Raw genomic sequence first — 288,358 nt, 5'->3', positions numbered from 1 at the left:
GACATCATAATTATGAGCAGAAGACCTCTTCAATTAAACATTTTGTTGTTGCTGAAAACCAGCAATTCTCTGTAAATCAAGACATCTGTAGGAATGCAGAAATTTCAGACACCCACCAATGGAAGAGTATGAACTTGCCAAATTCAGTGCCAAATTGTTAACACAGGACCCCTGTGAACTATTTGGCTGAATGCTTTTGAAGCAAGGCCAGATATCTTCCAGGCTCCCTAAGACAGAGCACTGAGGTCCCAGATGAAGCCAGTAGTCCTTAGTGGGATGACGGGAGTCCCAGGAGTTTTGGGCTCCAGTCATGCTCATCGTAAAGGCTGGCAGCCCAGGGTCCAGCTGAACCAAACCCTAGCCTTGGACTTGGATGCTATGCTAAAATTCTGTTTCCAAGTCTTCAGATTTTTTTTCAGATTTTTCTTTGAACAAGTGTTTCAGAAAGTCTGCTTCAATCCAGAACATACTTTTTCTCTCCAAAATATCCAGAGGATGAGAAAGTGAAGGTTTCATTTCAGCTCTAAACATAATGCAGCCATTTGCCAGAGCAGAATCCTGTATCATAGTAGTAATACTCTTCAGATCTTCATGATAAGCCTGGCAATAGAAATTTAACAGCAAAGGGATGTAATATAAAGGCAATATCTCCTCACTTGTGAGTGACTTCTGGCTTTCCCAAGTACTGGGATCCTACTCTTCAGAGGTTCAGCATAGTAAAGGCAGATGTTTGGTAGTTTTTCATGAGGGAATGGTATAAAGAGGGGAAAGAAGAGGTACAACAGACTGAACCACAATATTTAGCCTTGAGCTGTAGATCATGGTTTGAAAGGAAAGCAAATTTGATGTACTGCTTCCCACCAGGTACTGTTGCCAAAAGAAGGAAGCAGAAAGAGAAACCATGCCAGGACTTCTCTGGCTTGCTTGCCACAAGCAAAAGATCAAGCAAAGTTTTATGGAGGGTCCAAAAAGCCATTTATCTTTTTTTACATATAAGGCTCATCTGTCAGAATGAAAATGAGAACAAGAGACATGATCACACCATGAAACTGCCAAAGCAAAATCCTAAAACAAGAGTTGTTCAAGTTTTATTATTAAATGGACCACACTTCACAGAATCACAGAATCCCAAGGGTTGGAAGGGACCTCAAAAGATTATCTAGTCCAACCCCCCTGCAAGAGCAGGGTAACCTAGAACACATCACACAGGAACTTGTCCAGGCAGGCCTTGAATATCCCTAATGTAGGAGACTCCACAACCCCCCTGGGCAACCTGCTCCAGTGATCTGTCACTCTCATAGTAAAGAAATTTTTCCTGATGTTCACATGGAACCTCCTCTGCTCCAGTTTACACCCATTGCCCCTTGTTGCAAAGCTTTCAAGAACCTAGGCTAGTAGCATGTAACCTCAGATGAGAGTTTCTGATAAATTTGAAGCCTAAAGGATGCCTAAAGGATGGTCAGACCCATGTAGCCTTGACTTGGTGCTTAGTCATACTTTTCCATCCGTAATCAGAAAAGCGACAGTATATCACCTAGAATTAAAAAAAAAAAACAAACCAAAACAAACCAAAAAAAAAAGTCCAAACAAATAAAAATACACACACAAAAAAAAAAAACAAAAGACAAAGAAACCAACAAACAACTTATGAATACTTCTGCTGAGGTGTTAACTGAATGAGAGAAGGAAAGAGGCTGTAGTCTCACACTTTTTCTAGTTAGCCCTGCTTTTTGGACACTCTTGTGGTACTTACAAGACTCTCTTCCAAGTCCCATAGTCATACAGACTCCTGTTTCAGGCTCTTGCTCTGCTATATTCACCATCTAAAATGATGCAACCAACTAAAAACATTGCATAAATATCCAGCTATATTTTATCCGTAATTAAAAAAAAACAAAGTGCATCTACTCATGCGTATTTTCTAGTTTTATATTAGGCTCACAAACAGATGAGCTGCCCAATAAATTTAATCAAGGTAAAAGTAGTATAAGTTTTTTAATACAGTTATAAGATACGTGTCCTGCCACAAGGTAATTAAAGCTTAAGAAATTCATATGCCCCTGTGAAGTTATTAGAAATTGCATTAGCATGACAATGGTGTCTCACTTCTTTCCACGTCATCTAAGCATTAAAAACTGTGGGTGGAGGTGAGGTTCTATTAATAAAATAAAAGTATTTTACAAATAACTATTATTTCTATTATTACCCAGAATAACCATAACAAGCACAATGGGTTCTTATTATTCAATCAATTGAAGAGTAACAAGATAAAGGAATTAACAAGGCTAAATTACTTTTTTCATTAAGAAGAGAATCAAACTGTAGATGATGCAGGAAAGAAACAGGCAAATCTGGTGGAAGGAATTTTATGGAATTCAGAACTTGTAAGAACCTAAGCATAGTAAATGGAAGAGCTTTAGAATACTTTCAGAGGTCAGCTGAAGAGCAGGTATACACACAGGAACTGTGTATCAAAAGAGAAATTTTTCAGTGAATGAACACTGACATTTTACACCGCACTGACATCACTAGCCAGCCCCAGCTCAATAACCCCCTAGGGTTCAGCTAGGGAGCAGCCGTACCATTGTCCCTCAGCAGGCACCATGAAAATGGAAATGAACAGAGCCCATTTAATAGACACCCAGACAGCAACCATTGAAATTACCCTTTTGTGTTTCCTATAAGGAGCTACAGCTTCTTTTTTTCACTAACATTATTTTGGAAGAGCAAAATGGAGGTGGTAATCAGTGGGTGAATCTCTGGCAGCCATACCTACCAGTAGACAAACCCTTATTCTGGCTTCCTCCATATAAATGTTCCTTGCTGGAAATGATCTGTTCCTATAGATATTTATCATTTCCACGATAGGGACTAAACTCCTAATGAGATCTAACACAACATAAACAACTTCTTTCTAACTCTTCTCCTTGATCCTTCAGCTCAGATGCAAAAGATCAAGTGCTGGCATCCACTTATGCTGCAGCAAAGCATTATTGTTGAAAAGCAGTGAAACAGCCACTCAGATCTTGAGGAAAGGAAACCCCTGCTTTAGGTTTCATAATGAGTAAAACTAATGGAAGAAGATCAGACAGGTATTTGTCCATCTAGTCCTATATTATTAAATATTATGCAATATTCTAGGTATTGTGGATGCAGACTCATTTCAATTCTATCACAGAAAACCAAAATTATTCCTCCTGCTAAGATAACTATGTTGGATATTACAAAAGAAAACTATGCAAGAGACCATGTGGTTTTACCTCTCCTGCCTGAATTGAGACTTATACGAAATGACCTCGTCTTTTCAGAAAGACAGTCAGCAAGCATTTATAGGTATACAACAGAGAAAGCAAAGAGCATAATAGTTACACAGTATTTATTTGGTGCATATAAAAGCGTATAAAGGGGATTTGATGGGCAGATTTACAGGCAAGGAAGTAGCAATTCAGAAAGCTTCTTCAAATGCATTGTATAACTTCAATTATGTACGTTTCAACAGGTTTTGTTTCTGTCCCCCACCCAGTACACCCACAAGCTGATTCGTATCTCTTCCTCAGAATTCTGCAAAGCCAAAACCCTACCTTTATAAAAATAAAGAAGCCCAGGAGACAGACATAAAGTGATTCATTCAGACATAACACAAGATTGGGGTTTTAGAGGGTTGAACAAACACATCATTTTTCAATTCTGCAAGGTCCACACAAAGCACATTAACATATTATTATTTCCAGCTAATCACACTTTCTGCCAGAAGCTGGTCCCTCTGTAGGGGTATGTTGACAGGGCAGGATGCCTTGTTTAGCCCCCCACCTGTTCTCAAACTGGCTTGTTTTGTTTAGTTCCACACAGTTTGCACAGGAGCAGATGAGGCAAGGGTAAGTCCTCCTCCTTTGCAGGTACAGGAAGGACAGCAAGAGACAGTAGCATCCATAGACAATAACAGCCCTCATGCTGGTTCAGACTAAACGCCTGGCTCAAGTACATCCCTGAACTGCTACCGGAAGATCCACCAATACATCTCAAAATTCCAGTCTCCATGCTGTGTTCTGTCCTTACACTCAGTGACAACCCATGGTTAAGTTTATCAATATTTTTCATTGCTGCTCTTCACTGACGTGTTTCTGCAATCCTAGGCTCTTCCTCTGGGAAAGAGGAAAATCCACCCAGGCAGAGGGGATCCAAGGAAGTAAAGTGGGTATCCAGCTTCACAGTAGACATGGAAGAAAACAAAACAGTATGAAATCTATTTGACTGTCTTCTCAGTTCTGCCTTAGATGTGTTGGGCAACATTATCGATATGTTCAAAGCCTCAGTTTCAACTGTGATTCAAGGATATTACTACTGCCCAACACCATGCGGGTATGCAATGTTTGGTTCATTATATGTATGATACTCCAGATTTTAAAATGGAAAGCCATATACAAGTGCAACCTATTAGAGTATTACCAAAACTGAACTCAAACATCAAGGGAAATTTTTAGTGGGAGAGAAATGAAAATAATTTCTCTTTGTTCTCTAGATTCCAAGATATGAGCAACACTGTCAAATACGTCTAGAAAATAACATTCAGTGAAGAAATAAAAGCTCCCTTTTGTGAAGACTGTTTCATTATAAATTCATTTTATTCTGAGTCAGAAGACTCAAGTCTTTCCTGGGTTTTGTTTGCATGCTCTTAGAATTGTTTCCCTTGCTGTCACATTCCCTCTTGCCAACACAGTAAGAATAGAAATCCTAATGTACTGCATTAAAAACTACATAGCTTTATTAGGTTGCATAGATATTACCACAGATTTAATCTATTAAAGCCATTAGTATTTGCAAAGTATTGAGCAATTATAATTTTCTAGAGCTAAAGAACAAACAGAAACCAGTGTTAAGATGCATAAGACAAAGTAGAAGTCAGAATACTTCAGGGCTTTCCAGCATTTTCATATTTTATATTAAACAGGTTTTCTGTCTCACTCCCCTCTTCCATCCCTTTGCACTTGCCTCTCTTTTTCCAATCCCACAGTCTTTCTTCCCTTACTTCTTCTGTCACAGAGACAAGATTCAGTTACAGAGAATATAAAGAGAATTTTTTTATGGAGGACAGACAACTAGCAGGGCTCTCAGGACTGAGAGTAAGGTCGTCTCTGTCACAAAGGTGTTAGGAGGGGAGAGGATATTTGCTTTTTTGAGTTGAGCCTAGATAAACCTGGGACAGTTATCTTGCTGTAAAATGCAAGGGGCCACAGGTGCTTGCAGGTTTTACTAACAGCTAGGCAAGGTCAGCAGTATTCTGGACCCTCATGTTTCAACCTCAACTGATTCACTTCCCAGTAAAACTAAAATACCTTGGTACATCCACTGTCCTTTCATTGTATAACAGCTGTCGTACAAGATGTCCTATGTTAAAAACTGCTTTCTTGTCACCGAATACAAAGTAAATTTTTCTGCCTAGTAATAGCTTTAAAGAGGTTCTATATAGTTCTGGAAGCAGAGGGTTTGCCTACAGCATGCAGGTTGTCCTGCAGATGGTCTCAGGCAACCCCTCAGCTTGAGCTATCATAAATACTTAGGTGGATTGATGTACATCTAATAGTGGTGATTCTCTCCTTTGGCTTTTCAGAAACAAAAAAGATTCTCCACCAAAAAGCAGCAGGATCAATGTGCTTCATATTTAGTGACAGAAAAACCTCAACGGGTTCACATAGGCAGGTTGGCTACCCATCATCCCTGAGGAGGCAGCTCCTCAGCTAATGGACTCTCTTGGAAAGACTGGCCCTACTAAAATGAGTGTCAGAGCTCACATTGACATCACAGTGGCAATTTTACTTTCCCTAAATTGCCAGAAATTACAAAATTGCAGTGAATATCTTCAAGAATATGCAGTCCAGAGATTTCAAGTACTTTTGTTTAGTCATGTTATCAGTACTTGATAAAGATGCTTGGCCACAGCTTGTAAGTATTTCTGCTTTAGTGAAAAAGGAGAACACAATAAGACACGTATAATCATTAACTTCCCTGTAAAAAAGGAAAAAAGTTTTAGAATTTAAAATAATGTTTAAGTAATTTACTCTGTGTTATCATAGTCATCAGATTTTCAGGTGCTGCCTGTGCTGACAAATACATTTTCTCCTTCTGCTTTCTTCTTTTTCTCCTTTCTAACAAACTTCTGGATAAACCTGAAGTGTGACTTGGCTTAGGCCACTGTTAAGAAAAGGGGACTTGAAAAGCCAGTACCATGCAAGATCACTTTAAAAGCAGTCTTAAAAAGACTGTTGTTCTACAGCTACCTCAACTTTTTCAGAATAAAGGGTTACCTCACTTACCTTACTGCATGAGATAGAAAAGGTTGGGGTCTTTTTTTGTGAAATCCTAGAAAAAAAAATATTGTTGCTATATGCAATAGGATGGCTTCAAATGCACCTTTTTTAAAAGCAAGATGGGAGGCTGCACTAGAAGGCAGGTTTGTTTCAGCTCAGAAGTCCCTCTCCCCCTTAGTATAGATAGCCCTCAGGACAGTAGAGATTATTCCTTCTATCAGCTGGTTTGATGTAGTCTGTAAAAGTTTTTATGCTTCAGTTTAAGAAAGGGAAGGGAAAGAATGTCCATGTCCTTGAACTTATAGTTCACTGATATTCCTCAGGTGAGGAAAACTTTTAACTACCAATGATCTTACTAGCAGCTTTTGGCATTTACTAATGGGTGACAGCAGTAAGAAATTAAAAAAAAAAAAAAAAAATGGGCCTTTATCATAAGGGGAACTTTCCATTTTTTTATGCAGTGCCTTTTGGAATTTAGTTACTTGGCCAGGTTTCAGGATTAATGAACACTCATTTGTCAGGTTCAGTATGTCTATATATCGTGCAGTTTACTGAGACTGTGCAATCAAAGCTTCCCCCTTCAAGTTTGGAATGGCTCTTTAAGGACTTAAAAGAAGTTTTAGAGAGAGAATTAAATTCACAGGTGTGCCTATAAAATTAAACTGCTGCTTTTTGATAGACCCATAACTTTTCTGACATTGAGTTTCTTCAGAAAGATTACAGCCTGACCCAAACAAAGCAGTGACTGTAAAAATTGTGAAAGCTACCACAAAACAGAAGAGTGCTCTTATAAAAAATTGCATAACATTGCCAGAATCTTGTATCTAATTGTTCACATAGCCAGAAAAATGTTAATGGCACACTTCACTCAAAAATACACACCCACAAAAAAATGCAAGCTTTATTCTCCTAGCTGTCTAAACACCAAAGCACCTGGTAAACTGTGGTTGTAATCTGAACAGTTAAGTTTCCACAGAAGTAGGGAGCTTCCACCAAGCAAGTTGCAGGGGTGTCTATGCTAGCCAATGGGCAGTTGGGAGCAAAGGTATCTTTAGCTAGCACAAATGGGCTCAGAATCAGGTATTTCTTTGCTCTCTCTGCTACACTGTTAACCCAGCTGCCAACTCTGGGTGCACAGCAGGGCCCTAGGACAGAGAGTGACTCTGATGGCAGCACTAGATGCCTCCTGTGCCAGCCTGCTACCACACTCAGGTGATACCAAAACACAAGAGCAATGGCTTAATAGGACACATGCCCTTTACCAAGCTGTCCAAGTTTATAGTCTAATCTGCCAGAGTCAAATGAAAGTCATACTGGTGTATGTTAGCCTTGACCTGGGATGAAAACTGTGGTGATACAGAGAGAATTATGCACACAGTCTGCTCCTGAGTATAAACCAACATGTCCAAATATTAAAGGACTCCAGGTATCAGAAATCAAAAGCAAGGTTAAATAACAACATAGAATCATAGAATAGTTAGGGTTGGAAAGGACCTTAAGATCATCTAGTTCCAACCCCCTTGCCATGGGCAGGGACACCTCACACTAAACCATGCCACCCAAGGCTCTACCCAGCCTGGTCTTGAGCACTGACAGGGATGGAGCATTCACAGCTTCCTTGGACAACCCATTCCAGTGCCTCACCACTGTTGCAGTAAAGAATTTCTTCCTTACATCTAATCTAAACTTCCCCTGTTTAAGTTTTAACCCATTACCCATTGTCCTATCACTACAGTCTCTAATGAAGAGTCACTGTCCAGCATCCTTGTAGGCCCCCTTCTGATACTGGAAGGCTGCTATGAGGTCTCCACGCAGCCTTCTCTTCTCCAGGCTGAACAGCCCCAACTTTCTCAGCCTGTCTTCATACAGGAGGTGCTCCAGTCCCCTGATCATCCTTGTGGCCCTCCTCTGGACTTGTTCCAACAGTTCCATGTCCTTTTTATGTTGAGGACACCAGAACTGCACACAATTCTCCAGGTGAGGTGTCACAGGTACTCAGAGAAAACTGAAATAATTTCTGAGTCAAATCCCCTCCTTTTTTATCTCATTGTCACTTATTGCAGAAAGCTGTACATTAAAACATATTTGCATGCTCACTATCAGTTATTATGCCTCAGCTGAAGATCCAAACTGATACAACAGAGCTGGCAAAATAGACTACTGGGCCAATTCTCATCCTACCCCATCCAGATTAGCTTCACTGTTTGTGATTGGTCTGTGTCTGAAGCCAGAATGCAGACATGGCACCATCTTCTTCCTCTCATACTGAGTGATTTCCTATGCAGTGGTTTTCAGAGAGGAAAAGTTGGGTAAAAGCTGTCAGATGAGGCAGACAAAACAATTCCACAGAAAGCGAAACTACAAAACCCAAAGGTGACTGATATTTTGACACAGCAGTGATTTGGATGACTGCAAGGCTGTTTCAGGCTGGCCTGTCTCAGCTGTCATGCAGATTGGTGAACTCCTCCTCGCCTCTTCAAAGCAAAGCAACCTAGACCCAGCAGTGCTGTCAGCCCATGCCATGATGCTGCAGCGCAGCCCCCAGATCTGGCACGAGTTTGCTTTCTTCCAGAAGACCTTTACTCATCCTGCAGGTGTCTGTCACCCATGGCCCAACCAGCACTGAGTTTCTGGCAGGACTACACCCAGCTGCCTCCTTCCACCAGGAGGAGGAAGGAGCTTCCCCAGGCACTCATTACTCCATGAGATTAATGGACCGCAGTGTGAGACGGATGCTGTACCTTTGGGCTGGCTTGGCTACCAACCCTTTGCTGTGGTGTTCACTCATGTTAGCTGCTTTTCCTCCCATCTTTAGAGATGTCAGTGTTGTTTGGGCTTTACTGGACAATGTTGGTGCCTGCTTAAAACAGCTTTGAGCTCTCTTATGCAGGTGGAGAGGTGTCTTTTTAGAAAGCAAATGCATGTTGGTTGCACCAGTGAGAAGGCCACTGCACCAGATCAAACTACTTCTCCTGCTGCAAATAGCACTGCCAGGAGATGCTGTGCTGGGGCTGCTGCCTGATGACACCCCTAAGTAAGTATTAGCATCAGTAGTTACTCTCCGATTCCAGCCAAGCAAAGTCTAGGCAAAGTAGTGGTGAGGCACTGGCACAGGTTGCCCAGAGAAGCTGTGGCTGCCCCATCCATGGCAGTGTTCAAGGCCAGGCTGGATGGGGCTTAGAGCAACCTTGGTCTAGTGGAAGGTATCCCTGTCCATGGCAGGGGTGTTGGAACTACCCCATAAGTAGCTGGAACTAAAGGTCCCTTCCAACTCTAACTGTTCTATGATGCTATGAAACTCTTTCCACTTATTTAAATATTTGTTCAGGCCTGTATTGGTATATTCCTGAAAGACCAAGCTTGGGGCTGCTATGTCTTTTTCACACAGATTTCTCACAAAGTGATTTGGGAAGGGTCTCTGGGATCTTTGGGCCATAGCATCAGCACTGTAGTGAGGTTCCCAATGTGCTCACACCTCTCACTAGTACTGCTGTACATCAAAGCAGGCACCACAGCACCAATTGTGTGTGGTTCTTAAGCAGCAAGGAATGGTTAGGCTTTTGTGTCTACTGGTTTGTTTCTAATAATAATAAAAAAAGAAATTCTGGAAAAAAATGCACGATGTAGGAGCTCTGATCTGGGACTGAATCCAGCACTGGCTATAGAGGACACAAGTCATGAGGGATGTGTCATGCTAGTAGCTTGCAGCTAATGGGCTGGCAGAGGCTGGAAGCTGTGCTGGCTTATTGCCCAGGGCCCATGGAACTGCTCAGGTAACAGCCTCCAACATCTTGGCCAGCGGACCTTGACAGTTTCTTCATCCAGAGGTAATTAGCTGAGGTTTCCACAGTGCATCAGCTCCATTCAGAGGTACAGTCACCCTCCCCCTCCTACCTCAGCTGTTTAACATCTTTCTTGGATCACAAAACCACCAGTGTCAGTGCCCTAGGTTAATGCCTATTGCAAATTTCTAAAGGGTAGTAACTGCCTCTCCGCATCAGGCACAAGCAAGCAATAAGCGCTGACGAAATCAGAGTAGGCAAGAGTGTCTGACTGTCCTCTGGGCAAAAGGATGTCAAAAAACCCATTCACAAGGAAAACATCATGAGAGTGACAACTGACAGCTTGTCCAACCAGCTTATGTCAGAACCAAATTCAGCAGAAAGGCTCCAACACAGTGTAAAATGCTCATTCATTACAGCCTGGCATTAGCAAACAGGAAGCTCTGATTCCCAGCCCAACTTGAGCCAGAAGGGGGTAGTGAAAAGGTTAAAAATTATAAAGGAGGAATGGAAAATAGCAGAACAATTGCTGGAGATTCTGCTTGCTTTGCTCTGAGTAACAAGAGTGTCTCACAAAAATAAGAAAAGCAGTATTTAACTCCACTATGAGAACCTCCTGCAGCAGGCTAGAAAACAATACTTTTTGATGAAGCTGAGGTTGAAGATGCAGCCAAGCCATGCTGCATTGAACAACAGCTGGCAGACAAGGAAGTAGCAAGGAAGACAAGGAGGTGTGGTGGCCTCTGACTTTCTGGAGCCCTAGCTGACATGGCCAGGTACCACTTACAGCTGAGCCAGCAGCTCTGTATGCACAGTGTCTAACACCAACATCCAACATCTGGATCCTGCAAGAAACTGTAACACCTGTCTGTCACCATAACCCTTTGTTATTTCTAGAAAAACAGCACATTTTAGGCATAGAATAGAGACAGCTGTAAGCGCAAATCTCCTTATTATGGAGAATGTTCCTGATCATTAGGTAGTTCCTATTGCCTTAAGGAGACCCAGGAGCCTAGATGAGACTGTTCAACAGAGGAAAAATTTACCAGTTGCAGAACAGAGATGGCAGAAGCCAGGCCAGACAGAAACCCACATCCTCTCTTTCCCTTCACAATTTACCTACTATGGATGAAACACAATACCTTTTCGTCCTTAGCTTGTCTTTCACTGCCTCTGCTGCAAATATTTTGTGCACCTAAGTTGTTTGTACAGTCCTAAATGTTGATTGCTAATTTCTTCATTAAAGTGCCTGGCATAACAACAATTCTTGGTACACAGAGAAACATTAAGTTCCTAATATTCCCATTTTTCTGTTCCTTATGTTTCAGTTTGCAGAGTTTGCCTACATTTTCCATTCCAAGTTCAATGAAAATAAACTGTTGCCTTGTACAGAAAATGTTTGTTGGTTCTTCCAGTAGGCAGAATCTGTAATTCACCTGTTAACAGAAGATGGTGTGCTGCATTTATCTCCTTAGCTGCAAGAAACATTTGACAATAATGTGGGAAGCTTTCAAAGTTTAACTAGGGTGAAGAATGCAAGAAAAAGCAGCATAGGTCACAAGCTGCCTCACAAATTATTATGCCTATGCTTTTAATGGCTCTACTCGAGCAAATGCAATATACCACAAGAAAAACAAAATAGCTTTTTCCAAGGTGCACAAAATTGATACAATCATAAAAAAAAATTTCAGCAAGAATTTCCCATGTATTCTTTATGAGATTTTATGGCTCCACTTCTCTCCTCTCTTTCTATTTCTTCCCTGGCTTCTGGCTTTCCTGCAAAGGTAAACTGCAACACCTCTGCATCAAAAACATGATCAGCTTCTGCTCTCTCTTCTTAAGCTCAGGAGCTGGCTAAGTTCCTGAGAGGCAAAAACCAGCCAAGAATCCACTGTTTTAACTCTAGCTGCAAAAAAGTCCACACCTGGACACAGACATCTTGAAAAATCCATAGGGTAATGAGATCTTAAGGCTATGAAGTTTTCTCAGGGATCATTTCTAAGAGGTGGAAAACTGCACATGACAAATAGCAGGGGTTTGCTGGGTTTTGTATAAATCAGTTTCCTGTCACAGGTTTTCCTATGTTTTTTAGTATTTTTAAACTACCAGGAGTAAAGCTGGCAGATCCTAGTTTGCAGTTTCTTGGTTTTTGGAACTAAGATTTTGCTGTCAGCTGACAGCTGATTTACTGACATTGCCTTCATATATCTCACTGGGGTGAATAAACCAAAACAAATGATTCTTTACTACAGGAATTAATTGAATTTCTTCCGAGCACCAACAGCTTTCCTCTTCCTTGAGATTTTGGAGATGACTTCTTGTAATTGCAAACCTAATGCTGACTTTGTGGCCCATATGGATTGCATCAAACATCACACAGTCAAATCAATCAACAATGTTATCTTTTAGTATTTCTTGCTGTTTAAGCAGATAAATGAGAACAGACACTATTAAGTCAATACATCAGTACTTTGGTTAAACAAGCAATTAAAAGATAATCCCAGGTATTTGGGATCCCCAAATAACATATTTGGTAAGAGATGTGAATCTTTGGGGTCTAAATGTCTTAGAAACTGCAAAATACATGCCAAATCAATGGAATTTATGGATCACATTTTTTGGTGGCTGGGAAAATAAATGAAGGAATGCAGGAATAGCTTTAAAAAGGCGGAGCAAGTGGATAATGGAAAATGTGAATCATGAAAATGAATTCTGTTTATCTGTTTTTAAAGAACACACTCTAAATGAGGAAAAGAAAGCAAGGAAGGTAGTGTTGGAAGATCTCAGCACGCTGGGAGATGTTGCTGTGGGTGGTGTGCTTTCAAGTGCATTGAATGTTGTACATAAATTGATTGAGACCAGATGTAATCTGTGCTTTTGATATGGTGTTACTGATTTGTTTTTGTATATGAGGTTTAAATTAAATTCAGTGTTGATTTCCTAGATCTAAAAGTATAAAATAGCAGGCCTTCTACATAAGCAGCTTTCAGCACTTACAAAGCATAGTGGTTTTGTGTTGCCATGAGAAAGACACTGACATACCCTGTTATTCATGTTGTATTTTTTAAGGGTGACAGCTTTGCTGGAAAGCAATTTCAAGGCAGTTCCAACATTACTTCTATCAACTCTCACCTTATTTTAAAAATTGCTTCTTACATTGAGGACTTTTTTTCTTTTAATAAAATTATGATTCTCCCTTAAGTGTTGTTTGAGGTACAAGTCTCAGAACAACTCAGACAGAGTTCAGCTCCTTGCTAATGAGTTGATATTGAGCTGACTATGAGCTTGCAATGTATCAACCGCTCATCATTAAATCATTCCCAAAATGAACATTAATGAACTTCACCTACTCCAGCAATGCAAGGATTTCCAATTCACTGCAAAGTAACTTGAATTCAGACTACGCTGCTGACTTCATTGAATTGATGCATAATGAGCTGCCATAAAAACAATGAGGTTTTGCATGCACATATTGGACATTCTCATACATATTAATTTGATCACACAATGTATTGCAGCTACTGCAGTGAACTGTGGGGAAATGAACAGTCCTAATATCCTGCTTTAAACTGCCAGCTCCTTGTGGGAAGAAAATACTTCTCTTTAAAAATCAAATAAACACGTGCTTTCAATGCTGAAATTTTGTATTCTGTTAAATTTTTCCACGGGAACAGTGAAAAAAAAAAAAAAAAATGAATGTAGTTCATGTTAATCTAATTTTGCCATTCCCTTTTTCTTTCTCAGAGATATTTAAATGGGGGGTTAAAATACCAAAGCTTCAGTACCCACATGTTTCTGGAGGAGTCTGGCATCATGTCACACTTTCATTTGGAAAGAAGCCTCTGTGTGAAGGGCTCACTTTTTGTCACTGAAAGAGTTCTATGTAGATTAACACAGCTTGCAAAATGATTGTCCAGAAATGGTTATTACGTCTTATACCTACATGTTGAAACGTAGTTCAGAAAAGAATTACAAAATTGATTCAAAGTCTCAAATGCACATTTTACAGTGAAAGATTCAGAGGACAGTGTACTCAAAGACAAGGCTAAGAAGATATTTCAACATAACTGCAACTGTGGAGATAAGAGGCACCTCAGTCTAGTACATTAAAGTACTGATATGCATAATTGCAGCAAGAACCAGTTTGGTTTTTATTTCTTGGAAGTCGCTGCCCAGGATGAGTTTAGCATTGTAAACAACATTATTTCAGAAGACCTGTAGCCATCCCTGCTCTCGTGGGCAGCAGCCTCTGGGAAGGGGGTCAGTGAGCAGTTGGGGAACAGTCGCTCTGGTGATCTCTTCTAAGCCCAATGTTGAATGGATGTTAACATCTTTAGATAATGAGATACAAAGCACCAGGGAGCTGAAATTAGAAATGTTCAAACATAACATGAAACGCGTGCTTTTGAGACAGAAGAGATAACTATTTGAACAGCTTCCTGTGGGATACAGTAGATTTCTCATCTGATGTGTTTAGAACAAAACTGGATAACTACTAAAGCTTATGCTCAAATAGAAGATAGGGACTTTATGAAGACATCAGTGGATTGAATTCCATTCCTTGCTCTATTTAGGAGGTCAGCATAGGCCTTTCTGACCTCTAATTACAAGAGCTTGAGAGGCCTTAACAGAAGAATCAGTTGAAACTCATACTCAAGCTACAAATTCCCACTATTAGGACAAGGAAGATGCTCAAACCACTGCTTTGCTACAGAAGCATTTGGTCAGAAGCAGCACTGGGCTAAAGTGTCTTCCATTTGCTGGTGAAGAAGAAGTTGTCATAGTCCTTTCCAAAAAGCATTTCAGACTTCAGAAATCACTCCCTGCTTCTTCCCTCACATTTGGTTAATATCAACTTGAACAAGATTTTCTCCCTTCCATGTTGAAAGCACCTTTCTTTCCTCAAGCCTTCAATGGGAGAGGAAAAGAATAGGGCTGGGAACATGATGTAGCTGAGATTTGTGTCTGCAATGGAAGAATTTTTCTCAATATCCTCATTCAGAGAAAATTGCTGGGTTTGTTTTTGTTGCTGCCGTTGTTTTGAACTTTTAAAGCATTTCAAGAGACCCTTGAGATTTATGGAAAGGCACTTTTCAAAGTTGTTTTTTTTTTAAGTTTAGAAGAATATTTCCTTTATAAAAAGGCAAATAAAACAAATGTGGCATAACAGAAATTTAAAAGACATCCTACAATCTTTGAAGAAGCAGCAGAGTTAACCAGATGGGTTCTGGAAAGAGCTAAATGTGCATGCATGCCCACGGACACACACGCAGAACTTCCTTAATGACTGAGAATGATTAAGCACACCCTAACATTAAAATGTATAATCTGATACACCATTCAAATACCATCTCCATTTACTGTGTTTCCTAATTTTAGGACATGTAACTATATTTAGTTTTACACGTAAATACATAATTAATTATTAAAAGCAACAATGCTGCTATCCGGGAACCATATACCTAAAGAAGTTCTCAGATGTACTTGTACTGCCCACTCACTTAACTCAGCCATTTGTGGTAGCTGGCTATTCTCTCTGGGCTCCAAATATATCCTTTGTCATTCCTCTGCACTGGTTTTGTAATGAACAAAAGCATCTTCAGTCCTTATGAAAGGATCCTAGAGAAATTGCGTGGTTAATCTTACCAGCCAACTTGCACATACAAACAAAAGAAATAGATACCTCTCCTCAAAAGCCTAAGGTCTAGTTTTTGATGAAAGGGTGGCAGATTCACAGAGCATCCTCTGAGATGCCCCTAATTGTGCACTTTCCTAAACATCTTCTGTACCTCTGTTCTGAAAATTAGATCTCTCTAAAATGTTTTCAATTGAATACCAAAATTTTAGCTTCCTTTCACAACCTTGGATTAAAACCACCACGAAAGAAGCCACCTTTCCAGCTCAAACCAGGAGAAATCCTTTTATATAACCCCCCTCCTGACATTAAAAATACATTTAGTGGAAATCAGTACTCCATTTATAAAATGTTCCTCTAAAACCACATTTTATTTTAATTTGCTTTTCACAGTATCTCTTAGCACCAAGGGACTGCTAACAACATGATGCTACCCATGAAGCACTCAGGCACTGCAGCAGCCTATTCAGATCTCCATGCAGTCCCTGTCTCACAGCACTTTAGCACAGGGTAAAAAACAGAAGTGGTAAACTCCTGGGGCACAGGAGGAACCCAAACATGCATAACAGGGTTCACCATGCACTGCTACACTTGCCCAGCTGCTAACTATGCTGTTATGGCTGTCTAGATGTTGATCTTGGCAGGGGCTGTAAATAAGGAGGTGGATACATGGCAACACATTGATCCTCAGAGGCCAACATGTCCAGGCAGTGTCAATGTGATACGAGGCTGAAGCAGAAGACAAAGATCTAAATGGGGACATATAGTTGCACTTAGCAGAGTAAAGCAGCATTTGTGGCACCCAACAGCACCAGCAGCAAAGGGAAGGAGGGCTGGAGGACTATCACCTCCCTTCTTTCTTCCCACCATATTCAGTACGAGTAGAAAAATGCCATAGATGTCCCATGGGATTGTGACGACAGCACTGTATTCTTGCACCAACAAAGGGAGGGGTTTGGCTGTATATCAGCGATTTCTTCCTAAACATGATTTTTTTTTTCATTAGCAGACCAACTGGTTTGTCTTCCTTCCAAAGAAGAAATATATGCAAAAATCCTCTCATGAAGAATGTTTACAAAGTTCTATCTAATTTTCAGAAGTCTTGGGAATTTCTTCTGAGTTAAGTTTTCACCTATGCCAGCAGCTTTAAAAATTAGGTCCTCTCTGCTGGTAGCCAGTTTTAAACATCTGAAGCTGATCTATTTATACTCCAGATTTAAATCATCAGAAGTTACAGTTGCTTAGAGTTTTCCGTTGAAATCCTCAGACAATGAGCTTTTTCTTTGGACTTGTAGCAATCACATTTCAAAGGTGCAAGCTCCCCTCCATGTCACAAGGTCAAGTCTTCTACAAAGATGGTCTTCCCCTAACAGCACACTTGGTTAGAAGAAACAAATGACACTCTTGGTGATACTGCCACTGAAGGTCACTAATCATGAAATAACCTAAAAATTGGAAAGTTTAGAGGTAAATCATTCACACAAGAGGCAACTTCTGTGAGAGAGAAATTCAACTTTTTTCTCACTTTCCTGGGACATAGTCTTGGATCAATTTTTATATTTATAGACTAAAGTATTAAGTATATCTTACTTGTCAGCTTGCAGTGGATCGTTTAAAAGAAATTTAACATTTACGGTACCTCAAACTTTGTCTTTACGGCAGTACTTCTTGTTCTTGCTATAGAAGATACTATGAACACCACAGTAAAACTCAATACCAGAGGGCACTAAAGCGCTGCTTTTCTAATGGCAGTCTCTAAACGCAGAGCTCATAAAATTGTAGTTATCTTAGTACCAGTAGTACTCAGAAGTGAGTGACAATAAGATATTCATGTTCCAGTGGTAAATCCACTAAAATCAGAGGGGTAAGAGCTAGAATTAACTTGCCGTTTGGAGGAAAAGAAAAGCACAAGGGTCTTGGATGGGAGCTCAGGACAGGGATTTCTGATTAAGCAAGAAAACCTGAAGAAGTGGTGGTCTTCCCAAAGGGCTCCCTGAAGATGTCATTTGGGATGCTGCTGAAGCTGTTCTCAGCAAAGGGTTCATGAGCATTGCCTGCAGAGCCAGAGGGAGGAGTAGGAGGAGGTCTGGGGGGGGTTGCTAAGAAAAGTGGAAGTCGCAGCTCAACCAGCAGAAGTGAAATGGGAGAGGGGAAAAACATTAGGAAGGGGATCTGATTGTCCTTTTTACTGGCCGCAAAGAGCCAAAAGCTGGGAGGAAGTTTCACCAGAAAGTTGTAAGATTTCAAGAAATAAAGTCCCAGGGGAATAACTGTAACACTGCTGAGAGTTCATCAGTGTAAATCCTGCCTTACATGGTTTGTCCTCACTTTTACTAACATGTAAACCCAACAAAACTGCTTACAACTGATTAATCTCTTCACTGCTGTCCTGGAGAGACCAGGAAATGAAGACAAATGGAGCTGAACCACCCATCTCCTTCATAGACTCTGGCCAAGCTGTCTGAAGAACTGCATTAAAAATATGTAGAAATAACATTTCAACCGGTGCCAGAGGGAGTTCAGCTCCCATCCTGACGATTTATAAACATGTATTCCCGAACACCAATCTTCATCAAGTAATGACAGCATCCCAGCTGCTCTTCCATATTTATAAATTATTTCCAGTTTAGGAAAGGGTCTCCATCTTTGTCTAACACTGCCCATAATAATTTTTGGAATTAGACTGGACAAACTAGCTACTAATAATCATAGTATCCTTCATCTTGGAAGGGACCATAAAGGGTCTCTGTTCCAAACTTCTGCTCAAAGCAGGGACAGCTCTGAGATCAGACCGTGGTGTTCAAGGCTTTCTCCAGCTGGGTCTTGAAGATCTTCAAGGATGGAAACTGCGCAGCTTCTCTGGACAACCTGCTCTGTTGCTTGCCTTATACCATCTGAACCTCTCATTGCAATTAATGCCTATTTGCCCTTGTCCACCCTGCTGTGAGGAACTTAGCTCCATCTTGTTGATAACCTCCCTGTGGTTACAGGAAAATGAAAAGTAAAAAGCATGTTTCTATATACAAAGCATTGTATGTCAATGTTTAATGTTTGACTAGATCCAAATCAAAGAGTAGGAAGTCTAAAATATAAAATTTTAGAAATCATAATCTGGATGGAAATTTCACAAACTCTTTGTGGTACAACCTGTGTCATCAAGAACCAGGTACAAAATGCTCTCCTACCTGGCTTGTTATGTGTAATTAAGAAAGTGATATGAAACTATAGCTTCCACAAGAAATGTTTTTGATTTCATGTGCAAGACACCTCATTCACATGAGAGTAAACCAGGAGTAGTCCCATTTAAAATTTGCCAAGTCACATAATTTCAGGCTAACCTGGCATACCAGTTGACAGCAAACTCAAAACAGAGCAGTAGAACACCTTTCCAGGAAATAAAAAAAAAAACAACAACCTCCTGAAAAAAAACTGGCTTCTTCCTGAAGGTTTCATTTGCTTATTTTATCTGGAATACTCTAGCCATTCCCTTATCCATGTTCCTCTAATCAGTCTATATGGTACCACTTTTCTGCTGGCAAAGCAGAGAGACAGCTGTGACGCCAATATGCCTGAAGCTTGCCTCAGGCATATCTCTGCCAGTTTAAAACCTTTACCACCTTCCTGAGTTAGACTAGCTCAGCAGAGAAGTAGTGATCCAAAAAGCACAACTTATGGACTTGTGCCCTTGACAGAGAAGCCTGAAATTCCCAAGTCTTGTCTTCAAGAGCATTCTATGATTATATATATATATATATATATATTACATATTAATTATATACATAAAGCCTTAAATGAAAATTGCTATATACTTTATTCAGGAATTTGAAATTTTCTACACAAAATGGTTTCCCCTTGTTATTCTTCTCAAAGTAGCTTTGCAGTAAAAGTTTTAAACCATTTATCCTCTAAAATCCACTTTTCCTCACTTAGGGAGTCATTCAGTGTCACTAGTAGGTTTTCTAAACAAAAACATGCTAAATCAGACTGTGGAGCAGCATTTAATAATCAGATCATATTTAATGTTTGCAGGACAGATCTGAGTCCAAGAACTATGGAATATGTAATTTGTGCTGCAGCAGCAAAGAAGCAGAAGAAAATCAGATGGGTGCTGTTGGCACACTAACATCTTGTCAAGTGCATCTTAGGTGTGGTTAAATGGATCCAATGGCATAGGTACCTTGGTTGATGGGTTCTCTGTCAATGAAAATACAAAGCATCCCATTAAATACCACCTTCATGATTGAGATGTAGAGTCTGATGGTCTTTATGTCTGTGAGAAGAGGGAACAAAGTGACTCCTGACATTGGAGGCCCAGGAAAAGAACAGTTGCAATCTTCTTGTTGAAATAAGGTCACAAATATCTCCTTTCTCACTCCTCTTTGGGTAGGTGGTGTCCCACATGGCAGTTAAGAGCACGTGTACACATCCATGCTCCCTAGGTCTGAGTTAGAAGCCCTGGAGATGCCACAGAGGATGCACTATACTGAATGAGCATTCCCTGTATGTAGATAAACCCAAGGCACATCCTCTGCACTGCTAAGTGGATGTCCCTCAAGCTCCGTGAGGCTAACACTGCCCTGCAGCTGCCACAGTGTGAATCCACCCCCTTTTTGTACTGTGTTCCAGCAGCTGCCTTTCCTTGGGTTTGGATTGGAGGCTGGAGGCTGGAGGCAGGAGGAGGGAGACTTTCAATCCCCATCCCAATGCCTTCTATTTTTTAAGTTTTCCAGCTGTAAAGTTACAAGGTATATTGCAGATGACCGTGCATGTAAAGAAATTAAGTTGTCTCCAGCACTTGCTCAAAGGATAGACAAGGAAGGGAAACTGACTCAAAACTGCCAGATAGTAACTGATTTACAGGGTGCTGGGGAGGGCCCACCAGTGCCAAATGACTGCAGAAGACGCTCTTGGAGCCAGACAAAATTTATGGGACCTCTATGCAAAACAATCACTCTGATGGTCGTTTTTGTAAAAGGAGCACATTTGAGCCTAATCAATATGGAAGACTCTAAAGAACATATCTCACCATCTCTAACCACTGGTAACACGGAACTATTTAGTTGTTGGTAAGCAAGATCTTCTTCTAGAAGTTTATCATATACCCATGCCAATCATCTCGTCTACCCTCCTAAAAGTTTTCATGATGACACCAGAGTCAAGAGGACACAATGCATGCTCATCCTACGCTATTTCAAGGCACTCTTCTTGCTTTAAGCAATTTCAGCCAATGGTTTAAATCAAAACTTTGTCTTGTCTTCAAGCATCTTAAGGGTCTATGGAAGATGTTGCAGGGTTCTCATTTCCACTGCAATATGATAAATACTGCTACCACTATAGGCACCATTCTCAGCTGCCTCAAATGCACTGGCCTTGCCTGTCCAAACTGCCTTGGAACTTGTCATTCCAAACTTCTTCCTCACAGAAAACATGATCAATGGCAAGAAAGCTTGTACTGGCCTGCATCAAGAGTCAGCCTCTGTGCATTCAGAGCGCAAGTAGCTGCCATTTTGTAGCTTGACCTGTTTGAGCAAAAGCTGAAGATTGTACCCTGAAACTTCAGTGCTGTTGACACCTGAGCCACTTTGATGGAAGACAGCTTAGCTAGACTGCTCTTGCTGCAGTCACCCCTGCAACTCTGCCATTGTGCAAGCGTACCCAAAGGCTGCTGAGGCCTTGCACATTCTAAAATTCCTTAAAACTCATTTTGACAGGAAAATAGCTCCTGTCCAGAGGGTTCTGGTTGCGAAACACGTCTACCTTCCAGACCAATAACTTGAGTGTGTTGCAGAAGCCTGTTATGACTTTGCAGCACATTTTCTATCTTCCCCTTCCTCCTCCTCTCTCCCAAGAAAGAGCAGGACCTCCTCAGTGGCACAGTCAGGAGGTCCTTGCCAGGGAGGAAACAGAATTAAAAGAACTAGAGAAATTTTCCTACAAAAATCAGCACAGCATCATACCGTATCATTTATGTGAGACTTTTCCATGGGTGGCTATGGCCTTCTCCCTCTACACAGGATGGCAGTGAGCACACCCTGTAAATATGAGGTACCCAAAGAATAAAGTCATGTTTTATTTAGAAACAGCCTGTCCCCGCTCTGCCAGCCTTTTCTAGTTCTTTCCGTATTGCTTCATGATCCCAAATATTTATCTGCTTCCTCTTTTCATCATTGATAAAATTGTTTTAGTCGCACAAGCAATTTAAGAAGCATTCCATGATCCTGGCACCAAGAATAAGAGAAAAGCCTGTAGCTTTGGCATATAAGAATAGATACATAGTGTCTGAAGGGAATAAAACACAGGTCCACATACAAGCCTAGGAAATAAATTTCCTATCAGGAAGAATTTATTCCCACTTTTAGTTGGACTATATAAAATTATACCAGCTCAGAATGCCCAGCAAGTGATAAAGTGATTATTCCATCTTCTGCTACACCTCCCCATTTAGTCCCTGTGGAACATAATTAATGTACAGTTTACACTTCCCTCACAAAAATTAATAAACACCATAAAGAAAACCTTAACATCACAGTGCCCAGCACCACCTCACTTGGACACCTCCCAGGATTCAATATTTTGCTGCAAATCACCACCATTTATTTAGACCCTTTCCACGCATAAGACAAGGCTTATATCCAAGTTGCTAAGAAGTAATTGTTCAGGGTGGGAGGCATTATATCAAATTCTTTAATAATATTGAGAAATAGTTGTATTTCTGTTGTGCCATCAATACCATTGGCTACAAATTCAGTATTTTTTTTAAAATACATGTCAATTTGGTATGTCAGAGATTATTTTATGCATGTATAAAGGTGTTATTGCTCATCAATTCTGATCCCTAGACATTTGCTTCATTACTTTTTATTAATGAAAAATGGACTTAGGCGCAGTTCCCATGACAGCTTCCCAAGATCTCACATTTGCACTTTCATCATTTTCAAAAATTACAAAATACCACATCCTCATTTCAGTCTCCACCTCAGATTTCTACAGCTACAGCACTCATTTTCAGCTATTTGAAAAGAGTTTACATATTCATGGGCTAATTTCAGGAACATCTCAGAAAAGCTATTAGAGCAATTTACCATGTACTACAGTTTCAAACACTAATGATGCAGCATTAAACTCTTATAGCCAAAACTCTAAGAATGAATTCTAGGAAGTGTTATATATAATATTTCATCTATTTAGCTTTGATGTGATATCCAATTGGTATTAAAAAACTTAGTTACAAAAAAATTAATAATGATAAAAAGAAATTAGGTGTTAAAGTATAGCCCTGAAAGAGTAAACCTAAATTTAATCCTTCAAGTTCAGCCTTTCATTTTATTACTGTTTCATTTTGATGTCTCAGACCTGGAATTGCATTAAAACTTAGAAGTCAGGTACATGGGCAGTGTGTTTGGATTTCTTTGGGGTTAATTTCTTTTGAGAAGTATGGTTTTGTGGCTGGATTTTTTTCTTTGTAATCTGAGATTGAGGACACTTACGGAGTAAAGTGAGCTTTTCTTTCAGCACAGACAAAAATTGGGTGCTGGTATTATTTATGTTTTAATCTATCCACAATACCCTAGCCTTCCTGAGAAAATATATGTCTTTAAATATATTCACAACTTGTGAAAAGAAAAGAAATAAATAAGGATTTACTCATTTATCACTACCAACTTTGCCAATATGCCCATTAGGACCTTCCTGGATCCTTTATATTTGTTAGCATTTAGCTGATCCACACCCCTATTAATCATTAATAGTTGCCATTCTTTCCTTCTAGCAAAAAACAGTCCTACTGGATATGATTGTTAAGGATCCTTTTTCTCCCATCAAGTTTTCACCCTTATTTGGCAATGTGCTTACATTGTATTTTCTTTCCTGACAAGCACTTACCAAATAGTACTGTGAGGTCCTATTCTTGCAGTTTTTCAGTCTCAAATGCACAAGGAAAACAATTCCTTTAAGTTCTACCTAGACTTTGACAATGAAACTTTGCCCATTCCATTTCTCAAATATCATGAGAAATAAAACTACAATCTGTCACATAAATTAGGCCTTTGCCTATACCTGCCCATTGTCCTGTTTTCGTTTGGCTTGTATAGATGCAATTGATTGGAAATTACTACTCCCTTGTTGTAAGGACTAATCAATAGTCTGCTGAAGTCTCAGCTGCTGAGCCTTTAATGCTCATCACTGAAAGATCTAGCTCATTATCTCTTAGCTATATTGGATGCTTAGCTATGTAGCCTTTGCAGGCCTAACAAGAGTAAAAAACAGTTAAGACTTATTTCTGTCATAAAGTCGAAGATCTGACTGAATGCACACAACTAACAGTCATGCTGAGGAAGAAATACACCACCATTTCCCAGCTGCTTTTCTGAGTAGACCCACACTGTAAAATACATCTATCCATCCATCAACCTTCATATTTCAGAGTTTAGTGAAACAGCTGAGCTTGGTTTTGCTTGTGTTTTTGTTAAGAAGCAAACAGCAAACATTTAACTTTTAATATTTGTAAATGTAAACCAAAAAAATCACAAAACCCTAAAAACTAGAACACTTATTCCAGTTTTCCCAAACACAACACCACATAATTTTCCATAAAACTTAGCCTAAATATCAAGCAGCTTGAAATAAATCAGCTACAACTATTTTTCTGGCCATTTTAACAACTATGCTTGCAGGTACAGATTGAAAAGAGATCAGTTTAAACACAGCAGTACTCGATTTGTCAGGATCATAAAAATAATTTCATGACCCATTGCTAACAGTGAGGAGAAGGCAATAGTTTCCCTTCAGGAGGCTGATGGGCATGGAGCATTCCCTCTCATTGCTGCCTTTTCCAAACCTCCCTTCCTCAGAGGGAAAGTCAGGGAGGGAAGTCTGTAGGAGACTGTTTTCTGTGTGAACTGGTTGAAAGCTCCAACAGTTTAGCACAGTAAATATTTTTTCTTCCACTTTCCTTAGTGGCAGAAATCAATACAGTTGACTAATAGCAAGTCCCTCCTTCTTCCAAATGTTCTAACATAGGAATTTCAGGGAATTAAAATAACCTTCAAAATGCCTCTTCTTTGTTTCTTGTGTTTGATTTATCTTTACAAGAAATTAACACGGTTCATGTCACTGTTCTTGTTTTTGTAAGGGATTGGCAACCTCTCTCTTTCTGCCTGCAGGCCTTGGAATAAATGCAATCTGCAGTCTCTGTAAAACCATTAGTAAATGTTTGTGTATTAGAAGAGCAACTCCCAAAAGAAATGCAGACATGCACATACCAAAATAAGAGGCTTGAAAGGCCACAAGCTCCTGTAAAGCTATCTAAAGTAACTTAAGGTAGGCAAGTCTCAAAACATCATACAAGTTTAGACTTTTTAATCCTCCTCTCATAAAAGTGCCAGACTAAATACAAAGTTCTGTTTTTCTTAGAAAGGGGTGTTTTCTTCAAAACAGGCAGAGAGCCCAGCTTTAGTTGCTTGCTTTCTGAGATTCCTGTCAGCGCATAAAATGTAGGTAGTATACATCATCCTTTCTGCTAAAATGAAAAGAAAAACTTCCCTGATTGGTGGCTGAAGTTAATGGGGATTGATAAATTACTTTCCATCCCAGTGGACATGAATTCTCCAAAGTTTTAGATTTTGATTGAACAAGAAATTACTTCTGCAACTCAGTCAGCAGGATCAAAAGTAACTGTGGGGTTTTAATCTTATCAGAATGTGACAAAAATCAGAAAATTCATAGCTTTTTGACTGCAATATGTGAATGCACAAGTCACAAGCACCCTGTTTAGAGACCCCTAATTTATGAGTGCCACTTTAGCATTCACAGCACTCATTTAAAATTTCAGAATCCTTGGGATGCTGGGAGGCAGCTCCACAAGTACTACCAGCAGCATTGTCTGGAGGGCCTGGAGGAAGGGATGATGCAGACAAGCCGTGTTTTCACACTTGCCTGGGTGCACCTTGCTCTCAAAGGCACCCAGAGCCCTCAGACAGTTAGTTAAAATGCCATGCCAAGCACAAAACCACTGGCTAGAGCTGGGACTTTTCTCCTTTTTATGTCTCTCTATTTGGAAACTTCAGCTTACAAATAATCTTTTAGAGGAATTCATTTCTCATGTGTTTGCTCTACCTCAGGAGGTCGGGTGGAGGACCAATGGGGCTGTGTTTGCTGCTGCAGGTCTGCATTCTCACACAAGCCCAGGATTAGCAAGCTGATACAAATGAAGTGTTATTAGAAAGGACATTTTCCAAGTGGCGCCTGAGATAGCTATGAGAGAAACTGCCCTCTCCACTGGAGGCATTTGTCCTTCAAACAGTTAGAGTGAGTGGTGTGGAGGCTGTGTGTCCTGTCACAGCCAATCTCCCCCAGATATAAATAGCAGCCTCAGCAAGACATGTCCTCAGTCAGCCAAGAGATTGCAGCCATTCATCCCTGCTGGGGCCAGCGCTGGGTTGCTCTAGGCTTTTCTCACCTCCAGGCTACATGCGGCAGCACTGGTGGGTGATATGATATGCAGCAAATCCTGACAAATATAGTGAACTGCCTGCCTTAGACAAGTACTCTGCCCTTGCCTCTGCCCCATCCTCCCTTCTGCCACAGTCTCTGCTGCGAGGTCTTGGTGCTCCCCACACATCCCACTTTTCTCCATGGACCAAAGTCTTTGCCCTGCAGAAGACTTGACCAGCACAGACCAGCAGCATGGCCTGGCTGGGTTTCTCCTGGAGCGAGGCTCATGCTGGGAATGATCTAATTTAGGAACGCGGCACAGAGTTCAGATGCGTATCCAGAGTTTAAGGAGCAGATGAATATTTTATTCTGTGAAATTTGGCGAGGTCTTACGGTCCTTATTCAGGCAAAACTACAGCTGGCTTTAATGGGAGTTCTGAGAGAGAAGAGAAAAAACCAACAGAACACCTTAACCCCTGCAAAATTTAGCTGAAATTCTCATGAGATTTGTTCAGGCTCCAAGAAAAATTTCAACACACATTTACTCTTCTGCTTCCAGTCACAACCTGAATCCTCAAATGTCGAAATAAGTGCCAATGAAAAAGATATGAGAAAATCTTAAGAGATAAAGAAAACAGAACAAGAAGTCAATCACTGGACAAGAAGGACAAAACCTCATTTTATTCCTGGATTTGTAAGGAACAATGAAAGCATGGTCTGTCATCCTTCACCAAGGGATGCATATTTTAAATGCCTATGATATTGCATATGTGCAATGCCACATATGCAAAAAATTCTTTCTTTTGACTGTGTAAAGACCCTGTCTGAAATGCATTAAACCAGCAACAGCTGCCAGTGATGTACATCTACCTATGCATGACACAGAGAGAGTGATGCTGTAGTGCACATGTACTCTGTTATTTGTGGAGGCTCTGTGTGAGGAAGCCAGTCATTTTCTCTCTGACAATAACAAGCTCGATAGCCATCTAATCGTGTATGGTAGGAGTGTAACTGCCTACTTTCCACTATAGCCACAAGACACCATTTTATTTCTGGCTCATCTAGCTGTTCAGTCTGTTGTGTCCCTGAGGATAATTAGTCCTCAACTCAGGGAAACTATTTATCTTACACCAGGGATATTCTATCAAATACCTCTTCACACAAAAACTCATTTAAAAGGATAAAAAATACTCCCTGAGGATTTGAATACATTTTCAGTCTTCTAGTCAGTTCCAGCAGGTGACATATCTGAAATCACAGAGCCTCCCTTTGGTAACTCTGTGGGAGACAATTAGCATCATTTTGAACTGGGGAAGCTGCATCATGACAGCCTCTGAGGAGCAAGTTCTGTTTGCTGTAAACAAATCTGATTTACTCAGTTTTGCATCCCTACAAATATTATACAACAGCCATAGAGAAAGTTGTTTCACAGGGCAAGCCTCCATTGTCACTGAAAACAGGCATTGTTTTTTTCTCCCCAGGAGAGGAAAAATAAACATGACAGTTTGCAGCTACCACAGGTAGTGCCTGCAAACTAAACTCTCTTAACAGAAATTCCCCCCAAGGCTCCTTTAAATATTCCATGACTAACTAGGCACAAATGCATCTCCCAAAGGATCAAAGTACATTCTTCTTTCACTCGACAAAAGGCACTGAGTGCTCACTATCTGTTTGCTCTTAGTCCTTTTGCATCACTGAAAGAAATATTCTTTGCACTTTTCTTCTGATGCAGTAACTGTCCATGCCACCAGGGCTTTGCCTTGGCCAGATATGCCCATAGTGGTCTTTTGGGGAGGACAAGCATCTTGTTCGCACCCCATTAAAAAAAGGAGTTCAGCTTTCACAACAGTTTGGCAAGTCTCTGACTCTGTAACTAGAGGTTTGCTGGCCCAGGAAAAAGAAAAAAACCCAAATTAATTGGACTAGGAATTTAAAGCAGATGAACCCATTTATAGGTAAGTCCTAGGTATGTACTATAGCTTAACTAGTAATGCAGGCATGCCCTGATCCCCATATTTGGAGAAATAAAGTACCTTTAATGCATTTTAAAATTAAAGGAGTTAAAGGACTAGAGCACCTACATCTGCCTGGGTCTTCTCCTGTGTGCAGACACAGCCCTCATGCACTGAAGTCTGCGGAATGAGAAATTCAAGCAAAGCCCTTCATGAATCTTGGTGGAAGACTATCTCCTCTGCAGTGCGCACAAAGGGCACTTGATCCTTATGAGCAACACAAGGTAAATCTGAAAGCCTTGCATTGTGTCACAGTTCTGCCCTTACTGAGGAAAAATTCTCCAGTTAAGGACTGAATAATGGTGTGAAGCTAAGACATGTTCTTACCAATCCATCAGGCTAACTGGCTTAGATATGCTGCCGGGATAATAAATGCTATTGAGTCCTCATTAACATGTCCTTTATTAAAACCTGTATGGAGAGGGCAAAAATAAAAATTACAATGCATAAAACTGACACCTGACATGGACATTATGGTGCAGGCAGTGTAACATGCTGGCTCCATGGGAGTTTGCCCTTGGCTTTCCCGGGGGAGCTATATTTCCAAATTTAAGCAGCAAGTCAAGTGCAGGACCTCATATCCCAGCCTGCTAAGATGTTAAGCAGAGGGCTGTGACCAGCTAGAAAATAAAGTGATTTTAGTATTCATGTTGACCTAACATGGGTAGATCTGGATGTATATTGCCTAGGTTGAGAGCCCTCTAGGTTGTCTATACTAAATACCCATTAATCTCCATTAATTCCAAAATATTATTTTTTTTTTTTTTTTGCAAAGCTGGTCAATAAAGTTCTTGCCCTCTCTCCAGTCTCAGGCACTAATACCTGCTTCTCCCTGTCTCCTGTCTGGGAAGTCATGGCTTAAGAAAGTCATTGAACAAACACAGAAAACAACAAAACACAGCATGGAAATTTGGAAAGGGCTGTTTGTATTGTTCTACCCTTACAAAACATTTATTCACCTTAGGCAGGGTGAAAGCTTGTCTCCCTCTATGCATGTACAGCAAGGAGTACATACTTCTTTTGAAATGGACCTTCACCCTATCTGAAGTCCTGTTTTGGTTTTGCTTCCTTCTTCAACAAGTAAAAACTCCCACAGGTATCAGCTCTCATTAAGGGTTGGATAAGGAGATGGGGCCAGGATGCACTCTTAGCAACATGTTACTACTGATCTGCTTTCCAGAAAGCCCCACAAACAGCAGAACTGGTGTGGCTGAGAGGAAGGAAAAACTGCAGATGGAGCTGTGGGAAGGGGAAGACAAGACTGGAGAGACTGTGACACAAAACCCAGCTCCTAGGTCCCAGAGCACCTGGGAACAGTGTCACTGTCCCTCAATTTCACCATATTTCCTTGCTGTAAAAGGCCTTTCCCAACTGAAACCACATTGACAGGGCTTCATTAACTGAGGTCTGTGAAGCACTTTAATGAAGACAAATGCTGTGTTAAGTTGCCAAGTATTATACTTCCATGCATGTTAAGCTATTAACAACAAAGACAGGGAGCTAGGAAGATCTGGCAGAAGCATGCTGAACTTATCATGCTGTGGTAGACCAAAGTGAAGTAGACACACTCTACAAGGCATGTCTCCATAGCAGCAAGATCAAGATTGCATTAATTGTCATATTTATCTAGACTTCACCATGACCTTAATCATTGTGAGGGAGAAACAGACCCATAAGAAAAAAAAGTCTTGAACAACTATATTATATTAAACCCCTTAACAATATTGAATCCTCTGATGCTAAAGTTTTTCTACAGTTTATTTAATTATCTTTAACCTCCTGGGGATCTAAGATCAGGAAAAAAAGTGGATAAAGTATCTGTGCTTTCTGTCCTTCTGCAGCATGCACGTGACTATAAGGACAAATATTGTCAGATGCACTTGACAGCTGTAAAAGCAATGGATTTTAGCTGATTTTATTCTTCAGTAATTCCTAGATAAGGAAAGATTCAGCTGTCCTTGGGTCACAGGCAAGGAAGAAATGATGCTCCCAGAAATTCCCCCAAGATGAATTTTGCTAAATACCACCTTCATAACTGACGTCAACAGACATGACAAAGCAAATGAAGAGGACTTCTTAAAACAAAACATGCGGGCACAGGGCAGATGAGTAATGGGGCTAGATGAGGTATGCGATCGGGTTTTGCACAAATGAGGTTTGTGTTTGGAAGCTGTCAGAGGTATGAGACATGGTCTCAGGCAGGGATTTGGGAAGGAGTGGAAACTAGCGAATGATATTTATTTTGTTTTAAAATACTCCAGAAAGCTCATTTGAAGCCCTGCATCATCTAAGGCCACGCCCTTCTGGAAGACAGGTCATATGTAGTTACATAAAATAATGATGTATTTTACTATATAGCTGAGGATTTGCTTTTAAGCACGTACATTATAGTCATCCCACTGCTAAAGTCTTTACATTGACCTATCTTGACCCATGTACACACACCTTTTGAAATGTATATCACACTCTTCAGATCACAGCAACCATAAAATTTGTTGCCACAATTCCTCCAGGCTCACAGATCATTACTGGCAATGAAGACTTTTCAAAGATAAACAAGGTGAAAGCTCTGCTGATTGAACACAGGGATAAGAGCTTGTAACGTGTTTCATAATAGTTTTAAAAAACAAACAAATGCATGACTGTATCCATGAGCATGTGCCTAAAGCAAAGTATATTCAAGGAAAAGCTGGTGAATAAGAAAATTATGCTTTTCGCATTTTTTCTAACTTAATTAAAGTTTAAATTTCCCCTTCAGTTTTCATGACGAGAATATATTTTTAATTACTGCATGTGACCTCTTTCATATTTTAGCCTGAGCATGAAATATTTGGATCAATGAAAAGTAATTTAAAGCAACTTGAATGAATACATGCCTATCTGACAGAGGAAGAATGTGAAACTTGCACTCAAATTTCAGTAGCTCTTGAGCCTACTATCTCATGTGGAAGTTCCAGAGCATTTAGGATACCTCAGGGAAGGACCTGTACTTCCATGAGAAGCAGAGCTCTGCCCTCTAACTGGTAATACACAGAGTCACACCCATGCATTTTCCTGAAGGTTTTTTCGCTTCTGTAGTCCTCTTTCCCTTTACTTATCACAGAATCATAGAATGGTTAGAAAGAATTGGGTTAGAAAGGACCTTAAGATCATCTAGTTCCAACCTCCCTGCCATGGACAGGGACACCACACACTCAACCATGTCACACAAGACTCTGCTTTTCATAGCTCTGGGGAGCTAAGGTCCAATACATGTGGGAATTCAAGGATCTGTGCTCCACAGGACCTTCTCCACTGCAGGACTTTCTACCAGCTTTTGTGGGAGTTTTTCTTTCTCCTTATCCTAATCTGTACTCATTGCAATAAAAAAAGTCATACATAAATAAACTAAAAAATAAGCCTATTCATCCACCTAAGAAAGAGTGGTGTGGACTCTTGAGAGCTGCTGCTTGGATAAATAAGGTTACATTTAGCAAAAGAAAGAGAAAAGACATTTGACAATGTCCAGATATCTTGGTTCAAGAAAACACATAAAGGTAGAGTAGTTTATCAAGAGTGCACCTCACTCCCCAGCCACAGAACAGCCTTTTGCCTCCTTTCATTCTGCGCTGAAGTGTACTCACCTGGTTAGGATTACATGACCTCAGGTAATGAAAGTTTAATATAAAAGTCAAAAACATGTCTCAGATTAGTATTGTGAAAATACATTCTTTTACTGGAGAACAGCACATTTTTAATGCAAATAATAGTAAATCAGAGTTGGGCGAACATTTCACACCAAGAGTGGAAAATGCAAAACTGCCAAATGACAACTGCAAAATCAGCATATAAGTATCCAGGGTAAGATGCAGTCAAAAATATTCTGATTATGAGTCCTTAGAAAATTTATTTAGCATCATTATCAAGAATAACCTAGTTTTCATGGCATGATGGAGCAGAGGGTGGGGAAAGACATGATCACACCAAGCTGGGCAACCTTCATCTGTTAGTCATCACAGAATTGTTCAGAATTGGTTCATTAGACAAATTAAGTCTTTGTAATCAATACTGTGCAGTGAATTTGTGCCTTTCTTGCAGATTTAAAATTTTGTTAGGATTTCATTTAAAAAAGGACAAAGTGCTTCCCTCTGCCATGCTCAACTCATTAGTCTTATCTAGGAATATAATTGTGACTTTGTAATCTCTAAATGAGACCCATATGGAAGTATAGAGGTTACTCAGAAACACAAAGGAAAAAGAAAAAAACACTGTTTCCCAGATCTTGGTAGAAGAATCTCATTAAATAGAGGGAGAAGAATAAGTAATCCTAGGACAGAAGCTATTTAATTAGATACAAACATGTCTGCAATTTTCTGTTATGAAGTATTGTTGAAGGCAGAAGACATACTGCTTTTTTAAGTCACATATATATACATATGCTCATTTATATATGCATTTGTATCAGCCAGTACTGTTGTCCAGTTCTGGACTCCCCAGTAGAAAAGAAACATGGAGCTCCTGCAGCAAGTCCATCAAAGGGCTATTAGAATGATCAAGGGTCTGGAGCATCAATCTTATGAGAAAATGATGAGGGAGATGAGCCTGATCAGCCTAGAGAAGGCTCATGGGGAAACTGGTCAATGTATATAGGTATCTGAAGGGATGGTGTCAAGGGGATGGAGCCGGACGCTTCTTGGTGGTGCCAGGCGACAGGACAAGAGGCAACAGGCATAAAATAAACTACAGGAAATTTCTTTACTGGGAGGGAGACTGAGCTTTGGAACAGGCTGTCCAGAGAGACTGGAGTCTCCTTTTCTGGAAATATCCAACAGCCATCTGGACACAGTCCTGAGTAGCGTGCTTTAGGTGACCCTGCTCAAGCAGGGAGGCTTGACTAGGTGTCTTCTAATGCCTCTGATTCCAGACTCAACCATTCTGTGACCCTGTGATTATTAAGGTAGTCTTTAATAAGCCCCATGACCATCCCTCACTGTCACCCCTCATACTTCCTCCTGGTCCTTCCTCTTCTGTGGCCCCTGACTCAGTGTTGCTTGCACAGCTGGTTTTGTGAGGCCATGTGCCAATCCAATCAAAATAATTCTCATTGTATGCTAGGTTAACAGCAGTACAAAAACAAACTGATTTTTAGCCTGAGTAGTCCCTGGGTTGCACTGGCTTGCACCTGCACAAAGGCGGGGGAGAGAGATGTTTAATATAATACTCCCATTAAAATAAATGCCTGTGACACTATGTTGTTATGCACACAAGAATGGGTCTTCTAAGACTCCAATAACACACAGTTGCACACAAAGGCAGGAGCAACTTTTGTAACATGGCAGCTAGACATATGAGGCTCACTGATACCTTTGCACCATTATCACTGAAAAGGTTAAAAGTAACATCCCTAGGATGCTATGAGAAATTCTCAGACCACTCATAGTACAAAAATGCCTTGGCTATCTATAACGAGATCATGGACTCATACGGGTTTGTCATATAAAACCCATCTCCCAGAGAAACTGAACCCAGTCAAAAAGTTTCCTAAAATATCCTCAATCTCCAAATAGCCTACCTGCAGAGAAAGGCTTCTACTGCACTTTTCACTAAGGACAGAAGGGATCCTCTTGACTGATTTCCTCTTCACGCTGAAGGAAAGGTCAGTGTCTGGTAATACAACTCTTCTGTTTGCCACACCTACAAAAAAGATGCAGTCCTGCTGAGTTCATTTTTTTTTAACAATTAACACGTGGTCAGCACACATGCAAATGCGGTAATTGAGCTGTTCTGGGGCAGAGGTATAAATAGGATGAAATATTTAGACTGATACGTCAATATTCCCAATAAGACTTAAACTGAGAATCCAATTTGATGGGTTTAGAAAAGCCAGGATTATTTATTTTTAGTGAATAAATCTTAGTATTGGGATTCGGGTGATTCATCCTGATCCTAGTTCTGTCACTGATTCAGAATGGGAGTTTGGGCAAGCCACTTTATTCTTTTTATTTTGCATCAGAAATGACAAACACTATTCCTTTCTACAGAACACTTAATGATGTCCCCAGAAAACACACCAATATTTTTACCTCTCTCATGTGCATGATATAGACTGTGATACAAACGACAGCCAAAGGGGTTTGACAGTTGCCTCTATGGATCAGAGGTAGCTTGGTGGGAAGAGGACAAATGATTTCAGAAGAAGTCTATTAAAGTGTCCTCACAAGGGTATTAGTCACACTGATGACTCAGGGAAGGTAACTCTTATTAAAGCTATTGGCAACCAAACAAAATGTGAGTAAGGCCAGTTTCTGAGCACTTTAGCACATAGCACTGCTAATGACTTTTATATTAAAAGCTACTACTTAGCTGGAAGCAAGGCATTGGAAGTGTCATCAGAAAGTTTTCTAGCATTGTGTTGGCAACACAATGGCTATGTTATGTTACATACAAATCATTTGATGTAGTTTTAACTACCTTTTTTAACGGCTGAGACACCTCTCCAGATATCAAGATAATAAAAGTTACATGGTGTAATTTCACAATTGACAGGTCTGTAGAATACAACTGTCAATGAGGTGGTTTTAGTTCAAAGTAATACAGTTGCTGTCTTGGACAGATTAGTCTCAGTCTCTGCAGAAAATCATGAAACTTGTAACTATATACTCCAGGCAGTCTTATCTAAAACCAGATACCTACTCTTCATCTATTCCCCTTCTCTTTTGGCCTGTTACCCTTGCAGCAAGTCTATGCTCTTCCTGGCAATAACTAAAACATCTAAACAAAAAAAGAACTCATGAAGAGCAGCACACCTGACATTGATGGATCTCATTAATGCTCCTTTCATGAAGGACAGCTTTATCTGCTTAACTGAATAAAATTTACCAGGTGCCTTGCATAAAGCCATTTCATCATTTGAGGTCAGATCTTCCTCACCTCTTTTCTGCCCTCTTTAGAGCAGGAGTGGGAGGAGGTCAAGGAGAGAGGACTTGAAGAAGTAACAAGAAGGAAAAGGCAAAATAGCACCAGTACACAAATTTTCCAGGATTTCTTTTAATCCTTGACATAAGGTTGTAGGCTCTGTGCTTGTATAGGATTGTGTCAGTTTGATGGTGTCCTGGCAATGGACAGTAGTAACAGGTCCACACTTAATTCTTTCAGACTTGTCAGAAACGCCAACTATTCTACTAGGAAGCTCTGCTGATAACTGGGAGCTGTGGCAGCATGGAGAGTACTACCACAGTGACTCACTGATGGCCCAAAGAGATCTGGATTGTACAGTAGCAAGGAGTAGTGACTATTGTGTACACTCCACAATGCAAGACCAGTATGGAGCAGTTCGGGAAACAGTGGTCAGACAGAGGTAAAAACCACTGGCTGCCAGAACCAGTTTATCTAATTTAAAGGAGTTATGGATATATCATTTTAATGCCTTACTTTTGTAAGCTGCAAAGTGTGCCAAGACATCAATGGGCTGGGCAAATTTAACCAGTGCAAGAAAGAAGGAGGTGTAATTTCAAGATATTGCTGACACCATCATTAAGATAATATAAATGCTGTTTCAATTCATTTTGAAGCCATTGTGCATGAAGTGAAAAATTGACAAGCATACTGAAGTTATTGTGAAGAGTGAAATGTATTGGTGGCCATCAGTGAACTCCAGCCCTTATGGAATATTGGACATGTGTCAGGATGTATGAGAACCATGATTGTAGTGTATTCCAGACAGGTTGGCCCAGAAAAAATGCCTGAGCACACTGGAGGATTATCCCTGAAAGGTGGCAGTACAGAGATGCTCTCAGCTAATAGATGAGTCCCCATAAAGAGGTGGAACAAGCTTGGATGAAAGCTGTAATCTCATGGCTGAATGCATGACCAAAGAGACACTAGTTCCAAGTATAGGTAGCTGTCAGAAAAGGAAGTCACTGGTCATTGCTTGTAAGCATGGCTTGTAGGACAGAAGCAAGAAATTTTATCCTGTGGCACTGCCCATGGGCAAGAGAGGTAAGCTACAGGAGACATCAGGGCCTCAAGTGTTTTCCAAGTACTTTCAGTAATACAGTGACTGTGGTCAGACAGATCTCTGCTATACCTGTGTACTGCACTGTGGTGTTCCCAAGAGGTCAAGCTGAAGCCCAAAGGTCTCTCAGTCAAGGTGTGGGGCAGCTGTGTACTGAGGCAGGGGATCCTCATCCACACAAAGGTGCAATTCCATAGGGGTAAGTGCAAAATCCTGCCCTTATGTAGGAGTAGGTGGTGGGGTTAGCAGGGCAGCAGCTTTGCAGGAAGGAGAAGGCTCAGTGGTAAAACAGCTCTTGGGTATGGCTCAGGACACAACATGATGCTACTTGGGTGAAAGTAGAATGTCATTGTGGGATGAGCAGAGAGTCTGTGTTAGTAGGAAGTGAGAAATGATCCATCCCCTCTCCACAGTAGCACCCCAGGCATGATGTCATCTCCAAAGAAACAGTGGGTCCACTTTCCTGTCTCAATAAAGGGAGTGCCAATCCAAGGGAGTTGAAAGTTTGAGAGGGTGAACAGTCAGAGGTCTAGAGATCATAGTGAGAAGAGAGAGGAGGAAGGTGGTTGTTTAGTGTAGGGAAGAGAGGACCAAGGAAAGACATGATCTAAAAGCCTGCTTCAAAGAAAAGGCAAATAAATGTTCTTCAGCTCTATTGAGAGTAGGATAAGAAATACTGAGCTTAGGACTCAGCAAGAGCAACTTAATTTAGATATTAGGAAAACTTTCTAATGATAAAGACAGTTAAGCACTGGAATTAGTTATCTAGCAAGGCTGCAGGCTCCGTGTCATGGGAGGAAATTTAAGGCCAGCTTGGACAAACAAACAACACAGGAATCTGTCTCGGAAAGGGGGGTGAGCCAGATTATATTAACAGGCCCCTTCCAGACCTACTTTTCTCTGATTCTCTGTCCTAGCCATAAAATCCAGCTGTGACTCTCTGGAGTAGCCTGTGTTAAGTACAGCATGGTTTAAATGTTTCTTGAATGAGTTTTCTGAAAACAAAACAATTACAACAATAAAGAAATCCTAGTCCTGAAAGCTCTTATGACTTTGTCTTCAGTCTGACAGTAATTGACCCATTTTTTAAAACTGGCTCCTGGAGTCAAGCAGATTCATGGAAGCTTAGCTTAAATAAGCAAAAAGCTGTCTAAATTTATGGTGCAGGAAAAAATGAAATAAAACAGATAAAAAGCATGACAGGGAAGTACTTCCAGCAGTTATAAATCCACAAGGGTGGTAAAATAGCTTAAAAAATAAAAAAAAAAAAGGTTGATTTAAAAAAAATTATATCTTATGATTGGGACTGACTTATTTTTTAGTGTTCATTAATGTTTTAGTCTAGGTCTGAAATCAGCAAAAAAGGAAATTGTGTCACTGAAGAAAAGGCTCAGAAACCAAAAGTCCTTCCCACTAATGGCATAGAGATACCCCCTTTCCCTCCCAATAAAAACAGCAAGTGACAAAAAACCAACAAACCAACCAACCAATGAAACAAAACCAAAAGCCAATAATATTTTGTTCTCACAAGAAATGCAGTTAAGAAAGTGGAACGTCTTGCCACAGGATGCTGCTGTGTGTGTGCCTGACGATGCTGTGAGTGTGCCTACATGTGCGAGCCTTCAGTGTGGGAACCCTAAAAGCCACAAATTGTTGGTGACTGGGGGAATATTTGGGAGCAATTAACACCATGCATTTCCTCTTCTTTCATGGCACATTCCCCCTCCCCACCAGAGAGCTCTTATGGGTCACTGTTGAAAACAGGCTACCAGGCCAGACCTTTAATCTCACCACAGAAAGATGGTTTCATGTTCTTTTACTCTTTCATTGTGTTCCTGAAGAGCTGAGGCATACTGGCAGGGCTGCATGAGGAAATTTTACGTCAGTTCTCTGAATTGCAGACTTCTTTTTCCAAGGCTGTCAATCACACTCTGCCAATAAATAAAAACTTTTAAAATAAATAATACCCACAAATAAAACTGATAGTGAAGAATTAGTTGAGTGCAAGAATATAATATTTAGCATAAGAATCAGTGCAGTGTGAGTTTTCATCTGACCCGTCATCACTCTGCAATCTTTGTCATTATCATAAATCAAAAAGGATTGTTTGGTTTAAATCTCTTGCTGCTTAAAGATGAATCACCTTTGATTTCCAGAGTTTTGCTTACGGCAAAAAGAGGAAAAAAAAAACCTTTCAAAACTGTACAACAGTAAAAATTTCTGGTCTCAATTTGCATAAAACCCCTCAAAACTCAGCTGTAAAACTTAATCTAGCAAGCAACATAAAATGGAACAGAATTGTGATTTAGGAGGGAAAAATATTTCTCCATCTGCAGAGCTATTAATCTACAGCTTGGTCCAGAGAGTTCATATACAGCAGTCTGTGAAGAGGGACCCCAAGCTCTAATGGCTTGAAGAAGATAGGCCCTCAAATATTTAATCTAACTACAGGTGCATATCTAAGCTTCTGTGTAACATCTGTCCCTGCGGATAAGAAACCACTAAGCATCCTGCACTGGATTCTGCAGACACCAGCTAAGTAGCTTAAAGCATATCCTGTATACTGATGACTACTGTGCAAATCACCCAAGCCACCCCAATAGGTTTGCCCGGTGAGCTATTCCATTTGAGATCAGAGTCCTCCTGTCCATCCCACCACCCTGACATCACTCCCCATGCCCAGAAGTGCAATTAGATTCTTCCTACTTTTTCCAAAGTCAAGAAAAATAGGGTCATTTAAAAAGTCGGTTGAATAAACTGATGAGCCGAATGGGCTGGAACAGCAAAACAGATCACAACTTGGTGTAAATCATCCCCAGGAGGGAGACACAGAAAAAATATGCTGCGTGCAATTGTATCTAGGTTTGTTCTGTGAAGAAAATTCTCATAAGAAAAGAAACAACCAAAATAAAACAGGCTTCATTCTTTATGTCTCCCATTAGCTAGAACCCTCATGGCAATTCCCATCAATTTAACTTTTGGATGTCTGGATACTAGCCAGGGAGCACTCAGCTTCCATATGCTCAGCAAAGAGAACAACAACAACTATGCAATGCTGTTGTCAGGCAAGGCAGGTAAATCACTGCATATTTCTTCATAAGGCGAATTTTCTGAACCTTGCCACTCACCTTCAAGAAACTGAAATTAGCAGAGGCTGGTAATGAGCCCTGCATGTCCCACAAGGAACCCTCAATCTCAGAACCTGCCTGACAGAGCTGGCTGTGTCTGGCCATTCAGCCACATTTTTTGACCCTCCTTTATGCCTGTGTGGAGAAGTGGAAATGGTTTCCTGCACAGAATCTAGAATTTTGGGAGTATATCTAGAATTGGGAGGCAGTATAATCCGAAAGAAGGGGAAACGGAGGAAGACTGGAGTTGGGTTCACATGTGTTTGAATCTCAGCTCTGTTGCTGTCTTCAGGGAATTCAGCTCATCTCAGCAACACTTTCCTCTTTCCCTGTAAAACAGAGACCTTATACACAACTGTGGGGAAAGTGCACAATTTGTTAAACATATGAACTAAAAAGGCAATTCATCTTGTTAATTTTAGCTATCTGTAAGTTAGCATCTGGTCTATCTAGGTTGCTTCTATAGCCCATGGACAGACAGAAATTGCATACATAACCATCTTTTCCTCCACTGACTGTAGAAGGAGGCCAGACGCTGGGCTACATTTAGGCAACATAAATCCCATCTTCAATGTCCAGGGTCATAGTAAAGGCCAGGAGTCTTCTGTTTTTGACATACCCAGATTCCACTATTAGAAAGCTGAAGGATGCATTCATGGTGAGTAGGCTTCTGAATTCTTCTCTTCAGAAACTGTGTAAGTTCAGAAGCTCTCTTTTCTTTTACTTAGCCCTTCATTATCTGAGACATTAGGAAAACATCACTCCCTGGCTTTGATCTGTCACTGCTATTAGGTTGCCAGCTTGCTCCCTTCTGGCAGTACGTCAGCCACTATGTAGTACACAGGCGGGATTTTTTTTTGTCTGTGAGCATCCCTTGTCTCAAGTCCAAATGAGATTATTGTGATAACATGCCCATATACTTTAATGAATATTTCTGACACTGTATAGGCAACCAGTACAGACCCCAATGCTCACAATCTTTAACTAGAAGTTAGATGTGTCCTTTGGAAGAGCAATGAGGGAGAGGGAAGGAGTGCAGTGGGATTTATAAACCCACAGTCTCTCCTTAGACCTCCAAATTCTACGCATGTACAGTGATATTGCAAAACACCCTCAAATCTAATATATAAGCCAAACAGACATTAATAAAGGAGGGCTTGTGGTCACTACTGCCTGATGTTGAATTCACTTGCAAGTCACAAGGAACTTGCACTGAGTTTTGAAGTCAGACCCATGCAATCACAGGACTGTATTCTTAGTGGTATCTTTCCCTTCAAGCTGAAAGTTCTCTTCATCATATGGAATAATAGTCCGTACTTCAAAATACAGCCACTGGTGAATCTGTGCTGCCTTTTGCCCTCCAAGTCCCTTGGCTAAGCTAAAATTTTCTCATGTATTATATCACTTCTATTAGCGGTAATAAACAACCATTTCCATAGCAATTTCCATAATCAAAGGTTCTCCACTCAAAAGCTCCTCTGGAACTATCAGCTGACTTTGCAAGGAGGAAACCAAGGCAAAAGAATTATGCAAAATGCTCAAAGCCACAAAGTGAGTCAGACTCCAAGGAAAAAAAAAAAAAAACAAAAACAAGAAAAAGGGAAAAAAAAATCCCTTTAGTTCTTCTATCTGTACTTATGCCCCAAGGCAATCCCTGTCTTTCACAGCTAGGGACCAATTCAGATAACATTTACACAAAGATAATTCCACTGACACGTTCAGAGTTAGCCCTGATTTACTGCACCATCTGCGAGATCAGCATGCTGCGCAAGACACTCTTATGACTGGAAAATACTTTGCTGACAAAGAAAATATATATACGTTTTCCTTCCTGCTCTCTGTACTAATCTTTAACGGCCACCTTTCTTCAAATGCTTCAGTCAATTTTTGACCAAAGCAAGAATTTTTTCAAATTTAAATAGCCTTGTTAATTGGGTTGAGTGTGATGCATCATGCTGCTCCTTTGGCAAACAGTCTGACCTTCTTGAGACACTTGTCCTAGTACTTCTCTTTTCCATTTGATTGTGTTTTCTGCTTCTTGGTAATACAGCCATCATCTATATTTTGTCATTTGCATTACATCTCCCATCTTCTCAGCAATAATAATAGCTTGTCTGTGGAAAAAAACCTCCAAACAAAACTGTATCTTCTACCCACTCGTTTGATTACAGGAAAGCCCCCAGTTATACCTGGAGAATTTTAACAAAGCACTGATGTCTCACTGAATCATCAAGTATTGCTCCTCTCTGAAAGGTATGTATAAACAACACTGTCTGGCACCTGTGCTCATGCAGAAACAATACACTGAGACTGAAATAAAATGTTTGCTAACACACAAATAAAAAGAAGTGGTCTGTAACCAGGGTATTTCAAGTGTTTCTCCATCCTGCCTTTCTTAAGGTATACTTGCAAAGTCATTGAAAGAAAGACTGATTAACCTTATTAACAAGTGTGAAATGAAACCACCAATATTAAATCACTGCAGTGATTAAATCACTCCAGTGCGAAAGATTTGGTTATGCAGGGGAGCCCACTAGTAGTTTAGGTGAATTTCCCATATCACTGATTGCCAAAACTTCTGAACCATTGTTACCTCTTCTCCACTTTGGCACAGGAGCCCATCTGGGATGTACCTATCTCTGACCCTTCCCATGTTGCAAATTCTAATGTAAATAGAGAAAAAGTCCAAAGTTCATCTGCTTTGTTGCAAGCAACAACAAGCTGTGTCCTTCTTCCCCTACTATTCAGAGAACAAAGGGAGTAAAATATTAGCAACTTCACTCTTTCTTTCCCTCGAGCTCCTGAGGTAACTTTGCAACAGAGAAAAGCCTCTGCATCCTGCTCAGGCTGCTGCCTAGGCCCCTGCTGTGTGAGGACCAGGCTTGTATGCTCCTCTGAGGGCCATGCAGCAACAGCAGTTGTGTTGGGGCTGCTAGTGCTGCCAACAGAGTCAGCACAGGTGTTGTCACAGCGACCAAAACATCTGGGTCCAGGACCCAAAGCATCTGTGTTGTCTTTCTGGTTACTGACATCAGTATCCAAGTTAAATTAAAAATACATGGCCATGGGTATTTGTAGGTACAACACATGTAATTTGTTCTCATGAGCACGTATCCTGTGAAACACTGGAAAAATACTAATTCTCATTTCAGATCTTATCACTAAAAGGCTCAGAAATACATAATCTGGATGATAATTTTAGGGCAGTTGCTCAGATTTCTGTGCTGTTGAACTGGTAGCGAAAACTGGTTTCTGAAAAGTGCAATACCTTATACTACTAAGGCAATTATGTTCCAGAGAAACTTCAGGTACATTTTGTGCTGCCTCTCCTTCTGCCTTGAATGCAGCTTCTATTGGACCAGGCTGGAAAACAAACTTCTTCCCTCGGTCTGTCTGGGCAATTTATTAGTACTTGATGGTACCTGTTTTTTTTTCTATGTATGAAATTACCATCAGTGATAAAGCTGGCGTACAAGAAAAGATTAAACAGTGGCTCCTTAGCTAAGGAGTTCCTTAGCTTGAAAAAGGAGATATGTGACTGAAAAAAATCATGCAGGATGTCAAGAATGATTATCAGAAGTGCTTTTAAAAACTCAGTGGGGAATATTACTTACCATTCTTCACAGTGCAGAATTGTGGGGGTTGTCACAAATATCATCAGGCTGCAGGGTAAAAAGGAGAAAAAGAAGTACATTTTCACATAGCACCAGGTTAAACTGTGGAACTCATTTCCACTGGACAGTGTAAATACCAAAACCATAAGCAGACTCGTGCTAATTTTAAAAATGTATAGGAAAGAGCCACTAATTGAGGCTAAATTAGAGGACCTAACCTGAAGTCCAAGAAATACATAAACTTGACTGTTACCCCAGGGTATCCTGGGAAAAGGACAGACACAGCCACTGAGCAGACATCCACCTGCGTCTGCTAACAACATATATATCCTTTTCATTGGATGTGGTTGGTGTGAACTGGCTGGGACCAAAGATGGATGGCAGAAGAGGAGGAAAGCCCTGACTACGTCTCCTTTCAGCTCTGGGTGTATTAATGCTTGTTCAGGTAAGGAGCTAGCAATCTGAGAAAATGATTAATGGGCATAAATACCCAAATCTAAATTCTGCTTTAGCAATCCTGACTAATTTGCCCACCAGGAAAACAGGAACTGCAAAAACTTTCTTCTCAGAAGTGTTTTGCGGACTAACCACATGAAGTCCCTGAAGTGTTTCTAATTCTAGCAGCGGTATCACCAAGCCACTTAACACGTTCATTCCACCTTTAGCCTGTGCCTTCAGAACAGCAGCTATTAACAGTAACTTTGTAGATGCCACTCTTGGCCAGGATCCTAAAACACCCTTGCTCTTTATCAGCTCACAGACGTAAGAGGTGGCAAGGGACCTATTTCCATCAGTGATGTCCCATTTATCTCAAAATGGAGAAAGTAGATTTTTGTCTTGGAATTGGGAGAGGGGGGAGAGAGGGAAAAAAGATGAAAAGACAAGAAATACTTACCACACATATGACAGGTTTTTGTAGGTGGAAAAAAACATAAACTCCTTGGGGTCAGTCATAAAGAAAATCTGGAACCTTACCAAAGTATTATCCCTGATTAGTGCCACTAGTTGAATCAAGCTGTGTTTTCATGTGGAGAATGCTAGAAAGACACAGTGCTCATCTCCTGCCTCTGTCTCCTCTCCCTGCTGCTCACCACCAGGCTGGTCACACTGCAGAAAGCAGCTGAAATTATCCTCCAGCACACGCAGCTCTCCTGAACCCCAGCCTGCAGGCACACCAGCTCTGGCAAATTCTACATGTGTCTGTATATTCCTTTAGATACACGTGGTCCTTAGGTCAGTGTCAGCTTCAGACAGCTGCTTCAGAAGTTTGCATCAGGTAACCCATTCACTGCTTAGGGAGAATCCAGGAGTACAAGGGCATAACCAGTTTTGTCAAGAATACCAATACATGCCATGCTAGCTGCATGATCCCCTTATGCCCTAGGCCTGGCATGAGCGTCCTGGTCTTGGCGCTCATAGTCTCTGGAGCACAAGACAGGGGGGCTGCTCCAGGTTCCTCCAGACCAATCCCCTGTAGTCAAGGCAATCATGTAACAGTTACTCAGTGCTACAGACACAAACCCTTGCTGCCTATCCAGCGCTGCAAACCCTGCCACAGGGAGAAGAAAGGGAAGAGCAAAGCTCCAAAAGCTACGAAATCTCTTGCACATCCTACGCGTTGTGCTAATGCAGGTAGAGGGAAAAGCCAAGGTCAACACTGCCTCCATCCACAACTGAGGCACATCCTTTCCCCTGATGTTTAGCTGCTGTTTGGCATTCTTGCCACTAACGGATTATAATGCAGCGTAGGACCTAAATATTTGTCCTGAAGGTTCCTCCGTATCACTGGCTGCAAAACCAGGTCCTTTTTTGCCTGACCCCACAGAACACAAAATGCAGCTGTGCAAGGCATTATGGTTAGTAACGTTTAGTTTGGGAACCATTTTATGGAAAATGCCTTCTTTATGATAGGTGTTGCACAAAAGGAGGTGAATCTCTTCTAGGCAAGGACAACAATATCATTTAGAACAGCATTTTTTTGTCTATTTACCACATCTCCATCAGACTTTTGCTGTCCAGGATAATATGGTTTTTCCTCTTATGAATGAGTTTAGCCTTTGCAGACATGTAATTAGAAGGCCAGATTGACCTTAAACAGGGTACATAAATTAAGAAGTATGTTACAATGTTCTGCTTGTCTCTGGTATGCCACACATTAGTTGACATTTACTTTCAACTTTTAAGTGGCTATGACTGCAGAGTACTCAGAAATCTGTGTTAATTGGATGCAGGGCCCTGCAATCTGCCCACCTAGAGACCTGGTCTTTGGAATTGAGATCATAGAATCATAGAATGGTTTGGGTTGGAAAGGACCTTAAAGATCATTTTGGTTTCAAACCCCTTGTACTCACATGGTCTTCATTCAGCGCAAGACAAAGGTGGAGCACTCAAGACAGTCTCACTGCCCAAAGCTGGAAAGGAGGCAAGTCACCATATATGTCTCCTGGCTGTATTTGTTAATTTGCATTCTTCTTTTTCCTATACCAGCCATCCCACTGGGTTTACAGTTGGCGTGCAAGCCAAGCTCCCCAGTAGCCCAAACTGGGTTATTATGTTCTTCAATGTACAAAGGTGGGTGCCTTTTCCACTCTTCAGTAAGAAGTACAAGGGCTGGAAAAACTGGCAGCAGACCATACATGCTCCCCCCTGCCAAACCCAGCAATCCTGCAAATGACATTTGCTGTCTCACATGGACTCAGGATGTTAACTGAACTGACAAGGACTAACACAGCAAAGAGAGGAAAGAAAGAAAACTCCTGCTTTTCCAGTCCAGTGGCTGCAAATAAAGTTACTCTTAGGAGTCTCTCAAGCACAGCATACAGAGGGGTTTGAAAATCTGGGGGCTCCTGATGAAAGTGTTATGTTATTTTCAGTGCCACAGCCAGGCAGGGATTGTGTTTCAGTCTTCTGAGAACAGGGAGATAGTTTCCATGTCTACTTATGCTGTTTCTTAAGGCTCTCAGAGTAACTTCACTGCACAGAATCACTGAAGATAAACAAAGTGGGCAAAGGAGGACTGATGTTGCCTAAGAAGGTTTCCATCATCATCTGGATGATTCACCCTTTCATACATAAAGTCCTAAAGAGAACACATCCTATCTTTTCCACAAGAAACAGAGATATTCTATTTAAACTGTAAAGCCTGGCTTTCTGTTTAACACTGTGAAAATAGGCATATAGCAGATGACTGCTGTTAGCATGACATACAGTAATGAATCAGTTAGCAAAGAAATTTCAGTGGAAGTGTTGATTCATGACATGAAAACAGGAACTGGGTTTTTTACAGCATCTTCCTGACATACCAGCTCCATTCAAAGCTGTTCTCATAGCACCACTTTTCCACCTCAGGTTTCAGCAGTTGGTTGAACACAGCATCCCTTTGCAGATTTCAGGGGAATAACACCATATAAGTAACTTTGGGTGTTGGAAGCCCTTGAAATTGAAGAACTTGTGCTCAGAAAGAGTTTGCTCCACATTCTTTCCTTTTTACTGAAGATTGGATGTGCAAATCCATCATGTCTCCACTTGACTCTGCACTGTGGAGACACACACTGTGACACAGAGGGATTTTGGCAGTAGAAAAATAGTCTCCAAAAACACTTCACTGAGCCTTGAAACATGCCAAAATATACCAGGCGCTATGGATGGAAACCTGCCAGGACATTTCTTGGTTAGAGGGAGGCTCATCTGCCCAAGAGGGTGAAGGAGAGCTGTTCTCCAATGACCCACTCCCACCCTTCTCAAAAACACATGCCATGGACACACAGCAGATGTCAGTCATGGCAGAGCAGCAGGAATTGCTGTCCCTCATCATATCCACACCACCCACAATTTCTCCAGGTGCCCAGTTCCTGTGTGGTATGAGCATTTGAGCTGGGGTGGCCCATCAAGGCTGACAGCACTGCAAAGCATTGCTAGTGCTCAGCTCTGAGCAGAGCTAAAGGGCATCCCACAGTGTCTGTGGCAGAAGACTGTGGGCCTTTTTAGTTTCTGTGATGATGTGCAATTGTGGTGGGTTTTCTCTCACACTGCCTAATCTCTATACCTGCTCTGGAGAGACCTTAGAGCAGCTTTCCAGTACCTACAGGGGGCCTACAAGAAAAATGGAGAGGGCCTTTTTACAAGGACATATGGTGATAGGACAAGGGGGATTGGTTTTAAACTGAAAGAGGGGAGTTGTAGATTAGATATATATTTACTATAGGGGTGAGGCACTTGAACAGGCTTCTCAGAGAAGTTGTGGATGCGTCATCCCTGGAAATGGTCTAGTGGAAGGTGTCCCTGCCCACAGCAGGAGGATTGGAACTAAATGATCCTTAAGGTTACTCCCAACCCAAACTATTCTATAATTCTTGGTATTTAGCAGATAACTTCCCTTCCTTATTAGAAAGATCAAATGTGTATTTGAGAGATTTCATTTTTTAAATGTCACCATTTCAGTTTACTAGACTTCTTGCTGTGCTTAACACAAACAGTGGGTATTTAAAGTAACAACAAATAAGCCGTTAGCTGGGAGCACTCAGCAGCAGGCAGGACCTACCCCAGGACAGCCTTTACTGGTGCTGCCAGGACAGAGGGATTCCAGGGATGGGCCATTGGCCCCCTTCCTGAGCACCCCTGCTCCTGCCTGACTCCAAATCTGCAGGCTGACAGGGAAAAACACCAGTACCTCTTTGGAAAAGCCATTTCCCAGCTCCAGCAGGATCAGCCTAATTCTCCACAGTGGTCCCTGGCTGCACTTTCTCCCTGACAGCATTTTGCTGAGGACATGGGGGAGTCAGATTCACCAATCAGTGGATGCGGGGATATGCCGTCACTTCAGCTCCTGCGTACCACTGGCACCAGCCTCTGCGGGATAAAATATGCACATGATGCTCTGTGCACAGAAACAAAGGCAATCCCCTGCTGCTCTTCAATGAGACATCTGCAAAAATTACCCGGGGTGGGGAGGTGCCTGATTTCTGCTTTCATAATTCTGTCAGTAACAGGTCAGAAAAACAAAACAGCAGCCCATCTAAAGAACGGTTTGGATGGGGGAGGAGACTGTGGGCAAAAGTCCCCCCTGGAGTCAGAAGAGAGGATTTCAGTGGAAGTGTGCAGTTGGATGCTCAGCAGTGCAGAGGATAGGGAGCACTGGTGGCACAGCTGACCCCCTTCTAAAAGCGACAATGGCACATTGGAGGACAGCTGCAAGAGTGATAAAGGACCTGGGTTTGAGCCACAAAGCTCTGATCCAGGTTGCCTCTGGGTCTTGGCTCTGTGTCCAGTTTCTCTGACAATATCAGCATTTTAAGAGTTAGACTGAGTCACCTGCCAGTCTGGATGCTGGTACCTACAGGGGGCACAGTCCTGACATCAGGGTGTCACAGCCATGCAGCCTTACAGCCAAACTAAATCTCCCTTTGTTCAATTTTTGGTGAGAGTGTTTTTATCGCTTTCAGAAACAGGGACCCCTAATTTCTCCAGCAAGCCCCAAGGAGGAATGGTAGGTGCTGGCTATCACCTTCAAAAACCTTGGCTTACACCTTCAGCAAGCACTGGTAGTGAAGAGGTTAAGAATTAGTGAGCCTAAAAGCCTGCTTTTTGAGGGGTGGGTTTGGGGCCACCTGAATTAAGGAAGCAGCTTTAACAATGTAAGAAAAGGAAGTGCTGGTCATTGGTTTGTTTGTTTATTGTTTCAGCAGTTTGTACCGTGTGTGTCTCCTGCTATCTTCATTCCTCAGTCTCCCAGCCGGTTAATTATCCGGGGGAAGCAGCGCTTCCTGCCAGCGACCTCCTGGGTCCCCTCCCATTGTTCCCGGCACTGACACACAGTCCTGGAGACAGCAGAAAGGGCTGCTCATGCCTCAGTCAGTGAGAAACACTCCAGAGGCTGCAGTTAGTTAATAAAACAGATGGGTTTATTGGCATCGGCAAATTTCAATGCTACCGATGCGTTTAATAGGGCTCATCCAAAGAATATCCCAATAAAAATAAAACAAAGAGTTTGGGGGCAGGTGGATAGACATAGGAGAGACAAGAAGATGGTCAATACCTCCATCATCTCCAGCAGGCCTGCAACTTCTCCACAACCTTCAGGTCTCATCAATGGGGTCACTCAACAGCTCTTTCTCTGCTAGGACTTATAAATCAGCTTGAGAAGAGATCCCTGCCTCTATAGGCCAGGCTCAGCTGGCCTGAATCTCATCGAATCCTTGTGCTAAATGAGGTCTTTAAGTTCCCTTATAAGGACATCTGAATAATTCTCAAAAGCCTGGTGATCTCCCTTTACTTAGTACAGGGGCTTACATGGAAATGAGGATGACTCCAAGCCCCTAATACTGCAAAACCATTTTCTTCTAAAGCCCCAAGTGCCTTATGTCCCCGCCGAGTTTCTTTTCTGTGCTTCTGTAATGATCAGGCAACAGCACGTTACAGAAGGAATGCGTTTCTCCTCTAATGCTGTACGGACACTCCAGTATTTATTTTTTTTAGAAGAACACTTTGTACAATCCCTAAGTGGGGCCTGCAGCAATGCAAACAACAACAAACAGCAATGGGCTCGAGCTGTAGAGCTGGGATCCAGATGTGCATCTCAACTTGAGGAAAGTTTGAGGGTACTTAAACTGGGTGTCGGTTAATCTCCCTGGAAAATCAAAAATGAAGTGAGAGAAAGGGAGAAAACATAAGCAAAATGCAATTAACAAAACATAGAGGGGCTTCCCTGCATCTCTGGGTGTTTGATAACTCCAGTCTTTGGAAAGATGTGACTCCATCGCTTGAGGAGTTAGGAACTGTGATTAGCCAAGTTTTTGCTCACTGACATTGGCAAAAGTAAAGGAACCTGTTTCAAAGAACTGCTTTAAAACGTATTTCCACTTTGACTCTACAGATATAAAAGGGAAAAGAGGGCTTTGCTCTAAGTCACATAGTTTTGTTAATTTTCTCCACATACTTTCACTTTTACATGGGTGTTGTCCTATGTAAGTCCAGTGCCCAAATGCATCTTAGAAATTGTGCCCCATTTGGGCCATCTTATGGCATTTAGGAGTCAAAATTCACTTGTCTAAAGTTTGAGAGGAAAACCAAAACACAAATCCTGAGGTTTCTGTTTGGAGGGAGATGCCATTTCCAGCTGATTCTTCCCCTTTGGGACAGGAAGCGGCCAGAGGAGTGCTGTCACCACTGGAAGTTTTCTTTCATGAGGAAATATTATTTACACATGCCACATCCAAAAGACAACAGCAGCAAAGAGGACCGTCAATTGATCCTGCTTTAAATAGCTAATTTTCTAAGGCAGGGAGGAGCGTTTTCATGGCCATTTCCTTAACAAGATGTTCCACTCACTTCTGGCCCAGCGGCACAGCATCTTGATATTGCTTTCCCTTCCCTTCCCTTCCCTTCCTTTCTTTTCCCTTCCCAACCCTTCCCATCTCGCCTTCTGTCAACAAACATGTAAGAAAAGAATTTCACCATGTCAGGAATTTAAGGCTTTTGAGATGGAGCGCACACACTTGACACTGCCCAGCCTCAGGACAGAGCTGAGTTGTTAGCCAGATGGGAGGTCAGTCATGATTTCTTACAGATGTTTGGGATCAAATCATAGCGCTTAAAAGAATAAAAAAAATAATAAAACAAAACAAACAAAAAAAAAAGGAAAGAAATCTCCAGACTGTGCAGAGCCATGATAAATAATTTAGAGAGTGGTTAGACAAATCATGTGAAAGCTCTGAGACTGGATCTTTTGGCTCCCTGATGGGGATACATTTAAATTAAACAGCCAGTAAATAATGAGCCAAAGATCATCATGCCACTGAATAACAAAAGCAGTTAAAGAGCTGGATTGAAAAGATGAGTGGATATTGAGTGCCTGCCATCATTTCCCACTTCCGTCTTTCAGTGATGAGAAAGAAAAGGGAAAATAGTAAAGAATGAGCAGGTTCCTGACATTGTTCATATCCTCTTTCCTGGTGAAGAAGCCATCAGAGATGAAGAAGAAGCAGAAGGAAAGCAGAAATTACTCTTTCTCCTCCTCACCCTCCACTCCCCAGGAGAAAAAGAGAGTAAAACAGCCACAGACAGGAAAAAATTCCTCAGGGAATTTACTCTTGTCTGTCAGAGTAAAACCTGAGAGAGCTGAGGGATAGCAGAGGAATGCTCCCCTCCCCACTTATGTACTTTGCCTTGTTTCTGTTAGTCTGCAATATTTAATATTTTCAATAATTACAAACAGCCCTGACACCAACTCTTTCAAATGTATTGTGGCCACTGAACAACTTAGAGAGCTCTTTCTCCTGCAGAGTTCTTCTGGGGCAGAGATAAAGGCACTGCCACTTTTCAAATATTCCCAAATCCAGACCGGAGGAAGAAGCAGCTACTCATTTTCCAAAGGACTAAGAAAAGGGAGTGCACTGATTTATGTAGAGTGAATTAAAAGCTGAAAGCAACCTGGATTTAATGAATGGGAAGGCTAATCAACAAACACTCTTGACTCAGTATTTCCTAGCTTGGCAAAATCCCTAACACTGCTATTAAAACCTAAGGACAGATTATCATAGTCAGACACAGGCTGCCTCTTGAGAGATGCATTTCTACTGTGCACCATGGAGCAAGCCTCCTGCTAAAATCAGCAGGAACTGCGCATGGTTAAGGACACTGGATCAGGCTCCATGTGTAAGAAGTTTCCTGCTGCCACTGCAACGCTGGAGGGTAGGTGATGCTCAATAACCAGGAAAATCTCTCTCTATATAACTATATAAAAGCTACTGAGTGATGGCTGAACACAAGGGCTCATGCTTGGGACACCAGCTGCTTCCTGATGACTGCAGCTAATTTTGGCAGTGGGGCAGGACTGTGATGCCTATGCAGCTTGAGGCAAGATATAGATTATAAACATTGTTTCCCTGAGATCTTGCTTTGAGTTGCTCAATTATTTTCAAAGGCAGCACAAATTAATCCTCCACCCACTCTCCTCTGAGGTTAGATCCAGTCATATTTAACATAAAGACAACAAACAGTCTTCGGACTGGAGACCAGGGTCCAGGCTTCTTCTCTCCCTTCCTCCAAGACTGTTTCCTTAACAGTAGATCTAGGCTGGGGCCTTCCCCAAGCCAAAGTGCAATAACTAGACTTTTTTCGCAATGCCCATTGGCAATGTACGTGTGCCACCCAGGACTGAGCTGGGTTAATTAAGAAATTCTCCTGGACTGCCTGTTGCACCAGGTAAGCAGCCAGCAAATAAAGAACAGCAACAACCATTCAACCCCTGCCAGCTCACATGCCCCCAACTTTGATTGTTTGTGATTGCTTTGGGCTGAGAAAGAGAACATATCACATCTCTGCCAATGGTGGGTCTAAGTTATTTGCAGATAGAAAGCTGCACATTTTCTCCTTCGATAACAAGTAGTAACACAAGCAGAAGCTGCCAAGCCTTGTTTCCTATGGGTGGTGCCCCTAGCTGAGCTCCCATGTGGAGTCTCTAGGAAAGGGTGATCTTGTAGCCCAACCTCCTCCACAGTGGGAGCAGGAGAAAGAGCTTGCACTGACGATTTCCTCCGAGCTTGTAGGATTTACTGTCTGTGAGCGCTGTACCTCTCTACCTCGCCAGGCTGAAATTAGCTCATGGGGACAATTTGGAAAGGGTCTGGCACATCTACCCACACACACACACATAGCGATCACACAAGCCTTGTTTCATGGGAAACCAGGTCTGCATTAAACAATTTTGCTGAGATTAATTTCAAGACTAGAGGATTCAAACCACAGACTTTGGCAAGAATTAGAGAGGCTGGATATTCAGCACGATTGGTGTTTCATTAACAGCTGTCCTCCCAGTGGTGCTTTCCCAGTTTATGGACAAGGAAACTGAGGCATGGCTTTTCCAAGAGAAATTGTTGGATGTTGGTCACAACCCAAATTAAAACCACTGCAAGTGTGCTCCTGCTCCGGGGCGTGAGGCACAGCTAGCCAGCAGGGTGAAGGGCCCCCTTACCAACCATCAGACCATGACATGGGGTGATGATAGTGCAGGGCACTGGTGCATGGGGGCTGTCAGTGGGAAGCCTTCTGCCTGCACAACCTCTCTCCTCGGCCCAGATGAGCTGCGTGGCCTGTGCAAATGCTGAAACAATTGTTTTTGCAGTGTCAGAGTTAGTTATGTCTGAAAGGGTACCCACCAGCACAGCAAGAAGTGTCATTAGGCTGCTGGCTGGGCACTGGAAGATGGATGTGTTGCTCACTTTTTTGCAGGCAGTTAACAGCACAGCTATTTGGTTACATGAATTTACAAGCTTAGCTGCTGAATGAAGGAGACCACAGGTTAACAGCAAGGGGTGAAGGTGCTTGTAAAGGTGCAAGCTGAGCCCTGAACCAAGGTGATTACAGCTCACTGGGAGCCTCTGAAACCCATTAGTGCCATAGCAAGGAGCTGTCAAGACCCACAGATGAGCAGTTAAGTCTGCAAGCTCGGAGGTGACTACGTGAAGGGAAGGGAATTTGCTTTGCTCTCACACAGTCTCTCCCTCTTCTCTCTCCCGCACCAAACAGCCACCTGCAAACCAGCCCTGAGCTTCCTCTGGCAGGGACAAGGAACTCCCAGCCCATCCTCCTTTTGAAAGCCACACTCCTACCTCCACCCCTGTGCCTCCCCAGCTCCATGGGCAGCATCCCCATTCTTTGCCAGCGCCTCGCAGGAACCATCTCACCAGAAAGTACTGCTGATCCCCAATCTGGACCAAGCTTCGAGGTGTGCAAAACCCCTCCACACTTCAGAAAGGAACAGAAAATGGTTTTCCTTAATAGGCCTCTTATTTCCTTGTGCTGTCCTCTCCCCCCAAAATAAATAAAAGTACTTCAAGGTGTCAGACAAGCTGTCGCACTTTAATTTCTCCCTTTGGCAAGCCTAGCCACTAATTCAGTCTTGTTATGGTTTTCCCACTAGAGACAAAATATATACTGAGCTTTGAAAATCCATTGTGTAGCAGCAATTGTTGCTGTAAGCCAGTGGCTGTTTTGCTTTGTTCAGCACTGTGTGCTTGTGTCTCCTGTGAGATATTGTTTTGTTAAGGCCTGCTATTGATTAATAGGGAGAGGAACTGAATTCCAAATGAGAGTGGCTGAAATGTTCCAAAATGCTGCATAAAAAAATGTGAAAGTTTAAAATCATCTTAAAGACAGGTAGCTCTGCTAAACCAGATTCATTTTTCCCTCAAGCTGTACCCACTGCAGTATCTCATGTCAGGGCAGTCTTGAAGTTCAGGCTAGGACAAGGGCCACATCCTCACCCACATCTTTGGGGCTGATGGATGTTGCTGAGCAATATGGGGGCTGTGTCAAGGATGACATCAAGCTCTGGGGCACTCTACAGGGAGCAGCTCTGGGCATTTGTCCTGTCTCCTAATACTGCCTCAGAGACACCACAATCCCCGGTGAGTATACAGAAATAAGTATGTAGGCATAAAGGTGTGCCAGGCTCCTACAGCTTCATCTTCTGCCCTATACAAAGAGATTGATTATTCCCTTGTTGAGCATCAAATAGCCTGTTTTGGTCTACAACAGAGGATTTTTGTCACTGTAACAACTACCAAGCTGCATCAGAGTAACATGACAGGGGGTGCTCCAGCAGAGCAGGGCAGGAGCTGAACCCACCTGGCTGCTGCTCCACCACAAGCAATGGGGAGGGAGGGCAGGAGTCCTACGGGGTGCCAGATGGCAGCCCCATCATCAAGTCAGACCTGCTCTTCTGCATTGCCAGCACCACACAGCACATGCTGCTACCCATGCCAAGCCACAGGCTACTGCCCAACATGTCTTGGATCCTCTTGGTGGCACCAGCTGGATTCTGAGCTGCAGCACCAGAGGCTTGTGGTGGTTGCACAGTCTCCTGCTCCAGGCACTTGTCTGTGTATTGTTTTAGCTCTGTTGTGCAGAAGCCACAGGAATGAGGAGATGCTGGGACACTGGTTTTCATCTGTCTGGGCAAAACTTATTTCACTGACCTTTGAAGTAGTTTATGGGGTGGAGCTGAAGAGAGAAAGGACAGATTTCTAAAACCTCTTCCACCAGTTTCAGCATTTGCACTAGAATAATAATTGCAGGGTTGTGACATCTTTGATGCAACCTGCTAGGGGTAGTGGATCTACCACTTGGGAAAACCTGGTGTCATTTAATAAGAGAGCGCTTCAAGAGTGTACTGCAGGAGTTAGTCTGAGAGATTTTGATAAGGAATGGTGGAATTCCTCTAGGATTTTCTGACCATCCCATAGAAATAATAGCATGGAACACATATCAGCTTTGCTGTAGGATTTAATAGAAAACAGAGGTTTTCATAAGACCTGACATGCAGCCTGCTGCTGGCAGTCTTCAATAACAAAAAGTCTGCTTGCGCCACTGTGCTAGAGGCGACTTACCAGAAGATACAAGAGCAGAAGCAGACAGGAGGAGCCAGGTCCCTCTTCGCACATGCTGCTGGAGGAATAACTGCAATTAAATGCAACAGAAAAGCACAAGGGACCACGGGTTGTGTCTCCACCACTGATTCCTACCCACTTTACCTTAGAGCCAATTAGCCTTTGCCTTCAAGAGTTTCAGCTCATTTTGCACATTACCATGTCAACATTTAAGTATGAATGATGGTCGTATCACATCTGTAAGAACTCATCTTGGACTCAAGAGTTCTCAATAAGCACTAAGCCCAACACTAAAATCCCTATTAGAGGAATATGGAGCTAAAATACAGCTCTAAAGCAGGTGGTCTGGAAGATGTGCTTCCTGAGGTGAAATCCTGGCAGTGCTCTTGCCACAAGCAGCACCTTTCCAAGCTAGCTATGCTCAGTAGTGCAGCTCTCCCAGAGCAGCCGCTCCCAAAGGACACAAACTGTGTGCTGAGTAGTACTGTTGTACTCACAGCATCAAATAGAATTGTGCTTAGCAAAAAGAGAGTAATGGTTACAAAATGTAGGCACACTTGTTCAAAACATTGTTATCAGAGAGTTTTCTGGAAAGGCAGCTGTGCTTGGCAGGAACGGTCCTGTGTTTCAGCTGAAGGAGCACCGGCAGCAATGCCCCCCACTGTGATGTGCAGCAGTGTTTGTGGAAATAAGGATACAGGGTGGATCAAGAGCATACACAGATTACAGCAGCCTCCACCCGTGCATACATCCCTGGCCCCAGCCCAGGTCGCCACATAATCCTGTGCTGGACGGTGATCAAAGGGTTCAGCGTTAGCTGAGAAGGTCACACAGGGAGGAGGGAGAGCGGCAATCCCCAGCCTCCAGCCCACTCTTTGTTCAGATCACTCACGAGTTTCCTAGTTGTGTTTGAACTCCCATCTCAAACACTGCTAGTGGTTTTGGGGAGATGAGCAATCAACCTTGACTTCACATTAACTTCATCTGAACCACATTTGGGTCATTTCCAGGTAAGCATTTTAAAGCTTTTTGTTCAAGAGAGGGTGTCGACAGGAAGGGAAAAAGAAAGAGACTGCAAACATGGAGGAGGGAATTAGATTTGAAAGAGCCCTTTGGAGTTATTTCAATTAATCTGGGTACCAGAGACTGCTGGAGAAAGGCTCCTCTTAGAGCTACTGAAGTAGAACAGAGCATTTCAGGGTCTCACTTTCACACTGAAATAGCAGCAGCACAGGGAAAGAGCTTTTCCTCCCAATTCATTTATCTTCACGAATAGGGCTGCTCTCAACACTCACAGCAGCAGCTCACCTCTGACAGGTTTTAGAAACATGTGCCTGTGGCCTGGCAGAGGGGATGCACGCAGGCACAGCACCAGAGCCCTCAGACATGGTGGTTTGAGAAGTGGAAACAAACATTTAACTGTGGCACTAGTGACAAATGGGGGCCTGCTGGTCATTCCTCACCTTGCTGGTTGTTGATGCTAGCTGGGTGGTCAATGCTCTGAAGCACAGAATATGAAACAGCAGTTGATTTAGAGGATCCATTTGTACTAGGCAGAGCTTTCTTGATGAAGAAGCCAACTTGCACCTAAAGGCTTCACAATGCATCAGCAGCAGGACTAGGAGAATTTCATGTAGGCAACCCCTCAGTTATGAATTTCCATGCATTGCTCAATCTTCATAAGACCAAGAAGATCCCTCAAAACAATCAGGCCAAGACCCAGAGAAGTGCACTCACTGGTTTGCTTGCAAAGACTCTTGTCATTTCTGTCTCAGGTAATTCAGTCTTTTTAGCAGGAGAAGCTGAGTGACTGTGTACATTGGCCTAAGTGTGTCCTGCAACATTTATTCCCAAGAGCAACACAAAGCAGAGTAGAGGAGCAAGGCTGGCTAGGCTGCACAGCATACCATAAGGGAGGTTGTAAAGGTAATGTGCCTGGACCTATCTATTTTTGTTGCGAGTTAACAGGCCAGATTTCTCAAGCAGAAGCCCCTAATTGACAAGAGTGTGTCCTGAAGGGTGGAAACAGATTGATGGCTGACACTGAATAAAAGCCTATTTCCTTTTGGTTCACAGCAGTTTGGCACTGTTGTTGATACCACAAGTGTCTGAGCCCAGTATCAGTGCATATGTAGCAGAGAGAATATTTGTTGGAAGCAGAGCCTAAATTATTCATGAGGGCTTTACAATCTTGAATCCTTTAATTCCTTCATGTCTCCAGTACAAAATAAAACACCAATGTTCCCTGCTTATAGATTTTGTAAAGCAAAATTGGCCAGCAAAGCCTGACAGGTGAAACAAAAAAATTGTTAAACATCAGTTACCGTACCTTCCCTGCTGAAATTAGTAGAGCTGATGCTTGAAACAAAATCTGAGACAGAACTCTCAAGGAAGCAGTGAACAAGTTTGTTTGCAGGTCGTTTGTAATCACCCATTCCAGCAATATTTGCATCTTCCTCCAAAAACTCATTGTGACTACAAGGCAGGACTCAAGGCTAGATGGGCTACAGGTTGGATCCAGGTACGTGGCAGTTCTCACCAATGCATGTTTGTTTTCCCGTTATTCCTTTCAGTAGTGGGAATCTGACTTAAATCCTTGTTGCCACTAGAAAAAGGAAAGGAAACCAGAGTCCTATAAATTGCTGTTAAGACTCCAAGTCCAGTATCAAAGCACTTCATAATTACTAGTCAAGTGCATGTCCTGTGGCCAATGACTTTCCATCAGGAGCTCAGAGATATTATTAAATGTTAGAACAAGCTTTCTCATAGGCAGGAAAATTCATCGATGGGCTACTGGAGTCATACTTTGTCTTCTCAAAGGGTCCTCTGGGAGCTTTCAGCTGGACAATATCTCTCAACACATAACGGAGAAATCCTAGTTTGGACAGAAATGCCTTCCACCTGAAAACTTCTGTCTCATTTTTCTTCAGAAGGCTATGGGCTACAGGGGGAAAATAAGTCCTTTGTCAAGGGCAAAATCCAGGTCTTTCAACCAGGGCTGCACCTTCCCAGCAATTTTCACATGTTACTTCTCATTCTTCCCTATGGAAGACCCTCTGCCCGTTCCCAAAGGGCGACTAGCTGCCTAATACAGGAGAGCCACCAAAATGCACTGTATGCAAAGTTGCCCAATACACAGAGGAAACAAAGGGAAGAAGGAAAAATTTCTCCACTGCCAAGCGATCTTACGTGTTGCTTATAACAACGGGGAGCAAACAATATTCAGGCAGAAAGATGATTTTTCAAGCTGACAGAACTGATTCCAAGCATAGAGCCTAGCGGAACCCCAGTCCAAGCACACAGCGAGTGCTCACGAGACCCTTTTCACTTACAGTAGAATAGATGAGGCCAGACATTCTGGCAGCCTCACAAAGGCACAATGAGTGTGAGCCCTCTCTCCCCATATGCATATAAACACACACACTCTACAATCTTTCACTGCAACGTGCCAAAGCAAACACCAAATCGACTGGAGTATCTCGGAGAGATGGCAGAAGCTCACAAATATTTTCCATGCGATCCCCTGGAACAATCCAGCACTTTCATTAGCACAAAGGTGAAAATATGCATAGTGCAGAAAAGAGTGATTAATTTTAGAAAGAAACATACATAAACAGAAGCGGGTCTCAATTTGGCCAGGATTCACTCTGATCCCAGCAGAAGCCATGCCAAGTTTGAGCACTAGTGTGCAAGGTCAGGCCCACCTCATGCAACACATCATGCTTTGCTTCCAGGTAGCTGACAGTTGCAACTCCTCAAAATCCTGTCCTCCTTGACACAAACTGATTTACTTGAAAATGGGTGTTGCATTCACATCCTTCTGCTCCAACACAATCTCTGGTTATGAAACAACAATGAGGTTGAGGCAATCAGATAGAGGATGGCAAGCCAGGCTAGCCAGTCTTAGTGCACTTACAGGCACCAGTACCCAAAAGCCACAAGGTCCCATTCTGAACGGCTCAGGAGACACTGATCTTCCTATAGGCCTATGATGAATCTCAGTGTCCAGTAACATGTGTGATGTGGTCAATAAACAAATTGCTAGATTACAACTGAAATGATGGCAAAACAGCATAAGTGCTGTGCCTAAGTGTTTAGTGGGATTTCATTGTCTTGTGTAGCTTATTTTTTGCCATAAACTTGGCTTGAAATCAAATTGTCATCTTCAACTTGCAATTTGTGGAGCCATGAAGTTGGCCATAGTCTGAAAAGTGTCTTTTTGAAACCCAGAACCAGCTGAAGCACTTCTTGCTTTTGTTTCTACTGTTGCACTATACTTCAGTTGCACCCAGATGAATTTTCACAGAACCATGAGAACAGGTAAAAACAAACAAACAAACAAACAAAAAACTTTCAGCCTGAACTGGTTCCCCTGATGATTTGCCATGTAGTCATACCAGACTTTTGCTGGCACTACTGAATTAACAACACAGGAATGCAAGGGAAATGCTCCTTGAATTGCATCCTAAGGGAAGCAAAGCTCTTGTCAGTAGAGCGCTATGCTCCCCTTTCCAACGGGAAACATCTGTCAGCTAGGTCAGCTAGGACAGTTTCAACTGTCCAACCCATTCAGCTCACAAACTAGTGATGTTCAAGCTAAGTCAAGGACTTGAACTGCTGTTAGGTTTCCCTGCCAGGTATCTCTTCTCCAAGCTGAACAGGCCCAGGTCCCACAGCCTCCCCTCACAGGAAAGTGTTCCAGGTCTAGCCATCCATGAAGGACCTCAAGATTTCCCTACTGAAATTTTAATTATTGGTCTAAAATCTCACTTAAAAACCTGCATTCACAAGACTCACAAGACTCTCGCATCAGTATAAAGTGAAACTCAGGATAAGTTTCCCAGATGACTTGTGACTCTCATATGAAACCACTATAAAGATTTAACGGTTGTTGCAACGTAATAGGAATCTTATGCAACAAAGATAGCTACATCAAGCTTAGCCTCCAGCACAGTAGGGTCATGTATAGGGTTTCACATGAAGGTCATGAAAAGCTTACAATGTTTGAAAGTTTCAAAAGAGATAGCAAAACAAAAACAAGGACATCTTGCATTTGCCTGCTAGCTCAAAGTGATCTGACTTGTGTGCATGGGATTCATTCACCAAAATCAAATCTTGCAACAGCATACATTTGGAGGTCCCTCCACACAGCATGGACCAGGCTGAAGGCAGAAGTGGAAGCAAGACAGACTGAGGAATAGAAGGTGGCAGGAGGTCTGCTCTTCCACCCTTGCTTTACCAAAATTTGTTCAAAAAGTTAGCTCAAAGGAGTTCATCTGGTAACTGTTGACCAGCAAACCACGGAGAGATTCAGTTCGAGTCACCTTCTCCCAGAAGGAAATAAAATATAGAAGAGCAACGTCAATTTTAACTTAATACAGGTAGAAAGCACAAATGATTATTTCTTAATGCCATTCAATTTATCTATGCCTAGTGTCCTAACTAATTTACCACTTTGTAAGCTCCATTTACTTTTGGTATTTCTCCCCAAGTGAATACTAAAGATCAGATGAGTTATTTAAGTTTTAGGTTTTATTTTCTGATTTTGAGAGACAATTCAACTATGGACCACATAAGTTCATATTTCTCTATATTCAGTGAAGGAAGACTGAAGAAACCACTGAGAGCACTGACACAAGACACCCTCAACAAAAGTTAGCCTTTGCAAATAATATTCTTTCCAGGCTTAAGTACTGTATCTTACTTGTTACAAATATAGCAAAAGCAAGGTTTAATAAACTTATCCATTAATTCATCTATTCATTTATTAATATTTAATAAAAGGATCTATTATTTTCATGTTACATTTCCTAAGGGGAAATGGAAGACTTTCCATTTTTATTTTTTAATTGCAAGATAGATAAATTTTAAACCTAAGATTATTTCATGCAGCTCCTTCATTTTCAGAATTCCTTATTACATCTGTGTTGCTTGGAAGCTATGTAATAAGTACAGATCATTGAACACCTGAAAAAGGGAGAAATAATAAACTCAGAAAAGCCCATATCTGAAAGTAATCATGAAATTGTTCTTACACAATTTCAAAAGATTCAAAAAGTATGCAACAAAATAAGGAAAGGGGCAGATACAGAGATGACAAGAATCGTCAGAGGAATGGATCAGCTTCAGAAAAGGGGACACTAAGTAAGCCTTGGAAAAGGAGGAGAGAACAAAGCAGAATGAGGCAGACATCTCTGCTTATGAAATAGAAAAAGAGAACAGCTATTAGCCATTGTTTTTCTTAACCCAAGGGTAAGAAGGTACTAAAAGAAGTCATCAAGATGAAAGGTGGAAAATGAGCAAAAAAAGTACTATTTTACAAAGCCATGTGACAGCACTGTACAAAGCACCACCACAAGATGTTGTGAAGCCTTAGACCGTCCAAAGGTTCAAGAAATCATTAAACAAAGTTAATGCAGAAAGGTTCCTTCAGGGCTGTTATACAGACATATCTCACATATCTCACAGCTCAGAACATCCGAAGCTGTGTAGGATGTAAGGATCAAAGAGGGCTATGATGTGGTCATCATTATTGTACACTAGCCCTGTTTCCTATACTCCTTTCCTGAGGGCTTGCTGTTGGCCACAGTTAGGTAAGGAAAGAGAAGCCTTGGGGGAGCTGAAAGGCCCTGTTCTTGCATTTTGCCTTCAAGATTAGTCTGCTTGAGCCAGGACACTCTGTCACTTACCTGAGCTTTGGAGGTGACAGCATCAGGCAGACTGAGAAGAAGAACCACAATACCTCTAAATGCGTCCAAGAAAAATGATCCCTCTTCATTATGCTATAGCTTGTCATACAATAGCAATAATCACAATTGGTTTGTAATACACTCAGAGCAGCTTTGGAGATTGATTAAATGCTTCAGCTTCCCTTCAGGTTTAATCAAACCCAGTAGCTGTTTATCACCCAGAATACTTTCGATCAATAGAGCTTATGCCTTACTTATACCTTTAAAAATAGCATGCTCCGTACTAGCTCCCTTGAATCTGCAAGTAGTAATTACAAGAAGTGATTGTACTCCATAGAGTCAAAAGTTACAAAATGGATAAAATCTCTGCAGTCACTAGTGTAACACACTTTTGAAACACAGCCTTTCCTAGTTGTAGATTTATCCCAAGTTCTTTTATAAAGGAGGGACTGCAAAAGCTGTGAGCAAAATTCTGCTCAGACCCCGCCATCAGCTTGAACATAAGGACCAAAAGACAAAGGAGGACACCTGCCCATCAACCACATAACTGTCCTCCAGGAACCCAGCAGCTGAGGAAAATCCCAGGGAAGGTTACCAGAAAGTCCTAAACACAAATGAGAATACCTCAATTTAGATGCTAGTGCAACAACTGAAAGCATCAGTTTTAATGATTCCATGAGGTACACTTCTGCCTTGTGACTGTGCTCAGCCAGCAATTTCAGAAGCATATTTTGATTACATAAAAATAAGTAAAAATAACACCGAAGACAGCGTGAAAACTTCTGACTGACTTCCACAAGCCTAGGACCTCACACTCCCTATTAATCATAGTGAGTTAAGTGAATGAAAGTTTAACTCCAGGCATAAAATCATCAAATCCAGAAGAAACATACTGGAAAAGTCCATTTCATCATGCTGCCAGACAAGACAAGACAAACTTTTGGCTGGTGCCTTGAGAAGACAAATATTTGGACAGGAAAAGAAAGAGCGGGTAAAGTCATTGCTTCTAAAATGATATGTTATGGAAAATCATTGCATCACTTTTAGTAGCAGTTCACAGCTAGTCATTAATTTTGCAAAATTACAGCAGCTGCTACTCTCTGAGGTCTTCTGGAGCAGCAGAGTGTCTTGCCTGCTCATAACAGGACAAAAAGCAACGCCCTAGAGTACAGCTACAGAAAAATAGTGTTTATGTGGAAGGTGACAAGATTTGGTTCATTCTATACACAGCCAGGACCTGTATTTGAAAGAGACAGCATTAGGACTGGCTTTTCCACTCACACATGCACAGCAATACAAGTCTTTTCCCCAGTAGGGAAGACACTGTAATATTGTATTAATGTCAGGTTGTGTCAACAAATACATAGCACACCAGGATTTAGGAACCCTTTATGTGGGCTAGCCCTCAAAACCTCATCTGATCCCAGCACAGAAAAGGGAGAGGAGTGAGAAAATTGACAAACTAAACTACTTTAAAACGCACCTCAAAATATGACACATACCACATTTGCTTTGTTAGAGATTGAGGCATATTAAGTTAATGATCAATAAAATCCAACTAAGGTGGGGGGGGGACACACACGACATTCTGAGTGCTTAGAAGGCCCCAGACTTCCAGTCAGGCAGGCAATGGAAGGAGAAAGTGAATAAAATGAGATGAAGGCAGCCTGCCGTTATCACTGCCATTCAGAAGAGGAGGAATGTGGGATAATCTAGAGCTTTTCCACTTTATTTAGTTTTACTGGGTTTCTCAGACTTGTCTGGGATTTCAGATGTTAAAAAAAAGGAGGGAGATGAGTTAAGTCTGACTCTTCAAGTTATTTTATTAACCCAGCAAACACTTCACGCGTTTCAATTTCTGCCACTCTGTGTCTCTTTTCACACTGCTAGCCACTTGAAAGCATCTTGCAGGGGAGAAGCTACCAGAGAAAATAGTTTTGGATGTTCCTTGTTTATTATATGCAGATCAAGCATTTCTTATTAACTCAGTTTCTGTTCTTCCCTCATAGGTAGCAATGCTGTGATATTATTTGCAAGCAGCCAAGGTAATTACCATCCAGCAGGGTCCAATTGTTTTCAATTAAAAGCTTGACTGAAGTCTTTAGTTTTTAATACCATTGTGACCATCTGCTTTCACTGAAGTTCATCAGCAAAGGCACAGGTCTCATTCTAATGCTGCTTAATTATATGGAGGAACATGGGGGTTTTTTGGTCAGAGATTCATTTTTCCCAGCTGAAGAAAAGAAATGGGCAGCAAAGGGGCTCCCTGGCTTTGCTAATAGCCTGCAGTAAGATGGAGCACCCAGGAAGATCATTACCTTTCTGTGAGATCCAGCTGTTATCGCACTGACAAGAAGATCCAGAGGATCAACAGGAGAAAGCAGTTAGCCTCAGCCACCCTCCTCTCCATTCAGTCACTTGCCTCCTTCTTCTTCCAGCAAATCTGAAAAGGCCACAGGGAAGAGGAGTTCATCTGAAAACAGGCATCACAGTCCTCCCCTGCTGATTATACTTTCAGACTCTGTTCCAGGCCAGGAACGCAGGCAGGCTCTCCTGTCTGGGCATCGCTCCCTCCTCCTTGCATGTGTGGTGAACCTCTTGCAGTCCTGTAACATCTCGGATCTGAGTATCTCCAAATCCCTTACAGGCATTCATTAAGCCCTGCACAATCCTCAGGAGAAGTAAGTAAATATAATTTTCCAGATGGGGAAATAGGGTGGCAAGAGGTTAAGTGACTAGCCTGAGGCCAAACAATAAATAAGCGGCAGAATCAGCATGAGGATCTGCAAAGTCCCAGGTTTCCAGCGCTAAGCTCCAGAAAAGGAGAAACAACACCCCAACCCCCAAATCCTCAGGACTCTGAACTCGTTTACTGCAGCTCTGCTTCATTTGTGCCACTGCTAATAAGCATGACTTAACATTTCCAACTGTACTGTGCAGAGAAAGACATAATGCAGGAACTGCTGCTCAAGGCAGGGAAGCACATTTGATATTGCTTCATACTACTGAGCCAGGCAGGCACACATCTTCCTTACAAGTGCCTGCTGCCATTTCTGTTACACATGGCTATTTCCAAGGATCAGCCCCCCAAGAGGCAGGTACTTTGCCAAGTACCAGTTAAAGAAGAAGAATATATGGTATAACACTGTCAAAGCTGAGGAGATTCACTGCTCTAGTGGCAGTCTGAATCCCTAAAACAAGAAGCTGGAGACCTTTCCGTCTTCTTGGCTAGTCATGTAGGTACACTCGTCTCCCAGGTAAATCCCAGTAGCATTCATCCAACACTTAAGCCCTGCTCATCACTAATCTTTGGAGAAAGTTGAGTTTCAACCTTACACCTAGGGAGGCTGCTCTCCTCGGCACATGTCTTCACTCTCTAACAAGGTGTGTTAGACCCACATAACACTCCCTCCCAAAGGCCAACAATCCTGCTTCAAAATGGTACATCACACACGAGCACTAAACATATTAAAGACTGTTGTACAGCCAAGCCAAGCCTGAGCCTTTCATGCTATATTGAGACTTCTACAGCTCCTCTGCAAAAGCATTGCAACTGGAACCTGAGGCTTGGGAGAAAATTACTTCAGGAAATGGTGTAAATGACTTCAGTATTTTGAAAGTCTTCAGGTGTTGCTCTTCAACTACCTTCAGCTATTGAAAAATGTAATGCAGTCTGTTCCCATACAGGGTTCTTTTAAAGCTGTGTGTAGTATGTGTCCTAAATACATAATTACACACCAGAGTATAATGGATCATTTGGGCTTATTTTGTAACCAATATGCATTCAAATTCTGAAGGAATATGTAGCAACAAACATGCAGCACACACTCTGGAAGATAGTTTTCTTACATTCTTGCTCCTAAGAAGCTCCCAGAGGCCTATTCCTGCCAGAGAAACAGACAAGAAAAAGTGAGAAGAAATAAACCCTCTCCTTAAGAATTACCTTGAAGAAAACATAATGATCCTGTTAAGAAAATAGTCCAGTAAACGCATTCTTGGCATAACTGTCCTGTGAACTGGATGGCCTAGGAAACTGGTAATAAGATTTTGTATCTTTTCTTCCTGCATTTGAAACTAATCTGCGCTCATAGCCAGTCAGCATAGCTATTCCAGAGAGCTTTTCAGTGACCTATGCAAAATGATTTGGCAGTGTCCTTTCGGGCAGCTCTTGCAGCGCTATGTGTGCACTGCAAGAATTACAGAGAAATTTCTGCCCATTTCCTAAGTACTCTCTATAATCCCCTGAAATCCAGTGAAAAGTCCTACAGTGACAGGAGCAATAATGCATCAGTGCATGCAAGTGAAAGATTTAAACAGCACTCTGCTGACGGGAGTCACCTGAGGTTGATCTCTAAAAGTATTTCAGACAACCACTCCTACTTCAGTTATTAGTAGTTCAACATACTGCTTTATTCACTAGTTCTAGCCAAAAATACTTGGACTCTTCTTTCTTTTGTAACCCCATTGTTGCAAATTTAACAATGTTGTGTAAATTTTGCAAGACAGGAGCTGCTTTTTGAAAGAAGTGCATAACCAGTGGTAGTGCCTTTCCTTACATCTTCTCAGAAAGCTTCCAACACTATGAAGAGCACTAGATCCATCAGGCTTAATTGGGAGCATTTAAAATTGAGATGCTGAAATCAGGTACCATCTGCATCAGGAACCAGGGACTTCCAAAGGGCACCTATGATCTATATCTCCTTTCAGAAGCATTTCTCTTTCTCCACCAACTACAGAACGCAATTTAGCACAAACAGGCTCCTAATTCAGGCACCTGAGTTAATTGCTTAAAGAAAAATAAGAATTAATCAATTCTGCCTCTTTGAAACAACTACCTGTTAGCTATATTTAAGGACAGGAGCTACTGGATGTCAGATGTTCCCTGTTTTAAAGCTGAAAGGGAGAGAAATACCTTGCTTTCTACTTTATGGTCATTGTGCATGTAAGTAGGTGAGGCAAAGGAAGAAGAGAGATATCGTGAGTCTGCATGCCAGTGAGTAAAGCCAGTGGTGTAGTCTGTGAAAATCCATTTGGACAAAGGGGCAGGGGAATATAGGTCAAGGCAAATATCAGAGTCCTTGTGTGAATAACAGGGACTTGTTCTGCTTTGGTATCTGGCAATGACCCTATGGCATCCTTCAAAGCAATAAATAAATTAAACTACACTGTCATTGCAGGGAGGTTTTGACCATGTTTGTAGAGGGGAGTGAAACAAGTATGGAAGGCAGCCCAAGTTTAGCAAAGACAGGAGGAAGAACCTAATGTCTGAAAGGGGCCTGCAGGGATGCTGGAGAAAGACTCTTTATCAGGGACTGTAGTGGTAGGACAAGGGGTAATGGGCTAAAACTTAAACAGGGGAAGTCAAGGTTAGATATGAAAATGAAGTTCTTTACTGTGAGGGTGGTGAGGCACTGGAATGGGTTGCCCAAAGAAGTGGTAAATGCCCCATCCCTGGCAGTGTTCAAAGCCAGGTTGAACAGAGCCTTGGGTGGCATGGTCTAGTGTGAGGCATCCCTGCCCAAGGCAGGGAGGTTGGAACTAGATGACCTTAAGGTCCTTTCCAACCCTGACCATTCTATCATAACTGCATTCTAGCTAAATATGAGACCACATTATCAAATCTTATATGCAAAGCAGACAGCTCTTCCCACTTACTCTCTCTTTATGAACCTGTAGCCTATGCACCTATACTGTACAGAAATGTGCTTTTCTGCCCACATGGCAGGCCCATGCACCAGCAAGCAAACAAGGCCTTCACATAAACACCCATGATGTATAGCTATAGGTTTCTCATTTGGTTTCTGAAAGTGCAAATAAGTCTGCAAGAGGCTGACATGGAAAGACAGTATTTGAAAGGAAAGTAATAATTTCTTCTTTACCAGATGAGATAATTCCATTTTTCCTACTATTCTTCAATCTGACTAAAATTAAAAAAAATCCAAAGTTTATTTCTCTTTGTCATTGTTCTTTTGATTAATTCAATAAAAACTTTATAGAATTTTTAAGTGAAAGTATATGGAAAATTACCCACAGCCCTGGGATTTGTCCATCGGGTCTGAGCACATCATTACTGGAGCTCCAAAGCAAGGAAAGCTTCATTCATTTGCCTTCTTCCAAATAGCACTTTCACCAAATCCCAATGGGATCTGAAATTTCAATGTATGTATTTGAGGTCAAAGAGCTGCAATATTAATTAATGTTGAGATTTTACCATACTTTTTCAGACCTGAGGAAAAATGAGATTTCCAAGTGCATCTGCATCATAACAACTCTATTGTAACTCATAATCCTTTCTTTTTAGATCTGAACATTGCAGCTCAAGTCTGAGACAGCTGAGCCTAATGAGATGGATCGGTGGGAAAGGACCCTTCGGCCTCAAGACACGAGAGGCATGCCGCACCAGTCAGTGCTAAGGGGAGGCTGATTACTCTTTCAGGTTTTTCTGAATGATCTCTATGTTTTGGTTTCCTGACTTCTTTTATCTCTTCTCCCTAAGTCAGCACCCACCACACTTTTTTAGAAACATGTATTCTGCAGCAAAATGCTTCAGACCCAGCTGAGGGTGAGGGAAAAGAAAACCAGTATCTCACACTTTGTACATTTTCTTCTGCGTGAAAGAAAAAGCTCTCTCATTTTTTTCACCGTTCTTATCTCTTCTTAAAACACCCAGACAGCTTAAAAACATAGCTGCATATATCAAGAATATATGTGAAGAACAATATTGTCAGAGGATCACTCTGAAAACTTGTATTTCAGCGAGCTTTGTGCCATTTCCTGAACAACACCCTCAGATCTCATGTACTGCCTTATAATTACAAAAAATATAACTTGGTATAGCATGCACTATGTCAGGTTTGATTATGCCAGCAGAGAAAGACACGGGATACAGAGAGAGAATAAAGAAAGAATGATGGCTGTCTACTGGCTTATCAATTTACATCTCTCTACAGTAAATCTTAAGTCCTTTGTGCTGTCAGTCATGCACTCCTACGACAGTGATTGCTGGAATATGAAAATCACAGCTTTGAGATCCATTTGTACATTCACATATTTGCACCGCCTTTCTGGGCTTATTGTTTCAGTGGCTGCAGCATCGCCTATCAGCATGGGCCCCATGATTTGAGGCTTGATGTTTCCCTCTGCTATGCAGCTTATGTGTAACAGTTCATACCAACACCCTCTTAATCACCCTCTCCAGTTCAAATTAGGAAGGAAAACGGAAAATGTCCTCAGGAAACTGTAAAGGTAACAAATGATCCTGTGCTAGATGACATATTTCAGGCCAATAAATCCCAATAATAATTTGTGATTGTGGCTAAAAATAACACACCTCCTCATCGAATATTTACTGTGACATAAATAGCCACCTAGCCAACATCATGCTTTTGAACAAATTAACAGCAACTGCATATTTTCAGCTGAAATGACACACTGGAAATTAATTAAGACAAAATGACATGAACAAAAACCACCTTACTGATGCTGTTGCCTCTGCAGCAACTGTCAGCAGCAAAGAGCAGCTTCCTACAAATTTCAGAGGCATGGTGCTCAGAAAACAAAAATCATACAGGCACAACACGCGGTCATGTACACATATACACTAAAACTAAATTTCCTATGAGCTGAGCAGTAATTCAGGGCTTCACCCTTCCCAAGTTCCCTATTGTCATGACCCACAGCCAGGAGTGGATCAGCAAGGTTTCTTGCAGTTGTAAAATACAAGCATTCATAGAAAAACTTCCCAAGCTTTCTATACAGCCAGTGAGGGCAAACACTCCACCATGTGAAATTTCCCACAGGACCACAGGTAGCCAGTAAGGAGAAGAATCAGAAACCATCCTTGCCCTAAGAACTGCCCTCAGCTATTCCTTTAACATGGAGTAAGCATTAAAATCTGTAGCTGAGTACTAACCCACATCTGAATACTTGAATATAATTTGCCTCTAATGGGTTAAGAATTTTGATGCAAGGAAAACAAAAGCTACTCGGAAATATAGCAGGGTAATAAATTATTGCTGATTTCCTCAACTTACATAAGTTGATCAGAATCCCTTACAAAACTATCCAAGCAGTGTTTCTGTCTTTAAATTCTCTGCATTAAAAAAAGAGAAAACTGTCATATTCATGCACTTGGCTTTTGAGCTGCATTCCGTAAGGCAAGTACAATTCTTCCAGATCAGCAAATCTGTACAATATGGCAGTGTTTGGTTCCCACACTGAATAAAACATGGTCTGTCCTATCCAAACCATTTATCAGACTCAGCATTATTTTCTCACTATAAACATTCCTAATAGCTTTGGACCATTTTCGTCATGAAGTAACAAGAGCACGAAATCACTAGTGTGTTTAAAATAAACACCTACATTATGTTTTGGGTTGGGTTTTTTCCTCATTTTAAGGCTCAGGTCTCCTAATGCTCAGTACTCTATGGGGCTTCTGCCACAGAAGGTTATGTCCTCCTTGCCATCTTGTAAAATCATCAAATTGATGCATCTGGGATGAAGAGGCATTACAAGCGAGTAAATGACAACTGAAAGAGCAGAAGACAAACTTTTTCATAACTTACCCTTAATTTTCACTAGAAAAGATACTTGAGACTTGGAGTTTGATTCGAACGAGTAAGGATCCTTATTCAGGGAACAAGGTTAGCAGCAACAAATATAATTTTGCAGCATTTGTTACTGGTAATAAAATAACCCAAAATAATATTTTCTATTTTTGAAGCTACTTAGACATCCATGATACCTCCACTCAAAGCCAGTCTCCCTTATGGTAAGACCATCACCTTCTGCACCATCAGGAGTAATAGCTCTGGGATTAACCTAAGGCCCACAAAGCTGGTAGTCTGTTACTGACAGTGGCTGAGTGACGATGTCCAGGAAGCAGTAAAAGAGCTTCACTGAGCCACAGTCATAGATGTGCATTTCTCTTCCATATCCGTGTGCAATGTGAACTAGCCTGAATTTACATTTTAAGCTGCTGCCTGCTAAAACTGCCTTGGTAAGTCAAAGACAGAGCCCAAAACATAGTGCAGCAACTGTCCAGTCCTGAGTTTTAACTAACAGGTCTCGACAATCTTGCCAAAACACTGAAATTGTATCCGTGAGCATAACACTAGAAAATCCATTAAAACACTACTCAGTATTTCACCCACTCTGTGTTTTTTCACCTTTGAGACACATTTTTGCATGAGTATTTGAATGACAGCCCTAGCAGCAGCCTATCACCCCACAATAATAAAGGATTAGTTACCTCCATCATCAGCACTCTATTATTATTTGTATCATCAAATGCCTGCTCTTTTCTTGTCAGCTATAAAAGCCTAGGAACACAGAAAAGAAGACACTATGCAACAATTCAACAAGTCTTCTAGCCTGCACCTGCTTTTAATTAGTTACTCTCAAATCAGACCTGCAGAGCCAGGAGCTGCAAGTGAGAGCACCGCTGACTGCTGGCCCGGCTGGGCTGCCGGCATAATTAATTGCATTCTTACCATGGCTCTGTCCTCTGCGCCAACAAAAGCCAATCATCTGCTGGGAAAGTCTGAGCTGATGTTTCTCCGCCATTTGAGCCAGGGCATAGGACACTTCAATAACCGCATCTCCCAGCTTCGTATTACTGCCTGCCTCCCAAAATGACACGCTGACCACCTCAGTGCCACTGCAGACTACACAGAGGCAGGGGGTGAGAAGGTATAAAGGAAAAGAAAAAAGATGTGAAAAGCTGAACTAGAGAACTGCTGACCACAGAAACCACCACTCAGCAGCTGTCCAAAAAACAAAGGCTTGCTCGGACAGAGGTTTGGCAAAATGACAGCTATAATAACCTGGCTGTGTTGGCATTCCTCTAGCCCTCAATGTTACAGCATTCATGTAAGCTTCAAGCTATTCGTATACATTAATTACTGTAACCCCAAAGCACTCTTTGGGAAAGAGGGAAGTTCATTATTGCTATTTAACACGTGACAAAGAGAGTGGCTAAGGATCTTCTCCAAAGTTTCCACAGGAACCAGCAGAAAAGCAAGGTCCACTGTACCTTGGCATGGCTGCTGTTTTCAGCACAAGAACATCCCTTTTTGCCAGGAGCTCAGGCAACCACAGGCTATACCTCACCAGAGGGCTGGCAAGTGGCAGACAGACTGTTTGTTTGCAAAGGGAGAAGAGGGACTCAACCAACAACAATCTTTGAAGCTTTTGAAACACACAGTTTCGAAATTATGGGCTTTCTTTTTAAATCTTTTTATTTCACTTTTTGAGAGGAGCCTGGTACATCTCTTTTTAAAATTAATGACATATACTTGATCAAAAATGCTAAAATGCTAGTTCCAGCAAATTACACAGATAATTAAGCCTAATTTCAATAATGCTCTGAAATACTATTAATAAATCTTTGGGCTCTTGCAGTCCTTGAATATACACAAGCTACTTCATGAACACCAAATTCCACACTCACAGCTCCTTTTCTGTCGAGCTTTGGCAACCCCAAGCTGAATTCTGCTGCCAGTTATATCCCTGTAAGTCTGGAGCAATTGCCTGTCCTCGGTGGCATAACTCAAGATTACAGCTGTGTAAACGAGTGCAGAATGTTGCTTGAAACGTTGTAAATCTGACCTTCAGCTTGCTTCCATGAAAGAGGAAAACCCAGGAACTTGTTTTCACATCCAGTAAGCTTCTTGAAAAACGACCCTGCATAAATATTATTGTTTCAGTCATACATATAGCAGTACTAAAATGGAGCTAAAACTGACCAGTGTCTAGGTCTACCAGGAGGGGGCAAGATGCAGAGTGTTATATTTATGAGCTGTCCCAAGCAATGCTTGCTTTCAAGCACTGACATGCACTTTGACCCCCTACTATGGCACATCAAGACCTTCACCTTATTCTTGGTTAATAGGTTGGTGTTTGACCTCGAGATACTGCAGATTTTATCGCTGGCAGCACTTGAATGTTGATCACCTGACTTCCCAACCCACATAGCTGGATCTATTCTTCTGGGGGAGCCCCACACACCACCAGAGAGAGTGAGACCTCTATGGACCTGAGCAGCACCATTGCTCCTGCTGAGCTGTTAGCATACTGATGCCCCAAAAACCTGATCCAAGCCATCTGGGGCCACCTCTTCACATGGATATGGACAGATTCAGTCCTAGTGCCGCCCTATGCAATGAGCACTTATGTCTGTACTCTCAAAATTCCCACATGCAGAGAGGGGCCAGGGAAGTGAAATCTGCCTCTTTGCCACCATTCCTCATGATAAGCAGGCCAAGCAAATAAGAAAAACATTCTCACAGCTCTGAGTACTTTCCTAGTCTCCTTTTAGTCACCATTCCTCTGAAGTCTTTCTGTACAAGACTTGTTAAACAAAGAGCATTGTATAACGCACTTATCAAACTGCGTTAGAAGGAAGAATATCACAAAAAACAGTCTTCTAAACACAACATCAAAAAGAAAAGAGAATATGATAATTTCAGTGTCTTTTGTTTGTAGGAGCACAAGTTAAATAATTCATGATTGTTCTAAACAACTGGCTTTGGAGAAAACATGATTTGCCAAAAGTGCAGTACAATCCTTGCAGGGTTGCCACTTGCAGTTGGAAAGTATATCTTTGTTATTACTTATAGACACAAATGAAGCATTAGCTAGATTCAGACCAGAAAAAAACACCGAAATGCTACACAATAAACGTTCCTATACATGTTGATTTTGACCATCAGGCTAGCCAAACCTCTTTCCCCTGTCCTGATATGTCCACATCATAACATTCAGAAATCTTTATCACACCGCCAAGTAGAACAGATAACTGGCCTATACATTCAGGACTTTTATCTGCCCAAAGAATAAAATGATGGCTCTGTATTACAGCACACAGCTGGACAGAGATAGACAAAGATGCACATATCTGTAGTAGCAAGGATATTTATCAATGGAAGAAAAGCCTGCAGAGGATATGCCAGCATTTTATTCTTGCTTCTATGCAGCTTCTAGACTGCATTACCAATCTCTGGCATTACCCCAAATTAAAAGCCACTGCGTTTATGCAAAATACTTTTAAACAAGCAGCATCTCTTGTCTTCATTTCTACCTTTCATCTAATTTGATGCATTACCATAAATAAATGAAAGAGCCATGAATCTCATAAAAATGTGAAGGGAGACTGGATCCAAGTATGACGGCCTGTAATTCACCTGCCACTGGGGGCTGCTTTTAAAGAATGGACCAAATTCACTTAGTGCCGATTGATATTTTAACCACTTTAAATATTTTAAAATAACATTTCTTTTGTTCATTGTACATTAAGGAGTGAATTTCTATTTTAATTCCTGAACTGAAAAAGCAATAGAGCAGTGTGTAAAAGCCATTTCACATACATGTCAACACAAACATATGCCTGGAGATAGAAGAAGGGCAATATTCTTGACTAACGCCAACAGACCCCTAGGAAACTCTGGCAGGTCAGTTAAGGACCTATATGGGTGGTAAGATGGAATTTCTCTTTACTTAACAATGAAAACAGTTTCCCTTATCAAATGTTCTTAGTGCCTAGTTTGTTTTGGAAACTCTGTGGGATCTGCATTTCCTTCTGCAAAAGGGGGTTGTGAAATCAGAAAAAAATCCCCCATGGGTATTTAAACTAAAAGAAATAACCAAATTACCTAGATTTAATGTATTTTTTTTTTCCTCCCCTGCTTTCCACAGGCTTATCACTTCTTCAGAGTTTTTCTTGAGCTAAATGTCACTGCAAACTGAAGTGCTGGTGCAGAATAATAAATTTCATCCAAGGCCTTTTAAGTTACAGGTGATTTAATATAGTAACTGTGGACAAGCCGGACCCCATTGTGCTCCCACTAATGTCAATGAGTATTTGTTGCCCATGAGTTCAGAAATGGATACCATCCCTGGCTGTGACAGATTGCTCCTAATCTAAATTTGTCACACTCTGCCACTGTCTGTACCTCATTTTCTGGGTGCCCATCTTCAGGAATCCAAAGATTAATTTGCAGACCAGGCAGATGCTATTGGAAGTGGAGGGAAAACCATCTTCACTTTGTGCACAGACACTTGCATTTGGATACAGTTGCTGTCCTTCAGGCACAGCCCTTGCGAAGGACTCTTCCCTGCTTCCATCCTAAATACAGGTGCAAAGGGGAGAGCTTATCCGGTTATTGCTTTGTTTCTGCAGCAGAGTGGTAATAACTCAGGGAAGCTCAGAACATAAAAAATGGAAACAAGAACTGGGAATTTATGCCCAGAATGGAGGGGGGAAGAAAAAGGTGGCAAAATAAAGAAAAAAAAAGCCATTTTGCAGTATTCCTGGCAGAAATCTGGATGCAAAGACACTTTAGGTCTCCTTTAGGTCAGGATGTGTATGTGTTTGTAAAGAAGCCCCTCCTGTGTTAAAAACAAGCAAACATCCCATACACACACCCCCAAACAAACTACAAACCAACCATTTTCTCCTTTCAGCAAAAACTATCAGCGGCCTCTTGTATCTGGCTAACTTTCAAGGTGGAAAAGACTAACACCACAAAGCTCAAAGAAATTTCAACAAAAGCAAGGTCCTCCAGTACCCTGCAGGGACTTGCTCAATTAGTTGAGCCCCTTTTCTTGATTTTAACTCTCTACATCTAAGTTTTTCAGGAAACAAAAAGATATGAGCACTTCAGCGCACCCAGTCAGCTGTGAATATGCACAGGATGAAGATGCTCTGCTGAGAATGCCCCAGAGAGAAAAGGACTGATCTTCTTCAGAGTCCAGGAAACCCAAACTCCCCTACTGAACAGCAAGAGTGCAAAAGAAGAGATAAAATAAACCCATGCCAACCACAAAAGATATTTATTCACTCGGGAAATATCAGCCATCCATAGCCCAATGTTTCACTTCACAATTCTGATACGTTTCAATAAATTTTTTTTTCTAGGCTACATAATATACTATTCATTAAATGCATGCATAATATTAGTCTTAAAAGACTGAACAGTTTCCCTTGCCAGCTTTTCCATACCAGATTTTCCCATGTTTATAATGCCTATCTCTGTTGCTGCAAGATAGACCTATACAAACAAAAATCAATCCCTGCTTGACTGCACAGGGAAACACTGACCCTGAGTAACCATCACGTGCAAATGGTGTGGACAGCCTAAATCTCAAAGCTTTAACCTGTTCAACTCTCAGGATTTTTGTAACAGGACTTTGATTTTTTCCAACAGGTTTGTTCTCCTGGGGTCTCCACTTGACTATCGGAGGACAGGAGTTGCTGGCTGAACATGAGGAGAGCCTGTGGCGTAGCAGGTCAGTAAAATACACATTCTGCAAACCCTCAGATGTGTGTTTAAGCATACAAATAGCAGGTGAAACTTGGTCCCAATGACATCAATGGCAATTTTAGTATCAACATCAATGGAGGGAAGTTTTATCCAGTGAGATTAATTTATGAGATTAATGTAAAAGACCAGGGCCCAGATTTTCTTTATTCATCAGAAATGAATAATACTGAGTTTGGAGTAACACCAGATAACCAAATTACAATTGCAAATAAACACATTATGATAGACTGCAGCAGTGTAAGTGAAAAATATTATTCACCTTCCAGGAGAAAAGAAATAGTTTTTAAATGAACCTTTAATTTAATCTATCCTTTAGAATATTAGCTTAAGGGAAAAAAAATTATTACCCTTTAGGAAATATGGTCATAATGGAGGCTTCCCAGGTAGCTCTCATGGAAACATTCAAAATAGATGTGAGCACACATTATAGGTTTCCATAAATGTCAACGTTTATTTCTGGTAAATATTGTCTCTTGCTTTATCTCTGCCAGTGGTATCCCCTCAGACCAATAAATGCATGCAGAAGTCCATACCTACTTATTACCTCATTGGATTAGAAATGATTACAAGTGACTGTTGCATACTGGATAGAGCCTCCAAACTCTTCCCCCATGGGACATCAAGCTCACTCTGCTTCATGACCCCCAGGAGGCATTTTCCTTCTCAAAGACAGTACTGGTGTTTATAGCGAACCAGGAAGGTCTGCCCCTCCCTGCTCTCAGATCAAAGTGACCACCAAGCATTTGTTAATGATGAGTTGTCTCACAGCTAGAAGGGCCATCTTAACATTCTACTCTGCCTTGCTACATACATCTCCCTGGTTGGCATGCAGTAATCACATATACTAATCATAGAGACCAGAGGAACTAGATGATTATCAAGGTCCCTTCGAACCCAAACCATTCTGTGATTTAATGATAAGTTAACATATTTTCTTCAGGATTCCTCTAGGAGAGATTCCATGCCCATTTCCCAAATGAGAAACAGTACATATGTACCAATACCGGCCTATAAGCAGGCCTTTGTTACCAATGTGGCAAATGGCAATCACAGCCAAAAAAGAGGAGCCATCTGGATAAAAGACTCTGCTAAAAAGGAAAGGACAAAATTTACCCTGGGACTGCACTAAGCATACAGTCCTGCAAAGCAGACAGTCCGAGAGCAGGGAAGCGGAGTGTAATACAAAGCAATTCACTGATTTCCCAAAGACAACGCTACTGGCTGCAGGCGGCTCACAGCCAAGACAAATAGAGATGCGCTGATTGTACATCTGCCCACAGGCTAATTTTGTTGTGGGAGAAGGGAACTTCAGAAACCTTGAGCTATTTTCCATTGCAGGAAGCCTTGGTGATGATGGTGCAGTACAAATTGTCCATTCTTTCCTTGGGAGTGAATTGTCCCTGGGTTGCACCAGGTATGAAGTCTGCTGGCACAAGGTCCCTTTGAACCAAGACTGAGGATGTGAGGGGAGCAGGAGAGAAAGATGAAAGCAATAACAATTTCATAAGAATGTGGAGAAAGGCCTTTAACCTTTTGCTAAAGGCAGAAAAAAGTAACAAAATCCACTGGACATGAACTCCAGTGCCCCTGAGTGAAAGCTTACCCCTACCTCAGGAGAATGAGAAATCAAGCTATAGAACAGTAGCTGTGATAACACGTAGCAGTCTCTGTGATTTTCTGTTTTATTGACCACAAGCAAGGAACACTCAAGAGAATCCAGGGAAAACACTTTTTGTGCTACTGGTGAAAAACAAATACTTGTTATGTGGCAAAGAAGTAATCTGGAAACAAGAGAGAGACTAGGAAGCCCTGTGGTAACTAAGCCTAAATAGCAAATGCAGGGAAATGTCTGGGAACCTTGCTTCTGTACAAGTAACAGTATGTTCAGTGCTCCTGAAGCTGCTCTCAAAACATGCTCAGACAACGTGCTTGCACTGTTTCAAGTTCATGCTGAAGACGATTAATTTAAATAGACGGAGAAGGCCAAACGGATGGCTTGACCTTGGAACTTGGCCTGGAAGGTATTCTTAGTCTCAGCAAGAAAAGTGCTGTTCATTTTGCATAGCAAAGCCTGAGAAGAGGACATAAGAAACCCAGGGATGTGCTAGTGACCTACTTGTGTCTTCTGTTCACTTAAAGCCACCTCAGGCTTCAAACTGACTCTTCTCCATTTGCCACAAACATTCCCCAAGCCCCAGAGGAGCATGAAATCTGATCCAGCACTTTTCCCAACATGTTGCTGCACAGACCAAGAAGTCAGGAATGATGGAACAAGCTCCAGGTCAAACTTTCCCAGGTTTGTGGGAGGCTAAGGATAGACCTTGCAGTACATATAGCCTTCCACTGGGAACTAGCCATCCTGCCCTAAGACCCTTTCTCATTCAGTAAAGGACAAATGCAGCAAGGAGAACCTGCCCTAAGAGGCAGATAAACCTGCTCACTTCTTTCCACAGGTAGATGGAGCATTCTGAAGCGCAGCTCCTATGTCAGCAATAATGGCTGGTTTGTCTTAAAAGCTGGAAGTAGCTATCACTTGAATTGCTGTTACTGGAGCTATTGTGACTGTGGGTGTTGACATGGGTATGGAAGATACCAATGGACAATGATCCCTCTCGCCTTTCTGTGCTGACTTACCCTGCTGAGTAACATGTTTCAGTCTATGAATTGGAGCCTCAACTGAGTCACTAATATAGTACAGTTCATCACATTTAGATAGCACTTTCAAATCATTCTCAAGCCCATATAAAGTCTTCAGACTTGAACTTTGTGGTGTTTGTGTTTATAAGTAGTGACTTAAATGTTGGACCCTGTCTCTTGTGTTGCCAACCCACCTGCTTTCTAGCAAAGATTCAGGGAAAATCCCCAGGGCTATCTGCACCTGGATATCATCCAGGCTGTCCAAAGCAACATGTGGAAGAACCACGAGGCACCCCAGTGTTCTGCAACACACCAGCTGTAGTAAGAAGCCAGAGCAGACTCTCAGGTGTAGGGATGCAATGCAGCACTGGTGGCTGTGATGTGGCAGCTCTCACATGGGCTACCTTATTCCCTCTTTGCTCCCCACGGACCTGCTGCTAGGAGCCACACTTTCCAGGAGTGACACGGTCCTTCCCATCTTCTGGAGACCCACCTCCTCTCCGGGCTGCTTCTGTCATCCCGTTCTCCAGGCACCAGCATCAGATCCTACACCTGAGGCGACCCCTGAGGACACACACCTGCACCACAGTGGATGGCTTGAGACAAAAACCACTGCAGTGGGAGATCAGTCAGCTCACATCCATCCTAGCGAGAGCCCTGTCACCTGCTGACAAGTGACACACCAGAAAACACAGAAAACTTCTCTGCTGCCTTCCCCATTCCAATCTAGCATAAATCATATCAAAAGGCAGAAGAAGAAGCCGCTAGTTAGCTTTTTCCCTTCACTCACTCACCTGTCCCTCTGCCTGTGTCCCCTTGCCAGGATGAGAAACAGAGGCTCCGGAAGGCCCAGAGTGATGTCCCTCAGGTAGTCCAGCCTGGTTGGAAGCAGAAGGTCCTCATGCATGTGGCATGAAACCTAATTTTGTAAGAGCTCATCTTGGAAGTGCAAAGAGCTCAAGACTTGGTTTGAATTTGGCAGCTCCCCTCCAAGCTGCCCCCTATTTCCTTGGCACAAGAGAGAGCTTGGGACATGTCCCAGCTGGACTCTGGCATCCAGTCTCCTCTCTGTGAGGCTCCAAAAACAAAGGGACAGAGCCTATAAACTGCAGAAGGCCCCTTCCTGAAGTCACTAAGAGACAAAAGCAAAGTAAAAATCAATTCATTGAAAATACAAGGCCAAACACGATTCTTAGCATTTCCATACCCAGTACTGTGCAATATGCCTTCTGCAACTGCTTTTTAACCACGTCTCTGCTGATCCTGCCTTGTGCCCACTCTGGCTTCTACTTAACTTTCCACAACAGACCATACTCACAGCTTTTGGCACAAGAAAACAAATAGATTTCTTCCTTTTTATTTATGCATGTCATTAACATTAAACACATGATGCTGCAATGACAATGGAATTGATGGCTTAATGGGATGAATTTTAATTCAAGTAATATTTCCATTAATCTAAAAGCTCTCCCTTAAAAGTCTGTAGAATTTATTTATTGGAAAAATTCCAGCATAATTCTACTGAAAAGTCTCCTCTGAATGATAATATGTCAGACTTTTAAGGGTCTCTTCTGGCAGGTTTTCTTTTCGCCTTTGAATGTTACTGACACAAGAATACATTTCTCATGAGCCTTCTGTGTAAGGAGAAAAAAAAAAAAGGGAAAAAAGAAATAAGGACTGCTGCAGAAATCACAGTAGGTGCAAAGCACCACATCAGGTCTGTCCCCTTGGCTGGAGGAGTGCATCCCAGATTTGTTACTGGTTTATTTTAGGTTGTGGAAAATGCAGAGGATTAAAAAGGCAGAGGGAAGCAGATGCCATGCAGAGAGAGGCAGCTAAAAGCCAATCTCCATCTAAGAGCACAGAGGCACTGCACCCAGCACAAGAATGTGTTTTGAGGCAAAGCTAAGCTGTGGCAGCTGGGGCTGGGACAGAGAGGTGCAGCTGCGCAAGAGGATGCGAATGAGCAGGTGGCATTCCTGATCTCAGAAAACAGCAAAATCCACCATGCAAACCAAATAAATGCTGGCCTCACACCCTCCATGTTTTTACTTATTGGCTTCAGATCACAGAGGAATGGGATGGTGCTGGTGATGCCTCCAAGCCTCCAGGTTTGCCCCTTCCCAGCTACACGCAAAAGGCACTGATTGTGTCTCCTCTAAGCATGTGCTGTCAAGGGTCCACCTGCACACATCTGCATATGCTCTTCTCTGTGACAGCAAACCCAGGTATTCTGTCCAGACATGTTTCAGGGAGAAGAGGAAAGACCAGAGACACATGACAGTTGTTATCATATTGCTTCATATTCTGCTGGACAGCACATGCAATCCCCAGCAACTCCAGTTAGGCAATGGGAAGTGCCTGAACAGGACAGCATGGTGCAGTGCTCAGTATATCACAGGTCCATCCAAGGACATTTGCCCAGCCTTCACCTCCTCCAGCCTGGGGATGAGGTGGTTGTGCAAACACCAGGGAGGTGCAGGTGGGTGAAGATGACTACCCATCTCCCAAATGACAGACAGCTCCTCACCAGACACGTACCACAGAGTCCTTTGAGTCAGCACAAACCTGAGAGGCTCACTCAGGAGAGGGCTTCCCTCCTCCCCTCTCCTGCCTGCCAAAACTGGCCACCCCCAAGGCACAACCAGGACTGTGTGTGCATGAAAACAAGGCACAGCAACCCAGCACCACCCCAGGGCCACGCCAGCATAGCCAGATCCTCCTCCCTGCTGCTTTGAAGGGTTCTGATCTGGGCTGAGCACACTGAGAAGCCACCTTATTTGCTCTGGCTGGTACAGGTGTGTATCCTCACAACACAGCGGGTTCTCTCCTTGGCTGCACAGGGGTTAGGTACAGGGCAGCGCTGTGCTGAGACTCCAGAAGACATGAAGATATTCAGAGCAGCACTGGTGGGCACTGCTGCTCTTCCTCTTCCCCATTACAGGCCCAGGTTAAGCAGCAGGAGCAAGGTCTGGGTCAGGACACAGCATCTCTTTCCCCTCCACCACCAAAACACCCTTGGTTACGTCAAACAACCCTCTGCTTTCACCAGCAACTTATTTGGTTTAATTTAGGGTAGTTGTCAATAAGAGCTCAGAAATGAATCACATGAAGCAGCAACACCTCAGCACAGCAGAATACACTTAGGTTTTGGAAATGCTTTCGGCCCATGAGAGCTTGTCACCACCAATGGGTTGTACCTCTAAGACAGGCTGCTTTCTTGAGCAGGGAAGGTGGAGCTGCTCCAGCAGCAGGTGTCCAGCAGCTGGAAGACTTTCCACCCAACTATCTAACTCAGCAGTGGGAACACCACTCCAAGCAGCTCCATACAGGACCAAACAAATCCCACTTCTCTTCCTTGCCAACAGGAAATTTCTTATGGAAGGCGGTACCGCACAGTTTCACAGCACTCACACACAGATGTGAGCGGAAAAGAGTGTGTTCCCTTCCAACCACAGCCCTGTTGAGGTCTGTCTTTCTTCACAGTTAGGGAGGGTCAGGAAGGGCAACCAGCCCTTCATGTGTGGCCTGGTCCTGGTCAGCATCTTTCACTTCTTATCACACAGCCATGCCTCCCATCTGTACTGGCTCTAGATATCTCTCTCCCCTCCTTCCTCCACAGACTGATTTTGTGATAAATTCAAGGGAAGACAGTGAAAAATACATTAATATTAGCTCCTACCTGGACAATATAAAATGTTCCCACTGCTTGCCACCCAAAGACCTGAGTAAATCTACCCACCATCTACTACATGCAGCATACTGATGTTGACTATCTCCTTACAGTCTTGTGCAGGAAAATACATTGTTAAAACACAGCAATTCTAAGTACCTGACACAGAATGCACTGAAGATAGTCAGTCTCGTTAGCAGCCATTTGGTTAGTTCATGAAGCATCTAGAGATTTACAAGGATTTTGCCCTCACAGGCCTTGCTCTTCTCATGTATTGCCTTCTTTCTTTCTTTTTCCCTTATCCTCCCCTCCACTCCTAGCACCTCCCCACACCCACTCTACCTTAAGCCGTGATTTGTTTGGTTAGGCACAGGGCTGACTGGCAGCTCTTATAATTGGGAGCCATTCACACCTCTGTAGCTGGTTCAGCCAATATCATTGAAGCCCTTAGTGGCTCTTTTTCCCCAGCTGGGAAGCAGTTATGCTTATCTACTTTGGGGAAGGCATTATTTCTACTTAATATACTGCAGAATAGCATGGGGTATTGTTAAATTGGAAATCTGAGGTGAGAGAGTGTCCGCAGACTGCTTTGCACAGGCACACACAGCTACAGGAGAGACATCTAGGATATGCATCCCCCAGGGCTGAACTAAAAAAAGCAGCATCAAGATAACATCTGGAGGAGCCCATCCATCTCCCTCCTAGCAGGGTGTTAAGCAGCTACACTAACAGCAGTTGACAGTGGGAAAGTTAATAGGTGCATGCATTAGCCTACATAAGCGTGTTTAAGGTAGGAGGGCTAAGAAAAAATCCAATGGGTTAAGTTTTTAGGCCTTCTGCTTCAGAGGTCATGAAATCAGCTCCAAGGACTTGAGCTCTGTCTTGGGATGGCAGTAACCAACTTCACATCATCATATGTTTTACCTCAGCCTCATCAGTGCAAATCTCTGTGTGTACGTACATGTGTCTGTATAGGCTGCTCAAACTAATGTGGTGTTTTTCACTTCTTCCTACTACCTCCATAAACCAGATCTATTACTGTATTATACAAAGAGAGGTTTGTTTCTTTAGACTCAGATTTTTTCAAGTTTAGTGTACTCCTGCTGTGCTCACTGGTCTAGGCAAGAGTCAGCATGCCTTTCACTATGGCTTGGCACGAGTCCGGTGCAAGCCACCTAATACATCTGTGCTGTAGCACCAAAAGGTTATGGTGAAGTCTTATTTTCTCGGCATAAGCAATAGACACTACTGTTGGGCCTAACACCAGATGCAGAGCCTTGAATTAAATATTTCATGATAAACAAGAAACCTGTGTAAACACTGAGTATAGATATATAATTGATGATGGGTGCACTTGGGACTGCAGCAAGATCGACAGCACTTGGCTTTAGACACAGTATGCAAAGGTGTTCTCTCTCCATGTCTGACCCCTGACATGTCCTCCAGGGCAAGCTCGTTCAGCTCAGCTGTATCTAGGAGCCCGAGATGCTCGAGAGAGAGCAAGCCATATGGGCTGGGAAGAGGGAGAGGGAAAGGGCATGAAGCCAGGCTTGGTGTGTGGAATATCTCTCCCATAAAAGCTTGCAAGACCTTTAAGGATCATTGTAATGGCTTTTGGTTGTTGTAGGTGTAGGGATCATTTTTTAAAACAAAGAGATAACAGTTGGTTCATTTCTTTCATTTTGGAAAAGGGCAGCTCCTAAGCCCTTATCGTTAAGAAATAAGAGCAGTGTTACACATTCAAATAATTTATGTGAGGATCCTGCCGTTTGTTATGGGAACAGCAAGTACAGCTGCAAGTCCATTATCGTCCCTCCTTGCCTCTGCATGCACAGCATGAGCAAGTGAGAAAGATTAGGGGTAAAAGCAGTGGAGCTTACAAAATCATATACAAATATTCAGTACTTAAAACCCCTTCTAAGGATTCCTACACCAAAGTGAGGCTCTGATTTGGTCAGCAGCCAGACAAGGACCCACTGATTTTTCTTCAATTTACTCCAAATCTCATAAAATAGCAACCTCTATTCACAATCCTACGGGTGAGGAACAAGCAACCCAGAGCCACCACAGTGCTCTTCCAATGCCCCAATGAGCTGTAGTGACAGGAGGTGGGTGACAGACCTGATACAGGTAAGTTACCAGAGCTGGAAGGAGTTTATGGGCACTTGGCTGTGTAAAATCATGCCAGTTTTAGCTGCCTTTTTACTTAAAAAAAAATCACAGTGCAATGGCATTACATTCTGGTCTTGTTTTCAAACCCACGCTTCCTCTGACCTCCGCTCTCCATATCTTCACCCTCCCACTCACAGCTAATCTCTCCCTGCCTCCCCTTGCTCCTCTGTTGTTCCTGCAGACAACACGTTTATGTTGCAGCGAGTCTGCAGCAGACGACAGACCATTCCTCATAATAAACCACTCCTGGCTGCACAGTCAGGCTGGGCCACACTGCGTGAGCAGTCACAAGTTTATGGGTTTTGAAAAGAAGGAGCTTTGCACTCAAGGTAAAAACCACATCTCCTGTAACAAAATCCTGTGACAGGGAAGGCACAGCCAGGTGGAGGGTGAGAAGAGCGGGGACAGGGAGGTTTTGGTGCACCCCTCCATGGTGTCCCATGGTGAGCTCTCAGCAGCGAGCCTATTGTGGATTGCAAAAAAAGAAAGCTACCAAAAGGCAGCAAGGAACAGCAAGGCACCTGCTGGATTTACTTAGTGAAAGTCTTTAAACAAAGGGAAGGTTTCTGAGGAGCAATAGAAATCAAAACCACCATTGAAGCAGCTTCCTGAGAGCATGGCTTAGCTGTTCAGGCACATCCCTCTGCTCAGCTCTTCTGCCTGTGGATGCAATTAGGCACCGGTGCAAATGGAGGGCCCTGGAAAGAAGAGCAATTCTGCTGTGTCTGTTAAAAAAGAGCTCTGTTTCCCATCACAGCGACCTGCCAGGGCAGCGGCTGATGCCAGGACAGGTTTCAGGAGCAGTTTCCCAGGGAAGGTGTCCACCAGGAAGAGGTGGTTAGCTCTTAGCTCCTGCGCAGAAGGTAACAGCTCGGGGAGGGCTGACCCCATGCCCGGCTGCATCTGCCACCCCACAGATGGGGCAGTGCTCCCAGCATGGGGTCAGGGTCTAGCATGCCTGAATTTCTGGAAGGGCAGCAACTTGCTCCAGTTGCAGGGCTGTCTGTGACCAAGGGGTGAGGAGGGCTGGATGTCCCCTACAACCACTGCAGCTAAAGTTGCCGTCAGAGCAGGCAGCACCTTGACATAACTCCTGGCAATGCGGTTTTAGCATGAGCAAAAGTTGGAGTACTGTAGTGTGTTCAGTTCTGGGCTCTTCAGTACTATGACGACAAGGAGCTACCAGAGAGGGTCCAGCAGAGAGCCACAAAGGTGACTGGGGGACTGGAGCATCTCTCTTACAAGGAAAGACTGCAGGAGCTGGGCCTGTTTAGTCGATAGAGAAGACTGAGAGGAGATCTTATTAATGCATATAAATATCTCAAAAGCAGGTGACAGGACTGCTGGACTCTTTTCAGTGGTGCCCAGTGACAGGACAAGGAACAAAGGCCATAAACTAAAACATGAGAAGTTTCACCTCAACATGAGGAAGAACTTTTTTATGTTGTGGGTGGCAGAGCACTGGAAAAGGCTGCCCAGGGAGGTTGTGGAGTCTCCCTCTCTAGAGACATTCCAAACCTGCCTGGACACGTTCCTATGTAACCTGCTCTAGGTGGCCCTACCTTGGCAGGGGGGTTGGACTCAATGATTTCAGGGGTCCCTTCCAACCCCAACCATTTTGTGATTCTGTGAAAAGGGGCAGGGAGATGAGGAGATGACTACATAAAGCAGCAGGATCCTGAGCTGATGAGCTGCCAGGGAATAAATAGGGCTCCTCAAGCGGAGGACCACCTGTACTATAGACTCACTGGTTTTGGAAAGAGCAGAGCATTGAAGGAAACCCCCTTCAGGAAGAATGCATGAGCAGCGGAGGAGCACCTTGTCAGGGGAGAAGAGGAGGAATAAGGAGAAATTGCTGTAATTGTTCAGCCTAATTACAGTCGTGTCCTCCTCAGCCTCTCTAGCGACATTCCTGTGCCTATGGTGTCTTCCTCCCCCTTCAGATGGAAACAGATTTATTGGCTCAGCTGACATTATTCATTTCACCAGAAGTTTGAGAAGGAGCCACTTGTAAAAGTCTGTGTAAAACAACAAAAGAAAAATGGCAGAGGGACAGGGCTGATTGGTATTGACAGTTACAGATGTCTTTATCTGTCTGAAACAGGAGAACTACATGGAGTACACCAGCCACCTGTACCAGCAACAGGGAAAGAAAGAAAAGGGTAAAAAAAAAAGCATATTTAAAGCTCAAACAGGCCCTTAGGCTTGCAGAAATCTACATGTCACTGTATCTGAGCTGAACTGCTTGCTGCAGGCCCCTGCAGCCACCGCTGTGCCAGAACAGGCCTGTTGTGAGAGGCCAACGCAGCTACCACACAGAGCCTGGAGTACAGCATGGTAACTTCTAAAGAAATCATGATGTGGTAGGAAGCACCAAAGCTGTGGGAACAGCAATTTTGCTCTCTTTTGGCTCTTTTACTGGAGCCTCAGATGCTTTGGACAGTGATCAATGAGGAGAAAACAGCAGCATTTTCCATCTGTATTTGCTAAACAGACACTTTGGTATGAGCAGCTGCTGCAACCAGGGCATCCCACTGGCATCTTCTGCCCACGAGTCCATAGCTGGAGCAAGATGACTCCTGCTACTGAGGCTTGGAAATGCATTGCTTTATAGACTAAGAAGTTTGGTACCAGAGAGAGAAGAATCAAAACAATGGTCCCAGCAAACACTGCTTTTAGTATCAAAACTGGTGTCAAAGCACTAAGTGGAGTCTGCCAAAGAGCACAGCCAAATTGCTAAAGCAGTGTGGCACTGAGGAGTTGCAGCCTCCAGAACAGCTCTGGCACTCCAGCATGTAGCCGGATTCAAGGCCAGCCACCGGGAGGGTCCAAATTCCCTGGCTCTGGGGCCAAATGAGACACATCTCAAACCACCGCTACCAAGGCTTTCTGGAACAAAAGAGCCAGTGCAGAGGAGAGAAATAATCACCCCACAGGAGTGAGCAGTGAATGAAGACTGAACCAGAGGTCAAACTATGGACATGAGCCTTTGGGAGAAGAGGCATCAGGAGATAGGGGAGCTCAGAGACATAGAATCATAGAAGAGTTAGGGTTGGAAAGGACCTTAAGATCATCTAGTTCCAACCCCCCTGCCATGGGCAGGGACACCTCACACTAAACCATGCCACTCAAGGCTCTGTCCAACCTGGCCTTGAACACCACCAGGGATGGAGCATTCACAGCTTCCCTGAGCAACCCATTCCGGTGCCTCACCACCTTTACAGTAAAGAACTTCTTCCTTATATCCAATCTAAACTTCCCCTGTTTAAGTTTTAACCTGTTACCCCATGTACATGGTTGAACCTCGTTTCCTGAATGGGTCTGGCAGAGGCACCACCCAGCAGCATGGATGGTACTGGCTACCCTATAGCTGAAGGAATGGCCTGATTTCAAGCAGTGGTGAGTACCTACCAGGTTCTCATTGAAAATTCAGTCTGTATTTCAGGCCTAAAAAATCCTCACCTTAAGCAGCTCCATGGAGCTACTTCTTCAGCAGTCACAGCTCAAGGTCCATGTGCAAACACATGCCTGGAGTACATCCTCATGCTCAGCCTCTCCTGTGCCAGGGAAGCACAATCCCTGCACATCACTCTCCCTGCTACATCCCTCTTAATCTTGACTTCCTCTGACACCGCAGGAAGCGCTGGGAAGCCACTGGGGATGGTGGGGGAAGCTGTGCTCAGAGCCCTGTTTCTGAGCACAAGCATACCCACTGGGACCAGCTGCTTTAATTCACCTTCCTGCTGCTGCTTCACATGCACTGGCAATACTAGTGGTGTCAAGGGCATGATGGCAGGGACAGGTCTTAAGCGAACGGCAGAAGAGGAGGAGGAGAACTGACCTTTCAGTAACACAGACGGGGTGAAAGTGTGAATGTAAAATCAAAAATCCCCATGTTGGTGTGAAATCATTCCTCTCGCAAACAAACACCAAACCTGATCACCAGAGTGCTGCAACTGCTGCTGAAGACTTTAATCTCTTTTGGCAATGCTTGTGCCTAAAGCCATGGTGAAGATAGTGCTTGCAACACAGAAAGATGTGCCTAAGCCCCTGCTCCATTGCTCAGCGCCACTGTGTACCTGATGGTGCCATTGCCATGTGCTAAATCTGGCCTTCTCATTCTCCAGAATGAGGGAGGTGTAGGTGCTTGGCATGTGTTACCTGCATTACCAAAAAGACCCTGTAAATACTCCCTCAGCCTCTCTACTGCAGTGTTCAGCTCTTGCAGACTATACTCATGCCTTCCCAGGTCTTAATCACACCAAGGATGGGGAGCCCCTCCATGGCCCCTCCATGGCTCATTATCCTGGCTCTTCATCAACCCAGACCTCCTCTTTCTCTTTACTCCATAGTTCCCACGGATGGGGTGATCTCTGACCTAAACCTATCAACTGATTCATTATCCTGGCAGCCGTGAGCAGGAAACTCAGAAGCTTTAGTACCGTTGCTATGCACACAAATCCAGCTGTTCTGTATCTCCTATGCTTTTTACCTCTCAATCCCTTATGCAGAATTTAATTCACACAATTTGGCACTTGTTGTCAGAGATGTGTGTCCAAAACACCATGAAGGTGCCTCTCAAACTTCTACATAATTCCCCAGTTTCTCTGACTCCTGTAATTGAATGGATGGGAACATCAACAGAATTTTGTATCACATATAGAGAACACAAGACTTAAAATTAAACCTGAGTGACCTCTGAGGGCTCAAGGCCATAGACTCAGTAAAATGCATGGCAGAGAAGAACACCAACACATTTGTTTTCATGAACTTTTTTTTCAGCCAGTCTTATAATTTACAAGCCAGGCTGATCTGACTTCCAATTTTGGAACATTTGGACTTGGCAGCAAAAGATGCCCCATGCGTGTTTGTACCTCGCTGTCTCTGAAAAGGTCACCACCACTCGTTAAGTGGTGTTTCATTGCTTTTGCGGATAAAGCATTCACACAGCTGGACAAGGGATGCACAGTGGAGCTGCAGTGTGTACTATGTTTTATGGATTAGGATGCTGTTTCACTGAGGGACTGACCCAAATAGGCAGCTTGGTTTCCTTCTGTCTTTGTAATTTCCTGAGATCCTGTGATGTCAGAGAAAGTTTATGCAAAGAAAAAGTTACAATACTCAGTATATTCATGTATCCACCACATAGTAGAGATGTAAATGTGAGATTTATTTCTCCAAAACCCACTTTCACCTCTCTGTTGTAGTCAGTAACATCTTTTTTTCACAGTTCACATGAATTTCATACTGAGCTAGAGAGTTCACCAAATGAACAGATTATGTTTCAATTTACTTTGGGGATTAAAATCCCTATTTACTGTTTGTTTGTTTCTAAAATTACAGAACCTGTAGATGGGCAAACCTGCAAAAGAAAAATACCAGAAAAAAACTCATACACGTATATTAAAACATCAAAACTGTCTATAAAATGAAAGGCTTCTCTTTGCTCTTCTTAGAAAAACAAACCAACCAACCACATGTATTTGAAATCATGAACATAAAAAGAAGGATTTGTTTCTATTATTGTACCAAGCAGGGAACAACACATACTACTGAAAGGTTCACAGCTATGCAGCAATGAAGGGGTTTACATCAGAAACACTGCAAAAAACAGTCACGGAGCTGTACAAATACAGAGTGATTTGCTATCCCTCAGTCATCCAAGTTAATGATGCTGCCATGTCACAGCTGCATGCCCATGCAGGGTGGGTCTCCAGCACTTCTGTTTTGCACCCGTGGAGCTGACTCAGCCTTCAGACAGATGCCAGGACCAGTGCCTTTTCTTGGGGAGGTGGGAATGGGGCAAAAAAATGGGATGGGGGTCAAAGGGGGACCTTGGTACAGCTCTGATGGCTGGAGAGGTAAGAGGGGAAGGGTGAAGCAGGTTAAGTGCGAGAACCACTGGAAATGACAAGTCCTCCCTCTTCCAGCAGGAGCCACTTCCCTGCATCCTGCCTGCCCTCCCTCAACAGCTCTACCCAGCTTAGCTTCTCCGAGCTGTGGAACGGGCATTCTATGATGAGAATCATAGATGAGACAGTGGCTGTTTTTATGCTAGAGGTTTGCCTTGCCTGTGCCTGAAACCAGCCCCATGTGCTGGACTTCATGGTTTGTTATAGCAGCATGACTTTGTTTAAAGCAGATATCCGAGCTTAAGACCTGATGGTTGTTGAAGTTGCCTGCATGGACCAGAGACAGCCAAAAAAACAGTGTGTTAGTTTTGTAATAATGACCCTTATCATCCAGCAATTAATAAAAGCTGTGCCTATTAACATGCATTTGATGTTTGTACTGAATCATACATCTGTATGTTTGTTTAAGCCAACTGAGACCGAGACAACTCCATCACCGTCACGCTGGTTTGAGCAGGTACAGCTTTTGGAAATCCTTCCTCTCCTGGAACTACATCACCCATTTTCCTGCCTCCTCCGTGGTTCCTGTGCCCAACAGCAGAGCAGGATTTGGAAAAGGAGCTGCTGTCATAGCTCAGGACCCTGCTACGGCAGGTGAGCTTAGGACTCACCTCACAGAACCTGGCTTCCCATTGCATGCATTGCACCAATCTACAGCTGCAAGCTCAACAAAATCAAAGCAGCGTAAGGCTAGCGTCATGCTGCAATGAACCAGACCATTGATATTCAGGTAAAAGTTTCAGAGTGACAAATACTGTTTTTTCTCCTGTAAGGGTTTCAGCTAAGAAAGGCTTTTCTTCATGAGATTCGGAGAGGCTTTCTCCTCTAATTCCCTGAAGAAAACCAAAAAGCAGAAAGCGAAACCGGCATTGCATTGCTATATTGGCTGATGGGTACAAAATCTTCTGACAAGTCGTTTGCTCAGCCCTGATTGGAAAATATCTTTAATTAAAACACCACATCAGAATCCTGAACCAATTTCATCCCAGCTCTGCTAAGTGCTTTGTACAAAACATTAACTCTAAAATCTCATTACACATTAGCAATCCCTGTGAAAAACATAAATGATAATTTAGCTCTAATGCATTCTGGAGCAAGCCATTTTTAAGAGAGGCACATGATATCAGCTTGCTAGGAGAAGGGGAAGAGTTGGATTTGTCTGTCTCTTTATTTTTAAACAAATGGCTGTAGCTGGTTCAGCAATGGGCTATACAAATCATTGTAGTGTGTAGATCTGACAGTACACAGCAGCTGTTTAGCCCAAATCTGGGCTGGGTTTTGAAATCCCACCAGCAGTGCCAAGTTCCCGGGTATTTAAGCAGTCAAAGGAAAACAGGGATGGGGAAGGCGGGGGTATTTGTTGATTTTACAGCACAGTGGGGAGAGAAATATATCCAGAGACAGGAGGTAATCTGAGCTTGATGAAAAACACAGGCAGAGTCAGAGATGGGGAATGAGGAGATGGGACTGACAACCATCAGTCACTGCAGCTGGCTTCGGAAGCAAGAAGTATGAGTGTAAAAAGGGCAAGACTTGCAGTGGTGGGGTGATCCCTATCACTGGTGGAGATTTTGCATCACTAAACATTACACAACACAGCCAGAACAAGAGGAGACACTGCAGTGGACAATAGCTATATGAAGTACAAGAACTGTCTTAACCAGTACTTCTAGGCCGGAGGGATGGCCGTGGAACTCCTGCTATATGCACTGTTTATTGTCAGAAAGATGTAAAAGATCTCTTCTTTGATTAACAACAACACCCTCTATCTCTCCCCAGTCTGGAAAATGACCTTTCTAAACTCCTCAGGCTGCACATGGATCAATTTTTCTGTGTGCAAGTGGGCATGTGGGCATTTAACTTTGTGAAGCTGGGAAAATTATGGCTATTTACTATGGGATTATAAAGCATGTACGTGATGAATTATAAAAACAGGCAAAACCCAACAAGCCTATCTTGCCCCACATTTCCAAGTACCTCCTACCAGATTTGATCATTTCCTTGAAACCTAGAGCTGGAAGCAGATTTTTTTACTGGCTGACATGAGGTCAGTGAAGTTTTCAGTGAAGGGAGGGCTTTTCCCTCATCTGCACTTTGTGGTTGTACTGGAAATCAGATCATTTCTGATCAACTTTTGTTTGGGGAGATGGGAGGGAGAAAAAGACTACATGCATCCATTCTCTAGTCAGAGCTGAGACATATCCCTGTGGCTCTGTGGATGTGATGTTTTAGGTGGAGACAGACTTGCATCTGGAAGGAAAAAGATGCGAACCAAAAAACCCTTAAATTTGACATTGCTTTCCTGTAAAAACACATGAAAACATGTATGTTTGCTCCAGCAAGGAACAACCCCCCTTAAAAGCTGTTGTAAGATGGATGCATTTTCAACCAGCTCTTCTTTCAGCAGCAGCTGTGCTTTAACTCTGCCTCACAGAAGTCGAGATGCTTACCACTGGCTTCAATGAGTGCCAAAGCACGTTAGCTCCACATGCTTTTGAAACCTCCTTCTCTTATGGTAGAAGAAAGAAAATGACCACATTAGATTAAAGAAAAGAACTTCATTTTTCCTTGCAACTAAAATGTCATTCTGTGATTTTCCATATTTCCAGTCCTGGGGGCACTACCTGGTACTGACAAAGCCACACAGCTCTGTATGGGGAAAGCTGTTCCTTGCCTTCTCCCTGAGCTCTGAAGTGGGTGGAAAGTCCACCAGTCTCATACAGAGATCTGCTAGAGAGAAGTGCATAGCATTTTAGTTACACCTCCGTTTCCAAAACATCTGAAAACTGTGACACATAACAGACAATGAAGCTCTGCGTGAGAGGTAGGAAAAATGAGAAGCCCCATAGGAGGTTTTTGTGAAAAGGCAATGAACATTTCTGTAGGGAGGCTGATGGCTGTCAGATGGTGGGGGGATGGCTGGTGGCTGCAAGGCCAACTGTTCCTTGATTTTTACTACTTAATAATAGTAGCTTGAGGTTGCTTCTCTCTCTCTGTGTCTTAGTCTGCAGTGAAGATCAATGTCCCAAAATCGTTCAGCTTCTTTAGAAGACCTTTCCTTGCAAGGTTCTGCCTTTCCACCCTGGCCACCCAATGGATCCACTGGTTCTCAGGAAAGCCTTTCTGATACATACTTTCCCATTAGTTACCTCTTCAACTGCTAGCTCTTACAAATTCAAAGGGGCAAGAGACTACCATTTTACTTTCTGTATCTAATTCTCCTTCCTCTTATCTTTGTTCAGATTGGACTTCTCCTTTCTGAAAAAGACAAAAGATGGGCTTAAATCAGGTGTTGGACCTTGCCACGTTATTATGTTGGGCTCTCCTCCTTGCCTTGCTAGTTATTGCTGCAAAAGCCTCCTCTGTCTTGCATTCAGATCAGATGACTTGAAGCCTTCCTGGTGGGCCCACAGATCTTCATTTCATCACTTTAAATAAAGATTTCCTGAATTATCTTGTTTCTTCTATAGGATTTGTCTTCAAACCACCCTGCCATAGCGCCAGATTTCAGATTGGTTTCCCTTCCTCTCCCCTTGCCACACATGCCTCAGACACTGAGTGCTTTTATCATACACTTTCAGTAACAAGTAGCATGATGTGAAGGTAGCCCTACTGCTACCTAACTGCACCTATGTTAGGGAGCCATCCCATTTCTGTCCTCTGGGCTGAGAACAGTGCGCCACGTTTCAAACACAGTTCAGTCAAAAAACGCTGCATGTTGCCCATGGAAGGGGTGGAGATTAATTTGAGCTGATACTCATCTTTCCTTCTCTGCATGCCCTTTGGCTAATCGCTAAGTCATGTTTGCTGGCTCTGCAGAAGCAACTCCATTTTGGAGGGGACCAGCTTGATAAACACCATAGGGTGGGAACAGGAGCTGTGATTAAATTTGTGTTTGGCAGTGACAATCAGCATTATCAAGTGATGCTTCATTAGTCATGTGAAGAACTGGACAATGCTGTTGCTTTATTTTACAGCCTTCTGCCTCAGTTACAAATTCATACCCTGACCTTGGTCCATATAGCTCCAGTCATAACACTGTCCTTCTGCAGTCTATCTAACAAAAAGTCATTAAGGTCTTTGATGACTTTTGATGTGTTTCACAGCTCTGCTTACATCCCTGCACAGCTGTGTACCACACCTGCCCTTGTTCAAAGGCACCAACTCATCCAACGTAGCTTTAAAAAATGAAAGAAAATAAAAAGACTCAAAGTGCCCCACTCTTTAGTTCAGCTTATCCTGGAAAAAGTCACTGTTTGCGTACTTTGTGCCGGTCACATGCTCAAAAACTGCATTTGGTTCACATCAAGAAGAACTTACTTCTCAACACTGCTCCAGGAGAAAGCATAAGGTTCACTTTCCGTGGAACACATTGCATTGCTCCAAAAATAGTCTGATACTTCTTCAGCTTATTTAAGAACAATTGAGCTACCTATTCGAGAGAAAATCTATAGCTACAGGCAGGAACCGTGCTGGAGCAAGGCAAAAGACAAACTTGCTCCTGAGCTGCAGCATGGTGCGAAGCAGCAGGAGGAAGGGGCAGGAGAAATTAATCAGGATGGGAAGCCTGAAGGTTGCAAGGAAACTGACACAGCGAAGGACAAGAGAGAAGCATGGACAGGCCTTGCATATGCTCTCACAACCATGGACCACATATGTCTGGATGTGAACCAATTAGATGGGTGGGTCAAATACAAATAAGCCTGCATTTGTGAGAGATGAGGTAAGTCTAAACTGGCAGTGACACCACAAAGATTAGAAAATGACTATTTCAGACCTGCAGCTCTTCATGCAGCAGACTGGTTCACCTGCAGTCTGTCTGTGGTGGCAAGAAGGCTCCTCAGTGCTCCTACTGCCTTCTTCCAGCAAGGGCCCGAATGTTGTTTACTTGGCTTTTGTACACTTTCCTCTGGGGGTTTCCATGCCATGACCTGCCCCATTAGGCTGCAGCTTCTCCACTCAGCTGGGGCCTGGGGAAGGGAAGCATGAAGCAGAGGCACATCAAAGCTTGCTGGTTCAGACACTGCCTGGGGCCAGCCTGGACATGCCACTGCCCAGCCACTTGGGCAGCCTTTTCCCTCCTATTGAATGAAGAAGACATGAAAGCATCAATCTTCACAGGATAACCATTGCCCAGGTGGAAAACACCCTCTTGGAACTTCTGCTCTTGATTCTTCTCTCCCCTCCTTTGCTCAACCAGATGATATTCTCTGACAGCAACATTTCTGTAAGGAGTTTCTGGTAGGACACCCACAAGTGCTGCTGGAAGTGGTTGGGATGTGAGGTGTGGGAAGTGGTAGGACTGATCTGCTCTCAGATACAGATCAGTGCTCCCCTTCAGAAGGGGCCTGTGGAGGTCTTTCTTCAATGCTGCAGCCCTTTAAGTATCTATGGCATCCTCTTCATAGTCACCTGTTGTTGGTCATACAAGGGGGAAGAAATTCCCTACCCTATCACACAGGCTATACCTGTCCTAAGTGGTGATCATGATGTCCTTTTCAGTAACCTGCATTCGCAGTGATTTATGACTGACTATAAATATGCCACCCATGCCTGGTGCCACCAGAACTCTCCCAGGAAAGCCCCTTGCTGTGGTGTCTCTGCCTGATGTTGACCCTGTAAGGAAGGCTAGGATAAAAGCAAGCTGTGCTGTGCACTCTGCTTCATGAAAGGCATTCGAAGGCACAGAGTGCAGCCATCCCTGTGGAGCAGCTAGGCTGGCCTACAGCAGAGCAGCCAGGGTGGCCCACTGGCCATGCTGGCAAGCCCTGTAATGGGTTTTGCTCCAGCATCATCCTACACAGGACAGTAAGGGGTCAGCCACGACCACCCAAACAAATGCAGATTGACTGCATCGGCTGAGGGGCTGACAAACATAAGGAGGAACGGGGTGTGCAGCAGCTCCTGGTGGGATCAGAAGCAGCGCTGCTTTCACACAGGTTTTGCTTAGCATAAAGGCTCCTCTGATGTTTCATGACTATCAAAGGCTTTGAAATTCACAGGAATTTCAAGGAAGGCAGAAGTTCATCTGAAATGAGAGAAAGATTATATTTTCCCTCCCACCCTATTTCCAACTTCCCGAGAATTTTCCTTTGAAGACTCCACTACTCCGAGAAATGTCTTCGTGATGTTTTTTTAAGCCATTTCCTATACAGGATCATCACTGCGCAGCACAAGCAAACGGCAGAGGTTCAGAAAGCGAAGTGTGGGGGTGAGAAGAGAGGGTGTTGGTGAGCTTCAGTTTCTCAACAAAACCACATCATCCCACCATATAGTAGTGTTCCTGGGAGGCAAGTATACCAGATGTCTGATACTGGAGATAGAGCTGACCCTTTTCGAGGGGCAAAACAAGGACTGAGCAGCGCCTTACAGCCTCATGGCTGATTAGAGCAAGAATACAGATTTGGGCTAAGGGAGAAATTCCACTTTTTCAAACTTTTTCCTAAGGGAAAAGGGTCTCACAGCAAGGCATTTTGCTTTCCAGCCCCTGGAAGGGGACTCCTTTAACCAGTCTGCTCTGATATCTGGCCACCAGGGAATAGAGAAGCATGAGGCAGACTGCAGAAACTATGAGATGAAACTGCTCCTTTCCCTCTGATAAAAGGGAGCTAGTGTTGAACCTTTTACTCAGATTATGGTAGATCTGAATTCGTTTCCCCTTGAGCAGCAGCTACAGAGACGGGGCAGCTTGATTAAGTTTCACATTCTTATGTAAAATGACTTAACTGGGTAGATAAAACAATATATTTGTGAAGCCTCACATGTTTTCCTGAGACTTGATCTCAATAAAGTCTTATGAATGCCTTGCTGATTGTTTAATGAGTTATTTTTCTCCCCCTCAGACTGTTAATACTAAATTGTAAGTAGAAGGAATGTACAGACTGCTTGAAATAATTCCTCTGACATGAGTTCTGCTGCAGAGCTTGCACTGCTTTGCCTCCTCTGAGGCAAGTGCTTTAGATGAGAATTTTGGGGCAGAGGAGTTTCCCCTGTTCTTGTGAGGCAGGAAATCCCTAGGGACCTGAAGGGCAATGAATGAGCTGTGTTGGGGAAGGTCAGCTTCACAAATACATGTATTTGTAAATATGGATTCAGTGGGAACCAGATAGCTTTGTGCACATTGTTGCATACCTCCCAGATGGACCTTCACTCTGCAAAGCAGAGCCAGGAGGGAAAGAGAAATTTCTTAGACAGGAGGGATAATCTTGTTTCAAGGCTGTGGACAGGACTAGGATCTTGCTGTCTACCTCACTAGCCATGGGGTTCAAGAGAGGTTCAGCACGAGTCTCATTCACCTCACATTGGTTTTGCTCTCTGAAGGGCTGATGTCCAGCCAAGCCAACTACATGGGGAGCTTGGGCAGGACACAGAATTGGAGAACAATTCCCCCTATTTGTATTTCCATGTCCTTCAGCTCATGAAGGAGGGAGCAGAGCTGAGAAGCCCAGACCAGGACTAGACAGGCACCCCACTGCTGGTGCCAACAATACCCACTCATATAGGAGTGTTATGTGGATGGATCTCTATTAAAAAAGCTCTTAACTGTAAGGGGGTGTGGGGGTGGGGGTGGGGGTGTTAATACCCATGAGCTATAAGAACTTGAAGTTCTTAACACCTGAAACTCTTTTCAGTATAATCCAGAGATTACAAAAGTCTGTCCCTTAGCACAGCTCACCATAGAGGTTTCACAGATCATTTCTCTTGCAGGGTTAAAATAACAGCCCACATTATATGCACAGGCATGTAAGCAGATCAAACTCAGCTACCCCAGTTACTCTGAAGCACTACGTTCACAGAGGCAAAACCAACAGCATCAAAATAGAAGGACTGAGCAGCAGAAGAGAGTAAATGAAAGATGGCATGAAAGACATGGACCGTTAGAATGTCAGCTGCATTTATAAATTTCCCTTATTAGCCTTCACCTTCATCCTTGCATTTTCCAGATGAAAGTGCTTTCACTTTAAATAGCACTGTGAAGCTGCTGAAAACATCGAGTGGCGCAGTTTCCTGCATGCAGCCAAGCCACACCATGCCTTGCATTCAAACCAGACGCAAAATGGCTTTCATAATCCCCAGCATGTTGGTACCACAGGTGGAGCTTAAAACCAAGTGAAGACATTGAGGATATCCATTCACTCAGGGGAGAGAAGGTGGCAGGGCAGAGCAGCCTTTGAAGTGGTGAGATGGGCACTGTCCCACTACGGCGTGGGCAGGGTGGAGAGAAGGAAAGACAGAGAGGGCTAGCATGCCTTGTGCCGTCCCCAGCAACACAAGGCCACTTGTCCAGAGACAATCCCACGTGCTTCCTCTGCTGAGTTGCTGCACATCGGCCCAATCGGCTCCAGCTGGCCATTTCTGTGGGCAAGACAAGAGTTATCTGCAGCTGAAGCCCTGGTGATGAGGGGTACAAAAGGGTTATTCAAGTAAAACTCAATTCTGCAGCTTTAGAGGGAAGTGCCAAATATAGAAAAACCATGGAAAGCTTCCTAATTACTTATGCTGAGTGCTGGATCATACATGGATACTACAAAAGCATTCCTTCCATTAATAACATTTGCATTAAAACCACTGTCCCAGGGTCCCCTCTGCCCAAAAGGCAGCCCTGAGGCACACCAAGGCTGCAGGCTGACTTGGAGCCTCAAATGAAGAACAATGAGATGGGCAGATGAGCACTTTCGGTATTGCTCATTAGAGTGACTCACAGCTTAGTTAGACCAAGATTACTCACTGCTCCCTTCAGCTGATCAGAATCCTCTCTTTCCAAAACCAGAACTAGCAATTGCAAGCAATGTAAGTCATCCTGTGCTGAAACACTGCAGTGGCACAGAAGGGCCGGGAGGGATGCTCTGGCTTCTCTGCTCCGTCCGCTTTCTCTACAGCTCCCACAGTATTAACCAGCTGGTGGCACATCGGTTTCCCAAGACCACAGCATGAGGGGCTCCCACTCCCTGCACAGGGCACAGCGAAGTCACCGGTGGTCCCAGGTCTGGAGGCTGTGAGGTTTTAAGCCACTGGATAACATTGCTTCATGACTGCCATTTGTGTGAGCCAAGCTGCTGGTCGGCCTTTCTCAAAGGACCCAGTAGTCACTAAGGTGATTTCAGGAGAAAAAATATCTCAGAAAAGTGTGAAAGACAAATAATGAAGAGCGAGCCTGGGCAGCTGGAAAGCAGAGGCAAAAGGCAAGGGGCGGAAAAACAGAAATGACACCCAGTCTGAAAAGTGGTGGCTGACAGACTTCTTTGCCCTTAAAGACATGTAGGTACCTAACTGCTGACCGGCATCAAGGGTAAGGTAGATAGATATGTTTGTTCCTTTAAAACTCACGGTGTGGATTTCTCCCAGGCTGGCATCTGATCCTCAGAAATGACACACGAACGGCAGAGCCCCAGAAAGTTCTTCTGTTTCATCCCAGGTATTACAAAGTGGGATATGACAAACATCTGAGGTACCCCTGTTCTTTTTGTCTGCTCTGATAATGAATATTTTGATGTCAGCTACTGTCCCCCACCTCCTTATCTACATGAAACCACTATTTTAAAAGCATTGGGTTTGGTGCTGCATTGCTGACTCCTGCGCTTGGGCAAACTTGCATCAGAAATCAGAAACCACTTGTGGTCAGCATTTAATAACCTTGTATTAAACTGTGTGGTCATTATTGCCCTTGTGTTACGCTATGCTCTTGGCAGTCACTACAAGCTCTTGTAAAAATACCTACTCACGTCTATACTTTCATCATGCTGCTTTACTAAAATAACTCCTGTATGGAATATGCTCTTCCATGATTAGTTCTCTCTCCCCAGCCATATTGCTCGTACAGCTGCTTCTCCTTTGGTTGTCAGACCCTCATGGCACCAAATCACCGACCTCTCCTATGTTTGGCAGGGATCTAGGAAGCATATCCGTATTTCCCCACAATAGTAACATCATTATTTTTAGTATTTGGGATGTTAGAGAATAGACAGAGAACAGAAAGGAGATTCTATCAAAAATACATGCTCCAGTTCTTAAAAAATGTCATGTTTCAGGCATTAATTCAGCCTCTAGTTATTAGGGGCAAGGCTAAGATAACCCTGTAACTAACAAACACTACAGCTTCTGGTTGAAAGATCTTTGGCCTTCCTGTAACAAATCACAATAAAACGTCTGGTGGTTGAAGTTGTAGCTTATTTATAAGGATGCCTTAAAGCAAAATCTGTAGGAGAGGAAGAGGAGGGGAGAAAACATCTGACCAGAAATTGTATTTAATCTATGGCGGAGCAGGTGATGACTTAGGAGATCCATTAATCCTGTTTTCACAGCCATGAAAATAACACCGAACACTGTAGTTCTGCATTCAGGCCACCAAAAGAGAACACTCATGAAGCGAGCAGGTGGGGCTGATTTAATGCAAGGAGGAAACGTCTCTGAAGTTATCCATTTTCCTTTCAAAAAGATTCTTGCAGCGGGCAGGGATCAAGTAATTACTTTGCCCCTGTTCACAAGGTATCTCAGAATAGCAACAGACCACACACCCAGGAGATGATTAAAGGAAGTCAGGGGTCAGGAACACAGAAAAGCTTGTGATACAGAAGAGGAGATTTACATGTCCATTAATATTTCATGACTTACCAGACATGTGGCTCAGAACAAGTATCTGCACAATAAAGTGGAATTGTCTGCCATCAGGTTGCATATTTTAAGAAATATCTGAGTCATAAAGGTATTATTTACATGCCTTTAACCATGATCAGAATGCAAAACTCTCCAGATCCTTGTACCTGTCACAGGGGAAACTGGAAGAACTGTCTGAGAGCTTAGCAGGATTTAAGTGGGGCCTCTGCCCTGGGCTAGACCTCTGCACAGAATGAGTTTCAGCCTAAAACCAAAGCATAAGTAGTATTTTTCTTCCTGCAGGCCTATTTGGTCTGGTACAAAGGAAAGAGCTACCACATTGTTAGTATGTCTCTTCAGCCATTATTCCAACCTATGAAGCAAAAGTGCTATTTATACGCAAGTTTATAGGCAGAAGACCTTGTATTCTCCACCATTATACCCATTATAGACACATCAAAGCTGATAATTAAATTTTGGAGAAAAAACCTCCCATAAATGACTCCTTTCCTCCTAATAAAAAGAGCAAAAAGGGCCAAGGATCAAGCAGAAGTATTTCATTCCAGGATCTTGGCAATTGTGCTTCATGAGATTTTATTCTGAGTGAACAGAGTTCACTGTGGCAACACAAACAGGTCCTTTCCTCAAACACAATCAAAGCTGAGAATTTTCCCTGCCTGCACATGCCTGTATGTGGCTGGAATAAGCAACTGGAGCAAGTGGTTCGGCTGATTCACCGGCAGAACCAGACTCTCCTGCTGCTGCGAGCCACTGATATAACTTTGTTCCTGCCTTTGCAATCCAGATCTCCCTTTCCCAATCCATCAGCAATGAGGCTCTTGACTTGAAAGGAACATTGAGAGCTAAAGAAACATTGCTAAATTGCCCCAAGGAGCTCCTCGACGGAACAAGGCATGTTGCCATTGCTGGTCCGAGCAGCAGCTACTTTCATTCTCTTAGTGTTCTGTGTGTGAATGAAGAAAAAGGAGAGGGAAAAGGAGAAGTTGTAGAAAGAAATAAAAACCAGATGGCACTGGAATTGCACCCAGTGTTTTACTGACAAGATATACAAGTCCTTCCTTGAGAATTTATAGCTGAAATGAGTCTAATAGCACAGGGCCTCATGGCCCTGTCTGTGTGCACCACAAATTACTCACATGAGCAGCCTGACTGACACCGTCTGAAGAATTCTTCAACATACACAGTCTGGCTCACAGTGATTAGTGACAGCAAACTGCAAGGGGAAAAAGGATGACAAAGGAGAAATTGCTCTAAAGCAACATTATTTACTGTTTCCCTCCCTCCTAAAAAGAGCCGGAAGTGTAACTATTTCATCCATTGGTTTCACTTCTGTTTTAAAACAGGCACTTGCCAGAATGGAAATCATTTATTTCAAGGTTTCCTCCCACAGGGAAGTCTGAAGACAAGCCCAGAGCAGCTGAGAGTCCTGCTTCATTAATGTAATTTATTATTATCACTGTGATGTACATGGCAACTAAGAAAATGCAGTTGTTTACTGCACCAAGATAAAACCTTTGAAGTGTCTGTACTGAAAAGCTAAATCCCCACTTCTCCACCTCCCACTATACTGAGGCTGGCTAAAAGTGTGTTTGCCAGCTGACTTGCAGTGGAGTGTGACCAAGGATAAATCAGCTAATACTGGGCCTTTTCTGGGACTGGTGGTATGAGATGATTCTGTTTTATACCTACCTGCTAACACTGGCTCTTGCTTGAGAAACCCAAAGCTCCATCTCACAAACCACATTTATCTCTTTCTTTCAGAAGCAAGTAGAAAGATCATTGCAAAACTGGCATCCCAAATGTAACCATTCACAGCTACAAGCCTGAGGCTGCAAACACTGTTGATCTTGCATCAAAGGTAATCATTTTAAGGCATTTCAGTTTCAAACATCATACAGTAGCCTGACAGTTAAAACAATCAGAACCTCACATACTTGCAGAGGAGATCTGGTGTTTGTATGCTAACTTTTGCACTAAGGACGAACCATATTAACAAAACCAAAGGCAACATCCACCTGGATGTGGATTAAAAAAAAAGCCTCTGATTTTTAAGTTCAACTCTCAAATTGAGATGGCGTATGTCACAAGCATCCTCTCCTACATCCAATAACACTCACGCACCCTTGTTTAAGAGTAACGCTGAATGCCACCTCACTGCACCTCTTTTCAGCCCCTTGAATTTACTGTGTATTATAAAAGACCTACATTTGTAAAGGGCATAGTGTGTTAAACCATCACTGTATTGTAATGGTATCAGGATTGCTATTGTCAAAATATCAAAGCTGTTCTACCTCAGCACACAAAAATCAGAGAGAATATCTGTGTGCTAGACTCTCCAGTAGGCTCTGTGAATGCCGAATTGTTCTTGGAGTAGGCATTTTCCCAAAAGGCAGCAGAAAATTTAAACAAGGTTGGTTTTTCGAAGCCTGACGATACTAACAATCCAGTAAGTAAAAAGCGGTGTGCTAACATACTCTAGTACTATCACCATGCCCGTCTCCCGTGTTGTACTGGGAAATTCTGACTTCTACCAAGCAGATTTGCAATACAATCCCATTTTGCCTGCCCTGGATCCCAAGTGTAATTAGGATTCCCTGCTTCTACATTCCATTGGCAAAGACAAAGCAGTGCTGCTCCCTGCAGCTGCATCTCTGTCTCTTCCCCTCTCCTTAGACAGGTCGACTGTGAAAAACTGGGATGCAGCTCAGTCCATCCACGATGAGAATGCAGGATGGAGACAGTTATGAACACAGGTCAAACCAAAGCAAGAGACAGCCATCTCTGGTACTACTGGTACCCACTGAGGTAATCTGGTCTAAGACTAGGACTCAGCCAGCCTACAAGATTCTGTAATCTTTTGATATCATGGGTTTGACTAAGAAGTCAAGGTATTTTGTTTTGCTTACATGCTTTATTTTTAAGTACATTCCAGATTGTAAGACACTTGGACACTCTGATGATACTAAAGAGCACTCAGCATTGTATTATCTGAGCACTCCAGAGTCTTGAATGCCATCATCCAGAGCTGATGCTCTGCTGGGGTACTCCTGTTAACCTCATTTCTCTGACGGGGAACTGAGGTACTAAGATTCAGAACAAGAGCAATGAAAGTACTTGAGTGAAACGGTACTGAGTTTCTTTATGGATAACTGGGGAATGCAAAAGGCTAAGTTAGGACCATATGCATTGTGCACACAAAAATGAGACACATACCCAGCTGAGCTGCTGGGCTAACTATAGGTGTGGTTGAAAGATAGGGATTTATTAACAGTACTTTTCCCCCTGCACTTAAGGTAGGTATGTTGTTTCTGGGTACTGAGGACTTTCTTTTTTGTTGATGTTGTTGCTAAAACCAGACAGAAGGTAAGGAGATGGTGTTTTCTCTATGAAATAACATAAAAAGACACTTTTGATGAAAACCTATGTAATCATACTCCATATTTTGACACCTGAATAAGGCCTAATTCCCACTTCAGGTGAGTGTTTTTTCGTGAATTTAGCTATAAGGGTGCTGTCAAAATTGCACAAATCAGCAGCAATAAAAGGAACATCTCAAACCCAGGTGTTCCAAGTGTTACATTTGTGCCCTTCACCATGGAGACATTTCTCTTCCATCTGCTTGAATGGAGTCATGTATATTTAAAACAGCCTTTCTAAATAACGTCACACTTGCACGTCTTGGATTTAGACCTGAAGTCTTGCTTGTAGTCTTTCTATACCAAGAATGAACTGTGCCACCTCCTAATGTCTATAAAATTTAGGACAGTGCAGAAGGGGGCAGGGCAGAACCTTAGAAGAAAAGAACATGAAATTCAAATTAAGCTGAAGAAGTGAAATATTTCCAACAGAGAAATTAACAAATTTGCTTAAGATAACAGGGAGATATGGCAAACCAGCTCTTCAAGGACAGAGAGCATTTTTTTTCACTCTAAAATTCCAGCCTACATTCTCTGATGAACATCTTGTCAGCATAGCACAGGCTTCTTGTCAGTGCTGCTCGTTTCGGTTTGTCTTCCTCCTGGCTCATATAAAGTCCAAAGTAATTTTATTCACCTGTCCAGACCAGGATTCAAAGCTCTGACATTACTGTTATTCCTTATCTTCTTCCAGTGCAGATAGGTAAGCATTTCCTACTTTCTCTCAGAAACAAAGCTGAAGATCTGCTTCATTCATTGACTTTCAGGGAAAAAAGAAAAATCAAAATCTTCTCTTCACTAAAGTGATACGGGAAAAATCACACAAGAGCATGCAAGTGGTGGCCTCATCCCCTGCTCTGCAGTGCTGGATCCACCCTTTATGAATGATCCAGAGACATACTTGAATAGTACGCATGTGAGGATCTCGAGATTGCATCCATCTTAAAAACAAGGCATGGATTTTGCCATGCAATTAACATCCAAAAATCTCAGAATTAGTAACAGATGTTTAAACTTTTGGTGATTAGCAGGTAGAATAACAAACTATGCTTCCTGCATGCTTCCTGCATCACTATTTTACCATGTATTACCTAAAATCTGAAGCCAAGACCTAAAAACCTCCCTTTGAAAAACATTGTGCTCCATGTAAAAGCATGAATGTATGAGGGCTTTGCAGTATCTTGCCATTTTACTTCCTCTGAACTGTACAAGGTCCCATGAAAACCACCCCGCATGGAAGCCACAGTTGAAGCAAATAACAAGTTAAATATTACACTATTACCCTGTGCATTTCTAATACATGTAATACAGTGAGACTCCAAAATAGTGATCCTAGTATCTTTATCATACACTGTTTCCCATAATACTCTTTTTCATTTAACCTGCCTTTTTACTGCAGCAATTTCAGTTTAAAAATACCCCTTTAAAACACTGCCCTGCAAGGTAGAGACTGATACATTTTTCATGATATTAAAAAGATCTGGATATAAAAGATGGGTTTCATTTTTGTTATTTAAGACTATGAAAGCAGGCCAGAACTAACACTGGGACTGAAGAAGAAGTAATTACAAGAAGAAGTAATTCAGCAAGAAGACCCGGGGTCTTCCCAGCTTCAGGCAGTGAAAGTACCACCTGCTTCAGAAAGGCCACCCTTAGGGAACTGAAAATCCACATAATTCATTCTGAAAGGCTCCCACTAACACAAGTAACTTCTCTACTTAGCCTCTTGTCTTCATAAGCGATTTACAAGTATCCAAGATTGAGAGAAAGCACCTTCACTTAAGCGATGAGCTGCTGAAATGATGCCATGTTGAGAGGCGTGCCATTATTTGGTGTTTTATTCTTGAACCTCGCTACTGAATTTATTCAGTTTACTATTCAAAGCAGTCAATCTTGTTTGTTGCTGAAGATGAAAACACTTTGAAAATGCAGTGACAGAAATTAAAAAAGGCAAATATATGCTATGCTATTCTGTAACAAAGACTTTAAAATGCCTAGTTTGGGGAGTTACTGGTTACTTTTTTAAAGTAATAAAATAATAATTTTTAAGAGTTCAACTCAACAGGAGCTGTTAGTTGTCTAATTTTATCTGTTTGAGAACTCAATAGGGACAGAAAAACCAGTCTGCTTATGTTGGTAGACCTGAATGTCAAAAACAGTAATTTCAGACACTGAGTTTTGCACTCTTTGGTACAAATGCTCCCCATTATTTTGACACAGATAATGGTTAAGTTTGTATTTCCTCAAGGGAACTACAGTAACCGTAGTAAAAACATTCAGGAAACATCTCATCCTCCACTTACACAGAAAGCATTGGTAGAACAGTAGCAAAATCTATCAACAGAAACTTTCCCATCATTAGATTCCACTTCTAGCTTTATTTTGTAGACCGATACATGCAGTTCCTAGCATGAACAGGATCATAAACAGGTATTACTGACTTAGTGCAAGAGACAAGGAATTACAACTCTGTTTTCCAGGGATATAGATGCGTTTGCACAGCCAGACAGCACAGAAAGTGAGGCTGTGCCCACACTTCAAGCCAGGACTGCAGTGCACAGGCATGCTTGTATTGCCATCCAAAGTAACCGCAACAATGTCCAGGGCTGCTTTACCTCCTGGAGTGGCGCATGCTAAATAGCATCTCTACATTGTGTGAACTAGTGAGATTAAAGCTAGCTCAGATATAACTATATGCTGTCACTTGTTTTGAGATTCATCATGGAAGCTATTTTGTAATGCTAACTATGCAAATTTTATTTCCTTTCTGGAGGAGCACAGGAGAGGATGTGTGCCTAAAAATGTTGGTATTCAGCTTCCTCTCCCCTATTCTACCAGACTCCTGAAGATGCCATATTTCATCTTATCCACTGTACACTTACATCTGAAGCAAATCATTTTTCATTTGAACAGTGTAAAGCCGAAAGACTTCATAGGCAAAGAATATCCTGGTAAAGAAATTGTGTTAAACTATCATCACATAAATATTACTGAAATTGTTAAAACACCACAATCTATTTCTTCTCCAGAGTGTTTCTCACTTGATTCATACTAGATAATAGTGTCAGATTTGTTATCATTTTCTATAGCAACCAGAACCCCCCCCAACAAGTATGCTAGCTTTACTACAAAGTAGTACTCCTCCTCCTTATTTGCTCTATACAGTTGTAGCATTGATTACAGAAATACAGTAACATAAAAGTCACTTGGCTGTCTTTCAGAAATTGATAGAATCAGTGCATCCACAAATCTACATTCAAAATGTGATCTGCACATTTCTGGTATATAATGCATACTTGCCTTATTTACAGTTACAGACAACAACAGCATATGCAATAAGAAACTGTTGAGCAAAAAATACCTTGGTAATCAGATGTCCATGAAATTTAAGCCTCTTCAACAATTAACATCCTTTGCAACACTGCTAAAAGCATCAATGAAAATTGAAGTGTGAAAAATGTACATTCTTTATTCTGCTGCTTGGATACAGAATAAAATTTAACTTTTCAGAAAATAGAACTATAGCTACAGCTTTGAGAGCTGTCAGTTTGCTTTTGAGGATAAAGTACATGCACTTTTTCCAGTTACTTTATTGCACATAATGTACAGTCATAAATGGTGTTTTATTTACATGTTTTGGCAATATCCATGTTTGTCTTCCCCCTTCAGAATACATTATTTTGCACAAACAAAACCTTAAGTGTTTCACACAAACTGCCATAATACAAGTCAAAGCATATATGTATATACGTTGTTTGATGTTGCCGTTTTCTCAGTTAATTCTTCTAACATCTCAGTTAATCTTTGCCTTGGGAATCAGATTCCTCCCAGTTAGTCTGCTGTCAAAGACGGACATCTGAACTGCTGGCACCAAGAAGTTAGCACCGCGACCTGCTGTGCCCAACACCCATCTCCTACACAGAACCATACCACCTGCAATTAGTGTGCAGGCACATAGAAGGAAGAGCACTGTACTTTTGTTAACCAGTTTGATTCAACATTGATTACCATGTGTTAATGCTACGGTTCATGTGTTATTTGGACACTATTCCATTAATAGCGTTTTAAAAAAATGTATCAAATCTATTAAAAACATAATAGAGATTTCAAAAACAATTACGTACTTCCAGACCTAGGAATGCGTTACTCAGATTCCATTCTGTACAATGTGCCATTTATGACGGCTGCTATTTTTACCAAGACACAAAAAATCAGGTTTCGTGTACTTTTGTTTCCCCCAAATTAAAGCGATTTCTTAATGGATGACAACACACTTCCATGTTTCCCTGCATTTTCAGGGCAGAAAGCTTTTTAGTGGTCCCCCTCAGAGTACAATCTAGGAGTAAGCCATTCGTTACATATGGATTTGGGATTACTTTTTAAAGGTATGTTCAAATAAAGTATCAATGTTGTCAGTATACATTTAAAACATTCCAAAGATGCCCCTGAAGACTCTTTATATTCTGGATTGATAGCACAAAAACCCACCCAACAAACTCTTGGAGAAACCAAATTTGTTGTACTTTGCTACAACAGTTCACTTTAAAGATGTGAATAGCACTGCTCAAATTGTACTTTGAAAGGCTCTGGGATATTTTTGTTTATATTCTGACCTACTGAAAAAAATAACAGATTTACCTTAAGATAAATACCACTTGATTGGATCAAACAGCAATTCTCCAATTGACTTGAATGTATAATCTTTCAAATGTTAGGACAATTTAACCCCAGAATAATAATATAGGACAACCTGGCTTCAGTGATGTACCAATACTGAAGTCATCAATTCAGCTCTAAAAATAACTCATTTCTTTACTATAAGCAGACAAAGTATAAAACAGTTAAATTTTCAGACAGTCACGTAAACTGAGAAATACATCTGGCGGACAACAATAGCTAATATAAAATTTTGACTTTAGAGTTTTCCTTTTTTGCTGTCATTCAGCTTATCAGTACTTCAAAACTTACAGCAACCTTCACTACTGCATATAATGAAAAATGAGATGAAAATGCACTGTGGACAAAGTATGACAGTATTTCATATCTAATAAAAATACAAAACAATAAAAATATTACAGAAACACAGTAGTTTTGGGAACAGAAGTATTCTTCAACATAAAATACTAATCTTTTGTCCCATCTGAATATTTTCACCTGAACTCGAGGAGAGCACTTTACCAAGTTTAGATGTGTGCCTCTGACAAAATTCTTAAGGAACATATATTTTTGACTCTGAAAGGACACTTGTGCCATTATACAACCAAAAGGTCCTGATGTTATCTGCACTAAATGTCTAAATTTATCCTCTCCCTGTGGCTGACTTTTAGGATAGCAAGGTATTCATGATCTGTTAAATTAAGAAAGATTACTGTACAAATAAAACTACATGCCATTAGAAAACTAACACCTTCATCAAAGCTAGACTGTTCTTCTCTATAAACATGCATTCTATTTGAATTCCTACCATGAGAACTTTTTAAAATAAAAGTTTTATATCACATGGATTTGAAGATATGTAATTTCAAACATAAATTAAAGAAGATATTTGAACAGATGAAAAGACTCATCTGATTTTTTACGATCAACAAGAGACTTAAGCTTTCACAAAAACTGTTGATATTTGAAGAGTTACCTACACTGAGGATCTCCCTTGACATTAGCTGCAATCACTGTCCAGTTAAGATTACAAATCTGGGAGAAAAACCTGGGGATATGTAAAGGAGCCTCAGGCAGCAGAAGCTTTCAGAGAGAAATGTTTCTGTAAAAATATTTGCATAGATGTACATTCAAAACAGCATTTTCTCCATTTCAATTCCCTGCATTCATGTTGCTACAGTCATCCACAGGGATAAAGATGACATAGACAGCCCTAGAATCTGAAATGGCTGTTGCTTGGTAATATAGTGAAAGGTGTATTTTTGTACTTTCTGCAGTCATTAGGAAATGATCTGGTTTGACCTTTGGCTTACAGAAATTGTACTCCCCTGAGCTACGCAATACTGACAGACTATAGCAGAAGTACAAACAAAAGTTCAAAACCGTGTGGCAGGAAGAAAATAAGGCACCTGTGGCATGGAAAACCTCCAGATTTCAATGTACAGTAATTCTATCTAGAAGTATTTTGTGCTTAGAAACGTCGCATGATGCAACAGTGAACCAGGTGCCAAACCCAACAAATCACAAATTACTACGAGAGTAACTGCAACCTCTGAATGGTTCAACAAAGAATCAAACTGGTTTCTGTACACCATCACAATTTACCAATATACAGGCATCTTTGCTCTTTTGCTGTGAGCCGACAGTAATTATTTTAGAGAGAGAAAAAGAAAGTGTGGAATTAGTAATGCAGATGCTGAAAGGCAAGTGGCAAGACTCTACAAGAAGAATGCCTCAAAAATGCTACTTTGTTCCCTTTTCTACTGGCACCTATTCCCCAAGGTAAAAGGCCAGAATGACCAAAGCCAACTTAATAGTAGTGTGCAGAATGTCAAGCCGACAAACAACATAAAAACAAGTCACGTTGTGTTATCTGTGGTCACGTTCTTCAGGGTTAGTCCAGTAACTCAAGACTTTACATTCTTCCGTCTTTATTTGTTTACTTTAATTAAACATGTAATGGTTAATAAACAGACATAGTCCAGAGTTAGTAGGTTGGTATTATAACATTTATTAAAATAATGCTATGGGTTAATAGAAACAGCAAAGAACCAAAGAATTTAAATGCAAGCTATGTAAAAACCCAACTAAAACCCAAATATGTCTAATGTATTCATCCAGTAGCTAACTAAAAGCCCAAGAAAGACAACACTCCCAATATAATAAAGTACTGCAAAACAATTGGCAATTTTTCAGTTATCAAAATTGTGGGTTTTGCATTTTGTATCCTTTTTTCTCAATCAGGAAAAAAATTCTTTTGAATGTTATATAACATACATATAAAACAAGATAGAAAAATACATTATAAACTTGTAACAATGGCTGTAAATACATTATCTTACATGTTTCTCATAGGCAATAGGTTGGTTATGGTACATACATTGCATGAAACTACTAAGATAATAAAGAATAGACAAATACATGTCATCTGTACGGTTACATACAAGCGACACTCCCATCTACCCACTCTAAAAAAATTACATAATACTGTCAGAAAGAAGTCTTAAAACTACTTATTTTAATAAAGAAAAAGTAATTAAAGAATGATAATACTGAGAACCAAGGCATTCAGAGATTTCAAAGTCATGCTTTTTTTAAGTTCATCCAAAATTTTGTCAACTAAATTTTCAGAAGTTTGTTCAGAGCAAACATTACTTTCACATGTCACACATCTATTTCATACACTTCCCCTCTGCCCCAGTAAAAGACCTTTGATAAACATCTAAAATGTCCAGGTTTTATCATAGCTGAGATGAAACTGGATCAAATACTGGTATTGTTTTAGCAAATCTCTCTTCAAATGTTTGAGTGTCGCAAGTTTATTCAACCAACCAACCAAAATAAAATCAAAATGGCACAGCATATACTGTAAATAAGATCAACACAACTGTATGTGTAACAGGAAGACAAAGCCAGTGGCACAATAAACAAAAAGCTAGCTGAATACCAAGGATGAATGTCTATTGCATAGTAAATAAACTGATAATTATTTCCAGGTGAGACAAGATGTAAGATGAGGTCACCATGCAGGTGCTTAAAAATGTAAGCCCTCTTAGCTTACTATTGACCTTTCATTTGGAAGCTGTGAAGATCTGCAGGAGGAGAATAAGTTGACAAGAGGGGAATAAAGTTATCACCTGATATTTGCCAAGCTTAGTACTGAGCCCCACACAAAGTAATACTTAATGTTGTCAGAATTAAATACTGTGAGTTCAACAGCTTCAGCTCTTGCAATTGCTCAGCTGTATGAATCTTGTGGAAATAAGGGTTAAAAATAAAGTACAGCTGGACTTCAAACAACTAACTGATGTCTTTCTCCTGCTTATCTTACGAGGAAAAGCCAGTGGGCAAATCTAACAATAATTACGGAAGAACTGAAATAACTAACTTGCATGCTGTTTCTCACTGCAGGAGCTGCTTGTGAAAACCAGGGACATACTCAGACTATCACTGAAAACCAGCTAAGCACTTTCGATTTCATTACCCACAGAACATCAGTTTTCTGGGTGATGCCACAGCCTACTATATTTGATGTGTATTTATTCCAACTGAAAGCAAAAATACTCATCTCCATCCTTGAACAAAAACGACATACTTCCAGCTCTAAAAACTTTTGTCAGCTAATAGCCTCATTTAGCATGAGACAGCGTATCACAGAACCCTTTGGTTTACATTGCACAAGTATGGCATTTACTATGATTTAAAAAGCAGAGTGGTTGAAATACCAATGGGCTGGTTTGGTAAAACCTTTAACAAATATTTTATGAAATGAGATTTTGGCAAAGTCACGTCACACTAGTTATGGCAAAAATCAGGTAATTAATATGGTCAACTCATCATTTGTCTTCCCTCACAGCTTCTTTCACATACTGGGCGACTGAGTGGCATGCAGTAACTTGTCTGAGGGAGAAGCTGATTATACAAGACATTTGACTAAATGACCATGAAGAAAATAAGGCACTTCCTTTTCTTTAGACTTATTCCAATACTTAAAAAATAAAAAAGAAAGACTAAAAGGCTCTTTTGGTCTTTTGTTTCTTGACAACCACCAGAAAAAATCATTTAATGAAATAAAGGGTTTCTTTGTTCTTTTTTTCTTTTTTTTATAACACTTGAAAGTATAAAATGCTACATTTCAAAAAATATATCTTTTTTTTTCTGCACCAGCACCCTTGTATAGTAAAAGTATCTACTTTTTTGTTCATTTTGTTTCAATGCACTACACTTTATCTACAATTTCATTACATGTATACAGCAAATAGGCAAGCATGGCTTTTACATCCTTAATGAAATTTTTTCTATACAGGGAGGTTTTAAAAAAAATATTTGAACAGTTTGCCCAGTAATGTGACACATAATGCATGTACCTTGTTCTCATGTAATCTTCCGAGGAGATTAAAATATGGTTAAAGTAATTTAACGCAGATTTTGTTTTAATAGCGTTGCTGTTTTGTTCTCTGCATTAACGTAGCTCTAAAAAATCATCGTCATCTGCATTTCATGGCACACTTTCCTTTAAAATGTCCAATTTGGCAGGCAATAGAAAAAAAGGCTGCAACATCTGCCCTTTGAGGGCACCGGTAGTGACTAAACAGCGTATCAAATTTTGAATACTTTTTGGAATCCCTTCCCCAATGACATCCCTGACCAAAGGTTCATGCATGATGCATCATCACACAGTACATTCAGAGAGAGCTTTGACTTCCTTATTTTAGTTTTTCTTTTTTTTTTATTATTTTTTTTTCTGAGAAGAAAAATATTCCTAGAAGTCTCTCACAGTAACTGCCTCTGTCATCGGGTAGTTAAGGGACATCTGTCTCCATCTCGTGCGAGGCCTCCTTACCGTTCGCCTGGGGCAGGACACTAGAGGATGATCAGTGCGGAGGGATGAGTTGGACCTTATTGCTTTACTACTATTCAGTGCAGGTTCTAGAACCACTTTCACCCAAACAGGAGAACAACAAAAAGCGGAGTTGGAGGACAACAATTTCTTTGTCTGCTTTGTTAGATGGTAAGACGAACGGACAAGTGCCCCAGCTCGCTGCACTGAAGACAGGCAAGCAAAGGCGTTTACCAGTTAACTGATCAGCAGGCAGGCATGGTCAGGTCATCATTGGGTGAAGAGTTCAGAGGTCAGAAGGTCATAGGTTAGTTGCCGGTGGCGGCTGGGTGGTTAGAAACAAAAAAAAAACAAAACAAAAAAGAAAGAAAAGATAGAGAAGAGATTAGTTCCAGCTAGTGACGGCTTAATGACAACATGAAAACTAATCACAACTAATAAAAACCAAGCATGTTTAATTCTGACATACTGATTGACACCATCTACAGAATGCAATAAAATCATGACAGCCCTCCATCATGATTTGGACACGTGAAGGAGAAGCCCGCTCCCACAAAACCGGTTAACAGGAGAAATAGAGATAAAATACAACTATCGACTAATGGTTAGTAGCAGTCGATGAAGGAAATTGGAAAACAAAAAACAATGAACAGTTTTGGAACTGGGTAGAAGATTTCTGGAACAACAGTCAGTGCACAGCATCAGTATCTGACTGCTATTAAGCATTAGTATCTCCCCAGGTGCAAGCATTAAAGCAACTATTAATGATGGATGTGATTATTAATAACTGGTTGTTAAAAGAATGGAGTCATCTAAGGAATTCTGGACTTAGAGAAACAATTTGGATCAACAAACTATGGGCCAAACAAAGGGTTTTTGTTCAATAAATTTTTTATTGCCTTTCATTTATTCTATTTACAAACAACATGGAATTTCTTGGCCTCATGATACAAAGCAATACTAAACTGTAGTCTAGCAACGTAGGCATCATCGTGGGAACCAGGAAAACGCTCAGCCTTCTACTTTAGCCAGCATTTTCCCGTTCAAAATACTATTTTACACATATAGGACACTTATAAAATGCACTTGCATGTAAACACTGTAAAAGTCCTGCCATTTTAAAGTCTATACTTAAAAGCTCTAAGTACATCAAAAAATAGAGAAAATATCTAATTGGTACTAATAAGGCATTTTAAAACTACAAACAGCTCTCTTTATTCATTTTCAAAGCTAATACTCTGCAAATACAATAGAATCTGACATTTCATATACATTCCTGCTTTATATTTTTATATTTTAAAAGAAGCCACCTGTAAATACTATTTTCTCTTAAAAACAAAAACCAAAACAAAAAAAACAAAACAAAACAAAAAAACCCAAAACCACAAACAAATTACAGTAAAACATAAAAAAGTTCTCAAGTGGAAAGTTATCATTCCAAATGTTCTGGAGCTGTTCCTTCTTTAATCATTCTCTCACATTCCCCTTCACCAAACTTGGTCCACTTAACAGTAGTATGATTTTTTTTTTTTTATTTTTTTTTAAGACTCATTCAACAGCTTAATTATAGCTAAAATAAATTCTGAGGTTGATATAAGTTTTTGTACTGTTGCCATTTTGACTAAGGCAGAGGAGATGAAAGTGAGAAAGGTATTCAGTGCAAAGTCAGATTTGTGCCATTACATAAAATGAAGTCCAGTAGGTGTAATATTCACAGATAGCATTGATTTAGCGATCCTTCTTGTGGGCTAATTTACTTTCACATGATAAAAATGGCCTATCATTTAAGATACAGTTCATAACGCTACAAAAAAATTACTACTGTAACATAAATGAGACCATATGCTCCCTGATTTTTTTCAGAATCATGCTAAGTGGGATTCCTTTAAATTAAAACGGCTCTTTCAAAAATAAGCAAAAATAAAAATAAATATCTTATGTGGCACAATCTCACCACTTTACAGGTATACTAGAAACAGACTCTTAAAGCATTTTGATACTGATTACAATTTTGATTAAATGGTATTAAGATTTATATATAAATTATGTGAAAGTTGGTTTGGATAAAACATTCAAGAAAACTCTTAGCATTAATATTTCTTGTGGAGTTTATAATCAAAGCAAGCTACCTTTTAAAAATACCAGTACACCTGTGATACATCCTCTGCCAAGTCTCTGGCCTTCTACAGTACACACAGGTTTCTCAACTGTGCAACACCATTTACAGTTTATTACAATTAAATCAGTCAGTCTCTCTGTTACATGCATCAAATTCAACTTTGTATTATTTATAAACTGGGGAGTTAAAATGAGCTATTTTTTTTAACCCTTCACCAATTCTAAATGCTTAGTTGTAAGAGTAAAACATTTACACATTTGGGGATTCTTGCTTTAAATGCAGTGCTTATCTATTAAAAAAAAAACCAAACCCTATGCAAACAATAAAACCTACTTAAAAAGTGAATGCAGTAGTACTACAAAGTCATCTGAAAGTGGACTTAGAATTTAAAAACCCAAAAATGAAAACAACTTTAGACCCAATGAATGTGAATATAGATTTAGTGATATTTAACTATATTAAAAAAAAACAACTTCTGTATTGAAGAAAGAAAGAAAAAAAAAAGTATTTCGGTTTGCTGACATTGTTTTTCATGGCTACAGCTATAGAAGTATATTGGTGACAGTACTACCAAATAGGTGGATATTGTAAATACTGATAGTATTTTAATTCTACAACATAATTTTAGCACATTAAAAGAAACTGTTTCATTGCTGAAGTTCTCTTCAAAACCATCATGAAATTTAAATCTGTGCACTGAAATCTATGATGTCAAATTCAAAATACAATGAAGTACAGTTGCAAAATTAATTTTGTGTAAATTTCTTAATACACACTGGGATTATTTAGACAAGACTTCAAAATAACATTCTCCTGAAATATCAGCATGGTTTTCATGCTAAAGGAGAGGTATGCATGACTTACTCAACAGGAGATAAGCCATGTGTATTTATCTACCTAAGACAGTGAGCTTGCAATATTGAGAGATGAACACTATCATCAGAAATTGGCTGTATTTTAAAAGGTGAAGTGATAACAATAACTGTTGTCAATTACTTGTTAGTGATTTAGATGAAACATCTAGGCTCTTCGCAAAATATTTAAAATCAAAGACAACCAAATCCCTACTATCCATTACTCTTGACAGAGATAGGTTTTAACCTTTTTTTCTATTTAATTCCCCGTCCCTCTTTTTTCTTTTGGTAAACATGGGCCATGATTATACCCTGTTGCCCACTGAAAAGTTCTCAAGAAATGAGAAAAAGCCAATGGGCTGTAAATAGTGTGCAGTGATATAAAAGAAGAAGCAGTTTTCCAGAAAACTTAAGTAGTGTATTGTTCTCAGCTTTACACTTTCTGTAAAGCCTAAGATCATATGCACAAATATAGCAACTATCCATTAGGGCCCTTCTTACTGTATTGCCTGAAGTCTGTATTGTTTCTGTAGTTAATTTATGGAAGGTTGTGAGAAGAGTAGTCAATGTTAGGAGATGTCAGACCTGTCACCAGGATTTGGCTTTTGCATATTACAGTATCATGGAAGCCTGCACAAGACTGATTTTGATGAGAGCAGAATAATAATACTTGGCATGTAACGCTTTGCATCCTCAAAGCCCTGTACAAAAAAAACAAGAACCCCCACAACACCCCTGTGAGGTAGGGAAGTATTATTATCCTTGTTTCACAGATGGGAAAACATACACAGAGAGATTAAATGACTTGCTGAAACCCACAGTGAGTCAGCAGCAGGGATGAGATGAGAATTCATCCCACACACTGCTTCCTAAGCAATGTCAATAAACCGAAAATATCACTTTTCTCAATAAGCTTAAATACTTCATTCAGGGGTCCAAAGGCATTACACTTGAGGAACAGGAGAAAAATGAAGATTTACTTTCCATTCAAGGGTTAAAGAGAGATGCCCAAATATTGGATGTCATCTCACCGACAGGACTTCAAAAGTTGCTTCTCCTTCAGGTTACACATTTTAGCAGCAAAAGGCAAATACCAAGAAATAGATTTTGGCAAAAAAAACAAAACACACTCCCTTCCTCCACCCTTAGTAATTCAAACTCAAACAACTTTTGAAGTATTATCTTCACAGCCCTTACCTTTCTGAATTCAGTCAGGTATCTGAGAACATGCATCCTCCTCATAATATACAGTACAGTGGCTCAAAAGTTTATTGGAAAAAAAGGAATCTAAATCTTCAAATTTCTCCAGACACAGACAGGAGGCATTTATTCCTTTACTTCTTTCTCATTAAGCAACCATCCATTCATTTTATTTTGCAACACCAATCTGATATTTCCACACCAATTAAAAGAGCAAATTGGGGGAAGAAAGGGGAAACACGGCCAAATTAATTACTGTAGTACTGAATTCATAGCATTTTCTGATACAGATGGATCTTAAATAGTTTTTAAAAGGGAATCAGTTATATAATTTATATTAAATGTATCACAAAGCTTATCTACTTAATTGAGCTGGGAAAGCCAAGTTTACAAAATGTTTTTAAAACCACAAGCATTCCCAAAGCTTTAAATTATGAACTGTTCATGTTTTGGGGAAAAATAATGAATGGGTGAAAACCAGATATTTGGTTAACCAGCTGTGGTGTTGCAAATCTCATGTACACTCAAAGCACTTCTTACAAACAAGAACTGCAGAACTAAACTAACCTCGGTCTGCGGTCACAATCCTTTGGTAAGGATGGACACGCATATCGTGCCTTCGAACTTTAGTAGCCACCGCACCTAGTTAAATTGCAATTACCAAGACAAAGTTAGAAAACATTCAAAGAAAACATTAACAGCAGGTTTATCAAAATGGATTTAAATGATCATTAACTACAAAAGTTCATTTTAAGAAAAGCAACAAGTTAAGGCACAGTAGTTTCAAATCTTAATCTTAAAAAGAAGTTTATCTGTGCAGATTAATATTGCATTTATTTTAAACATCCTGGCCTTAACCTGTTTAATCCATTCATTTACAATCCCAAAATTACAGTATTTCATGAAATCTATTAGACCCAAGCACATTTAAGCTTTACTAGTCACATATTCACTGAAGTGCCTTTCTTGCAGCAGGACTATTTTAAATAATGCCATCTTTTAATACTGACAATTACTTGCTAACCTTAAGATCACTTCCAGTTCTACCACAAAAAAGTTTTAAAGCAATTCTTCAAGCCTACAGATTGTGATTTTAAACTTTAAGTCAATAAGTATGAACTGCAATGAATTAGGTGATTAGTAAAGCAAACACTATATAGAACACTTAGCAGTCAGTATACTACTATACACTCATAAATTACAGCTACTCTGTAATAATAGGAGCTAATCCAAATTAATAGCACTATTTTATTTTAAATCTATGTGCAAAAAAGTGCAAGTAAGTCACTGACTGCTAGGCCAAGCTTTTTTCAAGGCTGCTGAAAACTAAGCATTTGTTAAAATTCAGATCTGATGAAGGATCAGTTAAGACCGTTCTTGAATTCTTAGCCTTTCGTTGGGAAAGCCATACCTGAAGATAAAAGGAAGGGAATTGAAAGTTAGTCACCAACTAAAATTTGATCCCAACACCAATATCCCCAGAATACTAATAGGGATGCATTTCTCTGCCATTTTAGAAATAATTTTGATAAGACATCTTAAAGGTCCACCACAAAAAATGGACAAAATATAATATACTAGTAATGAGAATGAGCATATTATAAAATAAAACTCAGTAAAAATTAATTTAATTCAGTTAACTCTATACAATTGCTCAGATAATAGAGCAGATGTATGAAGAGCTACCGATTTAGTGCTACTTAAGCAAAAGTGTGGTCTTCCCCCACTCTCTCCCTGCCTTTTCCTATTTTAAATACGATTATTTGGTGAGATCTGTTTTGGTCAATACACCTGTGTTCTCACAGCTAAGCCCAAAAAGAATGCAATGGTTTCAGACACCATTTTCAGAGTAATCTTCCCCACTCTTGATAAAAAATTTTGAGAGAAATAAAAAATTTCCCTGCATCATATTCAATTATTATTATGGAATAATGTATTTTTTTACTCGCTATTAACCTAATCCAGGAGAGGACTTTGCCACTAACCAGCAACTGACAGCTACTGCTATGATCCCTGTTACTGTGACCTGATCCCACGACATATTCCAAGTGGACTTGCGGACTGGGTGTAGAGGAGCTCAGGAGAATATTTACATGTTTGTAAAAAGTAAATAAATGATGACATCATCATATGCTCACCGAATTTTGGCTATGGGGTAGCTGACAACTATAAGCGGATTAAAGACAGACCTTCTGCATACATTTGTCCTACTATATTTATATTTTGTCCTATTAATATTTTAAAATATTATAATTTTTATTATTGAGTCACTAATCCTGAAAGGCAGAAGTCTGAAATACTCTTTCTTTTTTACTGTAAAAAATGTAGCATGGGAGCATGCACATATACAGGTAACTCAACAAGTTGCCACGTAAGTGAACAATTACTTTTTCAATACTTTCAACAAAATACTGACTTTGAACATTACTGTCTAGTGTTCATTAGAGATGTTTAGAATTTGTTTAAGTCAATAACTGCCACTGAACAAACTAAGATCAAAGTCCTATAAAATCAACATTATGCAGCACCAAGGTCATACACAATTCAGAACAAATGGAAGAGAAAGATTATTTAGATTGTGTAGAGGGTAGAGAAGAAAGAAACTCTTGAACTCCTTGTTTCATATTGACCAGTTAACTGCACTGCGATGGCTGCTTTATCATTCTTGCCTTCACACAGCAAGTGAATCACCTGAAATATTAGGAATGATGGACATTTCAACCCAATGTATGTAAAAAAAGCCATCAATAAAATTGCTAATTGTGTCATCCTTTATATTAATTCACTGAAATTATTTTCTGGTTACAAACTGAAAAAAGACCCCTCCAGCTTTACTGCTGAAAAGGAATAGCAAAATAGGAATTTTCTCATCCAAAGGTTACTGGACATTAAAATTTATGTTAAAGAGAGCACAAACAAATCTGGCTATTCACAAGAGCCAAATGACATATAACAGATATCAACTCCTTAGGTTTGGGTTTTTCTCCTTGTCTATCTACCATCCAGCATCATGCAAACGTTTCTTTTTCAGTAGTCTTATTAACATACTAAACAAACATTTTAAATATGTTTTGCATTAACAGTTGCACCATGTCAACAGTTTTCCTATGTAGTTTTGATATACCTGGGATAAGACTGTTGCTTCAATTTTTTTTTTTTTTGAGCCCCATAACCTCTACCTTGCAAATATCATAAAAGCATAAGCAATTTATTCTCCAGTCATCTGCATACAAAGGTCTTACCTAATACACCACTAGGTTCAATAGGATACTCAAGGATTGATGTAGCTGGTGCCAGCGTGTAGGGGTATTCATATGGTGTGTAAATTAAACCAGCTTCGGGTCCGGGTGGAACTATTGCAGCGGTGGGATGAGGAGTTCCGTTTGGCATGACAGCGGTTTGTATTTGTCTGATCAAAGGCATTATGGTAGGGCCAGCTGGCGTAGGAGTACGCAGGGCAGCTGGTGGGAGAACAGGCGCAGGCCCAGTAATAATCCTTGGAGCCTGGGCTGTTGCTGCAAGAGAAAAGGCAAGGGCTGCTACAGTAAGCAAAGAAATTCAGAGGAAAGTATGGAGATAGCAGTACAAAACGTGGAAAGAATGGGAAAAAAGGGGAAAAGTAGGAAAGAAGAAAAATAAAAGGAAATCATTAGTACATGCGCTGATCACACAGTGCCAAAGCACACCATTCAAATGCAAACAGCTTTCCATTTTCCAGTGTGATTAAGTATGAACATGCAAAATAAAAAAGCCATTATAAAACAGTGAGGTAGATTTCTCAAACAGGTTACACAGCACAAAAGCTCCATTTTGACCATATTTCTTCATTTATGCTATCAAGACTGCATGAGACTGAGATGCATGCAGGAGATACGAGGGAAATACTGTCATAATCAGAGTACAAAATTTAGTGCCACTATAGAGTCCACAGATACTCAGTTATGCAGAGCTGCCCTACGAATCTACAGTTCTTACATGTCTTAAAAGTGTATTTAAACATATACACAGTTCCAGTTTCCAGGATCAGTGAAGTTAAAGATGATCTAGAAACAAAATGCATCCCCCTCTCCTACTCTAGCATGAAAAAACAAACTCAGAAATGGTTGATTTCCTTATCAAATTCCCCAAAATAAAATACCTGCTTTGTATTAGAAGAAAACAGGCATTGGGTTCTTTGGTTTTGGTTTTGTTTTTTAAACTGTGCTAGCACATTTCACTGCATGTTATTTGAAGCCTGCTGGTACACAAGATAAACTTCTTAAACACTAACACATCAGCTGCTAACAGCCAATCTTAAAGGGTTATAATTTATAGATTTCTGTGCACTGCTGACAATCTACACTGATTCCATTAACTTATAGGTGGTCTGAAAAGAGAAATGTGGTGGTAGTTTTTCAGATTTGAGACTGTTTTGTTTAAAAAATTAAAATATTTAAAAAATCACAAGTGCTCAGACCGAATTCATAATTAAACAAAACAAACACACCCTCCAACTTTTTCACTTTCTTTCTTAAATGGAAATAAACCATTACTGCTTCTAGACCCTCAAGTTTTCAGTAAGATCAAAACACAAACAGTGAAACTATTATCAGAAAAAGTGAGTATGAGTGTGGAAATTTCTAGTTAAAAAAAAAATTAAATATATCTCAATCTTCCCACTTACACTGATAAAAATAGACCAGTGGGAATACATAAAAGAAATTGTTCCAATTAATACAAAGGTTTCTATGCAATAGTTTGCATCAATTTCAACTAATCCAAAACCATTTTACTCATAAATTTGCAATAATTTAGAGACTAAAATACAGTTAAAACTCATCTATCTTTAAACATTGCAGTATTCACTAGGGTTGAAAGATTTACCATTACCATTGTAGTGGTAAAAGCCCTTGCTTATGTCTCTTTTCAAATCTGAATAATTACACTGGTGTAAGCAGTCTCAAATTGACCTAACTGCATTCCAACCCTTAAACATATTCAACATTGAAATGGCGACTGTGTGGAGAAACAAACTTGCAAATATCAGTAGGCCCTTAGTGAAAAGACTGATTTAACTGTGCTTATATTTGACATCTGTATCGCAGCTACAGCAAAATTTACTTTGGAACAGTATCAGCAGCTACATTTTCAGGAGGAGAAATTAGATTTTCCACTAGAGAAAATAGTTTGTATCACACATAATAGGTATACACTCTCATTAGTAGGTGTATTTAATTAATTTTCAAGTGTAAACCTGTGCATACATGCATTTGCAAAAGCATTTTCACACAAATGTAATGGAAGAAACTGTAAAAATGGCTCATTACATCACTGATCCCTGTGAACTCAGCTGTGAAATCAGTTGATGAATTGCTGGAAAAACGTAACGTTGGGGGGACACATGCAAGCAAGATGAAAGGAAGGAATGTAATACAGAAAAATGTATCCACAGTATCCTGGACATCTGTAACATTTTCAAATTACATCTCTAAAGATAAAATTGAAAAGGAGTCTATTGTCCTTTATATGCATTTAAGAAAAAAAAATATTGTAAAATAGAAAAATCTGTCTTAAGGGTTGAATTTTTTTTATCTATATATTTGTAAATATTTCAACCGAGACATACTGTTAAAAGAAAGGGGAGATGATGGACTAAACAAACCCCCCCAAACTAATAGAACTTATCTCCAGAAGATCTTTTGCAACAGCTGCCTACTGTTTTGTTGGGTTTTCACTGCTTTCTACTCTCAAACACAGCTGCTACTGCACATTTGCCAAAAAGTAGCTTTAGGAATCAAAACCAAATCAAATATTACTATGGCATTGACCCTTGAAGTTTATGACATGCTTACGTGATTTGATGTTGGCATCTCTGTAGGTGCCATTCAGAATTGCAAGCTCCATCAGCTGCATCTTTTTAAGGCTGTCTTCTCCTTCTGCCTGCATGTGAAGAGACAGGAAGAAAGTCAGGCTTATTAATTTACTAGTGCACAAGATCTGAGAGACCTAAAATAAAATGCCTTCAAGTTTTAACCAAGCAAATTACCTGCTTATCGTTAGACACAAACCTGGTAAGCTTTGTCAGTTTTTCCTTAAAATTAAGTGAAAATTGCCTGTTGTCTATCATTAAGTGGTGTTGATAAATACCTTAAAAGTCTTGAAAAAGGCTCACACCATAAATTATAAAAACAGAGTTAACTGTAAGCTGTGCTTGATGGAAATTGTTTCTCAAGGTTCCAAATTTTTTTCTCAAGCTTTACTAATTGTTTTTTATGTACTCCTGAAGGGATCTTTTAAAAACTTATGTTATTGGGCTGGAGGGAGAATAGACACCATGAATTTTAAGCAACTTCAGTTTACTGTAACTTGCTCCACTCTAGTTGATACCAACTACTTAAAATAACAAACTTTGAGTAGCTTTCCAAACAGAACATCAACAACTGCTCTAAGGCAGAAATCATAATTATGGAACATGTAGATGTATTCTTGTTAGGATATAGTTACTATTTGCACAGCATACGTTATTCGTGGTTTGTCATCAATACACATTACTTCCCTGGAGTTACCTACTCCATTGCTATATAGTAAAAAAAAGCTAACTTTTTCAGTTACTAAGCAAAAATATTTCTGATTAGTACAATTTTACTTTCAAGACCAGGCATTTTCTGATCTGCCTTTCCAGAAATACTATCCTTTGTTTAGTCTGTATCCTATGAAGCAGAAAACATGATCATGATACAAGAAACCCAAGAGAGATGGTCAGCATCTAATGTTAAGTTACTAGCTTGCTTTTTATATTGAATGCCACTGCTGAAATTCTCAGTCAGATGGAAAAGAGCAGCTTCAGTGTCAGCTGCATTGCAGTCTTCCTTTGCTAAACAGGATTTCTTATATTTTTGCTTATCTCGTCTATTCACACAATGTTTTTTAGATATTTGGAACAGCATTTTCCAAGTTAATGGGAACCCAGATAATAAAATACTATGCCATCCACTCTGAAAATCTGAAAGTCTGGTTACAGAGAATTATTCACCTATATAAAACCGTAACTCTTATAGTCTGTTTGAACTAGGGCTTCCAAGAGCACAAGCGATTACCAAAAGATGACAGAATTAAAAGCCAGAAAGAATAGCAATCATCACCAATAAGCAAAAAAAAGCCCATACCTATTAAATAACTTTGCGGCCATTACAGCAATGCACTAGTGAAACTCTCTCTAGGTTAACAGGATTATTTACGTGGGGTCTTCCAAATGTATAGGGAAGTGTTTTTTCAGGCTAGTTTGTAGGATAATGCTATATACACTTTATTCCTAAATTACATGGAACCAATTTACTAAATTACAAGAAAAAAAAAAGGTTTTAAATTGTATCTAAGCAAACACAGTACTTAGTAAGAGGTATGCTCAAGGAACACCACCCCATGGAATGGAAATTTTAACATCTGATTTTTATCAACAACTTCAAATAAACATGATATGATGGATCAAGACTAAATTACTTTCAGATGGTAGAAATGAAAACTCTAATACTGAAGACTTGCATAAACACAAAGACTACACACAGTGAAAATTAATGTTGTTATTAAACATTCAGAACATACTGGAAGTTAAGATATTTTCTTTAAATAATGTGCAACAACCCAACTTAACATCAACACTGAAAAACTTAAAACACATTCAATTACCATTGTAACAAAAAAAAAATAAAAAATTGTACAGTTAAGTACTGTACCATCCAGAAAGCTCAGACTCCATAGTCATTAAAATGAGACCCTCTGGAACACAAAGTGCACTGATTACAGCATGCTTAATATGACATACTCAGAACAGGCTTATAATTCACGTGCCAAAGAAATTTTCTGGGTTTTTTTTTTTTTTTGTTTCTTTTTGTTTGCTTGTTAAGAAACTATTATACCATTGCATCTTTGCCGGTAAATTATGTAGACAATCATGACACAATAAAACCAGTTCCAAGTCTTATCTCCCCACCCAGAGGTCACAAATTCTTGTATTTTGGATATATCTCATCTAATTTATTTTAGCCATAAAGACTTTCTAACACTTTGATTCTTCTTTTCAAAATGGCTATATTTTGTTATTGGCTTTTTGCTTGGGTTCCTTTCTTTATTTATTTAATTGAAAGCATGTAATGAAAAAACTCCTCACAATGTCAGCTGCATCTCCCATATAGTTCCATTAAAGTTACTAAAATTACTCACTTCCTCCAAGTAAGAGTTCTGGTGATTGATCTGACACCATTACTGAATCTCAGTAAATGCTGAGTCTTACATTTCACTTGCTAGGACAATTTTAGTAACTCTAATCCCAGATTTTGCACCACAGTGACTATTTCCCAAATATAGCTATTTATAGGATAATAATTTTAAGATAGAAAACTTTTTTTCCCTTCTGACATCTCCAAAAGAAGGAGTTATAACAACTTAAAGGCAATAAAAGGCGAAGCAATCATTCTTACTTAGGATCTTCAATATTTCCCTATAGATCACTACACTGCCTATAAGAAAGATGTTGCAATTATCTAGGTTTTACAAAGTATATTTACAAAAATAATAATGGACTTCAGCATACAAAGCAGACCACCCTGTACTGCTCAGCAGCTGGTAAAAATTTGTTCTTTTAAACAGATTCCAAAACACAGTTTAAAACTTTTCCTTAAAGACTGTATCAGTGATAATTCACAGACATAAGATGTAGACTTGCATTACCAGATATCAGAACTGTATTTCAATTTCTGATATCCTGTTTTTCAAAGCATTTATTAGATAGAGAAAAAAACACCACAAACATGCAAAGAAAACAAACAAAAAGCTACTAACCTAACCCCCCAAAACAACAAAGAAAACTCAAATAAAACCCCCAAACCACTTACACCCCATCTTTAATACTGACCACAAGGACATCATTCCGACTCCTCCCAGAAGATGGCACTGTTTATTACACAATACTGTCTCAAGACATGGGCGCTTGGCACTACTCACAACCACCCTATTAGTACTTCTCAAACCCCTGCTATTGCCCTCACATCCTAACAGACGCTTGCCACCCTTCTTCAAGGTGTAAGTCACAGAAGTGGTCAGGACCCTTTCAGACATGCTGTCATGACCTTCATTCTCTGGCATCAAGCTCTCTGCTTGCACCTCATTCACCAATAGCCAAACCCCTCAAATTTCCAAGAGCTCAGATAGAGCAATGGGTGCCTGTTTTTGCCTGCCCTACCCTCTTGGTTGCTGATTCAAATGAGGCTCACTGATGCAATCTATCTTAGCTCCAGGCATTTCTTCAGGCACTCTGTTAAAGCAAAGAGAGGTTGCATCAGGGGTACAAAGGCAATCTCTAAAGGGACAGTATATTACCTGTACAATAACTACAACGAAGCTCAGGCATTTGTACCAAAAAGAAGCCACTTTGAGCAAACATCAATAAGGTTATTTAAAGCCAGATTTGCATTACTAAGTTGAAGCTCAAATGATTTACTCAAACCTCTCATCCTCTTAAATCTCCAATGCTTTCCTTGTATTTCTCATGTACAATGTAACACACAGATTAAGAAAAAACCCTTAAATGGTATCTTGAAACATAATTCTTTAAACGTAAGCACTTGCAACTGCTCACTGAATACAAATACTGAAAAGACACAAGCAGTAAATCCTAAAAAAGCCAACTGTGTACAGACAACAGTGGTGACTGATTTTGGAACAGAGGGCTGTATTCACAGTAGCTCAGCCCTGCCTGGGTTAGCAATAAAAAGACCTGAAGGACACCAAATGCCAGTGACCATTGCAGTAAATTGCTTTCTAATCCTTATCAGAGTAGGATTAATAGTCACACGATTCAAAATGCTAGTAACAACTACACGTTCCCCTCTATACAAAGTCTCTGGGGAAACACTTCCCAAAATAAAACCATTTAAAATGAAATACACAATGTTGACAATACTGATGCCCAGATAAAACCACAATTCCATCACCCACACTGGGCTTCAAACAAAACTAAAAAAGAGGACTGCAGTTATGTAATAAGCTGCTGTTAGTAAATGTTTGTTTCATGTCACAAAATGGGGAGCTCACATAAAGCACTCCATTTAATTTTTTAATGACTTTCTTTTCATTAACAATGTCCAAGCAATACTTCAACCTCAGACACCCCAAGCTCCTCAGAGAATTCTTCTGTTTAATGCTTCTGAAATTATTCTTAGGCACTTAAATTCCTCAGATTCACATACAGTGTTCCCTAAGAGCATCATACAATTTAACTTCTTATTTATATATAACACATACACACACGATAAATATGGTATCAGTGTGGAAGACAGCCATACAGACTCCAAACAAAATGCACTTATTGTGTAATGCCAACAAAGGACTTCTGAAGACTGGCTTCATACGTGACAGGTACGCTATTAGATTCTGTGTACAGTCAACTCTGAGAAGCCTATACCAAATTACAGTAGAGAAGGAAAGAAAGATACTACCTTAAAAGAAGGATCAAGTAGCAATGCTTGCTACAGAGCAGAGATCCACGAGGTCACATCCAGTGGAGAGAGGCAGTGCCAACAGTGCCCTGCCATACTGCTGCCGGATTGAGCTTGACCCACGTGGAAGGTGAGTGCAGCTGAATTAATTCACAAAGCAAACAATACACTCACTTGTACTATAGCAGGGACACCTTATCCTGACAAGAGCCTCACAGTCTTACCTAAGACTTAGAATGTACTCTGATTCTCATTACCACCAGCACTGGCAGGGAAGGCTGTCAGAATTTTTGTACAAACATACATACTTTCTCTGTAAAATACTCATTTTCCTTTTAAAATAACTGCTTTGGAAAAGATAAATATACTTCCCCCCCCATTCCTAATAATATAGATACACTTATTTAGGTGATGTTAGTGACTTTCACTGACAGTCTAGCTTCCGAATGTCATGTATTTTGGATGACATTTTTGTAATCCTATCACACATCCTTGCACTTCAGCTGAATTCTCATGAACTGAACTGAGCCCAACCCTAGGAAAGGCTGCAGACATTTTTATCTTCCACTAAATGTAGCCAAGTCTGCCTTTGGTTAAGGGAGCAGTCCTTTATAAACTGTTCCAGGGCTATCCTTTTAGGATAACAGCAGAAGCAACAAGTGGGAAAAGGAAATGATGGTGAAGAAAAATAATGGGTAAATCAATTGCAAATACAGAGGCTAAAAATCAGTCTTGATCTTCCCCAGCCATGTGCAAGCTGGCCTGTCCCACCAGGCAGCCACAGCAATGCAAAAGCATCAAAGAACACCACCTCTTTTCCAAGCACCTCAAACTTCTCATGCAGACTCCCTTCCTGTCTGCCTCACACCACCTCAGGTTAAACAGCAATACCCAACAGCAGCTTCACACCTTTCCTGCCATCTCTGGAGAGACCTCCTCCAGTTACCACATTTTGTTGAAGACCATATGCTTTTCTCAACATTTACTTCAGGTAGAGAATTTTTCCAATAACACACTGTATTGTCTAGTACCCGGTTAAGGCATTAAATAATGTACACACACTTGAAACGGAAGTACAGAGAACTTGGCAATTAATTATGGAAGAACACTGTACTAATGGGCAAGAGTAGATACTCGGGACTCCCCCTTGAATAGAAAAAGTCATTTACAATTGCCACATACAATCAGCATAACTTTTCTATCACTGTCTCTGCAAATATGTTAAATACAAAGACTTTCATGATTCTTTAAACTGCATAACTGTACAAGCCATGTGCAATTTACTAATTTAACACAAATTTTGGTAAAACACAATAGCAACACTGAAATATTTTACTGTTACTGATCTTATCCTTCTTGAGAAGGAGGCACTGCTGCCCCTCAGGGGGCTGTCCCCCTGCCTTTCTACAGTCCCTAGCTGCTACACAGCTGCAGCTTGGAGGCTTGTGCTGTGACACTCGCTGGACTCTCCAGGCCCTAGAACAGTTTTATCTCCCTGACACAGAAAAATGTTCCACTGCAATTCACTTGGAGATCAGTAAGTATTCCTTAACATACCATGTGCCAGTCAAACAGCCTTTCCACATGAATGCCTCCATTCAGGGACAAAACCTTTCCATTCATAATTTATAAACAAAAACCCCTCACAAACAATATCCTACAAACTCCTAGACACACACGTATTAAACCAAAAGACAGATCTCAGACATCATTACACTGCAAAACCACATTGGAATTCTTGAAACTAATGTATACACACTTAAACCTATTCTACCTTTAGAAGGTCTTTTTTCATATCTAAGTTGTTAAGAGGCTGAAGTATCTATGGCAATGAAATCCCAAGCAAGCTGACAGGTAACCAGATATAAAACACACAGAAGAGCCTTTTAAAAGAATCTGAATGTGAGTTCCTAAAATAATCACCTACTGCAAGACATCACATTTCACTTAAAGCCTTTAACTTCTGGTAACCTATTACTCAGTGTTAAAGAAAACATCCTGTCATTGCTTCCCCTCAAAAACTTTGACAAAGACTTCCAACTTTCCCATGTCCAGTACATAAATATTGATAGTTAGTTGCTGGTAAATGTATGTTACTTAGACCTTCTCATCCCACACCACTTCTGACTGTGATAGAGCAGAAAGCCTACATGCTGAGAATTTGCCAGAGGTCTTCTCTGACATCATTTGGCAGCTATTCTTGCCTCAGAGGAAACTCTTCCAAATACTCTTGAGACAAAGTAAAACAAATCACTAAGACCAGCCATATTTCTTAGAGCCCTGTATAGAGCCCATCAACAATACTGTGGCACTGAATAGGTGGCAAGCTATAGCCCAGTTATTTCTCTACTTCCTTTTCACACTGACACACACTGCTATGTCTATGAGGACAGGCAAAGATAAATTAGCATCATTATTTCTTCTGGGCAACACAGTCTGCTTATCTTCTTCAAAGTAAGCTCTCCGTTCAAACGATATGCAAAGACGACTGTGCTGTTTCACTTGACAAATTCACTGGTCATTATGTTAAAGATACACTAGGGGGAAAAGGCACCGTATCTTTTTACACTTCCCATCACCTTATCTGACATATCCCTGTTTAATCATGATACTTGGCTTACCAGTAATATTTTTGAGAGTCCTTATGCCCTCCCTCCCCCACTTTCCATTTCTGCTAGCAGAAAATACAGATAAGGTACAGAAAATCAGCACAAAGCACATTTTATAAGCCAGGCTGAAACACAGCATCAGTAGAACTTGTGGGTTTGCTTCACCATCTGGGTACTTTGTCAATATACTGGGAAGAGGGTCCACAGGGAATGACCAGGTGCATTCTGCTCGACCTCCAGAGGTTTTTATGTCTACCCAAACACTTCTTTTGGACAGACATGATGGGCTTGTATTTAAATCACAAGGGTCTGGGCTTTCAAGGAAATGAGGTCTCCATCAGTTATACTATAGACACTGAACAATACTGAATTCTAAATTCTTCTCTATGTTTAGCCAATTTTTTTTTTTTAATTATCCTTCCTCTTTCCCTCATACCTCAACCTTTTTATGGTGTTAATAAAACCAGTGACAAGAATTTCTATATCCCACACAGAACAGCTTCAGCAATTCATAAAGCTCTGAAACAGGAATGCATCTTTTGTAACACATATCTACACTGAACCCCCAAAAATCCTAAAAAACATTTATACAGTACATTCTAAAAGGTTTTCAAAAAGACAGAATTATACTGAAATAAATTCAGCTTTTATTTTGTTAGTGTAGACATTTGTTAATATCAGCATTAAGGTTCAAATGAAATACATATCAATAATGTAATCTAAAGCATTAGACCTATTTTTAGCAATGTGCAAGCTCAATTTAAAAACTTTTAGAATTAAACACTATTTTTGGTATTTCTAATTTTGGAATGCTAGACATTGAAAATGCCTTGTCACTAGTTAGTTTAATTCTGAAACCAGGAACTAAAGCATAAGTATACTGAATGAGAGACTATCAGGGAAGTTTCTGGTACGAATTTCCCATATATGGCTCCACCAGAAACATCCGGAGCTCCACTAACATCCCAGGAATCTGAACAGACCAGAAATCAGACACAGCCTATATTATGTAGGTCATTATTCCAGCTGTAGCCTTTCAAACAGACTAAACTATGCCAAAACACTTTGAGACTATGTTGACACACTCCACTTTTATCGGGACAAATACTTAAACCCATCCCGAGTTTAAAGTAAATTATAAAAATAACCAACCTGTGCTACACAACTACGTATGATCAAGGTAGTGGTTCTAATAGGTATTGAGTACAGGCAGTTCTTAGAAATATATCAATGGAATAATTAAATACTTGTAGATTGGCTGACCTAACCTGCAGTATTTATTTTAACCCTGATATCCCAGGAGGTTTATATTCAAGTTTGAATTATACGATTGGAATAGCATACAAAATAAATTCCCCTTAAGTGCAAAGACACTGAACTCAGGTAACGGTGAGGTGACCAACATGGAAGGACAGACACACAGGGAACAGCCAGGGCAACACAACAAACCCCACTAAGGGGTTTCAAAACTAGCATTGTGTTGCAAATTCTGAAGACTTCAGCGTCAGCTAATTTTGTTTCCAGCTATGCTAATGTTTTAGTACATAAAAAAAGCCTGTCATTCTCAAAATGGTACTGAAATACGACCCCATGTTTTCATATGGAAAACATGTCCATTGTGTTTTTAATTCGTTCCTACCCAGAATTATATTAAAAAAATTAAGAAATATGACAATTTGTATTAAATTTAGTAACCAAGAAAGAATGTGAGAAGTATCTCTCTACAGAGCAACAAAAGAAAACTAACTGCTGGTGATGAGGAGTACAAAGACTCTTGCTGTGAATTAGTACATCTTTCAAGTCTAACATCTCTTATGTGTCATTAAACACAAGATTCAGGGCTGCAGACTACCACAGAAGAATTCCATCTGCAGTAGTGACTTTTAAGACATTTTTATCTTCAGCTCTAGATGTTCAAAAAAAGCAATACTAATTAAAATAATTTCATGTATTACAATACAGAACAAAACATGTTATAAAATGTTCGTATTCAGGGAACAGTGGTCTTCCAATAGCTTCTTAGACTGTCACTCTCCTGTAGTCAAATTTTCGACAAGAATCATGACAGCTAAATGTGATTAAATGAATTGTTTCTGCATTTCACCTACATTCCCTTTTGTATAAAGTTTAAATAAATGGTTTTATTTTCAAAATAACAGCACTGTCTTTTTCTACACATACACAACCACTAAGGTGGAGTCACCCAATGACTTCTTAATCTAGAACTCTTTACAAAACTATCACCTAGAGAAATAAGATTTTTTTTTTTTTTTTAAAGTAAGATGACCCAAAATTCAACTGACCTGAGTTTTAAATTTCTAGTCTAACTGAGGAAACAACATTGAAAGTTAAGGACCTATGCACTCAATACATTTCAGTAATTCTCACAGCTGCTAAGAAGTGAATCAGTACTAAAAGCTCACAATTAGTTCCAGCTGCTCTCAAGGATATAAGCCACCCATAGCTCTGTTGATTATATCACATACATGTCTTACATGTGTTTTACTGGTACTCATACAAATGTTACTGTTTAAAAACCCAAGTTAAACCTTCCAAAAACACTACAGATGCCTCTCCTGTTCTTGAAATTTCAGGACTAATGAAGCCCAGGAGGAGGGGGTGGTACTATTCCAACTGGCTAGTCTTTTCTCTTTGACGGCTGGCTAAAAGCTGTTTTCACACAGCTAAAAAATACAGAGAAGTGAAAAAAACGAATTGTGAGCATTCTCTTCAGAGGACAAATATGTCAATCATATGACCTTTCATTCAAAGGCTCAAGCTGCTCAAGGCATGTGTTGCTAGGCACAAGGCTTTCTTTGCTATTTACTAAGCTTTCTTTTCAGCTTTTAGAGACTGGCCAATGCTTATATTCCAGAGACAGAAGCAAGAACCTGGCGCTGCCTGGCAGAGGCTGGCACAAAGGTCTTTTGAAGAACCTCTTCCCCAGGGAGCTACACCGCTGGGCCCACCTGACCAACTAACCACATTCCCTTATTCACAAATAAATCCGTAAACTGTGGCTATCACGTGGACAAGCAACCCTTCCTGGCCCAAGAATGAAAGATGAGAGATTCTTGCTGCAGAAGTCTGCTATTAGGAGCATGTGCTGCCAAGGAGCAGCCACATATGTGTACTGTGAGCTGTCTACCAGGTAAGAACATTGGCTATTAGAGAATTCATTTGATGATAAACTGATAAAAGGCAGCTTGGACTCCAGGTAGGCCTTAACTCATGGACATTCATGCTGTCACATAAGAGCTCAGGGAAGGCATGAAAGTTTCTCCCATCAGTTTGTATCATTTTATTTCTACATGACAAATTTAGCATTACAAAATATTTTTAAAGCTTCCTAAGTCAAAGTCTCATACACCTAGCCAAAAGACTTTTGGCATTTAGAAGTATTAAGAAAAATAAACATGCAACAGCTTTTCATTTCGTAATCAATTCCTTTAATCCTCAGCATCTTTAGCTACAAAAGATTAGTGGATCCTTAGTAAATCATTAAAAATCATGCAACATACTTCAGCTGCTTTTAACTACTCCAAAATAGTAAAAGTGATAATTTGACTTTATTTTTTCAAAGCAGTCATATAATTTTCAAGTGTAATCATCAAGATAAATTTAAACATAAGCAAGCCTTATTTTAATTATACATTATAGTTCTTGGGGAAAAAAAACAGGAACTTGGAGCTGGAGTAAGAACCATTTGTTGTGTTAAAGCAAATTAAAACAGCTTCTTGTTTCAAGATACTCACCTCTTTGGGAATTTATTACATACTTATAGGTCAGTATTTAGCATCCAGGTTTTGACCAATAAAAACAACCTATTCTGCATAGTGTAGCAAGAAATTTCTTACAATACTCAACTTCATATATGTACTTCTATATTGCTGCATGTTTTAAGGGCATATTATAAACCCATAATACTGAAATTAGGAGACATCAACAGTAACAATCATTTACTTTTGAAATTATTACAAGCACTGTAAAAAAGTCAAAACCAAAACCCCCTACATTCTGAAAAAAGGTTACTCAATTGCAATGAAAATACCTTTGCAATTGCAGATTATTTACCAATTTGTACAAGTACATGTATTTCAGCAATACATATAGAAAGCAGAGTTAGAGAAACTTTCCTAAAACTGTTGTTTAATTAGAAAAAACCCAAAACAACAAAAACCAACCCAACATAGATAAAACAAAACAGATTTCCATTAAAAAAAGAAAAAAGAAGTGTTATCTGGAGTAGAGCACACATGATTTACTCTCCCACTCCCTGCCAATGCCTGTATGAATGTATCATTTTCATATGTGGGCCATCTTTCAGAACTCTATCTCCCACAAACAATTACAGGTAATGACAGACCACATACAGAAAAGAGACTGTAGTATAACAAGTGAAATGCATTCTTCTATCCAGAAGAGACTGGGACCATGAGGTGTCTGAGTATAAATCAGAGACTCGCCAACAGAAAGGACTAGTTAACCTACAGAAAATCGCCAAAGAAATTACTGACAATTTTTTTACCTCTTGTTTCCTAAAATACTAAGTTACTAAAATCAACTAATCAGCATTTGTTTTCTATATAATAATTAAATGAAACTACATGATTAAAGCAATTAGGTTAAGTCTAATTTTCTGTCCTAGAATGAGAGGACTATGTATCAGGCTTATCTTAAATAATTAATTTCACCATCCTTTCCTGCTGCTCTACACACTAATTTAAAGAACTGCTTCCTCAGCAGAAACACAGACACTACACTTATGTAACCATTTAGCAGGACTCACAGTATAAATTTGATCAATTTTTACTGCAAGTTGAAGGCTATACTGGGACAGAAATAATCAAGACTTGTGTGCTTCTATTTGTTGCTATCTTTGCATGTTCAACAGTGTTGCATCTGAACAGCTTGCTATAGACTCTGGATCAGATCTTACACCAAAACTTCATTTAACAGTTTCTCATTTTCTAAGCAGCTGAGCACTTGAACTGTAGCTGAAACAAACTGCAATCACCAAGCCACCCTGGATCAAAATGCTGTTACGTCATGCTCACGAAATCATTCTTGATATGCAGTTTCCATCAGTTTTCAGAATGATCTTTGAGTCCTTGTTATACAAGTAAAACTCTCATCGTTAATTGTTTTTCACATATCTCTGTAAAAATGTTTGAATACTGCTCAGACACTCTGGTTCTCTAAACACTGTTCTAATCCAATCATTAAGAGAAACCAACTCTTTCCATTTAGATTTTTGAAATATGTACAATTACACTGTATTTCAGAGACTGTAGAATTATATTTTCATGTTTCAGTAGACAAGGTGCACACCCATAAATAAAAGCAGCTTACAATACATTTTCTACAAGATAAAGCACCTTAGTCTCTCTTAATCTCCTGAACTCCAGAACTTCATGAATATTTAAAACTAATACCTAAATTCACATATTCACTAACTTTATGGATTAGATGCTTATACACAGTATTTTGCATTAAACCTGTACTTTAATGGCTGTAAAAATTTTACATATATATATATATATCTAAACCCCAAAATGAACCCAACTCAAACCAAAACAGAAAAAGTACAATTAGAACTTTCAGTTACAAGATGGGGCAGAAACACTAAGACACAAATATAAAAAGTCATGCAGATTTTTCCATCCTATCTGAGAATAAGTGAAGAATATTAATTTACTCATCATCCATGGGATGACGGGAAGAGACAAATGAAGTCCTTTTCGTTCAGTCAAGGGAAATACAGACAACAAAGGTCCAAAAGGCTTGAAAAGCTATGGTATTTCTGAAGCAACTCAAATGGCAAAATGAATGGAATTTTGTTTCCAGAATGTGTAAAAATAAGCTGCTGTGTATCTGCACATGATCGCGTTCAGAAAGCTGAGACCTTAAAAACCAGAGAATGGAATGGGAATCAATCAGATGGAAAACTTACAGAGAATAATTTCAGAGGGAACATGTTCAGACAGATTTACCTAGAAAATAGAACAGCCAATACTAGAATGTAAAAAATTCAAATGCTATCTTAAGGCTTTTTCTTGGGTACAAATTAGTTCTGGACGATTAGGCTGAGGTTTTACGCTGCTGTCAAAGGAGTCAAGAATTATTTCTGAAGGTGTAAAAAGCCTCTGAGCTGGCATTCCTGTGGTACTTTAAGCCAATTTAACTGGTGGTGCTCACAATCCTACTCTTTCCTCACTGTTGTCTTCCTGTATCCATTGCTGTATCCATGACTGAGCCATGTCAACCTGCTCATCTGACAATTATTTTTTTTTTTAATCTAAATAGTTTTCTGTCAGATTACAGAAGTGAAAAAGCTCACTGCAGGCTCAAATGTATGCCAGTGTAAAGGAGGAGAGATTGAAGGGAGTTGAGATCTCCTCTGTTCAGAGCAAAGTTGACTCAGCTGCATGTAGAATTAAGAGTCTTAGTCTTGCTAATACTGGAGCCAGCAGTCTAATTTCCAAACCAGAAGCATGGATTTTTCTTTTCTAACTGGAATCTACCACCTGACAAGCAACTGAACTTTTTCATATTAAAATATATGATTTCTTTTTTCTCATTCCTGTTTATTCTACAACTGTTTGTTGTTGGTTTTCTTTTTATTTTACTCAGTTTCTGCCCATTGCTCTTTACTACAATCATTCTCCTTTCTGATTTTCTTCTCTCTTGATGCTGACCTTCAGTGGAGGAATCCCACTGTAGCTCCCTTGACCAACTGTTCTCATCACAATCCTCTACTGTTTACCTTAAACCATGTGAAGTACACTTTCTAAATTTGTAGATTTACTCATCAGAAGCAAAGGCTACAATCTCAACCATTTACTTACTACTATAAATATCTATATGCATTCATGTTTTGCAGAGACCTTTGAGCTTCTTTGGTATTTGCACTCTGCGTTCTAAAAGCGCCAGGGAAAAAAAAAATCTCTTCTAAAACATCATCATCCTAAACTGGCAATTTTTACACCTTAGACCACCAACTTTAAATCCACACTAGTTAAACAGTATATCCAGTACTTGGAAAGCTCCACCTCAACAAACTGAAAATAACGTATGATTTGATAGTGAGTACCCTACAAAAATAGATCTCCTTATTAATCCTTTTTCCTGTACCATATTCTTCCATAGAACTATCTTAAGTGAGAATTGTTGATTTTCTTCAGACAAGAACTGTATGACTTAGGATGATGCATTTTATTTTCGTGCCTTTGCATGCACTCTTAATTTTCACCTAACAGTATGTAAGAACTATTCTTACCTGGAGTTCAGATACCAGCAATATGCATGCATAGCTTCTGCTTCCAAAAGCTTACATATTAGCAACTAAGTGAAAAGAATTACTGACAGAAACAAAGTGCTGGAATCTAAAGATCAGAGGCCAATGTAACAAAGCCCCAGCAGAAGCAAAATTAAATGGAGAATGGATGAAAATACTTTGAGTTTATCAGAAAAGGGGGAGTGCCTTGAGAAGACACAGCTGCTACCCTTATTGATCTAGCAGAATGCACATTTCTCTGATTCTCTGGATTCCTGGACCAGCAGGAGCCAAAAACCCTAGAAATATAACAAATTAAACACAGAGAACAAGTACTTTGCATACCTTCCCACTTCTCTGCTATGGCAATCTTATTTTTCTGTATGCATGCCTCTGATACTTCCTCTCCGTGCTCTGGTGCTTGTGGGACATCAATCAACCAGGCAATTTACCTCTCAAAAATCACCAGAAAATTTTGTGGGTTACTTTTTAGCAAATAAAATCAGCTCATGGAAAGGCCTGACAAGTGCTGCCGCAAAATAAGTAGTCTGCATTTGAGCTCAGTGAAGCAGAGAAGCAGGAAGGGGACTTTTGCTTCTAACTGTTAAACAGGCTCATCACATCTCATGAAAACACACCATAGCTGGAACCAAATTCAGATCCCAGCAGGTACAACTCTGTCTTACTTGAGACAACATAGCAGACTCCTTGTCATACTTTTAGCTGATAAAACCATAAGGTTTCCCTGCACTGCTCATGGGGTAAAAGACCGAATATCCTTTAAAGAAAATATCCATCTTCTAGCAGATAACCTGTCTGATGCATGTCTTCATTTACTCTGGAGAAGCATGTTTCTGATGTGACTGATCAATAATTTTCAGGTTATAAAACCCTTTCATTAAAAAATTAAGTGAAAGGCAGCATTTTCACTTTTCCCCCACGTACTGCAGAACTTAAGATCATACTATGTAGCTCAGATTCAGTTATCAGTAATTATCAAATATCCCTATCCTTACATCTGACCTGGCAGAAAAAGCAGCTAAGCTGCCTGTACTCCCATTGTCATTTATTTCCATCTCAGCTGTCAATTTGAAAACTATCATACAATAAGCCCATATATTTTTACTGCCCAGTTTCTGAAAATAGCACTGATTCGCAGAACTGCAGTAAGTTACTGGTACTATGGAACTAAGTGATGCACTCAATTCAATCCAGTATCCCTAGGAGTCCTCTCCAGCACTGCCTTTTCTATACTTTGTTTTTTCCTGGTGGGTTTTTTGTTTGCTTGTTTTTAAATGCTGTTAATGTCCTCTCATCATTTAGCATCCCTCTTGTGATACAGACTGTAGAAGTATTCACAGTTCCAGTTTTGCAAACCACTTCAGAAACCCTCAATACCTGTACATTTTGCTGTCACATTCTACTAACTCATCTTAGAAAGTATGGGGGTGGGGATCAAGTCTGATGAAATCAATTTGCTGGCAATTTTAAGTACACACACTGTAGAGCACAAATAATTAATATGAGGAACCAATACTTGAAGTAATTTCAAATGCACAGCTAAAATTCCAAGTATCAGTAATAGTAAATGCTGCTCTTCATCTAATTTCTTTGGAGATAGCTCTAAAGTTTCACAGAAACAGTACCCTGAGGCTACCAAACAGTGTTTCAGCTGCATCATTAGTAACAGCTCAGGAATTTGTTAGAACTTAGCAGCTGTTCAACCACTGAATCACCAGCACAAATTTACTGTTTTCCTTTGCTAATTTACAGGATTCCTGCTAGTGATGTAAGACTGCATCAAGGATTTCTAAGCATATTTTTACTGCTTTAAACAAAAGTCTAAATTACTGCCATTACAGCAGTACTGCTCTCTTCTTAATTAGTTCCTCCACCATATTCTAATAGTTATGAGGAGTAAAAATTTGAGATACATACCAAAAAGGATCACAAGGAAACATTTAAGCCTTAAGCTATATATGCAATATAAATTATTTTGGGGAAAAATATCACATACTATTCCAAATATGCCATGTCCTTGAACATGTACTCTTTTAAATCTAGTACCCAAGTATTCGAGCACTTATAAGCTTCCATATTTCTTTCTGTAAATTCCAAATAAGCAGTGCAAAACACTGGTCATCAGATCTTACTACTACAGCTGACGATTTGAGCACAACTGAAGGTTAAACAAGCATAAGTGATGTTCAACACTTGAGACATTTGTGAAAGCACCAAGTCCATCTTCTCACATTTCAATAGCATTGGTGCTGACAAAGAAGTCAACAGGTCAAAGCCCAACTCCCTTCCGAGAGAAGGCAGGCTTGAGCTGGGAAAACATTTACATGTGACCTGAAGAAAACAGTTCGAAGGGCCATAGCACTTTATGTGTTTTCAAAAGAAACTTTCAATGCCCTCCTCCCCTTTCAGAAGCAGATTTGACAAGTGTTGTAATAAATACTACATGCACAGAGGAAAGTTGAAATCAATAGCAGGTTAATGTTTATTGAAACAATACAGAGAACCATTTTTAATAGCATTACTTCAAAATAGATCTAATCTAGCAAAGGAAATTCAATTTATGTTTAGAGCAATCAGATTTTGTTTTTTACTCCAGGGATTTGTTGCAAACTCTGTCTCTCAAAATGTGCTTACTGTACTGTATTTAGCAGAAACAGTTTAGCCTTAATAAGCTGATAGTCTGCACGGGAGCATGGATCAACTTATTCACATTAAGAATGTAAGCAGCTTTCTAACAGCCTTCTTTGCTGTTCAGCCTATGCCAGAGAAAGCAGGGATCTCTCCTCTAAAGCCCATAATTTATGAGTTTATTCAAACCCGGCAAATTGCTTTAAGTAAACGCCTCTTATATTTGAAAATTCCCATGGCAACTCATTTAGTTTGGCAGGAAGGCAGACCCAAATTCAATCCTTTTATCCTCCAGCTAAACCATTACAATGGTAATTCTGCTCTGACAATCTGAAGAGACTGCTAATTACTGTACTCCGGTCCCTAGACAGATTTCCCATTCAGATTAAAATGGCTGTTCAGGGCAGAGAACAGCAGCAACACCTTTGTGTACAGGAAGGGATGCACTCCCACATGACGGCTTTTTACAAGAGAGGCTCCCTAACTGCGAAGACAAAGAACCTTCTATGGGCTAAGTTGTGCAGAACAAACATTACAGAAGGAAAAAAAAAAACGAAGGGCCATGACAGCAAAGTAGACAACTGAACCATTAACTTCAGGGTTTTGACTACTGGAGTTACTTAGACACCTCACAAATGAAATTGATTCATCTTCTGCTATTATTATATACTGCATGTATATAATAGTCTAAACTACAGATCAAGGAACTACATAAAACACTACTGAATCTTGTATCTTGTGCCATTATACTGAAGGTGTGTAAGCACCCGTCTGTCACCAGAAAATCTTAATTTTTAAAAAGGCAACCAGGCCCTTTTACAGCATTACTTGTTTTGAGAAGGGGGAGAGAGGAAGGGTTTGTGACAATGCTTCCCCCCCCATCATCATTTTAATCAAGAAACGTGAAGGAAACTAACGACTGCTCCCTTGCTCTTCTACCCCAGTTGTTCCCTCTTTCCATTGAAATGTAAACAGCAGCTCAATGTTGAACAAAATAAACATTTGCTGTCTCTGGGCCCACATTTATTGTATTGAAAAAGCCTAAACCCTAGCCTAATTTTGTCTTTTAAAGGAATTAAGATGGTGATCTCAGGGTCCTCCTATAAAATTTATTTTCTCAGTACTCTGAAGAAGCAAAAGGTAACTTCTGCTTTTGTACAAGTGGGAAAAGGGAAGCCTGAGTATTAAAAATGTGTACAGCAGCTGAAACTCAGACAAGAAAATATCCTAGCTGAAATTAATTAAACAGGACCAACATCCTCCCTAGACTGACAACTTCCAAGTCATTTGAAGAAATGCTCTTTGAAAAATCTGAAAGATATATTGGCATCTTTTACAAGCAATCATAAAAACAAGCACTAAATCTTCTGATAAAATTTTGAGTATGCTTTCCTATAAGTACTACACCTTCTTCCCTCCCAATTGTGACAGAACTAGCTACCCCTATGACAGTGGTTTAGCACAGACACCAAAAACAGGAGTTACCAAAAGCAGCAGAGAGCAAATGTACTAAAGCGTTACAACTTACAAACTCTTATTTTTTCCAGTGTGGGCAATGATCTCTTTACCAAGAGTTCTTGCCATATACAGTGAGGTTTGTGTGCTTTTGTTTATTTTTAAATCTTCCATAGTTCCATTATAAATAACCTACAACTTCCCAGTGTTACGGGATTATCTCTTGAAAACCTGTTTTATCAATTTATCCTAGCTCCTGATGCACTGTATTAAGTAATCTGTATTAGTTTTGATCAGCCCGCATTTCAGGTTCCACTGAGTATCGTAGCTCCATCCAATGAAAAAAGTCAGCATAAGGAACACTATTTGTCTAAGTACTGCTAGGCCATTTTGGCACTGAACTTGAAGACTTCTGCAACACTTGACTTCGAGAACAACATCCATGCCAGGGAGCAGCACTTCAGAATGCCTGTGGTTGGTTTGCAGAGTTCATCACTGAAAGAAGTCACAGGTGTGTGGTTAACCCCACATGCATTTTAAAGAATCCTAAACTAACTGGTATGGCCATGGCTGCAAAATTAACTCATAACCCTTTTACCCAGTTTCAAACAAGGCTTTCTATAAATAACAATTTGTTAATTTTTTTTAGAAAAGCCTCTCTTTTGTACAAGAATAAGGCTGAGACACATTAGAAGGTATGGGGTACTGTACATTGACAGATCTGGCTTCAATAGGTCCTTTCTTCCAAGTAAGTGTAAAGTTGGGAATGCTTTGGGTACAAACCTGACTTCCCTCTTTCTCAATCCTAGATTTAATACACGACCCATTGGGAATGACTTTTGTTTACTACCTTTCACCTGTATAACCTTAAGATTAAATAATTATACTATTTATATAAGTTTATGAAGATTCTACTTTCACTCATTTATAACCCAGAGAAGAAACCCAATTATTGATATGCCTTAGTTAAACCCACATATGAAACCGACTTCTCCACTTTCACAAAAAAAAAAAAGGTTGAGGCTATTGTCATGAATGTATTGCTAAAACTTTTCTACAAGATTCAGAGATACATGAATACCAATGCTCTTCCCACTTTACCTGAAAACGCTCATGTCTACAAATCAAGGCGTTTTGTTGGGTTGGGTTTTTTGTTTGTTTTAAACTCCATCTCTTTATCAGCTTAGAGAAACAAAACACGGATGGCACAGTTATCAAGGATGCTTATAAATCACCCCATCATTTACTTAAACATATGTGCCTTTCATACAATATAGCATGCATAGGAAAACCTGTTACCAGGATATTACATCGGTTGGTCCATTCAGAAACTGTACTGAACAGTTTGGTGACCTTTCAGTTGAAGGTTTTTAACTCTTTTGCTGACTTCTAAAGACCTACTAGAGCCAAGTAATTTATTTAAATGCTGTAATTCTGGCCATTTTCCCACATTTACACTTGACTTTCTCATTTGCTTCACTTACACGTTTATTAAGCTATGCATTTAATTGACATTTCTAAAATGGAAGTCAGTCAGTCAGTAAGGAAAAAGAACCAACTGTTGAATGCCACCTTTGTTCAGTTTATGTTTTCCACTGTTGACCATGACCTGAATAGCTTCTGTTTCATCACAGTTAATACAATGTTTACATAAACAATATTTTAGATGGTCAGAATTTAAGTACTATTTTAACTTCATATGTCTACCACTGGCTTCCCACTGAGATGAACAATCTGTCATACATACTACCAGCATTTCCTCTGAAGTTTGACTGTCTCTCACACCATTCTTCATTAGAAACAGGGTTTCAGACTTACAATATGCATAGGAAACCCTAATTAAGTTTTGTTTACGCAATGCTGTCTATTCTTGTATTCATCATCACACTGCATTCAGACGTTTCAGTTTGGGGAAAAAAAAAGTATTCTCAGCTTCCACTCAGAGGCCTCCATTTACTGCCATAAGCAAAAAACCATACTTTTACAATTCAAAGTGTTTTGACATTTTCATATCAGAAAACATAGTTGCAGTGAAAGGAAGTATTTTCAAACCACAACTACCGAATTAGCCTTTAAATCCTCAGGATGCATGTATACATTTATTGCTTTTTTTTTAAAGGTAAGCACTGCAATTTTGGAACACTGAGCTGAAGTGTCACTGAAGAAATATTCAATTTAGCTGTAAATGTATAAGTTCAATAAGTATTCATCACAAAAAAGACAACTGTAATATGCCCAGCATATCTAGGACTGTATGGCAATCAAGACAAGAAAAAAAGGAATAAGTCTCCAAAAAAGCTCAAGAATGTGAGGGAAAATTGACTTGTTGCATACTCAATCAAGGAGTCACATCCATAGCACCCAAGGCTTCAACCACTAGGACTTTACAGTCCCTTTGTGGTGGGGAGCTCCACTGAACAGGCAGGTCCCCTGTGTTGACTCCAGACACTCACATACACACTTCCCCTCTGGCTTGACCCTAGGTTTCCCCGAGCAAAGCCTCAGTCAGAATTCAGTAAGTTCATTTATTTGGTACAGTGGTGAGGTACAGCTCAAGCTGGGTGCTTCTGGAGAGGGACCCTGAATGAATAAATTCCTGGGCAGTTATATCCTTACAGACTGAACTTTCTGCCCTTCACATGACACTTTGATACAATAGTAGCACTGGGGCCTGGGGTCAGCTTGTTCCCCACTGGGTCTCTTCTCTGTCTCTAGGCAGGCCATTTCTCCTCTTATTTCTAAGGTTGCAGCTTCTGCTGATAGGGGTAGTGCCCTTCCTTATCTTCTGGTACTAACTAGCTCTGGGGCCTCCTTTTACTTAAGTAGGTAAAAAGCTCAGTGTATCTATGTGCAATTTCACAGCTTGCAGCCTGTAGCTTCAGCACAGCTAGCCATTAATGCTAAGCAAGTTACATTAAGCAACTGATTTCCTTTATCTCTTTAAAAACAAAATGCAGAAGTACCAAATCAAAGCTATGTGAAAAAAAAAAAATTAAAAAAATGGTGCAGAGTCACTGAATATTTCACTGATGGGGTGACATTAATTAGACTCGATACTTTGTGAGCCACTTCAGGAAACAGACCCCAAGTCTAAAAGCTATTTCAGATAAGGTGCCCAGCACAAAATGACAGGAAGGTAGGAAACAGCAGCTACAAAGTTACAAAGTTGCACTTATATAATAACTGTTGCAGGAGAAGTTACAATGTTGGTGAGGACTGGGCTTAGGGAAAAAAATCTTTGGAAAGCAGCTGGAAAAAAGACCTTTCATATAAAACACAGGACTAGGAACAAATATCCTTTTTATTCATAAAACTGAAGTACAAAGATGAACTTTAGACCTTTTCTATAAACTACTTTTGGTCACATTGCCATTTCTTTTAGAACAAGAATACCTACAGCAAACAGCATAACTTCTCTTCCTTTCTCCAGATGAAAATATACCAGAACTAGTAAAGAACTAGATGTGCGAAAATTAAACACATTCTTAAAAGTTACACAAAACAGAAGCAAACTCAACTTTTAAAATGTTAAGCATTTAATTTCAAAACATATTGTCTGTTTTCTCTTTTCATCTAAAATGTCATAATAGCTAACATCTCATTTTCTCAAAGTATGATTTTAAATTCCACATTATCTCAATTTGTAACATTTGAGAAAGTTCAACTTTCAGTTCTAAAAAAAGATATTCTAAACTTACTGCATTTTTGTTTTAAGAACAGATTAAATTCTAACATCCTACATGTGGTGGCAAACAAGAAACCCAAAGACAATTTTATCACAAAGCATTTCAAATGAAATACACCCATATTGTTAAAAACATCTTTTAATTTTAAGCTGACTCATCTAAGAAAGCAGTCAGACCCATCTGGCCCAATTAGTGAAGCAGAGCCTATAACTTCTATTAACAGAAAAGGCAAGAAAAGTGACTGATACATCACTCCACCCGACCTCTACATGCAATTCAGTGGCTTGTAAGGATGCTAGTGAAGTCAGGACCAGTAAAACAGAATAGGTACACTCTAAAATAATGCACTGTAATCTGAGATGCAAAGAGTATTTGAATACATTAAGTATGACTGGCCAAAATTGTATATGTTGGTTTGGATTTTTTAAAGTGCTTGCTGCTGTTCTAGAAACCTGTAACATATCTTCATATGCCTGCAAAATATTCAATGCATACCTATTCTGTAGCATCAAATACTGCACATATTCCCCTACATATAATATAAGTTCTACAACCAGAACAGAAGATCAGCTCCGCTAAAGAGAAGCAACAGTGCAGAAGCCCATACAAGAAAGCAGGTCTGTTAAGTATTTTGTATGAAATTTCTCTTCAGCACATTAGGCATTGAAATTTACAAGTATATCACATGTGAGACATCAACTATGCATATTCAATATATAGTATGTTGACAAGTACTGCATACAAACTCTTCCATAGATGAATGAGTGCCACTTTCACCCTCCCTAAGGACAGCCTGACATCAAATTTCAACTATAGAAATACTGTCTGTCTTCATTTAAACCAAGTAAGAATTAGTGTCTGGTATGAATATTTTAATAAGTAGATGACTTCATTTTGATTTTGGGGTTTCTGATAATTTTCTAGGTTGAAGACCATCCTATCCTCTTATATTTTGCAGCTTATGAACAGATAGCTCCGTTTGCTTTATTGTGAAGTTAAAACACAGATTACCACATTACCACCCTTAGGTTGCTTCATCATTTGTACTATTTGTACAGTTAATCAGCCCACCTGGTCAGTGTCCAAAATCACTACATGGTTTCATACTTTGTACTAAATTTTGATCTTTTTTCTTCACTTATCCCATGAGCCACCAAACAACAACAGAAAGTATGGGTTTGCTTGTTTTGATGAAAGTATCCATTTACTAAAAATGTTCAAGACACCTTTAATTATCATCTGTGCCCCCGCTTTTAACCTTCTGGAAGCTCTTATTTTAACAGTCTAAGACTGACATGGATAACTGCCAGAAAGGTGTAACTGCAAAAAGAGATTAGCGTCTAGAAACATAATTAAGCATTATACTTAAGGAAGATCTTCAAAGGTGATATTCAACAGTTTTCCTTGCCCTGTTTAGTTTGAACCTATTTATACTTGCACACCAGGAAGGTTTCTCGTTGCTTCTTCCAGTATTTACTTACAAAGACTAATTTCTGGAGGGTAGAAAGATCTACTATGATGAAAACAGCCTTGAAAAAATATCCCCATTCACAGGAGATTACACTGGCCTAAATCCACTGCATTATAAAACACACACTGAATTAAGTGAAAACATGCACCATACCGTATGACAGCAGCAATCAGAGAAATGCCACTTACTTAAATTCACTACCACAAACACCTTTTCATGTTTTACAGTGCAGTGCATTTCATCTCAAGCTCCTGCCATACAAAGAAAATTCATATAGATTAATAAGAATTTTTAATCAAGAGCTTTGTTACAGAGATATAATTAGCAGTACTGATATTGTAATATACATTAACTATCCTTCCACAGGTTAAAGACTCAGAATAAAAAAATCTGAGAACATTTCATGGTAAAGGAATGGTTAAGCAGTCATTTTGAGGAAAAACGGCCTACTGGGAAGAAGTGAAAACACACCCAAATCCCAAATCTAACTTAACTCCTTCCCAAAGCAATGGACCTAAAAATGCTAGAGTGCAGATAAGAATACTTTCACAGATTAAAAATGTAGTTGCTAAAGCTAGGAGTCTTTTCAAGATCCATGGATAATATTCGCCACTATGTACCTGTACACAAAGCAGCAGAGATGCTGATGGCACAAACAAAGGACACTCTTGAAACCAGGAGTCTGAAATCATAGAACAAAGACTTAATCTGTTCTGTATCGGAGAGTGGCAGTCTTACTAGGGAGAGTAAGGGGTGTCTCAGAAGTAAGAAAATCCAATTGGTTTACCTAAGGAAAGACAAGGTGACCAGCAAACAACGTAGCAGAGGCTTTTGTGCAAATCAGTACACACAACTGTTGAGTGTGCACAGAAGCAATCAAAGCTACTCTTCGTATATGTCGCAGTGGCGAGTGTGAGGTCTGGATGCTAACAAAAGAGGCCTAAGCGACAGACTGCTTCACATACCATTTTATGCATCCTTCTCCCAGAACATCTTGTGGAGGAGGCTGTAGGACTCAGCAAGGATTCAGAAATACCAGTTGCTACACTTTTCTGAAAGCAATGTATTTGGAACAAGGCAGCAGAACACAGTGTAGCAAAGATTCTGGAAGGTGTTTTAGACTCTATAGAAGACCCAGGAGACCCCTTCCAAAATTCCTGCTGTGAATGTACTGAAGAACTGTGCTTGAACAAGGTGCTCATTACTGAAACAAAAGGCAATTTCTCTTGCATCATATCCTTCAGGAGTGCTCTCCAAGCAGGATGATACTTTGTCTTTAAGACATTCTTCTCCCTTAGACAACTGTGCAGAACTAAAATCTACAGGAAAGGACAGGAAAACCATGCTCTGGTTAGCATCCCTAAGATGCCACATTTCAGGTATCAAGAGGAAAGGAGGGCCCTGAACTGTAACACCAAGTACTTCTTGTAGGAAAAAGGAGAGGCAAATCATGACCATATCTTTTAATTCTTCTAGATCAAACACTGATACAAGTGTAGGAAGAGTTACCTGTATCAATCTCTCCTTTCCCCCCCAAAAAAATCAATAGAAAAATCTTTTCAACCATGCTTTCTAGATGGTACCATTGTTTGTCCCTCTTAACTGTGGACTGCATGCCACACATTCATGTTCTTTTGAGGAACTTTCATCACCAGAAGCAAAAAAATGCTCCTGACAAAGTTAAGGAAGGGTAGTCATATGCCTGACATCAAAGCCAGGAAAAGAACTAGTCTAATTAGTTGAGACTTCTAAAGTATAAAGATACGTATAGAGGAGTACTGAAAGGGTAATTAGGAACAAAAAGAGTCTCCTCTACTAAAATCCAGTAAGACATTATTTCTGTGTTTTTCAGTGCATAATTTAAGTTGTCTGGATTAATAACACATGCTAATAATATTAATGCTTTAGAGGAATATAGACATGCTTACTGTTTAATTTCTACAATTACAACACTAAAGTAAGACTTTTTTCTGAAGTTACTTAAAAAAAATAAAAAATTCTTAAGTTAACTGGAGGATGTCCTAAAGGTCTTTTAAAGACAAAATTTTATTTTTTCTTCCTTTTACATGAGCTTCCCTTGAAACACAAGCCATTTAGAGAAGTCACAAAGGAGCAACATTTACTGCTTGAATACCAGTTATGCTTCCCTGCTACTACGCTGCTTTAAACAGGATTCTATTTTGACACTTTGATGAAAGAAATTATTAAAGTAAAAATCAAAGCTTATAAAGAAACTAAACTGATATCAGAACACCAAAAGGGTAAGGTTTCCCTCCCTCCCCACATGCTAGTAAAGCCACCTCCACCAGTTCACTGAATCTATTCAGAGAAGCCATGTATTAGACCACAGGTGCTTTTTACTGAATGACATTTAATCACACATCTAGTACCCTTGGTTCACCTCAACCTTAAAATTGGGTTCCAAGGATGTGTGTGATTCACATTTGAAAGAAACTGATTAAACAGATTAAAATGCAGCAAAAAATAAATAAAACCAGCACCTAGAGAACATCTCAACTACATCACCACAGAATTTGTCTTCGCAAAGATTCCTAAAGTTTCCAGATCAACTTGAGACTTCTAGTAAAAATCAATTCCTAGATCTTAAATGTAAACCACTGATCATTACTATCATATCCAGACAATCATCCATCTTACTTTCAAGTTCCTAAAAGTAACTAGACTAGGATTTTTAGAAGAGCCTGTATACCCTCAGATGTACTGGACTCACTTAGGACCTTTTTTAAAAATCCCAGCTACAGTAAGTAGTGAAAGAAAGTATTATTTAATGATGATTAACATTTACATGTTAGGACTGCTATAAACAGATTACTTCTAGCAGCTGCAAAATATACAGAATTAAAATCATGGCATAATAAGAATACATTGCACTGTATCAGCTTTGTATCAGCTATATCAGCTTCACTTTATTTTCCAAGCACTGCAATATGATTTACAGAAGACGACGAGACGGCATTTCCCAAATGGTACTGTGAAGTCCCTTTAAGACTGTCTAGTTGAGCACAACTCCTAAGCAACTCTACAACACTGCTAATCTATTTATTTTTAAGGAAGACAAGATGTATCATTTAATACCTGATTTACTAGACCCTTAAAGCACAAAGGCTAAACAGCTGCATATATATATCTATTTATGTTTTAAAAGTTCCTCCATAAAAATATTTCAGTAATAAATAGGCTTGTGAAATAAAACAATTTCCAAAATAATTTTAAATTAATTCCAAGTTGAAATCAATGAAAAAACTATTTGATTCTATATTCTTATCACTACAACTCTCTGCATGAACACTAAGAACCCTTCAGAGTCCCCCCCACAATCTCCAGTCTTATAGTATAAAATAATCTTTGCGCATTCTTCTGTTTTCAGGACAACCTGGCAAAACTACAGACTGCTATAAAAGACTTCACGTTCCAGTAACGACCTTTCATGTAGTTTTTTTTTGTCAGTAAACATTTGCCCCTCAAAGTTTTACAAATCCGGAAGGAGCTATAACCACACTTTAAATAAATATTAACATCCTCATCTGTAAAGATTATCTTTCCTAGCATTGGGGAAAACAAGTATTTCTATGACCAGAGAAATCTCAGAGTTTTGGTGGGTTTGTTTTTTTTTTTTGTGTGTGTTTTTTTTTTTAAATGTGTGTCCTTCTTGAATCTCATTGACCTTTCAGTCTTCAAAGGTATCAGATTTCCCTGAAGCTTTGCTCACTGCCAAGTAATAAAGCATAACTTTCCAGAGTTCTTCACCATCTACTAAGACTGGAGAGCTCATACTGCAAGGATCACTAAAGGAGTCCCTTCAGAGCCTAAGCACCTTCTTTAGAAATCAATCAGCAATTTCAGGAACGACTACTGAAAGGGAAATACAGGCCTTGGTTTTGCAGGCTTGAGAAAACAACCAGTATTCTTCTCAACATTACAGCAACAGTCTAACTGTTCCAAAGGATAAGAAATATCATTAACAGAAAATCAGATCAGCACACTACTACCATACGAATTACAGAGGGTTAAAGATGTGGGAGAAACTCAGACATTCCTTTTAGTTCCCTTTGTCTTTCAGACTTTATCATCCAAGGTAAACCAAGTGGTTATTATACTCTCTCAAACAAATTCCCTGCACAGTGACATGAAGATTATTTAACACATCTTTTTTGATTGCACTGATTTTGATTATAAATTCCAACCAACTAAGCAAACAAGCTATCATTTTAAAACTTTTCTTAAAACCCCTACCAACTATAGAATCATAGAACGGTTTTGGTTGGAAGGGACCTTAAAGATCATCTAGTTCCAACCCCATGCCATGGACAGGGATATCTCCCACCAAATCAGGTTGCTCAAAGCCCCATCCAGGGATGGAGCTTCCCTGGGCAACCTGTGCCAGTGCCTCACCACCCTCATAAGTAAAGAACTTTTTCCTTATATCTAATCTGAACACATAACCTTTCGGTTTAATGACATTCTGTTTGTCCTGTCACTACATGCCCCTGAAAAAGTCCCGTTTCCAGCTTTCCTGTATGTCCCCTTTAGATACTCATTAAAAACTAAAAGCTCAGACCAGCAGATACAGAAAAATAAGGCCACTGGCTGCCTAACACAGCCAAAAGTTTTATCAAAGAACTAGAACTATTTGCACAACTTCTATCACTACGGCATTCAAGTGTCTGTGAGTACATATGACAAATCTCTACTCTTCCTTCTACTCTCATTTCACCTTTCCAGATGTATCATTTGCTTATGTTAGTGCAACTGTACCAGGATATTTACTATAGCTGCCAAGAAAGCCAGAGTAGCCAAAGTTCAAATTCTGTTTTCAAACTAGGACATAAAAGCTAGAGAGTGAAGAAATCCTGAAGAAGCTGCTTCTAAGATGAGAGCATAGTGGTGCATGTAATTACACAACTGAAAACTAGTTTTCATCAAAAATACTAAAAATGATTTTAAGACAAACAACCTCTTGCCATCCACAAATGGTGAGTTTGAGGGTTTGACCTTCAGTCTCATAAAAAGATTTGCAATGTACAGTTTCTGAAATTAGGAAAGTACCCATCAATGGCTGAATTCATTTATTTATAAACAAAGCAACTGACATTCTTAGTATCTACAGCTGTGTTTGTTCAAAAAGAAAAAGTCGCATCTTCCAGTCCGTTTATAAGAGGCTGCAATATCAAAGGACGGGGTATAGTGTTAGAGACCCCTGACTTTTTCCTAGGATGTGATGCCTGTTCATATTTCCTTCTCAACAATAACGCCAAGTGATTTGGAATTGAAAATATACTCCACTTTCCAGATACTGTGGAAATATTAAAAATTAGCTAATAACGGTAACACCGAAAATGTAGAAGGCAAGCATTTTGAAAAGAAGGCAGAGCTTTTAAAATACATGCTAAAATATGTAAGATAATAAGCAAAAAGAAAACAACCAAAAAACACACACAAAAAAACAACAAAAAAACCCAGCCCAAACCAAACAAAAATCCGAATCAAAAAAAAAAAAACCAAACCCAAACCCACAAAAACAGCCACCAAAACATGCCATTTCCTACAACACACAAAACCCTCCCCAAAACCTAGTCTTAAATGCTTCTTATTAATAATTGCTATTCCAAGCAATGCAACTTTCCAGTAATCTCTCATCTAATCTTTCATTTTCCAGGACAGTTTACCACTCAACAGTTTAATCAAAAGTGTGCTACAAATGGCCCAGTCTACGATTACGTAAGCTATCTGAAGTAGTTCACTCCCATCTCCTATATTATGTCCACCTATGTTACTCCTGATAACAGGGTGCAGAATATTCCCATATTAAAGCCTTACCTATAAACAACTTACAAAAGGAAATCTTACTAGTTCTCCACTGAAAGCTCAAGCATTTCTTTACTGGTTTAAAAAAAGAAACATTTTTCTATTGAATAGTAGTTGAAAAACTACTTTGGCACTTTTCCAAAGGTTAGAATCTTCCGTGTTCTGACATCAAAACAGCATAATGTAGAGCAACTTGTTGACTATAAGTCATCAGTCAGCATTAAACCACAGATGCTTCTATGACAAGCTTTATTTTTGTGTAATTAGCAATCTAGATTTCAAAACTAACACTGGCAGTAAAGAATGCTTTAAATAGCTGGAAAAGGGAAATGTTTACTGCACTTTACTATTACTTCACACAAAAATCTTTGCAGTTGGTAAGATCCCTCCAGAAGCCACTGCCAATATAACTTGTACATAAAATGATCTGAGCTCCTCAACATAGTCTTGTTAATATTTAGTATAAAAGTGCAGGACAACTAATTTCTACTCCTTATACTGTGTCTCCCCAGGAATCACAACTCTACAATTAGCATTTCTTCCACTTAGGTATAAGGCTGTGATTTCAAAAAAGAAAACCAGCCAAGCAAAAAACCAACTGTAATTAGTAATGAAGGACAAAAAATAATGCATGGGTAATTTGTTGCAGTTTTCTTGTAATCTTTATCAAGATGGACAAGGAGAATCAGTTTCATCAGCTATTTCTTTCCTAAGAGGACAAATACTTCAACAAGATTAATATAAAAGATCCCAGCTTACATGTTCTATAGCAGTCATCAACAGAAAAAGAACAAAGATGGGGGCAGACTATAAGAAAGGCTGGAAAAATAGCCAAGAAGCAAGAAAGCCAGTTTAAAAATGAGATGAAGAATGAAAAAAAAAAAAGTTACAGGTGCCACAGAATTAATTACCAGAATAGGTCAGTAACATTGTTTCTTCCACAGCTGTATCTACCGAAAGCCAAATAGATCAAGTACCTTTCTGGAAGACAGACAAAACCCATGTAGAACCTAATTAGAGCCCTAATCAATGTATAATCCTACTTTGGAAGGACGTGTGCCTACTGAGTTTCAGGCAACAGACTTTTGTTGTTTCTCTTTAAGAAAAGATTATTTTGTAAGTTTCTCAAGGTCTTTTTCATAAATTAAGATCTACCATTTCTCCAGTTATACATCTGTAACAACTTCAATGAATTATTGCATCTCCAATAAATATTTTGGAGAAGGAAAAGGGGAAATGAGATAGGGTATTCAGCAGCAACCATATGTAGGCAAAATCACTGATTTCCCTAGGTTCTAAAAGCCATCAAAGATGTCCAGAAGAAAATCCAGAGTACCAGATTAACAGCAACAACTGTTGGAGATGATTCTTTTTCCCATTTGTATAAGAAAAGCCTAGGGAGAAAAAGAATCGGTATGAACTGCTACCTAAGTAACAAGCTAATAAAACGAGACTGATGATACCTGATTCGAGCATATCAAAATTTGTAAAACGGTCAACTGAAATACATGAGTGCACAGATCCTCATAAGTTTGTATTTTCCCTTTATTTGACAACTTTCAGAAAATGGGAAGTTGAAAACAAATTAATAATCACAAGTGAGCACATTTTATATCTGCTTTCAAAACTGTTCTCACGAACAATATTCTGATATTACTTTTCTCCTTAGTACTACAAAGATATTTCAGGACAGTTGATGTATTTAATAGAGTTTAAACAAGGTTTTATTCAATTAAGTTGTAAATCACATCAATATCTTGTAGTAAGTATGATCTCAAAAAAATCACTTCCATCAACAGACTTTTTTTGGTGCCAATGAACCACTGGCCTACAGTTTCCACCACAGCACACAATGATGGAGAGAGCTGTTTCACACTTGCAGCTGGTCTGAAATAATTTTGCTAATTGTCAATACTAGTGTAAGATGAAAAATTTAACCCTGCAACAACCTATCAAGTACAATGCGTAAACACTTCCTATGTGAACTGATGTAAGAGATTCTTGTCCTCGTATTTAAAACTTGGACTTGCATTACAGTAAGAACTTTCAGCAGGATAAGACTGATAAAACGTATACCACAATTTACTAAAGGACTGCTCAACGTAACTAATACTTTATGCAACTTGTGAATAAGCTACTGAAATTACCAGTACTAGACAAACTGGACAGTGGGAAAGAGGAAAAAGTACACACAAGTAGGCTTTCCTCTTCTGTTTTCCACTGTCATATTCTACTACAGGGAGTGTCTGATTATTTTGTTCTCATCCTATCTGCAGGTGAACATACTCACTCGCAGTTCTACAGAAGGTTAAATTTATTTAACGGTGGTCTGTCTGCTGCTATCCCATTTTTTCCGGGCTGCGCATTCTCATTCCATCACTTCTGTCAGTGCTAAAATAAAACTGACTCCATAACAAGTCAGTTAATCCAAGGTTAAGCTCTTCACCAAATGGACTAGCTACACGGTCAGATGAAGGCCAGTACTTTCTAATGCTAAACAGGAAGCAGGAACAGCAAATCATAAAGGAATGGCAGGACTGCAGCAGCCCTTGGTTCATATTCTCATGGAAACATTAAGTCTGCTTCACACTACTAAAAATAACACACTATCACCTCTCCTCCACATCAAAAAGTTTACCACGTGTCATCTAGCAGTCACTCCCAAGAAGCCTGGCTACTTCATTTTAGTGTGAGGCATCCCCGTCCATGGCAGGCAGGTTTGAACTAGATGATCTTAAGGTCCTTTCCAACCCTAACTATTCTATGATTCTATGATTCATTACTCTATCCACAGAGCTCCCCTTTTGATCATTTACATGATGTGCACTGTGAGACACTTGCATCTGACCTGATAAAACAGATGTAACGCAGGAATTTCCTAAAAAACTTTAAGGACAGCAGTGTCCCTTTTCTGTTACTGTATCACTTATTCATTTGCTAACTTCAACTGAATAAGCAGCAAACGACGGATTGAACAGCACAACCAACACTTCAACGTGGAGACTATAGAAGGTGGCACTATATTCTCTCACTTGTGAAAGCAAAATGTAAAACCAGCACACCATGCAGGAGTGCATTAGAATTAATCAGGAAAGAAAAACTTGCATGCAGAATTTAATGTGGCTTTTTAGATGGCTAAAACAAATGAAATCATCTCCTACTATATTTCCGTTTTCAAGCTTTTGATAGTTATCGCTACAGGGTAAACTATGTACAGCATTACTACAATATCCACTTTTTTTTTTCTTAACTAAAGCACGATTAAAAATTCTTAAAGTTCTTTATACTCCATCAAGTTTTTGCTATGGAATTCACAGCACACAAAGTTCTCAAGGTAAAAATGAAGACCATATAGCCAAATTCAAAGATATTCAAGACTGAGAAGTCTAAAGTCACTATTACAGGCAAGGACCTAATGTACTAACAAAATTAAATAATCTTCTACTGAAACACTATTTCCTAGCCATCACAACCTTATAATTCTATTATTGTAGTGGCAAATGATATACACAGTTTGACAGGGAGCATCACTGACTAATACCATGTTGCAGTTGTCTTCAGACAAGATGGAGGAATCAACCAAGTAAAATTACAGCTGTCCTGATGCAGGAAGAACAATAGAAAGAACTTGAAAAACACTGATTCCAGACCAATTAGAATAATTAAGTAGAAGCCACAAATACGACCTTTTCCTCTGAAAGGAAGAATGTGAAGTCAAAGGAAAAAGGGATTAAAAGTGTATGCAGTTGATGTTATGCATCAAATATGTATGCACTGAAAATTGAATTCTGTTGTATGTACCTCATCCTATATAAAAAACAGTATGATGGTGGATTAGTAGAGAGACATCTCTGTAACTAAAAGAGCATCTAGAAAACACATTCAGCTAGATGAGAGTATTCAACACTTCTTAGAACACTTAAAAGCCTAATATATTTCTAGCAGAGGAATTCAGCCCTACTGCTTAAGACCTTAGAGAGTAATTCCAAACCCTTAATGTCACTGGAACTTAGTATCCTATACTTATTATGTACATTCTTCTACACAGGCTCCAAGTTGTTCCTTACATTCTGCAGTGCACACTCCAAAGCATCTTTTGTCTTTCCAAGAGAACTGCCTATCCTTACTGAACTCTCACAAATAACAAACTCCCAGCGATCTCACAATGAAGAAAGATCAATAACCTGTAGGATTCACTTTAGGAGGGATAAGAACGGTACACCTCAGTGAGATCCCACAAGCCTGCAGACTGCTTTATTCTTCCCACTTTTCTTCAGAGAAAAACAAGAAAGAGGCAGTACCATACTATCCTACAGGTACAGGTAATGACCAGAATCTCACTGAAATACAACAAAAGAATTAGTCCTACAGAACATTAAGTACAGCCAAAATAAATAATAAGAATTAAAAAAATCATACCAAAGAAATGTAAATTAAATACAAAATAATAATACGTATATTAAAAAAAAAAAATCTTGTTTTAGCCCTTATGGAAATGTCTTATTCAGCCAGTCGGCCTCAAGTTGTGCATTTGATTTGTAAAGAAAAACTGTTTGACTATACCACCATCTTGGTAAGAATCCAATAGCAAGGGGGAAGGGAAATTAAAAATGCACATCCACAAAGAGAAAAAAAAATCACTAATGATCCAGATTCATAAAGAAGCACATTTTACTACTGAAATAGTATCTCTTCACCCAAGTACCTCCAAAATGGAAATCTATTTAAGAAATGTGCCTATTTGTGCACTGTTGCTATAAAATGTAATTAAGACTTTTTGGAATCTTCAGTGTAAAAATAACTGATTATTCCAAGAAATTAATAACTCATTCCCATCTCTAACACTAGCTTGCTTTTCTGAAATGTATCTCAGAAAAACAAAGCATTGCCACTACAGGGCAGGCATGAGACTGCACATTTTCTCCTGTATAATCTCAAATTTTATTCAAGGTAAATGGAGCTAAAACAAAAAAATGCATTAATATAATTTATAAATCTTAATCCTCTGACATTTATTTGGAAAACAGTCATAGTTACAGGTATTCTACCATGTGAAAAGGAATCCCCAATTTTCCATTCTTACATGTTAAGAGCATCTTTGGAACCTTCCAGCATCCACAGTTTCCCCACATCTCACTGTAATTAGCTAGGATTTATTTTTCAACCCTCATGCTTAACCTGATTATTTAAAGGTTTATGGCTTCCTTCACAGCAGCTTTCAATTTGTATCCTAAACCAGAATTTTTCAACTCTCAAACTACCTGAAACCATACATTGATTAAGCAGCCATTATTTTATACTAATTGAACAGATGCAATAGATAGAACAAAAAGCAAGTCCACCTACATACTAATTCATTTGTATGTACTACATGAGTTCACCTATATATTAATTCATTAGTGGGTATTACAGACACCCGTTTCAACAAGCCATAATGCTCAGAAATGGGAGACAACAGACCTTTAACTCTTGCACATGTAATAAGCAGCACCCAAACTTCTTAAGCATATCTGATCTTTGGTAACTTTTAAAAATGTATTCTGAATAAATATGTTTATAAAGGCTGCATATGTCAGCACAAGTCTCCTCATAGCCAGCATCTATTAGCATTCACCAAAGTGCCCGAAATCATTTGGTCATTTTAATACCACCTACTATTTTTTTTTTCACAGGATAATCTCAATGTTTGCTCGCAATATGGAAACTTATTTCCACCACTGAAGAAGATGTGATTCATTTTTACCATTTTATAATGGCACAGAAGTGGTGGTAAAAATAACAAGATGCAAGCTAATTGCATGGGATACGCTCTACAGCCACCCTGAATCCCCTTGCTTTGAGTGAGAATGCAGAGCAGATCTAAAAGAAAGGTTCTCAAGGATAATTCTGGTTCCTCCAAAAGGCTTTAAGTCATCTGGCTGGGCAGAAGGCAGTTCATACATTCAGCAAATGAGAAAGATAATCAATTTTCCAGCTGCACGATGTTTATTTTTCCCCAGCATATTGACAGTATAGGCTGAAGGGCTTTGTTCTTTTTGGAAGGTGTTCAATGTAACGATCTAAGTATCATGCTCACCTCAAAGTGAAACATAAAAGCATGTCATATTTCCCCAGCCTTAAACATAAGCATCCTTACACTGAAAGGTGAGAAAGCCAGTATTTATTAACAATTCAGCATTGCCTTTTAAAGGTGATCTGCATCTCTTTCTAAAAAAGACAAAAAAAAAAACAAAACAAACACACACCCCCCACCAGGCAAAAAAAAAAAATCCCCAAAATAACATCTCTTAAAAATATATTCTGTTCTGTGGAATATTTTTATCCAGGATGAGACACGTTAAAGATAACCAGAGTATTACAAAATAATACCTAAATTTCATTTGAGGATGCTGCTCTGCAACCTCACCCCTACTGCTGCAGCATTAATTGTATTTCATAGGTAATTTCTAGAAATGGAAACAGAAGACTTGTATACAAACAACTTACTGCGGGTATCAGTAACTTTTTTACTTCTTCAACAGCCCTCTTCAGTTTTATTTCTGCTCTGTTCTGAGCATCCTCCACAGTGATAAGTACATGTAAATCTTCATTCAGGTGTTCCCAGTTGGGCTTGCCCCGGTTCTGTTCTTCCTGAAAATAAATAAAAGCTATGAAGCATATTCCATGTAAAACAACCACAAACACTGGACAAACTCAATTCTGTGAATAGTACACATTATTTTCAACAAGACGGGGAAAAGACTTCTTTGTACTGTGAAGGCTGTTTTGTTTTACATGGTTACTTAACAAGAATTTAGGCTTCAAAATATCATTTGGGGGATTTTGTTTGTGTTTTGGAACCTCATGCTTTTTTTTTTAAAGACTACAGAGAAACCAATTTAGAGTACCCTTCCCAACTGACCAAATTAACAAGTACTACAAACACAGTATTGCTTTCTTGGAAGCTTTTCAAGGGTTAAGCAGATAAAATATACTCGCAGTTAAGCAACCTAATATTTTTAAGAAAGTGGAACAGACACGGTACACAAAAACTCCGTATGAATCACTCCACAGGACTGCCAACAGAGCAATCCTTCAGTGTTAAAAACTGCTTTTGAATACTCATGAAGAAAAGGTTCAGGAATCAAATATTACAAAAGGAACAGAAACGAAAGGCAGAAAGGAGATGACAGGGCTTTAAAACTGAAGTCACAGAAAAGCATGTAACAAGATAGTCACCATTACATGGTGCCACACCATCGGTGGCATTCATAATCCCAGAGATACATCTTAGCTTGCTGCTTTCAGAAAAAAAGGGCAGGCTAAACAAAAAGGTTTTTTGGTTTGTTTTTTTTTTGTTTGTTTTTTTAATATAAACATTTCTAAACAATAGAAATAAGTAAATTTAAGTAACACATTCAAGTATCCAGTCTTACAAAAACCAGAAGAAACCTTCCAACTGTTTTTACTGAATAGAAAATAAAGCCAGCTAAATTTCCCAGAACCATAATTTAAATTTGACAATATTTAAAACGTAATAAAACAAATTAAAAAATTGAAAGGAGGAGTATAAAAACTTTAGTAAATGAGAAAGATTTATTGTAACTTTCGCATCTAAACAAAGGCCTGGACAAACAAAACACACTTACTTAAAACTCGACATCCTTGGCATAATGTAAGAGTCTCCTATTTGTAAGTAACACACTTGCGGCTTAATCACAAACCACATTTTAAAAAATATAAGGCCAGCAAAGTTAATTGCAAATGCGTCTTTTCCCCCAAATTTCACTTAAATTCTTCCAGGAAATTAAACACACAGAGGAAATCCTAGAAGACTGAATACCAACAAATACTTGCAGTACTTCATAGTTATATATACATAAGGGAGCGCTGTTCCTTAGAATGTTTTACGTTTAACTCAGTTGCTTCAAGTCTGAAATGTTTTGTGCAATATGCAAGGCTAAAAACGGAGAAAAAAATAGAACCATGAGAGATGTATGAAAAAGGTATGTAAACCCATCAATACTTTAAAGGAAATTTATTTTCACTAGTCTTCATGTAACATGTGCACATCTGCACTACACTCCATACTGTTAACTACAGTGTTTGGGCTTTTTAAAAGCTATCTTAGCCAACTTTCTAAACAATGGTGGCTGTAAAAGTATCTTTGTGAATTTCAGAAGCTGAAAGGGAGAGAGAAAAATAGCCCTCATTTATAAAACAAAACCTGATGCAAAGTGCAGCTGAGTTATAACATGTTCACTGCTGTAATTTAATCTTTGAAAGAACTATCTAACACAAGGTATTTGCAGCTTATTTCACTCAATCTTGATCAAAACTTCACTGTTACTATTTAAATAAACAATTCTATTTATTTTTTCTTTTTTTTTTTAATCCAAAGCAGAAGTGAGTTGTTTTCAGATGGTGACAAGCAATATTAATATAACATAGCACAAAGCATTACATTACAGTTACGATGCATGAGAGAAGGTTCCTAAACCAGCAGAGGGCAGAGCAAGAAACATGCCACTACCTCTTCTTGCACTGACTGATGGGGAGTTGACACTATACTGGAGTGAGAAAGGTACCAGTTACTAGCACAACTACAGTACCATCAGGGAGGAAGGAGGGGCTGAAGGTAACAGGGAAAAACGACAAGGAAAGGTGTCCCCAGGTAAAATGGCAAGGCCTGTCCTGAAAGAGAAGGAATGCCTAAAAGCAGTTTTACCTAGCATGTGATAAAATGGCATATTTATACATAGAGTGGGGAAGCATAAAGGGACTTCCTTGCACTGCATTGGTTTCTTTCATAATGAAAAGAATATGGTGCAGTCTCAAAAACTTGGATGATCTGGAGGAGTTCAAATCTGACAGCAAAATGCACAATGTTGTAGTGGATGTACGCCTGCTTTGTAACTTCTGGAACACAGAAAAATACTTTCTCTGTTATATAAATCAAAGTAGTATGCCTCTACTACCTGATATTTAAATATTTTAGATTAATGTAATATGAACTATTGGTGCTGAACTTCAAATTATTCTGTTGCAGCATGAGGATTTTTTTTTCAAAGAAAAAAAAAGCTGTACATAGGACAATAAACAGACAATACTGTAGATTTTCTTTTCCACACCCCCTAAACTACTTTTAGGTGGAACACCCTGTGCACATGGTTAATAATTGCATATATTATTAAGATCAGACCTCACAGCACATACTATCATACAAATACTTACTGCTAAGTTAACTGAATTAGTTTATCACTAGTTCTAGATATGCTTTTTCATGGTTAAGAAGTATATTAATGAAAGTCTGGTTGCTGTGGAGAGCACTATTTCTTAAGTCAAACAGTAAGACTGAAAGGAAGCTTAAGAATGCAAGTTCACACAGTATGTTTTGAAAAAAACATTAGTCAAAAAGATTCAAGAGTTTGGAATGGGCTGCTAATTTCTTCTGTTCTAGCTCAGCCCACTGGGGCTTCAAATTCCTTCATTGCTTCCATCCTGTCCCATGAGGTTGCTTGCTTAGTGGGTTAACAGTTTTCCAAGAAACACCTTTTGGTTTACCAAAAATGCAAGTTGAATGTTATACCAATATGTATATATTTGCTTGTTTCTACCAAAACTGTGGAATTCAGATCTATACTAGGTCATTTCATTCAAACAGAATGTCAGATGCAAATGTGTAACAGGGCTAGCTAGGCTCACAGAGAGAGAACTTGCAACCTCTTGCAAATTTTTTTATGTTACCTCATCCTCATATTAAATCCTGAAAGGATGGTTTGGAAAAATATTTTCCCACCCAAGTAAAATTTTAAATTAAACTAGCCCTCTGTTTAACAAGTCTTGAAAACATCCTTTCCCAACCCTGTTTTATTATAAAAAAGGCTGAATGGGTATATTGAATAGATCTGGAATTCAAGTTGGGAGGTGCCTTTCTTAAGACTTGTAAAATACGATCCAAGACTTTAATGGTTGGTTAGGAATTTCTTCTAAAATTGTTTGAGGAGAAAATGATGAAAAGACTGGCAGGAAAAAAATGACTACATGCCTTGCTGCATAACTTTGTAGAAGGAAAATACAAACTGTGGCTATCTTGAAGTGAACCACAGCTAAGACAAACCAGACAACTTCACAGAACCAGAGAATGGCTGACATAGGAAGGGACTGTGGACATATTCCATGTCCCTTTCCATGAGTTCCTGCTCAGGGCAGGGTCAACTCTGGCACACTGCCGTATTGCTGAGCGCCAAGTTTTAAGTATCTCCAAGTATGGAGACTCCACCATCCCTCTGGGTGACCTATTCAGTGTTCAAACAGTGTTTTGTCACAATAAGAAGGGTTTTCTTATGTTTAAATGGAATATCGTATTCTAGTGTGCCCACTGCCTCTTGTCCTTCAGTAGCAAATGTTGAGCAATTCAGCCTGGTTGCCAGGTCTACCTATAGAAAAATTAGGGAGTAAAACTGCAATGAGTAATGAGCAAACCCCCCATTTGTTACCACAGCAGGAATGGTATACACATAGAAAAGAGAAACAGCACCAAGAAAACCTGAATAAAAAACCAGGGAAGAAGGAATTCAATTGCATGTATTCAAAATTATATTATATACACAAGCAGCAATTTATAGCACAAAATTTTCCTGCATCCCAGAGACTGTTTATGGAAGAATTATACAGGAAAAATGAAGGCAGTGATGATGCAGGAAACGACAGAGTAAAATGATTTATACCACAACCTTGGGGAACAACAATATTAGAAAAGCTTAATTACAACCAAACTATCTTATCTGCTAAATTAAAGAACATTAAAACCAACATAACTGGCAGATGAAATTTCACTGTGCTCCTTGTTTGGCAGAAGTTTCAGTATCCTTAAGTATAGCCTAATTCTGTAAACAGATCTTGCTTTCATTCTGTTGCCTGTGCGGATACACTCATTACCCTCAGGGTGCCTATACACAATAATGGACTTGAAGAAACTGCTCAATATTTACCTTGCTATTAAGGTCAATGTAGTTTAAAATAATAATAATAATAATAAAAGGTCTTGCTACAACTACTCAAAATTTAATTGCACAAAAATAAAAGAAAAAGTAACATACTTATAGATTTATATCCCCCCCCCCCCCCCCCCAATTATTTCTTGTTTTCTTGGGAAGGGATTATGGGGAGAGTCAAAAAGCAGAAAAAGGATGCAATTGACCTGCATCTACACAGCCAAGCTTTAATATTAGAAAAGTTGTTGCATAAGGAAAAATACTTAAGTGTAGTCCCTTGCTGATTTGTGCCCTGTGCTTTCCATACACTTCACCATACCGCAGAATTTCCAAGCCAGGGTCTTACATCTCCTACACCCTAGGCCCTTTAAGGCCCATACTATTTACATCTTCATATCCTATCCCAAAGCTTCCTTCTTGATGTCTTTGCTATTGACTTAACAAGAAAAAGACAGCAGCTTACTCATTTTCTGTGACCTACACAAAGCAGATGACTGAAAACTCGGTACACCCCTTCCCTCCTCTAGAGGTATTAAGTTACTCCTCTCCTCCATCTAGGAAAATAATTTTCAAAAAGCATTAAATCCGAAGGAAAGAAGTGCCTGTCAAGCTGAACTGAAATGGTTAAAAAGATTCAAACCGTGAAAGCAGAAAATAATTTCAGAAAGCAAGCCATCACAAAATATTATCAAGAACTTAAAAAAAACCCTCAAACTTCACTTCTCACCACAAAGACCTCCACAGTATGGCCAGCTGACTAACAAACAGTTACTGTTAAAGTTGGAAAAATTCAAAAGTGGTGAAGTAGAATCCAGCCATTTCCAGCTGTCAGAATTGCCATTAAAGGAGAATGAAATAAACACCGAAAAGAAATGCTTCGCTAGTATCTGTTTATATGCAGGCAGAGATATATTACTTAAGACAAGAAAGAAAGAATGAATGCAATATGGTAAGAGTGGAAAGAAGTTTTCCACTTGGCTATTGGGGTATTTTTGGGGTTTGGCTTTTGTTAGTTGTCGTTTTGGGTTTTTTTGGGGGCGGTGTTTTTTTTTTTCCAGAAAGCTATGGCCTGTACCATTAAAACGTGCATCCTATGCGCTTTTTCCACTCTCATACAATTTCCAGTAATACTGGCCACCACAAAATGCAAACACAGCTCAGTACTACAGCAGGCGCCTTTGGAAGAAATAAAGCCACTGACTCAAGGCTGAGAATCAACCTTACTATCCTCACTCATCTTGAAGTGATAGGTTTTTATATTGTTTTCACCAACCTATTACAACAGGCTGCTCTCCCTGCTGAATGACAAAAACCACAGAATAGCTAGAGTAAAAGGAAGGGCCATTTTCAAATAAAGTTAAGTTGAACACTAAAATTAAAAGGCATCAGAATAGATTCAGTCCTTTAAACCATAAAAAGGTTTAATTCAAGTATATTCTAAGAACTTCAATTAAAATTATCCTAAGATATAAGAAACAGTATAATCACTCATAGCCACTTCCTGCAGTCAAGTGGAGGAGGTAAGATGTGCCAAGAAGAAATTCAGCTACTTAGTAAAATTATCATAATGTATTTTGTCTAATATATTGTGCTATAGGTACAACTGACAGTAATTCTAGGTGACTTTCTTTTCCACAAAGAAAACGTTCACACATATATATATATCAAAGTCTTAAAAATACAAGAGCTGTTTAAAAGCTGCATGAATTAAAAAACGTTAACATGTTGATTTAAAGCAATTTTGAAACAAAAGTTAAATTTAACAAAAAAGCAATAAATTATAAAGATCACTGTAAACAAATTCTAGTTTTTCCTCTAATTTAAGTATTTTTAAGCAATACTGTAGCTATGGAACAATGTCAGGTCTGACTTAAAGAGTCTGAAATGTTACTCAACCATTAATTATGGATTACATCCTACTTCTGTCAACAGAGTTGAACTGGTAAACCCAAGCCAGAGGAATCCAGTAAGAACGCTCTTTTCCCTAAACTAAATCATTATTCTTAGCCTTTCACAGGCCACAAGAGTTGTTCAGCTTGCGTTGTTCAATGTCAGCTTCTGGTCTCCTAACTGTTCTGTCTACTAAACTGAACTACAGAATTCCAGTTTTAAATTTTTGGCACCTCTGCTGCAGAGATAATTGAAAACATTTGGAAGACAGAGGATTTCTGTAACATATTGTGAAATGAATAAACAACTTGTAAGTCTCAGATATACAAATAACTCCACATCAGTTGATACATATTCATGAGAGCTCTAGCTCTAATGAAACAAAAATCCCTTGAATCATCTCTTACTGTTGTCTTACGGTATCCTTTTATGCCCTCTTCTTTCCCCCTCATCCCATTTTCTGCTGGGCAAGCGAGCTGAATTAGATCATAAGGGGCTACTGATGCCAGCACAAGGTGAGCTGTTAAGTGGGAAAGGTAGAGATGAGGGACCATATTTTAACACATAAATGCCACTTCAAGACTGGCTCACCATGACTCATAAAACTAAGTGAAATCTAATTATGCATGCGCTGGGGACTGAACACATAGTTCCCTTTATTATCTGACACAAAGCAACTTGCTCATCCATTTAAGAACTAGGTATTAAATGCTAGTATGGAGTAATAACTAAATACAAACATAAGAGCTTCCTCTTCCCCTTTTGCCAGTGAATTTAAGTCTTGACAGGACTGACCAGGGAAAACCAAAAAACCCTTGAAAAACAACCCCCACCCCAAACCCGTATTCACATGATATACTCCTGACATTAACATTTCAATAAAATTTGTTACTTTAGGAGAGGTCTGCAAGCAAAGTAAGTGCTTAGGTAAGCAGCAAAAATAGAGGAGTTTATCATAAGAAACTCTGAGCCAGCCCTGCAGAAAACCAGTTTGAAATGATGCACTAATTACAGTATCTGTTTGAACAACAGAAGTAATTTTATAACATGAAGCATCGGAACACACTGATTGCCCTAACCCCTGCTGATAAACTGCTTTAATTGTGCAGTTACAGTCAGGCAAATTAACATAGACTTTTGCTCCTACTGAGCTTCTAATGGTAGCAGTTCACAATCAGAAAGCTGGTGAAAAAGTAATGTAACAAAAGAAATGCTGAAGGAGTAGCACCTGGTCAGGGAAAACACTATAGCTTACTTCACATGTAGAATTTCTGACTGAAGTTTTCTCCTATAGAAGCAACAGATCAACTGCTTAAATCAAGTCACATACTTACTGTTTTTAATGCCAGCCAAGACTGTTATTTAGCATGTCTTAAATTATCCATTATTACTGCATACTAAGTCCCCTTCAAGACAATTCTGGACCAAGAAGTGCATGTTTTCCAGCTCATATTAAACTAGCCTGTAGTTCTCAAATGTTGTCAAAAGGCATTATCTAAAACATCTTTTAAGATCTGTTCTGGGAAAAGCTGATGGTACGAAACAACCTTATGTTTAGATGCACAGAAGAAGATTCTTCTGTGTAAACTTCTGTGAAATTTACCACAGACTTTGTGCTTGGGAAACTGCACACTAAGTGCCACCCCAAGTTCAGATCTGCCCTGCGGACAAAATGGGTCCTACATGCACAAACACCACACTGGATCTTTCTAAAGCTGTGGCTTCAAAGCACAACTGAGCTGATCCAACAACCACGGTCTGCTGACAGAAGAGGAAGCTCCGGTCACTGCCCAAGTCAGTGTACTCTGGACAGTGAACAGCTGCAGAGTGGAGCCAGCAGAAACTCTCCACCACAACAGATAGGTTTCGATGAAATAAGCAACAAGATTGCATCTCTCCAGGATTTTCTTCTTACCTATTTATCCCAAGTTGTGCTAGTGTGAAGAATAACAGTAATTTATATAAAAATAACAGATTTGTGGAATGAGCTCTACTGTCGAGTGCTATCAGTACACAGGAGCCTGTCAAGACTGAATATTTCACTATCTGGGGGTGAAAGTAACTAAGTATGCACTGGTATCCTCAGGGAATAAATGAGAATTTAGCAAACAAAATGCACAGCATAAAGCTGGATCATTTTAGAGATTAATGCAACTGTTAATGCCAATACTTAAAATTACTGTGAATTCTCTGACTTTGGACCACAGGTAAGAATTTTAATGTTTGAACATTAGCAGTATTCCTGAAGTAGTAAGCTGTGTATGGAAACAGTTACATCCATATCCAAGTATAATTTTATTCCCTTGTAGGGGAGGGAATAAGCAGTAAAAAGGATGAACACAAGATGGAAGGCATCATCCAAGCATAACTACAGGCTGAGAATTGATTGAGAGCAGCCCTGAGAAGGGGGATTGGAACTAGAAGATCTTTGAGGTCCTTTCAAACTCAAACCATTCTATGATTCTATGACCATCAGAGCCTGAGGCTTACTGAATTGGGAACTTAGGGGAAATACCTGAACAGTGGCTTCACATTTCTGTAGCTTACTCTGTCATTTAAAGAAAAGTGCTATCACTACTCCTCAGCTATATTTAAGGAAAAAAAAGTGTCCATTCATTGGTTTCTCAGTCTTCTAGTCTATACAGTATGGTACCTGAAAAATTTCTTCGGGCATTTAATAGCTAAAAAAACGCCATCAGAAACACACCCCCACCCCTTAAAAAAGAAACAACATCAAAACAAAACAATACAATCCACCCCCAAAACAGTTCTTGACTGCAATTTGGACTACTCTTCACATCATACTGAATTTTGAACACCGCAATCAATGAAGTATTAGTCACCACCACTTGTACAAGTAGAAAAATACAAACTTATGTTTTGGCATTCAGTGGAGAAGATGATCAGCTCATAGGCTGGTAGTATAATTTTACACTGTTTGAAACATTTTTCTTTCCTCTTTTGAAGTACTATCATGTAACTTTCATCAATAGTAACTGCCCAAGACAATGGTGGCATCTCTCTTCACTGAATTTCAACCTTTTTTATCTAATCCACCCCATTTCCCCTCTGCCTTGCTTAGATTTGACTGTTACTTTGCACAGCAAAGCTGGTCAATGCATGAACACTCCCCTCCTCAATAATTTGAGCTCAGAGTTAAAACTGATCCATTTCTGAGTTAAGCTCATCTTCAAACACCTTTGCTCTGGCTCTTCTATGATAACTCCACATATAAGTGATGCTGAACAAGCCATAAGGATCAAGAGATAATAAAATAAAAGCACATTTTTCTTCAAGTTCTATTCATTCTTTAAGCATGAATTAGCAGGAATTGTCACTCATTTATGTTAAGTCTAAAAAACAGACAAAACTACAGTAACTCATGTAAAATTTGCCACATTTCTTTATCACTAGGAATAACAGAATTAATTATTTATTTAAAAAATTCAAGACTGAATTTACAGCACTGTTAAAGAAAAGGAGGAGGAAGAAATACAAAGAGAAAAAAACTGTAATAGATAACTGACCTTTTGGAGCTCTCAGAACAAACTGAGCCGCTTACACCCTGCATTTTAATGCAAACACATCCACATTTCTACTTTCCTAATTTCAATTCTCCTACCACTTTTGGAGTCGTTACTCAGCCTCTGCTTGAAAATCCAACCATTTTGCTTTTAGTATTTCCTCAAGCATGAGGCACATATACGTACCATATGTACCCATATACACACATATGTAAGAAAAAATATTAATAGGGATTTCTCTGCAGAAATCTTGGTGAAGCTCTTGAGCATATTGTGAAGACAAATTTGAAAAATGACAATGTAGTCATGCTAGCCCTTAATTTTTTTTTAGTTACAAAGTAACTGTAAGCTTTTAAGAAAGAACTCCTCCCCATTTTCTCATGCTGTTAACATTTACAGTAATACGTCACTATTAATCTCCTTAACATCTTTTTAGAAACAACTTAACACTTAGTACGAGAAGTGAAATTTCCCTCATTCCAAATCTTTGCACAAAAGTATATGAAAACGTCACTACAGAGTACTTTTAACAGGAACTCAGACTGAACATGCTAACATAACCTCAGTGTGCCAAGAAAATTGAACAGTACCACTTCTTAACCCACAATGTAATAGACAAGTTTCAGATACTTATAAAACTCGCACAGAACTTTAAAAAAAAAAAATTCCAATGGGAAAGTCTTCCCTATTCCTCCCCTCAAAGTAAAAAAATCCAGGTTCATAGTTTTTACTTTTTGAATGCGCAAAAAAAAAGTTAAGTGACATTTTCTAAAGAATACGAGCAGTTTCCACTGGTTTTGGTTTGTTGTTTTTCTTAATCAGATGACTTGTAAACTAAAATCATTTGTATAGTAACAGGTTGTTTGTTTAGCTTTATTTTAGGACACTGTGATCTTTAGGCTTTTACTGTTTGTCAAAGCAACAAGAAACTCGTGACTCAAATCAAATACACCTAAGTAGTAGTTATGCTTCCAATAACTTCCTGAGCCATAAAGAAGCTAGCTTTGCTCACTGAGTTTTTAAAAAATTAGAAGAGCTAAACCAAACATTCATCACCTCTGTTTTTTTAGATTGGTTTGGGGCAGGCCAGGGAGGGGAAATCTTAGAAGGGAAGCAACTTTAATCAGTGACAATTTGCCAATAGTACTTTACTGCTGGCCTACAAAATATGCAGGCCATGCTCAGAAAAGCATAGCTGTCTTTAATGTCAGGGCCAGGCTGACATGGTTGCAATGCCAGAGCTTTAGCTTAAAACCTGTATCTTACACACGTATTCATAACAGAAAGAACCATTCCCAAGCAGTACAAGTTAACAATACCTGTGAGTTTCAACAAAAAACATGCACAGTCAGAATGCAAAAAACAGGGTAGACGAGTGTAGAGGTAATAAATGTTACAACAGATCTCCTGTATAAGCTGAAGTGCTTAGCAGAATCCTGACCTTAATCAAAAACAGGGTATGAGCACTGAAATGCTTACACCTAATATTTTCCTTATTGCCTCTGTCTTTTCTTATTTCCCCTATTCTGTTTCAATCCTTAGGATCAATCTGCCTTAAAAGATTTTCTCAAAGATGCATAATGAAGACCAGGTGACTAAAGCACTCCTGCTTCCTGGACATCTGCAGGGCTGGTAAGAAGATTCAAGTGCCTAGGCACTGAATAATTACATCTGAATCACCCTGTATGCCAATAAGAAAAGTAGTGCTAAACAGAAACCAAACCTTTCTTGTGTTACTTAAATTAATATTGCCAGCTTTAGACACAATGTCTGCTTATAATTAGAACACTGATCTTACCTAGTCACCTCAGAAAAAGAAACTCCCAAAGTTAGAATTGTCCTGTCTTATATAGAAGAGTTTCTTATGTAGACTGCTGTTCAACAACAGATCTAAAATGGTGACTACTCACTTCCACCAAGTGGCTCCATTTTCTTCTCCCTCCTCTTAGCTGCCTTCCCACTTAGCTATCCTTCCCACTTCTTTGGACTAGCTCTCACTAGGTCCTTCCAGAGCCAGTTTAACATGGCAGCAAACTGTCACATTAACGTACTGCCTGTTTAGCAAGCTGAACTGGCTCAGTGACAAATTCCACAGGTAGCAGCAGTCTGAGCACAAGAATGCACAGGCATATTCCCTTTGTAAGAAGCTGCCAGCTGTCAGTCACACTTTAAGCAAAGTTTGTCCCACCAAACCACTCCCACAACAGGGGGTGAGGATAAGGGAACTCCACTGACTGACTGACCTGCAATGCTGCAGACATGTTGGACACTTTGCAGTACTGCTTACATCAAATGAAATTTCGCTATCATACATAAATTGCTATTTAAATTTAAATGTTTTGAAAACTCAAGTTTCCACTCAGCTCAAGTGAGGTGTGCAAAACTCTGTAAATGTTACAACTCAGGTACTTACCTGAGAAATTAACATACTGTTCCCATGGTTTTAAGTAAGGGTGTGGCACAGAAAAAAACCCAACAACTTGTCACTCACAGCATAGTGATTAACTCCCAGAAAAAGTTTGTTTATACAAATAGGTCCTAACTAGCAACCTTCATTCTAGCACCTTCTAATTTGAATTTGCAATCTCAATGCTCTTCTTCAAACCACATAATTTCACAAGAAACATGAGCTGGGTTTCAGTGGCCCCATTTCCCTGTTCATCATAGAGCAGCACTAATACTGCCCTTTTACATAAGGCTTAAAAAAAAAAAAAGCCTTTTGTAATCTCTTCAGCATGCTTTCCAATAACGAATTATGTAATTAATATGTCACTCAGATATTCACGCTCTCTCATTTCTATACACAGGGATTTCTCCCACAGTACTAAGTTCTGGAATTTTCAGATTTACAGAAGCATTAGAAGGATGCTTTGCATTTTGGATTAAAAAGGACTCATACCAGAAATGATGCTCAAAGTTAATCCTGCAGAAAGCAGGCCTTGTGAAACTGTTATAGAAGGGCTTTGCATAGTGACCAGGTGCTGTTAAAGCAGATGACTGCCCATGGTGGCTTGTTCTGCTCTAAACAGTGGCCCCCTCTACTGCCTGTGGGTCTTTTGGAGGAGACACAAATTCATTGACTAATGTAACAAACTCATTTCCCAGACAATATTGTTACACAGATATGCTACAGGTAGAGTAAGCTCAAAGCATGTTCCCCTGTGTTGTCCTGACATGGTTAAGAGGTTCTTCACAAACCAGAAACAACAGAAAAGCTAAATTACTGGGTCACTCTAATCCATATACTATACTGATTTATTCCATAGCTAGAAAGCTCACCAGTTAATTGCAATGCTTTTATTCAGGTTGGACCTCCCTCTATTCATAAAGAGCTTCTGAGGTTTTGGGTTTTGCTGGGGTATTTTGTTGTTGCTGTTTTGTTTATTTGGGGTTGGTCGGTTGAACTTTTCCTTGAGGAATGGGCTATATGTTGTCTGGTTTAGATCTAAACTATGGCAATATTTCTTAGCAGTACAAAAATAATACAGTGGTATGTTGTTTATTCATGATTTATCCAACTTTTTCTTCAGCAGTGATCCACAATCACTAGTACAGCAGTGAGTGGAACAAAGAACAGCGTTTTATTACTGCTGAGACTGTTACATTTGATCACATTTAAAAATAATAGTCCAGCCTTATATCTTATCTTCATTTTCTTATTTTTTTGCTAAGCTACTAAAACAGGAAATTTACTCTAAAACTGTAATTATTTAATATTATGGCGATTGCACAAGCATACATTTATGTATCTTTGGGTTTTAATCATTTTACTCCTTCCGACTGAAACAGTTCAAATATTTCCATAGAATAATTAGGGTTGGAAAGGACCTTAAGATCATCTAGTTACAACCCCCCTGCCATGGGCAGGGACTCCTCACACCAGACCATGCCATCCAAGGCTTCGTCCAACCTGGCCTTGAACACCACCAGGGATCCAGCACTCACAACTTTCTCGGGAAACCCATTCCAGTGCCTCACCACCCTTACAGTAAAATAACTACTCCTTACATCCAATCTAAACTTCCCCTGTTTAAGTTTTAACCCGTTACCCCTTGTCCTGTCATTACAGTCCCTAATGAAGAGTCCCTCTCCAGCATCCCTATAGGCCCCCTTCAGATACTGGAAGGCTGCTATGAGGTCTCCACGCAGCCTTCTCTTCTCCAGGCTGAAAAGGCTCCAACTTTCTCAGCCTGTCTTCATACAGGAGGTGCTCCAGTCCCCTGATCATCCTCGTGGCCCTTCCCTGGACTTGTTCCAACAGTTCCATGTCCTTTTTATGTTGAGGACACCAGAACTGCACACAATACTCCACGTGAGGTCTCGCAAGAGCAGAATAGAGGGGCAGGATCACCTCCTTCGACCTGCTGGTCATGCTGCTTTTGATGCAGCCCAGGATACGGTTGGCTTTCTGGGCTGTGAGCGCACACTGAAGCCGGCTCATGTTCATTTTCTCATTGACCAACACCCCCAAGTCCTTCTCTGCAGGGCTGCTCTGAATCTCTTCTCTGCCCAACCTGTAGCTGTGCCTGGGATTGCTCCGACCCAGGTGTAGGACCTTGCACTTGGCATGGTTAAACTTCATGAGGTTGGCATCAAACCCACCTCACAAATGTGTCAAGGTCCCTCTGGATGGCATTCCTTCCCTCCAGCGTATCAACCGAACCACACAGCTTGGTGTCATCGGCAAACTTGCTGAGGGTGCACTCAATCCCACTGTCCATGTCACTGACAAAGATGTTGAACAGGACCGGTCCCAACACTGATCCCTGAGGTACACCACTTGTTACTGGTCTCCAGCAGGACATTGAGCCATTGACCACAACTCTTTGCGTGCAGCCATCCAGCCAGTTCTTTATCCACCGAGTTGTCCATCCATCAAATTGATGTCTCTCCAATTTAGAGACAAGGATGTCGTGTGGGACAGTGCTGAACGCTTTACACAAGTCCAGGTAGATGACATCAACTGCTCTACCCCTGTCCATCAGTTCTGTAGCCCCATCATAGAAGGCCACCAAATTGGTCAGGCAGGATTTCCCCTTAGTGAAGCCATGCTGGCTGTCACCAAGCACCTTGTTGTTTTTCATGTGCCTTAGCATGCCTTCCAGGAGAATCTGCTCCAAGATTTTGCCAGGCACAGAGGTGAGACTGACTGGTCTGTAATTCCCCGGGTCATTCATTTTCCCCTTCTTGAAAATGGGGGTTATATTCCCCTTTTTCCAGTCGTTGGGAACTTTACCTGACTGCCATGATTTTTCAAATATGAAGGACAGTGGCTTAGCAACTTCATTCGCCAGCTCCTTCAGGACCTGCGGATGGATTTCATCAGATGAAATCCATATTTATTCTGTTGCAACAATACAAAACAAATTGTATTTCTAAACATATAACCCAGACATTAGTTCAAGACAGAAGTAACATGCAAGAAAGTAAAGGAAAAATCATATTTCTACTTCAAAAATAAAACAATGTTTTGTTATAGTGAATATAGAAAGCTACCCAAGTTTGAACTGAGTACAGAACTGACAATAAGTATTAGCCAATGAATTTAAGTTAAGCCCGTGAAAGAATTCAGAACTAATGCCTCAAATAATCTCAGCAGACAAACTTTCTGTATATTTATGGCTGAAACCTTGTACACAGTCTGTAATTATATTGTTTTATTGCACCAGTTGCCTCCAATCCTTGGTACAATTATATGTGATTTGACACACCCAAGTTACCACCTAGGTAACTTAAAAGTGTCACCACTGTTACAGTCTTTAAGACTGATTTCATCCGACAGCTCTGATTATAACAACTGCAGAAGAAGGGGTATCCAGCATGTGGCATGTGTTCTCAAGGCCTGATTAAAATTTAGTAATAGCCGTGACAGTTAAAGACTCTGTAACTGAGTGCCAGCTTGGCAACAGTTATTAAATGGCTCAAGAATACTGCTGATAATGTATTAGGGATGCCTTTTCTACAGTATATAGATGACAGAGCTTCAGGCTTGGTATCCCCCTTTACCTCTCATGTGACATCAATGAGTGACAGAAGAAAGTGAAAGCTTTAATTCAAAGTCAGGTATTATGATTTTTTTGCTCTGCATACATGTATACCAGTCTTAGGAGAGAATGTCTAGACATGCATCCTTCAAGTTCACTTTCAATTAGCAGTCCTACAACTGCTGTTTAGAAGACATCATACTTTAAGAGAGACATCCGGTTTCACACTAACTTTTTGAAGCCCACAGATTTTGGAAAAATGTACAGCAATATTCAACAATGAAAAGTAATTTTTTTAAAAGATCATTGAATAGTGAATCTGACATTTTTATTTGCAAGATTTTGAGTAAAACAGTGCAAACTGAATAAAAACCACAACTAACCAAATTATCGAGCCCCACTGCAAGTCACCATAATATGAAAAATTGTGACTGACTTAATTATGCAAAATTTCAAGTTCTGCTTTTTCAACACAGTGCACAAAGAGAAGCACAGACAGATATAGTCATGTCCCAAGGCTAAACAAAGGTATTAGTGAAAGAGAGAAATATAATGAATACACACTGGACAGATTAAAAGAACCAAACAGAATGTTAGTACACTATGAAGCCACGGAAGCAAAGGAAATACTTGCTGGGTTAATCAAGTCTGAAGACATTTAAAGTAAGTAATTTTTAAGAGATTCCAGTATATTATCAGAAGAGTTACCAAAAAGAATAACTGCTTCTACTCTTCAGCAGGCAAGTTCCAAGCTTGTTTTGTTAAAAAGTCCATTACATACAGTTTGAGATTGCACAGTTATCTACTCACAAGGAAAAAAAAAAAAAAAAAACAAACAACAAACCAAAAAGTTCTACAGTTTAAATTAATATGATTTCTGAGTAACAGAAGTCAAAGATAGTAAGGCTGGGAAAAAAGGTCATTACGTGCATGCCTTTCTTATGTTCTACAGTAGTTTCATGCATCCATCTTAGAAAATAACACAGAATTATGCATGAATTGGGGATAAAAATGATTACACGCTCTGCTCACATCCTAGAGAGATGGGTGGAAGAAAGGTGTCTTCCTTCATCCTAAGTGTTTCCTACTCTTCAGGAAAGCACAAGAATAATCCCTTTGTTCAAAAGGCATTTTCAACAGATGACAAAGATTTACTGCCAACCAACAGGTGCTGACCTCCCACTTCCTGACCTGGCCACATTTTTTCCTCCCTCCTCTCCCTTCTCAAACTGGCACAGGTATTAGTTTGGGTTAGTATAGCTTATTAACTAGCAAAACTTTTTAATCCCTGGAACTATACTCTTATATTAGCTGGCCAAAATCAGGCTTCTTTCTTGTCCACACTGTAACCAACCCTCTAATATTGCGCATTCCCACCCCACCTCCCCAAAAGAGAAATTGAGAAAAACTGTCCCAAATACATGTAACCTGTCATGAAACAATTTAAATTGCCTCTTTTTGTTTACAATAAGCAAGAGGAAGGCAAAAAAAAAAAAAAAGGTACTTTTCTAAATGAAAAGGTTTGAAGAAGGTTCTTTATAAAGCATTCAAAGAAATGCAGTAACAATTAAAAGCATCAGCATGCTTCTTATTCTCCATGTTACAACTGTAGGCTGCCAACAAAAATTAAACCATGTCAAAGTATTCACTAGTACATTTTAACCTTTGCACTGTTTTATGATTAAGAATTCATCCAGATGTGTAACAAATTAACTTCACTACTTTCAAACAGGAAAAAGACACCAAAACCACAAAAAAAAACTCTAGCCCTTCCCCAAAAAACAACTCTGATATTTCAAAGAACTAAACCCAAGGTGTACAGTATCACAGCTTTGCTTCCCCAGTTCTTAGCACCCATCTAGTATCATTCATAGTTAAAAAACTCTGATATTTAAAGATGCATACATTTGAAACAAGAAAATTAAGCCCAGCAAAAAGATCAACAGTGGTGGAGAGAATGAGTATTTCAAGCCTGTACCATATTTTGTGACAAAAAAATTATCTCGGGACCCTGCATTTATCATCTGAAGATACAGAAAGCATCACCTCTACAGCATGTCAAGAAGCCACAGTCATCCAGCTCAACTAATGCAAGAACAATTACTGAACTTTGCCTAAAGCCCATACCCACACAACAGTTTAAGCTATTGTAAGTCAGCAATGCTAGTCCCACCTTGACATGCTTGTGATCCAGTCCATGGCTCTCAAAATCAAGAGGAAGTTTCCAGCTTTAGTTTCCACCTGGTTTAGCACTGAGGCAGGTCATCACGGTCATTTAAATCACCAGTGACTGTCACAAGGCAAAGAGAAAGTATGCCTAGCCAAGGCTGTGCAAGTGGTACTGAACAGCAAGTACTGACTTCAATTGTTGTAAGACCAGCTCTGGAACTACAGCCTGAGATACCTGAAGGCATCAAATTTCCAGATGATTAGTAGCAGTCAGAGACTGACTGATATTTAAAACTTCAGCAATGCAGACGGATAATTCCTCTCTGTGCCTCCAATACACCCTTCAGAAAAATGCAAAAATACTAATTTAAGAACACAAGTGATACCTTCAGGAGAAATTCAACAAGAACTCTCAGAAATGTCCCCAGCATAGAAATAATTACAGGTTTAGATCCAGTATATAAGAGGTTGTTGAGAATGCTGAAGAGCCAATTTGAACACCAGCAGTTGGAGACAGCAAATATCAGCCACACTTTTTCTTTTAAACAAAATCACTGTGATGAACAACTCCATTTACATTTTGAACATAGGTTCAAAAGACAAAAATTCAGCAACCATTATCACAAAAACCTTGCTAATATTAAAGTTGTATATTTTTACACCAGTGAAATATTGCATTGATGTGACACACCTGTCAGCAATCAATAAAAGCTCCTCACATCAGGCATACTAAGCCAACACACCATTTACGGAAGAGAGGGTTGTAATTCTTTTCCAGTCAGGATCTCCTCAAATTATAGGTGATTTGAAAAAATGCACTGGAATGTTTACAAGAAGTAAAACATTTACTTGCCTCTACCTCCAAAACTGCTGGATCATGGTTGTCTCTGCTCTTAAAGGAGACCTGAAACGCAAAAAAAAATTGGGCTTGTGCCCTATTTTGCTTCTTTAAGATGTTTAAGAGATTCATGAAGAGTTGGAATTAAGTGTTTTTATTTTATCCTGTGCTGGACACATTTTACTCCTTCCTGATTACACTTGAGATTGAAATCCCAAGAAGCCATAATATAAGACAACCTGGTTAAGGGAAAATAATGAAGGAATCAACAGATTCTATGATTTCCATGCAACTATTTATCTTGATATCCCTCCTACCTATTGAACTATTTTATACAACGCAGTAAATCCTATTTAAATGTTACAGAACAAAAGCAACTAAAAGATTTTTGAAAAGAACTGAGAATTATATCAAAGTATCCCAACTACCACTTTCAATGCTATTCTCCACAGTAACACACAGTAATCTGAAATAAATTAACCTTCTGCTGTAATTTACAAACAATGCTTAGACCATATACTCAAAGTTCTTGCTGCAAACCCGTATGGTTTCACAGGAAAAGGCACCTTCACTAAAGAGTGCTCAGAAAAAGTCAGAAAAAAGTTGCCAGTAGGAGTTTCTTCCTCTGTTAGTAAAGTAGGCTTTAACTATTTAACAAGCTACAGTAATACTCAACCGAGTAAAACTAAAGTTTTCACTGCAAGTGAAACGCCCATCAAAGCGTACACAGTATAACCTCCATAACCTCTCTGTTACACCCCTAGCCCTTACCCTGCAGGTAGGGTTAATAAGATGTAGCTCACTTTTGTCAGTAGAACATCACACTCTCATAATGGGGATGCTAAAGTCTGCAACCAGCTGCAGTAAAATTTTAGCAACTAGACTGATTTAGTAAGCAATATACAACTACTTAAACACACCAGCACTCAAGCTCTGCAAGGCAAGAAAGGGATACACTTCAGGTCCATTGTATGCAAAGTAAAAAGAAGGCATAGCTCATCATTTTTGAAGGGGTTAAAACAGGTCAACAGGATAAAATACACAAATCAGAGGACAAACAAAGCACTTACAAATATTTCACATCTGGCTTTGAGACAGCTTAGGTCTCCGATGATGACAGCATTTTTTTGTTTGGGCTTTTTTTTTTTATATATATATAGATACAAATTGGTTTAAAAGCTTTCTCTAACCTAATACAACACACCCCATAACTACCTGTTATGAGTTTTACAACACTGCCCCATCTTAGGCAGGAGATGCTACTCCAATTCTTTACTCTGAAGGTACCAAGAAATAAACCCTTAAATGTGATAATCAAATAGTGCATAAAAATGCAGCACACAAAAATTCAAAACCGTGGTTTTCCCCATTATACATACTTCATTACAGGCACTAGGAAAATAATTAAACTAAGAAATAACACTGGTTATATTCACCAAGAGTCTGAAGAGCAGTGGAATTTAACTTTGAACAAGGATGTAACTCCAGGCACAGAAATAACTAGTACACAGCTCCCAACCAAGCTTTTCATTTGTGCATTTCAAACGTTTCCCTTTGTAAGGGGATTAACTTTTCTTTTTTCCCATGGCATGTAGACAACCATACAGAGACTTCTCTCAGCTAAGTCAATGCAGGACACTGAAATCCATGCATTCTGTATGCCCTAATATCCACCTCCAAGTAATTAGGTAGCTCTTAACACTATAACCACAATAACTGCTGACATGGACAGAGCAAACAGACTGCCATTTAAAGAAGTAAAATACCTAGTTTGACACATATGAAAATTACTCTTCTCAGCTGCAGAAAGTAAGAAACTGTTTATCATCATAGAAAACATTTTTAAAAATCACAAATAAATCAGCACCTATGGATACATTTAAGGAAAAAACAAACAAGGGCATCTGCTACTGTTGTCTCTATTTTGTGGAGACAATGTCTTGTTCTCACTTTTCTCCTGATCTCCAAGATCTGATCTTGTTCCATCTTAAATTTGCCATAGAATTTCATCTTGTTGCCTATATAGCAAGATCATGCTTCACTTTCTGTTTTTCCCCTTTAAAAATCCTTTAAGACCATTTCAAATTTTTTACACAGGTGAATGTACTTCACCTCTTTTCTCAAAAGATCTCTCTATACCCTGATAAACCTATTTGAATTACAAAGTTCTGCTAAGCTAAGGCCAGTAAAGAGACAACAAAAGCTCAATACTCTAATCATTAAAACTTGCTGCTGAATACTCTTCTTGAATTCAGCATCAATGAGGCACTGGCTACTACAGAAGTACTCTACTAGCAATATGTATGACCAAGGCAATAAAACTTAATATTTAATAACATTAATAATAATAATATTAATAAGAATATAATGCCCCTACACAATTTAAATATAAATCCTCTGAGATTACATGTAGCTAAACCATACTGGAGCCCCAAAATTTCTGCTTTATCCTCACCAATAAACTATTTTCATTTTAGCATATAGGAATTTATGAAGCCCATGATGCATAAAGCTGGATATGGAGGGGGGTAGGGGATGGACACAACATGACAAACATAAAATGTAAACTATCTGTTGACTTGTTACATACCTCAGTGGTGTACACATAAACAAAAAATATATATACAGTGAGAATGAAAGTTTTTGTGATTTATATGAAGCTTTGACAAATTGTATGCTCCATTATACTATATTGAGATTTTATTGAGTACATCTTACTGTTATCCCTCTTTTTATTCCTAAGCTTAACTCCAGGTCAGTTTTTTCCAACTTCAGAGACTTTGACCAGAAGGAATCATCAGAATGATCTAATGTGGCCTCCAATACATCATATGCCATTACTTTTCATCTGAAAAAGAACTGCATTACAAATTGGTTTAGAGAATATCCAAGGTCATCATAACTTGACTCTGCTAATACACGGAATTAAAAGTTTGTTTCTAGATGGATCCTTCATATTTTCAAGAGAATTCTGAATCACTCAAAATCTGATTTAAAACAATTCTCAGCTTTGAAGCACAGACATTCCAATGGCTAAATGGTACAGTCTCCTTATGTACTTTCACCATAAATTTTGAATTTTTTTGCCTTACAGAATCACATTCTCCGAACTATCCAAATGGCTAAGAAAACGGAGTAAGGGGATAAAGAACATCAATTTAAGCACTAATCTACTTTATGTAGTTTTGCTCAGAATGACCTCAATACAGAGAGGTCATCAATACCTCAACACCAGATGTATTTGTAATCAAGTACATTGTTATGCAGCTAAATATAACTACAGTTATGCTCTATAGGTCCCCACCATAAATAAAATATTTTCGGTGTTTTAGATGCTGAGCCCACATAGGCAGGATCTGAGCATGCTCGAGTTTATGATTCATTGTGTACATCTGCAATAAAAAACAAGTTTTACGACATATCTTCAGCAGTGCTGTATTCATCAAAGAAAAAAAAGCAGGTTTAGCTGGTGTACATACATTTCAAATGACAAGTAACATCAACTTAGCTTACGGGGGGGGGGGGGAGATAAGGAGTCTGGATTTTCCTCATGTGGTACATAAACCCTGTCACTGGGATGCTTAACAAACAATTTTCTTCTGAAGGACTACTTGGAGATCTGGAAGTCAACACTCTTAGCTTCTGTATTATTTGTGCCCTAAAGCTTATTGGTAGAAAAAAAACCCTGTGTGGGTTCCCCCACTTACCAAAGCTTACCGGGATAGTCAGGCTTTGCTATTTGGACACATGTATGATTTAACAACACTTTTGTCCAACTTGAAAATGAAATTCAGGAAAAATTGTTGATGGAGTGTGTGCTGAAATTACCTAACCTGCTCATTCCAAATGGTATTGGGGGGGGGGGGGAGTGGAAGAAAGCTGGAATAAGGAATTTCCGTTCAGTCTCTGACTTAGGAACTTCACCCAAGGACACAATCAGATATACTGAAATTCCCACCAAAGTGACTACAAGTCCTAGAAGAATAAAGAACTTAGAGAGAAAGCCTGCTCACGCAAGAAGGGTCTAGGAAATGCAATAGCTAAAGGAGAAAATGTTCATTAATTTTTCCACACATCATACTGCAAGTCATTTCAACACAGAAATTCTCTCACCAAAAAGATTTTCTTGTAGAGACTGTGACAAAACCAAAGATTATTTATTCAAAACCTGAATATCACAACAGTATTTATATTTTTAATACAGAAATAGCAAATTTCTCTAAAAGAAAACACATTAAATAGCTCCTCAAAAATCTAACTGAAATGCCTAATAAACACACAAATGTTAGTAAATTATTTTCAAGTGATCCAACTCAATTAAATATAATCAGAACAATTAAATTTAAACAGAAAAATCTGACAAGCTTATGATCTTTGCTTTCTGAAAGCAAACAGTATAATATATAAACAGGATTATATGCCCTCAAATAATAAGTTCTCAACTTCACCTGAAGTTGGGATTTCATATTAAATTAGTGGAAGCTTAAGGAAGCCTCAACAAACTCGCTTCAATACTAGAAAAACTGTTACTGGACAGTGTGGGTTGCAATACCCACTTGTACAGTGAAATGACTATTCAATGGGCATGTCCGATCATAGGAAGCTATTTAATTACTGCAGAATTAATCCTGCATGGATGAGTTATAACAGTTATGCTAATACTGTATTTCAGCAGCACTGTGAGGCCATGAAATAATTCTACTAATCTAAATGCATCTCAAACTCACATTCCACTTTTTTTTTAATAATTGGAAAAAAACAGTTTAAAAATGGACAGAGATAGTTCCACTTCAAAATGCTATATCATAAAATTTAATTTTATTTGTTTTTAATACTTATCGCTGTTTACTTTATCTGAAATAAGAATTGTAAATTTGTCCCTACTCACCACACATTTATTGATTTATGAATTATCAAAAGAAAACTTAATCAATAGTCATGTGATAATTTATTGCTAATGACATGCAATTAAATAATTTCATGAAACTTGTCATTTAACAGGCACTGATAAATATTTGCTTCAAAAGAAAAGCAGATTACTTCAAAATCATGCCATTAATGATAGCTTATCAAACCAAGAATTTCTGCAATTTTCTTTCCATAAGTCATGATAATTTCATGTAATTAAAACTTTTTTTTAACCGGACTTTTCACTGCAGTTTACCTGGATCCTATAAGACTACAAAGTTCCACTACCAAATAAAAGCTAGCTTTCTGCTCCTTAACAATGACACTGTTCAGAGCTTCAACAATATGAGACCTTTCAACTTTCCCACACCTTACAAAACCTTTAAATGTAGTGTTTTATCTGCAATGATTTTGGGTTTTGTGTGTATCTAATTCTAAGGTTGTACCTAAGACTAGTCATTACTATTCAGTATGTACAATATGCCTTCTGAACAAACTTTATTAACTGTGCCTAATTATTGCAGGCAACCAACCTTACTTTCTGCATGTGACCTCTATTCACCTAACAGTTGAAGCGCTGAAGTTCTACTTGAATTACCATGCCTAGCCATATAAGCTGAGATCTTCAAAAGAATTGTGTGTTTGCACTTTAAAGCTGTTAATTACTCCTTTTCACTTACTCTTTCACATTTTTGGCCAAATTAGTCTAGCATCACACATTGAGCTTTCACCCCAGAATAAAGCTACCCGGTAAGTAATCAGAATAAAGCTGTGTTGTTGAATGCAGACCTTCAAAACTCCTTAGTAAAACAACCAAGCCATTTCTTCATTTCTTTGGATTAATGAAATAAAATGCATTTAAGTATCACTGTAGCAATTCTTTTTTCCCCTTATTTTCTACTGATATATTTTGTACATTTTCACTTTTAGAATATTCTTCAGCATTGGTACCTGAAGAAACAAAAAACAACACAGATTATGAAGTCTTTCTTTCACATTAACTTCCTTGCCTTCTCCTTGTTATTTCCATTTAGATATGCAGAAAACAGTTGCTACTTAGAGAATTCTCTCAGGCTGAAGGGCTCCCACTGAAAATACTGCATTCAGTTTTGTCAGATGCCAAAGAAATCAAAGAGGAAAATATTAAGCTGATTGCAAAATCAGATCTGAGGACATTTTTTTATAACATGAATATGAGAAGATAAGAAAATCAACTACGTTAGAAAACATACTTCCAGTACTTGGAATAGAAAAGCTCACATGATACATTTGAGTTTTAAAACCCCTCTTTTTTTGACATGCAAGCAGCGTGATAGATTTCAAAACCCAGCAAAATCAGGACCCATGAGAACAGACACTTCACACAGAGAAAATATATGGAACAGGACAGAACAAGCATCTTCCAAATTTGTGATTTCCACATTAAAGGTAAGGAGGGTTTAACTTTTACTGTAGCCATTCTTAGTAAAGTGTGAGATTTAAGAGTCAAAGAATTAAAAATAATAATTAAAAAAAAAAAAAAAAGGGGAACCCAAACCAAACCCGACCACACCAAAAAGACAAAACTCGTTTGTCTTTAGTCACTAGGTTCACAAAAAAAAACAAAACAAAAAAACCAAAACAAAACTGCCCTCAAACTGCCGGAAAAATCCTAATTTTCTTCACCTCACGTCTTTCCCACCAGATAAAGGAGGGCATTATCACTGTTTAATACAAGTTTTAATTGAGTACTGTCACTGGTGGGAAGAAAACTGCAGAACCACTACTTTCCATATCAAACAAAGCAGGTAATTAACAGCTATTCTGGCACAATCCCTTATCACCAAAATACACAACACTGTTAAGTTCTCTCAATGCCAATGCTTTGCTTCAACAAAGGAAAGCTGATGTTTCAGGGTCACATTCACTCCTTTAATACACAGGCATAAATTTACTGCTCAGTCAGACACCTATAATTAAACACAAGAAGAATATAATTCTAATATTCAGACAGGCTTGCATATGAGTGGGATATTTCCCCCTGTAAAGATGATTGCCTTACATTTTTTGGTTTCAAGTAGCTACAGTTCACTTAGTTTTGATTACACAGCAATTAGATATGCAAATACAAGAGATCTAAAAAATGCTTTTTCAAATGTCAGATTGTAAGCAATCAAGCTTATTCTTTTCTCCTGTACACACAAGCTATTCATTAAATAGCTATTGTCTTAAAAACATTCCAACAGATTGCATTTATCAGGGTTTTAGAAGCAAATATGGAAGTGCATATCACTCAGAACACAGCTCATCAGGGAACGAAAATGATCTTGCAATTAATTTAATATATACATGATAGTGGTTAACAAAGTTGGAATTAGAGATCATATTCTTTGGGCACTTTGGTACTGTTATTATCAACACCTAAGCTCACTACATCTTCAAAATAACAAAAACTCATTAGCTTAAATATTTAATGATACTGTTCTGGAAATAAAATTCACAGGAAAAAAAAAGCAGAATTACTGAGTATTTTTTCCACTGTATTCAAAAAATATATTCATATAAAGAAAGTCACTACGAAACCACATGGTTAGTATAATTTTTGCAATAGCCATTTTGACACGCACACTCCTTCATTTTGAGGACCCACAGATACGTTCTGCTACAAGTGCAGCCTTACAGTTTCACGCACCTGGATCACATCTGCTTGGTTCTTTGTGACCCATTAATAGGACATCTAGAAGCAGCCCACAGCTTCAGAGATGCACTGATCACAGGTTAAAATGATGGGAAAGGATGTTTGGTGGCAGCTCAGAAAAGCCCCCAAATGCAGAACACTAATATTACATGGCAATGATATAAAAAATTGTTACCCACATCCATGGTCTGTCACTGATCATTTGAAAGCTTGCTCTTGCAAAATTCTAAAGAACAAAGAAAGCTGGATAGGGGCAGAGATCTGTTGGTTGGTTGTTTCTCTAAATGATCACAAAATCACCTCCAAGCTATCGGGAGGGGAAAAAAGATCCCCCAAAGAAGCCTGTGTTTTCAGTGACTCAGCTAAGAGGAAATGGCACTAACAACAGAAGCTGAAACAGCTCTTTCCTAAGGCTTAGCTTTCAAGCCAGGTAACTAAAATAAATAAAACGCTTTCCTAGTTGACTCCATGATTTCCAACCACCCTTCAAGATGTTTCTTGCAGAAACACAGATCTTTTTTCAAGGTCAAGATGCCCAATGCAGAAGTCCACTTAAAAACCTGAAAAAAATCAGTTTAACTCTGAAACCCACAGCTGTAGGCCCTGAAACGTTCTGGAAACCCAGATCCAAGGAAAAATCTGCAACAGCTTTTTACAAGAACTAACATTTATGAGCTAACAGATGAGTGTGTTATTTGACATTTGAGGGTCTTCAAATTTGTTTCATTTTTTCCCCCCTTAAATGTTCAACTTCATTTTACCTTTCCCTCCTTTTGTAAAAAAGAAGCCTTATTCAACCAGCCAGTAAGGGAAAACTCATTGCCTGTCAGTTTGCTGTTGCTCCGGATGCACGTTTATATCCCTTCTGTTGCTACTTCCTTAAGGGTCACTATAAACAACTGTCTGAGCAGCGAATGTAACCTGAGTATTTGAACTCCTACCCACTACAGTCAGACTTAAAGAATGATACTGCTGACAGGAGAACCTGACCATTCCCTGCCAGTGGTGCCCCTGCAAACACTCCCTCATCTATTATGCGGTTCTACAAGGACACTAGGAAAATCTGCATCTAATACTGTGAAAGGCCAGAATCTGAGCAGTATACTCAAAACGTTAGATTCTTGACAGTTTCTGCATCTGCAAAGATTGGTAGTACAGCATTATCCAGTCAAATTTATTATACTTAACACTACAACTTTCAGAACCAGCCAATGTAAAGTGAGTTTAATAAGAACACAAGTAATAGGCCAAGTATGATTCATTTTATCCTGTTACACTTTATTCTACCTGGTTGGATATTCGCATATAAGCCATGAAACACATACTCAATTATGATGTAAATAGCAGATTTGAAACCTGCAATGAGCAAATAAAATCAGATCTCCTTAAGAGAACTGAAACAATCAATAGGAAATGTAGGTTTTGTTTCTTCAAAACATTTGCTTCTTCAGGTGTATAAAGAAAATATGGCAAATTCAAAGTTTCTGATTTTTCTTAGAAATGAAAAAGTGTTGGGTTTTTTTAAAAGGAAGATTAATTTTACTACCAAATTATTCTAAAAAGATGCACTTCAAGCTAAATGTAACTTATTTAAAAGGCTGAATAATGAAAAAATCTATTAATCAGGCTGAGAAAAAGAAGAAAGGAAAAAACAAACTGGCATTTGCAATATCCCTGTCTCCTCACCACATACTAATTTCCCGATTAGTTTCAGTATTTCAAACTGCATTAATAACAACAAAATTTATCACTTATTTTGGCTTGTAACACAGCTTATCTTAAGACCTTCTCTGATTAATGCTGTTATGAGTCAGTGTGAGTTAGCAGATAGAAGGTCTAGGTCTTTTTGTCAGTCAAAATTTAAGTGAACATTAAATTCCAGTGTTGTCAACTTGAAACATAAATGATTGTTTCAAAGTCACCTCAAAGACTACTTGGACATTTGAAGCTCATTTATGCACTAGATGGAGTCTGAATACAATATATATATTATGAACACAAAACAACCTGTGCTTTTCTCTATTAAAAAAAAAAAATCATTCTGGATCTTAAATTTGCCAACTACTAGCTTTCAGATCTTCAAATTATGTATTACAGTATGTTTTGTCAGGTCAGCAGGCTAGTTAAAATACCACCAAGACCCCAAGCAACCTAAAAAATTCCCTGAATACATACGGTTGTAAACACATGGAGCACTTGAAATCAACGGTACTGCATCTCAAGTGGCTCCCAAATAATCCTGTAGAGTGGACCAATTAAATCAGTCAGGGAGTTCACATGATTCAGGCAGTTGGCTAAATGTGGTCTGGCATTCCAATCCTTTAGCAATGTCTGATAACTAGGGAAGCATTAACCATTTCTATACAGCTGCAGGACTTAGCATTCCAGATAACCATTTCTAAAAACACTCCAAACTGTACACAAGCAGTGATAAAGTTGGTATTAATATGCAAGGGGTCCCATCTTTCAAAAGCCTTCTTCTTCCTTACGCAAGACAAACATGCTATTGCTAAAGTAAACAGCAGCTTTCTCACAGAACAGACCAGGTGCGGTCAGCACTTCTTTCCTTACACTTCCAAGTGCCACCACAGCAGAAACACTAAGGATCAATAAATTAAGCTACACAATCATACTCACGAAGTGGGGTAGGGTGAGGGGATGCAGGGTAACCATACCAAAACCCCCCAACAAATTGTTTATCTAGACCCAAAAGTCAGGTCTGTCATCCAGAGTTTAAACGTCTCTTGGATAGAATAGGAACCAGCATTTTGGAGAAACATGGGAGCCACAACACACAGAATCACCAAATCCTTTAGGCTGCAAAAGACTTTTAAGATCATCAAATCCAACTGATAACCTAACAATGCCAACTCAAACACTAAACCATGTCCCCATGATTCAGACAAGATTCATAGCATGAGATGTGTGCCCAATTGGTCAGAATAGTAGGGAAAGATTTAGAACAAGTAACAACTGCACCAGACATACTACCCACAGAAGAAATTATTACCATAATTAGCATAGTAAGAATTATACCCACACATTTAGATTATATGCACTTACTGGCCATGTGCCAGATAAAGGCATTTAATTAGCAGGCTGTTGTTTGCTTTTGAAGACAAATTCCTTCCATCCTGCATGGAAGACCACCACTATCGTACTTGGAAAATGATGCATAAAAGCCAGGACAGCTAAGTTCATAATTTCATCACCTATTTTACTTCTGTCAGGACTAAAAATAGATATCAAGAACTCTAGTGGAGATACCAATAAATCTTAATCTTCTTAATCATTCCTCATGTCACATCTGCAAATCATCTACAGAAACCTCTAGCCAAGTCTGAGGGCAATGTTGTTATCTACTCTCCACTTCTCTTCAAAAGCTACTAGATTCAGAGTTTATGTTCCATTTGCTTTAAGGCAAGTAAATATTGCAAATTCACCAATCACCGTGACTTTCAGAAAATATTTTTTGATACTTTTGCTGTTGGATTTTCCTTTCCTTTCAGATGGTCTTTCTGCATGTCAAATTATTTTTACTGTTGATTGCTTAGTAGCTTGAAAAGTCTGTCATTGATTTTCTTATGTCTCATGTTACCTTCCTTGCTTGAATTACTCAAGTCCCCCAGTTGCAACATTATTTTAACTTCAGAGTTGAGATCATTCACTACCTTCATGCAAATATATTAAGTGCTGCTAGAAACCAAAAGTCAGGTTAATGTACTTTCATGGCATCTCATCATACTTTCAGAGGGTAAAAGAAGCACCATGGAATTTCACCCTCCTTCTATTGTAATAAGCATGTGACTGTTCAGAAGGAGGTCAGCAAGTACCAAGATGGAAAAAGAAGCCAGAGAACATCTCCCTAGAGAACTAAGAGGAACCATATGTCAAAGCAAGGAAAACTACTGCGACTTATGAAACAAGGGAGAAGTTCATGAAAGAGAAAAAAAAAAGTTTCCGTAGGAGGGAGGGAAAGAACGATTTTCACAATCCTGCAAACGCTTGAGAATAAAAAAAACGAATCCTGTAGTTCTGGCTATGAAAATTAACTGCTCCATAAATTATTTTGGATTGTTCTCTACACCTCCGTGCAGTTAATTCCCCAGAAATACTAGCTTTTCAGACATGAAGTTGCATGCCCAGCAACTGTGGCAAATTCACTTCTTTGTACCACCCAGGCACCTCCTCCCTGTACTGACTCCACCTGTTCTCGTCAAGTATTTTACATAATTCTGTAACATCTTCTCACGAAACCAACCAAAAATTTGATATTTCCATTGGTTTTCTACAGCCAGAGCCCAACTTTAGCTGCCAGTTATTTCACTGTCAGGCATGCATGAGATACTGCCTGAAGTCACTCTTCTGTGATGTTACTCTCAATCTCCAAAACCAGCCTCATGTCTTCTTCAGTCCGTTAACTTTAGAGGATAAGATTTTGGTCACCTTGTAGGAATCTTGTTCTGAATTATGATACAAATTATATCCAAGAATTACTCACATTACCAAATCTGTCAAGCAAGCATGAATACTGTATGTTTTTTGTGTTCCATAGTGAGTTTGTGGCACTTAATCAAATTAGATAATACAATATGACAGTTAGTATAACTTAAGTTAAACAGTCTCCAACAGCTTGAGCGCTGGTCATTGATCAGTTAAAAACTTTACTACTGTACAAATAACGAGTTTTCTTTACCAGAAAGACAGATTTCTGTATCTGGCTTTAACAATCATTTGAGTAAGTTTTCATCCATTCATGCAGGTACTAAGAACATACTTAAAACTGAGTCATTATGAGTTTACAAGGGGTTTCTTTAAAAGATATATTCACTGTGTGCATGCACTTGAGTGAGTTCTACAGGCATCAAAATATTACCCATTTACTGCCCAAAAAGGTGTGAAAATGTGAATAATTAGCAGACAGAAACTGCTAATTATTCTCAGAAAAGGCTTATAAAAATGTGCAACTGTCAAAAAATCCCTCTCCATCTGAAACAGGATGAACTGAAAAGTAAGGATATTGTCCCACTGCATACCCATTAGCTTCTACAGAGCTATCTGGATTTTATTCATATTCTTAATATACTGTATTGTAGGCCATACCTAGCAACAATTACCGCGATTAGTAACATCTTTTAGTCCCCGTCTACGCAAGGTAAAGGCTAATGCAGTCAGCAGATCTGAGAAAAGTGGAAAATTGTCACCATCTAAAATGCAGTTTGAATGTCAAACTGCTCAGACATCTTAGGAATTAAGATTTGGGATTGTTATCATACAGTTGACTTTTCCAAGTTGAAAAGGAATTCAGTATCTTGCCTTAATGAAATACTACAGATTAGTTGTCTATATCTGGAAAACAATAAAGTAGCAAAAAAGTTAAGCGTATCTTCTAAATTTTCAATCAGTAATTTAAGTATCTGGTTTCAGCAACAGTGGTCTTATTTTATGCTTACTCTTCTGCTCCATGTAAAAGAGCTTCTTATCAGTCTCAGTCAATTGCTAAATCTGACCTTAAGAAGCCACATCCAGGATGATAAAAAGCAACCTGTACTCTGACCTCCACCCCCCCTCACCCCCCCAAAAATATGGAGAACCAAGAGCTGCCAATAACTGACACCTACTCAAGAAACACAAGAGACATGCTGCCTTCCTCCCTGAGCCAACAGGGTCTGCCTCCATTCCCACATTTAAGCAGACTCAATCTTCAGGCACTCCAGGGAAATTCCTATGAGCCTCAAACCAAGTACAGCCTTTCCCACACAGGACAAGCAGAGTTTCATGATGCTCAGTAAACATTCAACCACAACCCTGAACACAAATTACTTCTGGTAAGCAAGCTTATAATATCACAACATTAATTCCTAAGAAAGTTCTTAAAAATAAACAAAACAGCCTTATTTCAAACACGAAATCACCCAGCAACAGGCAGCCAAACAGGTTAAGATTTTAACCTAGAAAAATCTGGAAATACTTCAATGGTGCTGATAAATGAAAATCAAGGTAAAGTCTGTAAAGTCTGTTGTCCTTCAGAGTGCATCATAAAGACATGGAAGTGTCACTGAGTTTTTGGAATCTCACAAGAATCAACTCCCTCATTTTAGCAGTATCAGACGATGCTCAACACTATAACCCCTGCAAGAGAAGACTAAAGTTTTTAAAAAATCACATGACTGTACCACAAGAATGCCCATATTTTGCTAAAACAAAGTCTCACATAGTTCAGTAACTCATCTCCCAACTTTTTCCGCTGAGTAAGTATGGAAAAACTTTCAGGTTACAGTAGATTTTCGTTATTTAAACCATTCACTTCTTTTACTACTTTGCCAGATAAAGTAAAATGCAGGACCTATCTCTGCAGACAATTTTGTCAATACCTCAAAAAAACTCAGTATGAATTGTCCCCCAAGCCTTTCAAAACTTTTATTCGTATGCCAGATACAAACAGCTGTGAGCTGCAGCCTAGTCAACTTTTTTTATAATACAATTAACACTCTCTGTACTTCCCACCTAACAAAAGCCTAGGAGTAATTTTGCAGAAAGACAGTTTCTACCATGGTAGAGATTAAGACGAGTCCATTACTGTTCAACAGACACAGAATTTTAATGTACAAAACAGAGACTTGTTTATACACAGATGTTCAGGCAATGAATCAAGATACCCTTGATATATACTTTTTGCACTACACTTTATGCTACTTTTTTCCAATTTCAACATAATCTAGGTTCTCCTTCCTCCTGATCATAAATGTTGTTTTTTTTTTTTCCTCAGAGGGAACCATAACCGCGCCCCCCCCCCCCCCAAAAAAAAAAAAACAACACACAAACCAGCCAACAACAAAATGAAAACAAAGTATTACACAACTTGGTTTCTACTAGCATGGCTTTCACTATACTCCTCCAGTTCTACAGCTTCCAGTGTCTTTAAGAAAATAGTTCTTGAATGCCATTAAGTCTGTTACATCCATATGTAATTAGTTCAATAACCAGTTAAGTATTTACCAGCTTAAGTGTTCAGAACAAAATGACATATAATCCAATACTGATACCAAAGTTAATCATAGTCAAAGGCTTTAGCTACTTTTCACATCACACAGAAAAACATGAGTCTTATTACTGCTAAAATCTGCTCAAAGCTGCAACACTCTGTACTGAGCACATAAAGAAATATATCCAGTATATACTGTATTTATTTAGTATATAGCCAATAAAAAGCAAAGGTATCTAGTGAAATCAACTTACCTAAAAAATGCCATGCATCAGATACCGTGATATCAGAAAATGCCAGTGATACTTTAGAATATTTTCCAATAATTCTTAAGGCTCTAAATTTTTCTGTAGTTCAAAATAAAACCATTCTGCTCTTGAAAGTAAAAGCATCCCTCAGAATGTTAAGTGAAAAGTTTTTCACAATAAATTACTTCAACTGAGAAGTGTTTGTCAAATCATACATACAACTTAGGGAGAACATTCTTTTTTGTAAAATTTACATTCCCATACATAACTAAGCTAATTGCACCTACACTGCATTCTTCAACACAGTCATTGTGAACTGAACATTTTTTACCTAAAGATGTGTGCAGGTTAGATTTCAAACATACTCTAGGGACTCTGGACTACAAAACCCCCATGAACAGGCTTAAAAGAGTCATCCTTCACTCAGGGTAATTCAAGAAATAACATCCATTACTTTCAACATTGCTGCCTTTTGAATTTCCTCAAGTATAGTTTGTACTTGTCAGCCTTTAGCACTTAATTATGTAATTAACAAAGCAACTTGCAAAGAGGAATTCTATTATTCTTTCATGATGACTTCTTTTTCTTTTTTGTACTACTGGCTAATAATATAACCTCTTATCTTTTCATAAGGTCTTTGCTCCCAGACTACCAAGGATACAACTCAAGAGATGTCTGTTTTATAGGTAAAAAGGGAGAAACGGCTATGCTTCGGCAATTCTTTAATAAAAGTAATAATGATAAAATCCAGCTTTACAACTCCTCCTGCATTCAAAATAAGTGGTTACAAATGCAATAAAGGTTTTAAAATTGGAATGGAAAAGCCTATTTTCTGAAGTACTTGCTACTGAAAAAGAAATTACTATCTTACAAGCAACCAAAATTATTTTCATTATATCTGTGATTTACAATGAACTTTTAGGAAGGCAAAGTGGTATCACCTACCAAGTATATTCTTAAATGGACTTGGATTCTAAGCTACAGGATTTTTCTCCACCACATAAAAGCTACACGCAATTTTTCATACAGCTTAATATGGTACATTCTTCACCGTGTATTAAAATAGCAGTTGTGATATGCTGACTATGTGAGGTCAATAGTACCTTTATGTGAATATGATTTTTTTAAAGTTAGTTTTAGAATAAAAGGCCAGTTACTACACAAATTAAGTATGAAGAAAGCCTCCCAAGTTTGATGAATCCATTTGAGGAATTATCTTAATCCAGACATGCATACCAAGAACTGTGTTTAGAGGAAATGTCACTGTAGAAAATGCTAGACTCTGAAGTTAATTGTTCCGAGGGTAGTATCTTAAATGCTGCCATCTGAATGCCTTAAGTAATTTTCTGTTAAAAATTTATACCCTGAATGCAGTAGGTTCAGGAACATGCTGTACAGGTAATATCTCAGTCCTGAGCAGCCTGCTCATACAATGACTTTTGATGTATACTCACTGAAATTGCTAGCAATTACAACTGAATATAACAAAGTTGCAGCTTTCATGTGCAACAAAAGTTAACAAAACCACAATCTTTTATATCCAACATACTGAACTGCCACTCCACACTGCCTCAGCCAGTGGGGTTTCCAGTAAGTAGAAGTCAATTAATTTTAACAAATAGTACATTTATGATGGCTACTGACAAGGGATTCTGACAGTTATAGTTCTAAAAGTAAGCATCTGACCTCCAGAAACCCCATAAGCATTGTCACTTCTGACCTCTTCAGGTTTCTTTTTTTGTTAAATAGTCATTTCTAGTTGCATGCTATATAAATGGACTTAATTTTTCACTTTTACATGCCTAACATCCCAAATCATTTAAAGATCTGTTTTTTTCCTAATAGTACTGACAAATGCTTAAAACCCCATCTCTCCAACTAGTTAGATTTTTTTTTTTAACTGCTACTCCAAACCACTGATATGGTTTCTCAACACAGACATATGAAATTGTCAAAAAGCAGCAGCATGCTTGTGTGTAGATGCACAATTTTGGAAGCAACAGGCCTGAGCCATGTAATTTACTCCCAGAAGACAAGAATAAGGGCTGGTCAACTTTCCAATATGAAACACAGCACAACTCTACCATTTGCTACCATCTGCTAAATATATTCCATTTCAATGTATGTGTCAGGACCACAGCTTTTATTATTTTTTCACTTTCCATGCAATGCAAAAGTTGAGCATCTTATAATTAGTGCAGCAATAACATACTCTTCTAACAAGATGTACTGAAAAGTACGTATTATTTAATGCCAGTAACTTCCATTTATAAGCTAAACTGAATGTTTAAGATTTTCTATTGGAAATCAAAGTGTATCTAATGAATATACTCCAAGGTTTTTCAGAGACTAAAAGGCATTAAAATATTACAAATATATAATACGTCAATTCCATGCAGCATGTAAACGCAGTAAAATACCCTGATCATAAAACAGTTGATTTTTTTCACTGTAATTTTTTCCTCAAGCTTTGCACAGGTACCAAGGATAATTTTTTAATTCCTTTTTAGTCTTACTATAAACCAGAAAAAACTGGAGAGTCCAAAGAAACGGAATTATCTATCTGCTGTGACAACTCTGCACCAGCCAAAGGACTAGACTGGTACTAATCAAGAGTTTTGTCTTTTGTGAAACCTTACGTAATTTCAGCTTGTAAGGTTAACAGTGATATAGGAACAAGTAAGCTGTAGGATAGGAACCACAGATCAGTTCAAGCGACTTAATATGGAGCAAAGTGCAACAGATTTGAAGCTACTACAACAGATGAAAGCACCGAGTTCTTCAAGTTTAGAATTGCACAGCTGTCTGCTTTTCTCTTAGAATAATCTATTTTACGAAATAATTCAATTGTAATAAAATTGTAAGAAAAAGTAAGAAGATGCTTTCTCATGAAATAGAAAAGAATGTTGTCCTCTTTTCATACACTTCTGGAGAAGATTCTTGACTAAATGTAGGAAGAAGAAATGCAAAAAAAAACAATGTAGTTGCCAAGACTGCCACAAGCCAGCAGTCGGACACTGTGAGGCTGCATACACCTCTAAGTGATAGAGGGGTATAGAATACCTATAGAGCTGACTCCTTATAGGTATGTTAAAATGTCTGGTTTATGGAATTCATGTAAAACAAGGGAAATGACAAATACCAGTGTTTTTCTTACCCATCATTGGACAGTCTTCCCTTTAATTAAGCAGTATGCTTAATTGGTGTGAAAATTGCTAGTTTTCCTCATTACCTAATGAAAAGTGCATTCAGACTAAGCAAAAACAACCTTGGTTTTAATAAAGTTACACATTCATTAGCTTTTGATAAATGCCTGCAAGCCCTCTCCTCTCCCCGATAATCTCCTTCAAGCACCTCCAGGCTTTAATCACAATAGTCTCAGCAATTAAGGTTTTGATTTTGAATTTGCCTACAGTTGCCCAGAGAGATATTCTGATCACCACCTGTGTCTCAGATACGATTTGACTATTTCCTTCTGGGGGAAGTCTGTCACAAATTTTCAAGATTTGATTCCAGCTGGAATGATCTGGCTATGTGACAAAGATTTCTAATTCATTACTTCTGTTTGTAGGCTTACACAGGAGGGCAGAATTTTCTATAGATCAAATATAAATGGTTCATTTTTCCAACATGTCAGTCTATTTTCTCTTGGATTCTGCAACCACTAGCAAGGTAGGAAGAAATGTGTAGATGGACAGTTTATTCTAGGAGATGGTATTTAGTACCACACAGCTCTCACATTACAGACTTGTTTAGTAAGTAATTCCTTCCCACATCCAATAAGGTTTCTTTTACAACTATCACCTGGCAATCAGGTTTGCAGATATGAAACACAGAATACACATGCAAATTAACCTGCATTTCTTATTTTCTCCAAACTGCAAAGCAGTTCAGTAAAAAACTGGAAAAACCTTGAATACTCACTTTTCTAAATAGCATTGACTTATATGAAAAGGTTTTAAAGAACTGCTAGAGTAACCTAACCTTTCCTGAGAATACTATTACTTCGGCATTTTACACTTCAAAGTAGATTAGCATTTTGAAGTAGAACCTGCAAAGAGAGGAACCCCTTAAGAAAATAAAAAGATGGTTATCATTAAAAAGACACTAACTGCCAAGTCGGTCATCTTGCACTGCAAAACTAAGGAGTTCATCTATAATTCATCAGGAAAAGAGGCAAGCACCAATAGCAAGAAGTATACATACTCCTCAAAGTGATAAATGTCACTTGTTCTTACTTTAGTCTGTTTATGATCACTGAGTCTTGAATATAGCTTCCAAATCTTAATTTTTAGAAGAAACACCATATTGGGGAGCATTGCAAACTGCATCATCATCAATGGTTATGAAATCCTTCCTACTGCAGCAACAATTGTATAGCACCAAAAAGTTCTGGCTGAAAAAGATAAACTACTGGCTAATACCAATCATCTCAGGAGAGAAAAGAGTAATAGAAAGATTAGGAATGGATGGCATGAAAATAGGTTTTACCAAGAAAATTATTTGGTACTCAACGTGACTTTATAGCCCATATTATACTATTTGCTATTCAAATACATTATACTATTATATCATTCAAACATGCTGAACTATGTAATATTCAACAATAACAGTAGAATTATCTCATGAAATCAATGGTCAAGTACACTGTGCTCTGAAAGTATCACACAACAGACAACTCAAAAGAGGCAACGGGCATTAAAGCACTGTCTGGGTCAGTTTGTAGCTTTTCATGCATACAAAGTTCTAGCTGACCTGCCATACAGAACTCGTTCTTATCAAAGACAGCTTCACTTTTCTTACTAAACTTCAAAAAGACAGGTGACTCGTACTCAGAAGGTCTCAGCTCCTCTGTCTTCTCAAAAACAAAACTCCAGTAGCTGACATTGCCTAATGTCCTTGGAGCAGCTAAAAAATAAATAAAACTAAAGAGAGTGGTCACAGGGGGGAATCAGTCTAAAACATAACACCTTCCCAGACAGTAAACCTCCCTAAACTCTCTAGCAAGATGACTCCCCAAAGGAGGCCAGGTTCTGAAGTGCAGTAGTGGGAGGCTGCAGGCACTAAACCTAACAGCCATTTAGACACAGTCCTAGGCAACTTCTTCTAGGCAACCCTGCTTGAGGAGGGGTATTACACAAGAGAACCTCCAGAAATCCCTTCCAAATCTGACTGATTCTGTAAAAGGCATTTCATAAACTCCAAGACCTACACAAATGTTGACTAGATAAGTCAGAACATGTGGTGGTGACCAACAACACTGCAGATAATGTGCTTTTCCTAGCTGGCAGCTGAGAGTAATGAAGGATGTGGTACATGCACAGGTACTACAACTGGCTGGAGGCGCGCAAGTCCCTGGGCTGCTGGTAACATGGCAGTGGGACTTAACATAAAAAGCTTTCAAAAAACAAAGGCTGTTACAGCTCTAACAAGTGCTCTGTTAGTCACAACCTGCAAAATGGCTACCATACCCAAATGTGGAATTCATTAGGCCACACTGGTTTCTGTTCAGCCTAGTATGAACACAGACAAGGAAGAGATGGAGCATGGTGGGGGTGAGGGATGGATTATGATATGTGGGCCAAGGAACACAGCAATTTCCAGAAATCTAAAGTAATTTTCACTCTTCCAAGTGCTTTCTATTGAAGAGTCTGCAAATCAAATATTTATAGGAAAATAGGTCCCTTCAGAAGAAAAGCTGAGGCCTCAGATACAGTTTTATTCTTTCTTTTTACACTGTTGAAGCTGTTTGCAGTATAGCTATTGCTAACACAGCTAAGTGTGATTTTCCACACAGCAAAGCCAGTCTGCAAAACTTTTAAGGATGTATCAGAACATCATTGTTAATGACTATTTTAAGCATACATACATTCACTACTAACATTATCAGTTAGTGAGACATTATTTCTGGACCATTAAGCTTGGGGCCTCAGTCTATACTTACAAGTTTCCTGATGTTTTAGCCTATGAGCCTAAATGTTTTAGCTTATGAGATCTATGAACATAAATGAACCAGAACAAAAATTTTTATTCAGTTACATAATCTAACTCCTGATGGTCTACCCCAACATGGAATTACCATTCCTAAAACAAAGATGAAGCAGCAATAAACTTAAATTTTGCCCATAAATGAAGATAAGGACTGTAGTATTGATAAAAATACGTCTTTTAAAAACTATGTTTAAATAAGAAAGAGCTGAAAGAGCTCTGAAGTACTCCCTTTTTTTTTTTTTAAGGCATCAGTACTTCTCTTTGGAATTAACAGCTTGAGAATTCATTCGTTGCAAGCTAAATTTTAGTGTATTCCTGGTGGCCAAGATTTACTTTCTTACAATTAGCATCAGAAGTCATAAGGTCTAACTAATCTACCAGTCAAAAAGTGGTAGCTTTCAAGGGTAGATTGAATAGTCTTCTCTTAAAGGGAGGCACTATTTTCACTAGATCTCCTGCCCTGGGATGCTGAAATTTTAATACTCAGAAACTTTAATGTCTCCTAACATCCCCAGTTATAGGAAACCTGTGTTTCAAAATCCTCTACTAAAACCATCAATTCTACAAGTTCTATTTACCCATCTAACACTTAAAACCCCACAACAGTAGGAGTTATTTGTATGTTAAATGTGCCCCCAGCCAAGCAGTAGAAGGAATTCTGGACAAACTGTGTTCTGTTGGGGTTTCTTTTTGCCTTTTTTTTTAAGTAAACCTTCATGAATCACGTCTTTCTTTAAAACAATGTCACCCTCTTACTTCTAAAAGAACATAGGCAGCCAAGAACTCTCTAGGTTGAAACAGATCTTTGCTCAAAAGCTAGCAATCTAAACAGCCAAAATAGCTATGGGGAGAATAAGAGAAAGGGTGGCAACAGTATTTACAGCAGACTATGAAAACAAAAGGCATCAAATGGATTTTGAAAGCTACACAAACTCTGGGAAGTCTGAGATTTGTAAGTGGGTAGACATCAGCTTTCTATTTTAATTGTGATGTGCTACATATGTATCAGATGGCTGATCAGATAAGGAAAAGAAGAGGAGAACAAAGAGGAAACAAGCACACATTTCAAAAATGCAGTGGAGATGCTGATGCAACTTGAGCAGTAGTAACCAGAAATGGAGGGAAATAGCTAGAAAACAACCTGCAAAACTAAATCACTTCCAGGAGTTACCACCAGAACAACTTGACATTCAGGATGTAGTTTCCCTGTTTATACAGGATGCGCATACATACTACAGGACAGAGCAAGGAACATCCCTAATTACACTGCAACTTCACCTGAACACAAATCCAGAAACATGGTGATTCCTGGTTCACTCAGAGAATTCACTGCCAGTAATGCATTCACCATTTTCCCCAATCCACACTACTTGCACAAGACACTATTTTGGTATTTCAATACTAGAATGTTATTAACAACACTTTTAAGATTAACAATTCTTTCTTAGAAAAATGTATTTATCTTCATTTTTTTTGCTTTATTTTGTGAAACATGACACAATTAGAACTTAGTTACTGATGAAAAATACTTCCTAATTGCTAGTTAGACCCCCAATTGCACCATTATGGAGTATGCATATTCAACTTCTTTAGGGTAGACTGTGTTATTTAATAAGGCTGTAAGAAAGACTAGATAATTAAAAAACATACAGTAAGAACACAACAAATAAGAGAGACATGAGCCTACCCCTCTATCAGGAATAAAACCCCTGCATCTGAAACTACACTACCTTTCCAAAGCTTACCTTCTTTTTGTCCCTCATGGAGCCCTTCCCTCGGACCATTATCTTGCATCCTGTTTCTGCCTCAAGCTGTTTAGCTGTTAGTCCTCTGGGCCCAAGGATTCTTCCAACGAAGTTAAACTGGGGGAAAAAGAACCATAAATTATTATTCGTATAAAAGCAAGTAAACAAGATTATTTTAAAATTTAACAAGATGTATTTCTTTCTCTAAAATATCATCAAGTGTTTATCAGTTTAGAACACTAAATACCTAAGGTTACAGAATGAGGTAAGTACTATTTTCATGCATTAGATAACTAAGTGACCCTTACTTTGGGGAAAACAGGTTTCAGGTGAAGATAGATTTTTTTGAAGGTTAACATCCATTAGTCTAGGGCAGTCTATGTAGTACTAATTTCCTCCCCAGTAAGTAATTGCATCAGCTTACAGAACACGTCCCCTCACCACTAACATGACCAGACATGCTCATTACTAGGCAAACAATGTGCATCATCACATCATAGAAGCACAAATGTTCTTGCTGCATGACCAGGCATACACGAGTCTCACCACATGGAAGCTGTGTGCAAGTCCAGTCCCATAATGGCACCAGGCACTCAGGCAAGCCCCCTATGCCCACTATTCGTTTGTTCCTCACCTACACCTAAGAAGCCTACAAAAAACATTATTTTTTTTTCACCTTTCCACACTGTTCTAGTGGGCTCAATCTGGACAGCACACTGCCGGCTGGCCACCCACATCTACAGAAGCTCTTCTTTATCTACCTGTGCCATAGCACTTCCCTTAGAAAAAGACCTGAGGCCAGCTTGTTATGTATTCACATTCCTGGAAAACACTCTGTGTATGTGTGTATATATGTGTATATATAGATACATGACAAAAGCATGTGTCATTTTTGTAAGCCATATACTTTACTCAGTTGTGCATACACAGAGAGCAAGTATTTCTTGTTTAATTGGCTAACTTCAGTAACAGCAGACAGCCCCCTGCCTACGCTTAACACAGTAATACCACCATTTACCCAAACATAACAGTATTTCTTAGTTATTTTCCAGGTTTTTTACCTTTCATTATTTTCAATCACACATTCTGAAAATCATGACATAAATAAAAAATAAAAGCATTAAATGCAGGTAGCATTAAGAACATATAGCAGTACTTTGTGACAACTACGGTGCAAAGATGAAGTACCAGGCTCAAAGGACACATAAACCTAGAAGTTTCAGCATGAAGATTAAATTCAAAGAAGCTAATAAGAGGAGAGAAGCATTGGAGAAGTCTTGATATTCTAGATCCTAGTAAACAAAGCTATTTAACGGAATTATGAAGAAGTTGTTTGCTTCCATTTCCCAGCTAATCAAAACTGGTTTTGAGTACTACAATTAAACATATTTGAAATTCTTGTAGAACTGAAAAGACCAGAAATGATTTAGGAGTGAGCAGAAATTATGAACACAAAAAAATAAAAGTTTTTAAACAAAAATAATCGTGTTTCTCAATGGCTAAACTGTTCATAGGGAAGATACACTACAAAATTATTTAGCATTCCAAGCTCAAAAAACCAAAGACATACTATGAAGTCTGAATCAATTGCTGAGGTAAAAAAAATAAAGATTAAAGTCACTTGTGAAGGGACACATGAACTGTGAATCACAGGAAATTAAGGAGGACTCACTAAGACTGGATAAAACAATGAACCAGCCACAAGTGATGAAGTTCAGCTGTGAACTACTATCCAAATCTTGCATTTGTTACACATTTCATGTTTAACACCGAAATCATGCAACTATCATGATGTAAACAGAATCTTACTGCACCCTAAATCTTTAGCTAAATATCCCATTTCACTGCTAAGGCTAAAATAATATTGCAAACCTGACCTTGAACCACTCTTCTAATCAACACACAAGGCGACTATCACTACATTCTCTAACTCCCAAGAAAAACAGCATCCTCTAATATTTTATTAACTTGGATCATGATTAAAAGAATAATTCTAAGATAAGATAATTTGGATAAAAAATAAATAGAACAATTTATAATACTAACAAAAAGGCAGGAATATGTAATACTCTCAAGCTTGCAACTTTATTCATGTTGCCTTAACATTATTTAGAATTGTGGTTTCTAGTTAAGAAATTGCTGACTTAAATTGCAAAAAAACCAAAAAAAAAAAGTTAAGCCAGTTTCTTTTCTAGCTGCTCCCAAAATATTCTCCTTATAAAGAGCCTTCATAAATCTTTCGAAGGTAGATCAACCCCTTGTCTCTTCTTCCAAAACTTCACACTTTAGCCTTTCAACCTTTTTGGACAGGTATTTTTCTAAAACTCTGACTGCTCTTGTAACCTCTCAATAGCCCTCCAATTTGCTCATTTCTTAAAGCGGGATGTCTGGACAAGGCAGTACTTCAAAAGAGACCTCAACAAGGTTAAGTTACTGAGACCAATTACATCTTAAAAGCCACATTCCGATTAACACATCCCAGCTTCTTTCCCTCCCAAAATAATTTAGCTCTTGATCCAACATTCACTGACCCCAGATACTCTTTCCCATTACCTCTGCACTGCCAGTTTTCCCCAGTTTAGGATTCATATGCAACTTTTACACCTCCCTACACCACCACATTGCTCTGCATTTGCGCAATGAATTCCACATTGTTGTTGTGCAAAATTAACTCTCTTAAGAGACAGTAAATACTGGGAGACTGAACACAATGATCGTTGTTGTTGAAGGCAACAGCAACAAACATATTAGGTAAAAGTTTGCTCTAAATCCTAATTTTTGCACCTACTCTGGAACATTAATGATTACTGTGCAGCAACTGATGCTCCCAAGACCTGACAAAATTTCTATCTGGTGTTCTAACTCACAAGTCCACTGCATCAGAAATTCCCTAATAAAAGCAGCTTGGATTCCCTATGCACAAAACAACTATCTCCCAAACAGACAAGGGGCTCTTACAGTCCTTCTATATCTCACCAGAATCTACACTCAAAACAAACATAGTAAAGAAAAATAGGAACAACCTATGCTAAAGACTCAAAGCTGCTGATTAATAAGAGGTTGCAAAGAAGTGTGTATGGGAAATGCAGTGTTTGAGAAACTTTCCATGCAAGTTAAAACCCAAGGAACTTAAGGGAGTCCAGTAGTACTGCTTCATACTATTACTGTGCCTTTCATATTTTGTTTTTTCCTTTGAAACCTGAAAGTTAAGATATAGCAATATCTAATTTATTTGATTAAAAAAAAAAATAAATACCCTCTTCCCTTGATTACTGGGGAAGAAATTGAAAAAACATGATTTGATTAAAATACCCAAATCTTGTAAAAAAAAAAAAAAGAGCATAAGCACATGCATCTGGTTAAACAATTATTCTTCTCAATTAAAAACTAATTTATTCTACCATCTTATTAGCAAATGTTCCAGTGATTTGCTATACATTGAATTTGCAGAGCTAGTTACTTATCACTGGAAAAAAGCCAAAACCAAGCTATTCTTGAAGTCTATTTCAACTTAAGAAAATCAAGTCATAGAAAGCTTTTATGTTGTTCAGATACAATGCATATTTGAGTACAAGTGTTTTGCACACAGCCTAAACATTATTTTAATGAAAATCTCAGGCAAACTCCAGTAGTTCCTCATTATAACGAAAGCAAAAGATACTCTATGCTTCACACTGACTTCTTCAATTAATAATACTTTAAGACATAATAATAAATATTTAAATTCAGCAGAAGTTCTAATCACACAAAAGAGAGCCTTTTACAATGATCCACAAACTTTGTAATTTGTCTCATTTCTAGTAATCTAGCATTTGGTCTCACCTTCTGATCTCCAACTTAGAAAAAACACCTAAACTCTGTGAATGTCTTTAAAAACCCTACTAACTACTCCAAACGAGTACTTGTAACTATAGATGTCTACACTTGATGCTACTTAATTCTTAACTGCTTGCAGAATCAATTTCAGTATAGTTATGCCATACAACAAAATATATTCTGCATTCTGAGACTACCTTTACATACCATGACTTCCCCCCTTTTTAACCATAACACAGCACAAAAACTTCAGGCTTCTGCAACAGTTACAAAGCAGCTTAGCTTTCCCCCTTAGTCAGACCTTTTCCAATTACAGTATTGTATTTTATTTTACACCTAAGTATTAGACATAAGTCTGCCAGCTGTAAGTGGATTTTCAGGAACACAAAAAACATTCACCCTCCCATATGCAAATTAGCTTTTAGGTTGTATATTAATACATCAAACAAACTAAAGCATCCCAAAAAATGTGGTTCTAAATGCCCTGGCATTTTGTTTCTGAAGACATTTCCTGTTCATTTCATTTTCATACGCTTTTCTTCACCAAATAAAAGGCACCTGAAGATGAAGACTTTGTATGGTTCAGTGGTTAAAATGTCGAGGTTAAGAAGCAGCTGAAAACTGGATGTTATAATGGAGAACATCTGGCAATTTTATCTTAAGCAGCAAAGGTAACAGTCAGTTAAGCCATTTTGGAGGGAACCTTCTATGTCTTCAGATCCTACTAGTCCTATTCCAAGAACATTTGGGAAGGTTACTTAATCTGACGGAGTAACAGGCTAAAGTGCTAACTGTGGAAACAAAGCAATGAAGAGACACAAAGAAACTGCAGAGAAGAGAAAGGCATTCAAAAGAAAGTGTAATAAATATGTATGCCATTTTTTTTTGTTAAATGTTAGTACTCCTTGTGAGCAAAATTAACATTACTCCTAAGCACTAAGACATTTTTTTAAGTTACAAGTAAATTTGAGTACTTATTTTCATCCACAGTTTTGAGGAAGAAAAGCAGTTAATGCATTTAATGGAAACATTTATATGCAAAATTAAATTGGAAATACTAGTGTATAAGATAAAAGATTGCACTATGCTGACAAGACACGCGGGAGACGAGGCTCTGAACCCACCAAAAACTGTCACTGGCCCACCAAAATTAGCAAATTTGGGTTTCTGGTTTTTAATTGTTTTCTTTTTAAAGAAGCACTGGTTTATGATACTAGCAATACAGTTATTTAAAAAAAAAGTATTTCTGCATTTATTAGAAATAGTTTGAATTGCTTTAAGCTGAGTTTTAAGTAATCATAAAGATACCAGATAAACAGCCAATTAGATCTTCGAAAGCCTGTAATTTGAAATAAGAATAAAGCCACTTGAGGCAGTGGAAAGCAAAATACAGCATATTAAATCTTAAAAGGGCAATTACCATATACTTTCAGTTAGGTAGTTTATTTGATAAAGGAAACAAAACTTGTAACATAACATTACTGATAGGTAGTACATAGACATTAAGGAGAATGATGTTATTTACAATAATGTACATTAAATTTTTTTCTTTACTCAAAATAATCACAAATAAATTTGCCATCAACAGTTAACAGGAGGAACTGATTAAAGACACAGCCTTTCTGCCCACATTTATAGTCTCCATCCTCAATTTTTTCAGTCTGAATAGTTTTTTTTACTTACAACTATTGCCACTATCTCATCCAGTATAGAAGATACTGCTAGATTTTGATAGGTGGTGACTAAGGAAATTGAAAGTATCTTTTCCACAAATAGAAAACCTTGGATATATTTCATGCCTTGTTAAGTATTTCCAGTGATTCAACACCAGTCATCACAACAGACTACAGCTACACAGCTTTTGTTTAAGAGCAGTAAGAAGAACTACTACCAAATAAAAACAAGTGCATCATATACACAGCTTACTCAGTGACCACACCACAGATAAACTGAAAACAAAGGATGAGAAGTTTACGTATGCAGCCACTTGTACAAATTTAAGAAATCAAGTGGGAAAGGTATAATGTTTGAGGAATGAAAAAAATGTTGAAATTACAAAATCTTTCACTAACTGCATTAACATGCATTTTGAGGATTAAATATAACCTAGCAGAATTTGGCAAGGGCTGTGCACAGGTAAGAAAACCAGACTTACCTGATGAGATTTTACAGGGGAGAGGAGGCTGACAAAGCAGATGGCATTATCATTGCCCAATACAGTGAACCCAGATAAAAGTAACCACATACAGAAGTTAATTTTTACCTACAAACTAGCTTTAGGTAGTTGTCAAGAATGCTAGTGACAACAATGAAGTTGTTTCCTGAAGTCTCTTCCAAAAACACCTACTGCAGACAACAATGCATGAGAAACATTCCCTCCACCCCTTAATGCAACATGGTTTCTATGTGAAATAACCAAGCAAATGCCAAAGTACATATGTAGTGAATAACAGCATGACACGTATAATCTGCTTATGTCAAATATATCCACTTATATTTGCTGGGTGTATGTGACATATGCCATTGTAATCATAGAATCACAGAATCATAGAATAGTTAGTTGGAAATGACCTTAAGATCATTAAGTTCCAAACCATCTCACCCAAGGCTTCGTCCAACCTGGTCTTTAACACTGCCAGGGATGGAGCATTCACAGCTTCCCTGGGCAACCTATTCCAGTGCCTCACACCCTAACAGGAAAGAATTTCCTCCTTATATCCAATCTAAACTTCCCCTGTTTAAGTTTGAACCCGTTACCCCTTGTCCTATCACTACAGTCCCTAATGAAGAGTCCCTCCCCAGCATAGCTATAGGCCCCCTCCAGATACTGGAAGGCTGCTATGAGGTCTCCACGCAGCCTTCTCTTCTCCAGGCTGACAATATAATCAAAACTAAATGAGACCTTATGAAGCATTTAAAGTGATGAAGTTTATGAGTAAATTAGAAATGCTGTGCTGTAAGAAACACATAAATTACGAAACGAAATAGTCTCTTTGCCACTTAAAGCACAAAACCAAAACCACTGAAGTACAGGAGAACAAAACACAGAATAACAACCTTCAGAAAGTTAGGATTTGTCATATTTGCAATTATGTACTTCTCTGCTGGATAAACAAAACCAAAACCTCTAGCACACCATTTGAAATACTTTCAAGATTACGTCAAGTGTCAGAAATTTAATCCCTGGCATCTAATAAAACTGTCATTACTGCTGAAACTATTTAAAGTGGCTTGAATTCTCTGAAATTTCAGTTGTCACAAAGAAAAGAGCAAAATCTGTATCACTGATGAAAAAGTGAGATAGGAAAACATTTTTCTTCTTAGTTTAGTAAATGGCCAAACAATTTTCAGTGGATCTGTCATTCACTAAAACAAGTTCCATTTTTATTTAGTATGCTGTATACTTTTTCAGCCCGGGTTATGATAATCCCATTTCAAAGTCAAAGGCAGAGAGTAACTCATCTTGTTACAGGCAAGGATTGACATTTATTATGGGTGAAGACAGGCTTAGTCTTGTTCCAAAACTTCTGTAAATAACATTTATGCAAAAATAAAAGATACAAATGTAATTGTAATATATTACTAAACATACAGTATATTTGCAGCAGGAGAACCAAGTTAATGCTCTGGTTTAAAGACTTCATTATATAAAAATATCAGCATCCAGCGGAATATGAAAATGACACATTATCACAGAGATTTTGGGCATAACACATCTCAAAGGCTACAATGAAAAACTCACCCAGTTACGGAATGAATGAGTTCTCTCCATACAAATACCTACATCTATTGCTCTTTCACAGCTCAACATTTAACTTGGGCATTACATAATGCAGTTATTAGTGTATCAGTAATCCTGGTAACAAATTACTTCAGATGGGGGGGACGGGGGGGACGGTGTAATTAAATACTTTGAGTAGAACTTCTTAAGTCAATTACAACAGTAGAGATTCCATGCGATCTCCAAAATGCAAAAAGATCTCCAGAAAGTTTTTCAAGCTCACTAGGCAAGCACTATTTGGGGCAGGGGAAAACACCTTAATTCTCAGTTCCAAGCACTGGGGTATTTATGTTGCATGGCATGCATGAGTCAGCTCTGCTTCGTGTCGTTTAACCTTCAACTCACCTCATCTAGAAAGCCAGTAAAAAATGGCATCAGTACAATTCAGACACTGAATAGTTAACATTATGTTCTGAATTAAAATATCTTCAATGAACATGCAGTGAGACAGTTGGCTAAGCAAAACTGAGCATTACATTTAGAATGTTGGTCAGTTAGTAAACAAACCTTGCCTATACAAAGGCTGCACACAACCTTTTAATAAGAAATGTTGACACAGACACTTATCTGTGTTTTCCAGTAAAGCTTTAACAGTAAGAAAGTAAAGAATCCATGATGAACAGCAGCACCTTGCTCTCCCTGTGATGTCCTTTTGGACATCAGCAATACATGCTTTTGTGATTTCAAGGATGGATTACCACATTAAACAGTATGGTCTACCTTAAGATTTATTACTTTCTTATTAGTAAAGTTCTCTGAGTAACATTTAACAGGTGGCACAATAAGAACTTCTAGGAATTTTTAATATTAAAAACCTTTTGTATTTATAATTTTCATTTTCTAAAACTAAATTCTTTTAGTTACAAGAATGACAAGTATTAAATTTTCCAAAGGGTAACCCTGAGCCCTACTCGACTATAAAGTTATTTTTGGTAGTACCTATATTCTAGCAATGTAACATTATTTAACAAATTTGAAACTGCATCAAACAGCATTCTGGATTATTTCAAAATAATCATCACACCATGAAATTTCTTATAGAAAACTGAGGTTTTAATTGGGCAATAGATTTTAATAAATATATTGCTTGTTTCAATAAAAACTAAATTGGTTTTATGAAGCAGTAATGTACAGTTTAAACCCCAAGACAGCACAGCCATATTAAAGAACATAATAATCTTAAAATCATCCACGTATTCCATTTAAAGACACCACAATTCTGCAAGGTTAGTTTTATTGCTAGACTTGACTTGTCAATTACCAGATTATTTATATTTGTTCCCGACTGAGCACAGTATCAGTCACTAGTGATCATTCAAAAAGCTCAGAATCTTTATCTGATCACTCCAGCTGTAATCTAGACAAACAAGATTATCCATGTGACGTCAATAAAATATAGTTTTTACTCAGCAGACTGAATCCTAATGCTTAAAATGCTCCTTAAAAAAAAAGGCATTTAAAAGTATAGCTGTGATTTAGAATGAATTACTAAATCCTTTAAATCCACATTATTCACCTCTAATAACCTCTGTGCTGAAGGCTTTGAGAGCTTGTTTAACTGACAAACAGCTTTACAAACCCCATGTAAATACAATGGATCAGATCTATAAAAAAGGGGTGGGGGTGGGGAGAAGGGAAGGGTGGAAAAACAAAACCCTACACCAGAAGCTACCCTTTCAAGTCATTCTAATAATGGTGATAGAGCTTTCTTTATCAAAGAAAAAAGAAATCCCAGAGCACAGATACTTTTTTTTTTTACCAAGTAACATTCTGAAGTATACAGCCTTTTTTCTCTGAATTCTTAACTTGCATTTTATAAGAGAACCTGAGTATTCAAATTAAATATTTTGCGTTTCAATCAGACGGCCAAATTTTTTAACACAATGTTATTATAGGTAGAAATTTATCTTAACGTTTAATTTTTAGCACAGAAATTCTAATACACATGGCAGAACGTCAGCAATAGCTAAACCTAGCTAACTGAATGCATTACAACTAGGCAGAGAAGTCAACATACACTTTCATCACCTGTTTGAACTAGGTATCTGTCAGAACTTATTATCAAAATGTAGCCATAAGAATTCAAGATGAATTCCTGTACATCCAAAAATCCAAATATTCAAAATATATTTCTCTTTTTAACTAGTGTACCAATGTAATTTTCATCCAGACATGCAACCATGGAATATAACAGTCTTCCCAGAAAATTTACTTTCAGTTTCCCTGGGAGAAAGATTCCAACTGTTTTTTTTTTAAACACCATGTGTCCATGTGTTGTCAAAGGTGGGAAAGCTGAAAAAATATTTTTATATGTCAACGCAAAGAGAGTACCTTTACTCCCAAAAGCAGTTTTGCCTGATTAGCTACTGAAGAGCTAACATCATTTTTTCACAGATTTTGATGAATTTGAAGGTCCCTGTACCTAACAGCATACCAAAAATGTATTAGATTTGAAAAATTACCACATCTAACCGATATTCAATTTAGTTTTCTAAAGTTAAGAAGTACGTATTTACGCCAAGACATTTATCATTTAGTTTAAAATTAAGTGATTACTAAGGAGCTTTACTGTCCTAGGATTGTGTAAGGCATTTTTATTTTTTTCATTTTTTTCTGTAGTAAAATTATACTTTTATCGTATAATTTTGGCATTATATAATACAACCTTCAGATGGAAGCCAGAAAGTAAAAGAAACCCAGTGGAAGATGTCTTTTTTTTTGTGAAAACTAATGACACAGCACTGCCATAAAGACCTTGCATGATATTGTCAAAAGAGTGAAGGAACTTTAAAACACTGCATAAGTTGTACTTCTTAAGTTGCTTTAAATAGAAGCAGTGGAAGTTAGATAAATGGACTAGGAAGTTTGACAGAACTGATTTAAGAGTAAGTTTTAAATTACTGACCTCTAACAGGAAACTATGAAAGCTGTGAGCCTTTGTCTTTTACTGTACAGAATTAGATTATCTGGAAAAAAACTAATACCGTAAACAATCAGCACTTGCATCGGGTAGAAGGAAATGGAGGTAAGTTTATTAAATTCACTACAGTTTTGCGAATTTATTCTGATATTTTTGTGCTATGTATCACATCGGTAGTACTTGCATTGACCTAAAAAACTTACAGAAATCAAAACGGAGATCAGCAAAGGCCTGTAGCTAATTTAAAAGGTAGCCAGCACTTCATAAACGGTATCACATACCAAATGCAAGAAAATTACTATATAGCTCCACAGCTATAAATCTCACTGTAGAGGTATATAATAAACCAAATCTGACTAAACACAATACATCAAATTCCCTGAGCAAAGAAGCTCAAATCTCTCTAATCTCCTTTACTCGAGGCCTGAAAACCATCTGATGTATCATCATACTACGTACGTGCAGTTCACCTGAATTTCCTCAAATCCATTTTTCCCCTCCACGTAGAACACATACAAAGACAATAAATCCAACTCAAGTAAGACTATCTCAAACTGATAGAAACCCAGCCTGACAGTACTATTGTTACAAGCACAAGCTGCTCGGATCATGGGGAAAAAAAAAAAAAAAAATCCAGCTCTTAACATGAAGACAAATGAGCCCCGTCTGTCATTGGCGCAGTCTTCTGCAAAATGCCAGTAAGCTCCTGGGCTACACCTCCCTTCTACGAACACTCCAACAGACCTTAAGGAAGGACACATAGCAGCTCCTCCTAAAAGGAGAGTATCTGGAATTTCCCGATCTTTTCCCACTGTTTTAGATTATGCTGCTGCACAAGGAGCCTGTCCACATTTAAGAGGGGAAGAAAAAATAGCAAAAAGCCCTCTCCACTAAAGGCTTTTAGGCTGGAGTACAGTTTCCCTCTTTTTAGCCCACTGCTTCTTTTAGGAAAGGCCAGGTCCATTCCTTATCACCTGTTAAGCCCAACAGAGGACAGCCTCTAGGGTGCCATACCAACAGACACTTACTAAAGATGTGAGAGAGGACAGAAAGGCTTGTTCATTACTAGTTTACTTATTGAGGAGCCATAATTGAGATTTTGCTCTTCACTGCTCTCTGGGTCAACTGACAGCTGTAAGCCAAGAGAAAGAATCAAATCTAGGTCAAAAACTAAGTTCCTGAGAAGAAACAGCAGAAACCTTGATCAACAAGAAGCAGTAAACAGTAACAAGGCAGAACTGATCTTCCAGCTCAGGTGCTGGAGTAATTTCAAACTTGTATTCTAACAGCCTTCCCTCCGTGTTGGAGAACCGGATGTAGTTATAAAGTTATGTATAAAATATGAGGCTTTTATGCAATTTTTCCAACATTATCTTTCATTTTGTAAAGACCTCAAATATAAAATCACATTTTTAAACCACATGATACTTTTCCACATCTCTAACAAAGGAAGGATTAAGATACCACCCAAAAGCACTCATGCTTTCACCCATTACAAAAAAAAGCATTTTTTAAGTATTTTAAGTATTAAATGGTAAGATACTTAAGCATCAAAATGTTTCCAAAGAGTCCCACTAAGGAGTGAGAGAATGTCAAAAGATCATTAATGTAACATCACCAACAAACTGCTTGAATCAAAAATAAGTACTTTTTTTGGACAGCAACTTAAGTATGCATTTCTTTTCGCAATGAATGAGCCATGGAAAACTGCAAAGTTTTAGACTAATTTGATAACACTATTTATATCAAATCAAGAATTTAATGTTACTAATAAAAGCACTCTTTCAAAGTTTGCCCTTCCAAACTCTTTAACCTTCCCTGTCATTTAGGCTGACTGATAAGCCACCAGCTGTTTCTTTTTCTTCCTCGTGATACAATGCATTCTCTTCCTTTTTAAGGCTAGTATATCCAAGCAAGAAACAGCAGGACTTAAGCCAGCTGCTAGAATGTCACAAATCTATATATTTAGCTCCCATCTCATTTATTGCCATTCCTCAGCGTCAGCCATTTAACGACCCTTTTGCTCCAGACTGCTGACATTCCTCACTGAGCTGACAACACCGCAGACTGATCAGCAGCCAGGAGGTACAAGAACACACAACAACAAAGCCAGACCTCATCTGTTATTAAAGACAAAAGCCATGCCTCGTCAAACATACCCAAGGTGAAAAACGTTTTGGGTTTTAGTCACATCACTGTCATTCCCTCCATGACCCTTCCCCCCAGTTCCTGATCTCATTTTTGCTGTTTATAAATTGTGTAGTTGTTTATGCAAATACTAACTTTATAACTTTAGTGATGCAGCAATTTGTCTTTTACCATATTTAATGAGCGCTGTTCTGTCTTCATCTAACAGGACAGAAAACCTCCCATCATATTATATTTATTTGCATTATTTGCTTCATTTGTACCTTCTCAATGCTTTTCATACATACTAATACAAACAGTACATTAAAGTCATATTTGCTTTCATTTTAAGACTGTTTTATCCATTAACCCTTTTCCTGTTGCCACAGGAAATCTTAATATGTTAGTTTAGATTCCAAGTCAAATAACTATAAAATAATATCCCTCAAAATGAATTTTATGCTACATGTTCTGTTCATGTAAAAACACTAATCTAATTACGGTCATATTTTGGAAATAATTGGATTTTAAATTGCTTAGAATTATCAGTGAGTGAGAAAGCTGTAAAGATAGACAAATTAACAATTTCATGGTTTTAAAATAGGAATCTCTTTTATCATTAGAGGCCCATTCGCAATCATTTAAAGGCCCACAGTACAGTTTGATAGCTCCCTTCTTTAAATGGTCATAAAAACCTTTAAACAGTAACTGAAAGATTGTTAACAGAAAACTCTTTCAGGGAATCAGATCCAGTGACCAATCTAATGGTAGGCATGCTTAAGTGAGATAGTGAATAATCTGTTTCATCCTATTCACTAAAATGAGGTTTCCAGAACAGCGACATCAGTTTCAATAACACCAGGAGTAAAACTGTTCAATTCCATGCTCTACTTGGGAATCATGACACATTTATCTAGAGAATTAACAAGTTGTGCTGTGTGTAAATCGGTCTCCCAAAAAAATCTAATTGTAGGTTCCAGCAGTGCCCTCTAAACCTCACAGTTCACATTAAGCTCACATTCCAGTAACAAAGAATCCTCAGGATATACAGTCCATCAACTAATTTCCATAACAATACCTTTTAATTACATGTGACTACATGTGACATTACCCAAGGCACTTAAAGTTGGCAAATTTGCTGTAAACGACTTCCAATTTTCAGTAATTAAAAGTGAGAAAGATATGTTTAAATTGGAGCATTATTACAGATGGTGACACTGTTGTTACAAAAACTCTACAGAAATGGAAATTCTTATACTTAAGGGACACCATCCCCTTTTTTCCAAAATTATCTGAGAAATGAAGTCACTCTTCCTCTCAGGAAAAGGAAGGGCTGACCACGAAACAGGCTTTGAGGTTATATTTAGGTTCATGCAAAGAAGAGGTCCTCAGTAACCATTTCATCTTACTAGTTACTGCAACTTTGGACAAACTTCTGCATAACCTTTCAGGCAACAAATGTTATGCTGAATTACTCAGTGTTTTATAATAAAACAGATTTATTAGTCACCTTGAAAAGTGGGAGGAAACACGGAAATTACACACTTCTAGATCAGAAGACCCTAAAAGCTTTTTTCCTCCAGAACAGCACTCGGCCAAGCAAAAGTTTCATAAAAAACAAAAGGGTAAAGCACCACACCAAGCAACACAGCAAATAAACCCATGGTAAAGATGCATAGCATTGTTTTGTGGACAACATAAACATGCTTTGCATTCATGTGACTGTTTTTAATTACCTCAATCACTGACTAAAGCATAATTTATAATCACAATCAGTATTAGATAATTTTTGCTTTGCTCCTCTACTTTTACACACATTCAAGTACTGGTAACATAACTGCAACCTGATTCATAGAATTAAATTGTATAGTACAAAAAATTGTGGTTTCTGTGAATTCATGGGGGTGGGAGGGTAGCAAAATTCTGTGGGAGGGTATCAAAATTCTTACCTACTTTGAGACAAATCAACTTTTGAAATACTTATTTATATCTTTAAATATACTGGATCAGCTCCAAGTATTTCAGCAATCAGAAGTACAAAAACTTCATGATTTAAACAAAGGATGATAATGCTTAAACAAAGGAGCTTTGTACATTGCAACTGATTTCTATGTACATAGTTTGCACTGCATCAGGTTTATCAGGAATTCATTTACTACACTAGGTCTAGAACTTCTTGACATGAAAATACTGAAAACACATCACAAAGTAATTTTCAATTGTTTCATCAAAACAAAAGAAGTCTCCCTCCCAAAAGTTTCGAAAAAAACAGTAGGGTTATGTAATTGTTATCTACAGATCAAGCAGTAGAATGCTTTAACCGGTGTAACAGAAAAAAAGGCTACTAATTTTCAGTCTACTTGCTGTTGTCCAATTATTTCTTCTAAGAAAATCACTAACATGTTTTTCAATGTTGACCACGTTTAAAATGAAAAACTAAACAATTCCATTCAGCTTCTGAAAAGGCTGTTACAGAAGAGTTCAATACACACATACAGCTGCCAGAATCAGTAATTCTTGCAAAATTCAAGTCTAGAACTGCAAACAGGTCAGAAATGCAAAAGGTATCTCAAAGTACAACCCTCTAAATACTTAGTGCTTTATGCCTAATCCACCTTGTTTGCTTTAAATGACTTATTCAAGGTCAGGCTGGACTAAGCCTTGGGTAGTATGGTTTAGTGTGAGGTGTCCCTGCCCATGGCAGGGGGTTGGAACTCGATGATCTTAAGGTCCTTTCCAGCCCTAACTATTCTATGATTCGATGACTCCTGCTAAAAGCTTTAAATTACCAAAGCTCTACAGATAGAGCTCTGTGCTCCATCTGTAAGAAAGTAACATATAAAGAGAAAAAAAAAAACAAACAAAACCAAAAGCACCTGACACACCTTAAAAAGCCCACTGTTCAGGAGCATTTAAGGCTACAAGTCTCAGGACATATGTACTATAGAGTTACGTGCTTCAGCCAGCATCATGAAGTACAGAGCAGTAGCATTACAGTCTAGTATTACAGTAATAATAGCACCTTTGGATGTCATATTGAATGTATTATTCTAAACATTTACAACACTACTAAAATAGCACCACATCAACAATTACTGTATTCAGGCTTCATTTCTGACTAGATTTTGCCTTTTATCCAGGGACTTAAAGTAAGGAGACAGACAGTGAGACATTACTATGTTGAAGAGTTCTGTGATGACCACCACCACACCGCAGTCACTGCAATAGAAGAGGAACTACCTCATATTTATTACAGGAAAAAAGGCGTAAGAGTTGTTATAAAGCTTTGAGATGCTCTTCAGGTTCACATGCCAATCTACCTGTCTGTAGTAACATGTATCCTAAACTACCTTCCAGCCCTATTGAATGCTACCAGAGTTCCAGGTCCCTTGTTCAGCTTGCCTATCTGCCTTCTCTGTGAAGAAACTGAAATCCTTCAGAAAGCATCACAAGCCCTTTTTTACAACTTTCTAGGTCTCAAAGACATTTCTGCTTGTAAAGGAGGGGAAAAAAAAAAGGCAAAATATTTTGGTCAAATTAACTCAAAAAACTGTGAAGAGCCCAAAACCCAAGAAGTATTATTTTAGTATTTGTGTTGAGAGACACCAACCGTGCTTTATTTTAAAAAGCGAATGTCACCTTAAAACTGATAGTAGTCAAATACAGTCAAATGAGTTCAAAATATAAAATTCAAATTATTAGGTTAAACGCTATGACCCATAAGCTTAATACATTAATTTGAATAATATATTATCATCAGCACTTAAAATACATTAACAAGATAACAGCTGGTCATTTCTACTGATCACAGTCAGTTTGGACCAGCATTACAGAAATATTTATTTCATGCAGCATTCAAATTTTTAGACCACTTGTACTTGGTGGAGGAAAAAAAAAATTACAAGAAACTGCTGCATACTTACGACAACTTTAAATCATAATTCAGTTATCTTCCCAAAGCAAGCATCCCTGACAACAGGGCAAAGCCCTTAGTGACCTCTGAAACTACAGATCGTAATGTTTGTAACAAAACTGAACTTGAATTTTTAGGTCAAAATAATTCCCGCTATCTCTGGTTACTACTGCTGTTTACAAACCACATAGCTGAAAGAGACTGTACAAGCTTATGTCAGGATTTTAAAGAAACAGAAGCTTCTAAAAAAAAAACAACCAAAAAAAACCAAAACAAACAAAAACACACACACAAAAAAAACAAAACAAATAAATAAAACAAACAAACGAAAAAACATTAATCAATCTAAGCAACTTAATTTTAAGTGTTGGGTGGATGAATGTGCACCATTATAACAGGTGCATAAGCCTTCCCAAAAGACAGCATATACTATGCTATATGTAAGAGACAAGTAAAATGAGTGCAATTAAAGGGCAAAAAGGAACTGGCTGCTCATCAACCAGCATTATTTTGTTTAAAATGTTGAGTGTACATGAAAAGAACAGTGCACACTGTTTCAAATAAGTGTAGTAAATTTCAAATCAGTAGGAAATCAGCATCTTCACAGAATTCTACTATTTTACATTGCTCTTAAAAAAAAGAAACATCTAAAAGCTTAGAAATGCTAATTAATATTATGCCAAAGTAACTGAAATGAACAACTGTGTCCAACTATTGTTCTTACCAGCTTTAAGAAACAGCACAGGCTAATTGAATAAATTGAGCAGATCCATACAACAACAGATGAACACCTACTAGCTACACAATCACAGAATCTCCTATGCAGAGATACCTACTGAGGTAGCATTTGTGTTTTATTCTAAAGCCAGTGTTCAAAACTAAGGCAGGTAAGCAATAGTTCCTACGCTATGAAACAAAACACAGAAGAAGGAAAGATCTGAACAGAAAAAGCTTACTCCTATTCTTCTGAATTATGGATTAAATGCAAATCAGAAGTGAAGGCTATAAACGCAACATCACACTGAAGACCTTTCCTTGACTAGTGATGCACACTTTATTAATGAGTTCAAAATTTCAGAAACAGCAGAACCTAAAAGCAGCACACCTCAAAAAAAAAAAAAATCCTCTTGCTAAAAAGCACCTTTTTTGTTTGTTTTCTTAATCAATATGCACCCCCAAGGCTTGTGGGCAGACTTACTCTAGTAAAAAACAACAGACCTTTTAGTACTGAGGACACACAAACTGTTTTTTACCTGAGTGCATAGTTTTAGGAGAGATACAAGGAAAACATAATATGGCTGGTATTTTGACAGGCGCTCAAAACTACTTCTAATAGCAATTCAGGATGGGGGTCAGTGCCTTCTTATCCTGGCAAAACATGGAGCAAGCATCATTAGTGAAGACTTGCATTTCACTGATCTGCCTTATATGAAGTTACAGAACTCATGTTGTCCTCTGACAATAAAGTGTTGAGTTACTTTTGCAAGGGCAACTAAGTGCATAAAAATCTGAGCGTGTAAACAGAAATACCTAAGCTACAGAGCTCCTAAAAAGGAAGAAATACCTAATAGGCCAGTTAAAAGGACCACCTGATATGATGCGGGGTAGACAAGGTGGGAGAAATAAAAAAGTTTTAAAGGTCTCCTCTCTTAACTAACCAGAGGAAAAAAAAGTTTAAAATCGTCTTAAATCACAAGAAATACTGTATGTCCTACCTCCAGTTAGTTCAGCAGGTATACCCAAGTGCACCTGACCTATATATACCAGGGAGCCAAAATGTTGTGCTGAAGCTCTCTGTATAAAACCTTTATTTATTGATTTACTGCAATAAACATCTGAAAGAACAGATTGAAAAAAAAAGAAAATCAAAATCAATATTTTACGATCTCTCTGCCCCACAACTGACATTTCATTATTTGTATTTGCACACAACTCTCCGGTATTCCATCATACAAGAGCTACTGCACAAGGTAAGGAGAAGTTCTGAGAGAAAACAGTTCAGCAAAAGGAAGTGTAGACAAACTGCCACAGCAGAGCTATCCAAGTTAACCACTTTTAGTAAGATTAATTTATTCTAGCTAAAATTGTTTGTATTCCATTCACAGAAAAACAACAGGCATCTACAAACTGTTAAGATGTACTTTTTAGCCTAAGGTTCTGCTACACTTGGCTTCCCCTCAGTCTTCCTCATCCCGAAGGTGCCCAAATGCCTAGCGCTAGCTGTTACTGTCAAATTAAAGGACTCATACCCATAACGAGTCATACCAGTATAGTGACTAAACAAGAGAAGTAATCCACTTTCTACTAGAAGTGTCATATACATGCTGGGCATCACTAAAAGCCTAATCCTGTGATGTTAATTTGAAGAAGTTATTAACACATGCATCACCATAACAAACTGGTATCCTAAAAAGTATGTTCAACTTGTGTATCAGTACCAGATGCAAATCATTTCTTCTCCGATTTCCAAATTTTCTTTAAAAAAATATCACAGGAAACATTATCCCTAGCTGAAGGAAGGGCTATTTACACAGTCTTTACTTGCCTTACCTCCACCTTGCCTCCTTCCTCCCTTTTTCTCTAATTCTTACTTACATACATACAAAGCAGAATATCTGCAAATAGTTAAAGAGCAAAATTTGAAAGTAAGCATGAAACAGGAATAAGAATATTAACAGATAAATGATTAAGTAATCATCTGTCTAAATGACACTCAATGCTTGAAGAGTTAAATAGGGAAGAAATAACTCTCATTATGAGATACAAAGTTCATCAGTACTGCTGAACTGATGCTGAGCCTGGAAGATCACTGTCAGAGACTAAAGAATGGGGTATTTATCTCCAATATATTCTAGACTGTCTTCCACACTTCTGTCTCTGAGGACAAACATGCTCTGAAGATTTCACAGGGTTATTTCTGAATGAAATTATGGCAACGTATGTCATCTTTCAGCAAGGTGCTACAAACGACAACAATAAAAAAAAAAACCAACAACCTACTGAGTGTGAACCAGAGCTCAAAAACAACTTATCTTTCTAAAGGTGAATCAGGTGGCCAGTAACAGAAGGATATCCACAAAACATTAGACAGAAAGGTAAAAAAAAGACTGACAGAAATATTTAGGTATGTCTCTGTTTCATTACCATCTAAATAAAGGGAATCTTTCTCAATAAATCCATTTCCTTACCACTTGCAATAAGAGTGTGCAAAGCCTCTCATATATATAAAGTTCAAATGCCTAATTAACTTTTTTGCCTCAAATATTTTTCCAAATATCTCATTCGGACTGGAAATGAGTAATCACACTATTTTAGTTCTTTCATATACGTTTGTACTTGTATCCATTGCTGACTTTTTGCCAAATCTGCCTTCAGCCCTGTTGGTACTCTGCAGCTCAAATTTATTTACAGGGACCAGCTATATTCTGTCTTTGATTCCTACTGCAAGGGTAAACAAGGCCAGCTCTTTTAGCCTCCTTCTCTGTTTACCACTAGGGAATGAAGAGCTTAAGTAAAAGAATCAGAACAATAAATAAAGATGATGTTATCATTTTCCTAATCCACATTAGGGATGATAAACTCTGATATTACCCAATTGAAAAAGGATTTAAATGTTTTGTCAGTAAGTTCCCCATAGTAAAATGAATCCCTGTGTTCATCATTCTGTTGTACTAATTAAAGAGTTTTAACTAAAATGGTCAAAAAGTATGCACAAGCTGTTTATCACTGCTGGCCTTTGAGCTTCAGTATACTCAAAGGACATGCTACTTTAGATGCAATAATTACTGAGTTCTTATATTTTTACTGAAGAGGCACAGAAGAGTTCCAACAGAGAATTTCACATTAATCAGAGCTAATAGGGTACTTATTAATAATAAAGCCATGATTGTAATAGAAAAAAAAATTTATTCAGTCTAACATTGGTAGGTACTAATTCAAGAAACTGTTTAAATTGATATCAGACAAACTTTAGTCTCAGCTCTTTAGAGAAATTCAGGAAAATTAATCATTTATCTGAAGCATAAGAAATGCTAAAGACAATATATTAAGTATTCACCCACAAACAATGGCATATCCTCTATTCTTCTGCTTCCTAAGAGCTCAATCATCTCAACTTTTTATACTCTGACAGAAGGTATTTTTCCATGAACTGGAAATGCCTTCAAACTTTAGCTGTAGAGAGAACACATTTTTAACTGAAGGGCAAGTAATGGGCACCTAATGGAATTTCATCTTCCAGGTGCCTTCTGCTCTTCTCTCTCAGGTTTCAGGAGCGCACTTGGTTCACAAAAGTTCAAATCTCAATTTTAAGACTAAAACCTCTGTAAAGGTCTAACACCTTCCCACGGTGCTAGAATAAGCTATACAAATACAACTGCATTACTACAGCTTGCAATGGAAAAACGACGAGACAATAGGCAGAGCACCCCAACAATTATGCATCAGATGCGATTACATAATAATGTTCCTTATTAACATAACATACGAAACAAACACAGTAATTCTCTAGCAAGATTTTTGCATATCTTCCACTTCATAGTACAGAAGTAAAAATGCAGACCCTACAGAGTTAGCATTTAAAATCAACAGGCTGTTTCATACAATTGCTTTTTGTAAGTTCGAACCCCGCATCAGCTATGGTCTTCGAATAAATCTTAGCATAAAAATACTCAGTAAGAACTCAACAATCTAAATTAAGATACTATAGGTGATTATATATATTTTAGTTTTGTAATTGTATTTTATATATTCTTTCCTCTGTGCAGGTATTCAGTTAAACCATAGTATTGAAGTAATGCAGGCTATAAAGATTTACCATTTCATGTATTACACATACATGCATATGTTTATATATACATAAACCAAGTAAGCTTAAACTTATGACAGACCATTATTTTAATGCCTCAATTTAGGATTCTGTGCACAGAATTACACTGAAGTACTATTCAGTATTCACTGCAGTCAATTAATCAATATGCTTACAACTATAAGTCACAGAATCATAAGAATACTTAGGGTTGGAAAGGACCTTAAGATCATCTAGTTCCAACCCCCCTGCCACAGGCAGGGATGCCTCACACTAAACCATCTCACCCAAGGATCTGTCCAACCTGGCCTTGAACACCACCAGGGATCCAGCATTCACAACCTCCCTGGGCAACCTATTCCAGGGCCTCACCACCTAACAGGAAAGCATTTCCTCCTTATATCCAATCTAAACTTCCCCTGTTTAAGTTTTAACCCATTACCCATTGTCCTGTCACTACAGCCTCTAGAGTCCCTCCCCAGCATCCCCGTAGTCCCCCTTCAGATACTGGAAGGCTGCTATGAGGTCTCCACACAGCCTTCTCTTCTCCAGGCTCAACAGCCCCAACTTTCTCAGCCTATCTTTATACGGGAGGTGCTCCAGTCCCCTGATCATCCTCGTGGCCCTTCCAACAGTTCCGTGTCCTTTTTATGTTGAGGACACCAGAACTGCACACAATACTCCAGAGTAGAAGGGCAGGATTACCTCCTTTGACCTGCTGGTCACACTCCTTTTGGTGCAGCCCAGGATACGGTTGGCTTTCTGGGCTGTGAGTGCACACTAAAGCTGGCTCATGTTCATTTTCTCATCGACCAAGACCCCCAGGTCCTTCTCCACAGGGCTGCTCTGAATCTCTTCTCTGCCCAACCTGTAGCTGTGCCTGGGATTGCTCCGACCCAGGTGTAGGACCTTGCACTTGGCATGGTTAAACTTCATGAGGCTGGCAACAGCCCACCTCACAAGCATGTCAAGGTCTGTCTGGATGGCATTCCTTCCCTTCAGCATATCAAGCGAACCACACAGCTTGGTGTCATCGGCAAACTTGCTGAGAGTGCACTCAATCCCACTGCCCATGCCACTGACAAAGGTGTTGAACAAGACCGGTCCCAACACCTATCCCTGAGGAACACCACTTGTTAGTGGTCACCAGCTGGACACTGAGCTAAGTCAAAGAATAAAAGTTTATTAGAACATTATTTCTAAAAATATTGCTAAATCTAAATTAGAAAACAGCTTCTGGTCACCCTTCTTTGCGTAATATTTAATTTTATCCATCTTTATGCCTTTGTAAGGCAGACAAGATTGTCAGAAGAGAATGACAACAACAGAAAGAATTAACTGGATTTATTTGACACTCACTGTGATAGTGGGCACAGCATGTCTTCCCTGTATCTGATAACAAATCAATTGCTAGATATGAGTAAGAAGTTTCACATAACTCTGTGATTACAATTAAATTATCTTTACAGGCAAAATTAAACATTAAAAGTGAAATTTACAGACAAGTAGCAATCACTGTAGTCCAGACCTTCTGAATGCTGTACAAGCCTGAATGCAAAGCAGATTATTTAATTTCTAACTTGGAGACAGATGTAACTTGGAGACAGATCTTTCCTTTTTGTATGTAGTGGTATATTCTAGCTTCTTTACTAATTACTGAGGATGTGCAGATCCCATTATGGGATCTACAAAGAAATACAGAGAACATGTGGACAAGCAGGAGCACAAGGAGAACACTGGGCTTGGCTCCTCAATGAAGCTTGAATTGCCAAGTACCACCAGAATGGTAGAAGCTGTACATTTTCTAGCAAACATTTTACATCATCTCACAAGAACCAACTATCATTTTATTCTAGGTCACATGTATACAAATCTAAATCTCTCCAACTTCTGAAGTTGTAAAAGTTTATTGAAATAAATTAGTGACCACTTCAAGAGCATTTTTCTGAATGCACACAAAGACCTAATATTAGCTAAGAAATCGTACACCCTGTTACACAAGTGCTTTGACCATAAGTACAGACAAACTCTCCTGCTTATTTACACTATACTTAATTATTAACTGGCAGTGAAGAGCGAAGTTACACCATGTTTGATTTCTAGAAGAAAAGCTTAATAATAATTATAGGAAATCCAATCCCTTTTCCTTCCTCCTATCTCATGATTCTGGTACAGCAAGCATCAAGTTCCGTAAAAACTACAACTGATAACTAAGGCAACTCCTTGCAAGGATGCATTGTCAAATTATAAACCCAAAGATTTCAACAACTAAGCTATGTTTTAAAAAGCCAATAAGCAATGTAACTCTAAGGTATATACAGATATTTAAGTACAGAGCTACTTGTATCGCTTTATGGCACAACTGATAGCAAAGTTCACAGAATCACAGAACAGTTTGGGTTGGAAGGGACCTTAAAGCTCATCTAGTTCCAACCCCCCTGCCATGAGCAGGGACATATTTCAGAAGACTACACTGCTCAAAGCCCCCTCCAACCTGGTCTTGAACATTGCCAGTGATGGAGCACCCACAGTATCTCAGGGCAACCTTTTCCTCTCAAAAATATGTAATACCATGGAGTTTCAGAAGAATCTATTATTTTTTGCTGTGAAGATATGTATGCATGTGCTTGTGTACATATAGGTATGTATATATGTATATGCATTACTTAATTTTGAAGAAAAACGAAAGGGGAAGGAGATGAAATTCTCTGAATACTTTCCTCTGTACAGGTATTTTAACCCAAAAGCATCAAAACAGCTTTGTGAATGCTGAAAAGGGAGAAGAGACATTCATTTAATTCTTCTGTTCTGAATAATGACTTGCACTCAATTTTCTTAATGGAGTATGGCATGATATTTTATGGTATGGAGTATTCCTTTGGTTAGTTTGGGTCAGCTGTCCTGGCTGTGCTCCCTCCTGGCTTCTTGTGCCCCCCCTTTTCCCTGGCAGAGCATGAGAGACCTAAAAAGTTCATCATAGGTCTTATCAACATTATTCTCATACTAAATCTAAAACAAAGCACTATACCAGCTACTAGGAAGAAAATAAACTATATCTCAGCTGAAACCAGGATAAATAATAAAATCCAATTTGGAGAGCTTAATTTTATTAATGATCCAAAGAAAAGCCACAGAGATACACAAGTGTTATTTCAATTTTTTGCTGTTCTGTACTTTCTTCCTCTTTATACCACTTCAATGTGCAAATGCCTCACTTGGACTGTGCACTCCTCCACTGCAGAAGGACATCTAAAATATTAGGGAGGAATAACACTATTATTTTCTTTATTGTTGGACTATTTTCTTATGAGTTGTTTTAAGAAACCATTCAGACCACACGACTTCTGAATAGTTCTTCTAGTGAAATGAAACCCTTCTCCCTTCAAAAGTTAGGTGTACAATAGAAGAGAACACCCATGCAAGCAAAGAGCTCTGATTAAGAAGGAAGGGATGGATAAGGGACTGCACCACCAACAAAACCAAATAAACAACCACCCCAGTAAAAAACACTAACTGAAATTAAGTACAGTCTCCAAAGATCTCCACAGAGTATTTAAGGATTCTTTAACTGACTTTTAGAGAGACTGTAAGAGGAAAAAAAAGTAGTCCCGAAAAGTACTTCCCTCCTAAAACTCTACTATACAGTGTCTCAGGACAAACAGTACTTAAAGATAATTCAGACCTTAGATGTACAGCTTCATAATCCATACTAGTTCGGTATTTAACACAACCTTCTTCCACTCACACGCACTACAAATCAAGCCACCAACCAGAACATACACTGCATTCCTAACAAGTATCTCATCAAAAGCAATTCAGTGTGATCCAAGGGTAGCATCACATGAAATTTACATTTAAAGACGACCACAAGGATCAAAAAATAATTTAGGGACTAAAAAGATATACTTACATCTGGATATTCTTTTACAGGCACATATAGTTTCTCTTGTAACTGTACAATAGGTCCCACAGCATCTGGTAATTCTGCACTTCTCTTCTCCGTACTACCATTTAATGTGTCGTTATACATGTCTTTCCGTACTCTGCTAATTTCTGTGGGGGGAAAAATGTATATTAGGTATTAAATACAGTAACAGATTATAATCTAGCATGACAGTCTTCCTCTAATCTTTCCCCAATCTTAATGTCACTTTCTTCCTCTCTACATAAGCATCATGGTAGCTTGAAAGAAAAAAAAAAAAAATCTACTCTGGTTTTGTTTCGTTTTTTTTTGTGATTTCAGGGCTTTTTGTTTGTCTTCTTGTTTTGGGGTTTGGAGGTTTTTTTGGGAAAAGGGGATGTGACATTTTGGGGTTTTAACTGCACCACAAATACCTTATTTCTATAAATCTGCTGCCTATTTATACTGTTTATGAAATTCAGGTGTTTAGATAAACATTATATGCAGCTCCTTAGAACTTATACAAGATTGTTCACATCATTTAAAAGGTGTATAAAACCAGTTTTTTTGCAATTTTTATAACAAAGCTTCTAGAAAGCAAAAAAAACCCCCAAACTAGAAATCTATGCCTAACAAAAAATACAAAAAGCATCTATACTATCTGCTAGTTATAAGATTAACTATAGCATTTGGAAATGAAATGGTGCACCGTTTAGCAGTGAGGAATCTGCCAACTCAAGGGTGCAGTTACTGAGTACACAGTGACCAAAAAAAGTAAATTTGGTTCTACTGACTACCTCCCAAGAGATAATGAAAAAATGGAGACAAGTATGGCATCAAAGACCTAGGCAACCTCTATATACACCCGAAAGTCCTTCTACTTCATTGTAAAGTAACAAAAACTCCTTGACAGCACCAGGGAATATCACAAACAGGTGCTTAACTACTGTTTCTATCAATGACACCTGTATTACCCACACCAATTTACTTGCAAGAGGGAGTTGAGTAGCTATAAACAAAGAAGTTCAAAATGGATAATCTGATTCAAATCCAGGTTTCTTTCACTAAACTGCAACAAACCAAGAACTGACACAATGTTTTCTCTTATTTTAGGCTATACTTCATTTCTTGGTGCTCCAAGAAAAAAAAAAAATTAAATTTCATAATTCATGGAATCCCTACTTGCATAAAATGCTATTAATAAGTTTATTCAAGTATCACTAGGTATTACTTAAGTGTATTAACCAAGCTGCCAAGTGAAAAGTAACATTTAAACAGCATTGTTCTCAAAGCATTAAATCTTACAATACTGTGGGCTGTGCAGCAAAAACATGGATCAGTAAGTCCAGTTTTTACTTCAAAATTGCTACACCTGCTTTCAAAATTTTCAGCACTGAAGTGAAACTGAAACATAAATTTTATGCTTTCATCTGACCACAGGAAGCCACAGACACAAGAAGTCACACAAAACTGTAGCAGCAAACAAGAGATTAAAATAACTTATGTTTCATAACCTATTTCTCTTCTGGAAAATCATTTTAGCTGAGATTTCACCACTTGAAAAGCTAGGGGAAGAGAGAAAGCATCAGAAATGACAAACGTCCGAAATGCAGCAGACTTAATTTTCAACTGAGTTAGTCTGAATTAGCTCTAACAAACTTACTCTGCATACTCAAGAACAAGTTGTTTCTCTACTGGCAACTGATATACTCAATCATGTACACTATATAATAATCTGGTGGCTAACACCCGTTTTGAATGGAGAACACAAATATCATCATCACGTAATCACAGCACAAGAAAAAAATCCACAGCTGCTTCTACACTGACAATTTTGGCAACAGGCACAAAATCCTCAGAACTACAAGCAGTTATTTATACTGGCTTCAGTATATAAAGAATTTTTTTAGCACATCTCTTTGAACAAATATTATCTTTTGGCACACTTTGTTTCCTTTTCATTCTCTTCAGATTTTCTATTAACTTAGGCTACACTGAAACAAGCTAAGGCAGTCTGCAGAAGAACTGAAGCATAAGGAGCAACACGGTCATTTTTATTTATATTTGGAAGCTACAGAGTAGCTGCCCCAAAAAATTCATTTTAAACTGTATCTTTCATGTAGAATAGAATCACTAACATTAGATACCTTAGTTTTCACAGAAGAAGAATACTCATTTTCATCTTTCCCTTCAAATACTCATACATCACATTCATGGCAGCGTAGAACCAAACATTCAGAACACACGTGGATGAGCATGATGAGCTGATTTGAGGACTACCAATGAATTACAGCTTGTGTGAAACCTAAGCCACCTATCATGCCTCAAATGTTGCGTAGAATGGAGACGCCTACCAACTTAGGATATTCTACTCCACTACAGGACCAGACACACAGAATTTAGTTTTCATTGCATATGTAGGATTTTATCTTCTCTCCCTACATTCAAGCCATTGGTAACACTGACAAACATCAGGACAGCATCAGCCAGCTACATCAACGCAGTGTTATCATCAGCTCCTCAAGTGCTACCGTTTCTTCTGCTTCTTGGCAGTTTAACTTCTCTTATCTCACGTATCTTACCCAAGAACTCAAGAGAAACACTCAGAAGCAACAGGTGATGTAACAAGCATGTATTCGCAGTTTAACTGTCAATGAGGTCTCCAAACTCGTCTACTATACAAGCCTCTCCTTTCACTTATCTTCTATTTAGCAGTACTGAAGGACTACTGATCACATGTCCAGATCACCCATTCTCTCACTTCAAACTACAGATAGAACACAACTCATCTTTCTTTCCAATCTGTTAGCACAGCCAGCCACAAGCACTCTTCAAAATACACAACTTTTGAAGCTACTTAATACGCATCCTGGGTTTTTCCAGATTCTGCTGAATCTTTTTTACATGTCTTCAAGATTACTCTTTTCTTCTATGACTAACAATAATTTTCTTAGACACCTGCTTCTTGCTTTATCACACCTCTGGTGTTCGCAACAAGACTGCATATAGAAGTATTGAATTTTGATCACACTTTTACCATCCCCATTATGCCAAATGCAACCTTATAGTCTCTTGAGTATCTTGCAACTCTGCCACTCACTTTAAGCAATATTACAGGTATCTACAGAAGTATCTGCTACTGTATTTCCAGCACCTCCCTCAAGAGCTTATCATGACTGCAGGAAGACTCCAGAAAGCCTCACCAGCAGCGTATTACAAAAACTCTAATTTCCTTTCACCTCTATCAAGTACCCATTTTATTAGGTTCTGAAATACTTAAAAATACTTTAAAATACTTGAAAATCTGAGGCCAGAATTAGTACTGAAGTGAGAAGTTCACATCCTCAAAGCGCACCTTTTTACTTTTTTTACCATTAAATTCAAATATTAAAAATAAGTGACCAAAAGTAAACCAGACTTTTATTTACATTTATTTCACATAATTTCTTACACACTACTTAACAGATGTCTCATCTTCCCTTCCCAAAAGCTTCTTTGCCATGTCTTTCATGAAATCACACGTTCATTTGCAAGACTCTAGGTTCTTCCACATTTACAATTCTTTACAAATTCTTCCACCACGGTATCTCACAGGAAGCCAACTGATCTAAAAATAAGGACAGCTTTACTTTGAAAGTGAACACCTAAGTACAATTCTACTTTACTTCTATCTTAACATAGCAGTGGTTATTCTCCTGTAGAACACATGGGGATTTAGAAGAGAGTTAATGAGGAGAAATACTTAATTATCAGAGCAGATATAATGAAAAAGCATACAGCAGCTTCACCACACCTCTGGAACCTGTGAGCTCTGCAAATGCAGTTAACAGGTTCCTTTTGAAAAGATCCAAGTACCCATCTTTACTGTAGGCAGAAAGAAGCAGCAACTCATATGAAGAATTTCAAAATCCACATTATTCACTTTTAATAATACTTTGGTCTATATGTTATAAGTAATAACTTTAGCAGTAAATGACAAATTTGTCTTCCTCACAGCAGTGCTGCTGAGGAATAGACTAAAAAAAAACAGGACAAACTGATTTCAATAGTGTTATCTTGTTCCATGTTAATATGGCATGACACTGTCAGTTATGGTGTCAATGAAATGCATTCTGGTCCAGGAGAGCATTTTTCATCCTTTGTCCCTGGAAACTAAGCAAGTAATGCAATCTTTTGTTTCCATCATCTACAGCTAGTATTTTTCAATCTCTGCAACACTCAAGACATGATCAGAAGCAGGACGCACTGTTTATACTGACTATGTTTGCCGACAGGGATGTACTTTTTTGATTTTTTCATGATACTTAAGGATAAAGTATTCTTCCCTTTTGAGGACACGAAGGACTACATTCAGATGAATGTTTGTCATCACATTAAAATATACTAAAAAGTTGCTTCTTTTCCGCTGATCAATTACCGTTCCCTTAGAGGAAGTAAGGTTGCATGTATGTTGAAAGACTGCTGGACTGCAATATAAAATGGGTTTACATAAACCACTCAGCATGCATATTCCAAGTAGGAAATCACTGAAAAGGCTCAAATTCTTCCATCATTCTCAGAGCTGCAAACCACTCCAGTGCCCACAGCTCTAGAATTCTCAGCATGAAGGCTTCCTCTAAATTATGAATCTTTAACTTTTGAAGGAAGAGCTGACTTAACACCAATTTTAAACCAATGGATTCCCCACTTGAAGAACTGAAACAAATTTTCTGATGCTATTTGCTCCAATTTAGCTACAGCTATTTAAAGAGAGATCATCAACTGATGCCACTCTCAGCCCATGCTCCTCTCCCAAGTCTAACACACCATTAAGCCATCAGTGCACACAGAATTCTTTAAAGAAACTAAAAAAGCATTTCTCTGTCACAGAAGAGACTCTTACCAATTATTCTTGATTTTTACAATACACAACAAATGGGGGTGGAGCAAACCAAACCCAATAGCTACAACTGGCAAAGAGATTCAAAATGAATCCAGACACTAAGCATCTTGAAAAACCAGCCAGCATACTTAAGGAAGCAGAGCACCCACACCGTTAGTTCCACTGTTAGTGGAAACAAGGCAGTTTCCATATGAAAATAAGATTTGAGCAATTTATGTTGGTTTCATTATTAAAAAGTCAAGAAGTATGGAAAGAAAATGCTCACACACCTAAAATCTACACAGCACATGGATCTCAGTGATGCACAGAACATTCAGTTTCAGTTTTCTACTTTCTCACAGAAATCAAGTTATGCCAAAAATACCAGTTTCGTCTACACCATAATTTTACATGTTTTGACGAAGTTAATAATTACATAGAATCACGGAATCATAGCATAATTAGGGTTGGAAAGGACCTTAAGATCATCTAGTTCCAACCCCCCTGCCACAGGCAGGGACACCTTACGCTAAATCATTTCACCCAAGGCCTTGTCCAACCTGGCCTTGAACACTGCCATTCACAACCTCCCTGGGCAACCCATTCCAGTGCCTCACCACCCTAACAGGAAAGAATTTCCTCCTTATATCCAATCTAAACTTCCCCTGTTTAATTTCTAACCCGTTACCCCTTGTCCTGTCACTACAGTCTATAATGAACAGTCCCTCCCCAGTATCCCTATAGGCCCCCTTCAGATACTGGAAGGCTGCTATGAGGTCTCCACGCAGCCTTCTCTTCTCCAGGCTCAACAGCCCCAACTTTCTCAGCCTGTCTTCATACGGGAGGTGCTCCAGTCCCCTGATAATCCTCGTGGCCCTTCTCTGGACTTGTTCCAACAGTTCCATGTCCTTTTTATGTTGAGGACACCAGAACTGCACACAATACTCCAGGTGAGGTCTCACAAGAGCAGAGGGGCAGGATCACCTCCTGCGACCTGCTGGTCACACTCCTTTTGATGCAGCCCAGGATACGGTTGGCTTTCTGGGCTGCGAGCGCACACTGAAGCTGGCTTGTGTTCGTTTTCTCATCAACCAACACCCCCAAGTCCTTCTCTGCAGGGCTGCTCTGAATCTCTTCTCTGCCCATCCTGTAGCTGGGCCTGGGATTGCTCCAACCCAGGTGTAGGACCTTGCACTTGGCATGGTTAAACTTCATGAGGTTGGCATCAGCCCACCTCACAAGGTCCCTTGAGGTCCATTCCTTCCCTCCAGGGTATCAACCGAAACACACAGCTTGGTGTCATCGGCAAACTTGCTGAGGGCGCACTCAATCCCAAGGTCCATGTCAGCGACAAAGATGTTAAACAAGACCGGTCCCAACACTGATCCCTGAGGGACACCACTCGTTACTGGTCTACAGCCAGACATGGAACCATTGACCACAACTCTTTGTGTGCAGCAATCCAGCCAGTTCTTTATCCCCCGAGTGGTCCATCCATCAAATTGATGTCTCCCCAGTTCAGAGACAAGGATGTCATGTGGGACAGTGTCGAATGCTTTACACAAGTCCAGGTAGATGACATCAACAGCTCTACCCCATCCATCATTTCTGAAGCCCCATAATAGAAGGCCACGAAATTGGTCAGGCAGGATTTGCCCTTAGTGAAGCCATGCTGGCTGTCACCAAGCACCTTGTTGTTTTTCATGTGCCTTAGCATGCCTTCCAGGAGAATCTGCTCCAAGATTTTGCCAGGCAGAGGTGAGACTGACTGGTCTGTAATTCCCCAGGTCATCCATTTTCCCCTTCTTGAAAATGGGGGTTATATTTCCCTTTTTCCAGTTGTTGGGAACTTCACCTGACTGCCATGACTTCTCAAATATGATGGACAGTGGCTTAGCAACTGCATCTGCCAGCTCCTTCAGGACCCACAGATGGATTTCATCAGGACCCATGGACTTGTGCATGTTCAGATTCTTAAGATGGTCTCGAACCAGATCCTCTCCTACAGTGGGCCCAAGGTCTTCACTCTCACAGTCCCCGCATCTGCCTTCCAAGACTTGGGTGGTGCAGTCAGAGCCTTTGGCAGTGAAGACCAAGGCAAAGAAGTCATTCAGAACCTCAGCCTTCTCCAAATCCTGTGTAGCCAGTTCTCCTGAGAGCTTCCTGAGGGGGCCTACGTTCTCCCTAGTCTGTTTTTTATTTGCTATGTACCTGTAGAATCCCTTCCTGTTGTCTTTAATACCTCTAGCTAAGTTTAATTCTAACTGGGCCTTAGCTTTCCTAACCCGGTCCCTAGCTTCCCGGATGACATCCCTGTACTCTTCCCATGCCACCTGTCCTTGCTTCCACTTATTATAAGCCTTTTTTTTCATTTGAATTTTCCTCAGGAGCTCCTTATCCATCCAAGGAGGTCTCCTGGCCCTCCTGCTGCACTTCCTTCTAGTTGGGATGCAACACTCCTGAGCTTGTAGCAGGTGATCCTTGAATACCAACCAAGAGTCTTGCCCCCACCCCCCACTTCCTTCTAGTTGGGATGCAACACTCCTGAGCTTGTAGCAGGTGATCCTTGAATATCAAGCAACAGTCTTGCCCCCCCCCCAGGGCTATATCCCATGGAACCTTACTAAGCAGGTTCCTGAAGAGGCCAAAGTCTGCTCTCTTGAAGTCCAGGGCAGTGAGCTTGCTGCACGCTCTTCTCACTGTCCTGAGGATCTCAAATTCGAGCATCTCATGATCGCTGCATCCAAGGCTGCCCTGGAGAGTCACATTTCCAACGAGCCCTTCCCTGTTGGTGAGCATGAGGTCAAGCACGGCACCTCTCCTTGTTGGCTCCTCTATTACTTGCAGAAGGAATTTGTTGTCCACACAATCGAGGAACCTCCTGGACTGCTTGTGCCAGACTGTGCCATCGTTCCAACAGATGTCAGGGTGGTTGAAGTCCCCCATGAGAACAAGGGCCTGTGAGCATGAGGCTTTTCCTATCTGTCTATGGAGTGCTTCATCCGCAGGTTCTCCTTGATCAGGCGGTCGGTTACAGATCCCCACAGTAATGTCTCCCATAGCTATATTCCCTTTAACCCTGACCCACAAACTCTCTGTGGACTGCTCACCTGTCCCCAGACAGAGTTCCATACTCTCCAGCCTATCCCTAACATAAAGGGCAACTCCCCCTCCCCGCCTGCCAGGCCTGTCTTTTCTAAAAAGCCTGTAACCTTCCATTCCAACACTGCAGTCACAGGAGCCATCCCACCATGTTTCTGTGATGCCTATTATATCATACCCCTGTAGATGTGCCCACATCTCTAATTCCTCTTGTTTGTTTTGTAGCTATCTAACAGAGATAACTAGTAAGTCTACTCAAATACATGAGATCAGTATGCACTGTCCCTCCTTAGAGGGACAGGTAAGGAAAACAACTGATTCAAATCCCTTCTTATTCTTTACTACTGAGTATTTCAATGTAGTCTTGGGTGGAAGGGGAAGGACATTTGGTTTTGAGGTGCAGGTTTTTTATGTGAAATGCAACAAAAATATGCACAACAGTTAACATTTTTATAAAATATTTTTGCTGCACACAGCTGCTGCTGTCATCAATTTGGAAAATCAAAAGGTACTTCTAAGCAACTGAATGCATGTTTTTAAATTCTTTTGCAATCAGACAGGTCCAGAAACTAGTAACTGAAAGTTACAACCATTCTAACATACAGACATACAATTAACACTTTGGATGGTCCAAATCCCTTAATATGGATCTAGGATTTACAGAATAGAATCACAGACTCCTAGAACAGTTAGAGTTGCAAAGGACCTTAAGATTGTCTAGTTCCAACCCCCCTGCCATGGGCAGGGACGTCTCACACTAAACCATGTCACCCAAGACTCTGTCCAGCCTGGCCTTGAATGCCACCAGGGATGGAGCATTCAAAACTTCCATGGGCAATCCATTCCAGTGCCTCACCACCCTTATTTAGAAAGACAAGCCATTCCACGTTCTCTTAAAACATTACCCGTCAATTGGACAATTTCACTGTTTTAGTCAAACAGCATCCAATAATACTGTAAATGAAGCACCTGAAAAATATCATTGAGAACGTAGAGAAAAAAGCAGAAAAGTATGTAACTCTTATATGCTGCTCTTAAACAAAAAATGTCTGAAGACAAGTGGGTAATAACCTCTCTGAAAGAGTTCTGAAGGCTAATACAGAGCTTGGGCTCAAACGACAAGATGTGTGCTGATGTTCACATCCTGCCCCCCCTCCCCCCCCAAACCAACAAATTTAAACACAACCTTTACTGTAAAAAAATGAAACAAGAACCAAACCAACATGACACTACTCCATTTATTCACTAAATTCATCAGCACTTGTAGAAGAAATTAAAATTTCTAAGCTCTGGATACTACCACTGAGAATATGGTGTACAAGCCACAAAACAGTCCCCATTTTCCAACGCCTTGGGAAAACTATTTACTCCACCTTTAATCCTCTGAGACCTATCTAGCAATATGCTTTCAATGATTAAACTGTCAGTCCCGTGATAAGTAGGTAGCACCTTGAGCAATTTGCCAGCACTCTCGGTATCAAAATTCAGTCACTTCTTTTTTCAAGAAGAGGCTGCAAAACTCCTTCTGTTGTGGGCAGTTGCAAGGTCTGCATCAAGCTGACATCAAAACCAAACAGAGCACACTCATCTGTTCTCTTTGTATAAATGTCAACAGAAAGCTTTTAAGTACTTTATTATTGGTGGAACATTGCAACTCATGTTTTCTAATCTAGCAGCTTTAGTATGCTTACTTGGCAAAGAAATAGTTGGTTTTATTCATCACAATTTTAACAGTCTTTGCTGTTAACACCAGTGCTGTTTGTTACTATTGCTGATGCAGCAGAAATAGCAATGTTAACAAACAAGTCATTTTTAAAGCTCTGCCACATGGACCTGTACCCTGCATGCATCATCAGTGTATGGACTAAAATGTTAGCAAGCACTTACCCTACCCACCCTTTGCTATTAATCAGTGAGATGCCTGAGCATCAGGCAAACAAGATTCCTGTTATCTTTCCTTCAGAAACCAATAGAGAGTAAACAAAATTTATACAAACATGATCAAGCATTAAAGCTGATGAAACAGACAGTCCACATAAATTTCGATACATCAGCAGTTTTGGTTCAGAGCATGACATTGAACTCTGACATAACTAACCGGCAAGTTTAACACAGTCATGCATTTGTTTCCATTTACTAAAGCTTGCATTTACATTATTTAATATGATGGTACGTCAGAATGGCCAGAACAGGTCTGATCAACGGTTCATCAACCCTGCATTACAACTGACAATGGCAATCTGCATTCATTTAGGAAAATAAGAAGATTAAACACAGTCTCCTCATTTCCTCAGTAACTCAAGAAAGCTGTATATTTGAGAGGAAGTCCTGTGTCTTTTCATTTCCCAGTACTAAGCTCCAAAAAACCTAAGTATCTGTAACATAAAAATCAGTTTAAAAGTTCCTAAAAGGACAGCTGAATAATCCTTTCAGCCGTCTACTTGGCATCTGCAACTAACATCATCTAGCAACTGACATACACTATCCATCCACATCCAAATTACAAATCTCTGTAAAGCTTCTTGAGTAATTAGCCAATAGAAAACAGTACAACTAAAGAGTCAAGGAAAACTAAAGTGTTTTAAAAGCAATGTTCATCTCCATATTAAGTCTTAGCACTACACCAAGCTCACACAGTAACTCAGTTAAAGTTAGTGAACATATACTCTTCTGCTTGCTGTAAATTTTCCTTACAACATGGGTTAAATTAACAGTATCACATCCTTCAAAATATTTTCCACTAGTGAGTCCATCAGCACAGTCTGAACACTGAGACAGACTTAGTGGCTCACATTCAGATTAGGCTTAATTATTGCACCCTCAAAAATCTTCTACTTTAGATTCCTTAAACAGCAATTTGCCCCTAAATACTTAGCTACAAGTAGCCGAGTTACTCAAACATTAGGCTGCTAAACGTATTTGAGGTTATTTTTTCCATGCCCAGTAGCATGAATCAGATGTTTGGCAGCTAACCATAATAAACAACTTGGATATCTTTGATGCAGCAGAATCAGCAATAATACAATTCTGTGAAAACTACTAATCATGATCAGAAAGATGGAAGAAAGAAGCCATCCGTTCTACGAGATTTAAACAACAACATTACTTGTTGCTATTTTAACAATGTCAGTTTAACAGTATCAGGTCTAACAGACAAAAATCCCACGGGTTTAGTTCCTCAGTTGTGTATTTTTTAAATAAAATGTGTTCCCCTCAGCTCACTGTCTGGTTTCGAAATTGCTCTTTGTGAACAACGCAGACTGACTGGTCTGCAATGGATCTTCCCTTCCCAGATACTATTCCACACTCCCTATGTTTAAATCCATCCACTCAGAATCAACTGCTCTCCAATTTGTACATGTATCTTCAGCGTTCGAAATAAATTGTATTTATGTTGAACAACTATGAAGTGATGTAGTCAGGAGCTCTCCAGTTAAAGTTAGAAGGACATTTCTGAAAAAGTATACTGAGCACTTTGGAAAACAATAGACTAATTCACACCAGAATCCCCCCTGTATCAGCAAAGAAAGCCTACACCTTATACTATCCCATCAGTATGTGCAAAGAGTGCCCAAAACGCAAAATGATATTTTATAACCTTTAAACAAAAACAAACGAACTGAAACAAATTCCTGGCTGAGATCCTCCAAAATAATCAGTTTTGAAGTTTAGTGGAGAATTAAAATTCTGATGAAGTTACCTAAACTTCACAAGAAAACAACCAAACAAAAAGCAACCCTGAAAGAACTAAACAGCAGTACTGTTAGATTCTTTCCTGTCTTCCAATGGCTTTAACACTTACCATTTGTAAAGAATAATGTAAAGTACTCGCAGATTATTTTCTCAATCTTTTGGAAACCATCTTAGCAATTGCCTTTTGTATGAAAGGTGTGAAAGCATTTTTATTTTACTTCCATGATCACCCAAAAATAATTAACTATTAATTAACACAGGAATGTTATGGAAGCCTTCTCCCTGTTTTACTGATTGAGGCCAAAGTAAATTCCACGTACCTTCCACATACACAGGCAATCTGAGAAACACAAAAGGCTGCAGCTATTAGAAAGTATTTCAGGAATTTCTAGGAAGTGAAGATGTATATCCTATGTCCTCTCTCAATTTTTCACATAGCTTTGTATCAGCCTTTTACTTGCCAGAAAACTGTCTTCTACAGTAAATGCACACTGTGAGCACCTGTTACATTAAAAAAGCTAGATAACTGAACAAAACACACTTGGTCAGTTAAAGAAAAATATTAATCAGCATTAGCTGATTAGTCATGAAGAATTAATATTATGTGTTTGTTACTAAAAAAAGATACTATACTGCTTCGGAGATGCTGATGAAGACACAAACAAACACCTGGATTTCTGCACTAAATTCTTGTACCTGTGACATCGGGGGGGGGGGGGGGGGGGGGGGGGGGGGGTGAAGAGAGTGATCACTGGTTATCAAACACAGAATTTACCCAATTCTGCAAGAAATGAAACACCAAAACCTAAGAAAGCAAACATATGTAATGATAAGCAAATGATTTAGTTATAAAGTGAACATCTCTAATTTTAACCTGCTAGCATATTCAAACAAAGCTATTTCAATATTTATAAAAAGCAATGTCTCTACATATATGAAGTACTTTTTCCTGAGAGGCTGACCTGACAGGTTTCATGACGTCAAATCAGAAATAATCCATCTGAATAGGAATAAGTAATTCCTCTCATTCCCAGTTTACTTTTTAACCAATCATGTACAACAGTAATACAATCCCACTTTTGAACACACTGCTCCCTATCACATTTTATTGTTTTACACACTGCCCTACCCTGGCTCTGTGAGCACTGTATTCACAAGACTGTAAGAAAGTAACAATTTTCGGTTGACAAGTACTAACACACAGAAAAATCAGGCATCTATCATATTAAACATATTAACTATTACACTGTTCTGACATAATATACACCATCAAAACACACTATGCAACTTTGAACTAAGTTGTAAGTATTGGAAGACTTCCTGAAATAGGCAGTACACAAACAGAATCTCTACTGATAATCTCAACCAAATAGATAAAGCAGCACTGTAGCTTTAGAAATTTGACACCACAACTGACCAAACTACAGCCATAAATTAAGCATTACTCATCTGTGTTAGAACATGTCCAACATATCTTTAGCTTATATTTATTCAGTTCCAAAGCTTAATTAATGCATACAATACTTAGCACAGCAGTAGTAAGTATTTTTGCATGTGATAAACTGATATGTTTATCCATTACTTTGTTGATGAACCAACAAAGTTGGTTTACATTTGCCTTTAGTAAACAGAGAAGACTTCAAAAGAGATGCCTATAAAGTTATAAACACAGACCTTAAACAAACAGAACAAAAAAAAAAATTACCTAAGCTTAAATTTCAAAACTTGCTGGAAGTAATGGAATGTGTTAGCAAAATCATCTGAACAGAAGAGGTCAAAGATGAATCTTGAAAAGAAAAACTGGAAACTGAGTTGGAAGTACAATAATCAAACACATACTCAAAGCAGGAAAAGGCTCCAAAATTTACTTGAATAAATATTCCAGCCAGACAAATTAGTCCATATGTATTACTATGCCGAATTTCAGAAATGTTGAAGAACTTAAAATACTGGCGTAAGTCTGTAAAGCACAGAATCATAGAATAGTTAGGGTTGGAAAGGACCTTAAGATCATCAAGTTTCAACCCCCCTGCCATGGGCAGGAAAAACATGCTACAAGTTTACCAAAGCAAGACTCTGCTAGGCTAATATACTAAGTATTAGAATGCATAAGAACACAAGAGCAGGGCTAAGTTGAGTTTCCCATGCAACAATTTAACTAAAGAATTGGTGATTCCTTGAAAGGCTAAAACAAAGTGACAATAGCTGTGCTAAAGGAAGAGCTAATTAAAAGAAGGTTGACCAAAGGTGATGTAAAACCTCATAAAGGGTGAATTAAATAATCTCTAAAAGTGAATTAGTGGAAGAGGAATCTCACAACGAATTGTTAATGCTGTAAAACTAGGTGTGTTTTTATGCCTGTCCATCCCTCCCCACTCCCAGTGAAACCTGTTCTATTTCACACTGACAGAATGCAAAACCCATTATCAACCACACACTGACCTGGAGGGATCAAGCAGTGACAGCAGTGGAAGAGCAAATATCTTAATTGATGTAGGTCTGTATGATATTTTTAACAAAGAATGGAAGAATTGCATGAAGAACTGTGATAAAATGGTGTAAGCAATTTTGGTCATCCTCATCCAGAAAAAAACCTGAAGATATGAAGGGATATTTGGAGCATATAAAAACAGCCAGCCACTCACAGTTAAACATAAAGAGGTTGGCTTGGGAGAGGGCAAGGAAATACACAGACAACTGACATCAGAATTAAGAGTTAAAGGAGCAGTATGTGCTGTAAAACTTAACCTATTTTCACTGGCCACAGGTGAGCGTAACAGAAAAGAAAAAAAAAAGCCCACCGTATCTGAACTTGTGATTTTGGAATAACCCACTGTAGCGAATCACCTTATCTGGGAAAAAAAAGAGATGTTAAATCTGTTTTCAGATAACATATATGATAGACAGCTTGGGAGAGGCACTTATCAAAACAGTCTTAAAATCACACCAAATTGGACAGGCTGCACACTAAGAAGAATATAACTCTGTATGCACACTGTTTTTCAAACTGCTGTATGACCCACACTTATGTACAGTAAAATTAAGTTTTTAATTCAAGCACCTGTCTTAAAAAGAATTCGTTAAGAACACTACATATGCTAATAAGTATGGTTTTATCTAACTGCAAATTTTAACTTATTACACAAGCACAATGGCAGAAAGTTTATGAAAAATAAAGGCAAAAAAATTTTAGTAACATCATTAAATACTTTAACAGTGTTGAAAGGATAAAAGAAAAATGTCTGGATTTATGCTGAGCAATGCATACAAAAAACAGCACTACTTGAAAACTGTCACTGAGTTCAGTTCCTCTATTACAATTGTTAACTTCAATTGAAGTGATTAAGATAACCAGTCAGCTTTGACATGCTACTCATTTTTCATCAGCCTGGAGGAAAAAAACAGTGTGCCTGAATTCACTGCAAATACATACACACCTGAATAATCTTCTAAAAGATAAATATACCTATGTAAACATGGTTCTCCAGGGAACTGAAACCTGGCAACAATTAAACTAAATCTTGCACCACTGAGGCCTAACTTCAAGGTTAAAAAAAAAAAAAATTGGCTGTAATTGATATTTTTACTAAACCTGAGCATTTTTCCAGACTTGAACGTAAGTTAAACTGAAGAGACATATTAGTATACTAATCTTACTGTTATCCATCCTTTTGTACCACGCATTAGTTCAGCCATCTGACTCAACACATTACCAGCAGGCAGAAAATCAGCAAAGCAACTTTTTCTAAACATGCACAGCCAGCAAAACTTTAATGAAGAGAATCAACTACCAGTAAAGCATCACCCTCTGACAAAGTGAGAAACAAGACTGCTACTTAGGTTTCTTTCACAGCAGTGAAAAGTACTAGCTGTTATTTGCCCTAATTTATTTGTTGTTATTCCACATAGTGAACAGAAGGTTCAATCTAGTTTGTAGCTGGGTATATTAAAACATACTTTAGCCCATCTTGCAAAGTTTTATTTCCTTCAAGGAAAAAAATAAAGCTCTAGAACTACAAAAAGCCTCCATTTATGCTATGGCAAAATCCCACTGAGCATCAGAGGTATATGTACGTTCACAGCCTTTTTGCTCTTTTACATGATAAAAGCATAGTCACTTTCCAAAAACTAGCATTACCTGCTCTAACAAGTGGATTCTTATCATGAACCACACTCACCACACTGACTCCCTTCAACCATGACAGAGCTTTCATTACGAATAATGAAACAGTAAATGGCCTGCCTACTCCGTAAACAGTAGTAAATATTTGGTTAGCAATATTTCTAGAAAATTGCTTCGATAAGCAATCCTAATAAAGCAAGATTAGGCTGGACCTTCCAACCATCCTCCTTTTCCAGTTTACACACAACACTGTATTTGAATGTAACATTAGGTCCCATTAGGCAGAACTGCTTTGACAGGTGAAGTAGCCACAGTCAAAACTGCCCTCACAGTATTTTGGTCAGTGCAAGTCTAAACTACCTTAAAGATATATGCATAAAGGTCTCTTCAAGGTACATCAAAGGTAGCTTATGCACTCTGCCACAAGATTCCAAGTGGCATAGTTAAGTTGGCTATCACAGCAGCAATCAACTAAAATCTAATAGAACAAAACCACGGTCTTGCATCAAAAGACATCAGCTGCACTCTCTTCAGGAACATGAAGGGGTTAACACTTCTTGATGAATTACTACTATCTTTTTAGAGTTGCACAATGTAAACTCTCCTCAGAACCATACTAATATTCTCATACACCCTTGATTCCAAAACGCATAGCAAAATTGCCATTATTATTTGAAATCATTCTTCAGATTCCTGATCCACAAACGTTATTACTAATCAGTAACATTAATTACCATTACCAGGTAATTTTAGGCCCTGCCTTGAGACAACACATCAATAAGATCACTTTCAAGAATAAGCACAATGCTTCTTTTCATGTAAAAAATATACACTGCCTTTGTCTATACCTTATTACATCTTTAAGTTAATATTCCCTGGTTCAAGACCAAGAGGTTATTTTCCAAAAAAAATCTGAAGGAACCACACTTTCCTAGGAAGCAGACCCTTTTGAACAACCCCATAAAGTACCAGAAAGAAATCAAAGAGTACCTTCAGATACGATTTTTTTTTCCTCTGTGACACTCAACATAATTGAGCCTAGAATCCATATTGCAACCTTCAGTATTTAAAACACTCAGTGCCTGTGTTTCACTTTAAGTTGAAAACTGAATACACCTGTAGCATGCTTTAGTGTACTTTACCAAAACAGGAAGCATGACTTCATGATGCCCTTCAGGGCACGGAAGTCTGTTTAATAAGCATTCACACCATTAATGAAGTAAACCTTCCCTACATAGATTTTTTGGTTGGTTGTTTTGGTGGGTTTTCTTTGGTTTTACAAGAAGTTTAACTTGACACAGCAAAATCCAGTATGATATGCACATACAGCATAACAAAACCACAGAAGCGTTATGCAATGTATATAAGGTAACTGACATGTTTTCAGGTAACAGTGATTATTCTTCACGATGCAAAAGCAGGATCATTTTTTCTTCTTCCTTACTTACCCTTAATAAGCTTTGCTGTTTTATGAGTCACCTATGATAGAAACTCAAATCCAGAAGCAAGACGGTAGGATACAGCAACCTTTCACAGAACCAGGTCTTATCCTTACTCCTCTGCCACAAAAAAAAACAACAACCCAAAACCAAAATGGTCGGGACAGCGCTGCCTGAGATCCCCCAGTATCAGAAACATCACTTCCTGTAAGGAAACAAGCATGCCTTAAAGTCCTCATCTCTGTGTATCTTCTAGACCAGTTTTACCATCATAAAACTTGCTAAATACAACCAGTCAGCTAAGCTGTCACTTTTACATTCAAAGACCTATGCCACATAGAACAGAGTATGAACTGTCAGCAGAAGAAGATACCGTCCAGCAGCAGAAGAGAAACAAGACAATTTGCCTCTGGGTTTGTCAGGTATTTCCTGACAGCAAAGACATGGCAAGACTCAAAACCTGGGTTTACTCCAGCCTCTGGAAAGCAGTTTCCTCTAGCAGACATATGCTTTTGCCTATTTTCCTCTTCCAAACCCTCTCCTACTCCCAAACTCTTTTCTCCATATCCAAGTCTCATTTTTTACCTATGGAAGATGTAATCCATCCTTCAGTAAGTTTTAGTTCCCACCCAACATTCCCTAATACTTTCAAACAGTACAGAAACCTTGAAGGATGGCTAGCTACATCACCAGACAGTGATACTTCCTGATTTTAAAAATTAAAAAAATTCTTCTTAAGAGCTGAAATTTCAGAAGAAAGCAAAGCAATTGCTCGCAACACAGGAAAGTAAGTCCCTTCTCTCAAGTCCATTCCCCAAATCCAGACACTGACAGCTATAAATCACACAGCCTTCTCAGGCTGGAGTATAGCTTGCCTATAAAAGTAAACTTTGCCTATCGCCACAGTAAGTGCAATAACAGAAACTGGATGGAGGTGCAGCACATGCTCAACAGGACAGCATTTCTGGACATTTTTAGAGCTCAAAGACAACATGTAATCTGCCTCATTTCAATCTAGACAGACTGCTAAGCAAAATGATGAAAGCACTCGCACCTCTCAGAGCAAGTTTTTCACGGAGTGTACTTTTTTGTTTTAAAATACTAGAGACCTTTTCCCTTATGTTCACTCATTAAAACTTTTTCACTGTTTTAATTGAAGCTTTCAGTATATTTCAGCCTAAACCACACAACTGGCATAAGAAGTTCTGGGTAATTCTGCAAAGTTACATAGAACACAAGAGGTCATTTAGTGGCAGTGGAATATATAATGTAACCTTAATCATAAGTTGCATCAGAGCTACTTAAAACATGCATGACAGCATGGCATATTCCAGAGGTCTTATCTGCAACTGTACATAACTCATAGACTTCTTCAGAAACACACTCATTCTGGGTGACTGGAAATTGGATTTCAATTTATGCATTAAAAATACTAGGATTACTGGTACCTTATTAACAGCACATCTCTTCAGTGAGACAGTGCTTGGCACCAGCGACCACAGTGAAGGATAACATCGTATTTGCTTACCTGCCCGCAGTCACTACCTGAATTTTGTTTCATGGTTGATTTTACACATGAAGAACATCCCCCACACAAACAGGAAAAGAAACAAACCACCCCACCCACATACAAACACATCCCTCCCCTTCCAAAAAAACACCCACCCAATGCTAAAAAGTATTTCAACTTTAAATACAAGGTATTGAAATAGGACCAAGATGAGGCATCAACTACTCAACACCTTAACACTACTGCTTCCAACATTAACTGCCCAGAACTATATTCTGCTTGAGCGGATGAACCATAGCTCATTAAATCACAGCCATGCACAACTACTAATGGCATATAACTGAGATGACATTACCAGTAGGGCAGTAAAATTTTAATGCCTACTATGTCGAACGGGAGTAGGAAAGTTTCATTTTCTTCCCCCATTTAACATTCAAGACTTGTTTTGATAAGCTTTGAGTATAAAAGCAGCCAAAACCTGAAATAGTTTCAGGCTTTTATTGTTTGCTAGTTTCTGTCTCTTTCCCTTTAACTCTTCTCTTTCACTCACCTGTTCCCACATACTGGCTGCAGGGTGAAGCAACTGTCTTCTGAATACATCTTTGAAAGATAAAGAAAAAATCGTAGCCAATAGTGAAACCACTCCTGCCACTAGACCTCCAGAGTATCTGACATCTGCCTTCAACTACATTGTGATGGCAGGAGGTGAAGAGCTACCAAACAAGCAAAAAACCAGAAACAAACAAACAAGACAGCCCCAAAGAACAGAAAAGCATAAAAGAGCTTTTTGGGGTCCTCTATCCATCACAGACACTTTAGAAACTCATTTCAACATGATTTTCTTACAGAAATGGAACCAGACTATCACACCATAAAGTGTTCTTCATAGTACCAATAAGCACTCTAGGTAAAGTTTATAAAGCTCCATAGAGTGTAACAAGGAACTAGAAGTACAACCAGTAACACTAGTTATAATTACTATTTCAAACAGCCTGGACGCATGCTGAATACATTTCAGCTTGCCAGCAAAAGCATACGTGAGGAAATTCTATTAGCTTCCCTCATTAATGTGATGAATATTGAAAAGATTTTGGTTGGTATATTTTTTTCAGCTTTGGAAGGCAGCAGCATCACTTGCATCAACTGTCATAATTCCTCTCAAAGAAAAAGTTAACAGTGAACTGCAAATTGTAGCTGTGCACTTCAAATGAGGACACAAATATTGGGGGATCTGCAGTCTACTTAGGATGCCATGACTCTACAATTCCTCAAGGATCAAATTAAAAAGGTACTATTTGGGTGAATAATTGCTGTCACCTACAGTATTTCCCCTTTAGGTCAGTAACAAAATTAAAGTGAAGCATGGAGATATTGCTGATTGCATGATGGAGGAGAAAAAGCAAACTGTTTAGATATCTGGACACCTCTTCAGGACTCCCAGTACTGGGAGTATCAATATAGAAGCACATTCTGCAATGAAAATAACAGACTGGTGTATTTAAGCAAACTACTACTAATATTTACTAGGACTTTGTAAAATTATTTCAAGCTTGTGAATGACATAGACATTGAAGAAACTTATTAAAATTTACTTTGTTACTGGATTTCAGTAAATTGATTTTTGCTCACTTCAAGAAGCAGCCGTGACCAGTAAAACTGGGAAGTACACTCAGTTTTCTGTCCTTCCTTTCATTTTTCATTCTTTTAAGAAAAGTAACCTAAAGGCAAGTCTAATTTACTGATTCATGTCCCCACTTAAATGTTTTAGTTTTTTGCCATACTTAAACAGTACTAAATTTAAAAGAAAAAAAAAAAAAATCTTTTCTTTCTGAAGTAATCTGCTCTTAACACCACTTTCATATCTGGTTAAGAACATGAAAGATAAAAAAAGTTTAGGATTAGGAGAAGGAGACGTTTTCAAAACATCTCAATGAAATACTAAGAACAACAACAAGATTGGACTTGCCATTTTTCATAAAGGTATCTCAGATGACATTAATTCTCAAATTTAACAGATTTTGGCCTACAATAAGATGCACAGAACAATTCCTGAAGAACTTGGGAATGACTAGATTCCCTGTTTAAAAGTCTTCCTTAATGACAAATGCCAAAATACGTATTTGCTAGATACAAACCAGAAGTAGAGCTTCATAAATTCAACCATCAAAGCAAAACTGATTCTGAACTATGAATGGTAGGACTACAGTAAACAGTATTTATGAAAGCTATGAAATGCTAAAATAGATTCAGACTCTTCAGGAGGACTGGAATATAAATTGTAAGAGATTAAATCCAATGCTACATGCGAAATAAACTGCATGAAAAAAAACTATGCGCTCTCATACGTTATACTGCAGTTCAACAGCAGCAATTCAGAAAAAAAGTCCACACCATTCCCAGCAGCACAACAAAGACATTTAAAAATTAATGAATTTTAAGGCCTCTAAAGAAACATAATGGAATACAACAAACAGAGCATGCTGAAAATAAAACAATGGTTACCATTATAGAGTAAGCAAGCAGCACAGAATACAGATGAAAGTTTAAATAAGTAAGAAATTCAGAAGATACTAAGTGTCTTTACTGCAGCTTAGAACAGCATCAAGACTTCTTGTACTGGGCACTGTACAAAGAATCTCTCACTTTATCCCAAGGAAAAAAACAAAAATCTAAAAGCTTATAGTGTAGGTATCAGTATGGGGAAGTAGAAAAATGAGGTGAAAGTAGTCAGCGCAATATATCCAGTTACAAAGAGAGACCTAACAGAAAAAAACAGTTTAAGCAAAAGAGAAAAAAGATGAGAGGATGAAAAAGAAAGTAAACCCAGACAATTTCCCTTGTTGAAACAGAAGATGACGGTGAATGAAAAGGCAGAAAAAGGAAACCCACTTTGATATAATACAGACAACACCACCAAACCACAAACATGACTTTATGCACCTACAGAGGATAAATGTCAATGTAATCACTGCCACTAGAAAGAGACCATACAAGCTTGTAATTGCACCCCACACACTCAGAAATAGTGACAAGAAGTTAGAATATCCTCCCCTCTTCCCATGATGGGCATTTGTTCTGTGTTGATATGAGCAAAGCAAAAGCAAAAAAAAAAAAAAAAAAGAGTAGGAAAAAATTTAACTTGAAAATTGATCTACACCAGTGTTAGAAGAAAGCAGAGCATTAGTCATAAATTGTACCGAGTAAAATGTTACTACCAGAAGTTTTGTTATGTCTTACCACTATCTGGAACACGAGTCACAACTCATTTTAAAAAGGCTATTACATTCTTTTGGGTTTTTTCAGGTTTTATGTTTGTTTTTAATCTGAAATTTAGGAAAGATGAATGGCAACACAGAAGCTTAAGTCTACACAGACATTTAATCAACAGGAGAACAGTGAAAATAAGGTTAATCCTAACCAAATGGAAATCCAAAGAACTATTGCAGTCAGCTGTTATGAAATTACTCCTGCTCTCATGTACAAAAGCAAATAATCACATAGCTAAAAAGGCAGCACAGCATGCTACTTATCCCAGAAAACAATTACAGATCTCGAGAGAGCTGTAAAAAAAAAAAAGAGAAAAATTGTGACAGTACAAGGAAGTTCACTACTTTAAATGAAGGAGACTGCATACACCAGATTATACACAGAAGTCCAGAAGAAATCACAAATCTGGAACACCAGAAGAACAACACTCTAGAAAGCCAGGATTGCTATACGCTTCTCCTTCCTTTGAAGGGTAAGCAGATTTACCAATCTTAACAGCACACTGATTCTGAGAAATTAAATCATCACTGTCTTCTCACTCCCAGCTGCATAGCTCCTTACAATCTCTCACACCAGCTCTGCCTTAGTAAGCCAATTCAACTCACTAATCGAGCAAAAGACTATTCATAAGTTCTCTTTTTTGTTTGATTAGTTTTTTCCAGCTTTCCTGAGCTGAAACAGATCCCTGAACAATTCACTGAATGCCAGAATTAGCAGAAAGGAAGTAACAAGGACACCTTCCCAAACAGGAATCTTTTTTTGCATCATCAAGCTACTAAATTAGTTCTGAACTATCTTGCATAACTTCTTTCCAAGGTTTTCAACTAATAAAAATAATAATTAAGAAATAATTAAAAGAACCACCACAAAAACAGGCCTGTACAGTTTTTTGCCAGTAAACAGGTTGGATGTAATATCTTTTGCTGTTAACTCAGCATACACATTCCAATTTCAACACTACTAAGGACTTGGTACTTGCTCTTTCCTAACTGAATGGACACCTCTGAATGCTTACAGTCAGAAGGCAACAAAAGGCATCTGAAGAGGAGCAAAAGATACACCAGCCAACTCAGGGTGTCTGTATATATCTGAACATGTCTACCTACAGTAAAACAAGAATTATAAGGAAAACTTGGTCCCTCTTACAACAAAGGATGGAAGACCAGTTAATGTGTTCATCTGAGTCTACCTACTGCAGTCTCAGAAAACTAACATAATGTAAAACAAGATTATAAATGCAACTGCAATTTTCTCAAGTTAGGCCATGCTTTTCCTGTGAACAGAAAGCAGTATGGAGATTCATGTAGAAAATATATTCTATAGGAATTTTATTCTACATTTTCTTTAAAAAAATACAAAAAATTCAAAATGGTGAAACACATCTAAGAATCTGTCAAAAATTCATTTTATTTTGCTACAAATCTGTACTTTAAGAAAAGGAAGATGGATAAGCTATTCATTAGCTACATACAGAAAGGGTATGTAGTAGACTGCCAGAATGGGGCTCAACTATTTTCACACACAGCTACTTAATAACCTTTATATCTTCTGGTAATAACCGATACTGACTCTTGGAAGCTCTACTCGACTAAAAAAATAAATAAATACATGAATGCAATTAGGGTTGGTAGCAGGTTTGCTCTCTCAAGAGCAGAAAAAAAGTTAAATTGAGAGCAAGAAATGAGCAGCTCCTGTTTCATACACCTTTGGCCCACCAAATGAGCCCTATTTTACCTTTGGGAATTTTACCTTAGGGACCACATAACCAGAAGAATTGTTCTAGCACAGAGCATACTTCTGACTTCACTGAAGAAGAGAAACAGGACCAACAAAATACTGAATATCCCTACCAGCTTGTTTCAAATGCTACGCAATGTTTTGCCGATGTGTTGCCACAGAATTAAGCATTCCTGTTGTCCTCACCCTAAACACAGTGACAAAATCCAATGCTATTCTTTCTTAATTCTGCCCGAATGACGATCACCTCTCACGCACCTAAAAGAGCAGTTCAAAGCGCTGCAGTGAGGACATTTAGTTAAGTATCCAATAGAAGTATATATTTCTCAAGACATTTCTTTGCAATTGCTTCTATGAACAGATAGTAAGTAGATCACATTTTAGCAAGCTCCCTAAGGAGTGCTTTGTCTTTTTTAATATAGTGCTCACCATATATGGGAATCATATATATAAATGCAGTTCCTACTTATCATATAGGAAGAACATCAGCACTTGGCACTACTAAAAATAAGAGATTAAAAGGATCGTTAACTGAAATGTGTCAGTGCAAACAATTCTCAAAAACTATGTGCCTCTATCAGAAACTATGTTACATACTATTAGAGCAAGTATCCTACCTTCCAGTGGGACTTCAAGACCAGTTAAATCATTTATGGCACTGCTTCTCACATCAGCGTAACGCTGAAAGCAGCCTTCAAATACACAGATATGCTTTTTTAAATCTCAAATCACATAAGGGTTTAACCTGACATAAGGGGAAATCTGCGAAGCAACTGCCAAGTTTAAATTAATTATGCATATTAGGTGTTACTTTATAGCAGGCGTAAATTCCAAGCTAACAAAGGAACAGATTTTTTCCAAAAGCCTTACCATGTAAAGTTAGAAGAAGCAAGGTCATTTTTTTTTTTTAATTTTAAGAAATCCACCACAACACTGTATCTAGTTCTTAAATAAAGGAATACTGAAATGTCATCTATCTGAACTAAACAAGCCAAGCAAAGTACCCTGCAATTCCGATGTTCTCCTCAATGTCGAAATGGGTGGATAAATTTAAAGCCTGCTCTCTCAGGAGTTGCTTTATAGGCAATTTTCTCCCAGTATCAAGGTCTGCAATTTCCATTTGGCTGCCAGTTTGCGATTAAATTCATCACCTTTATTATAAAAATGCGCTGCACTCCATGGCCTGCTGCACAAGAATCGCAAGGAAGACATTTTTCACTGCTAACAGCAGCATCATTCTGAAGCAGCCATCACATCCATTCAGACATGAGTGTCTCCAATGTAATGCAAGGACCTATCACTCACATGAAAAAGCCCTAACAGTGGGTATGCCTCAGAGAAAGTTCTTCACAGGTGGTACCTTTAATTCAACTTTTTCAGTAAAAGCCACCATTACCTTTTATATTATGCGTTTCTAGAAGTCAACAGTTTAAAACCAAGTACATGGACATTAAACTTGTCTACCTGCATTGCTCAAAACGTTTCTGACAATAAAACCACTCCTCATAGTGACTGCAACTTCACGTACACCTAGTACTCCTCACTAAAATATATGAAATGGTCTTGAAAGATTTGCATTTACTAAGCACTCTACACAACATTTTTAATATACATTTTCTCTTCATATTAATTGTCCCTTTCTTTCCCACAAACTTTATTTTCAAATTTCCACTTATTTTTCTCATCTCTCTACTTTTCCCCTACAAGTTTTGGGGCAAGCCTAAAAAGTACTGGTGGAAGGAGTGGAGAAACAAAAATAAAAAGCATCACCCCAACCAACAAACACAAATATTTGCTGTCTCTCCATCAGGAAGCAAACACAGCAAATGCAATTCAAGCAAACTACGTGTTTTATTGTCCTCCTCTGCTAAGAATCAAAAGAAAAAAAAATCTATCTTCATTTTGTTGCTTCTTATAGATGCTACCTGAGCTAAGTAGGATATAATATAAAATTAATACTTAAAACCAGGAATACACTATTGAGAGCACAGAGCAGCAGAGTGATAGCTACCAACAATAAGAACTATCCAAAATCCTCACGCAAAACTTTATGAAACATGGGAGTTAAATTCACATTGACTTGTGCTTCACTAAATAAAAGACTTTAAATTACAGTAAAAAATGAAAGGTATCACTCAATCATCAATAAAATATTAAGACCATAGTATTCTAGTAAAAAAAAAAAATCCCACTAGAATGTCATTTTAGCATGTGAAATAGCAGCTGTCATCACACAGAAAGGTAACCAAATTGTATTAGAGGTAACCAATCCACATGAACAGTAAGATTTAATTACACATATTAGCTTAAGTATTACTCAGTTGTATTCATTAATGCTGCATATAAAAAGGTGTTTTTCTCTCAGTTCTTCAAAAATACTTTGTTATCAGATAAGCAAACAGTATGTCAATAGTCAACTACTCTGCGGTATTTTCTGAAATCACTTCGCTCTGCATGGCCACATAAGTGAAGAAACAATTAGAAATGGTAATAACTTTGTTCTTTCTTAAAATATAAGAAAAACCTGTTATACCATGAATCTCAGATGGGTCACATGAAATAAAATGCAAGTGCCATCTAGACTTCAATGACTAATAAAAAGGACACACTGCATGGCACTAGCAGCAGTGTAAATTAAGAGAAATAATCTAAAAAGCCATTTCATAGACAAACTTCAAAAACTGAAGTTAAACCACTAAAGGCCCTTTAGCCTATATAACTATAAAATTAAATTTAGACCAAAACTGCAAAATATTCCTTTCTATTGCAGAATAATACTAGAAACTTTCTTTTGGCAATAAAAAATGGCATCTTGTCACATTAATTAATTGGTTTCCACTGCAATGCAGCATAGAAAGCTGATTTCAACTTTACTGAAAACAATAGCTTGGTATTTGCAAGCTGTACTTCACAGCCCAGTGCATTTAACAACTGGCACACCAAGTTCCGGGGCTATTAGATGAAATTATCAACTAGATAAGATAATGCAGCATCAGTGTTTACCTCCTGCCATTATAGCAAAAGCTGAGGTCCAAGCTTTTCTAACTAAAACCACAGAATGACAGAATAGTCTGGGTTGGAAGGGACCTTCAAAGGTCATCTAGTCCAACACCCCCTGCAATAAACAGGGACATTTTCAACTAGGTCAGGTTGCCCAGAACCACACCCAGCCTGGCCTTGAATGTCTCCAGGAATGCTCATCTACCACCTCCCTAGGCAACCTTTTCAGGTATTTTACCACCCTCATAGTAAGGAACTTTTTCCTCACATCCAGCCTCAATCTCCCCTCTTTCAGTTTAAAACCATTCCTCCCTGCCCTTTCACTACAGGCCCTGCTAAAAAGTCTCTCCCCATCTTTCTTATAGGCCAGTTTTAAGAACTGAAAGGCCACAATAAGGTATCCCAGGAGCTGCCTTCTTGTCCAGGCTGAAAATGCCCAACTGTCAGCCTTTCCTCATAGGAGGAGTGCTCCATGAGGAAAGCATGAGAGAAGGATTACCGTCTTGTCAAAATCTGGAGAAATAACTAAAATGTGGTTTACTCTAAAGTGCTCTGCATGACACCAATAGAAGTGTCAGAAGACAGGCAACAACTAGCATAAACATTCCTTATAGGACCTGCCATGATGATATCCACCATGTTTCTACATGTGACTTTCAATATTGTATTTTAAGATAACCAGACTTAACAAAATATTAATTTCAAATTAATTTCAAATTAAAAACATTTTTTACATTACATAATTAAACCCAAAAAGTTTTATTTTTAATGAAAATACTTAAAAGTAAACGATAATAAATCTGGTATTTCTAGACTACAGTAGAATATTCTTCATTCATAAAGAGAACATTTCAGTTAATCAAAGTACATTAAAATCTGTCAGATAAGTGAAACCTGAAACAGTAGACTCTTCCCCCTCCCCTTCAGCTTATATATACTTTTATTATATTAAAAGCATACATTTAATTACATCAGAAAAAACATTACTTCTAATCATTAAATGGTGTCCATAGAGTCAACATTCATAAATAGGCAACATTTACCTACTACTGTAAGACAGAGATATTAACTAGTATCATTACTACAAGCGAAAGAAAAGAGGGGCAGAGGGGGAAGTGGGGGTGGGAGAAAGAGCGCATCTGCATTTATTTACACACATGGCAGAAACAGAGAGAGTATATTACAACAAAACTAGTATTTACTTTACCAGTCTGGTAGCTAAGATCTCTGCTATCCACAGAGCTAACATATTGGAGATATTAATACAAGTTTTCACAAAGTAGCTACAGAATCATCCATTTTCTCTTTGGCCGGCAAATTCCAAGTCTAAGAGCAGTCTTAAACAAGTTTTAATTTACATAATGGTGAAAGCAATTAATTTTCATTATGTCCATGAAGTTTGTTTCAAAATTTTACTGTGGCTTACAGACAAGGACAACTGCTAGCATGAAAATGCCCCTTAATTGGGTCTTCAATGTCTTCCACTTACAAACTAAAAAAAAAGTTCCCAAAAGTGGTGAAATGAAGGCTCAGTGTAACCTATTTAAATCTCCCCAACAACAGACTTCCTTTTTCTTTGTTATCTTCAGCAACTCTTCATATGCCATGGGTCTGCAAATCACAGATGGAAAATTACCATTCTGGTAACTCATATTGTTTTTTACTTAACTCCATTTACCTTACAAACAAAAAAGACGTAGTCTACTTCAGAGAAGAGCATTGTCTCAGAGGTCTCACATCAAACACTATTTTGTTTTCATGCAATATCAAAATATAAACCCTTAAGAGTTACCTTTAGGAAGAAAATCTCTTTGACGTTACTTTTTGTGCAAGTGAATGCACAGTTTCGCTGCTGGTGCTGGAAAATGAAATACGCCTGGTTTGTAATTCTTTGATATGTCAAAAAAGGCTACTACAAGGAATGGCTGGGGCAGCTCAGTGTGACAAGCATGAGGAAAAAACTATAGATTTTAAGTTCAAAAAAGACAGTACATGCAGAGGAAATTTTCATTAGATTGTACAAACATGAACTTCAATGCAAAGTATCTCCACCTCTCTTAGCCTAAGAAAATGTTATGCCAAAATGATGTTTCTAACCAGATGACAAGCTACTTTGGGCCTCACACTACAACAGCTTTTCTCAGAACTACATAAAAAAAAAACCACCATTATTTCTGACCATATTAAATACTGCCCATAGAGATAACATTCATAACTAGGTATGGGTATCATCTTCCTACTACTGTAGGACAGAGGTATTAACTAGTAGCACTACCGCAAAAGAAAATAAGGGAGTAGAGAAATTACACCTTTGTATCTCAGCACTATTCTCCTCTTCTAAATCAAGCATGGTGTGCAATCTCTTGAAGTTTGAAGGCTAACAATTATGATATTTTTTTTGTGAATTGGAAACATTTTCAGAGAAGAAATACATTTCAGTTAAATAAAATGTATTCCAATTCTTCTGCTCCTTTCCGGTAATTTACCAGTTTCAAGATCAATATATGTAATACAATTTTTATAGTTAGTTACACACTGTGTTCTTAAAGTGTACACTGTCTTTCGTGTTTATTCAATATGGATAGGTGCATAGTATTTACACGGATACTTGTGGCATTGTTTGATTAATCAGCTTAATTACCCTGGAAATTATCCAGGTTTCATTACTAGCAATATTCATTTCTTTACCTTCCAAGCAAAAAAAAGTTTGTAGCTTCATAAGCTGCATTTTAATTATATATATTACATACTACAAGAAACTACTAATCCTCAGTTAGACTAGGAGAAAAAGATCCTTAAGCATAAGTGCTTTACTAGCATCTTGCCTTTGTATCTGAAATTCAACACTAAGAGCGCACAACAAAAGTCTGAGGAAAGAGATCACAGTACCCTTCTAATTATTCAAGAACACATTTTAGTTATTAACAATCATGAAAAACTTTCAGCCACTAAGCTACTTAATCCAGAAGAGAAAAAAATGCACTAAAAATGTAGTTTGATCTGTGTAGCAATTTATACTATAACATACCATTACACTATACTAGTTAAGACTACTTTCTGCTCAGGCCTGAAAAAGCCTGTACATATACTCTAGCCTGCACATGTAAGTTTACCTCCCTATGGTAAGTAGTCAGAAAAAAAAAAAACAAACAGCCCCCACAAAGTAAAGAACTTGGAATGTTAATGCCTTAAACTGTTCCAAGTGTTCAACAACTTGATGTAACAATGAGTGGTCAAGAACAATTCTAGCACAAAACATATGAAGTAGAATTAGAAAGACCCGTGCACACGCCAAAAAACACTTGCGCTACTACACTGATAAAAAAAAACCCAAAGGCAGTACTATTTCTGGTTTAGCCACCTCAAATTTACAACTATCCTCTTTATCCTGAAAAAGTAACCAGTAACTGAACTAACTGAAAACTGTGACCTCTAAGAAAGGTAGCACAAAACCTGAAGCGAAATTAAGTTCAGAATAAACTAAATCTGCCTCAAAGTTAGGTTATCCAAATTTTTATTGTCTTAAAAAAGACTGCAAATACCAAGGGGAGTTCTGGAGTCTGTCTTCAAAATGTAACTCACATTACTAGTCCTAAAGATTCATACAGCTTTTTTAATAAAGTACAAATCAGTTGTCCATCTGTCATTTTAAGCTGAATTTAGTAACCTTCTTGAACTGTAGAAACTGTTTCTTTTCTACTTCGACAAGTAAAGGAATGCAGTCCCTCCTCCCTTAATTATCCAGCATACACCTAAATACCAACTGCCACCCCTCAACACTCCAGCATTAGCTGTAGTGGCCATCTACCGCAGCATCCATTTCACTCCAATTCATCATCATCAGCTTTCTTGCTGACACTCTTCAGAGCAGCCTAGTTGATGAATTGCTCTGTTATTCATCCTATGTTAATCCGAGGCTGCTGCAGGAATACCTTTTTGAAGACACTTAACAGTATTAAAACTCGGCACTACCAAGTGCCCTCAGTGTGCATTAAACCTCCCATTTGGAACCAACAAGATTCCTCATGAATAGTTATGAATGAAATACAGTTACTAAATCAATAGGCAGTAGGTTTATGTACCCCATTACCTACAGACAGAGCTTCCGCACAACTCCTTGCTTCCCTGGAAGCTACATGTGAATTATTAGAAATTGGAAGTACTTTTGATCCATACAGAATTTAACCTCAATTAACCCTACATTAAGCTGATATAGTGAAGTTTTTACCTTCCTGCTCCTCAAAATATCAGTAGATTTCCTAAATGTCACAGATCTCTAAATAAAAGTTCTTTAAAGTCCATAAGCTTAATAAGCTTTTCTCAAGAAGGCCACTTTTTTTTCTTCAAAGTTGGGTTTCATCTTTAGATAATGTTTTCTCCAGATTTTTTCCCCAATGGATTGTTCGTCCTGTCACTAAAAGAAAATTTAACTATAGAGAATGAGCACAAGAACACTGCAAGAAATTTCAAAATATGAGACCCAAATCTCTGCAAACATGTTATTGTAACACCTAAATATACTTCCTTTTCTACCAACTGTGCTTGCTAAGCTCATACCTGAGAGATACTCAGGTCTCATTCCTCCTCTCAAGATGTTTTAACATTCATATAATCAGTGTTCCTGATAGAATCTTGGTTAGAATTTATTTTTAACCCCTACCATTTTATCTAGGCCCAGATTTTGTTCAAGTTGAGCACAAAGTTGACAGAACTATGTGAAAATTGGGAACAAAAGAATCCATATAGAGTATAAGATTTCCATAAAAGCCTTGAGTGATTTAAAGAAGTAGTAATTTCCTTATAAGCTGACTGCATATGAGCCTATCTGACTATATTTATCTTTATAGATGTTACAATACTTACTTAAGCAATTAAAAACTAAAGAACGATAAACAACTTTGTCTCTACCATCATCTAACACGCACTTTTTTCTCACTGCGCAGGCAACCTTTACAGCAAAAACATACTTTAAACAAGACAGCTGGGCCTATTACAGCATTTTAATCTTCAACTTTAACACACAAACCAACTGTAAGAGAACACACTTGTCAACAGATTATACGTGTAGTATTTAACCAGTAAGTTTGATTGAAAGTTTGGTGATGGGGGGGAAAGAGGGGATGACACCACTTTGAGAAGACTTTGAAAAAAACATTTCTGGTAATTTCCGATTTAGGGATGCAGCTCGTACCCCTTCAAAATGAGATAAACTGAAGCTAACTAAAAGGAGCATGTACATATTAGCAGCAGTGCTCAAAAGCAAACAGCACCAGGTCAGAGAATTTTCCCTTGTGTTCTGCTCCTCCCCATTCCTGCTATGAAACCAAAGATATTCCACAGCAAAGAGGGCCAGCTTGGTTTGCTATTCATGTAAAAATATTAAAAATTATGCATTAACTTTTGATATAATCATTTGCAGGTTATTAGATTAAGCTGTATTAAAGACAACATTAACTGACTTGCTACTGCTTTGAAGTCTGATAAATACATGGAAGCATTATGCAACATCAGCTGAATGTTTTAGTTACCATTTAAATGTATGAACCAGAAAATTGCGTTTTTATTAATACTTGTGCTAGACAGATCTGTTGCTTACTTTTTAAGATTTTAGGTGTATTTCATCTCCTAGACACTAATGAAGAAAACATACTGCATTAAGACAGGACATTTCAACCATGTAACAGTTACAGAGATTTCTACAATAGTTCTTTAATCTGAATTAGAACAAGAAGGTTCATTATTTCAACAGCTGAAGGATTTAAAGAATTCAGCAATGTCTGGCTTCCATCTAGTGTCAGCTAGTCTGAAAATAGTCACATCCTTAAAATTCTGAATGGACCAGATGCACAATCAGTTGACAGCAATTGGGAGTTTCAGATTTTAAAGTAAATGTTTAAGCAAATGTAACTCTCTCCCCAAGGCTCTGCTCTACATTCTCAGTATCGAGCCACTTCAGCCATTGCACCACACAACTACTCTGAGATCACATACCCGAGCTCAATCACAGCCCTGATCTGCCTGAAAAGTAAGCCAGCACCACACAAACTCAAAAAAACCCTGACCAGCCTAGAATATCAGCTGACCTTTTAAGCCAGTAACTGATCCACCGGATAAGGGTATAAAATGCTCTATTATCCTCCCCTGCCTCTGCTCCAACATCAGCAGCAGTTCTGATGATTCTGACCCCTCAGAACTACACTGACATAACTTCTCAGCGAAGTATCAAGATTTTAATTGCCATGCTGGGACTTTTTTCCCTTTCAAATCAAGTCTTAAGAGAACTGTAAACATTTATAAGGTTATATACCATTAAAAGTGTCACCTACCCCAACTACCAATATTCTCAGATGTCAGTCAGTTATCACACAAATTCCTTCATGATTTATAAAATATGAATATGCTGAGGACCTTCCCACCCAAGCACATCCTGGAGCATTGCAATGAAGTTACCAAATATCGAAACACTGCCCTAGTACAGCCTGTGCTGAAAGCACAGAAAATCTTCTCTAATCCACGACAGCATAAAGTACAAGTATTCAGGTGCAGCTGCAAAACAGTCAAAAATATAAATTCAAAAAAATCAACTTCCACCGTGCTACCAAATCAACTACACACCACCAAAAACACTAAAAGGAAGCCCATTAATAGCTACCTATTTCCATTTCCCTTCACAAAAAAGGTTGGTTGATTTGTTTTTTTTTACAGCAAACTAAGAAGCAAAATTTTCCCTTTTGACACCAGATATTTAAAAAAAAAAAAAATCAAAAATCAATGCCCAAATGAAAAGTAATTGAAAATGCCTTTTCAAATTATACTCTGTATTTTAAACCATGGTAATAAAATATAATAAATTTTTAAAAAAGTTAGCGTTAACCACATACATTCCAAGCAATAACACCTACTAAAATAACCTCAGAATATTAAAAAAAGCTGCAACTTCTAAGTTTGGGACCCAGACAGTAGAGGTTTAGTGACCCAACTGCCCAAATAGAAGCACTTTAACTTGCACTATCCTGTCTTTCTCAGACACTCAACTAGCCTGCAACAGACACCTTTCTAATGGGAACTGTAACAACACTGTGGAGGGGCAGTGCTACTAATGAAGCTGGGTATTATTTCTTTTTAAAGCTGTCAAGGCTGCTTTGCTCATTCAAGCATAAATTGTCTCCAAAATCTACGCTCTGCTATTGAAAAGCTAACTCCACTTCTATTAAACGTTTCCAAGAAAAACAACCAGAAGAAACCCAAACCCAGAAATTACTTTTAACTGCACTGCACAAGTAGCACGGCATATTTTCAAGCCAAAAGTAGAAATGTAATGTTGCTTAACGATCAGCAACCCAATCCTTTGTCTCGCCAGAGCAAAAGGATCTAATCGGGATTATAAACATGACACCCATCATGTTTCAGGATTCAAACAGAAGCTCTAATGCCCTCCGCAGACCTTGATCCTCCTGCTACATAGCACAGACTTATCTTACGTGGTACTTTTACTGACCTAACCAGTTAAACATGAGATTAAATACAGTGGCAGTTTTACTGTTCCTACTAGTTTTCTTAGCAATGGGTTATTAAATTTCAATAAAATGTCAAAAATCAACAGAATATTTTCATAGTACACATTTTCATTAAAATCAATACAAAAAAATTCACACAGGCTGCATGAGAAGTTGTAAGTTGTTTCAATAAAAACAAGAGTCAGTGAGCGAGAGCATTTCATTACTTCACAGCTTCCCTGGCAAGGAGTTTCCCGTTTCCCATCCACACACACACCCCCCCCCCCCCCCCCCCCCCAGCCCTCTGACGTTCCATATAAGCAGTGGAAGATAAACCATGGATCTCCATGGCAGACTCCTGTTGTACTTCAATCAGCCTGAGCTATCAGGCTGGTCTGGTAATTAACGTTAACATAGGTCTATCCTGTCAGCCAGGAAACATATACCATATTGGCATCTAATAATACATCTAATTAATAGGATATCTACATCAGTATGCATTCTCCAAAAAGGAGAGCATTTTAAGGCTACAGACTAATTAAAGACAATCCAAATCTACCTGCTTTTCTACCAAGGTCTAAACAACTCATATAATTGTAAGTATTCCACTCTGGATTTGGCATTGCTTAGTGTACTCAGAAGAAGAGTTTTAATTTAAGTACTGAAATAGACTACCTGATCAAAAATGTTACTGAACTACAAAAGTAACCATTCATTTCATGTCCAGCCTTCGCCTCACACACACACACACAAAGCACAGCGCTCACTCAACACCTGGCTTTTTCTAACTTGGCCTTTTCTCCTTTGATGTGTGTAAACTTAATTTTCATAATTAAGACATTCTAAGTGCTCACTTAAAAAAATATTTTCTCAGTTGTCAGAGGCTGGATGGATTTTTTTTGTAATATTAACCTACATACCTTTAGCTGTTCCTTCGTGTGTTAGGAAAGCACCACGAGCCACTCCCTAATCTAATCACCACCTGGTCAGTAGTTTCTAACCATAGCAAGATATTTTTATACAACACTAGTTACACTGGAAACTACTCCAAAGCATTTCAGGTGAGGAAAATGCAACTCAATTCCAGCCTTACAGAACAAGTAACGCTTAAGAAAAATGGTAAAAAATTAAAAAAAAAAAAAAAATTAATGTTAGACATCTTAATACTCAATTACTGGCAAACAACAGTTAAGAAACTGCTTTCAAAACATGAGCTTAAAATAACAGTTTTGCTAACTTAAAACTTTTCTTAGTCAAAAGAACACCCATCTTTTAAAGTTACATGCCAGGTGACTGCAATCCCATAAATATGCAGATACAGTTCCAAAAATAATTTCTTTTTAAAAGATCTGAAATGCTTGGGGGTGGGGGGGAGGTTTTAAATATTATTCCCCAAGATTAAAAAAAAAAAACAAAAAACCTTTTCTTAAGTGCAATGGAACTTTTGATGTTTTTAAGAGGCTCCCAACGATTACAAATAAAACCCACCCACAACCTCAGAACAAGTCTTAGGAAGTTTTCAAACACTTAAGTTCTAGAAGCTTTACACCCTCATTTTTACGAGACAGCTATAAATCAGAAAAATGCTTCAGACATTAAGATGTAGAGAGGATTAAAGAATCATATTCAAAGCACACAAGACATACTCAATGCTCTTGTCACACACTGTTTTGTGCAATTTTAACATTACAACTCAAAGTTTAAAATTAATTTAAGACTCTGGGCAAGCACCTATCATAAGGCCTTCATCCTGAACAATACTCATCTCTTAACTCTGCATTAAGAGGCACAGTTGGCAATGAAATAATGGGCTTTTACTGCAATATCTGATACAACTGAAAACCAAACATGCTAATGTGGCCAATGCCCCTTCACAAAATCTGACAAGTCAGCAAAACACTAGCTAAGCATCAGCTACATTTACATAATCACAAACAATAAGATAATGTACAAAACTAACTAGGTGAGTTCTTCCTGAGAAGTTATTTACATGACTAGAACACAGCTCTTCAGTCCTAACTTATGCAGACATTTTGGTTTAGACAGTAAGACTGACAAGGAAACTGCAGTTTTGGTCACTGGGTTCTGCAAGTTCACACGCACTTTTCTCAGGGAGCACAGCAGAGAGCGGAACACCCAAGAAAAAAATATCCTACTTAATCCCTACCTAGATGTTTTTACAGCTAGCTTTGTTGTAACTGCTAGTCAGAAAGAGTCAGTCTATTTGTCACAAAATCAGATCTATCTCCAACAGCTATATGCAGGGCTTAATTCACGTTAGAGGTAGACTCGCTTTAAGTCACCTTCAACACAAGTTTGACAGGAGGAAGAAACCGCAGAGGTAGTTTATAGAGGAAAAATTAGTTCCTACAAAAGCCTGCATCAAAACCTTATCTAAGAGAAGTTCAGACTACAGATCTGATGTGTGTACATTCCAATAATATACATGATTCTAACCACTTACAGGTTCAAGAAAACAAAATGCAAATATAAAAGTTGCACTACCCAGATCTCAGTTAATGGTTCAGGCTTATTTGTTCACAATCTGCTGAAAGAATAAAGCCGAAGTACTTTATTTATTTCAGTAGGTCACAGTGCAATTGCAGAGTTTGAAACACCCAATTTATTTTAAAAAATAGTGCAAGAAAAAAGGTACAACTTTATTCACATCCCACAAAAAGGATCATTAAAAGATACAGAATCATAGAATCATATAAGTTGTTCAAAAAAGCAATCTGGGTTAGAACCACAAAAGTTAGTAACTTGAGAAGCCAAAGCATAAAAAAGATCAGGTCACATTCGATGGTGCAAACAATTACAGGAAATGCAGCCTATGCCACGTTCAGGAAGAGCCCTCTCTTCCCACAGGTTTGCACTAGTCTGATAAAAACAATCCAGCTTCCTAGTTATTATGATGTGCACTTTAAACATCCTTGTTAATCCACAAAAGCCTTATTTACACATAAGAATTTGAAAGCACACATATGCAAAAAATATTTATAACCTAAATAAAACTATGACTTTCATATTTTATTATAAAGTAGGGTTGTTTTTTTTTAAAAAAAAAAAGTTTCTTCCATATACCTCTCATATTTAAGCTGATCTTCAAAACTAAACGCCGTAAGGTAGAAGCACTAAAATTTTCAATGACCAAACGCTAAGATACAGTTCAGAAAGGAAAATGTGGTTGGGTAGCACAGACAGAACAGAAACAGAATAAAGAAGTAGATATACGTTTTGAAACCTAACCAGATTAGATGTACTGTTCATCTAGACCAACAGGTCCATTTCTGTCTATTGGTGCATACAATTACAAGAAGTAATCACAACACAAGCCCACATCAGTTTTGTTTAAATACTGGCATGTAAAAATAAAAAAGGCCTAGCATTCCAGCAGGAAAAGCAATCCCACATTTTATTTGAATTCTCAGGGTTGTGACTTTATTTCTTCAGTTCAATCAGCAGAAAATGAAAGACAACGGCTGATTGTAATCAGTCTTCTCAAGCATAAACAAAATCTTCAGGAAGATGGTTGTACAGTGACTGAAAAAAACCCAAACACATACCTAAAGCACAAAATAAACTAGAAACAGCAAACCAAATTCTAAGGGGAGAGGGAGGCAGCAAAGACTACATAGGAACACTATTTTTAGATTATATAAATATATATATATATACACACATGCCCCTAATATTTGGTATTCTCAAAGGTGCCATAAAACAACTGATGAAACTATTAAATACTGTACTTTAAAGCATTCCAGATCTTGCAGACCTCTCTAGCAAGCCTACAGGTTGCTATTGCTGAACCCCTCAGAGGATTCCAGCATAGCATATAGTTCAAGGTATTTAACACGATGCCCCTTCAATAACCAGGATAGGGGTTTTACAGAACAGTTGCTCCGATTTCTTAAGTTTTCACTGCTACTGACTATTCCACCTATGCAATACTGCTTGTAAGCATACAGTATATGTAAGTCCATGCAAATACAAATACTTGCACAAATCCACAAGTATTTTGTCATGCTTTGGTATCTCCTATTAAATCTGTTAATTTCACTATTTAAGTCAGTAATGGTGTTCAGAGGCCCGCCTCATGCCTCAGAAAAAAAATAACTGGCGCCCCTTAGTGTTCAAATTCTGAAGTCTTGAAGCAATTTACTAGATTTGCATGAAACATTTTTTTTCCACATTCCAAAAAGTTTTCTGCCTCCACAATACTTCCACACAATTGCCAACGTAAACAGGAAAAGCAGAAAAGCTTAAAGGGATAGCAGACTTCTTCCTGAGACTATTAGCAACCCAGAACGTATTTTATCTGTCTTTTAAAGTGCGCAAATAGCTCCAACACAATCCTTAAACTTTTTCAGCAAGTCTCAACAGCTTCCATTTTGGAACTTCAAAACTTCACAAAACGTACTTCCAGAGCTTTCAGTATTTAAAAATATATCAAATGCTGTGGGGATTTCAGACATTCTTTTTCGGTGTCCTTTTCATATGGGGAAAAACTTTTTCTTTCTTTTGTTCTCCAACACACACACACACAAAAAAGTTTCAGGCCTCCTCTGGCCAAATACAGTAAGTTTAAGAGATTCAGGAATTTAAAAATCCAACACTAAGCCTCTGGAAAGCTCATAACATGCTAAAAAGAGTCTTCTCAGTCAAGTTTCTTCTTGATATTTATTGTAAATCTAACTATCCTGAAGAGGGTGTTTGCTGTGGTGACCAAGAACATTAGTGTTACTTTTCACATCTGTATTTGCTCCAATATGATTTCAAATTTCACCACAAGTCTTGATTACAAAAATAGAATCTCCCATTATGTCTCTTCCCACAGTCCATCTTTCAGTATTCTTCACCGGGCTTTTTTTACTCCTCTATCATTTATTTCTGAAGGCAGCATTTTCTCGATACGCTGTTTTCTGTTGTACTACAGTCACTATCTCACTTTTACAGTGTTGGGAGAGGGTGGGGAGTTGTTCTACCAAATAAAACCAGCTCTTTCATCCTCCGAGGTCAACAACTTCCCAAACTTCTTTTAGCAAGTAAGAATATGTCCAAACAAGAATCCTAACGTGAAATCTCAGAATTCAGTATTTCATGCTAAGACTCCAAACAAGTTGAAGCTGTGTAAATAATTTACAGCTTTACCATATTCTACAAAGCTACCAATACGATTAAACAAACAAGTGTCTCTAACTCTCCTTAAGGTGGTAAGAAATGAAACGCTTTTAAAAACAAACCTGTGAACCCAAGCATAAAGCAGATTTTAAATTACTGAGAACAAGTGTATCGCTTGATTTTTAACACAGATTTTTAACTCCAGTACTGTAGTGATAAGACATATGGGACAAAGTTCCCAGCATGTACTTTTTTTTTTGTTCCTTTCTAAACTGCAATTATTTACTTGTAAAACTACAACTTAATGGGAGCTCTTTAGGTAAAAAAAAGGGTTGGGGGTGGTGTCAGCCCACCGGAATGGCCCCTCGCCGGGAGCAGGGCTGGGGGCGGCAGCGGACGTTTGTCAGGAACAGACGAGGCAATTTCGTAATTTTTCTGGGTTGTTTTTTTTTTTTTTTTTTTTCCCTTCACTAAAGTCACACGTAGGAGTCTTTCAAGTTAGTTTCTTTAAAAGGTAAGGATAGCTGAAAGACGGATTTGTTCGCTTCCCTTGCAATATAGGGAAATTATAATTAGTTTGTGGCCACTTTGGGGTGGGGTAAAGCTGGAGTTGAAGAAAGAGCTCAGCCCCCTCCGTCTTAGTCATTCAAGCTCAAGCAGCTTCCAGAACAGCCAAATCTCGAAACCAAACACTCTCCTCCCCCCCCCCCTTTCCCCCCGCCCGGGGCCCTCCGACCGGGCCGCGGGCCGCTCCCCGAGGGGCGCCGCGCAGGACCCCACTACCCGCCAGCCAGCCTTTCCCCTCCTCCCTGCCTTCCCCCAGAGCGCATTCCTGAGCTCCTCTCCTCGCTCCCTCCCTCCCCTCGGTAGTTACCCTTCCCCCGGTTTTAGGAAAGGGTGCGGAGAAGGGAAGGAAAGAAAAGAAAAAAACAAGAGGGAGCACCCGCCCCACACCCCGGGATCGCGGGGAGCCGTGCGGCCAGGGCTGCCTCTTCCCCTCCAACCCGTTCAGCGAGTCCCCCGGCACCACACGGCAGCGGCCAGGGCGGGGAGAACCCACACTTCCCCTTTGTTTTAAGCTCCCCATCCCGGGGGGCGGGGGGGGAGCGGGGTGCGGGGCAAGAGCGTGAGGAGTGCAGCGGGGAGAGCGAAACAGGCCCCAGGCTGCCCCCAGCCAACCGGCTGGGGCCGGGTGCCGAGCGGGATCCCGGGAGCGGCGCGGAGGCCCGGGGCGGGGGGGAGGCAGGGCCGGGCGGCGGAGCGGGGGAGGGGACGGCCAAGCGAGCGCTTTTACCTTCGTCCAGCAGCCTCTCGAGGTGGTTGAAGATCCCGCAGAAGTTGGGGAGGCTGCTCATCAGCTTCTTGTCGTTCATCAGCTGCATCAGGTAATCGGGGCTCGGCTTCGGCTTCTCCTTGGTTTCCATTTCCCCAACCATATTCCAAGCCCGCGCAGAGACGGCGAGCGCCCGCAGCAGCTCCGCCGAGCAACGCGACCGCGGCACGGGGCGCCCGGCTGGATCCGGGCGGGCGGGGAGGCGGTGGGGGAGGGGAGGGGGCGGGGAGGGGAGCTTCCCCGAGGAAGGAGGAGGAGGAGGATTCAAATCCGGAGACAAACGCAGCCCCGACGCCGAGTCCGACGTGTGCGCTTGCTGTTTACAACGCGGCCGCGGTCTCGCGCGGCGGACGGCGTTTGGCGGCGCTGGCGGCGACGCGCATGCGTGTGCGGGCGGGGCGGTGCCAGGAGCGGTTCGTAGTCAGTAGCGGGGCCGCGGGGTGGGGGAGCTGGGGAGGTTTTTGCAGGAGGGTGAGGGGAAGCGGAGGTGTGTTTGTTTCTCCGCTCTCTTGTCGGCTGTCGGCCGTCGGCCCGAGCCCGTGTGCCGCGGGAGCGGCGTAATGACAGCCTTTGATACAGAGGGGCATAGAGTGGGCTGAGGGTTGGCCGCCGCCGGGGCTGGAGGAGAACCGCCGGCGGTGGTCGTACGCCCGACCCCGGAGCAACGACGGTGGTCCCCAGTGCCCCAGTCGGGCAGTCAGTGTCAGATCCGGGTGCCGGTCGCGGCGCTGCCTTCCTGCCCGAGCCTCGTCAGCAGGCAGTTAGTCTCTCTCTTTGCTTACAGGGCAGCGCCGTGTTTGGGGGTCAGCCGAGATTTGTTTGACGGGTTTGGATGGGAGACGTGATGGGAGCAGCAGCATCCGGCAACCAGAACCAAAATTAACGCGCTCCATCCACTGTAGTCGCGGAAGCAAAGCAGCGCGACGCGGTTGCTTGTACGTATTTCTCCTTCCCCGTGCAGCTTCTCGGTGTTGCTTGATTTTTATTACTTAGGAGGTCGTCAGAAAGCGTCAGTTGAGATTTTCATTAGCTTGGTAGAGCTTGTGTTGTAAAGCTATGTAAAAATAATTGTTTGGTTTAATTCGTTGAAAACAGCTATTTTTAATGGGACTAAGTATGAAGCTTAGCTATTGTCTGATCTGTAAAAAAAAATAAAATATTTTCATACATACTACACGGTATTTGGAGAAACTTTATGTATTAGATAAATTGCAGTGAGCAATGCTTCCAAAACTAAAAAGGTGCAGACATGTCATGTTGACAGTTGTACAGTTTCATTGGTATTGTCAAACCGTACTATTCTGTTTTTCTTGAAAGATGTACATTGACAAAACGTAAAGAACATGTAGTTCTCATAATAGTAAAAATGCCTTGGCCTATTGCATTCCTTTTAGTGTTTATTGTATTTTTTCCCTTTTAAACACGCAAACTCATTATTTGGATATGAGAGTTACAGCTGCATTTCAGGGAGTTCTTTACATTAGACATAAAAGGCTTATGTAAGATGAGTCTGATTTATTGCTTCTGTCATTTTAGCAAAGAAAGAGTAGCAGTGTTACAAACCATTTTGTATAATGCAGATTTTTAGTCCATTAATAGCGTGACCAAAGCACACTGCAGCATGGCTATGGGTGATGAAACAGTACAGTTCCTATTTATTAACAAGGTTTTTCTTTTTCAATCTCGTTTCAAAATGCTAAAACACAACCTTATATGCTTAACAAAATTGCCATTGTTTTATTTATCATAGATCAGTCTGAAAGGTGATGCTGTTTTGGAGCCCTTTATTTGCTTATTTTTAGCCAGTGACTGAAGGCTCTTTTTAACCCTGAGAAAACTTGCTATCAAAACCTTCACTCCGATAAAGGGCATCTTTGAGAGCAGGCTTTCATCTTAAAATTAGATGAACTTAGATAATTTTAGAATAATTGTTGTGGACTGCTGATTTGCACAGTAAAAATAGCATAAGGAGACTTTTTTCAGCAGCTTTGGTGCAGCTGCTCCCATACCACCTCATTATTGCTTCCTGCACATAAAGTGCTTCCAGTGCTTGCAGTTGTCTTACCTACTAATAGGAACAATATATCTTATCCTAAGCTATTTTGTACTCGTTTACCAGAGAATAAGCTGGTGCAAACCAGCAGTTATTGAGGAATTACTCTGTGACTCCTCTGTGTTAATCAGAATTATTTTCTGAGTCTGAACTTTACAGAAATTGAGGCAACGCTATGTGCTGAAGCTGCCCACAGAATTGGGCGTAAATGACTTACTTAAGAAAAATTCTCATTCTTGCTTTTTCCATAAATACCTCAAGACTTTGAATTCAAATAATGGGGAAAAAAATATTGGAAAAGCCAAATGCTTTACCAAAGTGTAGATAACACACTATTTGTTTTACGTAAGTAAGTCAGTATGATATCCTTCATCATCAATTATACAGCAAAAACAAAAACGCTACCTAAAAGCCCCTCTCAGCATACCTTCCAGTCTTCTCTCTGCCTCTACCTTCCCACACTGTAACATCCCAGGAAAGGGTGTTTTAAGAGTGTGTGGGAGACAAAAGTTGAACTAGTTCTGGTTAAAGAGCTGCGAGAAGGGTATATCTTTCGTCAGGAGTGCTGTGTTTACAGCCTGATGTACAGAGGCACTAGAAATACTCTTGTACTATACGGAACTTCCCCATGGGGGAGAAAAGGGGGGGGGGGGGGGGGGCGGGGAAACATGGAACTAGGTGAACGTACCCTGTGGGTAAGGGGAAGAGTTTCTGTGGTATTGATGTTAAGGATGGGAGGGAGGATGGTTGATTTGTTTCGAGGTAACTTAGTGGTGATGTAAGGGTCTTTAGTAACTACCCAGCACCTTAATTTCTGTCTGGACACAAGCAGAAGTCCCTCTTATGCTTTTGTCTAGGTAGCCCTTCTTGTATCATGTAACCTGTAGTATTCTCCAGCGGCTGCTCTTTTAAGATGACGTTTTATTGCATTAATGTAATCTTGAAGTAAGAAAAATTATGATAATGACAGCAGCAGCCTCTGTATATTACAGTAAAAGCCTGCAATGATCATAAAAAGCAAATTCAATTACTGCTATAATGTTCATAGCTGATAGCACCTTGGGAAATAGGAGAGCTTAAGGCTGATGGCTACTGGGAAGCATACGCTTAAGTTAAAGTATTGTCTGTTGTTTCCAGCATCTCTGTTGACCACATCATGGGTGTATACAGTAGGGTGTTATCAGCCTTTAGCAGTGCTTCCTCTTACAGGAAGATACCAGTGTGCTATACTACTACTCTTTAGCGAAAGAAGCAATTCTTCCTTACCCATTGCAGTCCCTCAAGAAAAAACATACTGTGTTTGTGATTCAGCATTGAGTCATTCATGATGGACAAGATTGTAGCTGCTGTAAGAGTAATGCAGCAGTCAGACGTAGCCACTACCAGGTGAACATCTGAAATTCATTCATCTCTGCAAAGTGATTAACACTTGAACAAAGTAAGGTCTAGAGCTAGACTGAAAAATCTCAAGAACCAGTTGCATTGAAATTCTGTGATGTGTCTGACAAGAAAAACATACTTTCTTTGACATTAAGCCAAGCCGACAGATAACTTTTCAAACAGAAGCCACAGTAGTGCATCATTCAAAGTAATAAGCAGACAGCAGTGTCTGCTTAGTCTAAAAAGGGGGATTTGAGTGTCGTGTATAATCTTGGAAGAGACAAGGCCTAAATTTCTCCTCTACTGATGCTAAGCAATTGCTGAAGAAGTGGAAGATATGGGTTTTAACCCACCTTAGTCTGCAAGGATTCAGATTTTTATCTTTTATACTTAACTTCAAGCTGTACAGCAACTGTGAAGAGGGGTATAGTAACCCACAGTATCAATCCTGTTAAAACCCTGAGGTTGGAATAAGTACGTACTTTGGTACCTTTGCTTTTTTTCCAACCCTAACTATTCTGTGATTCTATGGTAAGGTATGTACCCCATATACCTGAAGCTACTGTGACAAGCTACTCCGAGACAGGTAGGATGGAGGGGCCTAAATTCTGCTTAATAAAATATGACGCATTTTGTTTGACCCTGTAATAAGGGAAAGCATCAGCATCTCTGTTGGACTTCACGTCATCTAACTACCAATTCACCACAGATACGCACGGAAAAGGTATGACTCAATACATAGTTGAATGTTTTACATCAGTGTTCAAGATTGATGTAGATAGTATTTTTAAGTGGGAAGTTTCCATGGATGTGTAATCTCTGTACATGCTGTTTCTTTATGGACTACTATATAGACTTTTCTCCAGCAAAGACAAGCATCTGAGCAACAAGAAAAGGTGTGTGTCTAGAGATGGTGCTAGTTCTGCTAGGCTCCCAAGAAATCTCTCTGGATTAAGAACAAAGTTTAGATTGGTTTAATTTCACATTCTTCAGTAGGAGATGAAAATGAAGTCTCATGTTTGCCAGTTTTACTATGATATTACTTTACTAAGAAAGGCAGAAAATGGTGAGAAGGAGGGGAGGAAAAGAAAAGCAATCCAAGAAAGCATAGAAAAGAAAAAAAAATGCCAGCAATTAGAGAGAAAATTAAACTGAGGTACTACACTGAAAACATAAAATTTACCAACTTTATCATCTCATTCATAAGAACACAAATTTAAAACCTTGAGGGAAAAAATAACCTAATCATTCACAGAACATATTTGAGTCCCGTATTTTGAAGGTATATTTTACCTCTAAGCTCATGAACTTCTCTATATCTTGTAATTTATAAACACTGGCATTGGTTTTATGCATTTTACTACTGGATCATGGGAAATCGATATTCTTACTAGCTTGCTAAAAGAAGCCAAATACTTTCTTGAAATACACTGTGAACATTTCCATCCATGTTTTTAATCCCTTGCACAGTCCTATAGCTTCAGATAGTGTGCTTGATACTACCCTTTCCATCTGTACTACAGTAGCTATACAGCTCTCAGCTTGCATAGGGGAGAATTTCAAATGTCTTCTGGCCTTTCCATTTTGGAGAACTCATGGAAACACTACATGAGTCAGCCTGTGCCATGCATTGCAGAAGTGGAATTAGCAGTGAGTGTGTATTACTGCAAGTGTTACCTAGCTCTGTGGAGGTACTGAATTGACCATTGCTAAATACAGTATCCCAAATCTTGTGCCATCTTTGTTGGCATTTGTAGGCTGGTACATCATAAGTCCCTATTTGTCACAAAAGCTCAAAGGACAATTGGTAAAACATAACTCTTGGGTTCAGAGCAGAAATGTGGGTTTCTGGGTTGTTAACTAATTGAAGAGCTCTAACGCATTTTGAGCTATGGTAATTTCATACAAGATCGTATGATTGTACCCAGCTAATACTGCATCTGGTTATTATTTGAGTTCACTGCTTGATTACAGTAAGTCATAGTTACAAGTTTACAAGCACAATGAAGAATGGAATTCACTTGCCTTATGGTATTCCACTTGAACCTCCAGAAGGTCCCTTTTCTTTTGTAGTTCTTGTGTAACGTTTACCAGCTCTGTGCAGATGTTTCTTACACCTTTTGGATGTGTGGAGTGGCCACAGTGAACTATTGATCAGTCAGCTGAATCTCACTGTAAGCATGCAGAAACATTTCTCTATTAACCACTTTGGCTCTCAGAATAGTCTCAGCGACAGCTTGGGTACAGGATTTTCACAAGAACTAAATGACTCTATTGAAGGTCATGTGGTCATTCCCTAGTTTTGGCTTTCAGAAGTGTGGTTGGTATTATTTTACCTTCATCAAGCCCACTGTTTTGGATAGACCACAAAGTAGAGGAGTAAGGCAAGAGTCTAAGAAGTTCACTATGATGTAATCACTCTGGTTTAGATATAATGGTCTGATAAAAAAAAAATCACAGCAGCTAAATTTGAAGTGTGTGGAAATGGCACTTCTAAGCTGCTGGCCATCTCTCAAATTCTCATTAATTTTTATTACTGTTCCTAGTTGAAATGTTTCATGTTTGGGCTCTGATTGTGACTGAAATATAGGGAAGGGAAACATGATGCATTTCCTGTAGATTCAAATTACTTTTGTACAGATCCAGTTCACATGAGTCAAGGTATTCCTGTTCATTTAGAACATGAGAAGTTTCCATGTACATGTTAAAACTTTTCTTACAACTTCTAGAAGTTTTTAAGGCCTCTTTACTTAACAAGCAGCTTTATATTATGGAATTTATTGTATCATTCATAAATAAAGATGATCCTTGAAATGTTAACATCTCTTATTGTGTTTGTTTAAAAATACTATTCATGGGCAGTTTTCCTTAACTTTCAGATATTTACATAACTTGTCAAAGGTTATTACACTTACACTGATGGCAGGTTGTTTTTTTACAGAACAGGTATGACAGTTGCGTCTCTTTTTTGTACACTCGCATGCCCTCTGCACACCCCAAATCCTGATAGGACTGAAGAACTGTTACCATATCATCTTAAGGATTAAAGAAATGCAAAAATAAGTTTCCCATAGAGTATAGTCTGCTATCTAGTTTGCATAACAGTACTGTTTTGTTGTGCACTAGCAAATGAATAGTCTGGTTTGACAATATGCTCAAAACCGCAGCAGGTTGTGGCAGGAAATACAGATTTAAGGCAAGGCAGGAAAAAAGTTATCTTGAATTTTTGTAATTCTGTTTTGATTAAAGAATGTTAGCATGAGAATGGGATTTAAGTAATCCAAATTGGGCAGCCTTCCTTCTTTCTACCCTGGAAAGGCCTGGAAACTCCCTGTTAGTTGAGAAGCTGGCAAACCACTTCTCTGTTAGAAAGGGAGAGATGATGTTGTTTGGCTTAAAGCATTTCCCCATCTCTGGAATTTTTCTACTTACTTTTGAAAAGTCATGATGTAGCTAATCAGACGGGTTATTTTCATGCCAGAAGGTGGTTTTCCCCCTAGCAAGTCAATTAAAGTATACATCCCTACTTCAGGTTTCCTTCCAGGTAGTCTATTAATAGCTATCCATCTGATCCATCATTACTAGAGGCATAATTGATCTTTTGTCCCATTTCAAAGTTTGTATGCACCTGTCTTACAGGTTAGTAGTGAAATCGATTATCCCTCTGGCTACAGATTCATCTTGGTGCTTCATTAGAAGTTTGTCAGCATAGGTGGAGTCATTTGTGTTAGATTGACAACAGGTGATTAGTGGGGGAGTCATAGCAGCTTGCATGCTCAGGCTTGTACCTTGATGCTACATTGATAATGTTCACTGTTTTGCTCCAGTTATAGGGGTTTGGGAGGTCTAGTAACAAAAACCACCAACCAACCAACAGAAAACAGCTCTTTGCGTTTAAGGAGGAGACTGAAATAGATACTAATTTGAAAAAAAGTATATACTTGGATTTTTCTGTTATAACAAGTACAAAAAAGAAGTAAGACAAGTGAATATTATGTGACTAAAATGATCATTTTGCATATCGTATTGATGTAATTCTCCTATAATTCAATTCATATGATTGGTGTGGAGCTTGATTAATCAAATTACAGTATTTCAGTCTAAATTTGTCCTCACAACAACCAAAAAACTGTTCTTTTGACTGCCTATGCTCAAGAATTATGTGCAAAATCATTGTTTGTATCTTAATTACAGACTATACTGGTTAGTGACCTTTATGTCCTTTTGGTTGAAAAGGATACCTAAGCACAGTCATCGTAGATCACAAGTCATTCATGTAGGTGGTGTGATGTAATCCTTCAATATGAATTTGATCTCAGATCATGAAATAAAACATAATTATTGAACGTATTACTTTTTTTTTAATAAAAGTGAAAAAAAAAAAACCACCAAAATACAGAATTCCATGTGTGGATTTGAACTAGATGGTCTCAAGAAGTCCCTTCCAACCTAAACAATTCTGTGACTGTTCAATTATGAAAATACATTGAATACAAAGTTTTATTAATGTTCTGGGTTGTTTTTTTTTCCTGTAATTTAGAATTTTTGATGGTGGTTGTTGGACATAGTGGAGTTGTATATATAAATATATACAGCACTTGGTCCAAATTGCAGTCTTGTAGCTGTGCAGCAGATAATATGCTTTAAGCTACATTGTGATCTCATTACCTCTTGTTCATTGTAAATTACATAAACCCGGTTTTCATATAACCTGCTTGCCCTTTTATGTGCATGTATGTCAGCATATAGACCACAAGCAAGTAGAAACATTTAGAGAAATTTCTGCAGCTTCCGAAACGTGAGATATTTTGGTTCTCCTCTTGAAAAATTACACGATAGAACAAAACTAGGAAGAAAGCACGCACGTCCTTTGCAGCGTTGTCTTTGCAAAAGTAGTCTGTTGGGTCATGCGCAGAAAGCAGCCAAGCAGTGAGACTGAGATTGTATTGACAAGAACAAGATGAATGGCCCCCTGGAGACTACAGGGTTTGTATGCTCATTTCCACCATCTTTTCATCCTTTTGTACCCCCTTTCAGTTCATATGCAGATTAATTCAAAGCGAGTCCTCACTAAATACTCTTTTTCACTTTAGTTTTGGAAGGTAGCTGGAGGAGCTAAATATTTATGAGGCTTTTTTCCTCTGGTTTATGATGTACTCTTGTTGAATGTTGAGGAATTACGTTAATGAATGCATGCCTGCACACACAGACACAGAAACCAGGCAAAAGGAAAAAAAAGAAACACACACAAAGCATTGTCAGCTCTAATGTTGGCACTTACTAAAACAGTTCCCATAAAAAAAAAATGGGAAAGAGATTTAAAATCCGTTGCCAGGAGAAAAATAAATTGTATGGCTGGGCACAAAAGAAAGAACAAAGTTTCATCTTTGCTTTCCTCAGCTGCAAATGTAACTCTTGTTCAGCTCTGAATAAATTTGAAATAAAACATGTTAATTGAAAAATGAAAGCTTGTCTAAAAAGCCTTAGCTGGATTTGCGTTTTCAGTAATGAAGAAAAGGCAAAGCTTTAATCCTGCACAGGTTTCCTGTAACATCAGTAGTAATAAACGTGATGGGTTTTTTTGTATGGTACCAGGTGCAGTTAAGTATGATTTGAGTTACAAGTCAAATAATTAAATTAAACTCGTTTTGCTATGATTTTGCTAACTTCAGTACATTTATTTAGGAGGGCTAGATTTTATGAGGGTTAGATTTTATGAGACTGGGGGAATTTCTAGAAAGTAAATGGGCGTTTTTTTTAAATTAGGTGGAATATACTGAAATTACAACTAGATGTACTAGAATATAAATTTATTTTCAGAATGGGTAGTTTAAAACTAACTTAAGGAACATGCTTTTTATAGATGGAAGATTATATTGCATTAAAATATTAGAACTGAAATATGGATATATTAATTCTTTTAATACTATGTTGTCAAGAAGTCATCTCTTCAACTTTAATCATCCCTCCTTTCCTTCTGCTTCTTTTTATTTGGTAATGTGCAAGTAGCTGTGGCAGAGAGGGCCCTAAGTTATACAAGTGGAACAGTAAATTAACATTCATGAGATCTTAAAACATGCTTTCATGTTATCATTTAAAAACTTAAGCAATTGTAGAGTGTTAACTCAGCTCTTCAGATGTAATAGTATTACACTGTCTAGACTCTATTATTTTTCTTATTTATAATATGCCTATCTGAATTTCATAATAAATATGGTCATTTTTTTATTGTACTTTGTTTTCAAGGTTTCAATTTCATATGTAATTAAATCCAATAAAGCCATCTACATTTAATTGTAAAGTTATTATGATCTTCAGATACTGACTTTGCTATTTTCAGTGACTTTGGCTGTGATAACCAAGGGTTAAGTGCAAGAAATTTTGCTTAGCAGATCCCAAGATACTAAAGTTGCATATAACCTAACAAAAAAAGTAGTATTTGACAACTGAAATTGCATCACTTTTGTTCAGTCTTTCATCCTGTAACCTGCATCTTCTCCCTCTTGCTTGGGTCTTGAGTTCTGGTTGTTTTTTTTTTCTGTAAGTCTGCATTGCCAGTTTTTACCACAGATACAATTCTAGATATTGTTGAAGTACTTAAACCCCTTAAACTTTAAAGTGATCAAAAAAATCTCAGTTTTGCTCTTAACTGGGTAGATTGCACACTTACCTGGACTTACCTGGCCTGAGCAGATTGAAGCACTTCCATGGGATATAAGTGAAATGTAGCTGCACATCTGCATGACTTGCCTCTTTTTGCTTTGGGTAGATTTGCAGAGAGGGGAAGAAGGACTTCCTTCTATAGATACATGTACAGGATGCAGTACATAGTAATAGGTGAATGAAAAAATGCATCAATGGTAAACGTTGGTAGAAAAGAGCAGCAGGCAGACGAGATGTTTCAGTAAGCTTTGAAGAAGGAAGAATTGGAAACGATGAACAGAAAAGCCGGGAAAACACTGAAGAGCGATGTGATAGTAGAGACAGACATAGTGAAAAGCTATGGAGGACAGTAACAAAGTTGACAGATAGCTTGAGTTGCATAGGATTTTTTTTTTTAAGCTCCCTTTTTTTAAAGCTTTTTTTTTTTTTAAAAAAAGCTCCCTTTAAGCTATTAACATGCTGAAGAGAGGAGGGAAAAAGTGACACACAAGCCAAGGTGATGAAAAGTAGTTTTTAGGGATAATAAAGTTGGATGAATCACAGGCCTAAGTTGGGGAGCAAGTATGTCAGACTCCTGTAAAAGGCCTTAATTTATAACTGGAAAAGTAATGCTTGACCTCATGCTCACCAACAGGGAAGGGCTCATTGAAAATGTGATGCTCCAGGGCAGCCTTGGATGCAGTGATCATGAGATGGTCGAATTTGAGATCCTCAGGACAGTGAGAAGAGCGTGCAGCAAGCTCACTGCCCTGGACTTCAAAGGAGCAGACTTTGCCCTCTTCAGGAACTTGCTTAGTAAGGTTCCATGGGATACAGCCCTAGAGAGCAGAGGGGCCCAAGACTCTTGGTTGATATCCAAGGATCACCTGCTGCAAGCTCAGGAGTGTTGCATCCCAACCAGAAGGAAGTGCAGCAGGAGGGCCAGGAGACCTCCTTGGATGGATAACGAGCTCCTGAGGAAAATTCAATTGAAAAAAGAGGTTTATAATAAGTGGAAGCAAGGACAGGTGGCACGGGAAGAATACAGGGATGTTGTCCGAGAAGCTAGGGACCAGGTTAAGAAAGCTAAGGCCCAGTTAGAATTAAACTTAGCTAGAGGTATTAAAGACAACAGGAAGGGATTCTACAGGTACATAGCAAATAAAAAACAGACTAGGGAGAACGTAGGCCCCCTCAGGAAGCTCTCAGGAGAACTGGCTACACAGGATTTGGAGAAGGCTGAGGTTCTGAATGACTTCTTTGCCTTGGTCTTCACTGCCAAAGGCTCTGACCACACCACCCAAGTCTTGGAAGGCAGATGCAGGGACTGTGAGAATGAAGACCTTGGGCCCACTGTAGGAGAGGAACTGGTTCGAGACCTTCTTAAAAATCTGAACGTGCACAAGTCCATGGGACCTGATGAAATCCATCCACAGGTCCTGAAGGAGCTGGGAAATGCAGTTGCTAAGCCACTGGCCATCATATTTGAGAAATCATGGCAGTCAGGTGAAGTTCCCGATGACTGGAAAAAGGGAAATATAACCCCTATTTTCAAGAAGGGGAAAATGGATGACCCGGGGAATTACAGACCAGTCAGTCTCATCTCTGTGCCTGGCAAAATCTTGGAGCAGATTCTCCTGGAAGGCATGCTAAGGCACATGAAAAACAACAAGGTGCTTGGTGACAGCCAGCATGGCTTCACTAAGGGCAAATCCTGCCTGACCAATTTGGTGGCCTTCTATGATGGGGCTACAGAACTGATGGACAGGGGTAGAGCTGTTGATGTCATCTACCTTGACTTGTGTAGGGCGTTCGACACTGTCCCATATGACATCCTTGTCTCTAAATTGGAGCGACATCAATTTGATGGATGGACCACTCGGGGGTAAAGAACTGGCTGGATGGCCGCACACAAAGAGTTGTGGTCAATGGCTCAATGTCCAGCTGGAGACCAGTAACGAGTGGTGTCCCTCAGGGATCGGTGTTGGGACCGGTCTTGTTCAACATCTTCATCGCTGACATGGACAGTGGGATTGAGTGCGCCCTCAGCAAGTTTGCCGATGACACCAAGCTGTGTGGTTCGGTTGATACGCTGGAGGGAAGGAATGCCATCCAGAGGGACCTCAACACGCTTGTGAGGTGGGCTGATGCCAACCTCATGAAGTTTAACCATGCCAAGTGCAAGGTCCTACACCTGGGTCGGAGCAATCCCAGGCACAGCTACAGGTTGGGCAGAGAAGAGATTCAGAGCAGCCCTGCGGAGAAGGACTTGGGGGTGTTGGTTGATGAGAAAACGAACATGAGCCGGCAGTGTGCGCTTGCAGCCCAGAAAGCCAACCGTATCCTGGGCTGCATCAGAAGGAGCGTGACCAGCAGGTCACAGGAGGTGATCCTGCCCCTCTACTCTGCTCTCCTGAGACCTCACCTGGAGTATTGTGTGCAGTTCTGGTGCCCTCAACATAAAAAGGACATGGAACTGTTGGAACAAGTCCAGAGAAGGGCCATGAGGATGATCAGGGGACTGGAGCACCTCCCGCATGAAGACAGGCTGAGGAAGTTGGGGCTGTTCAGCCTGGAGAAGAGAAGGCTGCGTGGAGACCTCATAGCAGCCTTCCAGTATCTGAAGGGGGCCTATAGGGACTCTTCATTAGAGACTGTAGTGACAGGACAAGGGGTAACAGGTTAAAACTTAAACAGGGGAAGTTTAGGTTGGATATAAGAAGGAAATTCTTTCCTGTTAGGGTGGTGAGGCACTGGAATGGGTTGCCCAGGGAGGTTGTGAATGCTGGATCCCTGGCAGTGTTCAAGGCCAGGTTGGACGAGGCCTTGGGTGATATGATTTAGTGTTAGGTGTCCCTGCCTGTGGCAGGGGGGTTGGAACTAGATGACCTTAAGGTCCTTTCCAACCCTAACTATTCTATGATTCTGTGATTCTATAGTCCCCCCAAAAAAACAACCCAAAATCCCAGAAGCTATAGAGGTTGTAGCCCACAGGAGCTCCATGTTAATGACGAGGAAAGCAATTAAACTGTCATTTGCCCAAAAGGAAATGCACAGGAAAGTACAAGAATTTACAAAGTTAACAGCCTGAGATGCACACCATACACATGCACCCACCCGCTGCATCTCAGTCCAGCATGCTGTTAAGGACAAGCCTCTTGCTCCAGTCTCAGAAATTTCTGTAGAATATGACCTGTGTGAAGAGCCAGAAAGTCCTGCCTAGAACAGCTGGGCTTTTGGCCTATGAATTAGCCAGCTTGCATTCTTTAAATAGAATATGAAACATAAACTAGTTACCTAAGCTGAGCGTTTATTTTCTTCCCCTGAAATCCATTTGCATCCACAGATTTCTATCCTATTAGAATAAGCTCTGCTTCAAGAAGATGAAAAAGCACAAATAAAACAGTAACGGTTGTAGTGGATTCTTCAAGGCCAGACCACAAACTTACCCAGTGATCTTCTGCCTTGTGAAGTTTTGCCTCAGAAAGAACCAAGGGTAGGAGCACATTCTTTACTCTCTTGAACCAGAGTCCTACAATGGACTCAGACTTAGTCCAAATTCCTGGAGGAAAAAGAAAAAAAAGGTCATGGAACTGATTGTAGGGACCCAAATCCCAGTGCTGTTGGGATTACCGAACAGGTTAAGATTTCCAACAGTAGAAATTCCCTGTTAGTTGATTGCTACATGAAGAATTTACTTCACTTTTTTTTTTTACTCTTTTGAATTGTCTGGATTTTGCTCAAATTCAGAAATCTCACAAGATATGTAAGGATCAAAAAAAAAAACCAACCCCTAAATGCGCACCACCACACCAGTGGAAATTGCAGGTAAACTCTCTCAACGCTCATCTTCTGTGGTGAGCAACCTTCCTTTCCCTAAGGCTGATTCTGCAGATTGTCACATTTTATCTGAAGGCACTGGGGTGCAGCCATGTGTTTTCAAGTACTTTCCATGCTAATCTTTAGGCTGGGATTCTTCCAAATAGATTCCTGCATAAATTTACTTTTTTCCTTCCCAAAATAAATTTCCTGCAGTTGAATCATAGCATTCTAAAGAGAAATTGCCATTCTGCCTGAGCTATGACAAGTCTACCTGTTTCCGTGCTAGTGTACCCACAGATGGAAAAGGTGTATCTCCATGGGTGGCACTGAACCGGAAGGAAATCTAAAAGGCAATTAATTTCTAAGTGAGTTTGATATACATGGTTAGAATATTCCTCTTTGGTGCCTGAACAACTGATTTAAGTGTATAACATGACAATTGTCTGTCTCCTTCTATATGCACTGATGCCTCGATTTCTGCTGATGGGATATACCTAGAGCTCCTAACAGACAGCATACGCAGTGCTGAAGCCACAATTACCAACGTTCTTAGAGGTCTTGCATAAGATGTCCTAAGACAAATTTCTTAAAAGATATTCTGCATGCTCTTCTCATCTCATACATAAGCAGTGTTCACATTCATAGTGTGAACATTCATGAGTGTAGTTCTTCTAGGACTCCCTGCAAATCTAGTTTCCAGAAGTATCCCTCAGGTGCCTAACTTTCATCAATTAATTGATGAAGAACCTGAGCCCACTTCTAGACACAAAGATGTATTACCTTAAGTACAGAACTCCTCTAAGGGTTGAGTCTTACAACAGGAAAGCTGCGAGATCCTTGTGGAGTAAAACAGAACATCATTCCTCCCGCTTCACAAATCAACACCAGATTTCTTTACAAATCATCAAGAGGTTAGCAGTTGTTCTTCCAGGCAAGCAGCTTCCAGTATCAACAGTGCTGGTTTAGGAAGAAGGAAGGTGGATTTGGGAGAGTTTTCCTCTCCAAGCACAATGTTTTTCTTACCCTGCTTTCTCCTGTTTGAATTTCTCCATGGAAATGGGAAAGGGCAAAAGAACAGGCTTCAGTTTGGTAACTGTTTTTTTTACCTGTTACTTTTGCCAGCAGAATTTGCACACTTTATAAATAGAAACTGATTATTTGAAAGGGAAAACCTGCAGAATTATTTAGAGAAGAATACAGACTAAACTATGGAGCCTATACTGTTATTTCAAGAATACATAGCTCCTATATCAGAACATTGTAATTTGGCACCATTCAATTTCTGCCATTTTATATGCAATAACCATTGCTAATTTGTCAAGGAGTTTTTTCCTTTGAGCAAATTGTGAGAATTTTTGTTTGGAGAACTGTTGAATATCAGGAATGAAATCAATGAAGGAAGCCTACAGAAACCTCAGGCATCATTCCTTCCTAAAGATCATTTAGGTTTAGTTAGTCCTAACCTCAGTGAACTGAATTTGTTCATACAAGTGTAATTCCACCGAATGTCAATGTTCTTAAGTTGAATACTTATTGTATGATCTCATTTTGGAGCATTCTAAAAATTTATTTCTGAATCAGTTATCTTTTGTTTTATTTCATTTCTCATCTTGGTTTTCACAAAAACAAAAAAAAGTAATTGTCAAAGCTGGAAACAAACAAATCAATTAACATTTTGTGATGCTTGCCTGAGGAAAAACAAAAAGGGTTGTTTTGTTCTTTAGGCACTGCGTTAGTCATTTTACCAGGGAGAATAATGTCATATAAATGAGGGAAATTATGTAGAAAGGCACTGGAATGAGACAAGAAGAATCTGGATTTAATGTCAACTAACTGTAATGCCAAGCACACTAAGATGACCATGTTCATACAGTTAAGATTTCATCCAGTGCAGTATCGTCACCTATCAAACAGTGCCCACGAAGTCTTTGGGAAAGTGCTAGTTGGCCTCCAGGATAAAACGTCCTGGGGCTCTTCTCACACTTGAAGACCATGACACCGGGATGCATTCCCTGGCAGTGCTTAGTTTCCCAAAGCAGATGTAATCCCCATGTCAGTTTGAGCAGAGCATGGGATTGTTCTATCATTAAATGTCTCATTAGTGGGGAGTAACTATTTTTTCCTCTTGTTATCTACTACATCTATTTGGATTATGGTATCACTGGTAAAAATCGTTTCTTTCTGTTATGTGTAAACCACCTGTTACAGTAAGATCATAATTTAACGTTAGTTCATAGGATACTAATTAGAGTAGCAACAAAAAGATTCACAAAATTTAGGAAAGCCTGATAAAAGAAAAGGAAGCCTTTGGCTTCCCATACAGATATTTGTATTTCTTTAAGTGTGAATCTGTAAGTATAATAATGTGTAGTAGTGTGTGTATGTATATACATACACACATACTGGATATTGTCTGTGTATATATATGTTTAAATATATCATGCAAAAGAGCCCTGCATTACTACAACCCTCTGCCAGCAGAATTAAGATAACAATCTCTTACAGAAATTTTACAGTTAATTAGATACGCTTATTCTTGCATCATGAATGACTCTTCTAAAAACTTGGACACATTTCCACACAGGTGTATATGACATCTCAATCAAAACTTACAGTGTTTTACAGAGAAAACAGTAGTAGCTACTCTCTTTCTGTTAATCTTTTCAATTATCTTTTAAGATCAGGTTACATACCATATCAGTTAAAATTATAACATGGAAAACACCTTTTGTGAAGGATGAAGTTAACCACACAGATGAGGGATGGCGTAAGAAAAGTAGAGCCCAAGAACAGTACAGGTGTTTTAATGATTACATACTTGAGACTGAATTTCCTTCTAACAGTGGTAGCTGTACATGGAACAAGAAAGGGAGTAGAGAAAACAGCAAAGGACAACAGTAACTGCACAAAGAGACACCTTGCACAACAATAAAAAAGCAAATGTGTAAATCGGAAACTTTAAAACAGGAACTCGGAAACTTATAAATCTCTTTTTTTTTTTTTTTTTGTTTTTTCTAGTAGTCATAGTTCCAAGTAAAATTGGGTGAAATAGCCAAGAAATAAACAAAGTAGCCATTTAATTACACTTCAAAATGGCAATCTACATATACTCCAGACTCCTTCTGGGTTTACCAGCTCCATCAAGAATGTGCATTTAGAACCAGCTGCCAATATTTCCAAGGACAAACGTATGGAATAAATACTGCAGTGTGTGGCAGAACTTCCTCAAGCAATGGTAAATGATGTGACTTTGCAAACTGATACAGTACATCCTCCCTTACACTAGGGAAAGGAGAAAAAGAAGTGACAGAGCCAAACACTTATTAAGGCCCTTCAGCCCTGATTAAAGTCAAATTGCAGGAAACATTTACTTTAATATAAAATATGCACAACAACATTAATTAGACACACACATCTCTCAAGATATCAATACATGTTTCCTTTTTGATAAGTCTGATTTAGTAGACTGTAATAACGGGAATGTTTCTGAAACATCATTTAAGGAAGTGGGAGAAATAAACAAGCATGAACATTTAAACCTCAACACAAATTAGCAGCCTATTCTTTTTGGAAAAGAAAATGCTGAATTTCAGATTTATTTAGTTTCAGCCAAACACAATATTGACATAGTTTTTAGAATAATTGGTTTTGAAACTTGAGCAACAGCTTCTGGGCATTTGTATCTTCGTTCACAGAAGCATAAGCAGTAAAAGTGTTGGATGATTTAGGTCTTAGCAGTGAATTAGAAAATACAGTTTAAGAGAGACCTCCCCACCTGAAGTTTTTTTGTCTGTCCTATCTTTGCATTAAGGAGAAATTGAAAGGTCAGAAACAGGATCTCTTGTGTTGTGCAGCTATCTGGCAACAGCACCGTGTTCAGTTTAACCATGTGAGTTCTCAGCTGGGTTAGCACCTTGAAGCAAGCAATACATGGCATGCACTCTCAGCAATTTCAAGCAAAGTCTTCTGTGTTCATTCACAGAAGTGCTTATACTCCCTTTTTGGGCATTTACACCACAGAAAAGCTTTTGCAGTTTGCTTAAAACTGCCAAGAGCAAAGCTCCAATATCTATTCTCATAAAGGTTTGTTTTCCAATTCAGACTTTGTGCGTCTGATTTGTGTTGAACAGTGGCTTGCTGGTTGCTGACAGGAGGGAAACTGCCACTAGGACAGACCTGCAAGAAGAAATGAGGACCCAATGTGTCTCCAAGCATAGGAGAGGGCTGAGCAGAGGGTTTATGTCCAGAGCCAGTAATGGGTGTGAAATGAAGTAGTGAACTGATCCATAAATCTCAAATCACGTCATAACTGTTCTATGAACAAGGCCAGGGCTGCAGAACAAGGAGATCTCTTTACTTTGCCAGCAAGGAAGAGGAGAATGAGCAGTCCTACATGACTACAACCTGTGAAAACACATACCTGCATCTGTACCAGTACTATTTGATTTTTTCAAAATGGTTTCCTGAGTATTGGTGGGCTCCAGTTTCTCCTGTGTGAATGTAAACAGCCTCAGTTATTCTGCTGTCGTGGGATGTGAAGCAAATGATTACTTTTGTTCAGGTTCTTGTCATTCAGAAGTAAGACTATTTAAGCGTAAAGTCAATAGTGGATTTATACCACAGTCAGTTCATAAAACCAGGTAACACTGTTTTTAAAAATACAGTGAAGATTTAAGCGCACATTATCCTTTATCAATGGATATTCTGATTCACTGATGCTAGGATTTCATCCCTAATTTTCCAGAACAATGATTAAAATTACAGTATCCCTTTGAAAGAGGATTTTCTGAAAATGACAGTATTTGAAATGCTTTAAAGCTGTGTCTCATATAAATGGTGGCTGACCTGTACAATAAAAATGACAGATATTTCATGTGTATTATTGTTTCTTGTACATCATATATTCAAACATGCTGAAATAAAAGCCCCCACAATTAACAGCAATAGAAATCATAGAACTGAAAACCAGAAAACTTCACAATATCATTAACTGCAAATAAACTGAGCCTCAAACTCAGCACTTTATTTCTTCATGACTTGACTAGCTTTTTAAAGCACAAAACACTTTTATAAAAGTGCATGGACATGCAATGGTTTTACTGCATTAAAATCAGTGGAACTGCCAGGCTGTCACTGTACACTCAGTGGAAAAGAATGAATACTTCATGAAGACCCCACTTGGATTACTGCATACAGTTCTGGCGTCTCCAACATAAAGAGGATATGGAATTGTTGGAGCAAGTGCAGAGGAGGCCACAAGATGGTAAAAGGGTTGGAGCACTTCCCATATGAAGGCAGGCTGAGAAAGTTGGAGCTATTCAGCCTGGAGAAGCTGTGTGGAGACCTCATAGCAGCCTTCCAGTGCCTGAAAGGGGCCTACAAGGATCCTGCGGGGGGGAACTCTTCATTAGGAACTGTAGTGATAGGACAAGGGGTAATGGGTTTAAGCTTAAGCAGAGGAAGTTTAGTTTAGATATAAGGAAGAAGTTCTTTACTGTGAGGGTGGTGAGGCACTGGCACAGACTGCACAATGAAGCTGTGGCTGCCCCATCCCTAGCAGTGTTCAAGGCCAGGTTGGATGGGGCTTTGAGCAACCTGGTCTAGTGGAAGGTGTCCCTGTGCATGGCAGAGGGTTTGGAACTGGATGATCTTTAAGGCCCTTTCCAACCCAAACCATTCTATGATTCTATTAGGTAACCTCCTTTAAATAATTTGGATGGGTTGCTGGGCTATGTGCATATTTCCCTTCAATCCACTAGATCACAGAAGTGGTCAATGTGTAATGAGGCCTTTGAGGAAGAGGGGTGGGGAAAGCAAAGAGCTTTAACCTAGGTGCTTCTCACTCTTGGTCCCTATTTTTCAAAGATACTGAAGGAAAAAAATGCACTGTTGCTGGACACTTTATTTTCTCAAAGGTAAATGAAAAAAATAACATGCAGAGAGGACATTCCCTGGGATCAGAACACAAAGAGGTTTCTTCTCTTTTCCCCCTTGCTACCAGTCCTGACCTGGTCATGTCTTCCAAAATTTAAAAACCACTGACATGATTTTACTGCTTCTCAGGGAAAGTCTGTCTCAACAGATGGGAAGTAGGCCCTTCTTTTTCTTGCTGCCAGAAAACCACAACTATTCATCAGAAGCTGTGATGCATTTAAGGAATAGGAGAGCAAACTGCAAACAGCAGACAAAGCAAGCAGCAAACTAATACTGTGGGTGCCAGGTCACCTGCAGAAGAAAGCATTCTCTGAAACAAGGGGGCTAATGTTCATCCATGCGCATGGAAGTCAGGCGCTATAGACAAAGGATTTAGCACGCAGCTTTAAGTGCCTCCCAACCTCCACTGCAGCAAAAGCATAACCTGGAACTAGAGAAATTTAAAGAACTGGAGCAAATAACACAACGAACCCAAGAGGAATTCAGAGAGTGGTGGCAAAGGACACTCATCACAAACTGGATAGAGCAGGCACAGTAAGCAGGCGATAAACAGAGTGCCGGAGGCATGAGGGCATGAGCTGTGGAAAAGAAAGTTTGTAACTGCAGACATTTTAAGAATGCATTCATTGAGAACAGTGCAAAGCTCAGGATGTCCTGAGGTGCAGGGAACTGCTCCTCCCTGAAAACCCAGTTTTTCCTTAAAAGTTCCTTTTTATAGCATTGGACAGTACACTGATACATGTTACTGGAACTTTCTCCCCTTCCTGTTGTGCCAAGTATAAAGGGCCTCTAACTTTCCAGGTGTATGC

General features: G+C 39.1%; 1 protein-coding gene and 2 long non-coding RNA genes across 12 annotated transcripts; 1 reads left to right on the top strand and 2 right to left on the bottom strand.

The window, feature by feature from the left end:
- Window positions 1-81,979: 81,979 nt before the first annotated feature.
- Window positions 81,980-82,884, bottom strand: LOC130598034 (uncharacterized). The gene is made up of 2 exons (XR_008971921.1): window positions 82,769-82,884; window positions 81,980-82,559 (listed from the first exon to the last, which is right to left on the bottom strand). It is a non-coding gene; the product is annotated as an uncharacterized LOC130598034 (long non-coding RNA).
- A 28,486-nt stretch (window positions 82,885-111,370) lies between these two features.
- Window positions 111,371-267,995, bottom strand: QKI (QKI, KH domain containing RNA binding). 9 transcript variants are annotated; one of them, XR_008971890.1, is made up of 9 exons: window positions 267,680-267,962; window positions 227,046-227,188; window positions 201,772-201,888; window positions 179,229-179,283; window positions 160,323-160,462; window positions 124,224-124,311; window positions 121,635-121,931; window positions 118,960-119,803; window positions 111,371-114,544 (listed from the first exon to the last, which is right to left on the bottom strand). XR_008971890.1 is itself a non-coding variant. In XM_057406918.1 (9 exons), exons 1-9 carry the CDS (start codon window positions 267,819-267,821, stop codon window positions 114,528-114,530), a joined length of 1,074 nt encoding a protein of 357 aa, XP_057262901.1. In that variant the 5' UTR covers window positions 267,822-267,995; the 3' UTR covers window positions 111,371-114,527. The 9 variants fall into 9 exon arrangements, 8 of the variants coding, with proteins under 8 accessions (XP_057262901.1, XP_057262895.1, XP_057262896.1 ...); XM_057406918.1 differs by having other exon boundaries at window positions 118,960-119,034; window positions 267,680-267,995; XM_057406912.1 differs by having other exon boundaries at window positions 118,960-119,034; window positions 121,635-121,928.
- A 372-nt stretch (window positions 267,996-268,367) lies between these two features.
- Window positions 268,368-281,899, top strand: LOC130597937 (uncharacterized). Of its 2 annotated transcripts, none has more exons than XR_008971888.1 (3): window positions 268,368-268,653; window positions 275,346-275,427; window positions 281,544-281,899. It is a non-coding gene; the product is annotated as an uncharacterized LOC130597937 (long non-coding RNA). The 2 variants fall into 2 exon arrangements; XR_008971887.1 differs by lacking the exon at window positions 281,544-281,899 and adding an exon at window positions 275,894-276,855.
- The last annotated feature ends 6,459 nt before the right edge of the window (window positions 281,900-288,358 follow it).

The sequence above is a fragment of the Pezoporus wallicus genome, unplaced genomic scaffold (assembly GCF_028554395.1).
Source record: "Pezoporus wallicus isolate ANWC-B61680 ecotype Strahan unplaced genomic scaffold, APGP_CSIRO_Pwel_v1 scaffold_6362, whole genome shotgun sequence".
Taxonomy (NCBI): domain Eukaryota; kingdom Metazoa; phylum Chordata; class Aves; order Psittaciformes; family Psittacidae; genus Pezoporus; species Pezoporus wallicus.
This window is presented reverse-complemented; position numbering and strand designations above follow the sequence as displayed.

Bases quoted from the DNA above. Each gene is read 5' to 3' on its own strand.
- QKI (XM_057406918.1), bottom strand. From the start codon at position 267,821: ATGGTTGGGGAAATGGAAACCAAGGAGAAGCCGAAGCCGAGCCCCGAT. The intron at 121,932-124,223 runs GTAAGCATGTCA...TGCTTACTGTAG, and splicing joins AGATGCCAACATCAAATCAC to CAGCCCTTGCCTTTTCTCTT. The intron at 119,035-121,634 runs GTAAGACCTTTG...CAATTTAACTAG, and splicing joins TGAACCTAGTGGTGTATTAG to GTGCGGTGGCTACTAAAGTT.